Here is a 238,137-nt window from a genome sequence, read left to right as displayed (position 1 = left end):
GGCAGAGGGTGGTGAAGGCAGCAGCACTTGCACTGCTGTGTTACTGAGATGGGGCAAAGGCACTTGCCTGTGGCTATTAGATGGTACTGGCATTTCCCAACAGGACCCCTAAGAGACGAGCTGGTACTTTCCCCTTCAAAGCAGGCTCAACTCTTGGTATTTTGAACCAATACAGAAATGAAGGGGCATCAGGTACAACCCCTGACAGAGGGAGGGGCAGCAGATACGAAAATCACACTCCCAAGGAAATCTCTTGGTTGGAGATTTTCTCACGAGCCCCTCCCTGTTGCCTAACTGCAGCTGAAAAACCTACGGTTTATTACTGTGTAAAATACTGACATCCTTGTTGGGAGCTCCCCAACCACAGTGGCTGCCTTGGCTCCAGAGAAAGCCTTTACAGTTCATTGCCCAGGGAGTCAGCTCTCAGGAATACAGGATGCTGGTGGTGGCTGTTCTCATCTGGGGCTCAAACAGCCAAAAGCTGAAAAAATGGGGGACACGTGACTCAGAGTTTAAAACTGCTGTGGTTCTGTGGGGCAAACATTATTTTAAATGGAGTGACTATTTTTTCATGGGCAGTGCAGGCTCTGAGAAGTTCCCATATGAGTTCACTTACCAAAAATCGTTACTTTAGTTCTGATGCAACATATTATACAAACACAGCACATACAAAATCTATAGCAAGAGAGTGCAATCCTATAACTAGTTTTACAATAAAGAATTAATAAGAACACCAAAACGACTCTTTAAAAATCTCATAAGCAAAACCAGATTGAAAAGCATTAGTGATAATAGCAATGCAATTCCAGTTTAACTCCATTAGAACTGAGAAATTACCAGTAAATGACAAAGAAGTGTTTGCTGCACGCCAAAAAATCCAGATAATGTCAGATTTTGTTAGCTTTTCTCACGTTATCTATATACAATACTGCTCAGCCTCTTAATGGAAGGTTTGACCCTGCATTTGCTTTGTTCCAGACAACAGTATCTCCCGTTGGTGTGGCATAATTGCTAGGTATTTTTCACCGAATATACACAGTTGGTTCCTTCTCCCTTTATATTTAAAGGTTTTATGGACAAATACAATGTCCTATAAAATGGTACTGTAGAATCTGTGACTGCATTTGAGTTCACACATCCCCTGCTTAACAGTGAAATATATTTGCTCGAGGTTCAGTAGTCACCAACATTATTCCTTTATTATCTGTTGGCAGATTTGTTTGTGCTGTATCATAGTGTGCATGAATGCCTGTTTTACATTTTCTGAGAGGCTGCATTTTTATTTCAGCATACCTATACACACTGTCAAGCACCCAAATTCAGCTGGAAATTTCTTTCACATCAGTAGGTTTTTCTTTGTTCCCTTTTTTTATAATAGTTCAGAAAAAAATCCAAGAGCACAACAGTATAAAATGGGCATACATAAGCACACATATCTTGTCAAGATGAGAAAGCAAGATCCCAAAAGCATTCAGAAGGAAACAAAGAGACAAGGCTATCCTTGAATCAAATTACAACTCCTTTCAGCAGTGTTAGCAAATACTTTTCCAAAGTATGAATATTTCCTCCTTTTTCCAGGACCATTTTAAAAATGTTTGGTTCTGCCCTGAAAATTACCTGATATTAGGCTTACATCTAATTTATCCAAATCTAATAGTTTCATCATGGATGTCACCTGTGTGCTTCGGGGGGGGGGGGGGGGGGGAAATATCCAAGATTTGGATAGCAGCTCTCTAATCTGTGCTCAGAAAGGCCTGCTCTGCGCATGTGTATGTGTGTGTGTTTGTGCAGACATGCACATGTGTATGTGTAGGCAAGGGGACATGGCCAGGAAGGCAACCAGATAATAAGCAGCTGGGGAAATAGGTCTAACAGCCCTCTGTCAGACATCAGCCATATCCCCTCGCCCTCCCCACTGCCTCCTAAGCACCCGGGTACTCGTCAGAGCAGTTCCCCCACATTGCTGGGAGCAAAGCTTTCCCCAGACTGTCAGGAAAGCTCACCTGCAGGCTGGGGGAGTGTCAAGACCCACGATGGGAAGCTGGCAGTGAACCTTGTAACTCAGACCAAGGCTTCAAGCCAGGAAGAAAACAGAAACTGGGTGCAAAATCCAACTCTGAATGTGGTAGCTAGTGCAAATGCCAAACCTAATGCTGGTCAGAAACGTGTCAGTCTCCAGCTAGAAATTAAGTGCCTTTCAGGGACATGTACAGAAGCTGACTTTGGAGGAAGGGATCATGTGCCATCAGTAAGGGAGAGCTCTGCTGAAGTGCAGTGGGTGTGCATGAGGCTGGGTAGGTGTTTGCTCAGAAGGTCCTGTTTAGGTGTGCAGTGACCTACACCAGCTGCCTGTAGCCACAGCCATCCTCAGAGGGGCAAGGATCTGTCTGGCTCCATCTGAGGAGGGCCAGGCAACGACTCCTCCTTAGAGGGGTTAACCCTCTTTAAGCTTCTGATTTTGGCCCAAAGCTTTCCTGACAACTTCACTGGTACCATGTAATTTCCAGTCCACTGGGTGAAACAGGGGGAAAAACATAGTATGTCAAAGAGCTGCCTCCCATGGGGTCCCATTGCAACTCTTCAGGACTCAGTACTGCTTGTAGTTGTTCCCCAGGTGTTGGGGAAAGGGGGAGCAGAGACCCATTGCTGGTGGCTGCTCAGAGAGTTTGCGTGACCTCTTCTAACCTCCAGTATAAGTGTCATCCATAGGTGGGCTGCTGACAGATCATGTGTAGGGAAGGTACTTGGAGCAATCTTCATCTTAAATTAAGATTTTTTTTCCTGTAATTACCAATTACCATAACAAAGAAACTGAAGGAGCTGATCTGATTTGTATTGAGAACAGTTTTGTTTCCACTTCTTTTCTCTTGTCTTGGGAATAAAACATGCAAAGTACCAGGGAAGAAACTTTTTAATAAATTTATGAATTATAACTAAGCATTTGAAAGATTACATATATATCTATGCGTAAATATATACATATGTAGGAAAGCATAGAAAAGCATCAAGTTGACAGAAGATATTTGTTTTATCTCATGACTAACAATCCCCCTGAGAAGTGATATGCTGTGTCTTTTAACCTTCCTGTATTTTGCCATCGTAATTTCTCTTACCCTCAACCACCTGCCCCTGCAAGCCAAGCTAGTAAGCCAAAATCTGGAGTTCACCAAAGAATCCTAATCATTGTTCCCCACCACTCAGGGCAGACAGTGAGACACCTGCACTCTGTGACGCTCTTTGGGTTTTATCCCAATTATTATAATGGCAGTACTGTCAGAGTCCTACAAATACAGATGAGGTAACACCTGCTTTTTCCTTTTCTTCTGCTTCACTTGTGATCAAAGCAGTCCCAGTTTCCACACTGACTCCTCTTAGGATCTATCTAATACAGAACATGCGCTGTGAAACTGCTGCATGCTGGCACCGATGCCTCCACCTGTGGTTTTCTCTAAGTGTTGCATCCATCACGCAGGGTGCACAATAGCCACTCAAGTCACTGTTGGGTTTATGTGGCAAGGTTTTGGTAGCGGGGACAGGGGCAGCATCGACTTCCCAGGTGGTGCTACCAACCTGGGCTCTCTGCAGGGTCAGGAAGCTCGAGGATCCTGGAGTCTCTGGCCAAGCCAAGTGAAGTCCAGAAACATTGAACTGTTAAGCTGTAACAGCCCTCCACATCTAGATATTTTATGAAGAAGAAGGAAAAGGCTCTACCCAGGGAAACATGGGTGAACCTCCATTTTTGAAACCTGCAGTTTCTTTCTCCTGGCTTCCCTTCTTCATCCTTCAGACATCTGAGCTGCATCAAGGATTTCTTTCCTTTTCCATCACTGACTTTTCCATTTCACTTTGTATGTCATTTTAGGTCCATGAACTAGTGGGTTTGTTTTGTTTTGTTTTGTTTTCTAACATTCGTTGTAACTTCAAAGCATTCAATTAGGTTTCTGTCTTTATCTTCTCCACTACCTTGCCAGCTCATCATGTTTGTTTCAGGCTTTTCTAACTTCTCATTGATGCCCTGTGCTGTCATTAAATTCGTAGTGCCCTCCCTGGAAATTAACTCCTGCCATGTACCTTTCCTTTTTTTCTCTCTCCTCCCCCTCCAATTCTTGTAAATCCACTTGCTTTAGGATGTATTCCTGTGGTACAAACTGTACCTCTTGTGTACCCCTCAGCATTACACCTCATGGGCTTCCTTCGATCAAGATGTCTCCAGGGGAAAAAAGCTCCTCTTCACTGCTCTGTGTGCTTTAGTCAGTAAAACTCCAATCCACACCTGCATGAAGAACTTTAAGTAGTTCATATATGGGCAGCAAGAGCACTGTAAACATAATTTTTCTTAAAAATGTGCACCAGGGAATACAAAGTTTGTAGGTTGGTAGCTCTGCGTTTGCATTATTGGGAAAGTGTGCTTAAAGGCACGAGTGATAAATACGTGCAGCTCTGTAATGAACTCTGGCTACAGCAGGATTTGCTTATTTTCCTGCTGTAATATACCCATGCTGAATGGCTGAGAATGAAAACTTGACTGGGTGTGGGTGCATTTATACTGAACCCTGTCTTCTTGTCTGTCTGCAGATACTCATTCTGTAACAACCAATTTTTCTAAAATAAGTTATGAAAGTAGGGAAAACATCAGTTTGGTTGACACAAAGGATTAAAACCAAAAAATTAGGCATTTTGTAACAATCTTTGTGAATTTAGCCCTGTTTTACTTTGAAGATTCTCATTAACTAGTAACCACATTTAAAAAGCAGTCTAATTAAGAAGTATTCATGAAAGAGAAGGGGAGAGAGAAGGCTTTGAAATAGTTGGTAACTGTTAATAGTTTTTCCACAAGCACATTCTAATTCTGCATCATTTGTCACAGCTGTGAACTTTCAACATCTGAGCCTTGACTTCTTTATGAGAAGCAATCCTACCTTCTGTTCTTGCATGGGTGGTGAGCAGTCTATTTTTGTTTGTTTTGGTGCCTAACCACTAGTCCCTCCACATGGCTAAATGGCTGTTCCTTATTCACTTCAGCTACATCCATTTTATAGGTAAGATGCTTTCCTTCTGATCCTGAGATTTGAGACCAAGAACTTGTAGAGATATTGTGAAATACCCTCTTCAAGCACTTTATCTGCTTCAGACAAAGAGGATTTTAGAGCTTAATCCAAAGCCTACATCTCCCTAAGTCTGTAGTCCTTTATTACTTTTACTATTCTTCTTAGGCTACTTACACGTTGATTTCTCAAACAATTCTACTAGTTTTCACAGTTATTTTCCTCCCTTCTTTCTCCTGTGTCTTATAAGCTGTACCCACCAGCTATTATCCCCATTAACTTCTTCTGCCTGATCTTGGAGCCTTCTTTTGAGCATAACAGTTAGGAACGTAAATAGGAGGAAAAACTAGGTATTTGTAATGGTACCCAGAAGAAGTTTTTTTTGTGAATCCTACATCTTACTGATACATGCCGCCTCAAGATCACCATCACATTTATGTAGGTCCCACTTTTGTCTGTGTGTTAGAAAGCATCCTGTCTGGTGTTTGGAAGATGCTACAAAACCATTTTAAATCAGACCTGGTAATACAGTAGGCCACTCATGACAGTGATAGGACTCTGTTTCTGGTCATCCTTTTCCAATTCCATGCTAAATCAGGTGGATTCATCAGGACACTATATGCTTCTTTTGAAAGATTTTCTGATATTTAGAGCTGTTCTATTTTAGTAAAAGATTTTTCTTTTTAAAGGACAGAGTTTCAGTATTTTCTAGGCTTTGATGCTCATCTCCTTTTGACAGCAGGTCAGAGCTGGAAAAAAAATCTCTCCAGAGGGGAAATATAGCAAAAGGAATTTCTCAGCCACTGCTTGTGTATAGTGTCTAAGCAGAATCAGAAAAAAGATTTGGAAAAAATACTGTGGTTTACCCAAATATATCTACGAAAATATATCTGCCAAAATAGATGGCATTCTCGTGCAGCATACATGAGGTAACTCTGGTATGGAGTTGTTTTCTAAGTCTGTCCCAAGAAAAACCCTGTTATGTGAAACAGAAATTTTCCATGGGAAGTTTCAGTTAACTTGGTATATTGATCCAGAAGGCTTACCAAGCCCAGAATTGATTCTAGGAGGTGAAAGAGACTGAGATTCATACCAACCAGGACTCAGTGATTAAAGTGTTCTCCTGAGATGTAAAAGACTCAAACTGAAATTCTTACCTGTCTTTTTTAGACTAGTAAATATTTGGCTAAATATATAAAATAGGATAGTTCGTTTTGGAAGAGAAAGATATTTCTTCATAAATCTGTTTGTCCAAGAAGCTGCTTGAGTCATGGGTAAGCACAGGCAGACTTATTCATTCTACTATCACATTCAGCTGATTTCTGTCCCCAGGTTATTGTTTGTACACAGGTGGAGATGCTTGTACTCTTATCTATGTTTTCTAAGCACCATAGTTTTCTTTTCACTCTGTTCAGAATAAAAAGCTTCAAACTCCCGATTTTTTAAACAAAACTCCTCAGTTTTCTGGCCTGAGACAAGTTAGATCTATGTAAATGGTTAAAGCCACAAGAATACCTCATTCTGCTGGTATACCCCTGCATGAGGCTGGACTTATTAAACCTGAATAGCATGCCTATCTTTTCTACAAACATGCTTGAAATGGTATTTCTATTTTTTTCATAATACTTAAGATATTTTACTTTTTGCTGTTCCTCATTACTTACAGCAATTGTATGTACTGCTTTCCATTCATCCTCAGGCCAGGATGAAAGCTGATAATGAGAATGAGAACTCTGCGATCCTTTCTCACAGCTGGTGCTCCCAGTTCCACATGTGGCCCTGGGCCATAGGTTCAGAGAGAGATCTCATAGCAAGTGCGCACTCACAGGGGTGCCCAATATTGGAAGCACATGTAAGAGAATGCATTTGAAAATGAGATGGGTAAACCCATTGCTGGAAAAAACCTGCAGTACTGGGGACAAACACCTTCCAAAAACTAATGAGTCCTTGGCTGGAGTGGCAGTGATGTGTTTGGTTGATATGCTCTTGTCTTAGCTAAGTCGTCTAAATCTATTAACTGAACCTTTATTTTCAGTGTTAGCATTAACAGACTTAAGTATGGAAGAAGGTAAAACAAGTTGCTGACACGTTTAGGCACTGATCTATTACTGAAAAATGTGCCTCTCCCCGAGTCTGATTGGCAGTCATGATGCATTTCAGAGGTAAATAGCACCTGTGGAGAACACTGAATCCAGGCAGTAGGAGCTGAAGAGTGTTTATTAAATCAGCAAATGCGTTGAGGTTGTTCCAGCAAAACCAGATAAATGAGTTTAGTTGTCCTGTGCAGACCCTCTCTTGAGGTCCTCTCTTCAATGTGCTCCTAAAGCCCTGAATTATTATAATGACCCACATGATCTGTTGATTAGAAAATTAATATTTAACTGTATTGACTTGTTGGTAGTTACGTGACAGGCAGATCCTCAATCCCATGTTGACGATGGGAACTGAAAACAAAAAAAAGGATGGCTTAGATCCATTTGATAAGGCTGTCATCTTAAACAGTGCTTGTGTTTCCATTCTTAGAATAGGGGAAAAAGCCTTGCCATACTGGAGTGGAAGTCTCCATCCTCCATTTTAGAGATCTAGGATGAAGAACGCTAAAGCAAGAGCACGTGTCACTGTACACAATGTATGAACACAAACCCTCCCCCTGTCATAGCAAAAATCACAGTTCTGTACCTGACCAGTTAGCAGATAGCAGTTTTTTGATGTGTATTAACATGGAAGTGAAGTCTGAGGAGATAGATGTCATACCTGCTTGTACATGCATGCATGCATGCATCACTAGAAGATTTCTGTTTTCTAAACACCATATTTAAAATAAGCAAGCAGAACTGTAACATAGCTACTGAGTGGCTTAGTGAACAGCATATTAGAAAAGCAGAAGGATATCATAGCTCTCAGTTTGATTCTCATTTGTCAGAGTAAACTTTGAGTGACTTTCATCAAATTGCTTCATCTTTTTGTACCTTATATTCTCCATCTCTGAAGAATCAGGATAAAGAGATATTTTATAGGATGTCTGAGGCAAAGATTTGCTGTCAGTCTGTACATTACTTCCTTAGGAAATACTGGGGTTTTTTTTCAAAAATGAGCATTCAAAGCATGTAAAAACTACATTTCTGTCAGGAAACATGAAACATTGTTTCAGAATTATTCAAGGCTTTTATAGTGCTGAAGTTCTTGTGAGGATGGGGCTGGGAGTACTTTTGAGGACCAAAGTGCAGTGCATGACAAGTTACAGAAGTTCTCTTATTTCTTCATGATTAGGATTCTTGCTTTGTTTTGAAGCTAAAGATGATGCATGTAGTGGTAATTGTCAGAGTAGGACATGCTCAGGGATGAAGGTGGCTGTCCCAGGGTAGACAGAAATCTAATGGCTGATGGCCTTCATCGGTGAGTACAATTTGACATCTCCAGTGAGAGCCTACCTATGGTCTAAATATCAGCAGCTTAGCAAGACGTAATGATGAAGAAGGTGCTTTTTTTCATAGCGCTGTTGTGTTGCTGCCCCTGGGGCACTGTGCACCCTTCTGGTCACCTTAAGTCATACAGAAGGTGTTCAGAGTGATGGTGAGCATGCAAATGTGATAAGTGGGGAAAGTTAGCGTGGTCACAAACAAGTGGGGACACATCAAAGGGAAGTAAGTTAAGGAATGGCTGAGAGAATATGGAAAGGAGATGGGAAAGCTAAGCAAGGAAAGAGTTCAGGTTGTTGTTCCCTTAATTAGGACGGGAGCTCACTGCCACAAGAACTCAGTGAGTCATTCACAAGATAATTGAGCTCTTGTAGGTGGCAGGTTTTGGAAGAGATACAAAACCTGTTTCAGACCACAAGCCAATTTTGGATTACTGAGGGCCTGGACCTAACATGGGTGCCGGTCACTCCAGGTTTATACAGTTCTAACACACCAAAACAATGCTGCCGCCTCTATGACAAGACCCTAAACCAGAAAGATAGTTGGACTGATCCAGCTAAATCACTCACAGAGGATGCAGCAATAGCATTTTAGGCAGCGAGGATAAAATTTGGGTGAGTAACAAAATTGGCTTTTGTCATTACTTGCAATGAAACCCAGGTGACTCATCTACCCTCAAAAATTTATTTCCATGGCACTCTTAGTGTCATTTTTGACTGTGAAAGGTTCAACTGAATCATTTATGAATATATTCTGGCAGATCAGCCAAGGGATATTCTTCCAAGCCTGGTTTCTTGATGAGACAAAAATGGATAATGAAAAACCACATTCTGATCAAACTAGAGATTTATCCAAAACTTCACCTGAGTGCAGAAAAATTTAGTTCAAAGTTCTCCTCTGGTCTGGAGCCAGTGATTCAATCTTAATGTCTTTGCCTGTCAGAAAGGATAACATATAATTACCTACCTCACCAGGGCATTGCAAAAATTAGTTACTATTTGCATAGAGTGGTTGAATATTTTAAAAGTCTCCATCTCTGCTTTTGTGGAAGACTGTCTTTCTAAAGCAAAAGAAAATATTAGTAATTTCAAAGTGGTAGTAGGGGGGAAGGCAGTCTCCAGAGCACAGCTTGAGTAATTCAGTGATGCCAAAAGAAATAAGAAGGTGCTGGAGAATAGCTGGAGCATGTCATGCAGAAGGATTGGAGAGCCTGCTTCTGTAGCAGGCCTCCTCTCACAGGATCTGGGACCACCTATTTGTTGTTCAGATGGAAGCTTGTCTTCCATCTAGTGAAGGCATACTACACAATTATTTTGAGAAGACAGAACCAGTAATTAAAGAAAACATCAGGAAATTTGGTTTTTTCTTTTCTCTTTTCAGTTCAGCTGCCCTGCACTCATATCACAGCTTGTCCTCATTTCTTCAATAACCATACCTAATGGCACCCCTTTGCCCTCCCAGGTTTCAAGGGATGCCTGTGCCCCAGCTGCAGTGAGAAGATGTGCATCCTCTGCTCACCTCCCAGGATTTTGTGCTGCTTTTGCCTCATACGGCAGAACTGCAATGACAGGGAAGCTGTAATTTGGCTTCGGTATTTAGACTGCACTTATCAAAACAGTTCATTTGCATTCACAGTCTCACCCTTGATTACACCTGGCATTTTAAGTCCATTGCGTTTGAAGACATCTTGTCTGTCATTTGCAAGATAGGAGAAGCAGGGTGTGCTGGGTTCCCAAAAACTGCAAGGCAAAGATCTCTTTCTCTCCACATGCTTCTTTGATTCACTGTTAGTTTGCACTTCCATCAGCTGTAACGGCTGTAGTACATCAGGACTGAGCAGAGCAACAGAGACTTGTTCCAATTGTTTTGTAAATCTGTATTGCAGTGTCAGCAACTGTGATCGGGACTCCATGCACTATGCACCACACACACATGCCAAGGACACTGTTACTGCGTTCTGTTCTTTGGGGTAGGGATGTTACGGTTGGGGTATATCTTGGCTGTACAGAGTCAAGAAAGACTTACTAGGTTTTTTTCTTGAATTGTCTGATTTGAATTGAATTATTCAGAATTCAAATCATAAGGCTCTTCTGCTATGAATTATTTAAAACTCTGCTATACCGGCTTCCTCCATCTTTAAAATAGGCAGCCCTTCATCCACACAGTGTGTCGTCATCACTTATATTGTCCAGGCAAGATCTACTACACAAGGTTGCAGATGCAGTGCCTTGGATAGGTTTGCAAGAAAAAACGGAATTATGGCCAAACCCGTAACAATCTCAATGTAGAAAGCTTTTTTAGTTATATTTTATTGCCTGAGTGTTCATTAGCCACCTAAACACCCTTAAATCCCTACATAAAGGGTAGGGGAAGGAAGGAGGAGATCAGAACGGGATTACCCTGAAGACAGGGTGTTGAGGAGTCTCCCTGAGGTCTGGAAACACCTAGCTTGGTCTCCAAGGCTTGTGTTGTCCACTGAAGTGTGGCCTTTTGTGATTTCACATGCAGAGCTGCTTGGGTCTGTAAAAGAGAAAAAAGTATAGTAAATACAGATATTTAAATTTTACTTCCTAGGGAAGACTCACAGATAAGTTTGGAGTTGATCATAACACACATTATTTATATCAAAACATTCTTCCGTCTAGGAGTTTCCTGACTGAGGTAGGCATGCATCATCATGTACCATAGCCTAGTGAAGCATTCTCTTATGAACGTGAGGTTTACCTCATGCATGCAATGTGCTTGAACAGTTGTATTGGTTCTTTGCTTCTCAGTCCAGGATTTCAGGAAGAAATGTGAAGATGAATAAAACAGGGAAGCAAAAGGGGACATATGGAGGAGAAATAACGACCTGTATGCTAACCCTGCCAGCCACTGGGGAATGTTCTTTCCTATTTGCATAAGTATTAGTTTTATTATTTTAACTCATTACTTCTCTCTCTACTTAGTTTTATTTGGGGTGGGGATTAATTGGCATAAGATGCTACAGAATATGAATTGCAGCAGACTTCTGCTTTATTTCACACCTGGTTTGACACAAAAAAACAACTTTTCATTGATATTTCTGAGAAAAGACTCAGAAGGCATTTTAACCTACATAGTTTTCATGTGTAACAGGAACTAAAGGAAAAAGGATTACATTAAAAGAAAAAGATGGCCTTTTCTACCCACCCAATCTTTCAACAGTTCATTTCAGTTATTTATATAATGAAAGACAACAGTTCCAACAGAGAGGGCAATGTGCTATGAATTTTCCACTTCTGCATACATACCCCCTGTGGTAAGATTCTTAGCAATGACAAGCTACTAAAAAAGAGCAACTTTTGGTCTAGATTTTTTTTACATTCAAAATATAATTTATAACTAAAATCCCTCTGAACCTTATTAAGAAATTCCAGCAAAGATTTTTGCTTCAGTTTCCCACTTACATCAGCCCAAAGGAATAAATTAGAAGTGACTACCTTGTGCATGTAAATGTCCATGGGTATATGCATTCACATGAGAGCATTAGGTCTGTAGGAATATAACCAATGGACAATACAGTTGCAAAAAGATCTGTGAGAGTGCCTTCTGAAAAGCAACAACAGCTGAATGTGTTCTCACTAATAACAATTTGAAACTAGATTTCAGAACTAGCAGTCTTAGCTTATGAAAATGTGTTGGTTACACAGAGATCTGTGTGGCTGGTGGAAAAGGACATGGAAGCCCCAAATATCCCATTCCTCAGAAGGTCCCTTTATTCTCTTCCCTTTCTGATAAAAGATGCTCCTTTTTTTTGTTCATTTTTTCTTTTTTCTAAAGCCATATCCTCCGTCTTCATTCTATCTGCAAGTGAAAAGTGCACTCATTTAAAGCCATGAGACGTATATTTCTTCATTAAAAGTGTATTAACAAACATACACCAGAATTATATGGTTCATAATGCAGTCCCCATCACATTATAAAGTACCAGCAACAAGAAATATTGTCATCAACACTGCTTTATATTCATTAAGCAAATACTGCTTGAGACAGTGCTCAGATTTTCTTCATTTTTCTATTACATGATCCATCGGACTTTATTTTCATGTGGTTATGGAAACAACTGAACATTACACCTATAAGTTCTAGTTGCTTGCTCCATCATTTTCTTTTAATAGGTTTCAACAGCAAAGAGAAAATTAAACCAGGGAAATCTTGTAAGAGAAAATGAAGAGTACCTGATTATGACCATACAGCAAGTACTGAGAGAGGGTAGCTCATTTTAAGCTATGCCTATAGGGCACTTTCACCATTTTAGTTCCTAGGCATATAGTTTACCACTTACTCATATTTTGTGGACACAGAAGTCCGACTACTTGCAAGATCATACTTTGATGCACACTTATCCAAAAGGGAACAGGGACAGGGTCTGCATTTTATACAACAAATGAAAACAAACACAGACTTCAGCACTTAAATTTCAGCTACAGCCAAAATGATACCTCTGACACCCTGGCTGTAACTACCTTGGAGGTGCCTGGGTCTACACAGTCTGACATGAAAAACTGCTCATGCACTGGGCATCACCCCATGCCACAGGATGCTCCTCTCTTGGCTGGGCTAAGTGGCTGTGCACTTTTTTTCTGCTGAAACCAAGTGAAATCCAGGAGCTGAGGGTGGTTCTGTCCATGGGAAGGTTTGAGCTCCCTCCAGTAGCCATTGCCTGAGCCTGCTGTACTGGTGGGACAGGGTGCAACACAAAAAACAACAGCTGATGTTGAGAGCAGTGGTGGCAGCTGCTGCACTGTCCCTTTCTATGCCCCTAGACCTTTCCAAGGTGTAGGGAGTCACAGTGTTTGCTCAGGAGTGGGACAACAGCTCTGTGGGATTCAGTTTCCAACAAGAGCATCTTAATCAGCAGGCTGCATCTGCCTGTGGAAGCTGTGTAACCTTGCTGGAAAGAAGTTTAAGATTAACAAAAACAAGGCGGTTATGAGTGTTTGTAGTGTCAATGGGGCATTCAGCTAAGAAGGTACCTTTGGTTCATGAGGACTCTCAGGACTGCTACTGTGTTCTATGAGGTAACTGCAAAAATAAACAAATATACAAACCCAAAGAAAACCCTACCAGTGAGCAACTCCTGCTCTGCTCTGGGTCTTTCTTCAATAAGGCATGGATATAAGGTTACCTCCCCCATGATAATGTCTTAGACAGCAGATGGAGCTTCTGCCCTATAGCCCTTGGTAAGTACCTAAGGCGCTGGCTGACTTGACTGATTCAACAGGAGGCAAAAATGGCTGATTGTAGGTGACTTTCTGCTCCCCACTCAGGCTAGAATAGATTCTTTGTCTCCACCACAGCAGCTGGAGATTAACTACCAGTGCCCAGTTTCTTCCAGGGCCAGGCTAACTAATCTGCACTGCCATAGTCCACATCCCAGATGGAGGTATTTTGCTGTAAGAAATTGAGATGTTCTGTGGAGGAGAAAATAATTCAGCTACAGATTGACCTGTCTCCATAACAGCAACTGCATGCTGATTTTTACCTCTAAAATTGTCTGGTTTAAGATCTACCCAGAATCATCATGCACGACCTACTGTTTCTTTTAATCACACACGACCACAAGCTGCTTCCCAAACTTTAAAATCATCTTGTGGGTATGGAGAAATATAGAGTAAGCAGCACAGCCAGATTTGCTGGGAGGGTTGTAACTGCCTAGAGCACCTAATGGTGAAGAAATGAGACTTCAGCACAGTTCCCTCTCTTCTGTGTCCCTCCTCTGTTGCAGCTGTAGCAACACCCTACGTCCACCCTGTTGCTATGCCAGCTTCAGTCAGAGGTTATCTGTATGGTAATACACACCTAGTTATGGATAGTAACATTACTTTTATAGCATAATACGGAATAAAGGAGCAAAAGGAACTGAGGATGAACATATGTTGCTGGAGGACTGCAAGGTCCTTCCCAGAGCAACATAGCACTTGTTGTTTGGCCACATGACCTGTGCCACATCTACTTGCTTTCCCTGGGCATGGGTTGGCTGGCCAGAGTTCACTGGAGACACCAGCACATCCACCCAGCCTGAAAAGAAAACGTGTGTGTGTGTCTGTGTGTCCCCGCTGTGGGGCTTTTGATTTCCAAACTAGTTACAATACCTTGGGGTGTTCTTCTCATACTCTGTCCCCATCTTGCTACAACAGTCACTCCTACTGACACTCTGTGGGTCTCAGGCCAGTGCCTGAGCTGTATAACACATCAGAATTAGGGCTCTGCCTTGCAGTCTCAGAAGATTATGGTGGCTGTGATTTAATGGCTTACTGGCACCTATGCTGGTGCCTCTACTGGACATTACTGTCCCAGTAGCAGAGGCAGTGAATCTTTCCCAGAGCCCCAGCGGTTCAAAACCTCAAAATGACAAACCACTGCTGATTTCAGCTTGCTCACAGGTTTCGAGCAACAAACTGCAGTGGGCAAAGAGCAGAGGCACTGCCTGTTCTGCTGCTTTAACAAGCATGCAGTAAATCTTGGCAGATGGCTGGGCATCGTACCACCTTAAGTTCCCCTCCAGATGAACGCTAGCTCCATGATAGCAGCAGATGCACAGTGAATTCATGAAGTTGTTTTGTTGAAAATTGACACAGTAACGTGCAATGCAAACACCAGAAGCATCCAATGCCTGATTTGACCTCAAGCTTTTGGTGTGACCCACGAACACACATTAGCTCAGCCCACACAGGTGGCAGGATGTTCTCTCTTCTGAACTCTGGAAGACCTGCAGATTCCTAGAAATTACTGCTGTACCTGTTTCAACTTGTTTCTATGTGCCCCATCATTGTTCCTGTTTTGCTTTTGCATCTCCATTTGCATTCCTTTATCCAGAATCTTCTACACAGTTTCTTATACATGCCAGTGTCCAGTACAGCACAACAGAGCTTGACTGGCCCACAATCAACTGTCTGATATAAGTATTAAGTAATTGATTTCTTTTTCTCTCTTTCATACCAAGAATTTTGAGGATACTTTGGTAATCCTGCCATAACATTGTGTGTTACTTCAGAGACTTTCAGAGGTCACTGAGTTACAAATAGCTGTCAATTTGTGAGACTTGAGCAAGCTTTGTGTAGCAGTTCGGCATGTAACATTACCACAGTCAACACTAATTTAACGTATAAACAGGTGCTTCTTGAGTGGTTTCTTTGGTGAGAGGAAGTATATTAAAAATAGACACTCTTAGTTTTGCAGTTACCTCAGAAATCAAGTTAAAAATACAGTTTTGAGGGTAACTTTTTACTGACAATGGATTTTGCACCAAACTGTCTCCTCTGTTCTGTGTAGATTCTGTTTTTAAGCAATGCTGTATGGTGTCACTCTCTGAGGTAACAGGGATTTTGGAATGAAACTTCTTCATTTTGTAACTTTCCAAATCCTCCTCTCCATTTTCTTGTCCTTCCTACACTGCAGGCTGCATTTTCCAGCAGGTTGAGATCTCCAACAATCAGATAATACACTTTGGTGGCACAAAGCCTCAGCACCATAAAATTCAGATATAACCTTGATGTTATGAAGATGTGTCAATCTTATTTAAAAATAATAAATCAAACTTTACAACAAACAAAGCATACTTAACTTGGAAATTCATTCTAAAATAAGAGAAACAAAACTCTGCCACCCCAACAGTGCTGTATAACTTAAAAGCTGCCATTACCTAGGGAGAGAGAGGAGTAATGTTTTATTCCTCATCACACAAAGACTACAAAGGCATCTCAGTGTGAGATGCTCTGTCTACAACACTGTTGCATGGGGCATCAGTAGACCTTTTTCCACCAGTTCCCTCTTGAGTGGCACTCCTGTGGTTTCTAGGAAAGGTGTTTAGCTGACACCAGACTTTAAAAAGTAACCTTGCAAGGCATTAAGGTGAGGTAGGAAGGATACTTGTCTTCTGGACATTTAGTCAGCAAGAGCAATACTGTGAGAGGAAAAAGCCAGACACCAGTCATGGCTTAGCATTATTCAAAGGGTGAAGTAAAGCTAGAGATTTAGCCAAGAAATGAAGTCATGCAGAACACCACAAGGTCATCTTCTAAACGAAAGCCTTATATGACACCATTGCTAGTATGTTCCATCCAGGTGTGGTGGTTCTTCACCTCATCATCCTATCAGAGATGACTTTTCTTGAGTCTTGTGCAGGTTAGGCATTAAGAAGCCTTTTAAAGACAGTGAACAGGACTAAGCTGGTCCACAAGCACTAACAGAGCTTTTCAGAGAAAGGTTTCCAGAATTTCTGTCTTTCTGTTGGAAATGGCTAAACTGTGTTAGCTAAGATTGTGTCCCTCCTTTCTCCGAACAAGTAAATACAAGTTAGTCTTTGACATAGGAAAAATCTCATCACAGCATTTACTGTCAGACAAAGCTAAAATAATTTTTTGTATCAACACTAGTGAGAACCTAACTGGTAGGATGTGCCTTTGATGACAAATGCTAAATAAAAAGTCTATCAAGCAATAATGGCCTATTAACTTTTCTCCCCTGAAACTAGGGTGAATATTCAACATAGAAATGTCTTGTACCCCACTTTTTCTCAGTTTCCTCTGTGCTTAGGCCAACTTGTGGGTTGGGTTGGGAGCAGCGTAGTCCCAGTGTTAAAGGTACACTGGCCAAAGCTGTCCCTATAACTCAGTCAGTACCATCTGGCCCTTCTGTTCATCTCCATTAATGATTTTTGGCTTTGTCTGGTGGCTGAGCAGAAAGGGCCTTACTGAATTAACTCATCACTTCTGCTACTCTCTGCAGCACCAGGCACGATCCTGCTAGACCTGACAGTCACTGACAGAATCAGCCTAGTGCCACCTTCTGCCTCAGATCCATCCAGGATCACAGGTCATCACCAAAGACCAAAATCAGCAGGAATCCAGGATTTTATTCCCTATTACAATTAGCTAAGCTACTAAACCAATTCTGATTTTGCAGCTCTTTCTGATATTCTCCCAACATAACAAGCAATAAAGCTTTTGAAAAAAAGGTCTTTTCTGTAGTTGTCTTGCTCAGTGCTCACCAACTGTTGGAGGCAAAAAAATCTGTGTCTCTATAGCTTCAAGCCACATGGCTTAGCTCAGCAGCCAGTTTTCCAAGCCACAGTTATAAGGATTACTAACTAACTACTCATTGCTATTATCTGTCACTAGACATTAATTTCGGGGCAGAGCTTGTACATTAGAGCTTTTTAGAAGATGCTAATGATGTAATTGTAGGCGATGGAAAATTTTGATGCCACAGTAACTGAAGAGAGAGAAATGAAGTCAAAATGTTACAAACCAATAATAAATCTAACTAACCAATAAAATCAAGTGGAATAAAAATCACTTTAAATGGCTTTGTATTTGCATTCCCCATCAAGGTCTCATTTATGCATTTATTGTTTGTAATATTGTATTGATCCTTTGCAAAGGAAAAACTCTACTGATTTTTTAAAAAGAAGGGAATAAACCCATAAAAACTTAATGTTCTTGTAAACAGGGATGGGCTGGAAGATTTCAAAAATATTTCACTATCCTGAACGCTCGAGTTCAACTATTTACCAGTAATAGCTCAGATGATAAAACTCACTCTGCTCATCTAAATCACTTATTAGAAGGAACCGGTTTACAGAAAATTCCTTTCCTTTGCCTTGGAGCTGTTTCCTGCATTGTATAGGCATTTGTAGATATGAAAAGCAGGTAAGATTTTTAAAAGTGCTGGGTTTCTAAAGAAACTAATTATGCATCTAGGAGGGCTTTCTGAAGTACCTAAATAGCTTGTAATCTATTTCTGTGGGTTTCAGCTCGCTATGATACCTCTGCAGACCTCACCAGGTATGTATTTGAATCCCAAATGTCTTTGAAAATATACTGCAGCAACCTCTCACAGTTTATGATACTGAGCATTTTATAATTTATCTACATTTTGGAAATCCTTAGCATACATTTTAAGTACATTCATTTCCCCAAAACAGGCTCCAGGGATGTGATAAGTGCATTTCTGAGAAACTGTGAGAGATGTTGGGCAGATCTATCTCAAACAGACCATGCTGGTTGCCTTTTCACAAGTGCAAATGGTACCAGTTTGTGGTTTCAGGCTCAGGGCATCTCCTGAGATACAGGGAATTTGTGTCCAACTATTATGAAGTACTTGCCACTGATTCCACAAAGTCAGTATATATTTTACAGTTTTTAACATAGGTAAAGTAGGCCTAGATCAAACATTTATGCTATTCCAGCAAGTCATAATGCAAGTCAGTCTGTCAATCATGCTCCCACACAGATTTATTATACCTTTTGATTGCCAGATCAAGCAGATTGAAAACAGAGGCTCCAAGAATGGTTTCATTGCTCTTCTTGTAAGTAATCAATTACTTCTAAATTACTTAATAAAGATATGGTTTTATGATGTCTCTTTTACAGTCTCCCTCTCTGCTCTGTCCAAATGCTCAAAAAATAGAGCTTCCCTATAAATCCCCCTCCTCCTTAGAAGCATCACAAAATGATCTTCAGCCAGCAGCTGAGATTGCTTCCAGCACAGACTAATCTTGATCCAGCAGTGGGCTTTGATAGTCAGTTCTGATCCAGACAGTCCTAGCAATCTCTGTTCGTGGGAATTGCTGAATTTCAGATGGGGCTCTGATGAACTCCATTAGTGTCAATGTGCTCAGCAGCCCCTGACAGTAACAGGGACTGCAGTGCTGTGGTGGCAATGAAATATTGGTACTTTGGTTAGACATGGACAGAGCATACTTGAGGGAAGATAATTGGTGAAATAGTCATAAACCAGCATGTTGTCAGTAATGGACGGATCAAAAACTGAACTTCATATTGTTAGGATGTGTCCTCCCGCAAACAAGGTCATAGCTCAAATGGACCCATTCTGTCAAGCATCTGGGAATAACCTTGTATTGATATGGAGGGTGTCATTTCTATGTCAGTTTAAGCTGATCTAAGACTGTATTGCTGCTGAAAATGATGTCTTATTCCCTCTTCTGACTGGTGGTTTCATGTCCCTGTGCCTGCCTCACAGTAATGCAAGTAAAAGGGCAGGAAAACACCAGGTGAGGGGCACCTCTTCTGACAGGGAATTGCTTGGTGCAGAACAATAGCCAGACTGCCTGCTGAGGGGGCAGCTTGGAAGCACAGAAGACCTCTGCTGTCTGTGGGCCAAAGATCAAAAACACAGAGAAGAATCTTACTGAAAGCTTTCAAATTGGTAATACCACAAAGTAGGGGATGCACTGCAGGAGCAGCACAAATCTCCTTTGAGCAGTGAGCACTCCTACATTGTCTAGAGGATGCTGGCTAGGCAGAAGTTGTCTTGGCAAAGCAGCAGAGATGCAACAGCAGCAGGTAGGCTCTGAACTTGACTGGTGTCAATAAATAAGAGCTGGTTAAGCTTGGTGTCATGTGGTTTTGCCTGTGAAATTTTCACCATGGGAAAGAACAAGTCCAAGCTTAGGAAGTGTGACACTAAACTGTTCTATACAAAGGAAATTAAGCTATCTCCTTCCCAAGTGCTGATCCAGGAACCTGTTCAATTTCTGCTCTTCTTCTATTGCACAACTTCAGACCAGAGCCATGTCTTTCCACTTCCTCAGTGCTCTGCTTTCTGATTTTCTTGTGTTGTGTCTCTGCCTAGCATCCACAGCCCTTGTGAGAGTTTAGTCCTGGCAAAGGGTCACTCAGAGCAAGCACAGGAACCATGAGCTCCTGCCTCCCAAGGGACCGAGTTAACACATGTAGGCGGCCCCATGAGAACTGCCTGCAGCCCATTCTCTTCACCTGGACCATATCTAGGCAAGGTAATCTAGCAGTTGAACAACCTTTCTGCAGCTCAGAACAAATGCCCATGCAGGGCAGTTTCATGGGATGATGCAACTCAGTGGGGTGAAGGCTACCTGGGCTATGTAGGGTTTCATACAACCACAGGAACAGCCCGTGTCTGCCTAAAACTGTCTTTGGAACAAGTAAGTCCCATAGCAACAGCTTAAAGGCCTCAGTGCCTTTGACACTAAATTTGAACTTTTCACTAGCAGTATGTTCAAGCCTTAGCAGTACGTTCAAGCCTTAGCAGTACATGGCCTCTTTAGCCCTCTCCTCATGAAAACATTAGGTGTTTAAGACACCACCAGCAGCATTTAGACTTTCTCCTTGACAAAAAAAAAAAAAGATAGTAAAAATCCATAGTCTGTAAAGATTTCACAGGGGCTGAAACAGCAGTTCAGATGCTCATTGTACATCAACTCATGGAGCTGTTGTAGTAATTGTTAAACTTTCTGTTACCTGGCCTGCTTTGCTGCCGCTTGGACTTCAAGAGCTTGCTAACCTTGCTTGTAATGCATTTCCACAAGAAACAAAAAGAAACAGGAAAGCAACTGCAGTTGCATAGAAAGGTTGAAAGCCAAACAGCAATGCAGAGTCACTGATGTTGTTTCTGAATCCAAGGTGTTCATTATCTTGTTCCGCACAACATTTTTCCTGTTCCTACCTGCTGCTGCAACCATTGCCTCATTCATCATTCAGTTACTGCACAGTCTTTAGGAAAGGATGTTTATGAGATAATCCATCTTTCTTCATATGTATAATAAAACATAAATTAATAACTACATTAATAAATCAGCGACAGTATTTTAAGTTCTTTTCTTTATTGTTAGTGTAAATTATGAATCCCCCTCCACCCAAATTATACCACAGAGTACAGTTCTTACTCACAACTCAGAACTTTTTTTTTTTTTTTCACTTTATAGCAACTTACCTTCTCTGTCTACTGGTATACCCCCAGCTATTCTACTGACTGAAGACACTAATTAGGAACAAAACATGTATTACAGTTTTTGGGAATCACATTTCTCTTCAAAATTAAAGCAAAGGGTTTACAAAGTTAAACATATCAAAACAGTGGGTTAATACTATATGTATCTTCTGAAAAGATTTTGCAGTTATTCCTGATCAACCTCCAGACTTCCATACCAACAGCTGGAATCACTTCCACTATTACTTCCTGGCAAGTATTATGAATGATGACTACAGAAATTCTGTGACATTCAGAACTTTGGCATGATGAAAATTAATCTTCTTTTTAGGAACATGGAAGCAAGCAAATGTGAATGTTAATGTAATTAAAAACTTGCCAGTTGGGGAATGTTGGGCATGAGGCTTGAACTTATGACTAACGTCACTTTTTCACAGCTGTGATGCATGTGCGTATAGAGGAGAGAGAGGCGCTAAATTCTAAAATATTTAACAGTTGCAAATATGTATCACGCTCCCTCTGTGTAGTTTGGTGTAATTCCAAATGAAGCTACCAAATCCACTTCTATCTTGTACTCAGGATATTTTACAGGCCTTTGCTTCTACGTGGTGCATGGCTGCTCTGAGAGCAAACTATAAAAATCTGGAAACATTAGTTTTTCCCAGTGTTCTCTGTTTTGATTCTGGAACTCAGAAGGGGATTTCCTCTTCCCAATTTTCTTTGCCTGTGGCCAGCAGGCAAACCTATTGCAGCTAAATAAGACATTTTACACATATTAGCCTAATTTCAAGCATAAGAATTATATTTCTGGTAAAAACTCTATTAGTGTAAGACTGTCATGACTAATCTTATGCAACTAGAGAAATCCAGAGAACAACATCCTTTCTATTTGTCCACCAATATTCCTGATTTGGCACAAGAAGACAATACATGACTGTGTCACAGGATGTGAAGTATTCAATCACTGAAATATTTGGAAACACACAATGTCTGGGACCAAATTTATTTCCAGGGTAAGGGTTTCATAGCCAATTGTTGCATACTCAACATACCAATTCCAGCCTTCGGACTGACATCTGTCTAGGAGAACCTGCCAAGTTAAATCCTTTTCATTTTAATTCAGGAATAAATGAATTCACTGGCAGCTGAAGACACCCAACATCCAGTTCCCAACTAGAAAAGGCCTAGTTCGAAAGCAGACAATCTGTTCTTGTCTTTCAAGGTCAAAGGTATGCTGTCCCTGGGGTTAAATGTGTAGCTATAACAAACAATAATTTCCTTTCCCCCTACCCAACCTTGTAAGACTATGGAGAGCAGTGTGGGTTAAAGCCCAATCTGGCAATGCCATATCTAGGTGGTCATGAGGGCGCCAGGTTTTCAGTAGGTCCTGACTTTAAGTCATATTTCTCTGATATACTTGCCTTATAGGCAGTGCCTCTTTAGTAGTCCTTCCCAATGGCATGTTCTCCCCTTGAGCCTCAGCGGAAAAAGAAAAGTGAACAAATCCTGCCCTTTGAGACTGAAATTAGGATGAAACTTCCTTCAGCCATGAAAGAGCAGGGAGGTCTGTGAACCTCAAGCTCATTTTTCTCTTCCCTTCTTTACATCAGGGAGGATGACAGTCAGCAGGGAAATATTTGCTGTCAGGTAGCCCAGAGCAACTGTAGACACCTTGAAGGGTCTTTTCTTCTCAAGAGGCTTCATCACTTGCTCTGCCCCTCAAACACCTTCATCCACTTCTGTAAGGAAAGGGACTGCAAATATCACTTCTCCAGAGAGGAGGCAGAGGAAAGAGGCAATAAGAGACTGCTCCCACTGCTCCTTGAGGCCAGCCTTGAGGACACAAGCGCAAGGACCGAGGACAGCCTAACAGTCCTTGCCATCTGTTCAACTCACCCAGCAGGCCCTAACATATTGCAGTGGGTTGTGTTAAAATGAAAACACCCTTCATCTACTCTTCTGTGTTGTATGTTGTGAGACTCCTCATTCTACCTCTGCTCTTCCCTTCCCAGGAAAATACAGGAATGGTCTTCACCAACATGAGGGCCTTGTAAAGGCAGTTTACCCCTTGCTTAATGGATTTACCTTACCTTTAATGAGGTTCAGCACTTCTTCATGGAAGGTTTACACACGTTTAACTTGATCATTTTTCTTCAGTTCATTAAAGCAATAATGAAGATAAAGTTCAGGTACTAGGACTGTTAGTGAGCTGGTCATGGCTGAAGTGGAACACCCATTAAAACCCAAGCTAACTGCTTCAGGTAAGATTTCTGGGTATAGAACTATTAACTTAATCATTTTACCATGCTACTGAGGACTGGTTTGTTCATGTACATAATAAAAATGAATCTATTAATCTTCAATGTGCATATCTCCAGGAAGAAATGAACAGGAACTTTTTAATTTTCAATCAGCATTTCTGGTGGATGAACACAATTAAGTACTGTCATATAAAATATCTGTGATAGCTTAAGGGTGTAGAGTGAAACTACATGAATAAATAAAAGAGCCAGTGAATGAATCATAAAAACTTACATCTAAACCATAGAATTCTTTAAAATAGTAAGTCAGGATTAACCTAAGCACATGCATATATCTGTGTGTACGTACCTATGTGCTCAACTTGCTTCTCAAATTCCTAGAAAAACATCCACTTCTATTTGAACAAGTAGGCACACATACAGTTGTGTGATGCTGTTCCAAGCAGCAAAAAAAATGCAGGTAAACAAAAAATAATGGTAAAATATTAATAGAAATTAATTTATAAACATATAAAAGCTGGTCCATTTCCTGTTAAAAAGGCAGATCCACAAGTCTGTAAAACCTTACCCTCCTTTATTTCCCACGTGTCTGCTCCAGGCAAGCTCTAAGCTCTCGATGCATACTAATCACCCTTAGCCAAAGAAATTTCTGATTTAAGTGAAGGTTGGACAAGAGCTGGACATGCAGAAGAAGTCAAGCAAGACAGTGACTCTGAGGCTGCCTGGCCACAAGGATGGGAGAAGCTGAAACTGGTGGGGCAGGTACATCAGGAGCCACTGCGTGTAGGGTACAGGAAAGATTTTTGACAAGAAAGAAGGATGAGATGCAGGGATAGTGTTCTGGAGTGATGAAAGCCCAGGACAGAAACAATGACAGGAATGAGAGAGACATTGCTACTGGACAGGAACATCAGGACGTAGACAGGAGCTGAGGACAGATGGCCCTCAGCCAAGGCAAGAGCAGGGCAGAACATGGAGATCAGAGAAAGACTGGATGAGATTCATCAAGCAAATACATGGATCAAAGGCGTGAGAAGACTTTAAAAGATATGTGTAGATAGGTCCCACAGAAAGAAGATGTGTTATAAGGTGGTGGTGATGAAGCAAAAAGGAGAGAAACCATATCCCTAAGTACAAATCTATTTAGGTTTCACAACACATATTTAGAAAGGGTGAGATTAATTTTCCTTTTCTATTGAGCACTCAGATTAATTAACTTTTTTTTTCTCTTTTTAAAGTATTTTAGTGCATAGTATTTATTCTCTGCACACTCCCGCACAAAGAAATGAACTGCTGAAAGATAAAAAGTACTAGCTGAAAAAGTGTTAATGAATTCCTCAGGGCTTTGAGAAGCAGTGAGTAACAACCACCAAAACAAATACCATCCACTGAAGGATATTTTTAAACTAGCTTGTTCACTGAAGAATTTTCCCAGTCATATTTATCATATAAAGTACCCTGTGAGGTGCTTTGTCTGAATTTTGGAGGGGAACAGCTTGGAAGCTAAATCATAACCAAAACTGTAATAAAAAAGATGAAAAATGTACAAGAAGACCATATTAAAACTTGCTTATTATATTTTAGTATTCTCAGGAAGTTGTTTACTGTATATTTCTTCTTTCCTGATGCTAGATCTACATTTCATTTTTCCTTTCTGTCAAATCTCTCACAGTCTTTGTAGCTTAAACACTTCCTCAGTGGCAGCAATTGTATTTCTGTGTTGTCTCATCATCTGCTCCCATTCAGGTATAGGTTCTACCTGTGACAATATGAAGCCAAATGGGCTTGAAGATTGTTTCACAAGATCTATGGAAGCTTTAGATTTCATTAAAGGTTTATTTATTCTACTGAATAGAAATACTATTTCAACAGTGTGAGAATAAACTTTACACATACAAAAATCAGTTAAAGATCCACTAACAATATTTTGCTCATTAAGAATGGATTTGTAATGGGCTACTCAAAATAACTATTTACCTCCTTTTTAATAATATGAGGATGCTTAGGTTTACCGGTCTATAGCTTTTGTTGAATTAACTAAAGAATATATTTCTATAAACAAGAAATTCTAATTCTCAAGTTGAACAACAAATCAGAAGTTCTTGGTCAAGTTCTAGTAGTGCAGGAAATGTAAACAAAGAAATTTTACACTTTATAGTATACACAGCAAAGGAAGGCAAAATTTTTCTTACTTGAAAAGGGAATCTGCTAGTTCCTGGTTGGAACATATACGCCTACCTAATATGTGCAGTAGTGGCAAATACCACAGTGTAATATTTAAAGATCCTGTGATCATATATTATATATTATATGTCCTGTGAATGGCATTTTTATCGTTCATTACTTTTTAATCTACTATTCTATAGTCTTTTTAAAATTCTAATGAATGATGATGTCTACCGGTCTACTGTATATATTCATTTGGGTAAACATTTGATGGCCAATGGAGATCAGCAGTGTGGTACAGGAGAGATTTTGATTTAGAAAATAGGAGCAAAGTTCCACCAAACTCTCCTCAAGTGGAGAGGAACCTTTAACACTCTCATCAGCTCATCAGCTGTCAGAACAAATCATCTACATATGATGGGATATGATGGGAAAGGAAGAGAAAAAAGCAAAGCCGAGAATGTATTTTTTTCCTAGTTTTTGGTGCTGGTTATTCCTTTGTAAGCATGTCTCCCCTCAAGGCTTTCTATGTAGAAGCCTCTTCCTGGTGTAAAGTCTGCTAGATGTGTTCTCTACTCCAGTGGACAACATGGTCAGGAAAAGGAGTTGGAATGGGTCATGTCCTGCCAGCCCACAGAAAGATTAAGGGTTCCCTAGATGAAGTAGTATTCTTAATAAGCTTCCAAGAGCTAAAATTTTTCTGTTGCATTGTTAGAAAGGAAATCTACTTGCCTTCTGTCAAAGTCACTCGTAGAGTTCTGCAGCTCTGACTTGCCAAACACTGACTCCTTCAACCTTGCGGTAATATCCCCTGAAACAAGATCTCCACAAAAATCATAATAGCTTTGGAATACAGTCCTACACTCCTCCACAAATATCCTTAAAGCCAACGGTCTGTGCATCTCATCTTAGCAAGTCCTCAACAGCAAACTTTGGGCCTGAAATGTGGAAATAGTCTAACAATAAGCCCTTGGTTTGGTCTCCTCTCCTCTGCTACTTCTTCCTGTCACAGTTACCTTTGGTTTTGTTTCTCTAGCAGGTGAGTGTATGTAACGTCCAGTGCAAGTGAGATGTGGTATTTGAACTGATGGTATGTGCAGAGGGACTGCAAGAGAATTGTGCCACACTGCTCCTTCATGCACAAGAAATGGCAAAATCACATCTGAAGCCAGAGTTACAGCAGAGAAAACACTGAGTCCAAGGTAAAAAGTATTTGATATTTCCAGAAAAAGGTGAAAAGTATTTGATATTTCCAGAAAATTGAGGAGAAAACACCAGCTTCTGAGATCATGTACACTACAGAAGTGGGTCATACACACAGAAGTGGGGCATCAGACAGAAAAAGGGATTACGTGCTGCAACATGCAGCTTGCATGAAATGCAGGTGTCTGAAACAAACATGTGGAGAATTCCCATCCATCTCTCTTCAGATAAAATTTGATAGAGAAATTTTATTCCCCCCAAGGATGGCAGATGGGTGGAAATATGGATGTACTTCTATAATTTTCACAGGGATCTGACAATTATTAATAGTTAGTCCTTAGACAGCACTTTACATTTACAAATCTCAGTATGAGCTCTATTTAATTAATGATAAGTCCTTAAATATGCTGGAGTTGAACTAGTGCAGCTTAGAGTGACTGATGCATGCAGACAGAAGAATCGTTAACCTTAATGAATCATGTTTGGGACAGTGGATGGAATAAGTATTAGAAATATACTCGGACAGCGTGTGACAAGCTGGTAAGATAAAAAATGTAGTCATCTGACACAAGCTGTTTTGTAGTCTTCCAGCTTCCAACTGTTTTCCTGGTAGATCGGTAACCATGAGGTAAACTGAGATTGCAGTGTGCAGCGACAGAAGATACACAGTGCTTGCTCATGATGCCACAGGCACTAGTTTTCTTTGTACAGTACCAGGACTGCCAGGGCAGTTACTTACTGATTCCTGATGCCTTTAGCAGATGCAGAATCAAGTCTACAAGTAACCATCGAATCACTGTCACTTTCAGGCTTATGGAAAGGGACATAGTGTAGTGTTACTAATTAATGGCTATAATTTTAGTATCAGTAATGTCAACATAGCAGAGATTTAATGGAAGACCTGAATGAAGACCATCACCTGGTCGAGCAGATCATTGCGATGATTTTATGGTATGAAGTTACTGGAGGTACCTCCCCAGTCAAGCTGAGATGGTTCTCCTCTGGGTAGAACAGCACTACAAAAGCTTTGACCATCAGCATCCATCAGTTACAGTCACTGTATACTCACAGAAACCCTGCAGCTCGCAGGTTCTGGGCCCTGTATTGCTTTTTGGAAATACCAGTCACCATCTCAATGTAATATATTTACAATTGCATTTTTAATATCTCTAGAGTGACTGGCAGACAGATCAATTTCTTTGATAAAAATGGCTTTTCGATATTAAAAAAATCTGTCTAAACAGTCTGCATTTAAATTTTCCTTTAATATATTGCTGTTAAACTTTCTGTGTCTGCTTCAGTGTTTATAAATAACACCATTATTCCACATCCAGATAAGCACCATTCATTTTGCATTAAATTTCCATTAAATTTTCGCTTAACCCCTTGAATTGAGGGAAATGGCAATCACAATTTCTTCAGAGGTGGTTAGCAGAGGACCAAGTTGTATGAGCACTGATTACCCACTCTTGCACCCACAGGGTGCCTGAAAGTCTCCTCCTAGCCTTGCAGCTTAAGCTTGCTTATCTCCACTGAGGCAAACGCTGGCTTTGAGTGACATGTGTTACCAACTACAGAATTCTTGCAACAGCGTGAAAGTCCCCAGAAGGTTGTAAAAAAAAACTTTCCCAGATGCACAGTTGTTATTTAGCTGTACAAAAAGCAATGGCCTACACCAGGACAATGTTCAGGTATAATTGTACTGAATACTGAGATTAGGCATTGCTGTGTATCAAACCTATATGCTACTACTAATAATATAATAAAATATCTTGATATTATTCTCATTTCTTAAAGTGATCTGCCACATTAAACCAGTGTTTATTCTTTCAGTCATGTAAGATAATGAGACTCTGATCCTTCATGTTCACACTAATTATCTTCCCCTTACAAAAACAAATGAGAAGAGGACATAGTTCTTGCTGTAAGTATAGGTAGCCTTGTGGTTATGGTCACAAGCCTTTGCAAGAGTTTTGGAAAGAACAGTGCACAGGTTACACAGAATAAAATAAACACAGATACTTGCTGCAATAAACAGAAATGAAAAGGATTAGGTGTTCCTCTGGGAAATGTGTCTCTTTTTCATATTAATTGCACTGACAGTAGCTTATTAATGCTGTGTCAGCTTTTATTTACAGATTTCACAGACAAATAAAGATAATTGATACAACAGAACATGAGTGTAAATACACTTATTGGTTTGCTTGGTACATGTTTCAGTGGGTATTTTAAAGAAACAAAGATACCTTCACCATTATGAGGCAAAGCAGAAGAACTAAAATAAAATCAGAATACGAAGCTGTCAAACCTTCGCATTTTGCTGCTTAGGGAATGCATAATACATGTAGCGTTTTCTTTGTGGAATCAGAAAGTCACGTTACAGAGCTCACCTTCACTCCCATTTTCCCCAGTGAGGTACGGGTTTAAGTTTTTGGGAGGAACGTGAAGAATTCCAGATCTGTGAGAAACCATACTTCTTGGTTTTTTGCTCAGCTCTAAAAATCATTCTAGAATAATCTAAGCTGATCCTTGATGAGATATTTGCATTCCAGAGCCCTAGGGATACACACCTAACCCCATTCCCCAACACAGCAATAGAGGCCTGCGCTAAGGACATGCTGTAACACATAGGCTTGAACCAAAGTGATCAAGAAACACAGAGGAAACTGCTTGGGGTTTATAAATAATGCAACAGTGAGCTGTTTTGTTTAAGAGAGTGAAATACAGAGGAAAGGGCTAAAGAAATGGTTTGTGTTCGAAATAGAAAAGAAACCTAATGCTTGATCAGACCTCTGTTCCTGTGTATGTACAAAAACCTGGTCTAGCTCAATTTTGTGCATAGCTGTGACAGTAGCTCCATTGGGATCCTTAAGACAGTTGTGGAAAAAGTCGGTGTGCAGGAGTGTTGCACCATAAAAGCCTCCTTTCCTTCTTTTTTCTGTTTAGTCACTTAATTCTTCTCAAAGTCCCCCATCTTTTATTTTCTCCCTCAAGAGCTTATTTCTCTCAGTCCAGATGAGAGTACCGGGGATATCAGTGGCAGGTACTTCACTTACTAAATTAGGATCTTCACACTGAAAACACAATCTTTAATTTTATAGCAGTCTGCTCTGCTTGGGACATTAATCATGCATTTTTCGTGGAGGTTAGGACTTGGTGCTTTATTATAGATCAAACTCTAAAAATAAAAGTATCAGTAATAAAAACACCTTGGCCAGTCAGGACGTGCTGTTGAGGTTTGTGGTCGGAGGTACAGGCAGAAGCTTCTGGTACCAAAATCCATCACCCTGAGGTGTCCCTGGCACTCTTCCCTCAACGCTCTTGGCGTCACAGTGAGTCAGCCGCCGCTCCTTGACTGCCAAAACTACATCAGCCGCCTGGGGTTAGTCAGTGAGAGACCAAGGGAGAAGGCTGTCCCTCCCCAGATACTATCATTAAATAGGCTGTGGCCCTGAATACAGAGTGGCACTGCGGTATAAGGGTGGCCAGGCCCTCAGGAGCCTCCAGGAGCCCTGGGTGACCTACTTAGATGATGGTCCACAGCTCCACACAGCCTGCTTTTTTCTAATTACCACCCTCCTTCCATCTCTCTCCCGCCTGTGCCGCAGGGTGACCTGGTGGCTGGCCCCCCAGCCAGCCATTGGAGACAACCTGAAAGCAGCATCCAGTGTCCAGGAATGGGCTGAGGTCCCAGGAGCTTCATGGCTTTGTGTTATGCTGGCTGGCATGCCTGGGTGCACGTTCATCCCATCAGGGAAGAGCACCCGTGCCCACCACTCTAACAACTCACAGCCTGGCCCCGCTGGTGCCAAGGACATGCAGGCTGATGCTTCGGTGTACCCCCAAGTCTCTGGGAAGCCAATAGGCCTTAGCTTTCTACAGAAATCGCATTTCCCTAGGAATACCCATGTTATTCTGGTCAATAATACAGCGCTCTTTTAGAAAAGCTGTGAAACACAACAGAGCAGGATGTGTTTGCACACATATATTAATAATACAAAACAGATGCTCAAAACCCACGATTTCATCTCATATAAACGCTTATAATGTTCCCTAGTTAGAAAAGGGGAGCTTTTCTGCTTCAGCAGTTAAATGTATGTTTGGTTGCATTCCTGTACATTGGTAGCATCTATTGTTTGTTACAATAAACAGCTGGGTTAAATAAATAAATAAAATTAAATAGGAAATTATTTCTTTACAGCTTACTCTCTTATTAGTTGTCATGTACAGCAAGGAGACTTTTTGTATATGATTCTGGTGTTGTGTAATGTTTACACTTGAGAGCCTTCTTTAATGCTTTATTATTTTAAGCATATACAGACATATAATAGCAGTATAGTGATAATGAATATTTACCATTTCTGTAGCTGATTTCATTTGCAGAAGTCCAACTGCTTAATTTCTATTTTACTCATATTTGAGTGGATGTTCTGGTACAGATTAAAAAAACTGACCTGACAGTACCTCAAGCAGTTCTTCTAGGTCTGGACTAGTATTTATTACATGTAGGAAATATAACATGGATAGACCACAAAAGTTTTCTTGCCTTAAATTGGCATATGTATCCATAACACATGGAGTAAGGAAAACTTAAAGGGATGGCTAGAGAGTGCACACTGGAAAGTGGAGAAATGTTAATCTTGCTAAATCCTCAGAAAAATCCATATATTTCAAAGTAGAAAACTTGACAGGTCAGATCCCTTCAATAATAACACCACATCATCAATGACAACTGTGTCCTGAGTAGACTCATTAAGGAGAATGTCCATAGAAGAATACTTGTACCCTCTTTTTAGATGCAGCACAATCTGGTCATCAGGCAATAATCAGCCTAACAGTAATCACTCCAGCTAGCTGAGGGGACTTTGCATAATGCTGTATGAAAGAATCAGCCTTTTGACGCTCAGCATTTAGCCTTGCTGTTGTCAGGGTGACTGAAAAAGAGCTGCACATATAATGGGATAAACCAGAAAAAAGTGGATGAAACTTTTTTAATGGAAAAAAAATCAATTTTACAGAAACAAAATATTGTTTTCAAGTCATACCAATCCTGCCAAAAATTACTAGAAAAACTTGGAAAAAAATTGTGTTTGATCTATCTGGCCATGAAAGAATACAATATTTATGGCAAAGCTGAAGTCTGACATGACAAAATGTTTACAAAATGGCTTTTTTTATTCCAGTCAGCTTTAAATGAGGGAGAAAAGGAAATACCTTGAATGAAGGAAAAGGGGAAATATAACAGATAATGACATTTCAGAGTGATTTATCAGCTGGGCCACTCTTCAGGTCTCATAGCTCCTAGTCTGCAGGGATTTTACTCCATGACCGCCACAGGCTGGTCCTGTGCAGCAAGTTTCACAGGTATCTAGCTGAAGATCAGTTGCTACCACAGTGCTGCCCCACTGTTGGATGTCTTACCCTACTGCTGACCTAGTTCAAGATGACACATGAAAGGCTGTGATGACCTTCCTAGAAAGGCATTTACTTGACATCAGGTACTAAATAAGAGCAAAGACATTGCATCTAAGGCCCAGCACTGTAGCACATGGATTTGAATGTCATGTATGTGAGTAGGGCCTTGTTTTATCCCTGAGCAGTGGTGAAGGGGAATAGAAAATGCCTTGCATTTTTCCATTCATATTTTAAAAAACCTAAGACATGATATATCACCTAGAATTAGGTAATAAATAAAAGGGTAGAACTAATCTGTATTCTAAACTAAAATTCATCTTGTACATTAAAAAATAAACTTTCAAAGCGGAATGCCAAACCTTAGCTGTGCTATCACTGAAATCACCAAAGAAATTTGAAATTATTCCACTTCCCTGCTCCGTGGCAATGAACCAACTTGCTGATTGTCTGTATCTCATATCCTGTGTTTTTCAAAGAACCATGGTCTTAATCGCCACCCAAGATGGATCAATCTGTGGAGCTGCTGCTTTTAAAATATCAGGTCAGGGGACATGATTTTCCCCTCTCTGCTCTCATGAGACCCCACCTACAGTACTGTGTCCATCTCTGGAGCTCCCAACATAAGGACATGGACTTGTTCAAGTGGATCCAGAGGAGAGCTACAAAGATGATCAGGGGCCTGGAGAACCTCCCTTATGAGGACAGGCTGAGAGAGTTGGGGTTGTTCAGCCTGGAGAAGAGAAGGCTCCAGGGAGACCTTATAAAGGTCTTCCAGTACTCAAAGGGGGCTACAGGAAAGATGGGGAGGGACTCTTTATCTGGGAGTATAGAGATAAGATGAGGGGTAACTGTTTTGAACTGAAAGATGGTAGATTTAGATTAGAGATAAGGAAGAAATTCTTTTCTGTGAGGGTAGTGAGACACTGGAACAGGTTGCCCAGAGACGCTGTGGTTGCCCCCTCCCTGGAAGTGTTGAAGGCCAGGTTGGATGGGGCTTTGAGCAGCCTGGTCTAGTGGAAGGTGTCCCTGCCCATGGTAAGAGGGTTGGAACTAGAGGATCTTTAAGGTCCCTTCCAACCCAAATCATTCTATGATTCTATGATCTCTGATAAAAAGCACGTTTGGGAAACCAGCAAAGCAAGGCATGCAGGGGGAGAACAGTCCCCTCTGCCCCAGTCCATCTCATGGCCAAGGTTGCTGAATGATGTCCTCAAGGGCTGGCTTCTCCTTCTGCCTCTGCAGTAAAAGAAGGCAAGACAACTTCTTCTGCAATGGCCATGAACTGTGGAGTCACTACTGACAGGGTTCTGAGCTGGGGCCTCCATGTCCAGCTTACACAGGTGCAAGAGAGGAGGCTGGGAGGCAGCCTTGCTCCTGCTGCTCTGGGGCCTTGTGGACAGAGAGGTGCCAGCACCACCAGTCAGTGAGACACCAGTATTTGGTGCAGGGTTCAGCCTCCATCTCTCTCTGCCATGCTTCTCTTGATGGGAATGAGGATGGTCCCTCTCTGACCTGAAGGAGCACAGCAAAAATAGTGTTTGTCAAGTGCTGAGAATTCTAGTCATAAATGTCACATAAAGGCTCACAAAGCAAAGAATAAAATTTTTCAGAACTAAGCCTTTACAGCATTTGGTAAATAACCCATTAAACAATAAAAGAAAACCAAAACCAGAGTGTTTGCTCATGGACAGGATACCATGCACTCTGTGCCAGTCAGAGCTTTGTGGGAATAAAACTATCCAGTCACGCAACAAGAGGTTTTGTCATCAGCACAGGGGGGATGACAACCCCTCACTTTCTACCACTGCAGTTCTTTACTTGGCAACTATCACAGCCCTTTAGCACTGCCTGCTGTGTACAATTGCCATATATATTGCCATTTTCTGACTCAGCACAGGACACACGAACAATGCAGCTCAGTAAAGGAATAAATATTGCAAGAAGACATTTTTCACCAGAATGAACGAGACATGGAAACAAGCACAGTGCAGATTCATAGGGTACTTTCATGTGATAACAGTCTTGCCACGCAGCTGTTAATATTGTCCCCAGATAACATGTTCTTCCTGGGGGTTGAAGCCATGTCCAGTTACTGGGGTACTGAAATGACATAATGATGGATAAAGAGGACAGAGAAAGAGAGTCAAGTTTGGTCAAAACAAATTCAGGTTACTTAAAGCACATGATTTGTTTTAAATTTTTGGCTAAAACACCTCACTGAAAATGCCTTATGTGATGATGACAGAAAGAGGGAAATTGCCATCTGCCAGTATCCAATACAGTCAACAATATTTTCCTATCCGAGCACCAAAACTGCTTTTGTGCCATATATACTTGAGCAGCTGGCAATCGTAGCAGAGCAACAAGCTGCTTCAGTGCTTTGACACACAGTTAACTGAAAACAAAAGGAAAAGAAACAGTGAGAAGAAACTCGCAAATGGTTAGAAACTGGCAAGTCGTTGAGCACCGATCTTGGTCTAGACTCCAGATCGTCCATAGCTCTGGGATGAGTAGATCTGGGGTTTGGTTTGCTCCTTTCAGGAATGCAAAATTCAGCTTCCTTCCCATGCTCAAGGTATCCAGCTAACAGACACTGGAATCACCTGCAATCCAACTGATTTAGCATGTCTCTGTGTATATATGTGTTTATGCTCCTAAGTGACAGGTACCAGGAACTGGCAACAATTTGCTGCTTACCACCGAAGAAGATCTCCTCAGCTGCAAGGCAAGAGAATTGCAATTTGCTCCTCACAGGCAACTGTGGCATTCACTGGTCTTGCTGACACTAGTTACTGTGAATGATCAAGGGGGCCACAGATGCCCTGCAGTGTCATCTCTATCTGTCCATCACTGGTGGCTGTGCAAGTCATGTAGGATGAAGGTGCATGGAGACTCTGGAGAAGCAGTCCTTGAAAAACCTATGGGTGAGGAAAAGCCATGTATCTCCCGCTGGCATAGATGATGGAACAACAGATGCCACCTAGCACGTTATTCACATTTCAAAAACTTTTCTAATTTTGGGGTAATGAGGCAAGCCCATCTGACCCTGCTCTTTGTAATAAATGTTTTAAGCAGTGAGTCCTGGTTTGATTTTTTTTTTTTCCTCAAGTGTCTCAGTGGCAATTTTTCCAATCCAAAACCAGGTGGTTTTGATAGCAAAGTTTCTTGTTTGTTTTTGGTGCTGACATCTTATCTCAGTAGATCAGGAACGTGTGTGTGTCTGTGTACTGATATAATCAAAGTTCCTTCAAGCACAGGATGAACCTTGAAAGCTGCTTCTTTCTCAATTTTTTAGCTCTCTAGTAATTTTTATTTTCCTTTTCTCTTTCTGTCAGTTCCCTAGTAACTCAGTGTGAACTTGTTTGAAATAATCTAAGCTAATTTGGCCTGGAAAGACAAGCTACAAAAGATATAACCTGAAAAAAAGAAACCTGCACTTTTTTCCTTATATGTAGGAGAGGAATAGGGCCAGGTTTCACCTTCTTCAATGGAAGATACCACTTGTTGCTTCTTTATGCTTTTGCAGGTGTCAAGTATCTGAGGATTGCTTATCACTGATCAAGGAGAAGGACAGGGTGTTAAAGATGGTAGAGGTATTCTGGTTTCCCATAGCCTTTCATTTGCTATATCCCATTTTCTGTATCCTGCTGCAGCGTGGCTTTTTCTGACAGATGATGAGAGGCACTTATGCACAGTTCCACTTTTCATCCTAAATCCCTTCCTAGACATGAATAGGAACTGCAGCTATATCTGGGATTTCAAATGCTATTGTGGAGAAATCTCCTATTGACACAGAAACTAAAGAGAAACTCTCTCTGTCTGGAAAAAAAAAAAAAAAAAGGTTTGCAAATTACTTGAAGAGCTGGAATAACAGAAGCTTTCAAAATAGACCATTCTCTGTGATTTGTAAGCCTCATCTGGGTCTGTATTTCAAACACGGTTGGTATATCTCCTTGTATTCCATGCCTACAAAGACTCCCAAAGCTGAGGCTATTGAAGAAGGGGTAGTTTGCTGATAGAGCACATTGTAGAGGGAATTCAAATACTTAAACATGGGCTTCTATTGCCTTTTGAAATGCTACAGAGCATCTTGGATAATGATGAGACTATCCATCTAGCAGGGACAGGACTAGCAGGAGATGACTCAAACCTTACAGGAGACCCCCATATTTCTGGGGGAAAAGCTGAGGACCAGACATTTTGTAGTACCTGAAATGATGCAGGATGTCTATGTGTGGAGAATGGGCCCAAGTCTTGTAGTCTGCACTATAAACATCTGCTTTGAATTTCCTTCCTTCCAGCTGTAGTAGGCAATGCTTTCTGTGTTACCCCAAAGTGTGCTTATCTTCAGTAATTTTATTTCAAAAGCTCTTCATTTTGGGCTAGGATTAATCTGACTTTGACTTACAGATGTCTGAAAAATAAGCACCTAACTCTAAGTTACTTGCCCTAATCTCTGTAGTCTATATAGCCTATCTATGCTCCACAAAGACAGGCACCATCAAGAGCTTAAGATCATAAGGAAGAATTGTTATCATCTGAAGCTTCCCACAGTTCTTCACTAACTGCAGGAGAAACTCAGAGAATTTGCTGAGACTAGACCCTCACTTCAAGAAGTTTAAAATTAAGTTAGAAGTATCCCCCACTTTGAGTAAGGCAAATAAAACCTCTGTGCTCTACTTTTGTACTGAGTCCTAATGTTTCTACAAGTTGCAACAGAAGTCTCACTCTTCAAGGGCAATGCAAGCCTTTTGCTTACCCTTTGGGAAAGTCCACAGTTCTTTAATCCATTGCATTGCTAGCTTCATTATAATGGATTTAGATATCTCCTCCAGACCATTAGTTAAGGGAGGTGCATTCACATCTCTATAAACACAAATAACACAATGCTGTCTCTGCAGGTGTTGATTAGACCTTGAACGAGGAAGAGAAAATTGAGTCTTAGATTCCTGGAATAATATGAAAAACTTAATTTAGAAAACTCATCTATGAAGTGAGCACTTTCTATTTCTTGAGATGCAAATTACTTTTAGTGAGCAACATTAATGACTGTTAATTTAAAGTGGTCATTCTGGCATGCATTTTGTGATTTTGAGATTGTCCAGACTATTAGAAGGTGACATAAGATACATGGGGGTTGGAAAGCTTTTAACTTTCCATGTTTTTATTTGCCAATGTAGAGAATGACATTGTCAGAAGCTTCTGAACAACAAAGGAACCCAAGGGCTGTTTTGAAAAGAGATACAGAGCTCAGATTCACAGTTTAACTATGATGATCTAATAACTTTTGCTGCTGTTGCAGGCTAGGGAGGCATATCCAGACAGACATGGTGGCTTGGCTGACAGACAGGTGCCATCTGAACATGTATCTGAAGTCTCAGTCGCTATGGATCATGAGAAGCTGTGTGAATCAGCTGGCCTCCTCATCAGCTCTAGAAGTGGAGCCTGGCAGTCTGGAGTGGTGAGATGTCTAACTCCATCCTTGATTGTTTAGGCATTTTAATTGAAAGGAAATTTGGGGTTTATGCTTGTGAATAGATCTGGAATACAAGGAACTCTTTTGTCATAAAATTATGATCTTGCCACAGCACTGCATTGTTCATAGGAAACTCAGAAAGTCTTTTAGGCTATCTTTAAGCTCTGAGGAAAGACCGTAGAACACTGCTGATAGATGTCTGTTAGAAGATTCTCAGAGAAAGTCAGTAAATAAAAATGTAAAAATCCTAAATAATCATTGTTAAAATAGGAATAGGAATTAAGATGACATGATTATTCATAATAGGTCAATTTTGAAAAGAAAAAGTGTTTTGACAAATATATTCCATTGCATGAAATGGCTAGAATACTTATCCAGACAGTATAAGAACTACCCATACAAGTAACTTTGGCCCATCAGTTTCATCAAGGCTTTGGGTCACCTCAATAAGTAAATTTTAATTTCTATTTTCCACCATCCCCTGATTTGTTTTTTTTTTCCTTAAATTAGTCTACTGAAAGATTCAATTTGAGCAATCCACAGTGGTAGGATGGAAGGCAGCATGTGTAACAAACAGACATTCATCTGTTTGTGATTTTACCTGTGCAAGAAACCAGCATGCATCTTACACTACACTTCTGTAGACTCTGTCTCCATAGCAAGGACTCTCAGCAACAGGGCAGGGAAATCTGATACTAAACAGAGTAATCCCAAACAGGACTGGGAAAGACTCTGTGCTGGGCAAGACACCATTCACTTCACTGAAGGTTCAGTAGCTGCACAGATATAGGTAGAGAAGAAAAAGTTTACAACTCATCCAGATGTGGAAGCACTTCACAGTGCCAGATTATTTGTAAAAGAGGGTATCTTTATAGTATCTGCCAAATAGATTTAGTAGGATAGAACACTGAATATGGCTCAACTCAGTTACCTACATGGCTTAACCAACCGGTCAGCCTTATGATGTATTTGTCACCAACTTTTAATCATAAAATGTTTATACTAAGATGCAGAGGAAAAGAGGAAATCACCTTGGTGCTCACACACTGACAGATGTACCTCACCTCTTTTTGGATTTAGTAGATAGAAACTCAATATATAAACTCCCCTCTCTGTCTAATAACAAAATAAATTGTCCCTTGAGGTAAATATTAATCTAAGCTTTATTCTACTCCCTCTTTGTTTCCTGGATGAGTACATCCTGATATTGCCCTCAACATGTCAAAAATATTCCTGATGCTGTCTTTCATTTCTCATGAAAGCCTTCTTAAAAATACACCATAAAAAATAAATGCTGATGGTCAGTACCTGATTCTGGAAAGCAATTTCCACTCAAAAAGCAGCTACCTGCTCAACTGCAAAATTTCACGATATACTCCCTGACCATAGAAAGTAGTTCCCAGTTTTCTCTGTGGCAGAAGTCTGCAATGTCTATTGCAGACCTCTATGAAAGCAAATAAATGGGAGAAGATGCAAAGCAGCTAACAGTTTATACATAAAAAACTATTTCCAAATTTCCATCAACAAACTCTTTCCAAAAATGTCCTCTCAGGAAAATGGGTCTGTCATTTACTTAATATAATTATCTCAGAGTATGTCTTGATTTGCTATATTGATAAATGGTGTATTGGCAAGTGCACTTGAAAAACTAGCACACAGAAACATGATACCTTACAGGAAGCTATTATTAATAATGAAAAACTTTCAGAAAAAAAAGCTGTAACATGTGCAAACCCATTATCGTGTGGAATAAATGAACCCAGGAATGCCATACTTAAAAAATGGCTCAGTCTGTATGAAAATAACATGTTGAGTTATTAAAACAAATTTTGGTGATATCAATTATTTTTGATAGCAATACAAAGCAAATAAGCAGCTGAATCAAAATTATCCTTCATCCCATACATTTTTTTTTAAACACATACAGGATCCTCTACACTAATAAGTATTTAGACACAAGATATGACACTGTGTCAATAAGGCTTGACTGTATATCCACTACCCTACCAGTAAACAGGAGCACAGACGTGAAGCCACCTTGCTAACAGACACTTGCTTTTGTGCCAGCCACACAGAAGTCCTCTTCCCTAGCTGATATGTGTACCATATCACTCTCTTTCCACCCCATTATGTTCTACGTGTCAGCTTTCAGCAGGTCCTTCCTAAATCCCACCCTTGTCACAGGCAGACCAGATTATGCCTCCTCCCCATACAGTTGTGAGAAATCCAATGCCTCATAGTTCAGAGGTGGCAGTGCTGAAAAACTGGCAGTGCGACAAGAGTAAGCCATGAACAATGTAGGGAGGCAATTGATGTCAGATATAGGACTGAAATGAGAAAGGACCCAGTAAATTAACTTCTTAGATATTCGCTTGTGTTAACCTTGGCCAGCAGCCAGACACCCACCCAGCCACACTCTCACTCCCCCTCCATGGGTTCAGGGGGAGAAAACATGATGAAAAAGCTAGTGGTTTGAGATAAATATAAGGAGATTGCTTATCAGCTACCATCATGGGCAAAGGACACTCAACTTAGGGATAATTAATTTCTCACCAATTAAAATAGATTTGGGTAGCGAGAAACAAAGAAAAAACCCCTCTTTCTCCCTATCCCTATTCCTCCTTTTTTCCCAGGCTCAACTTCATTCTTTCATGCCCAACTCCTCTGTGTCTCACCCCACACAACACAAGGGGTTGTGCTGTCCCCAACTTACCCACCAGTACCTCATGGGCTCAGCCATGTCCTGTGGTAGGCCCATTGCAGAGACAGCTGGAAGCAGCAATGTCTGGCACAGAGCAGCTACTGGCCTCTTCTTAAGAAGAGTTTTTAAGAAGACTTTCCTCAGATAATAGCCCCCATCTGTGGCAACACCTTGCCACCTACACCCAGTACACACTTTAATTAGTTTTACTTAATGTTTTCAACAGCTGAACCTCAGTTTAACGAAGTGGTAAGTGGAAAGAGGTAGGGCGATGTATTGCATTGCTCTAACACAGCAACAGTCTATAGAATACACTGTATGGAGAACATCAGCTTATTCTTCCTTGCTGACCTTCATTGTCATTAATAGCCATAATGCAAAACAGCCATTCAGCATCTTCATACCACTATTTACACAGCTCAGCTTAAAAAGAGTTTAGGATCTCATCATCTGCTTTTTGATTAACCTTACTGTGTCTTTGCAATGAGACCTGTCATTACCATTACTGTTCCCTGGCACAGAACCCAAAGTGCCATTTACAAAGGTAGCTATGTCTCAATCAAGGCATGGTGCAGCCAGAAAACAACAGCACAAAGTGCTGCATTTGAGTTTATTATGTGCAACACATGCAGAATCCCCTTGAGTCCTGCAAGATGGAGTCCTTCTAACTCCCTTCTGATTTTAGTGCCCCTGTCTCCTAGAGCAAAATCAAATATCTATTACCTCTTAAATGAAGTAGATGAGAATTTCTTGGCTTTAGGGATCTTGAAAAATATACTGAAGCTTTCCCAGTAGAATATCTGCAATGGTTTATTTTTTCTTAAATGAACACATGTACTGATTCATATTTACAGCATGCAGCTATGTAAATTTTAACATAAACCTGTATCAAGTAGGAAACCAACACCTATCATTATAAATAAGTTTGCATGGATGCAAAGCTTTCCCTCTAAGGATTTCAAGCATGTCTCATTTGCAGTCCCTACAGCTTATCCCTAGGGACCTCCCCTCTCTATAACCCTGGAGGATGTTGGAGGCTTGGCTGGATTAGCATTGAGACACACGGGCAAATGTAGCCAGGACTACGCCTGAATGATTTTGATTTGCAAAACTAGGTTGAAGATATTCATCTGTCTCGGGAGGAGTGAACAGCAATTGTTCAACAGCAACTTGTCACTGTTTTTAACATTCCCTTTTCTGCATAGGGAGTAAAAACATTACACTGGATGTTGCAAGGTGAGTGCTTATAGTGGGGAAATACATTTTGTTTCTTTACAACATGTACAACTCTTTACTTTTAGGTGAGCTCTTGGGACAACGTTACTTAATCCTAGTGAAATATGTTGTTGGATTTTTTTTTTTCCTTCAGCTGCATCTTTCTCTCCAGCTCATGTTCACAAGGGCACCTATTTTCCTTCTTGAGTTAGACATTAGAAGTCAAACTCTATGTCCTTTGAGTTTCTTCTGTCCTCCTGAAATAGCTGTGTTTTCTGGTTGATCTGGACACTTGGAAATTCTAATGTTTGACCAGGGGTAGGTTGCATCTACCCTTATCTGGGCTTCCAATAGCAGGAAAAGGATTTTAGAAAGTCTTCATTCCACTGAAACATGCAATCCAACATCTGTTTAAAGAAAGATAGGTTCCAGATGTTTGCTGCAGGGTGCTATGGCTTTGAGTAGCAATCAGACCATACAACATGGGAGAGGATCTCACTTCCAGAGACAACTCCCCCTGATTCAGACTAAACCCATCCCGTGTAGACAATGTAGAGGAAGCAGCACCTCCAGGCCTGACTGCAGATACTCACCCTCTGGCCTTCAGGCCATGGGCCTTGCAGAAGTAGAAGACTGTCTCCTGACTGCAGGATTTGCACATTATCTACCATTCATGCTGTGCTACCTCTCTTCTTCTTGCACATGCTTTCCAATGAAGATGTCTATAAAGCAAAACACAACTGCCCTTCTACAGAAATTTTACTAATTTGATGTCCTTCCCTGTTTTATTGCTGGTGATAATAATGACCTGTTTGTTGTGGCACTGATATTAGAGATATCTCTTCCTGAAGAGAAGGAATGTCTTATTTGAGGCTTTTTAATTGTTCTGGCCAGGCTAAACCACCAACCTTGTCAGAAGGCTTTTATGTAGATTATTACCAACAATATTATCATATTAATTATTCCTCTGTGAATTCCTAAAATGTTAATTCACCACATACTGCTAATTAAAGAGGGCACAGCTATGAAACTAGGCAGACTACAGTCCCATATCCAAGAGAATTTTCTGTTACCTGACAAATAAATCAGCTTTCATTAGTTTTTTGGTACTGAGCTGAAAGGACTACCTGCCTTGACTCACCAACACATAGTGGCTTGCCACAAATAGCTTGGCATCCTCAGGATTATTTCTGGTTTGCCCCAATAAATATTGACTCCTGGATATCATTATATACTGTAATTACACTCTTTCAAATAATGTTTTGATCTGGAATTGAGTGGCCAGGGAAAGCCTTCCTGTTATGTTGTTTGGGCCCTCAATTAGGCCATCAGCAATTGCAAAGATGCTTATCTTGGATTTGTCTTCTTGTTGTGTGGCATCCCAGTGCACTGGTCTCCAACTCAGAAATCAGTTTCAGCTTTAGAGTGGGCTAATGCTTGAGACTCCAATTTAATTTACAAATGCTTTATCGATGAACTTGTGAGACAAACCACCACTGCCACATCCAGGCTGCAGTGAGCTGACATTGCCAAACCTCCTTTTTACCTTCCTGTTGAGGATGTGCTTCAGTGTCTGGCAGGACCAGGCAGAAACTGCTGGTGGCCTACAGAACTCCATGCTTCAGAAGAGGGAAATTTGCCCAGCCTGTAACTTGCGTGTCCCTAAGGGATGTTTCCAGATCTGTGCTGGTCAGAAGGCTAATATCTCACCAGAACAGAAGCCCAAGCTCAGGTCTGAGACTCAGGTTCAAGGTGCACATAGAGCCCATATGGTGTTCAGGGACACTTGATTCTTGCATTTATAACCAATAGTCGCAGAGAATCCATACCTGCTTCTGATCCGATTCCCTCATTTGGCTAATTATTATGGCGGATTAGGGTGAATGTATCTCCCTAAGATTTGCTGGTTTACCACCCTACATATCCAGCTAATTTACCAAACTAATAAACTTTGTGAAGAAAACCCCAAAGTGCTGTGTCTTCTTTCTGTAACATATATTGCAGGAGATGGAAAGTCCAACCAGCAGCTCCATGTAGCCACAGCTTGGACTGCATAACTTCTCACTCAAAATCTCAAAGCCTGATCAATCAGACTGCAGAGGCAGGTGTATGTTAGAAGCCCTCCAGAACATGTTATGTCTCAGTGTGCAAAAGATGGACGGACTAACTTGAAGAATACCACTAATGGCAGCCATGAAAGGACAGAAAGTGCTCATGAGAAGAGAGTGTCACTGAGTTTGTAGACTAGAATGGCTGAAGTCTGCAGAACAGAACTGAATGGACCTTTTGGCTTCCTGATCTTGGCCAGATACATTTTTCATAGAATCATACATTTAGATTCAAAAAGACCTTTAAGTTCAGTGAGTTGAACTGTAAACCTAACAATGCCAAGTCCACCACGAAACCATGTCCCTAAGTGCCACATCTACATGTCTTTTAAATACCTTCAGGTATGGTGACTCAACCACTTCCCTGGGCAGCTGTTCCTATGTTCCTATCCTTGACAACCCTTTCGGTAAAGACATTTTTCCCAATATCCAATTTAATTCTCCCTGGCACAACTTGAGGCCACTTCCTCTCATCCTGTCACTTGTTACTTGGGAGAAGAGATGGACACCCACCTCACTACAACATTATTTCAGGTAGTTATAGAGAGCGATAAGGTTTCCCCTCGGCCTCCTTTTCTCCAGGTTAAACAACCCCAGTTCCTTCAGCTGCTTCTCCTAAGACTTGTACTCTAGATCCTTCACCAGCTTTGTTGTGCTTCTTTGGACGTGCTCCAGCACCTCAATGTCTTTCTTGTAGTGAGGGGCCCAAAACTGAACACAGTATTCGAGGTGCAGCCTCACCAGTGCCGAGTACAGGGGTACAATCACTTCCCTAGTCCTGCTGGCCACATTATTTCAGACACAAACCAGGATGCTATTGACCTTCTTGGTCACCTGGGAACTATGCTGGCTCACATTCAGCCAGCTGTCGATCAACACCCTCAAGTTCTTTTTTGCCAGGTAAATTTCCAGCCACTCTTCCCCAAGCCTGTAGCATTGCATGGGGTTGTTGCAACCCAAGTGCAGGACCTGGCACTTGGCCTTGTTGAACCTCATACAACTGGACCATTGATCCAGCCCATCCAGATCCCTCTGTAGAACCTTTCCACCCTCAAGCAGATCAACACTCCTGCCCAAGTTGCTGTGGTTTACAAACTTACTGAGGGTGCACTTGAATCCCTCGTCTAGATCACTGCTGAAGATATGAAACAGAACTGGCCCCAGTACTGAGCCCTGGTGAACACCACTGGTGACCGGCCACCAACTGGATTTAACTCCATTCACCACCACTCTTTGGGCCTGGCCATCGAGTCAGTTTTTTACCCAGCAAAGAGTATGCCTGTCCATGTCATGAGCAGTCAGTTTCTCCAGGAAGATGCTGTGGGAAACGGTGTCAAAGGCTTCACTAAAGTCCAGGAAAACAGCCTTTCCCTCATCCACTAAGCAGGTCACCTTGCCATAGAAGGAGATTAGGTTAAACAAGCAGGACCCGCCTTTCTTAAACCTGTTCTGGCTGGGCCTGATCACCTTGTTGTCCTGTATGTGCTGCGTGATGGCATTCAAGATGAGCTGCTCCACAACCTTCCCTGGCACCAAGGTCAGGCTGACAGGCCTGTAGTTCCTCAGATCCTCCTTTTAGACCTTCTTGTAGATGGGTGTCACATTTGTTAACTTCCAGTCAACTGGGACCTCCCTGGTTAGCCAGGACTGATGATAAAAGATTGAAAGTGCTTTGTTGAGCACTTCCACCAGCTCCCTCAGTACCCTTGGCTGGATCCCATCTGATCCCATAGACTTGTGTATGTCCAAGTGGTGTAGTGGGTCACTAACCATTTCCCCTTGGATTATGTGGGCTTCATTCTGCTCCCCATCCCTGTCTTCCAACTCAGGGGGCTGGGTACCCTGAGAACAATTGGTCTTATTAATAAAGATGGAGGCAAAGAAGGCATTAAGTACTTCAGACTATTCCTCATCCTTTGTTACTATGTTTCCCTCTGCACCCAAATTTTTCTTACTTCTTTCCTTTTTTTTTTACTCAAAGTGAAGTTGTATTTAGACTTGCTGTTAAAAGAACTCTGAGATCCTCCAGTGAGAAGTGCTGTAAAAAGTCCAAGGCACTGTCAGACTGGGAATCTTCTTAATCATGGGGAATTAACTATAGAAGGTAAAGCTATTAAACACTTCATAACCCAGCTGTTTTAGAGGAAATTCTGAGAGATAAATATTAATGGGGTTTTTTTAGAAAGCAAGAAAGTGAAGAAATGAAATGTTACTGATACTTCTTTTGTCCCTTAAATAAGAAAAATAATCCAGAAAAAGCAGAATCCCTTTTTCTTAGAAATAAAATTGCAACAATTGCTGGAAAAAAATCCCACATGCATGTTGTGCTCTCATAATTCTTAATAGGACTTGAAAGTATTGTTTGAATACTCTGTATTTTTGGTGAAGATGCAATAATCTTTGCCAAATCATACCAGTGTTACATATTCTATGGGAAGACCCCCAGATCTAATACCATGAGCATATTGCTTTGGGGTATAGCTTTGTTTTGTGATAGCATAAGGATTATTGTTTCCATTGGTCAAACACAGCTGGTTTAATGAGAGCAAAAAACAGACATGCACACATAGCTCCCATAAAATTTCCGTAGGCTGGCATACACAGCTCTAGCCAAAGAGCAGAGGAAGACTGAATGAGCAGAATTATATCTGAACTAATCTATCAAAGAACAATAATTTTTAAAATCTCCACAATACTGTAGGTCCCAACTTCTTTATAAGTTCCTTCCCTGAAAATAAACTGTGTAGAACAAATCAAGCAAGCAAAACCCCCTTGGCTTCATTACTGCTGCACCTGCTAAAGCAAATGCAGCCCTATCTTAAAAGCATGTCTACTACAGTACTTGCTCACTTTAAATCAATGTTCATTTTCAGGTCTTCTTTTGGCAGCATTCAATATTGTATTGACACCATAGAGTTATGCCATTCCTAAGTAAGCCTTACACTTAGAAATGATGTTGAGAATCCTTATTAACACCTTACGGGCAGGATAACTGCAGTTCTTTGTTTAAACCGTTTATCCGAGTACCACATTCCGCTTCTTACAATGGGATTTGTCCCCAAATCTTGCTGAGTGTCTCTTTTTATCAATTCCACAATACATTTATAAAAATAAAATAAAATAAAATTTATCTCTTCTCATGTATTCAACTGGTTTTAAGATCATAGCCAAAGGACATATTTTCAGTCAAAGCTGTGTGTGATCCTGCTGAAAGTCATAAACCTCCCTAGCTTTAATGGTTCTGCCAGACTATCCTTATTTAGCTGCTATGAAAGCATAATGTAAAGGCACTTATTGGGAAGCAAATTTTATATCTGGCTCTGTTCAGCTGAAGTGAGCCCTTGGCTCAGCACGGCTAAATTGCTCTCTCTGCATGTCGGCCCCTCTCTGCCTGCTGGCACTGACATTGCTGTGCTCCTTAGCACTGCTGCGGTTTTGCTGTTCCTCCTCCTCTCCCTACAGCACACGGAAGACAGGAACATAAAGACTGTAACAGAGAAGACGTACAACTGTAAATGTGTCTAATCTGGGTTGTAAAAGACACAGAGCAACCAAAATCCAATTTAAGCACAACACAGAATATGGGTCCTGGAGCACTTTGAAGCCTGATTTCTTCTCTGCATATGAAGTCTCAACTGGCAACCAGTTCCCACTGGCGTCAGGGGGAGCTTAGCTTGTAAACTGCCAGCTCAAGACAACAGAGAAGCTGAATGAATTGTGGTCACATGGTTGACACACTAATAGCTAGTATATGGTATAGCCTAACAGTCTGTTCAGTCCCCCAAATTTCCCTTTGGAGGTACCATACAAGGCTGTTGACACCAAACTTTCTGGCTGCACCCTGGCTTGGCCATAACCCCTGAGCAAGCAAACTGTATATAAGGAATCAACTTTACCTCTGGGATACACGGAGTGGTCCTGTTCCTTGCTTGTTCATACCTGATGTAATTTGCTTTTCTGCCTGCTCCCCGTGCTCCAGCAGCTAACAGAGTCTGCCTTCTCACCTTCCGAGGTCTGAATGCAAGGTCTAAAGGCAAGCCATTTCCACAGGGCAGGATAAGAGCACTTCTTCCCCCAACCCTTAGTCCCAGAATGAGCACATATCACTTGAAAAATAGTCCAGCCCATGGAGCACGTCTGTTCAGGAACTACAGATGGAGGGAGAATAGCCTCAGCATTTGCAGAATGAATTTTTGTGACTACTAAATGAGAATATATTTAGAGTTCAGTTCTGGAAAGGGTGGGGGAATCTGATGACGAAGAGACAAAACTGACACAAAGAGGGAGAAGGATACAGCTAATGTATTCATAATGCAAGCCTTAACTATCTCTCCTGGGACAAACTGAAGATGAAGCTACCCAAAGCAAAAGAAAGAAGCCAATTTGTATAGTAAGAATGGGAAGACCTAAACATACAGCGGTGTTTCATCCACTTTCAGGACTCCGGGTGAAGTGTGGTGTGCTGCTTCTACCGGTGGCTGCCCGTTTCAAGTTCCTCATGGAAGGAAAGACAGAAAGAGGGGGCAAATGAGAGACATAACCAGAGAAAATTGTTTGTTTGTTTGGGTTTTTTTGTTGTTTTTTTTTTTCTTTTACTTCCTCCTCTACAGTCCTCAGCTTGCAAATGAGCTTTCTTCAGTGACATGTGCCCGTTCCAGGCCTTGCTTTTTCTCCAGTCTGGGAGCAACTTGGCAGCAGATCAAGCAATCAAGCGCACTTTCATTAATTCAGGGCTGAGCTGCCTTGCCATCACTTCTAACCTTGTCCCAGAAGAGCTCCCCCTCCCCACGTGTCCCAGTGGCATGAAGGTCTGCTGCTTGGCACCGGGGAGGATTCATAAAATTAGAGTCCATGTTCAATAAACACGATGGAGTGGAAATGGCCTAGGTATATTAGTAACACTGCCAATATAGGACTCATGAAGAACAGAAGTTTTATCAACTTCGAAGCAAACAGCAAAAGCTGTCACTAATGGAAAGGTCATTGCACTGTCTGCAAAGTGAGCGATGTGATAAGTCAAACAGTTTAGCATTTCAAGAGTGGTGCCGAGAAGAAGACAAAGTGTCTGGCATCCAGTGGTGACCTTGTCACTCCTGTGGGCTTCCCACCATGGGAGCTGGCATCACTGTTCCCCACTTTTCCAACGTGACACCACAAGAAAGGCTTGAAGAAGATGGTCGAGGACCAGGGTGACACACTCCTGGTGAGACACATCCAAGTTGCTTGACAGCCAAGCACAACATCTAGCATAACTGGGGATATGTTGCTGTGGTATTCTGTAGGCATATGAGCAAGAACTCACCTCCATGCAGTGCTGCCAGTTTAAAGTGTCACCAACTGTACGTTAAAAGTGGGCTTAAATGTCATAAGAGGGCCTTATGCCTATAGGATACTATTTAGACCTATGCTAGATCAGGTCACTGCAAATTTCAATCCTTGCTTGGGCTGCAAGCATGGAAATTTCTGTGTATGGGTAATGCAGAGAGATTCTCTGCAAGTCTCTACCTTGTGGCAATTTTTGCACTTGCATAAAATGGACCCTTTCTGATCTGGCAGCACTTTTTCCATCATTTGCATAAGTACTGAGGACTACAGCAGAGGTCAAGTCAAAGAAGAATCACTTCCTCTCTCATATGTGATTCAATTTCCCTCCGGTTTTTCTCATTCTCATCGAACAGCCTTTAGAATTCTAATTTCTGTTCCCCTTTAAGGAATCAAAATACTTCATGGCTCATGATACTCTGTGGCTCATTTTTCAACTATTTTCTGTAATGCAATTAGAGTCCTTTTGGGGAGGGGGGGATAACTGTTGAAAGCTGACACTTCTAAATAATGAATAGACCAAAACATAAGTCTTAAAATAATTACTGCCGCAATAGCATTTGTAGTGTGCAGCAAACACCTCCCAGCTGTAGCCTATCCCTCCTGCTTGCCTGCAGTTACTCTGATCAGTACCAGGACCACCTTCTTTTCAACATGGTGGGCACTTAAACACCCTGCCTTGTCACCATTAAGGTTTATTAATAAATTAGAATATCGGAAAATATGTTACGGGGATCAAAGAATACATCCATTTCCTGTAGCCCATTTCTCCTCTCCCAGACAGTCCCATATAGGTTGTGTTCTCTCTGGAAAGCACACTGCCAGTGAGGGCTAGTGTGCATCTGACATCCTGATAGTGCATATGCTTATTAGGCAAATCCCAAGGATAACTCAGAAGCTAATGAGAATGGTTACAGATGCATTAACAAGGTCACTGATAAGAATATAGTCACAAATCACCTAATTAAGAGGGGTAAAAAAAAAAATCCAAGCAAGCTCTTCCATATTTCTGTATTACAAATGACCCTCTGCAGCCAGCTGCCAGCAATTGCTTCCCTTTCCCCTACCTGTATGGATGTCTGCCAAAATACCTCTGTCAGCCTTGGGCCTGAGAAGAGAGGAAGGAGCAGGAACTCCTGAATTCTGGTATTTTGATCAGTACACACAATTAATTTGTGATTCTGGGTGTATCTCTTCAGGCCTCCTCTCCTCTGCCTTGAGGAGTTCCTCATATCCATCTACCCCCCTTCTGAGTCAGTCTCATTCTGCACTCATTTTGTGTCAAAGGACATTAACAGAGGTGCAGCACTGGCTACACTGAATACAAAACCCACAGAAACGAAGAGAAACATTAATCGGGTTTTCATCAAATCAAACCTCAATATGTGAGAATTAGGATTAGTGAAACTAATTTCTCACACCAATAGGAAATTCTGATTTCTCCAGGTTCTGTTGGCTTGGGTAGAACCAGGGCAAAAAACTAGATATGCTGGTATTCCCTATGGGACCAAATAAAATTCACACTTCAATCTGATGAAGTGAATAGGATGGAACCCAGAAGTTACATGATTCTGTCATTCTATAGGAAATGTAAAGCTGACATAATCTGTTCCAAATTTCATCAATCCCTCTACATTTCTACCAGGTCAAAAAGAAAATAATCCTTCAACTGCATGAAAACAAATTGTTTCAATTCAACCATGAGTTTCCTGTTTAGCTGAATCATCACCTTTTGAGAAAAAGAAAAAAAATGCCTTCAGAAAACTTTTGATGAACTACAAAGAGATAAAAAATAACAAAACGTCCTTTGTATGCAGCTGTACTCTAAGTACCACCTTACTGTTAAATGGGCAGGAGTTTTATTCTGCTCCTAATAGTGACAATTTATCTGTTAATATGTAAATGATTACAACTTTCTTCTATTGGGGGTTTATAATACAAATAATTTACAAACTATTAATGATGTAGTGTACACATAAGTATAATAATATGTATACACACATGTAGAATACTGTAAATACTGAGCACATATATTTATAATAGTCATACAAATATATGTCTAGATACAAAACTCTTACATCAGTTCTACTGAATGTTTATATAAATGGAGTGCATACATGTCAACTATTTGTAGAGAGGGTGATGACTTGAAAACAGAGATACTATACAATCAGAATGTAGCCTTAAAATAGAGATTCATCCTCCTATCCATTAGTATTCACTAAATAATGCTCAGTGCCATCCCCCTCAATACCATACTCCCTACCATCCCCCATCCAGTGAGGTAACTTTATTCTCTCTTGGCACTTCCAAGGTTTTTCTGCCTGAACAAATGATACCCACACTATCTTTTCCCAGCTTTGACAGAAATCATCTTGTCCTTCATGATCAGTGTGCAAATGTGTGTGCACTAATAAATAACAACACTGCTCATTCAGACAGCGTCCTTCGCAGAAGCGCTTTCCAATCCAGTAGCAACCCTGTCAGATGGGATATAAAACTAAAATCCACAATGACTGGCTGCCTGAATGTGAAAAGAAATCAAGGTAGGGAAAATTTACTCATACATTTTTGAAAAATTTAAGTGAAGACCCTTGTAGCCTGGTAGCCAACTGCACAGGCAGCTGTGTTGAAATGCAATCTTTTTTGCATGCCCTGGTGGCAGATACCCCCTAGCCACACAGGCACAGGACATCACAAGTGCTGTGGACTTGCTGGTGGCAGGGAGTCCCCCTGAGAGACAGAGGTTATCTGGTCCTTCAAGTAGTCAGCAACACACAGATACCTCCCCAGGGTATTAAGTCTTGTTCTCAGGCAGCTCTTAGGCCCTGTCTGGGAGACAGTGATGGGGGAAAGGAACAAGGACAATGCCCACAGGAGATGCATAACAAACCATTTGCTGTGGTCTGCTGAGGTCCACAGGAATGGATCCTCAAGACTTTCAACTTCTGCTGTAAAGTGAGTGAGTGCTTGGTTTGGTGTCAGTACCCCAGAGGCTATGGCAGATGATAGCCCTGAGGGTCTATAAATGTACTCAGCAGCTGCTCCACAGTTTAGATCTGAGCCTGCTGCTGGTTGCAACAGAGCTTTAAAGCAATAGGAAAAGGGGGTTAAAAGGTAGTGAGAACCAATTCAATGTTAGCAGTGCTTCAGAACCAAAGTCCCAATTGTAGTCAAAAAAACCCAGTAATCTAAGGAGAAAACGGTATTTTTTTCCATTTTCCATGCTTCTTGGACATACCGTGCATTTTAACTATCAAGTACAGTATTTATCTGGAAAAACTGTAAAACAAAAGATTGCCTTTAGAAAAATCATATTTGTTTTGAATGCCAAGGGCCACAGTTAGTGCTGCTCAGAATTGCGGTGGCTTGGTGGAGGCACAGCAGGTCTGAGCCTCTGCTGTAGCAAACAGCTTAATGATAAATGAAGAAACAAAGCAGCCAGCCCAAGACTCTGAGTGAAGCCCATCAAAAAGTACTAGAAACAGGGAAACATGATGGAACAGCAGCTTGAGAAAGCATAAAACATAAATAACAAACCATGGACAAGCTTGAATGTGTTTAGGTGCTAGTCTCTCCACACTGACCAACATCAAAAGAAATTATATGTTTTTAAAGCTGTAAAAAACACACTCCCAATCTGTAGCCCAGGTTTTTCAGTCACATCCCCAGCCTCAGCAGAAACTGTTGGCTGAGGGCATGCTGCCTTAGGAAGCAGGGAGGGGAGGACAGGGTGATGGAGGCAGCAGGTCCCAGGGGCCCGTTGTTCACAGGGACTACGTCAGCAGCAATGCACTTGGCAGATTCCAAAACACCAGGCATATGCGTACTTAATCCTGCATATGATTATTTCCTTGTTGAAATTAAAAGGTGAAATAAAGAAGGAAAAGTTAATCAGTGCAGAATAAGACAGAGAGTGAATGATCACTCCTGACAGCCACAGGTTTGTGGAAACTTCATGAACTGTTGCTCTGAGTTACTTGCGGAGGCTTGCACCCACGTCCCTGCATCGCTACCGTGCAGTTCACAGCTGAGTTCATTTCAGGATGCCCCATTTATTCTCTGTAGTTTTTAAGAAAACTGAGGTCTATTTAGAGGATGAGGTACCCACTGATTTTGTTAATAACAGAAAAGGCCAAACATTATCTTCTGGGGTTTGGAAAAAACCACCATTGTATATTTGGAAAATTCAGACTGTGATCTAAGTGTTCTTTCCTGTTGTTATCAAAGTCAGCATATGTGCTTTGGTAGTTTCTGTAAGGGCTGCTTAATCAAAGCTTTTTGCCTGGTTTTAGAATATAGATGTATAAGCCAAACAAAAAGTCTTCAGGGTGCTTTTTTTTTTTTTCTTTTAGCATAGATGTTTTAAGAAATGTTACCTGCAAAATTGGAATAAATAAGATCTCTCTCTTGCGGCTGTCTTGCAATAGATACTCTAATTTAATCTGATTGTCCATCTTATATGGTTCTATCTAATCAAGTAGAAAATAAATAATAATAACAAAAAATTGCAACTAGAACATCAGTCCTTCCAACTTACTGCTTTCTCTTTTCCTAAAACAGTGTGGGAGAGGTGAGACCACTTGTTTATTTCAATGCATACCTTACAGTTTGAAGGAAAAGATGAGTTACTCGTGGCTCTGAAGGAAAAAATATTCTACACTGATAAGCCTCTTGCCAGCAGAAGTTAATTCAGACTGCACATTATCCTTAGGCCTGCAAAACTCTGGTTAAAAAAAAAGGATGTCATGTTCTTTATGTGTGAAGAATGCCCTATTCTTCAAACTGAATCACATTTATATTCACAGACAGGTCAATATTTTATCTTGATTTGCCATTTTTAGTGTTCCCAGAATGAAAATAGGTAAAATAGAAAATATTTTAATTGTCACCCATTCTGTGCAAAGCTACAATGGGTGTATGTCACCTTGATAAGCAGCTTATCCAGTACAAGTGAGCTGCGTTCACAAATTAATGTAAATTACATGAAAGCACCAAGGAGTGGAACACAGGGCTATTATTCACTGAAAGGAGTGACTCACAGTATTGCTGCTGGAGTAGAGCACAGAACCGTGCTCTTCAAAATCTCAGCTTCGGTTTCATTTCACAAAATACTGCAATTCCATTTTCTAATGAAAGTGTCTTTGGCCTTCAATCCATTGGTCTCACCGTATTAAAAATTCATCAAATACAATTTAAATTAATATTTTATTCCCTTTAGTTCCGCATGGCCTTTTCTTTCTGGAGGTAGCTGCACTCAGCATCATATGCAACAGCAGTCTCCTGTAGGCACCGTCCCACCCGGACCGCAGCAGCACCACGTCAGGCGAAGGCAGAGCTCCTGCCTGGCGCGCAGGCTGTGCAAAGGGCCCCGCACCCGTTTTATAACTCTATAGTAGGACGCGCTCAATTTCATCCTAATGTCATCTTGACTGGGGGATACAGTCATCTGTGGGCTCCCTGCCCTGGGGAACACACTGTTCCCATCCCATGAAGCATCTTACAGGCTTTCGTGCTAGCCCCTTTCATCCTAATGCATGACAAAATGCAACCAGGGGAGTTTCATATCCAGAGGAGCTTGGCCTGGGGCTTCCCAGCACAAGGCTTTGCCAACAGACCACCAACCTCAAATTTTGTCCAACCCAAGCTGTGTATTGGATGAGCTCTTCCAAGCACCAGGCCTCCAGAGACAGCCAGGCCGCTACATGAACCAGGGCTACTTGTGTCTAACATATTACTAATTCCAGGTGGCACCTTTTTTTTTTTCTTTTTTTCTTTCAGTTTTGGATTTTCCCCTGAATTATAAAAACAGTTGGAAAATGCTCTGATCACAGTAAAGTCATGCTTTGCAGACATTTTGTTATTCACGTTCCATTGAAATAGAAATGCCTCGGAGTTTCACAAATGCACACAGTGCTCAGAAGCTGCGAGCAGTTCTCTTCCTGCTTCTGTTTAGAAATTTGCTAACAGCTGGAAAGTCACTACCTTTTCTTTCAAATTGAAGGCAGAATTTAACTGCGAATGAGACAGTGTTTATCAAACACAATTTGTCAAAATCTTATAAGAAAAAACAAGTTCTAAACCAGCATGCTCCAGCAAAATTTTAAAGTCTGTTCATACTTGTATCTTCTGCCCTCAATATGAAGCACCTTCACGTTGCTCTCAGTATTGAATGCTTCTAACTTCATTTTAAGATTCAGCTCCAAACTGTCCGCAGTCTCTTCATGGAGTGGTCATAGATCAGTCCCAGACTTTATCTCTTTTTTTTTTTTTTCCATCCAGACCAGGCCTTACCTCTGCTTCTTCACTTAAACATGTCAATTCTGAGTCAAGTGGCTCTTTTTTGTTAACTTTTGTCAACTGCACAGTGCTTTTGTGCCTCCCCAGCTCTTCCATCTGGCCCACATTTTTAATTTCTGTGTTATCATATTTCATTTTAAATTCATATGATTCCACCATAAAAAAGCATTTTACAGCAAAGTCTATAAGACATTTCACAAAATAAAAAGCTGAAATGCATTTGTCGGGAAACAAAAAAAAATGTTCAGAGATGGTATGGTCTCTATATAAGTTATTTGCCATTTTTAAATGCTTTTTCCTCTGCGGCAAAAAACTTCACCCACTCTTGTATTCCAGCCCACAGCCACTGTGAATAGTTTGGAGCACCCACACACATGTTCAACTTCCACAGGTCTAATCACAGAGTCCTTATCACAGAGTGATTTTCAGATCAACTTAGATGGAAAAAAAATAAAGAAAAATTTAAAATCCCAGTCGATTCAAAGTCTTGAAAATTTCCAGGTGGTTCTGCAGAACTCGAGTCAGGCTCGACCGTGAGATGAGTACTGTCACAAGGATGTGATATACCTACCTCCCTGGCATCAGCTTCCAGGGCTTTCCAGTCTTTGATCTTTGTGCACAAATTCCCTGTGATATTGTTGTGAACAGCTGACACCAATGAAGCAGGCTTGTTATTTCTTCTTAATACCCTAAACTGTCATACCTTTTCACCAATGAATGTAATTACAGACAAATCGGCTCAGAAAGTAATGGCAATCACTCTCTTGCACAGTGGGAGGAGAAATGAAAGATAAGATTGTTTTTCTCCTATCTGTCTTTCATGACCATGAAAAAAGCCTCTGAAATTAGTTGAATGAATCTTGGCACTTCTTTCTTGGCTGAGATCATAATTTCATGGTTACTTATTCTGTATCTAAATTCTCTCTGGTTGCAGCTTCCATGAACTTTTATCACTTCAGCAATGTTTCTGGTCATCAAAAGTCTCGGTTTCTGTTTACCAGGGCAGTAATACCCACACTCGGGACAATGTCTTGGCTTGACTTTGGACTATATGACTTTGGGGTTTCTTTTATGCATATGAGATAGCAGGTCAGGTTACATATTTGTTCTAGCTGCATTATAGCTGTTGAGCTGCATGAGTACAGGAACAAATGAACTTTTGTTACTCTTAAGGGTACAATTAAAATTAAAATCTGAGGAATGAGTTTGAGAAGCATCTGTCTCTTTGTCCATCAGGGTGACAGCTAGGTTTTGCCATTGCTTAAAATGTCTTTCTCCTCTGCTGTGGGGAGACACGAATTTGAAATTTTATATAAAATATAATTAAATACTAGATCTGAAAACCTGGAAGTGTGGCTTTTTTCCCTTTAATGTCTCTCAGTTAAATGTTATTTGCAGTAATAATTGGGTTTTTTTAAAAAGCCTAGTAGGCCTGTGATTTTAAGCTGTGTGTCTCTAAAACATTGCATGCAGAAACTCGTACTTTCATGTAAGTACTAATGAATCAGTGTTAAAACACACTTCACACAACAGGTAACCATACAAACACTCTCTGCCCTAGAATCATTTAGCTTTTGAATTCAAGTTCAATAAACAAAAAATAAAACCTAAAAAGTCAGTTGTTCTCCCCTTGCCTCTTTCAGAAGTGTTTTTCTCCTTGGCATTACTATTTACTGTGGTATTTCAATGCAAAAAAAATCTCAGTGAGAAGACAGTAATATTGAGTAGCTGGGACACGATCTTCTTCTTGAGCGTTGCTCAGCAAGGGCTCTTACTGGTTTCAGGTGGATTCATAGCTCATGAGTGAACATGGATCTGACCAAAGGTCTGTGTGGCCACAGGCACTCCTTGGCCTTCAGGTGGCTTTCCTGCAGCTGCTGTCCTGCAGCTTTTTATGTACTTACAGAGAGCACCAACAAGCTGTCACAGGCTGGTGTCCCCCACCAGGGAAGCAGGAGGTGGCTCCCATTTACCCTTGACTTCAGGAGCAGCTGAGGACACTCCATGCACTGTAGGTTCATGTATTTAATCAGCTTTCCTCATGATTTACAAGAGAAAACGTTTAGCAGCACCTGACACTTAATGTCCCTACCCCGTGCACACTCCTGCATGCGTTTGTGTAAGAGCTCCTCGGTTGCTTGTCAGGCACCAGCAGAGATTGTTTTGACAACATAGTTATTCATGATGATTCCTCCAAATGGAAATGTTTCACAGCAAAGATATTCATGCTCAGGGTGAGATTTCTTAGCACAACCAATGAGACTGATGGATGCTACTTGAACCGCTAGTAGCTATTTACTGAATGACAATAAATAAGTGACCTGGGTTTCAGTCTGACACTGTAGCAGGGAGGAGTAGAGAACTGAACCTGGATGATTTTCCCGTTAGATTAGTTTGATAACCACTGGGTAACTGGCTATGCTAGCTAAGAAATATTCTCTTTTTTTTGAGCTAAATTTGCAGGTTTCTAGACAGGAAGAACAGTAAACGTATTGAAATTAATATAACTTTTTTTCATGGGATGAGGTAGCCTTTGTCCATACAATCTCTTCAGCAGAAAACTGCTTCTCAGGTGATCTCAATAAGGAAACATATGCATTGCTGTGAGGAAGATAGTACAAGAGTGGTATACTTAGGAGCGCTGGTCCTCTGAGCAGCACAAGCATTAGGGTGGCCAGTAGACTGAGGATGTGCCTTCTCGCCATGTGACTCCTCACTGTTCTCTGAAGAAGCCTTTTTCTTTTTCTCTCTATGTGAAAATAATAGCCTTTTTTTTAAGGTAATATGGTAGGCACTACTTTATCCTGTGTATCTTCAGAGTGCAAATAGACATCAGCAGGTCAGTGCTCCACACTGAACAGTAAACAGACTTCAAGAGGAGAGAGTCAGATAAAAAGAGTTATAAGAAGAATAAAGTAGCCATAAATGAGCATGATGGAAATTAAAGGTTTCTAACTATCAAAAAACTGAAGTTCTGGAGCAGCTCTGCAGACAAATCCAGACTGGAGAAAAATGAAACAAACAAATAAAAAAAGCTCCAGTCAAACAAACAGTCAAACAAACATGTTAGACTATTAGGCTTCATAAATTTAACAAACTAGCTGTTAGTACTACAGAGCTTGTCCTTTTGTTGGGTATATCGGCATGTTTTGACCTGCCAGTTTTAATGTCCTTAGAAACAAACAAACTCCTAGCTATTTCTCAATATTATTCACTCTTCTTTTCATTCTTTTTCTTCTTTTTGCTATAGGCAATGAAAATGGGCAAATGAGTATTACAGGCATCAGGTACAGGGATAGTGCTAAAAGCCCAGGTAATATAGAAAATGTACTTCAAAAAAAACCTGTCAAGAAACATAATTCTTAAGAAAGGGAGAATGAGTATTTAAAAGTAAAACTGAAACATTTTCTTATGCCTAATTTATATTGAAGACAGCTTTTTTTGCCACTTTCTTCTCCCTCCAGATACATATGTTGGGGGCCCAACTGAAAATTAACTATTGGAGAAGACTTGTCTGGACTGTTTTGGCATGGAGTGAAATGTTCCCACTCTGGAAGGCATTTCCACCAGGTATGGCCCTACAGGAGAGCTTGCCAAGGCAGATGCATGTGAGCAGTTTCAGGGGGTTGCAATGCTTTCCTAACCAGAGAGTAATCTGAGAAAACTCTACGTGCCCTGCCTGCACAGTGAGGCAGACAGATGCAAAAAAGCCTTGTCATTGGTACTATTCATGACCCTTGGAGACAGAAAAAGATATATAGCAGGGAGCGGTGGGCAATCTATAAACTGTCCTGTGTATAAGGCCCCTGTATTCAGTGTTTAAGCACCACTAAGCTATATGGTGGGAACATAGCTGGATAGAAATTTGTTTTCAGTGCTGCAGAGTATCAGAGTGTGCTGGCTTGCTGAGTTGCTCTGCTAATTTTTACAACTAGGAATTATTTTCCCACTTTTTCAGATTTCAGGGTCTTTTTTTGTTTTTCCTCATAGACACACAGATGTACATATCATCATTGAAAGGCAACTGAGGAACGTGAGGTGAGAAAAATACAGCTGATGATTTTTGGGCCTCTTCCTTATTCTGTCAAAGGAAAAACTCACTCAGCCAAGAAAGGGAACTGATAAACCTTTGAGCCTGCCTAATTCATTCAGCCCATCAAAAGGCGAGGAGATACACACACAGCCCCATTCATCCTGGCGTCCTTGCTGTACATTAATAAGAGATGTATTCACCCTTTCAGGGTGCTCTCAGTACATCCTTTCATTTTGGACAGTGCCTCATTCACCTGCTCCTGAAGTATCATTCCAGTAAGATCAATCTAGGAGGCCATCAGCCCTGCATACTTGATCATTTCCAATTAAAACAGCAACATCTGCATTGTATAGGAAGTAAAAATGCTGGAAGACTAAGGAGGCCAATATCTAAGTTTAGCTATCAAAGGTGAACATAACCTAATTTAAATGTGATGAAATTAGACTATTTGCCCTAATTTTCATGCTTTTAGCATTATCTCAAGAATACTGATAAGGATGGAGTGAACACTTGAGAGCAGCTGGCAGGCAGCATGGTCATTGTGCTGTACCACATACGAAGTTTACTTTCAAATGGAAAGCTAGATTTATAAAAATGAGAGATAAGGGTAAGCTCTCCAGCTTCTCCAGCTTGTTCAGGTGGGAAAGAACAAACGCCAGCATCCTGCCTTCTAAGTCACATTGATTCCTTCTTCTGCCTCTGCTAGCCTGCTCTGACTGTATATTGAAATAAACTCAATATACTGAAATAAACTCAATACTGTTTATTGTTTTAGGGGAGAGGGCTGCACTTTGAGAGCTGTTGATGGGAAAACTGAGATGCAGGGGATTATTTGTTTGTATTTTGCTTTTTAATTAAATGGACCTAGGAAGGAGAAAGCATCTCTCCTTTTGTCAGGCCATAAGTAGCGAAGACATTGCTAGTTCCACCTATTGGTAGAAAAATATAATTTTTTTTACTTACTTTCTAAAGAAAGGAATTCCAAGAATGTCTAGTGCCACCTATGAGTGAATACAGAGAATTGCCAGTATTCCTACCCTTGTTTTACACACACACACACACACACATACAATACAGAAGTGAACTTTACTCATCTTGCCTTCTTGCATCCAGATAAGATCTTTGTGAATACACTTCTATTGCAGTATTTAATACATACACTTAAATAAGGCCAGTTGGTGTTAGGAAAACTTTAAACACAGTACAAGGCACTCACCAAAACATCTCACATTCAGTCTGCCATCATAATGACAAATTCTTAAAGGAAAGCCCAAGGGAGATACCTGGGCTCAAGTCTCTAAACTTCTTAGATCACAGTGATCCAGGGTCAAAATCTGCATTTGATCTAGAGCACACTGAAGAGGAATGCTTTCCCACTGCACCTGCTATAGTTTAGGTTTTTAGAAACACATCCTAACACAAAACCAGCTGAAAATGGCAAGAGCTGCTGCAAAATCCAGTTGCTGTTCTTCACTTACCCCTAAAGAGAAAGCACAATCTGCCTGGAATTCCCCCCTGGATCTTTCTGGGAAGCAATTTAAAACCTCAGATGATAATTATCTTTTTCCTATACACTATGGGTTGAATTTAAAATGCTTTTGAAAACAAATCATTAGAGACTGTCAGAAGAAGATATGTGGGAAATCACTTACTTTAACATTTCCTTTTTGAAGGTTCCCAAATGTACCAATTTCAAAGTGCACAACTTATCCCTGAGAGACACTTTTCTATTTCTCCTCATCCCTACCTCAGTTTGTTTCCCGCTTTTTCTCTCCAAAAAGGGCAGCAGCAAAGGAGAATTGGCAGTCCAGAAAAAAAGCTGGTTATGTTGTACTTTGTTAGAGAAAAAATATTAAGAAAAGGACTACAAAATATCTTCAAGAACATTTTATTTTCCCCCAGGGAAAATGTTAGGAGTTCAAATTAAGGCAATATTCATTTGCAGACCTTTCTCAAACACATATTTGCAACAGAAAATGTTGTAAATGTTGTCATAAAAAGTGGAACACCAAGAAAATATTTCCTGTTTTTTTTCCCTACTATTGTTAAAAAAAAAAAATCCCACTAAAAGTGCAAGCAGCTGTTTTGGGCAGTGTTAAAAGCAAATCCCCAGCACTAAGAGGTGTGAATGTGTAAGCTCCTTGGAGCAAGGGGCTGTGGAGCCTCCACCTCCAGAGGTGCTGAGGGACAGGTGAGAGGATGATGTTCACCCCTGGTCTTTGCACAGCTCAGGGCTGGCCGCACAGCAGCCTGTGGGTGGGACTGGGCCCCCCAGCACAGTGTGATGGCTCCTAAGGTGTACTGGCCAAGAGTGGACAAAGCAAATTGAGAATGTGTCTCTGGGTGCCCAGCAGGGCGGGTGCAGAAGCAGATTAGATCCAGAAGTATTTCCTAGGCTGACTCAATGCCACGCAAGCACGTGTGGTGTTCTGGTTATTAAAGATCTGGCTGGGAATAAAAGCGACCCTGCAGTACACAGATGTCATTGCTCCCAAGCAGCAGAGCCTCTTATTAAGCAGAGCATGTTAGATTAGCTCAGCTTTACAGTTTCCTTTCAGTTCTCTACAGGGACATTTTTACAGCAATACAAATATTGCATATATTTTCATTACAAGATTTCATGTCTGTATTGGCTTAAGTCAAATAAATACAACCACCTGGGTCAAATGATGACCTGCGTTTTCATATGTAAGTAGTCAACATCTCATTACACTGTGGAGAGATGCACAGAGGAGAAAAAATTGTAACATCTGCTCTGACTACAAAATTATTTTTAGTTTTAGGACAAGGTTCAGTGAAAAGCCTTGTGGATTGTGACACAGTTTCTATGTTAAACAGTAAAGAAAGTATTATTTGTATTGTGCTGCTTTCAGTTTCTCTAGCAAGCAGAGGTTAAAGCAGGAGGTTTTCATTAGCTGGCGACTCAAATTCTATTGACTTCAGGTTCATGATAAAAATACAGCTAAACATGGATTACCAAAGGAACACTTAACCCAAAAATGACACTGAGAAACTGAGAATCCCAGCAAGCAATGTACCTAATAGCGCATTTCTCATCACTGGGAGGCATCAATTGAAAATGTGAGGAGAATAGGGGGTGGTGTTAGATCCATTGTATCCTCACCTAAATCTTTCCCTCTGAATAAGAATATTTTCTGTTCGTTTTAAGACAACATTTGATTTATAGTAGACTTGAATGAACTAGGGACTGTTTTTCAGAGTCAAGCACAAAGAGGAGATAAAAATCTAACAGCGGCATTTTCTAGGTAATACATTCTAGTTCAGAGAATATGATTGTATAAAAATGTAAAAAGATATGCATTTGGTTTCCAGTAGACAAATGTCAGCAAATGACTAAGAAGACCACGGTGCAATAGAATCCTGGTCTGAGACCCGTGTTTCAAAGCAAGTGTAACTCAGTGAGTAAGGGGCTGCTTCTTGTAGGGGTTAGTGCTATGGCACAACATTGCGAAACATACCCTAAACTGTATTGTCCTGTTCTGATCTTTTGTTTGCCCCGATGGTCCTTCACATTTCTGTGATGGCTGTCCAGAGCACGTATTCCTAAATTTTATCTAAGGCCAAGGGACACAATTCTTATTCCAGCTACTGGAAAATCAGTTGGGAAAGTACGTAGGTACCTCTGTATTCTGCATATGCTCTGAGCAAAAAGCTCGTCTAACAAATCTGTGTGTCAGTATTTAAAATATAACTGCAGATAAGTATTTCCCATGCACACAGATACTCTTACATGCCTCATCTCTTTCTAAGCCACGTATTACCAGACAGCAAACACTTGAATTTCTTTACCCATGATTTATCTATTTTTGCACATGTCAAGTCTGTGTAGATACACAGTGAGAAGCAACAGCACAACTGCTTGAAAATTTATCACAGGATGTGTTACTGCAGTTTCAGCGTATTTCCAAGCAATAATGCTAAGTAAGTTTTAAACAACGTCCTCTATCTCACCTGGTTGCTAAGGATTTACCTTTCTTTCTGTACGACACCACCATGGAAAGAACAAGATGTGGTCCCTCATCTGGAAAAGAATAGGAGGAGCTTCAAGGTTCTAATGTGTGTTACTAGACATATTTCAATTTTCCTAAAGGTTAATGAGTATTTGTTGGTTTTGTTGGGGACTTTTAGTTTGATTTTTTGTTTGTTTTGTTCTGCTTTGGTGTTGGGTTTTCTTTTTTTGGCTTCAGGAAAAGGGGAAATCTGATTATGTGGTAATTTCATGGTTATATTTTATACTGCTATTTGTGTTGCTGTATTTGAATTGCATAAATAAAACCAATGAGAAAAGAGATGATTAAATTAAACAAAAAAAATCACAACCATATTTGAAAAAAGATGGGAGGGATACTTAGGAAATATGGTCCCTGGCAGCAACTACCACGCACATTCCTGTGTGAGAACTGAGCCCAAAAGATGCCCTTTGCTTTTTGCCCTTGAAAACAGTGAGTCAAGATAAGGAAATTTCAATTAACTAGAAAGCAGAAAGATAAGTTTCTAGAAAATTCTTCTGAGAGTTATGAAAATAGATCCTTATTTTTCTCTCCTTTATTACTAGACACTGGATGCATTGATGTGGACATATAATAAAATCAACCAGAAACATGAATCTGTACTAAAATAACTCAGAAATCCAGACCAAATCAAATGAACACCTGTTGCCAAAAAAGAGGGGTTTAAGGGAAGGATCTGGAAGAGTTAAACTAGTCTGTCTTGGCTTTCTTAATAAAATATTTTGATTTAGTCCTTTCATATTTTCACCTGTGCATAGCATTTTTTACCATAAATTGTGAAGATGGGTCTACAAAATAGTGTAATAACCCCAAAACCTCACAGAGCAGGTTTTGTACAAAAGACCTTCTTTGAACTCAAGCTGGTGGATGTCTCCCCTTCATTCTAAAGTAAAACAACAAAAACCAACAACAACAACAAAAAACCCACCAAAAACGAAACCAAACAAAAAAAACTACAAGAGAATTATTTTCCCCTCCATTTTTTTGGTCCAGCTACCAATTCATCCCCAACAAATTCCTTGCTCAGCTCCACTTATGACCTTTCATTGTTTAAAAAAAAAGGGAAATAAGATGAGAATTTGAAAACTCAGGCAGAATATGGCTGCCTATTTGACTAATGCAAACATTCACATTCAAAATCCTGGAATTGATCAGCATATCCATTTGTTCCTGACACTGAGGTTAGTATCTGAAACAATGGTACCTCCCCCACTTGCTCGCGATTCAAACGCAGCATGTGTCATACCTCTGCGCACGTCCTTCTCCTGTTCGGGCTGAAAAGGATGAGCAACAGTAGTCTTATGAGTCAGTGCCTTCCCTGGAGAGCTTTCAACCGTAGCATTATAAGGTAGTAGTTTTGTTAATTCAATCTCATGAGCATTTGCCTTCAGCCACTAATGATGGTAGAAGGAGTCATTCCTTTCATATTTTAGGAAATCCATCTTTTGCATCATCAATGGAGTCAGTTTCTGGGGACAGTTTGACCAATCTGCTATTCACCAGGACCAGTTTCCTCTTGGTTTCACATTCTTACCTCCATGGCTGTTTTGGCTCACTTGCACAGCTGAGAGTAATTCAGCTGACTGCTGTTCTTAACATAGATAGTGGTAGGTTTGTATTTAGAACCTGGTGAAATATTGGTGCCTGGACAAACTTCTGCTGTTGTGAGTATTTCCATGGCCCAACACAGCTTGTGTGGCATCGGCTGAGATACAGCAGTGGGGTACTCTTAAAGAGTACAACTTGCTGCCCAGGCTAAGCTACCCCTCTGGCAGCACTGACTGAGTTGCCATCATGGCTTGTGCCTACGCACACCTACAAACTAGCTCACTGAACAGAAACGAACAAAAGAAAAACCTGCTGGTGTAGATCAGAATCATCTTATTATTTTTGCCAATATTAAGGGAGTTAACATCAGTCTGCACTAGTTGAAAAACTGGCCTTCAACATGTAATTGATGACACATAGCAGCTGCTGGGGAGGAACAATAGATATGCCCCCCTTCTTTATGAAGAAGCTCCATTCTTTTAAATGTTTGACAGATAGAGACTGATGACTCCAAAGAAGTCAACACACATCATGTTTTAAGATCTCAGATGTTCCGGTGGTACGTGATGGTTTTATTTTAGCTTAAGCTGTCAGCATTAGTTAATTCTAATGTTAAGTAATGTTGCTTCACTTGCATTCCTTGGTTATAAGGAATGGGATGTTTCACACAGGTCTGTGCTACTTCTTGCTACTTGTGCTCTCAAGTAATTCTCAAGATATACTTTGTATTTAAAAGGCTTTTCTATACATCTAAACGCTAGGAGTGTGTTCCTCTTCAAAACAGGTTTGATTTATTCCCATGGCTCATGCAGCTGAAAGAGAAGAACCAGCAGCAAATAGCTACATGCAGCTCAACTTGTATAACATTAACAGTTTGTTATTACTTGCTCCCTGCAAACTTATTCCAAAAAGTTAGATAAAAGTTTACAGAAAATAAATATTTGTATTGCTAGCAAAGCACACAGAAGTTGGAGTTGGCTCTGCAATCTCCAAGGGCTACAAGAGCTGATTTTAAGAGATGTCTGGCACTCTAACATCAGAAACTAATACTGGGATGACTTTCTGGAGTCACCATCCTCAAAAGTTTCCTTTCCACAACCCATTAACAGTGACAAAACAGACAGCAAATCCTTTTCAACAACTTCTGGCTTCAGCCCTGCTATCTCAGCAGGATGTGAAGACAAGATAAAAAGGCCAGCAGTGACTTTTCCTGTAGCTAGGTCAAAGAAATTTTTCATGAAAACAACTTCCATTTTATCCCGAAGATGAAGTTCAATGACTGCAGCACAGTCAGGTCCCAAGCTATTACACGTGTAAGTAACAGCTCAGAGGCTAATATACAGCTGAGAAAATCTGTGGGTGTTTTTGTTTTTGTTTTTTTTTCTTTTCCTTATTTTATACATGTTTTTTAGCTGAAAAAAGGATTCAGAAGTGTGCCTCTACAGACATGTGGCACAGGATTGGCTTCTGCTGCAAATATTGTGGGATTTTCTGGTGTCTTAATTTTCAGGAGGGGAAGCCAAAGAAGATACAAGATTTAGATTTTGAAAGCCCTGCCAACAGATTTGCCTGGCCCATCCAGAAAAATTAGGGCACAGCAACCAGACTTGCACTACAGTAGAGCAGAGCAACACAGGGCTGGCCCAGCCTTTCCCAAAGCACAACAAAATAGTTCAAACAAGAGCCTAACATTAAAGCCATGTTTCAACAGAGCTAAGTTTCAGAAAACAGTGTTGAGATTAGATAAGCAAATACCCAGCTCTCCATAGATGAAGGTGAAAAACTCAGACACTCAGGGGCTGAGCACTTGCTGAAACCACGGCGCTGCTGGGCACACTTGACAGTGAGACCAGCAGAGGAGATGGCTGGCACCAGCTGGATTAGCTGCCTGTGAGCAGCCCCAGTTGAACAGCCCAAGGAAGTGGCATATTTTATGGGTAGAATAACAGTGGTGCAGATGTGTGAGCAAGGTCTGCCTCCTGCCATCTTCCTGCAGGCAATTCGCAGTGATCCCCTGAACCCCAGGATCACTGCAGCATCTAGAAGGCAGTTGTTGAGGGTTTTGCAGGGCATCTGCGGTGCAAGTGCCCTGTGCCCAGGACCTCATTTTCAAGGAATAGAAAGGGCAAACTGCCCACTGTTTTCTGTCCCTTTTTCCCCCTCTGAGGACAGCTAACTGTGTCAGAAGGGGACAAAGATCATTTCCACCAGGCCAGCCATGAGCAATGGTGTGCATTTGGAAAAGGATTTCAGATACACGCTGAAGTGACGATGACCTTGACTGCTGTGTTGTCCAACATGTGGGAGCTATCTCTGAAGAGCCAGCCCATCTGTAAAAGTGGCAGCCTTATGTCAGCCTCCTCACTCCTCCACGTCACAGTAGATCCACCATAAGGATGGTAATTAGTTCAAGACAACATGTGCGTGCATTGAGCATTCATGTACATTTTGCTTCAGACAAGTAAGGATATTTACTTTACATCAATATACTTTGTAACTAATTTGTTCAGGACCAACCTATCTGCACCAAAAGTGATCCGAGGACACAGAGGAATGTCGTCTCAAAGACAGAATGTCTGAAGAATTACAAAAGTATTTTTCTGGATCACCAGAGTGGAGGTCTTAGACTGAAGCGCTTTTCATCTGCAAAGACTTCTCTGCCCACCAAAGAGGAGCATTTTTATACATGTATCCAAACATAGAAAAGAGAGTTGTGTAATTCTGACTTGAATGGACAGACATGTTTGGGGTATTTTCCTTGTATTATTAAATGTCCAAGAAAACTGATCTTCATCTATTTTTACCTGTAGATATGGAACATAGTTCCGTCAGTGAACTTGTTACCAAAAAGTTATTCCTAGTTTCAAATAGAATAGGTTATCACATGACTATGTTACGATATATCTGCTACAATCCTCTGTCATGTTTGTTTGAACATTGGTAGCTAGTTCTCAGTTTGAGAACTGCAGTAACTTTCACAGTTACTAATTAATCAGTGTACACAAATTGCTACATCTTGAGTCCCTTAAGAGGAACAGAAGAAAGGAGGTAGTAGCTATTTTTACATCACAGTGGCTCAGGCGTATTGCTCTACGTGCTGAGCAGTTTCTATTTACCAGAGAACATTCGCACCTTTTCCTTTCAACGGTAGTCCCCAGAAAAGTGCTCTTTCAGTTGAGCACACACTCCAAAAATTTTCAATGTAGGCTTCAGAGAGGATATCTAAGAGTCACACACCTAAAATGCATGGCCTTGAATACTTGAAAAAGAGACGTTTCTATGTATGTCAAAACACAAACTGTTCGGCCAGGAATTGTTGGCATCAAAGCGAGGGCCTAGGTCTCACAAATGTAGCACTTCCACCAGGAAAAAGGAACACTTAAAGAAATTTGAAGATCACCAGCAACATGGAAAAAACGAATGAGCTGATGTGGACACCCTATAGTAGCTCAATGGAAAGAGACACAACCTTGTTTGAAGAAAAGGCTTGATATGTCAGGAAGAGAATTAATTTGGACAGTAACAGGGATGGCAACACATTACTGCTGAGACTACAAAAATTTGGAGAAATTACATAGGGGGGTCACATGGCAGGGGACAAGGCTAGAGACACATGCCCGGGAGGTGGCCCTCTGTGCTGAGGAAGGTCTTAGGGGACTGCATCCCATGAACGACCCACACCAGACAGAGAAGCCATGGGTGTCAAGGACCAGCAGGGGAAACCTGTCACCTCACCCAAGGGATGGAGCGCAACACACAGTGAAAATAAGGGAAGTGGGGACTAGGAAAGAGCGAGGAGAATTGTTGGACTGAAGCTGAGCCTGGGGAAGTGTGAGTAAAGGCATTTCCCTCAGTGTTCATTTTATCACTGGGCATCTTATTTTTCCCCTTAAGAGCCAAATCTGTTAGTAAAAGTTTATGTTAATTGGCAGTTAAATTAAATTCCCTGAGTCAAGAATGTTTTGCCTGTGACAAGAAGTCTTCATTGACTTGTCATTTTCACATAGCTCTGGGCTGCTTCTTTTTTTGCCAGTCACTGAAACATGCTGTTAGGGGGTGTACTGGGTCTGGCTGAGCTGGAATTGGTTTCCCCTCTAGCAGCCCTCACGGTGCTGTGGTTTATGCTGGGAGCTGGCAGGGTGTTGGTAGCACCCTGGTGTTGTGGCTACTGCTGAGTGGTGCTTACACAGCACCAAGGCTCTTTCCGACATTTCACCCCCTGCAGTGGGACGGGGTGGGCAAGATCTTGGGAGGAGCCACAACCAGGACAGCTGAACCAAACCGACCAAAGGGACATTCCAGACCATATGACGTCTGCTCAGTATAAAGCTGGGAGAAAGGAAAGGGGGTGGGGTCACCCTTGGTCCTCCGAGGCAACCACTATACGTATCGGAGCCCTGCTCCTGAGAAGGCCCGACAACACCTCTTCACGGGAAGTAGAGAATAAATCTGTTTGCTTTTTTCACTTCTGCGCACGGACCTTTGCTTCGCTTTGCTTATATTAAAACTGCTTTTGTTTTACCCACAAGGGTCGGTCTATCTTATTTTCTTTCCCCTCTTTGCCCTGTTGAGAAAACAAGGGGAAAGGGGGCACGCGATAGAGGTGGATACCTGGCGTTTAGCCAAGGTCAAACCACCACAGGGGGATATTTCTTCTTTAGGACAGGGGTGTTTAGTATGCAACCCATGGTGCCCATGGAAGGGGGCTGTGGGGCTACAACAAGGTGTGGCCATTCCTGAACATCACCTCTTCTGAGGACACCATTGCCCTTTCCCCACTGTGGCAGAGACCCATTTGGAGACAAGTGGCAAAAGCAGCTGTGTTCTAGCCTCTTTCTGAAAACTGAACATGAAAAGAGGCTGCCAGTGCTGTAGCATTTCATACAGCCTTGTTACTGGCTAGGAGAAAACAGGGACTTACCTGTGCATAAACACCAGCTTAGCTGGCTGCACCACCCACACCTTGTCTTTATGCATTTGGGAAATCCAGCCTTCTCAAGAAATGTTCATGAACCATGCAATCACAGCAAAACACAATTACATGAATGTTAAAAAAAAAAAAAAAAAAAAAAGGCGCTGGAATACACCAAGGTCCATAAACAGTTCTCCATTATCCAAAATTGAATTTAATTTCCAAGATTTGCTGATGACTCTGATCTATCCTGGGTGTACTCCAGAGGGAACTGAAGAAAGGTGGAAAACCAGACAACACGTTGTCAGATTAAATATATGCAATTTGAACTGTTTCCAAATGCTGCTAGGTAATGAATTGAGTACATCAATTCAGAAGAGACACCAATGCATTTTAATAGACAATTTAGTGACAATCTCTGGACAATCTGTCAGTAGCCAAAACCAAACAAAAAGTCTAAAAGGAAACAAAATGTTACAGAATAGGATACAAAAGCATTCTACTAATACCTAGTTCAGCATATAGATTGTGTTTACTTTTTTTGGTGATAAATATAGCTGAGGCTGAATTTAAAGGTATCACAGGAGAACTGTGGGAATCCCACAAGATTTTTTGATGATTTAGACCATCTTTTTAAAGGTCCACTCCAGCAGCTATTACATGTGGCTTTAAGTGATGACCATATAAAAGAATGGCCTTGTCTGGGAGGGGTAGCCCTCAGCAAACACCACAAGATTTTTTTAAAAAATCATAAGTAGCTGCAGCATACTTTGTGCACTCACTCAGCAAAGTACCTAAGTGTAGTCCTCTCTATCTTCAGAGAAATGTAAAGGACAAATGCTGCCTCAAAAGTTTCTGCTGAATCTTGTCAGATTTAGGAGGGTTCAGAGGATGCAGGATGCTGAGAGATGTGGGAAAGGTACTTTCACAGAGAGATTTACTTGGTCATATCTCACCCACAAATGTAATGGCCATAGAGAAGGTTCAGCTGTCTGCCTGGTAAGTTTGTATTCCTTAGGTCAAGGGAGATACGTCAAAGGCTTACAGGGAGGAATTCTTTTTAGGATGGGTCCCATTCAACATCTGCATGAGTGACCTGGAAAGAATGACTAACGTGTTCATGGTATTTACAGATGCTGATTAAATAGAAAATGAGGCAAAGAGCTAATATGCAGGTGGAAGACAGTAATAAAATTAAGTAATGGTGTGGTGAGGCATACACGTACAGTCAACACAGACACATATATATATATGTGTGTGCACATCTGCTTCCAAACATACTGAAGGAAATTATATTCTAAATGGCTGCTTTTATTGATATTGAACTCACTCTGTTGAATGGCTGCATGAAAACACTTTTCCATCAAATGCAACCACCTAAACATTTATACTGCTGTGGGCAATGCTGTTGAGTTAGTTGTTTGTTTCAACAAAGGTGATTTCAGACCAGATTCCTGATACATTTCTTTCCTCTTATTTTCTGTTTTAGCCTTTGTAGATCTGTGTTGTGAAGGCAGCATGTGAAAGCATTTCAGGTAAATTTCGAATAGAAAAGGGTTAAAGTACAAATGATCATACTAAAAACTATTAATTTGTACCTGAGAAAACAAAACTTCAGTTTGAGACATGTCCAGGAGATGACCTTGTCATGAGAGGAGGAAGTGAGAGGAGGGATTGCTCCACATGAACAACACTTGCAGGGACAGTCAGGGAGCTAGCTCTCTTTGCCAGACAAACACACCCAACTCTTTCAAGTCCTTTCCCTCTGACTAGCTTCCAGATGGGGCTGCCCAGCTGGGTGTGATAGCAGGGGAACAGCAGCCAAGGAATGAACACCTTCCCACCTGCTTTAGGCCAGCAGGAAAGCTCTTTGCAATTACTTTGTGACCAATGAAAGAAAAGATTTTCATATTTCACTTCTGAACACTGGGAGTCGGAGCTGCTTGCAGTCAGCGCAGGGTCAAGGCACTGAATTATTGCTCGCTTTCCATCATTTCCTTCCTTTGGAAAAACAGCTCTGCCCTTTTCACATACTGCCTGGAAAATCCTTCCCTGACTCATGGGCCAGCATCCAGGACACCTGCAGAAGGGCCACCCTTGGTCACAGCACAGAGGTGCCGCCCTGGTGTGCCGTGCTGTGCTGACAGTGCCCAGGCAGGTGTGGGAGAGGGCTGACAGCACCAGGCTGTCCCAACGGCACGTATGAGAATGGCACGTTGTGTCCTAATGCAAACAAGGTGCAAAAGCATTCATGGGGTTTGGGCATCTCAGTAGGAGACCAAGAGATGGAAACCAAAGGACAAGCTGTGTGTTAAGCATGTGAGACCTGAGAGACCTGACCACCCACTTAAACACTGCCTGCAAGTCTCGCCCTCACAGCTATTTGACTGGACTCCTACCCTTAGCCTCCACACACACAGTTTCTCTGCTCTCAGGTAGTCCCAGAGTTTGATGAGCAGCTGTCAGGCATGTCTGCACACACACAAGGACAAGGTGGGGCAATGGGTCACCTGTAGACAGCAGGTCGAAGTATCAGGAACACCTGTCTAATGCTGTGCACTCACTGGCCGCCCATTTTACACTCTGATACACTCTACCAGTGAGGCCTTGGTTAAAAATGTCTCACGGAATCAACTGAGGGCAGATTTTTAGCTCCTGAATATTAAAGCTAACTATGTTTAGGGTTGGAATTTTTTTCCTTTTTCAGATACATCAATCTGCAGAGAAGAGGCCCTTTAGGAGAAACAAGCAACTCTCACACACAGACAAATTCAGAGTGAGTTGGACAAATTGCTTCAAAAGATTTACTTTCTTTAAATCTGTCTGATTATAAATCCAGTCATGTTTCCAGCTTAGCATTGCCCTGTGACAAGTCATCCCCCAGTTTACATGGGGCAAATGAATCACTCAGCCCACTAGGACAGACAGAAACTCCTGGTAGCAGTACATGTGCTGCTGATGATCTTCTCCCCTGTTACTCATTTGTGGGCTGCTCTCTCTGCAGTGCATCTCCTGTGTGAAACAGGAAATGTAGAAGTGGAAGATGCAACTCTGCAATTAGCCAGGTGATGAAGCCAGCTGATGTGGTCCCCAGGGCAGCAGGTCAGATGGACTGTGAAGAAAATTACAGACTCATAGACTGGTTTGGGTTGGAAGGGACCTTAAAGATCATCTAGTTCCAACCCCCCTGCCATGGGCAGGGACACCTTCCACTAGACCAGGTTGCTCAAAGCCCCGTCCAACCTGGCCTTGAACACTGCCAGGGAGGGGGCAGCCACAGCTTCTCTGGGCAACCTGTTCCAGTGTCTCACCACCCTCACAGGAAAGAATTTCTTCCTTATATCTAACAATACAATATGGGTTTTGCTACACTCTGGTGTTGCCTGCCTGCAAGCCCAGGGTCATATAGCACACTGGGTGGTTTATAGCACATCCTTTCCTACATCACAATTCTACTGTGTTATAGATGCAAAGAAGAGCCTGCAATACCCCTAGCATCATTGCTGCAGATAAGTATCTTGGCCTAATGAAGGTTATTCAGACTTTAATTAAATGACATGTACAACTTTGTAAGAAAGGCTGCTAATTTGAATATAAGAAGCAGAATTACTGTGACTTCATTAGTTTATTTTCAACTTATCACAGCTCTGAGGAACAGAAAGACACAACAGCTACTCTCCTAGCTCCTTGAGTGTCAAATATCTTCAAGCTTCTTTCAGAAGCCAACAGAAAAGCACAAACGAGCATCCATTAGCAAAGAGACCTCTAATAGCATCTGTGTCTCTCTAGCAGCCTCAGACTGTCACAGAAAAAAGCCCCAACCTTTGCCCTGGCAATAGGTATAATTTCAGGAAAGCCTTCACATGTACCTATATTCAAGGCTTGGCCTTCTAGCTGCCAGCAAGAGAATGGACATGCAGTGAATGGATGGACAGACACTAGGGAAATGCTGCCTCAGCCAACAGGAGTCACAGCTGTCACTGCTGCTGGAGGGGTCCCTGCCCCCTGCCTGCCCCTGACAGCCCACCAGGTGCCTGCCCATGAGGCTGTCTGCACAGGTTTCAGGCATCGCTGCCTGTTGTCCTTGTTCCTTTACTGAGGGCGTTAGCAAGCACACCTGCAAGCAGAGTGGGGCATGTCCCTCACCCTGTTCACTGGTGTTCACAGCACAGCATCTTGCTGCAAGGTTGCATTCATCGGCCCACTGGTGTGCGAAGGTACTGTGTTTAGCGAATATATTTAAACCAAAGCGTTTAAACCCAAGTTCAGTAGCTCATTTATGATACAATGCCAAGATACCTCACAGGGATGTGTGCTCCACTTTCCTCTGCCCGCAGCCCATGACACAGTGCAGTCTCTGCACTCTCAGCGCAGCCAGAGCCTGACCACAGGAGCTGCATCATTGTGGTGCATCCCCAGGCAATAAAGGCTTGGCTTTGTCTCTCTACATAAACAACAGCAGTCCAGGGATGGCATCTCCTACTAGCACTGAAAAAGCAGCACTGATGTTTATGAATGAAACCCCTGAAAGGGAAATATTTCACAGTCAATTTGTAACACAGTCAAAGGTCTTCTCTGCTTTGGAAGTTACAGGCTTTAACCACTGTTTGACCTCTGTATGGCCCCGAGAGAAGAACAGTACCCCAGAAATATGGTGATTCCCTACTTCTCATAGCTGTGTCATGCCGCATTTCCATCTTCCCTTCAGCAGGGAAGCTTACGATCCATGCACCACATTTGCATTACCACCCATCAGGCTACGTGGAACTTAGTCAACTAAATATCAAATTCAGTGCTTGCAAGTATGCCCAATTAAGACAAGTAGAGCTGAATGAATTGAGGAAAATGTAATAAACTTAAACTGTCCTGGCACAAAAGGTCTGAAGTTGAGCTGGGATCACACATCTGGATTATTATATTGCTGTTTAGAATATTGTGAATACTGTATGTTGGGTGTCTCAGTAACAACCCTTAATGGGAGGATTCTGGCTGTGCAGCATCTGAGGTCAGAAGGTCCCTCAGCACTGCACCTCCAACATGTTTGGATAACTCTGAGATCCCAGAGGCCAGATGCAGCAATTCACGCAAACAGGAGACAGAAAACAAAAGCATATATTATGCTTAGTACAGTGCATGCCAGACAACAGTTGGCCAGATGGATAATTTTCCAGGAAAGCATGAGAAAAAGTTATTCTTTGGGAGGACTTGATGAGGCTTGTGAATACTGTTCATGATCCAGAGTCTTGCTTGAGCTTCTAGAGCAAGGCACAGAGTCAGGGTCCAGGTTATTTGCCTGACACTGCCTTTGGACTGCTCTGGGGGAAATCAGTCAGCATCTGTCCCTGCTATTTCATTGTTCTACAAAACAGATAGTGACCTAGCATGTCCCACATCATGAGAAAACCAAAGGGATGTTACCAGGTCTTTCTAGGACCAAAACCCAGATTTTAAAAAATATAACTCAATAATTATTTTTAAAGAATTACTAATGGAAATGTGTTCTAAGTTATGGAAAATGATTAAGTGTAATATTCCTCCACAAGTATTAGCGTAACCAGACAAAGTCAGAGCACAGAGCAAAACTGATAATTTTCTGAAGACTGCTTAATTTCAATTTCCCTGTAATTAAAAGCATGTTCAAATAAAGCCCAGGACACATGTACATTTCCATTTGCAAATCTATACAAGTTATATGCAAATGTGAAACACACAGACCTATGCTATTTTCTTAGCTGAGAGTCACAGAAAAATTGAATATAATAACTGGCACAAGGAAATTTGAATGAATTTTCATCAAGCCCTTCCTATACTAATGACACAATACACTGTCAAGCAGCAAAAAGACAAGCTTTAGCATGCCTGAGAAAGCCCACAAGACCCTTCAGAGAGGCAGAGTCCTCTGGCACAGCCCCATCATGTCTCAGTGTAAACACTTCAAGCCCCTTGCTTATCAGTTTTCATGAGGTGTGTGCTTCCTCAAATGACTGCTGAAACCAAATTTGCTCCTTGCAAAACACGCACACATTCCCATGGTCCCAGGAAACAGTGGGCTGCCAAAACGGATTGCTTTGACTGACCTGACTCAGCTCTTTCCTAGCAGAAAATACATATTAAATCTCTGTTAGGCTAATATGCCAACTTCTACAAATCTTAAAACCTCATGGCCTATCCCCATCTAACACATTGCATGGTCCCATAACTGCACCTCCACAAATATTTGTAGGATGAGCAGCCAAGATGATTTTACTCACAAATATTCCTGCAAAAGATGACCATTGTATCTGGCTAAACAGCCTGTGGGCTGATTCTGCAAGAAACCAGTGAATCTGCTCAATTTTTTAACTCTGTTGTCTCAAGGTTTTTACTTGCTTCCTCAGGCATGAACACTACTGCACTTACTGTTTTATGAGTCAGGAGATGAGATGCATCTGGCTGTAGGGAAATTGATAGGAGAAATAAAGGGGTGTCCTTCAAGCTTAGCCAACTGCCAGGCTTTTTATGCAAAGGTGCAGACTGCAGTATGCTGACTACATAGCCCTTAAAGGCATGTAGAAATCAGGCAGCAAAAAGTAATAAAGAAGTTATATGGCTTTCCAGATAGCCTTAAAAAAAAGGCAAAAAAATTCTTAAAAGCAACTGGGTTTAGTCATAATTCTGCCTTGCAAGGAATGCATTACCTTGGGCTTTGGAAGAGGTGGAATCTGGTGAAGGCTCTTTCACAACACCCATGATTGGTTTCCTCTCTCTAGAAACAGCATTAATCCATCTAGAATGGGTGCCCTGGTTGTGCTAGGTCTTGTAAAAAGACCTACAAGTCCAGTTTCAGATGGGGACCCCAGAGTGCCTGGGAATGTAGACACCAGAGTGTCTTTTCCTGTTCCTCTTCTGCTGCATGGAGCAGACTGGGATCTGCTATAGTCCTTGCTGTACATTGTCACTGGTGGTATCACTAGGTGGCCCTCTTTGATTGACTATTTCTTCTGAGCAAGTTTTTAATCTTCAAAAAATTATTGTAGCGTTAGGGATTGGGGCTTTTTTTTTTTTTTTTTTTAAATAAAGGAGTCGTATTTTGAGAGAAATTATAGCATGAAGCTGAGAGCTTGCTCTGAGGTTTATTCCCTGTACTTAGAGAGAAAACCCGCAAAACCTCGACTCTGAGCTCCTAAGGATGAACTTTTTTTGAGAAGGGGTTTCTCTGTACACTGCTTGAGATTACCTTTGCTCTGAAGTTAGCAAATGCATATAAACAAGTCAGACTTTGAGCAACTAACACTCCAGCTTGCTTTAGTAGAAAGCTGATCCAGAAATTTACTACTATTTGTCTCAGTGCTAGAAGGAAAATAAGTTTTTTTCAAGTGGAAAGGTTGAAACATTTACGTGGACTCCCTACTTTTACCTGGGCCTGCAGGAGGACAACATATCAGCTTGTAATTCTGTCATGTGTTACCTTTTCTCTTGTTCCAAGAGGTTATTTGTGCTTCCATGAAAGAGAGGCCATTGCAACACTCAGCTTTTCATTGCAATCCTTTCCAATTCAAAAAAATCAAGAGTGTTTATATAGTGAAGCTTGTAGCGACTTGTACCCACACAATCACACCCCTCAGCACTGAGGAGCTGGACCGAGGCTCTGTGTTTCATTCTGCTTGACTATTCAGTACTGTGAATTTACAGCCAAGCACCAAGCAGCAGCACATTGTGCTGAACTGCTTTTGGATCTGCTGGGAGGGTAAAGACCTAAAAAAATCAGAAAAGAATAAATCAGTAGTGCCTGGAAGAAATAGGGGGACCAGAGGAGATGCTGAGTGGAAGAGAGTGATGCTAGCTCTCAAAAGTTACTGATGAGCTGCTTCCTGCAAGTGGCCATTTCTGCTACCAAAGAGTGGTTGGTGCTGCATCAGTTAAGGAAAACCCAAAGACCAGTTAGGTTCCTTAGAGTGAACTGACCTTCTCACAGTCTAAACACTTGATAACTGCTTTAATTAAGGATTGTGCATGTTCCAGAAGACCAGCTGCCCCAGCACAAGTCAAGAAGATGAGAAAACCAAATGAGCAAAGAAACAACTCTAGCCCACACCTCTTTACCTTATTCACAGAAATCATAAACAGAGCAAGTCTTGGTCCCCAGCAATGTGCCAAAAGGGAGGGGAGGAAACAGAGAGTATATTTGTCCAGCTGTAAAAATACAGGTGGAAAAATTAATGTGGCATCAAATGCTTATTGTCTCTGAAAGGAGAACAAGCCCCAGAAAGCGGAGTTCTTTCACACGGGATGACCGAGTAAGGGGTGGGTTTCCTCCATTTGTATCCGAGCCAGGAAACCCACCAGTAACATCTGCTAATGCTAATAGACGGGAATCCGTGCTGGGGACTTCAGAAATGCTGATGTTTGCTCTTTAGATAGCATAATATCATTAGTCCCAGAAGAGAAAGAAGCCCAGCTTCTCGAATCAGATCATTTAAATTCTGATCTTGACTAACAAAAACATGAAAGGGCTGCGTAAGGTCCACAACAAAAACCTCTGCTTTTTCAAGCCATTTGACTTCCACAGTGCTGGGATTTCCCTGGACACTCACTAAGCGGCTGCTACAAAGGCTCAGGCTTGATGGCATTTTCTTTCAAGCTGACAAGAACAGCAAATTCTGGACAGCAGCCTCAGATCCACAAATAAGCAAGAGCTACAAGCAAGTATGTGAGATGCCACATGTTAGATTAGGCAGTCTCTAAGATCTCTTCCTTTCCTGAGGACAGAGCTTCCAGCTAAGTGAGAGCTTTGAGATGAGCCCATGACCACCCTTCTGACTAGAGCTGGCATTTGCAGAGCTTTCCAGGGGTTATTTTCCTGTCCTAGCTTTCCACTTGAATAAGTTGCACCATCACTGTAAGTGATAGAGTCTGCAGCAGAGCTGTAAAACCTGCTGTCTGAGAATCCCCTTTGCTTACCTATTGTTCCAAGAAAGGTCCTGCAATTATAACTGACAAGGCAATTTAGCACCACAAGAGGAATATACCACTTTGCAGTTCTCATGATTTACAGTGGATCAAGCGGCACGTCCAGCTCCTATCCCAGTGACAGAGTTCCTTCCCAAGCACTACAGGAGAAACAGCAGTGACTAAAGACAAGATACAGAATCACAGAATACTTTGGTTTAGAAGAGACCTTTAAAGGTCATCTAGTCCAACCCCCCTGCAATGAGCAGGGACATCTTCAACTAGATCAGGTTGCTCAGAGCCCTGTCCAACCTGACCTTGAATGTTTCCAGGGATGCGGCATCTACCACCTCTCTGGGGAACCTCTTGCAGTGTTTCACCACCCTCATTGTAAAAAAATAGCTTACTTTAATGGAGTCTAAATCTAGTCTCTTTTAGTTTAAAACGATTACCCCATCTATGGGAACATGCTTTGCTAAAAGGTTTCTCCCCATCTTTGTTATAAGCCCCCTTTAAGTAATGAAAGTTTGCAATAAGGTCTCTCCAGAGCCTTCTCTTCTATGACTGGTCGTAAGCTGAGCTGTAGGAAAACACATCACCTTTCAGCCACTCTTCTTAAAGATGAGTGTACGTCCCCTGTTAAGTACCAAAATTATACACACAACAGAAATAGAGATTAAAGAATACTTAATGCAAGAAAACCTCTGAGAGAGGATACTTTGCCTGCCTGCATCCCTTTCTCCAGCAGTGGCATCTCTCAACCCAGGAATAAATTATCCACATATTTCTAAGCAGTGAAGCAAAAACAAGAGCTTTTTACACCTATCCCAGCTCTCCCTTCTCCATACAACAGTTGTTTCCAAATACAGCCAGCTTCCATCAGCATCTCTCACCCTCCTTGCTTGCAGGAGCTGATTTGGATAATGATTTCATGTTGTCACCTTAGTTGTTCCCTGGGCTGTGGAGGAGGAAAGGGGAAGGAAAAGATAGTGAACATAAGTGAATGTCAAGAACCTTCCTTAGATAAAATATTCAAATCTTACAATGAATAATACATGGGAATGGAAAACATTTACCCAGCTACATCCAAGCCCAGTGCACTGGACCAGAGGACTGCACCAGCCTGGCTGGCAGCAGCTTACTGAAGGAGACAAAAAAATGTATATCACTTCTGTGATTAACTAAATTCCCCTTCACCAATCCAACAGCAGACACAGGCTACACACACACACACAAATCCTTTATGCTTCTGTTCCACCAGCACAGATGATGCGCTCATGTGCAGCAAAACAACAGGCGAACTGCTTCATAGGTTTCAGGACAGCCTCAGCTGGAGGTTAGGCTGTTCTGTGTTGCTGATCGGCAGGAGTCCCAAAATGATTAATAGAGATTTGCCTTGCAGCCGCTTTGTCGCTGCTGTTCTCTGCTCCTGTATGCCCCCACCCCCCAAGCTTCCTGGTGGCCATAGCAACATCCCCAATATTGCCTAGAGTGCCAGCTCTTCCCTCCCTTCAAGCAGCCTCCGCTCCAGGAAACAATCCTTTTGAGTATCAAACCTGCACACTTCACGCTTATAGCCATTTTAATCTCCGACCATTTCACAGCCGGCTGGTTTCTGACATTTACCAGGTGCGACTGGCCCGGCGCATCCCTCTTGCCTCACCCTGCCTGTTGACAGCACTGATTGCTGCTTCACAGGAGAGTAACACTGCAACACACCATCCTCAAAGCATGAAGGGTTTACCTGTTGGTAACATTTCTTAAGCACCCTCTTGGTAGGCTCTTCTGCTGTTCATCAAGGAGACATCTCTTTCCTTGCTGCAGGGCCGTCTCCACTTGTTGCACCCCAGAGCATTGGGTCTCTTCTCTCTTTGTTTTTTTTCTAGCCAGAGGGTTGGGCTGGACTAAACCCCAACAAGCCCCTTTGTAAGAGCTGCTGAATGAACCTGGGTACCATCTGTAGTCAGGAAATGGACATCCCGCTCTACCAGCTAGAAAAACGCTTACCTAAGCATATATTGTAACCTGGGCAGCTTGAGGATCCGTTTGTATGGGCGGCGATGCTGCTGTGGGAACTGCTCACCTCCCTGCTCTTGCAAGCTACAGATGTTTCCTTTAGCGTTGTTCTAGTTTCAGGCACAAACTGCACAGGAGGAGCCTAAGGGATTTTGTGAACCCCCCATTTACTATATCAGGGTACACACGCACCCCTGCTGTCTCAAGACACTGTGGACATCTGGAAACCACTCCTTAGAAATCATGGGGGTCCAAACAGGAAGGGAAAGAGGGAAGGAGAGGAAGCCCAGAGGCCACCCCTTCCTTCGCACAGGCTCCAGGGAATCTCAGCACTCGTACAAACCCAGGAACGTGGACTCCTGCCTGCACACTGGCAGTTAATTCAGATAATGGCTGTGCCAGGCTGAAACTGCTGCTCTGGATTGGCTCTACGCATTGCATTTCTCTTTCAAATTGGTGTTTGTAGAAGTGTTCCAACAGGTTTTGCTTCCAATGCACATATTACTGTTTAAAAAACCCCACCAGACTGCCTCTAAGGCATCCAGAAGCATATATACAGCTTGAAGAAAAGATTTTGTTCAGTTTTTAAGCCTTCAGTGCTTTCAGAACTAATTCATTTATGCAAGGAGATTAAAATGTTACTTATTGCAGGCCAACATATTTCCAGACATATCTAATCATCATTAGCCTTTCTGATTACTAAGAAAACAACTTGCTTAAGTATTGATCATAAATCTATGATACTACTTGGATTTTAGCTTTGCACATTAGCATCAGCTGCTGTGAGATGCAAATACAATAGATTTGCTTTCCTACTGCTTGTCAGAATATTGTACATGTGGTACTTCAGTATCCCAGGCTCAGATATTGCATTCCTCCCCTGGGGTCTAAGAAACAAGAATTTCAAGAGGGCAGAAAATGAATTTCTAGCCCAAGGGAAAACATTTGATGAAAAAAGTCACGTTGTTAATAGTTTTCATGGAAAATTAGATGAAAGCAGGGATGAAAAAAAAATAATACTGGCGTGGTTTTAGCTCAAAGTGCCACGAAGGACTTGATAAGAGCTGTAGTTTGTCATTTTTGAGCCCAGTCTCTTCTGCACACTGGGGTTCCCAGCCAGGCTCACACAAGGCGTGCCTCGCTGTCTGTAGGGTAGGAGGAAGACTGCTGCTCCCCATGGGTAGTGTCAGGCAAGGGAGGCTGTCTGCTAAAACCTAAAGTACAATTCAGGAAGCATTAGGACATCTAGACTGACTGAAAAAACATTATTTTTATTGGGTGTATTCTTTCTTGTGTTGAGAAGTTCTGCTCTCCTGTGGATAGCATGCACTTTCCATGAGAACTGTGAAAGCCCCATTTGTCCACCAGAAGTGTCAATGGAAATAATGTAGGTGAACTTTCATAATACCACCTTGTACTTTGAAAACAGCAAGTGAAGTAATCTTTGTGTTTTATCCAGAAGGAATAGGACAGGCCAGGTGGATCTCAGGGCTGGACAGCAAGTCATTTGAGGTGTACAGATCTGCTGTTCTGCTCACTGCTTTCTCACAAGAAGAGGGAAAACATGTATCAGTGTTAGTTACTGTATACACTGCCACATTCCTTCCTGGAAAGAGGGATGGTGACTGCAGAAATCCATCATTACTGTTCTTGGATTCATTACGAACAGCAAGCCCATGTGCAAAAAATAGAGTCACATATAAAAATCCAAGGAGGCCCAAGGTACCAAGAGATTTTACAGGAGCTCCTGACAAGGCAGCATGCAGCTGAGGTAACCTGCTTCTCCAATCACAGAATCACAGAATCGTCTAGGTTGGAAAAGACCTTGACGATCATCCAGTCCAACCATTGACCTAACACTGACAGTTCCCAACTACACCATATCCCTCAGCGCTATGTCAACCCAACTCTTGAACACCTCCAGGGATGGGGACTCCACCACCTCCCTGGGCAGCACATTCCAATGCCCAACAACCCGTTCTGTAAAGAAATGCTTCCTAATATCCAGTCTAAACCTTCCCTGGTGCAACTTGAGGCCATTACCTCTTGTCCTATTGCTTACTACTTTGTTAAAGAGGCTCATCCCCAGCTCTCTGCAACCTCCTTTCAGGCAGCTGTAGAGGGCAATGAGGTCTCCCCTCAGCCTCCTCTTCTCCAGACTAAACACCCCCAGTTCCCTCAGCTGCTCCTCGTACAACATGTGATCCTGCTCATTACCTTGATCCATTTTCAAAGAAGGGGATGAAACGTCATGATGACATATTTTACTTTAGCTACTCAATGCTGTGGGCTGCAAAACAAAAGAAAATAACCCCATGAATTCACAATAACACTCTTTGGACACCTTTTGGTTTTTTTAGGCTTAGCTGCTGCAAAACAGAAGAGGTTAAATGCAGGGTAACCACTTGCTTCCCTCTTCACCTCTGCTGGGCAGCCTTCAGAACCAGCACAGCTATGAGCGAAATGCTCTGTTATGATCAAGACCAGACACAATATCTCCCTCATGCTTTTCTGCCAGCCACATTGCTAGTGCTCACATCAGTCAACTGTTGCATTTTTTCCCCTGTCCCCATTGCGCAGTGGCAGACGTTCCCCAAGGAGCACGAGAGCCTCCTCCAGAGTCACTCACTGAGCTAATGCTATAGCAGCATTAGGACTCAGGATGGCTGGAAGTCTGAGGTGGTGAGAAGGACATGTCAAGCCATCTACTCTGTGCTTCTTCAAAGGGCTGGATGAATGAAGTTCAAGCTCTTGGTTTTTGTTAAGTATAGGTGGAGCTTGGGGGTATTAAGGGAGGATGTCCTGTCCCTCCTCTTTCCCAAAACTGTCTGCTTACCACTGACATGTGCATGTTTTCCCTGCCTCACTGGCACACAGAGATGCTTCTCCCAACCCTTTGTATCAGACTCCCTCTGTACTCCAGATGATGTGTGCACTGAGACTGGAAAAGCAAACAACTTCCCTAGAATAAATGTGACCATAAAAACAAATCTCCATGAAATTAGAAGGGGTTTAGCAAAACTTACATTTTAAAAAATTTATTTTAAAAATACAAACACTCTGTGGAAAACTTTCTTTTAAAAAACAAATAGATGAGTTGAAAAGGAACTGAAGTCATTGATTAGAAAGCAATTAGAGTACTAAAAGCTTGTTAGCTTTTAGCTATGTGACTGGACTATTATGAAATAAATTTATAGCTGTTTAAAAAGGGCCAACAAGAAAAAAATAATTAGTTTGGTGTATCAGTGAATCATTTTATTTATTTTTATATTCTGTCTTTATTCTGAGAGGACACAAGGATAAACTTAGAAGTCTCCATTTAGTAATTAAAAGCAGCAGCATGGGACACGACAGGTCTGCTACAGGTCATCTAACAAAGAATATTAGGTAGACAGTTTTGATTATTTTCCTTCTTTTTCTAAATTTTTTTTAAGCCATTAGTTGGAGACTTTGGTAGCCTTTTCCTTTCCCAACAGAAAGCTATGAAACAGGCAAGAAGCTCTTGAGCTTCTTGGGATATGATGGCAGTGATTTTCTGGAAAGTTAAAGGGAAGAGGGAGTTTTGGAGGATGGGTAGCTCTCTAAAGAAACAGTATTAAAGCACATGCTATGCCAGTGCGGAGGAAGCATAGCAGGAGAGCAACTTGGCTCTGTCAGGAGCTATGTAACAGCCTGAAACTTGAGAAGAATAAGAAAAATAGGAAATAGGGTAAGCTATTCAGGAGAAGCATGACAGAAGAGCATGAATTTATAAGGGTAAATTCAAAGGCCCGAGACACAGAACATACCCAGATAACAGCAATATTAATAGGAAAATATGTAAATTAATATATTGGCAAGACAATAACGATCATTTCTCAGTAGGAAGGGAGCAGCTGGCATTGAGATTCAGAGCAATTAATGCCACTTTGCTTTAGTATTCACTGAAAAGGATCCAGCTAGGATGTGAATGGGCAGAAGAAAAATGCCCAGGAAAGGGGTGGAAGAGCTAAGATGTTACCAGAGCAAACCGAAGAGTAATTAGGTAAGGTAGAAAACACCTAAGGTTATTTAACTGGCTAGAGCAGAGGAAATGCATCCAGGGTGCTCGTCAGCCTGTGGTGGCGCACATCAGAACCGCTGGAAGTTTTTATTGAGAACCTGGAGAAAGAATGGCACTGGATAATGGGAAAAGAGACAAGTAAGATGTCAATCTCAAAAAAATGACTGAACTGTCCAAGGTTAATAGAGAAAGTAGCTTCAATTTCAATTCCTCAAAAAGCATTGGAACAAACTATCTAATTATATGTGAACATGCAGTAAGCAGCCAAGATACAAGCAACCACCATCACTAACTCATTGAAAAAGATCACATCAGATCAGTCTAATTTTTTACCCATTGCCATACCAGAATGTAAACTCTAAGAAAGGCTTGGGGTTTGGGGGTTTTTTTGGGTGGTGGTGGTGTGATTTTTCTCCCCTCTGTTGTTTTGGTTTTGAAGTATGTTTTTTTGCTCCACGTTCAGCTAGGTTTGGAAAGGAGAAATAATCAGTCACTATGTGAAACAGACCAAACCTCAAGGGTCTTTGGGAATACAGGAGTTTAATAACATGCCATGAAATGAGATCTCTTTAATGTTTATCTTTATTTATTTATTTTACACTCACTGTTCTGTATCTTTGGATATCCAGACCACACGAGCTGGCTCCCCACCGTGACGCTAGCCCTGCAAAGTATTTCTTTAAACTGCAGGGTAAGAGTAAGATTTACACGGCACCCTGGGGTTCACAAATGCCAGATGAATGTAAATACACATTTCTGTGTGCACATGAAAGCGCACTGCAGTGGCATCCAGAGCTGTTTTAAAAATAATTAGCTGCATTAGTCATGGGGCTGGGCAAGGAAAGATTTTATAAAGGCAGATTTGTCAGCCTCCATCCACATGCAGCGGAGTGAGGGGAGGTGCAGGCAGAGCTCTAATCTATTAAACCAGTTGATAAATACCTTACACCACTCAGCATGAAAAATTAAGCTGTGAACTATACAACATATGTGAATTATCTTCTAATTTTATTAGACAGGAGCTCACAGTACAATGTTTCTGAGAAAGCAGTAAGGCTTGGGTTACAGCTCCCAAGCAGTCAGACTCTTTGCTGCACAAGGGAATTCAGTGCCTACTGTCAGTACCACAGGTCTTGAAGGGACATCTGCAATTCATTTCTTCCCAAAACAATTGTTCACAAGGTGTTGGACATGAATACTTTACCTTCTCCTCCAAGTTTTGCCAATCTTCTGTCATTCAGATTAAGATCTCGTTGGCTAAAAAACTGTATCAACCAAAAAGAAACACTACAACAAAAAGTACTTTTATCAAGATATTCATTATGCCTACAGAAAAAACTTCTTAAAACACCTAAACTCAACCAACCAACCTTTGATGCCCTTCCTAAAGGAAAACCATTAGCACAGGTAAGTTGATGGGGATCTCATAGGATACACCCAAAATGCCCCAAAACCCAGCACAGGGCCACAGATCCAGGGGGCAGGAATAGCCCATTACAAGTCAACAATGCCCTTGGAGTGATTTGCCAGCCATTGCCCTCAATGACTCCTTTGCATCTTCTTTAAGTCGTCCCCTCATGGAGAAGGGTGTCTCCAAGGACATCCTAAGGACAGAGGCAGAGCATGCCAGTTGCTGTGCCAGGGGCTGGTAAAGAGCCTCTGAGCACTGCAGCTGCCTGAGGCTGCCTGGGGAGGATCAGGTGAGAGACAGGAGGCCAAGAAACTTCAGGGATCCATGGGAGGAAAAACCTGGTGGGTGGCTGTAGGCTTTTCACTGTGAGGAAAAGAGGCCAGCTTGCAGGCTGTGGTACCAGGCTGGACAGGCAAGGTACAAGTGACAGGTGACCTAAGCAGGGGTCTTGGTTGCAATAAGTGATGGGGACTTAACAGAGGAAAATAAGAACATCTGGAAGTTGTGGACCATGGTCCAGAAATCTGGCTACTTGCAAGCTATCAAGAGACAGAAAATAATCAGCTATAGTCCTTTCCTCTTAACCATCTCTACCATGTTACCTTGGCCCAATGCACCAAGTTCCCCTCACCCAAATAAACCAAACAACTAACAACTACTGGCCACTGAAAAAAAAAACAAACAGACCTCAGCTTTCTAATTGTTCCACCCCCAATAAATAAGAGAAAACTAACAAACCTTTTGAACAAAAACTCTAAATTATCCCCTTTCCCTTTAGCAACCACCTACAACACATGCACATAACTAGTGGCTGCATTGCAGACACCATCTGTTCCAGCACAACAGCAACTCACCCACTTCTACCCACTCAGCATGACCAGAATTTAAAATCGCATGCTGTGTGTGCAGGGGAGGCACATGTGTTGCGACTGATGGAGAAGAGGAAACTAGGATAAGGAAGGGACAATCACTGCTAGAGGGGGAGCAGGGTGCAGCCCCAATGAACCCTTCTCTTCAGGAAGATGCTGAGTTGGCTACACTCAAGAAGCAGGGAAAAAAGTTCATCCTGGGAGAACCAAATGTTTCACTGTCTTGTAAACCGCTTAGTCCTGATGCAGCCACCCAACTCTATTGCTACCAGTAATATCATCATTTTTAGTGTGAAACTTTTTGGGTACAGAACTCCACAGAATATTTTCCACAAGTAGGGCATCACACGGAACACCTGTAAACTGCTCTGGGAGATGGCATCAGCCCTGGTATCATACCTGGCATGGGCAGAAACCAACAATTCAGCCTCCAAGTGCAGTTCCCTGATCTGACAGTTTTGCTCTGTGGTTGTGAGCACCACACAGTCTCTGCACCTAACTTTACCCATTTGGGGAACAGATATAAATAACTGCATGTCATACTATTGTAAGTCAGACTTTGCTTGGCAGCAAGATACAAGATGTTCACAGTACCTTGTCTGTGGAGGGCTATACAAAAAAATGCATTCTCTTTTGCAAAATTTCAGCTATTGCTACCTTTTCTCCCCCTACCCCCAACAGGGAATCCAAGAAAGCTAGCAAGATAGATGCATTAGAAAAATAGATATTTTGGTACAAACTTTTAAAATAATCAGTGCAGCTCCATCAAGATCCTATTTCTGTGAAGCAATAGGATCACTGTGAGAATAAGTATTTTGCCCAGGGTTTCAATTCTCTTTCCAGAAAGGGCTCTGCACTACGTGGGCTTCCTCTCACGGCACATTGCCAATACTTTACTTTCAGTTTCTATGACTTTCTTCTTTCTTACTTGCTATACTTGGATAAGCCAGGGTCCATGCAATACTATTCCTTTTGCATTTGGATGCTTCAGAAACTCTCAGTTCACATGGCTCAATTTCTGCTCCTGAAATGTGGGCTGAAATTATTTGTGGCATCATATCTACTATTGAGCATTATTAAAACAGAGTACATTTACTTGGTTCCTTATTTAGCCTGACTAAAAGGAGGATGTCATACACCTGCTTCCTTATATACAACCATTTGGTTGATTGTGCATGTATAAACTGTTTTGTCTCTCCTCTGAACTAGCTTGAAAGACCTTTGGAAGTGGGATTGCATTTGATAGTTTTTTGCACAGCATCAAGCACCCTAATTGTATCAGATTATAAACTTGAATAATAGTTGGTTTGATTAAGGAAGCAACACATGATACGTAAATCAGTCTGTTCAAATGTATGCTGAATGCAATCACGGCAACATAAAGTATTTTCTTTTTCCTATTCTCTGCCATCTGAACTTCCTCAAACACGAGGAAATCACTTTTCCAAGTCATTAGCCTTAAAAAAGTCCTCAATCTACATAACCTTGTAATGACAAAAAAGCAAAGTTTACACAAGTTGGCAATAAAGCAAGCAACATTCAGTGTTAATTGAACAAGTAAATCTATGCATGTATCACAGAAATCTGCAAAAACAAACACTGTACACATAAATAATAAAAAAAGGTTATATACAGATTTTTTCAATAGTGTGAATGAAGTTTTTACTTCAGTACAAAGATTATTGTGACCCGGTAGAAAAAAAAGCACTCCTTATATTATCCATATTGCTATCTTCATTTTAGACTCTATCCTTTTGAATTCTGTTTATGGTTGAGATGTCAAACTGAATTTATGTCTTCTCTGCCCTTTTTGGAGCTACTGTTGTTATTCACTTATACATTCTATTTTTTATATATATATATATATATATATGCACACATACACATATATATATATATCTTTATATACACCCCCTTCCTATCCACTTGATAGAGAAAGAGACAGTATTTGAAAGTAATGCCATTTAAGCAGATCTTTAAGACTCCTCTTGTAATAGCCGTTGCTAAGACAGGGTTTCTTAGTTACACAGCTAAGGAGCTTTAAACTATTCTCCCTTTTTTATCCAGGCCAGTTCTGGTTCACTGCTGTAGCTGTCAAGCTGAGTAACAAAGGACAAACAGAAAAATAACAATATGACCTGCATCAGGCTGTGAAAGAACAGATGGCTTTATAGGAGGGAAGAAACTTTTCCACTCCCAGGGGTGCTCATGCTGGCTGCAGCACCCCCCTGCCATAGGGACTGCAGCTGAATTGCCTATTTTCCTTAGTGAAAATCTAAGGGAAATATGGGGAATGAAGAGGATGAAGAAGCTATTTTCAAAATTGTCATCTTCCTGCTTCTGCAGAAGGTTTAACCACTTTTTGACCCTGTAGGCTTTCCACATAGCATCTAGGTTCTGTTCAGTCCTAACTATACTTGAGCTGGAAGTTCTGCTGCTTCTCAGTTCCTGCTTTACTCTTCAAAAGTGGGCACATTATTCACTGTCTAAGAAATAGCTCTTACAGAGAGATGGTATAATCCCAGCTGCATGCCTGAGAGCTAGAGACTCTTGCCCATGCTCTGACATATCATTTAATGCAGCAGGCAGAGCTACAGTAGCAGAGGTGCAATATCACAGTAAATTTAGTGTGAGCAATTCTCACAAAGGACAAAAATGACATTCGCTATCCAAAATGCAAGTGTCCTCAGAAATAAGATTTCTCAGGAACACTTAATCAAACAGTAGATTTTCTTATAATAGTATTTTTTTTTTTTTTTTAAAAAAAAAAAAGCCCAGCAGCTCAGGTGAAAACAATACAGTTGTGACTCTTCTAAACAAAAAATGACACTTGCAGCTGGTCTGGATACAGAAACAAGTATCTTCAAGGGCAAAAGGCACTTGAGATTTTGGCACGTAACCAGAAGGCTGGAATCAGTATATCCTTTTAGGCTAGGTATTATACATAAGCAAGTTGGCCTTTTTTGAAACAGCAAGCTTATGCTAATGTGGAATCTTTATAAATGAATGCGAAGCTCAAGAGTTACACTACATTTATGTTGCATATGTATTAATTATTCTGAACTTGCATAAGCAGAACTATCTAGATTAGAGCTGAGGACCCGCATACTCAAAAAGGAAACCTAATTGCTTTGTAGTTTGCAAGGAATAACATTCAATATTTAATTTTAAATGAGAATTTATCAGGTATAAAACCATTTACCATTATAAAACTAACATAAAAGCATTTGTACTGACACAGAAAGCTCTGAAGGCCAAAGTTAAACTCAAGTAGGACCAAATCCATCAGCAATCAGTACTCCTATGGTATTCTGTAGGGTACGCTGAAGTACACGGTGCTGTTTTTCACACACTCCTCCATTTTAGTATTACCATCAGCATTACTGACACCTTAACTCACACCACTGTGTGTGCCAGTGTAACCTGAGTGCCCTGATAAAACTACCCACTATGCTTAAGACACAGAACTAGGGCTCAGGAAGCTTTTTCTATCAGAACTAATTAATTTATTTTTTAAATTGTAATTGATGCATGAAAGAACGAAAGGCTCCCAGAATCACAGAATTGTCTAGGTTGGAAAAAACCTTGAAGATCATCCAGTCCAACCATCAACCCAACTACACCGTATCCCTCAGCGCTATGTCGACCCAACTCTTGAACGCCTCCAGGGATGGGGACTGCACCACTGCCCTGGGCAGCCCATTCCAACGCCTCACAAGCTGTTCTGTGAAGAAATGCTTCCTAATACCCAGTCTAAACCTTCCCTGGTGCAACTTGAGGCCATTACTTCTTGCCCTATCGCTTATTACTTGGTTAAAGAGGCTCATCCCCAGCTCTCTGCAACCTCCTTTCAGGTAGCTGTAGAGGGCGATGAGGTCTCCCCTCAGCCTCCTCTTCTCCAGACTAAACACCCCAAGTTCCCTCAGCCGCTCCCCGTACGACCTGTGCTCCAGACCCTGCACCAGCTTCATTGCCCTTCTCTGGACACGCTCGAGTCATTCAATGTGCTTTTTGGAGTGAGGGGCCCAAAACTGAACACAGGAATCGAGGTGCGGCCTCACCAGTGCCGAGTACAGGGGTCAGATCCCTTCCCTGTCCCTGCTGGCCACGCTATTGCTGACACAAGCCAGGATGCCATTGGCCTTCTTGGCCCCCTCGGCACACTGCTGGCTCCTGTTCAGCCAGCTGTCAATCAGCACCCCCAGGTCCCTCTCTGACTGGCAGCTCTCCAGTCACTCCTCCCCAAGCCTGTAGCGCTGCTGGGGGTTGTTGTGGCCCAAGGGCAGCCCCCGGCATTTGGCCTTATGGAAACTCCTCCAGTTGGCCTCAGCCCATGGCTCCAGCCTGTCCGGGTCTCTCTGCAGAGCCTCCCTACCCTCGAGCAGATCAACACTCCCACCCAACTGGGTGTCATCTGCAAACCTACTGAGGGTGCCCTCGATCCCCTCGTCTAGATCATCAATAAAGATGTTAAACAGGAGTGGCCCCAACACCGAGCCCTGGGGGACACCACTCGTGACCGGCTGCCAACTGGATTTAACTCCGTTCACCACAACTCTCTGGGCCCAGCCATGCAGACAGTTTTTTATCCAGAGAAGTGTGTGCCCATCCAAGCCGTGAGCAGCCAGTTTTCCAGGAGAATGCTGTGGGAAACGGTGTCAGTGGCCTTGCTGAAGTCAAGGTAGACAACACTCACAGCCTTTCCCTCATCCAATAAGCAGGTCGCCCTGTCGTAGAAGGAGATCAGGTTTGTCAAGCAGGACCTGCCTTTCATAAACCCATGTTGACTCGGCCTGAGCATCTGGTTGTCCTGCACGTGGTGTATGATGCTACTCAGGATGAGCTGCTCCATCAGCTTCCCGGGCACCGTAGTCAAGCTGACAGGCCTGTAATTTCCAGATCATCCTTCTTATATATGGGTGTCCCGTTACGGACAATGTTGCCTCTTCTGTGAGTGGATGCTAAACTCATTAAAACAGGAAAAATACATCAGAATGTTTTAAAACACAGGGTACTGCAGGTGTCTGAGCTCTGCAATAGCAATGTCAGACTAACACACAAGACTGCACATGAGTTACACTGAGCCTGGCCTTTTAGCCAGGAACTGATGTCCCTCATCCCTGGAGACGGACCTGGGAAACTGTCCTGGCTCTGAACCCAGAGATCAGCAGTAGTGATCTCAGTCCCTCCAAAGACCTTTATTTTCACATGGTCCTTCCTTTTAATACATGGAAAACGTTGAACTTTGTCATTCAAACAAAAATACAAGCTTTATTAACAAATCAGCCTTTGCATGTGCTAGGACTGCATATTTAGTTATTAGTACATGTAAATCAATTTAGTTACATTATACTAGAACTGACTAAAAAAAGGAATCTAAACCCAAATCAAGATGAAATTGGATATTTTATAATATTTGTTAAAATACTTTGATTACTCTAAGGAACACAAACTAAATTGAGTTACTGCTTGAAAATTTTTATATCACTGAGATATGACACCAAAAAGCTATACATGAAAATAATACATATACTGGGAAATGGCAGTTTGACATATCTATTCCCAATTGTCTTTGTCTGATATGAGTTACATAAGGACACCTCTTCCATACTCCTGGCTTCCTGATGGAGCCCCCCATTTCTCTGTGGGATTGCTGGTACCATAAGGATTTTAAAGGATTCCCTTGTGCATAGGAATGGAATACCTTGGTGCTATGCATTGTCTGAAATCATTCTTAACACTAGGCACACTAAGGCCCTCTTCACTAGCAATCAGCTGCACAAGTCCTGAGGATACAACCATGGGGTTGGAGTCTAATTCTGTCTTATCTCCTCCAACCGGCGCTTCTGCACCCTGTCCTGCTAACAAGCTGAAAAGACACTGGTACATCTTTCTGTAAACTGTTTCATGCAGATTTTCAGGCAAACCTTCATCTTTGTACCTTTCTACACACCTGTAAAGAGATTCCAACCCTCATAAATATCCCATGTCCGAGCTGCCCAGACAGTTTTGGGTTTTCTACTTTCTTTCACCAAGATTTCATTGAATTCAGAGCTTCATCATAAAGGATTATTGGCCTCAAGCTTAAAAAGACTAATCAGTAGGCAGAGCCATATCTTGTAAACAGCAAAAAGTGCTTACTAACAATCATCCCGGTTTTTAACTGAATCCCAAACATATTTTAAGGTCAATGCTCTATCCATCTGGTAGTGTTGGATTCAATCTTCAGTGTGTTTTCTATTTTGAAACTTATAAACTTGTATTTTACATACACATGTAAACAGAAAAAAATTGAGAACAGCATCATTGGGCTCTGGCTTGTTGTGAAAACGTGACAGCCAGACTGGAGCAACAAAGGGTGTAGAAGGTATGACTAGTCAGACACCTCTGAGGAGTACCGTGAGGATGTGGAAAATCCCCAAAAGAAAGGTAGTCTGCACGTTTTATACATAGTAGCAAAAAAGAAAACCTTTGCTCAAACAGTTATGCGGCCTTGTATCCCATGAATGCAAAGGTTTATTGGTCTAATTAATTGAGACAATCCTCTTTTATAAAAAAAGTTGCAAGTGAAATATTTTTAAGAATTTGTGGCTTACTTGGTTGCGTTACTTCTCCAACAAGATATTAATGAAAGAATTATACATTGTATCTATACGGAGCAGACGCTTTCCATACGTGTTTGCTTGCTCTAGATAAAATTCAAGCTGCAGTCATAAGTGACTGTTTTTAAAAGGATTTAAAAGGTCAGTAACATTTTTATGCAACTCTTTTCTTTAATAAAGCCTCAGTAAAACCATATAGCTAAAAATGCTTTATTTCACCATTAGCCATATAACTAATAAACATAAAACTGTGGCTGTAATATTTTTGTTCAAAACAGTTCCAAAACCCAAGAAAACTATCCTGGAAACATTAGCCAATACTTTATTCCTATAAAAATAAAAAAGAAAAAATGATACATTCATTTCAAGAAGTGTCTACATTTTTAAACAATAACTTAAGCTTTGAAATATCAACATCAATTTACATTTCAAATTATTTAAAGAAAAGTACAGCTTCAGATACAAAATAAACTCTTTCCTTACCTTCCAAATACATCAAATACATCCTTTTATTCCTCTAATGCACCAGCACTTAAGATCTCAAAAGAAAAAACTATAGACTGCTACAGAAACAACCATTTAAAAGAAAAAAATAGAGTGGCTGAATGGGTATTATCTTTCAAGGTTTTTCTACATCTCTGATAAACTGATAACTGAATGCATATGAAAATACAAAGGTAGTGACTAGAATTGTGGAATCGTTTGCAAAACTTGCAAAAAAACCCCAAACTTTGGCTTTCCCATTGTTATGTAATTTATACCAGTACTATTAAGCAACTTTTGTATCAGTTGCAGTGAAGGTCAATTTTAACCAGTCATCATTTTTTATTATGAATGCCTGGCAGATTTTCAAAGCCTTGGTAGGACTGTGCCCATTATTTATTTTGCATTTCTCTATTAAGGTTAATAATGAAGTATGAAAACCTAAATAAATTATATTTAGTACTCACTGCACAGTTCACTGCAATATAAGCATTCATACTTGTAATTTATTTTGCAAAATCTGAATTTGAGATATATTTACATTTGAGCACATATGCCAATTCCCCACCTAATTTCTTCAGACAGTAATTTAATTTCTATCAAAAACTAGGAAAGCAACAGTTATACCAGGTTTACATTCATGTATGCGAAGCTCTGAAGCAGAAGGGCACTGATCAAGAATAACTCAGCTGCTACCACATTAACCTGCTGCTTAATTGAAGCAAATGATGCCCATGAAAATTAACATTACTGGTCTGAGTTTTTTTTTCCTGGAAGGAAGTATGGCTTCACTGTTCTTGCAAACTCATAAAGGTACACTTGATCATACTTTAAATTAGTCCACTCAGATTAGATAATACAAATACAACCCCACTAAGGTAAATATAGACTGCTGATTTAGTGAGCAGGCTTTCTGTCTCTTCCCTAAAGGAGGAAGCCCTTTCTCCTTCCATTCTGCAGCAAGGACTTCTGAATCAAGATTGCAATCACCCCTTTGCAAGAAAGTTGAGAAATTAATCAGGCTGTTAAGTCAGTGGTGACTCTTCTGTGCTTTAGTGGCCATACTGCTTACTAGTCGAGAACTAGTTTGGTTTATGACTACATATGATGCAGCCACAGCAAAGAGAATACTTGTGGCAGCTTGGGTTTTTTCACAGAGAAACTGTTTTTTATCTTGTAAAAGGTATAAGCATGTTTTGTATAGATTTTCGTAAAAAGACCTTCCTTACTTGAAGATTCAGATTTTAATGTGGTTTTTTTTTAAAGTATTAATTCTAGCTTAGCACAAGATGACTTCCTGATGCTTGGGAGAGCAAGCTCCAAAGACCTTCTATTTACAAAATGGTTATTCTGCAAAAGGCTGATAGAAATATGCTGCTCGACTGGCTTCAGTTGGTAACTGACGTTAGGTAATGGATTTAATAGATCTAGCAAAGCATTTATTTCCTGTTAGCACGCCTGACAACCTCACTAGTTACCCAGCCACATTTGGATTCCATTTATGTCTCAGAAAAAGACACCAAATGAAAGCTGCCAAAATAATTTTTAGAAGAAAAAGATTCCACTTTTGTTTAATGTTACTTAGAAGCACAAAACAGTAAATGAGGAAAAAGTTCAACTTAAAATTATTTTCTAAGTCAGTTTTATGAAAATTAAATCCCACCAACAGTAGGGCTCTTCAGTAAAGAAATTGCTCCAAGAGAAGTGATGCATTTAAAATATAGAAAAGTACTGTGCAAAGGGAAAAATCCTTGCCTTTCCTACCCCTACCTTACCTGTTAAAAACATTTTCATCCTCACGTTTTTTAATTTTTAAAAATATAAACCAGGTCTTATCTGCCCAGAACAAAGCATTTCCTACATGCTTCTTCAAAATATCTTTATGATTTTTACCACAGTTAGCAGTACTGTTAAAATTCCTCAGAGAGGACTCCAGGCTGGTCTGAACACCACACTGCATCTTCAGCAGGTGTAAGTAACATCATATCTTAAGCAACAGCAACATCCCTTGGCCTGTTTATGACAAAGCCAGTTTTACAGTTGTAGGAAACCTCAATGTGTTTTTATAAGGTAAAACAATGACAACTTAAGAAACATCATAAAAGCTAAGAAAACAGAATTTGAGCAACTAAGAGCAAACTGAAGTGTTTCATTAATGTCTATTAAAACATTTTTAATATTCTAAATAAGAATTTCATTAAAGATTCAAAACCTGCAGCTAAGCTCAAAATAACATAGAATCTAAGACTCTTGTCCAAGGTTTCCAAGTAATCTGCAACAAAATGAGGAGAGTCAATGAAGGCACATTCTACTCCCCATTTCCAAAGCCACCTCTTAAGATGAATTTGTCTTTAAAAAAAAAGACAATAGTTACTAGTCTCTTAACTATAGGCAAAACAGTGTCAACAGTCCACACAATCTGATTTTTCCATTATATTCTTGATCTTCAACAACTACTCAATCAGACAGCTGCTGTCACAGGTTAGTCTGAGCTGAAAAAGTTAAATCTATCATGTGCTACTTCTTTCTTTTCATTCAGAGAAACTTACTTTTTCCTTTTTTTCTTTTAAGATGACAAGTTTCAATGATTGTGGATACTATTGTTTGAAGCCTGTACAGGTACTGAACAACTGGAACATTAAATATGTTAAAGTACACTAAAACTAAATCATATTGCCTTAGATTGCTATCTTTAAACATAATACTATTGTTAAAACAGACAGTCATCTGAGATGGCTTAACACTATCAGTGTCAGAACTTAAATGCAAGAGAATCCTTTTAATCAAAACATGTTTTATATAATGAAAGAATCATTCACTTGGCTTTTAACTGCCATTGACAAAAGTATTTCATGACACAATTTTACCTTCTATATAGCTTCAATTAATAAACACTTTCAACCAAGTAGACTAATTGCAGGTTACCAACTGAAATACAAACATTTCCCACTGCACGTTCTTTCTTTGCATGAATAAGTAAAATAAAATTGCACTTAAATGCTAAATTTCAGACTATATCAATAAAACCATTATCAGTGAAATAACTACACTTAAATTTTAATTCATTGAATGTGAACCATGCATGTCTATTTTCAACATTTTCAATCAGTGGACCATTTATGCATTTAGTTTGACACATAAGAACACTATCTACAGGGAAGAACTTTCGTTGTAAAACAGTATCATATTATGCTTGTAATAAAGTAAATGCATAGTTCATTAGATATTTCAGAATTACAGTTCTTTTGAAATATATATATAATTTTAACCAATTTTTGCATAGTAGAAAAAAGGAGGAAAAAAAAAAAAGAGAATCAACTCAAAAAAATTAGTCTATATGAAGAGCTATTGCTGAATTCATAGGTACATTCTGATTGCATTTAATTTAGTACCAACACCTGAAAAACAGGATTATTAAAGCAAAACCTTCGATTAAAGAATTATTTTTTTGTTCCAAAACACCACCACTATTTAAGGTCTGGTTGTATTTTAATGATTCGTATTTCATACATCCTGTTACACGAAAGCCATTCATGGTTTGCGGCACCATTTTTCTTATTTTCAATATACTGTGAGATCTGTCCCTCCCTCCTCCATCTCAGAAGTGTTCCCTTGTGATACATCTGAAAACACTCTGAATAAGCATTTGTTACTTCTATATCAAATATAAAGCCACTTAGCTAAAATTTAATTCTGAAGAATGTTAGCATATTTCACAGTGATGAAAAACCTCAAAGGCTTCTTACTCTCTCTTCATCCATCGTCATGATAGAATTTTCAATACTTGTCGTCATGATGACATAAGGACAGGCAAAAATCAAGGTTAAATTGTTTATGCAGGTTTTACAGAATCTTGACTTCACAGCATTTTCTGCTATTTGTCAATTGCTTGACAGTTTAAAATTGTTAGGAGTTTTAACTCCTACAAAAAAAAAAATAAATCAGTCAACTCTGTCTTTTTAATTTCCTAATTCTTGTGGAAGCAAAAGACAGCATTAAGAAGATAAGGAGATCTTTTCATAATTATGCTTTCATTGCAAGATCAGATCTGAGGCATACATCATTCAGTGCAAAGTCATCACACACTACAGAGAGAAGACAAAACCCCCTTCATTCTCCCCTGTGGACCCTACAGGTACATGTGCAAAACCCAGCAAGACTGAAATAAAGATGGACACAATGTACAAGATACTTGTGTAGTTAATATTTGCTCTATGGTTTTACAAAAAAATAAATCAAATATTACAGAAATTACTATTTTTATAGCTTTGAATGGTCTCTCAGTGGCCAACAATTTCAAACAACTTATTAAAATCCAAATAAGAGTTCATGAATGGTATTACTGGAACCATCTAAGTTTACCAGAACAAGAGCAGCATTTGTTGTCACAACATGACCATCATCCTTTAAACACACACATAATAATGTAAGTCAAGCCTCTACCATGTATCTTGAGACTGAAGTTATATAAAGGATAAATTTACAGTGTTTTAGTAAATACATATTCAACAGGAATAAACATAAATTGCAATAGGAATATAGCAATAACAAACACAAACAAACTGTAAGTTTAATCAAGTATTTCCATGAAAGAAATAGATGCCACAGAGATGCTCTAAATATTTTTTTGCTATTTATTTTCTTGCTTTTTAACTTCTTGCCTTTTTCACTTCTTGATAAACCATTAATTGCATGTTATGCCAACTACAAGGGATGACTGAGACCTGGGCACATCAAAACTTAAAAAAAAAATAAAAATAAACCAAAAAAGAAATATCTTAACAGAAAGGCACACACAAACAAAAGGAAGGCTTTTGTTAACCACCCAGCAGGCACAGATTCCTTAGAGCTCAGTACTCCTCAAGTGAGAAGAGAGCCACTAGGTTTTCTCATTGCTCAATATTATCCCTAACAGCAGCAGGCAGCCTGCAATTGTACAAAACTTTTCCACACACATTTTTCAAAAAAGCTTCCTGAGCAACATGTGCATGTCCAGTATCATTTTACATTTGGAATCACAGACAGATTGGGTGACCTCATGCAGTTTAGCAAGTGAAGAGCGAACAAGAGTTATGGTCTCTTGCCTTCCAGTCTGTGCCCAATCAAGCAAGAGGATAATGATTCAAAACATTACAAAAACTTGGTGAAAGTAAAATCTGGAATGTAGTATTTAAGAATGAGCACCAACCTATTCACCCTTCAACATAACAAAGCCAAGAAGCTTTCCATGTTGCCAGTTACCCTGCGTGTTCCAATTAAAACTCTTTTGATCAATAAACAGTAACCACATATCTTCTTTACCTATAGCTAATAATGTAATCTTGAAGAAAGGACCAAGCCTAAAGATGATAAAGGTCAGCCATTTAACACATCCTACATTCACTTTTCAGCTATCTCCTGGGGAAAAAAATATAACCTTCTGGTAACATGAGAGATGCATATTGTACAGCTGCGGCAGTTTCTATAATGAAACTCCAGATATAAATGATAATATCCATAATACAAACCATAATTCTAAAATATATCTGAATATGTGTGTGTGTGTATATATATATCTAAAAAGAAAATTACCTATTTTCCTCTTTTATACACATATAAACATCTGGCTAATATGCCCCATAAAAATTTTTCCTTATTTAGGACTAATCTTTTAAATAACAGTTTTAAACAGTCCCTTAGAATATATTTTTTTAAAACACCATTCAAAAATGAAGAACTATCTCAGGGTAGTCAAAAAGCACACACAAAATAAATTAACATCATACAAATGTGGTTATATTGTTCAGAAAGTCCAATTCTCCCATTTGAAATGAAATGGAGACCAGTGTACCTTAGGGTGAATTATTCATCAATGTACAAATTCGTTCTCTCTTTCCATGTAAATCTTCATGCGAATTTATCTGCCTTTCCATAAAGCAAGAAACACAGTAAATCTGCAGAATTCTTGCAAAAGGGAGTTGTGTTTCACTGGATAGAAGCAGTTTTTGCTGAAGGGCAGCAAGTCAACATTTTATCACCATCTGAACACTAGCAACACCTGTGCCCTTTTAAGCTTCACACCTTGAATTAGCAGCAACGTACTTGAGGGGTTCAGTAGTAATTTTTCTTCCAGTATTGGATTAGACTACTTTGCATATACAGTAAGTCAAAAGTCTAGTACTTGTGTGCAACATTAATCCACATTTACATCTGAGAACTCATAAATACACATGGAAACAAAGGTGATAGAGAATTAAACCTCGTTTTAAGTTAAAATGTTTTCAGTCCACAAATAGAAACAGCAGTGAAAAACAAGTATAAGATGGACAGCAGAAACAGAAGGAGTACAATAACTGAACCTGTAAGTAGGTCACTATTAAAAGGACAAGCTGAAATGAAAATTGATCAACAGAAGATGTAGACTGTACCATCTGCATAAATGCAGCATTATTTTGCGCATCACATACAGCAGATGTGATTTCTAACAAGCATATTATAACAGCTGGCACACTTACTAATAGATTTATGGTAACTGAATACTTAATTCCTCCAGTTGTTAATGTACAGTAGTTATGCATTAGCCTTTAAAGCTCTTCTGCCAGCCTTTTAGAAGTCAAGGTTACACTTCCATGAATATTTAGCATCCCAGTAAGGAAGTTACAAATATTCACCTTCAATGAGCTTTCATACAATACAAAGATACTAAATATCTTTTTAGGCTGAATCATTTCAACTATGAGTTTACTTTTTTCCATCTCAAAAGGAAACACAAGGACCTTTGTAACTTCCAAAGTGAAGGGTGTTTTAAGGCAGTAAAAGATGCGTACTAAGGTTTCCATGATTGTTTATGGTTGTCTATGTGAATAAAGTGTATTACACACAATAGCTCTCATATATCTACATGACTTTGTTATACTGTACATGATTTAGCAATCTTCTTGAGAAATTTAAAGTGCCACAGTTCAAATGTGCTCATCTGTCTTTTCATGGGCTTCTAGTCCATTCTAGTTGCTTTCAGAAATAAGCCCTTGCTTTACTTAAAGAGCAGTCTTTTTAGGGGAAAAAAAGAATTCATCCTTCACTGCTGTGCTAACTGGAATCCAGTGGTCGAACCAATCCTTCTTTGTAAACACGAAGAATAGCTTCACAAACAAATTTGTACTGACTCTGTATAAGAAAGAAAAAACAAAACCAGTTATGGATGGTTAAAGTCCTGATTATACAGTAGTATTGAATACGACTAACAGTCCCAACTGCTTCCTTTTTTCTTGGACAATGACAGGAGAGGATATACAAAGATGGAAGGAGAAAATCTAACTCTCCTGGCTGTGTTCAGAGTAAACAAAGGTAACATTTACTCTTCTCTGAAGGACAAGCATTAAAAATCTCACACCAAGGAAAACACAATCCCCAAATTTAAAAGAACACATGCTTAAATTTCAGGGAATAGGACTTATTTGAAAAAGCTATGCATATTTATATGATTCTCTGACTAAGTTTAACTAGTTATGTTCTTTACACATCTCATTTTTTTGGTAGTTATATGACTATTACAAGTATTCTAACCTTTCCAATCCTGCAGTTACATATTATTGGGTACATTTCAAGTTATGTGATCAAAACCACATTCAAAGTTACCATACAGGATATATACGTCTAAAGGCCTTGCTTAAAACTTTTTTTTAAAACCACCTACACTATTGCAGAGGATGGAGCCCTTTACTTTCAATTTGTGATCAGACCACACATCTCCTTTTGTAACAGAATGGGATCAAAACCTTTGGAATGAGCATTTTTTAAGAGTAGCAGCCACGTTAATTCTGTCACCCAACACTTGAAGTTCATTTAGTTCTTATAAAGTCTTCACAATTTAGATAAATTAGATTAAGGTTTCTTTTCTGAATTATATTATTAGATTATTTCTTCCATGACCTCGTGATATACCTATTTGTTAAAAGCAGTTAGCCTGTGAGTCTCGTTCTCAGATACAAGGAGACATTATCAATAGGACTAGTGCAGAATGAAAAGTCATAAAAATTTATTCAAGCTACGTGGATTAACACAATCCTGAGAAGATAAGATGATGAAAACTTAAAAGAATTTACAAAGATCAAAGGAGACCTCTACTCTTCTCTGATAGTTCTTTTCTCTATTGTCAGACCCCAAAATGAACACCTTTCTCCTAAGCTCTATATCATATATTCAGAGAAGCGCAGGTTCACTTTTCTAAATCTCTTTTAATACCTTTGAAATGTTCTCCCAGCTGCCCTTGTATGTCAGCTCTCATCAACTCTCCAGGAGCATCTAGAAACATTTCCCCGATATGTCCCAAAGGACAGCGATAAAAGATAATGCTTGGACTGTGAAGGACCTTAGGTTTCATTTAAATACCAGTATTTAGGAATGTTATTCTTGTCCATAACCTGCCATACATTTTCTCTAAAGTACAGAAAAACTTAAGGAAAACTGGGGGATGAAAATTAATTTTCTGCATCTCGATTTTCCTGCCTTTTCTTTCAACCCTTCAGTCAACTACTCCCACCTTCAATATCACACTGTTCTTTTGTCTTTATTTCTTAATTACCTTGTCTTTTCTCTTCATTGTTATTGTCATTTGCATATTTCTACTGCCTGAACAAGCCAAGTGTGATATTTAGCTCTGTTCAATAGTTCAGTTAACTTGTGTGATCAAGTTACTGAACAAATAAGAATGAGCACTTCAGCATTGCTTCCTCTGACTCAGACTGACTACTTGTTTTCTTTGCTCTTATCTGTTGCATGTATTCTTACTGCTCACTCAGCTGATAACTAGTTCTACTATGTACATCCTAAAGCACTGCTTTTCGTACTGTTTTATACCTCTAATTCTCTTTAATGGAATGTAATGGTTAGTTTTTATTTTTTTTTTTTTTTTTAATAAAAGGCTTTACAGTTACACAAATTTTCTGGTAGCTTTATTTTGGTCAGAGCTTTTGTTTTGCTGTTCCTGATGACCAAATTACAAGTCTTTAAGAAATCACAGTGATTTCATGTGATTAATAGCAGAAACTAAACTGAACAGTTAATAGCTCCGATGAGTCCATTCTTACTACTGAGTATGCCCTGTCTGACTAACTCACAACATGCATCTGGTTATGAGTATTATCTTAGAACTGGAGCACACATACAATCCTCACAGGGCAGCTGAACATGCTTCAGGAAAGGCTGTTACAACAGAGCAATCCCTAATGACTTCTCCTAGAAGCTCTAAGGTGAGTATTGACTATGAGCAGTGAGGCTAACTGGAATCCAGGCATGGGAATGTGATAGAGCACCAAGTATAGATCAAAATGTTAACATGCAGCTCTTTGGTATTGTTTTCTCACAGCTGAGTGCTTGCTTCTGTGGCTCATTTACAGCACAGTATGGCAATTCTGCTCATTGGCTTTTTACAACAGTATCTGCATACTTCAGAAATAACAAGTGAATTTAGTTTCACAGTATTGCTGCTACAGATCATCCCTCTCCTGATTGTGCTGATAGTGAACTTTGGAACACAGCAAGCGAGGTATAGGATCCTATTTTAGATACTCATTTTTCCACACTCAGGGTCTGATTTGTCAGTGTATTTATCACTATTCCCCATATTCTTCTGTTACATCAAACTGTAGAGTGCAAGGACAATTTCTGCTGATTTCTATTGTAACAGGAGTGACTCAGCCTTCCTGCAAGCTGGAGTTTACTTCAGGTTCTCATGCCTGATTCTCAAAGAGATGACCACCTCTAGCAAGTTTAAGCCTGAACTTGCTCAGTTCATTTTAGAAACTGAGGCGCATAGAGAAGTACAACTCCAGAAGTCAACATTCAGTTTCCGTAAAACTCGAGGCTAGTGTTTCTCATCTCATGACATCCTTTGTCATATGCTCAGCTTCCATTTCCACAAGGAACAGGCAGGGGACTCAGACAACTCCCTCCTCAACCATACAGTCCTGATGCACTTCTAGAGAACGCACTCATACTACAATGAATGAGAGCCCCAGCAACATGCATGAACAATCCCCGCTCACAGAGCTAACGTTACACAAGCAACTGTAATTCCTGACACCTCCACACACTCGATAACTCAAGACTTCTCCCCCCATCTAGTCAATTATAAGGCTAGCTCCTGCAGTCATTAATCTGTTAACGAATAGAATTTGTCTTCTCAAGTTACCTTCTTCCTTTTCTTGATGAAATGGAAGCCAAGCCATTTTATTTTAAAGATGACAGACAGACAGAAATGCCCAATTTAACTGTTGACTTTGTGGGTCTAGACTCCTTTGCTTCCATTTGTCATGAGGCATTTAGGTTTCCCAAGATAACCCACACAACATTCTACCATCTAACCTCTACTCAAGAAAGTAGAGCCTCCCATCCTTCATCCTTTGTCTCTAATGTTGATACGTTCATTTCCAAATCTGTTGCAAAATTTCCCCTGATTTCAAATTGTCTTTGAACCAGTTCCATCTTAAAATCAGCTTCTACTTTCATATTTCAGTAACTTATACTACCCAGCTTTTCCTGAATTTCATTCTTGCCCTTTGTTTTTTCAAACTGGAGTAGTGGAACAATTAAAAAAAATACACATATTGTTCCTATTGAATTTCTACGCCTAAAGTGGCCCCTTAAACAGCTATTTCCTCTCTTCAAACCATACTACAAAACATTTAATTTTATCTTCAGTTTAATAACTTCCTATAAGGCTCTGTACTAGAATGAAAAGCAAAAAATTATTCTAGCTCCTTGCAAGTCTGACTTTGTGCATTCTAACTACTTGCAATGTATAGAAATCAATTCTCTTTTAATGGCAAGGTAGGACATACTTACAAAAATTTTAATACACACCTCACAAGCAAAGCAGCTTTTGCCACCACACTGTTATGCCAAATATAGGAAGTATGAAATATAATATAATGCAACTGAAGACTCATACAACTAGATAATTTAAAAAAATTTGAGATATTTTTTTTTAAACTGGACAAGTGCAGTATATATACAGAAAGTGAGGCTTCCTCTCCATCACTTACTGATGTTTGCACCATCATAGCTCGCTGGTCTCGCATTTTTCGTACAATATCCAGTGGATAAACAGGTTGGTTTCTTTCAATTAAGCACATGGCTGTTTCCATAGTGACCAATACACCAGTGCGACCAATTCCAGCGCTGTGAAATGTAACAGAAGAACAGTCTATAAAATTAGGTTTTTGCAATGCACCAGATTCACATCACAGTCTTAATACTAGGATGCTAAATAGCCTTAGAAATTACAGGATGTCCTTAATAAAATTGTAACAGTGTGAAGCTTATCTTTAAAGCAACTTCAGTAATATTTCCTGCCAATTATTAAAAAGAAAATAATTTTTATATAAATAAAACTAAAACCTCACTTAAAGCAAATGTATTTTTAACAATTATAGCTGCTTACAAATCTAAATTTACTGATTTGGTATTTTTGACTAAAAAAGGTAAGAGCAAATTGACTGCTTTTTGACAGTCACTTGAACAGCAGAAAAAAACCCCTTTGCAATACCATTCAAAATGAGGTTATAACAGTAGTAGAGAATAAAAATGGAGAACAATTTACACTACAGATTATCAGCTCTGTGATAATTACATGACTAAGCTATTTTACCAAAAGGTTGCAGAAGAAAGTGAAAGAAAAGAAACTCGTCCTTTAGATACAACACCAGTGCTTCTGTCTTCAGCAGCGAGTGCTAGTATTGCACAGTTCAATATTTTCATCTAATCCAAGGAATCTCCTGTCTTGCAAACAAATTTTTCAAAGCAAACGCTTACTCTAAGGCTGGAGCAAATCTCTGATCAGAATTTTCAAACACAAGTACCTGCAGTGAACAAGGACTGGCTCGTTCTCTACTCTCTTTGGCCTCATACAAGTCACAAACTCCAAGAAGTCCATGGAGTCATCAGGAACACCATGATCAGGCCAAGCAACGTACTGGAGATGAGTGATGGTGTGTTGTTGTTCTGTCTAAAATACAGTAAGGTTTTCAAAAAGCGTTCAGTGTTATGACTCCTATACTGATGTTTACTAGATACAAATCATACTTTTCATAGCAATTCTGCAGATGCTATAAGATGTATATAATGTAGAAAATGTTTGCCATTTTAAAATTCAGAGTAAAGTATGAACATGTAATTCTTATAAAGCAGGCAAAAGGCATTGCATTTTCTAAATAAATGTGGTATTAAGTTAAAAATCTATTTAGATCACAGAAGTTACATTTTTTAAATGTATTGATGGTTGACCTACCTTGACATCACTGATTCATCTGAGGTAAAATTCTACAAGACTTATGCATAATAGTACTATATAATAGTTTAGAACAGGTTTAAAGAAACAGCTGAAAACAGGAGAAGAACTACTGAGAACAATATCAAAGTAACATGGGCTTGGGGCTACACAATCTATTCTAAATATGTATGTCTGTGTGTACTTACAGATTCAGTGATAATATAAAGTTGCCTGCAACATTTGCTAAATCTGGTTTCTGTTAGAAAAGAGTATATATATTGTTCACATACATGTTCATTATACATATATGAGTGACTTCTGTATGACCCACAGAGGATAATTTTCTGTATGGAAGCAACATAATTAGTTAAGATTCTGTTGTATGAAGAGCTCTTTTTTCATTGAATTATACCTAAAAAAATGGTTTTACAAAAGTTCTTTCAGTTTAGATTTTTGTTAACTTTGATTATGAAATCAATCATCTTTGCATTGAGATTGGGCTCAAGTACTTTTACAGATGTAATCAGTGATTAGGGTGGGAAGGAAAAAAAACTAAGACAGTACAGAGCTCTGCTGTGTCATGCAATGAGGATCTCACTCTTTACAAATGGAGACAAAGCTTCATGTTCCTTTATTTCTTCCACAAGCTTAGCAACAGTTAAACTGTTAGCTGCATATTACTGATGTCTATTACTAGATTTAACATTTAACAAGCTCTCGAGATAAAACTCTCCTTTATCATTGCATTAGTCTACAACAACTGGCCTCTCCCTGTGGTCAACGCAAGAATGCTTTCATGATGCTAGTGACTTCTCAAAGTTTTTTTCCTTTTCTCTTAAGTGCACAACTACTGAAATATAGGACCTGTTTTAAATGCCTTCAACAGCTTGCTTTTCTCTTCCACTTGAGAAAGTGGTTCCACTCCCAGGAAGCAGGCTAGTAACATACAGAAGACAGAATAACTACTGCCTATGTACCAAGTAGAGTCCTAGGAAATGCGTTTATTCCAGTCAAAGTAACTGCAGAAGTTTACAGTTGACTCCAGGAACATGAAGATAAACAACACAGCTCATATTTCACTTCTTAAGGGCAGAGCCTGAGCAATCACAATTAAAAGGTCTAGCATAAGGCCCAAGTGGACAATGTAATCTAACATTAATGGGCAAGCTTATCATAATACAAATTGCATTGACATCTATCATCCAGGTGATCAAAAGACCCCACAATGACTGGGACTTCTGCAAGAAAACGCTCGGCCTTTTTCTACTCATTTTTGCTGCCATTATGTAGTTGAGCTTGATCAAATGATTATACTTTAAATTTTTTTTAAATGCTACAGATTGAAAAAATACAAAACTATGACAAGAAAATGTCATTTAAAAATCCTCTTTTTCAAATCTGTGTGTGCTTAATCAGAACCTCTTCAGAAGGGAAATGAGATAACGCAGCAATTACATGTAACAGTTTGAGATGATTCTCTTAAATCAGAGACATCCGAATTACAGCATTCGGGTGAAACAAAGACTTGATGCATTATAAAATTATCCAAGAGTGAGTATCCAGTCACCTTCCATACTCATCAAGAACTTCAAGCCATGAGTTGTGAATAAGAGCAGTGGTACAACTGAGAACCACTGACATTGATCTGTAGCATCAAAAGCCATTTTACAAGCTCAGAAAATACGAAAGTTTACTTAAGTTTTACTTATCAGTAATTCAGGCTCAAATATATAATTTTATTTTTTAAAAGGGTTCATAAAGTACAACAAGCATGTTATATAAGACTTATCTGGAGTAAGAATACACTGTAAGAGCATGCACTTAGTCTTCAGATTTGTTTCTTGTGGTGTGATCACCTTGATTTTCTATTACATGCCCTTATCATCCCTAGAGACTAACACAGCTGTTTGTTAATTATTCCAGGTATGCCTCAAGCTTCAGTATTGTTTTCTAGCTATTTGTTTTCATACATTCAGTTTTGAGTCTTTTGGTTGACCTCTTCTGATATGACTGAAGTTTTAAAAACTTCACCATTACATCACTTGCTTTTTAAAATGCACAAGTATTTTTAAATACTTTATTTTTTATTAGTAAGTTAAACTTACTGTAAACAGTATAGTCATATATGTTAGAACCATTTTTTTAATTCTAATACTTTTATGTTTCATACAGAAGATATCAAATCAGTACTCTGATGAAGTCCAGATTTTTTTAAAGCTATTTTTAGTGGTTTGTTTTTTTTTTTTAAATACAAAATCTTCAAGTCTTTACAGTCATAACAAAAAGTCATATGTTAAAAATCACAAAATGTCAGCCAAGTAACACCACACATGGAAATAACCTGCATTAGAAGACCATCATGGTTCCAAAAATCTAGTACTCATACCTTAAAAAAAGTGCTAGAATTACAGTTACTGGTCCCAGAGTCAGCCCCACTGCACATGTCCTAATAACAATACTTATTTTTAAACACACCATTTCTGACAGATCCTGCTTCTTTGTACAAACCTGGTAATGGAAAATAGGAGGTAGCTTCTTATTACACTCAAGTTGCCATATAAACCATTACTGTCTGCAAGTCAGTTTAAAACCTTTCCACAGATTTTTTTTTTTTTTTTTTTTTGCACTGAGGTTTTCAATGATGGTCATCACTGTAGTATCCTAATGACTGATTAATGTAGAATTTATCTTTACAAAATCGGGCTTTATTAGTCCTGTTTTACTGTCTCATTTTCTGCAAATTTAGATTTATAAGAGTTGCTCGTGGCCCAGCTGCTATTTCTGCCTAACTTGACATTATAGACCTTGTTGTTCCAAAAATACTTATGTTTTTTGCACTCACATGGGCTGATATCAATTGAATTTATGTATTTGGTATTTCCACAAATCAGCTTAAAAGGAATGGATTAAAAAAAAGAGTCCAAAGAATTTACGGACTCCAGTGACACTTCTGGATTATGTAGTTTGCCCAGTTTATCATCAGGCATTTGGCCAACATTTAGCTGCTTCATGACATTGACCCATGTTTACTTGGCAGGGAGATATCGAGGTCTAAGACATCATATCTGTCCAAAGGTATTTGTTCCTGTCCTTCTGATAATTGTTATTGTTGCTGCAGCAATGTGTCAAGCCAAAAGTTAAGATGTACCTACTTTCTGTGCAAATTCAAGACATCTTACTGCAAAAGCAACTTCATTGTGGTTAAGCTAACATCCTACATTTTGCTCAAAAACACAGGGTAAAGACACATGTTCTTTTCTAATAAATCTGCCATTGGGACTGCAGAAGCAATGGCACAGGACTGTCAGAAGTAATGCTTCAAATGGTTCCTGTAACATTTGCAAAATAATCTCATTGTCAAGAACCTCCACCCACAAAAATATACATTCTTCATATTTCTGCAGCTTGCAGGCTTGCTTATTATAATTACATCAAAAGACAGGCTTCTTCGTTTCATTCTCCTAAAATGACTCTTCCTGATTAATGAAAAAATTAGGTGTTCTTCAGAAAAACAACACACAGAGCTTAGAATAATAATCATATAGAAAGAAGGAAATTTAGCCTTGAAAGATCAAACTTAATTTGACTTTTCTTAAAATTCAAGCAATTGATTTTAGATTTCACCTCTTCATTTAATGTCCTTTTTGGTTTAGATTATAATTTAATCTTCAATTTTAAAAATGAGAAGAAATTTCACCATCTAGAACTACATTAACCTTGAAATGGTCCTATTATCTTTTAAATAGGAAAAAGTATGCTCTTTGCTAGTAAGCTTCACAAATACACCTTGAAAGCCGAGACCCAGTGATGAGGGTTAAAGCCTAGCTTCTGAAGAGCAGTGGCATTTAGCATTTCTTTGGACCACTGTTCCCACCTCATTATACCTCTGTATAACCCTTGCCCTAAAATTTTTAATCTACTTCTGTTCAGCTCTTTACTATTCAAAACCACCTTGTTTTCTTCTTCCACAAGTATCTGACAGCACAAAATGTGTTCAGTTCAGAGACACCTTTAAAATACCTCTGCAGTGCAACAGGTTTGTTCAAGACATTTATGACATGGTCAAATTTATAAAGATTTCTTTGGAAAGAGAAAATACCAGGTCTTTTTTTATGTCCGGAAGCAAAAGTTTCAGTGAACTGATCTAAGAATCTTTATAATGAGCAAACTCAACATTTCCCCTGACAAACTGTTGTATGACATGTATACGTCAAGGAAGACAAATGGCATGGAAAGCCTCAGCCCAAACAATTAAGATGTATAAAAATTATATTCTGCTTTCAGCTCTTTATAGCAGAAAGTGCTGGCAGTACACTGATTTACATTGCTGCCTTTGCTTTATCTAGTATCAATTTAACAGTCACTAGAAGGCCTACATGCTGGTCACTCACAAACAGAAAGATACTAGTGATTTTTCATCTTGCAGTTTCACCTCCTCCTTTCAGCAAACAGCAATAGCCTTCCTTAGCAAAGTGAATTTATGCTTAATCTTCAATTTGTTTGAATTGCCACATCAATTTATTTTCTTTTTTCTTCAAACCATCCCCTCCATCATTGAGATGTCCATGGAAAGTGATAGCTTTTAAATGAAAAGTAAGCTTATCTCCCCAAATCCTTCTATTTGCATTGTCATTGTCAGCACAATCATGCTAAACAGTCCACATTATGACACAGGGAATTGTCTTAATTACCTTGACCTGAGTTGTTTATAAGGTCTCTCTTCATTCATTATAACAATGGTGTAACTTGTCTTTAAAGGATGAAATTCAATCAATTCTTAAACATCTTGAATTTTTTTCTTTTTGTTTGAATGATTTAGTTAATAAAACTAATCAGGTGGGAGAATGACAGAGCACTTTGGAAACAACTAACAAGCTGTGGCAACAACTAATATAAAATGGAGGAGATTAAAAAAAAACCCTTGCAAAATTACAGTTCTTCAAAGTTATGTGAGTAATATGTTTCAGAAAGTATCATCTCCACAGCCTTGCTAAGTTCCGTGGCTAGGTTCTAGTCACACTTAACTGAAATAAAGAAAAATACTTGTTTAAACAAGGGAAAGCAGCAAAAAACTTTGTCAAAACATAACTGGATTAAATTGGTGAGATTTAATGGGCAGTGACATGTTGCAAGGCAATCACCTTAAAGGAAACTGAATGACAGTTTGCTTCAGGCTTCTAAAGCTATTTTTTTAGTGATTAAAAAGAAATATTTGTCTTGTTTTACAAAATAGTGCATTGTGTGATGAATTTTGCACTTAGACTACACAATTTCTTTCCTTTGGTCTGTTCATTCTGGTCCCCAAAGTGTTCTGAATTTTTTTCTAAAAATAAGAAAAACCCCAAGTTCAAAAAAACAAACAGTGCTTTATTTGCCTTTCTTTCATTTTGCTACAGGATAGCTTTCCATCTTGTTCTTGAAAAGGCAGGAATTTAATCCTTATTTAATTCTATGAGGCTCAGAAGGTTTACAAATATTTCACGCATTTGCAGCCATTTACTGATCTTCACTTTCAGGCAAAGAAGCACCAAGTTAAACTGCATTAGAAAAATCCTAAAAAGTTTCTTGTTCCTCAAGTCTTCTAAACATAGATGAACAAAAGGCCAAGGGCATCATTTCATAAAGCTCTCTTTTGAGCTATTTTCCCCTAAAGGCAGATTTGAAATCTGTGCAACTTAATTCACAGGAAACTTTTTCACAAATATGCCTTTCCAACAGAAATCAAGTCTCTTGTGAGTTTGGAAGCTTTATCCACCTGACTATTAAAAGCTACTTGTCTTCAAAAAGACCAGTCCAGTGATGTTCATATTAGTTCAGGGAATAATAAAACCCTGCTTTGAATTCAGATCACTTTTTATGTATTCTTCAAAGAATACAACAACAGTATCTGTGAGAGATAGTACGCTTAAAGCTTTGCAAAGTCTACTCAAATACAAGAACTGTATTTCTGGTCAGCTTTAAGAAAGCAGCTCAAATGACATGTAGAACTAGGAGATACTTCAGTGTTTCAGAGTTTTTTTGTTATGTTTCAAAGCTACAAAGGCTTTTATTTCCATCTGAAATGCCAAATGCACATAGAGCTATCAATTAATAGGGTCATATTTTTGTATGGACAGCTTAATTTTGAGTGTAGCCACTTTAAGCATACAAATAAACTTGCCTCTAGTGAAAAAACCCTGACTCCTTCAAAACTACCTCACCCTCACTGCAACAAACACACTTGCACCAGGACTAGCTTTAGCATGCTTTTGTCTAATCTAGATGAAATCTATGCAAACATATGCCTTTGAATTAGAAACGATGTTCTCAACTAAGAACTGTCAAGAGACAACTTACACAGTTGAAGATCCTTGTAACTTACACACCTGTTAACAGGTTACAAAGGCTCACTATTTTTCACCCCACCTTTTTCTCAAAAAAAAAAAGTAACTTGTATTAAAAAACCAAAAAACCAAAACACACACATGCTCCCCAAAACAACAACAAAAAAACCCCTGACTGCCTCATTCTCATTCGAATTTTAACTTACCACATGCTAGTAAACAGACACCTAAAGTGAAAACACATACTGAATACAGTCACTGGTGAATTTACTCAGAATTATGTACCGGTTTGATAAATATTAACCAAGAAAAAAGAACAAGTATTTGCAAAGAGTAAACTAATATTTACATGAAGCAAGAACTAACCAAAGTTAATTGGCAATCAACTAATTTGAGAGACAGGAACTAAAAGTCTGTCTACATATACTCTGCAGTACTGCTTTAATTAGGTTCATTTCTTCTGACATTCAGGTTTATCACTTACAAATTAATTGGCTGAAAACGGAACCAAAAATCATGCTGCTCCCTGACTGGATGGTTTCTCATAGCTAGAAACTGAAACACTGCAAACCATCTTAACTGAAAGACCTTCAAGTATCAGCATCTCACAGGTTTATTACTACAAAGGAAATCTTAATCACATTAAAACAAATTTGGATGCACTGTCAAGTAAGTGATAAATTCAGTAACAAATTTATGAGACTAAAGCATTTGTCATCTTGCTGTAAGAACGACAATTAAATGTTACATTTTTTAAACTGATACTTCCTTTTTCTTACTACTAGCAATTCCAGTAACAGTAAAATCTACTTAACTATTCAGAAGTTTAAAAGATTGACTAGTATCAGAACTGTAAATTAGCATTTGGACAGTACACAGTGATTTCTTACACATGTATCTTATGCTAGCACAAACCCTTAATCTTACTATATAAAACGTGACCATAGAATCTTGGAAAAGAGATGAAGAAGGAAATGTATAAAAAATGTAAGACAACTTACAAACAAAAGCCAAACTTCATCCCCTACATTCAGGTTGTGGGAAGTCTAGACGTGATCTGAACATAGGTTTCACAACACAAGCTGATATACAACAAGTATTCTGTGTATCTAACTTTCTCTTAGCTTTATAGCTCTTCTATTAGCATAAAGTATTAACAGCTACAGAATATAAGTACCTTACATAAATTAAACATATATCAATTGAGATATATAAAGATTTTTTTTCCTTTTTTAAAATCTGACTAAAGACAATAAAAAAACTGGTGAGAATCTGCATCTTCTCTCAAAACAACATTATTACACTTCTTTATTAGTTATTCTAGCTGCATGTGCCATTAACCAAGTGACCCATATTTCATCCTTGAAAGAGCAGTTACTTAGAAAAAAAACCCCTCTCATTGAAAACTGAAATACTTGTGAAGAGTCAGTGACTACAAAACTGTTTACAGAAAAGCACTAAACTTTATGAAGCTTATTACACTACCTGTACAGCATAATGTATTAATGTATTACAGAGGCTCAATAAGTATGTTTTTGAAGAAGCTCTAAAGAAATAGACTATACTATATGGATTCATGTAATGTATACTCTTTAAAAAAAATGTGCATGTATATATATACACACACACTTGTATATTCACACACAGAGATGTACATGCTCACTCATGGAGTCTGTACCTATACATGTATTCCTTCAGCTAGCCTGGGAATAATTAAAGATAACTCATTTACCTCAACATTTGTAATGACCATTTCTCTAACAACATAAGCAATTGTACAATCTTCAGAGTGGCATCTGACACGAAAGCTGCCATATTCCATTACATCTGGTGGATCAGGCCAATACTGATGACATTTGGTCTGTAAAGAAAATTAAGCACACATCAAGACTGTATACAAGCACTTCTGTTTCCATTCTCCCCTCATACACTATATTCAGGGAATTCAAGGAATGGTATAAAATCTATTTTGGTTTGTTGGTGAGGTGTTTACATCCAAATTATAAAATAACATGGCAAAACAGGCTAAATTTTCTATAAACTTTTGTTTTAGTAATTTATAATAAAAATTCAGGTAAAAGACTTCTCAAGGCATAACGGAGAACAAACAGATGGATTTATTCCATCTTAAGAAGAAAAACGTAGGGGGTGAATTTGTAACTAACTTCAGCTACCTAATAGCCGGTTATAGCAAAGATACAGCCACAGTTTTCTTGAAAGCGAAAAACAAAAGGATAAAAGGCAACTGAAAAAAAAAAAATGCAAAAAGGGAAATTGTGAATAGATGTTGGCTAAAAATTTCCATGAGGATGGTGAAGCACAGAAACAAGATGCCTTATGAGGCTGTGGAATCTCCATCCATGGAAAAAAATCAAAACTTAACTGACATAACACTGTGCACTCTGCATGAAGTTCAAAGCTGCCCCTGCTTTGAGCAAAGAGGAGTGGACCAGATATGTCCACAGGTACATTCAAACCTGAATTCTTCTTAGACCTTAAAGCAAGATCAGGCTAGAATGCAAGAAGTAGTGCGAACCAGTCTGTCCCCCCCTATTCCAACCCAACATTCCTGCAGCTGAGGGAAGGAGCAAGGCAGACTCCATTTCTGGAGGCCTGAAGACGTAGATCATTCTGCACCAGAGAGGGAGCAGGAAAAGGAATATCCAACAGAACTGCCACCCCTTAACACGCACCATCCAGAAGTTCAGTGTGCCTGGTACCCATCTGGCTGCCTCCATGAAAACCGTTTCCCTTCTCTCTCTGAAAGCAAGTGGCGAAGGTAGTGAAGTCACCCTAGGATTCTTATAAAGACTGCTTCCTTAACTTGGGTATTAGTTTTCAGGCCACTAAATGCTATGTGTTATTTCAGTTTTTGACAGGGATTCACTGAATGGGAAAGAGGTCTTTATTTTTCCATTTGATCAGATTTTGTGTTTTAAGGCAAACATATATTTAAAACACAGAATAGCGCTTATAAACATCAGTAGCAAAAGTACTATATAGAAAGTGATCACAAGCTCAGTAATCCACAGTAACTTGGTTACATAATGAAAGTTACCTTTCACACTTTCTAGGGAAATCTGAGCTCAGGAACTGGAAAACCAATTAACAACTTTAGTTCACGTTTGTGTTATTTGTCAAAGAGCTGTATAATTCTTTTCTACATCAGATGCAAGACTGAAGACAGAGATCTTCTCTTAAATGTCTATTGTATCTAAATGCTGAAGTTACGAACAAAAGCCCAGAAACATACCTATTGATGCAAGAAAATGTAATTTGCCTTCTACCTCACAGAGGATTAATGCAAGGCCATAATGGTTTAGCCTTCAAGCTTACCAATGTGTGACAAGCAAAGTTATATGTGCATGTGAAGGCACCTGATGTACTGTATATGCAGTTTGAGGTACACCAAAATACAACTGAGAGTAGAAGTAGAATTCAATATTAAAATTATATCCATGAAATACCCTATTTTTTCTAAAAGAAAACAGATGAATCAGTTCTGTGTACAACCACAGGGAACCATTTTCTCTCCTGTCTTCTGCTGCTGCATAGTAAGAGGTTGATCTTCGGATCCCTACCACTCTACTGCTGAAATTACAAAGCCTTCCTTTTTCTGCTTCTAAAGGCAGATAAGATAGGCACATCTAGTCAGCGTGCATGTAAATTTTGTAGAAAAAATCCTAATAACAATATCTATTCCTCATTTTAAAAGTTAAGCTTAGAGCAGTGCCAATGACAAAGTTTGCAATTAAAGGCTGAAACATTGTGGAATAGACTGAACTTGAAAAACTATTCCTGTGAGATACTAATTCAGTGATGTCTTAGTCCACTGAAGACAACTCAAGTTTGCTCATCAATATAAGGGTTTTAACATTTCATTCCAGTAATTAAATATTTTCATCTTCCATTACTGCAACTCCTGTCTTGTAAATAATTACCATCACGTAATAAATCCAAGCCAAGCAGTTTCCAAGTATGAGTCCACTGAACTTATGAGAAAGGCATACTAAAGAAAAAGTCCAGCTGAGCTGTAAGAAAATTCAACGGATTCATAAAAAAACATCGTGACACAACTCCCCAGACACCGTACTGAAAACTTTTTTAATTGTGTGTGATCAAAACAGCTGAGCTATAGTTGTCGCTTCACTGCCTATATATTTTAATAATAATTGTTACTAGCTCCAAAAGAAACCAAATAAATTGATATTCCCAACATATTCATATTTCAGCTTTAGTTAATTTGGATTCTCTATCAACTTATCAACATTGCCTGTGCCATCTGTAACATTTTTTGTGTATAACTTTTCTAAATTAACACAGAGTGGCAAGAGCTGGAAATTTTGAAATGTTGAAATAAAATGTCTTAATTCTACCTTCCCTAAGGCTCAGTTTTCAATGGCTTGAAATCCAAATTTTAACCATTATGTCTGAAACTTTTAATGCAGTAGTTTAGCTGAAATACTTTCCCCTTTAAATTTAAGCCAAAATAATGCATCCATTTTTGGATGTTCAAAAAATGAACATTAACGGGGGAAAGCCACCATTTTTTATTCTATTATACAAATCTTAACACCACTGAAAAGAAATATTCTAGAATGTAAAACCTCCAGGGTTTGAAAAGATTTGGCATTTGGAAATGGGGATAGTCTGTCAAGAACATACATCTTTTTATATACCTGAAAATTCACCCACAAACAGAACAAATATAAATCATCTCTGAAAGTAAACAAAAGTTTCTGGTGTATAAAGGTGCCAGCAAGATGGTTAGAAGTTAGCAACAATTTGCATTCAATGTTCCAAGACACTGGGCAAAGTACAGACTAGCACCAAACTGTCTTTCTCCTCAATACAAGGAAAAGAAAGCAGGAAGGTATTCTGACTGCAATACAGTGGAAAGAAGGGAGCATTTTTGTGCCAGATGATGTTTGTGTTCATGAACAGCTATATAACGTTTACCATGGTTAAAATCTCTTGGTTTTCAGCTTTACATGTCTTTCATACATTTCGATGAGCAATTACATTGTTGCTTAACAGTCCTTACTTATGTCTCAATCGTTATGCTGTTTAGGACCTCAAATACTCTCTTACTTTCCTAAACCATTGTTTTTTGACTGGGATGCCAGATAAATTCGATAGTGTAGTACATATTGCCTAGGAAATAAAGAGAAAGGCTACAGTGAAGGCATACAAGAGTCACCACCTTCTCCACCTCTTAAATAAACCTGTTCAGTTTGCAGCTTCTAAAACTTCAAACATAATCCCTTTATGTATATTAATAACCTAAAAACATCTTTAAAACTACAAAGGATACGTTAAATCAAAGTACAACAGTATACACCAGATATTGCTTTAATTTTCACCTTATTATTCTGAAATTAATGGAATGCTAGAATTAAAAGAATTAAGCGGAATTAATTAGAGCAATTCTAGGGAAGAGCCTACACCATAAATAAAAGTAAACCCGTCAAATTCTGACCACCAGCATGCTAAAACTAGTAAGTAGTGTAGTGGCAGACTAGTCTGAAGCCAGACTACAAGTTTTGCTCAATGTGCTCCACACTTCCAGATGTCTGCTGAACTGTTAGGTCAGCAACTGCCACATTGAGACCAGTTCCCAGGGAGAAAAAATGACAGCATATAGTACCTGGCTGATCAGCAAAATAGAGTCAATGCAGTGATTGCTGTTTATCATGCAGCTGTTTTTTTTCAAAGAAGTGTAACAAAAAGGAAGTTACAGAGTATCTGTACCTATAAGTAATTCAGAAAGCCTGGCCTTCAGAGAAACGATTAAACAGAATAAGCTGGCCTATTTTAGTTTAAAGTTGCAGCACATTTCTTCAGTGCACAAAGAACCTGAATACTCACCCGTCCTCGTTCAGTGAGAGTTGTTAACATGATGATCAGTGACAACTTGTGATCCCAGACTACTTGCCAGAAGTGTGCACATGTGTGTGGTAGAGGTCCCTGAGTAGCAATGTACCTGTTCACAATGCCTACAGAAGGAATTTCCATCTATAAAGAGAAAGAAAAATCCTATGTAAAGCTTGCTCCCATTACTCAAGCACTATCTTAATTCAGCATTTTATTCAAACAGGAAGTTCTGAGGGAAGATTAAGGTGGCAAGCTGAGTAATAAGACAATCAAGATCACAATTTGTTATGTGAAAAATCTTTAAATATTTAATTTAAACCAGATGTATATAAGATTCTATAATCCTTCATGCTGAACTAGGAATAAATGGTTAATAGTGAAAATCTATTTGAAAACTGGAAACTACAAAGCTTTCCAAATTTTCTTTAATATTTAGTAAGGAATAATGGCAAGGTATACCATACATGAGCAAAAGCTGTTTATTGCCTGATACTAGACACACTAAGTTAATAGTTGATTCTGATTTAGGTGTTTAACTCAAGTATCTGACACAAACATATATACATATATATTTCCCTCTTTTCCCTATATCCCAGGTTACACACATGATTAGGGCAATCAGGGCTCTGGTTTATCTTCTGGACGCTTCATGGCAAAGATAGAGCATAAGTGGTTCTAGAGGGAAAAAGGCTTAGCTTTAAGCTATAGGAGACAACCTCTGCATTTTCCTATGGAAAGGTAAACCAATTTTTATGAGTTAAAGATTTGGCACTTACCACAGTGTACACTACATGCTTGTATGTACCGTGTATCAGGATGGCCACTTGTTTCACAAGAGACACTTCATCTTTTAAATTATGAATCATTACATCTTTTAGATTTACAAATCCCCAACATATAAAATGAAAAAACCTTATTCCTCAAACAGTCTAAATTTAGTCAGCTACTGTAGTACAGAAAGTGAGAAAATGCAAGTCTCTGTATGACTTACATTCACATAATTCGCATTAATGTAATCTTCATCTCCTTGCAATATTATCCTTGTGGCATCATCTGCACACACACAAAGAAAGAGGGAATAAAATTAGCAATTAAGAGGCATGCGTCCCTTCTATTAAGTCAAAAAAATGAACTGCAAACACACAAACAGAACACAAACCAGAATAGATTACCTTTTGGAAAATAAAATGAACAATTACATGTCTTTGACTATGTAATGAAATCTTTAATCAAGAAGTGCAATACAACAGTTTTATAAGCTATCATTTAAAGAATAAAGCAAAACAGGCAGAATCTGTACTTAGTACTCACAAGGTAGAACATCTTTGTATCTGTTCTTGTCCATATTCTGAGGTACCTTTGCACATGTAACAGCTAACCCTGGTTTCTTTCTATAAAGTTGCTGCAAAACAGAATTAAAAACGGTAGGATTTTGAGGGATGTGCTTATGCTATACACACACACTAAATAGATTCACACAAAAATAGACTGAAAAAAAAATCAAAAGTTATTTTCTTTAATCTTTTTCTTAATCTTTTTCACCTGAAAGAATTTCTGTTATTGCTAGCCCATCACCATCTCTAGAAGAATTTTCAGAATAACAAGAGGAAATGGAAGAGTCACTGATATAAACTATTTCCCTTGCAAGGTTGCCTTTTTCTTATAGAACTGTGGGCCAGAAAAAAAACAGTGGTTGTGGGTGGAAGTAGTGACCAATAAAAGACATTGGAAGAAAAAAATAGCTGCAGACCGATATTTTCTGGAAACAACTGTAACACAATAAAGTCAGACAAACTTTTATTCTCTGGACTAACACAACCACATCCAATACTGCAAGTACTTGAAAAAACAAAGCTTCTATGTATCACAATCTCTTAACATGACTCCATTTCTTTTGAGTCAACCCCTATGTTACAAACTTTATCAGGAGTATATGTAGGCATATATAAAGCCAAAATTTTAAGGTCAAAAGTGCATTGAGTGCATCCTACAAGACAACAAAAGATACAGAGGGGGAAAAACAACAACAACAAAATCAAGAAGTGTAAATATACATGAAAGCAACTTACAACTGAGTTATTACCTTGGCTGTATCAGAGTTTTATATACTTCACTGAACACTTTCCAAAGAGCTCATTATATCTTTATGTTTAATGAAGATTTAGAATATGGTTCCATACGTAAAATTGAATGAAACAATAGGAGGCTAAAATCCCCTACTTTGGTTGAGAGAAAAGGATCAACACATGAAAGTTTATCTGACTGAGATTTACCAAATCCTGACTCCATATCATAGTTCACCACATTTTTCAACTTGAACAGTATAAATAAGCCATGTAAGAAGAGAATTTGATAATATATGTAACTGAACAACTTCTATCAGTTATAACTCAAGTTCCATTTTACTGGAGCCAAGTTGTGATTTCTGCCTTTTTTGGAAGACAAGGAAGAATAATTTAATGTTAAGTAACAATTCTGGAGCTTCATAATTGTTGCCTGGCAAAAAGTCATTTACCATTGACAGACTTAATAAATTCTGCTTAAGTGGAGGAAAAACTTGACTATTCATAGTTTACTGGCTAATTATTTACTATTTTACTAATGTGAATGGAGAGTTTGAGATCCACCAAAGTTGATGAGGTGATGCTGCAATTGTCTCTGCTTCTGAAGATCACTAAACAATGAAGTCAAAGAAAGAAGGCCACTAAGTCGTCCCCTAGTTTATTAGATTTCAAAAAGGTTTGCGGTGTTTTTTTGGTAACATCAGTAATATCCTTTTATAAACACTGTCAGGAAAAAACTCATAAAGGATCAAGTACCTATAAAGATTATTACAGGAACTTTATGCAAAAATTAGTCAACAACTTTGACAAATGAGAAAGCATTGAAAGGCTAGTTCATCTCTTCTGAGTTACTGTTTCAATAGCCAACAGACTCATTGCTGCATTGCAGCCAGTGCTGTGGATTTTGGAAAGCAGCTAGAAACCATAGTCTATAGTTCCTTAAAAAAAAAAAAAAGGGGGGGGGGGGGGGGGAGGAATTTTAACTCCCAGAACTCTTGAAAACAAAGCAAACTTCATAAAAAGAGTGGTTATGAAATAAGCAACACCACAACTCTTTAGCCACCACCATTAAATCTTAAGGCATTTTGGGAAAAAAAAAAAAAAAAAAAAAAAAAAAAAAAATCAAAATTGGGGAAAATTGTATTGCTGTTCTACAAGTTTTCAGCATCAGAAAGGGTTGCTCCAGAATTCAACAATGTGAAATTTATAAATCATAATAATCAGAGTTGCTATGAATGTTTGGTTCCACAACAAAAACACAAGCACAAATATACACACTCTGTTCTCTCTTGCCATCAGAGAAGCAGCTAAGTTATCTTCTGGAATTTCTTACACTAACACTGAAAGAACTAATTTAATAAACTATAAAAACATTTTATTAATCAGTTTTCTATGACATTCCTTGCTAACATGTTGAAGAACATGACAAATATTAATTCATTAATCTATACAGCAGTTCTTCATAGTCTCATCCTATATACAGAGGAATCTCACCTATGAAGTAATCTGCCCAAGAAGTAACCACCAGTGTTTTAGATCGCCAGGGAGAAACACCACAGAACTGGACATTACAAATGACCTGCAAATGGAAATTAACATTCCAAAACTTTCATATCAACCTCTAAGAGAAGATGATGAGGAATGGTCAAGTTGTTCCTGTTATTCCATGAAAGAAGGCAACACATGAAACCTTGAAACCCTAACTTAAGGTAGAAAAGAAGTTTAGAAATGTCACTAAGCAGCATGGAAAAAGGAACAAAGTACAAGACTGACCTCTGTCAAAACACCACTATTCTACTCAAAATAATAATAAATATTAACTTAGTAAGCTTTCGGTACTTGAGCTAGAAACATGTTAATTTGAACATATTTTTATCAGCAGATTATATTTTAATGTAAGACTGATCGCTCATTCTTCCCTGTCTTCAGAAGTGAAGGATGAAACTGATGGGCAAGACACATTCTTGCTCTCTTGAGCGAAGACTGCATGTGATCAATGAGATTTCCAATTAATTAAGCCCTTACATTATTTGCTGGTCACTGTTACTGGTTTATATTAATGGCATTTGATAGTTGAGTATTACCTACCTCAAACTGAATAAGGACAGTCCCACTTTCCAGCCCTCCTCTTAGCTGCTCCATAGACTCCTCCAATGTATCACCACCATATTTCGAACAGATAGGAAGAAGAGATTCTGGGAGATCGTGGGAATCAGCTTCATCTTCTGATTTAAGCTCTACAAACTGTTTAACTACCGAAATATGTATCAAAAATTAAAATCCGTTACATAAAGCATTCATGTGTTTGCAACACATATTCAAATATATCAGCTTGCAAGAACAACAAAGTTTGCAGAGACAAGGCCTCAGGAAAGCAAATAGCTTTCTATCTTTATATATTACATTACTGTAGAAACTACTAGGAGTAAAATGTCCTTATGACATTTCAGAAAATGAAACTCTCAAGGTGCTTATCTATGAACACAAAGAAATTGACTTCCGAGCACAAAGAGTTTTTTGCTGCTACCTTGTCTTATCGAATAAACTGCTTAACAGGCTAATGAATCGCAACATCCACTATGGTAAAAAACAAATGAGTTTTGCCTAAAAAAGTTTAGAGCGTAATTCATGGAACATCTCTATAAGATTAAATATGAGGCCTATATAACTTTGGACCCCCAACAGCAAAACAAACACCAACATACTTACATTGTACTCCCTTGCCATTAGAGAAGCAACTGAGATATCTTTTGCAATTTCTTATGCTAACACTGAAGGAATTAACTTAATATTAACTATAAAACAAATTATTAGATTTTTATGACATTCCTTGCTAACATGTTAAAGAACATGACAAATACTAACTAATCTACACAGCTGTTGTCTCTATGAAAGCTACTGTATTACCAAATGTGTCCAGCTGTGGTTATCCTCTGCAATGATCAGAATGGCTCATACCTGCCAAACTGCAGAAAATGGGGAGCTATTCATACTCATGCCTATACAAACGACTGTCATGGAGCCACAAGTTATTTTTAGCTAAGAGCAGACTTCTCTTATCTGCAAGTAGGAGGGGGACTAGAAAAGTTAAGGGAAGACTGAATTCTGCACAGAGCCACTGGAAAGACCTATAAAAACAGGAGCAGGACTGTTGAGTGAAAACAAGACCAAGAGCCCACCTGTCCTCCTAGAAACACAATAAATAAATGCTGCAATAGCACATATCATTTAGGTGGTTTTATACCCTCCTGTGTCCCAGTGAAGCAGAATTCCTTCAGATCTTTAAGTCTTAATGTAATCAATAACTCCGTGCAAAGCCCTTCCATAATTTTGTGTGTTAAGATCTTACCATAGCTCTTAAGGAAAGCAACTAATAAACTAGAAGTTTCACATCACCTGAAAGCTCTCGGGATCTGCATGAGTTTAAATATGGAGGAAGCAAAACCAAGCTGGATGGGTTCCCCATATTTTTAAATATACAGGCTTAAGACTGTGCATGTTTCAGAGATTGTCTCCTGCTTGCTAGCAGCAATTTAGCAAGTAGCCAGCAGAGGTCAAGCTCAGTATCGTTATAAAACCCCTATCGACTTATTTGACTTGGTTTGTTGTATAATTGTGCTGGGGAATAGCCCATGGTATTAGAAACCTGCAGTTGGGGATTTGTGAAATTAGGCTGTATTTACAAAAAAAAAACTAACCAAAAAACTTTGGCTATGGACTTTGTTCTCATAGATTTTTTGACTTAAAAATAAGAAGAAATTTTAACTTGATAGACTCTTTGTTGCAGTGGTAAGAACCTGTATAGTTAAAACTATGTGTACTACTAATTCAAATGCAGGGAGATATAATTTTGAACACATACCTATTCCCAGTGCACTGAGAACACATTTATGTAAACAGAAAGGGTATACCACCAAGTGTAAGAGCAACAGTCTCAAAAACATTAAAAGTGAATAAAATTAGCCCAGTTACCTTTCCGCCTGACCAAAAGTGCAAGCTCTCTTGTGTGAGATTCTCTGCTGGCTTTTATGAACATGACCACCTGATCATGCGTGTGCTCTGAGATATCTCGGCCATTAATTAATACTATCTGATCACCTTCATTCAGTTTTGGAATGCATTTATCAGCCTGTTTCAAGACCAAAGAAACACATTAATGTCATTGCATCCAGTCATGTAAGCAGGAACACATCAGGATATTAAGTTCATCATGTAAGCAAAGTCTTCAGAGTTCTCCTGACAAGGTTTCATCTTGTGTATCAGAACTTCTACCAAAGGATTCAGATCTAAAGCTGTCTTTCTTGCTTCAAAGCCTCTCAATGAAGATGAGAAACAGTTCAAACAGCATATTGATAGCTATAAAAAAAATTCATATTTATCAAACAGCCATCATCACGTTGCTTGTAAAGATTTAAATTTCAGACTCTAAACCTCAACAACCACTGGTTATAGACATTTGCAAATGAATTTCTGGGAAAAGTATTTTGGGCATGTAAGATAATACACTTCCGTTTTTGTGCAGTGAATACTGAGAAGTCCAAACATGATTTTGATGAACATAATTTAAATAGTGTGACATTCCTCAGGCATGCACTTTTTAAAATGTAAAGAAATCCATACACATTTCATATTTTTGTTATTTATCAGATTCTTGTTTGGTGGAATCTAATGATATCTACAAATAGAGAACATTCTTCCTCACTTCAGTCACTGAAAGTTTTAACAAGAAGATGCAGATAAATCCTCAACCTGTGATGCTCAAATACCCTGCATTTGTGAAAAATTCTTTTGCTATCTGTGCTGCAGGGAACACTAAAATGAGGCTTTCCCCATCTCAAATAAAAACTTACATTATGTTTTGTCTTGGATACAGCAATTTAGATTAACTGCTGAACCCTAGTATTTGTTTGGCTTTTTTTCTGCCACACTTCATAGTATGCTTAGCTCTAAATCCAGTGCAAAGCAATTCAAGCTATGGCCAGAATATGATGATGATGCTACAAAGATGATTAATGGACTAGAGCATCTCTTGTATGAGAAAAGGCTAAGAGAGCTGGGAGTGTTTAGCCTGGAGAAGAGAAGGCTCAGGGGGGGATCTTGTCAATGTATACAAATACTTGGTAAGTTGCAGAGAAGATGGAGTCAGGCTCTCTTTAGTGGCACCCAGCAACAGGAGAACAGGCAATGGGCACAAACTGAAACACAGGAGGCTTCGTCCGAACATCAGGAAACAGTTTTTTACTATAAGAGTGACTGAGCACTGGAGTAGGTTACCCAGAGACATTGTGGAGTCTCCCACCTTGGAGTATCCAAAAGCCATCTAGATATGGTCCTGGGCACCTGGCTCTGGGTGACCCTTGAGCAGAGGGGGTTGGACAAGATGACTGTCAGGTCCCTTCTGACCTTCTGTGATTCTGTAATACGAATGTGCAGGATTCTACAAACTCTGAGTGTCAAGTAGCATAACAATTTTATTTTCACTGCTATTCTAATTTTTATTTTGCCTAGGAAGTCCAGCCACATAAAAGACTGACAGACTTACACATACACTCCATTTGTTACGAGACATAGGCCTTTACTGTTATTCACTATTCATAGTTGGTCCCTGTATTTCCTTAATGCCAGCACAAGTTCCTTGAACTTTATGCATCCAATGTTAGAAGCCCTATCAAAAAAACATCACCAACCCCCCAAATGTGAAAAAGATGTTCAAATTAGACCTGATCCTGTTTATGCCTTACACTGATGGCTCCTAAAGTAAGTTTATCAGTGATGTACTGTATTACCAAGTGAAAAATAGGAAAAGATGGAAAAGTGGTAACGAAATAATCAACAAGAAAAATGCAGAATAAAAAAAGAGGTAAGGATATGAACAAGAAAAGTTGGGAGCCACCTGTATCAGAAAATAAAGTAAAAGGAAAACTTAAGACATGTATGAGTGCCACAAGAGGAAAAACTCCCAAGCAGAAAAGCCGATTAAAAATTTAAAAGGGAATAGTTTCCCCTAACTTTTTCCAAAGAAATAATGAAGATTGACAATGATTAATAAAAAAAGACAAATGTAAACAGCAGAAGAATGGGAATTATGAACAGCTACAGTGTTCTTCAACAGTGATTTAACTAGGTATTCACAGCTCCTGTCCCTTGACATATTTTGTATAATTTACAAGGCAAGACTGAGGAATGCAACTATGAATGATTGACTGATTTAATCACTGTGAAATATTATTGAGACATAAATTATTATCTCTGAAATATAATTATTTGAAAAGGTAAGTGATATAAAGACCATATCACATCAGTCTAGGAGAGCAAAAAAGTCAACAAGAACATGGAGGGAATGGTTTCTCATCTCCTATATTTGTGCATAATTTAGATTTCTTGGCTGGTTGATGGCTATTATTCTTTATTACAGAAGGAGATTAATATCTTTGCTCAAAAAAACTTTGTTAATCATGTGGCATGTTAATGCCTCTGCTCTTTTACTTGAATCATCTGACTATATAAAATATATCTTGAAGGAGAATTAATTCCTTCTATGTAAGCATAATTCATAGATTTTTCACATACTGAGCTTTTCTAGACAATTAATTATGTCAAAGGCTTTCTGTCCTATTGATATACCCAATGTTTCATTTTATGCTAATCATCTTGTTATTGCTCCAAGAAGTATGAAAACTATTTTTCAATGAGAAGCTCTATTAAATAAAACCATAATGACTTTTTTAGCACCTTAGGACATTAATACCGTTTGTGAAAAAAAAAAAAAAAGTATAGGTCTTTAATTAAAAAAACCCAAAACAAAACCAAAATGAGACGTGATAAATGGTTGTTCTTTAGATATAAAGCTCTCCCACAACAATTTTGGCTACTTTGTCCTCCAGTCTTCCCAGTATACTAGATTGCCACTGTATTAGAGGGAGATTTTTAAAAAAGAACTTTAGGACATGCAAGGGAAAATACTGCCTTATTTCGGTGAGTAGATTTGCTTTCCCTCCTCCACAAAAAATACAGATTTTTTGTAGAAAATTGGAAAAAAGGGATCTACAAGCCTTAGAAATAATCTTAACAAATAATATTACCAAACAGCACCCCTGAGGACAATTTACAGAGTAATAAGTGAATCTAGAGCAAGTTAAAATAGTAGCAAATACAATAAAGGAAAGGATCACTGAGCTAAAATAACATGAAAATGTATTCCACAGACTGCTTAACTTGAACTTTCAAATACCAGCTATTTTTTTTTTCATAAAACAGACAAAAACAGGTGAAGTTTAGTTTATGGAAAACAATGTAATCAATGTTAATACTGCTATGCTGTGGCATGATTTCTGTAACACTGCTGTTGAGTATATTGTATTGGATAATTGTTTCCAATTTATTTCCTGACTCTTAGAACTTGCTTGCTTGGTGGCATTAGGCTAGAGAGCTTATTGGCCACTTGCATCTATGCCTATGCCACTAACTGGAGACACTTAAATTAAGTGTGTAAGTTAGAAGCCCAGTCCTTTTCCAATTCAAGAGGAAAAAAAACAGATCAATACTTTCCAGAAGACAATCTGAATCTGCTAAAGGAAATCACTGCCTCTGGAGAAGCATCTTTCATTCTCTGATTGTGGAATGAGCCTGTTTGACCTACATTAACTTCAATATCATGAATCACCCTTGAGAAGTCTGCTAGGTTGACTATGAAACATTTTAAGGACTACTTTATTTTCACTTTGTGGATTTAAGTTATAGTTTCCTACTACTCTACTATTCAAATAATTACTGTAGTTCATAAAGGAGTGCTATGCACTAAGTCAAGCCACAAATCATAAGTGTGACAGAAAAACAACTCAATCTGTTTTAGCTTGATTTACATCATGACATTTAGATACCAGTCCTGTGACTATTTACCAAATTTCAAAAGTGTCTAAGATGTAGAGTACACTGGATTTTTAGGATTAACTCAGCAATATTCTTACCAAGTTTGCACTGAAATTATTTTATGAGAGTTGAGAAATACACTTTGGAAGAAGGTGAGTGAAAAAAATTTGAGATAACATATGTCCTTACAAATTTATGTCCTAATTATTTAGAAAAAAGTTATCCAAGGGTTAAATTACTATTATTATTTCACAATTCAACAGAAGAATTCAACGTCTGTACTGATTCAGAGGGATGTTCCACCTAGTGCACAAATATTTCCATAAGCAAAAATCCATGGCAAAATAAGAACAGAGCAAGCATTTTGCACCTCCTCTCTCCTGCAAAGTACTCTCCCATTCTATAAATGTTTTTAGCCCTAAGGATTTCCTCAGCCTACTATGGTTTGTCTATTCAGTAACTGTCAGCAGGGTTTTCTCCCAAGTATGTGTTCTCTCCTGATCACCTACAAAATTATTATAACCACAGCATCTTCTGCCAAGAAGTTTCACAGGTCTATCTTATACATGAAGAACTACTTCGTTAAGCATGAAGAACCTGACTTTCACTAACTTAATTTGGTATCCCATAGTTCTTCTGCTGGAATTCCCTGCTCACAGTGCTCCTCATCTTACAGATCCCTACTATATATCCCTTAAACTAGTTCTTTTTTCTAGGCTGCAGGGGCCAGACTACTCATTTCTTTAATGAACACTGTTCCATATCTTCAGTCATCGCTTTTGCCCCACATCAAACATTGCCCACTTCAAGATGCACTTTTTGAGATGACAGAGGGAAACAAACATGTTTTCTACTGGTATCTTGTTTGGCTAACACTTTCAGATCCTTCCATCTGTGGTTTAAGAAGCCACTGGTCAAATCACTTTCTAAAGAGAACAGCTCAGCTGCTATCTCGTACTGGTTATGGGTGTTCAAATTTCTGTGTGTTCAGACCTCTGAGTGGTGGAGAGAGTAATAAAGGAAGGGATTAAAGTATTAAGAATTTACTTACAGGTGATCCTGGAGTTATTCTTGACACCACTAATGGCATTTTTTGATCTACACCACCCTAGAGAGACACCAAGTAAATAACAGTATATTATTAAGTGTAAATAGTATTTAAAAAAAAGAATTACTTATTTTTGGTTTTCTATAAACTTCACACTCTGTCATTGCAACCAGGGTTGTTGAAACTGAATTTCTGTCAGTAAATGGGGGGAGGGTATGATCTAACCTTTACATCTACCAATTTTCAGTACACTAGATTCAGTGTCTTTGCTTGGTCATATATTTTAACAGGCAACAAACAGACTGAATACAGCATTTATTTTAACCCTACTCTTTAAGCAAGCCTAATTCAACATGTGAACTTGCAAGGTGGACAGTGTTCTTAGATGTTGTAAAGAAACTCTAAAAGATCAGGTATAATGAAAGTTCCAGACAATTGTAATCTCTTATTATCTTCAATCTTCTATCACTGCCCCACCAATAAATGTCCAAGGTGAAAATATTAAACTCTGCCCTGATTTTGACATCATGGCTACTTTACTCTATCTGCTTAAATAGAATTTCAGTGAGGGGATGTCAAAAATTTAAAATAGTCAATTATCAATAGGAATTTCTATTTTCTTAATAAATTAATTTTCACCTTTCCAATATGATTTTTTAATGGATATAGTCAATTGGCTAGCAGAAACTATTTCACTTGTTTTATAATACAGAGGTCCAATTTTCCAAAAATTGATGCCTTAAATTAGGCTCCCAAATTCATATCTAAGCAGCCAAATAGGCAGTCTGCTTTGGAAATGTGCCATGCCCATAGTATATGAAACTAAAATCCACAGAACTAGTAGAAGCTTATTTCTGTAAATGTTACTTTAGCATTTAAGGATTAGGCTGCCACTTCTAAAAACTCTCGGTCCATAAGCAATTCCTGTAGGACATACTGCTGTCTCTAAAGCATTGCATTAAAAGTAAAAAAATAATCATGAAGTCAACGCATATCTCTATCAAGCATTTAAAAGTAATTTAAAAATTGCTGGTTTACCTTTAGATTAAATCCAAACTTCCCGTCTTCATCTGGTATGATACGCACCAGAAGTAAATCTCCCTCAATTAAGTCATTCTGTAATATATATATATAAAAAGACAAACCAAAACTTTTCTAACTTTTAAAAGAAAACAGCAGCAAATTAGAGAATACTGCATCCTAATTCAGATGTGTTGAATAATTATGTAAATCCACATTTTAAATAGGAAGAAGCTACGGTTACAGAATAGATTCATGATTGTGAGCTTTTAAATCATAAAAATAGCAACATACATAACAGCAAATACATTCTCTGCTTGCTCTGTCCTAACACTGTTACTGTCATCTTACCTCTCTCAATTGATAGCACCTAAAAATTTTCAAGATGTTGACTTTACTAAAGGTGACTTAAAAGGAAAAAGTGTTAGGTGCAACATATTTGAATCAATTCTACTCAAAGGATTATAAAAGGGACTACTTTTCCCCCAGTTTTTCTCCTGTAAATGGGTGCATTGGTATCTTCTGCAAGAGATGCACAAGCCAGAAGGAATAGAAGTTGGCAGCAGCTACTGGACAGGAAGGTTAGGAGGCAGCTCAGCATCCCTCTGGAACAGGCTGGAGAAAGGGGAGGAATGATCCACTACCATAATGCTAGCAGGGAGCAGCTGCTTTCTAGTCAGCACAGAATTCATAGGATAATTTTTAGCCATCCTGAAGAAGAGACGCCCGGGATAAAGCAGAGTTGTGCCTGCTATCAAGAAATAATAGCAACTTGAATTATCTGCTCCTTCCCCTTAGAGGAAATAATATTTAATCATGTAAGAATTACTATTCCACTATAAAGTTTCCCTGCAGATGCTTCTGGAAACCTGGACACTATGGAAATCAATGCAGTTGGCAGGCTTGTCTAACATACCACGTACACAACCTTGGATAAATTTGAGTAGACAACAAGATTTATTCTTATTACTGCACAAAATATATGTTCATCCTGAACTATAACCAGATTTTGTGCATTCTAATCTATAGCTCAAAGCTACATTCTGTACTAGTTTTGACTTTAAAAGCATGCAATTGAACATACTGAACATACCTTATCACAGTAGTACTGACTGGAATCTTCCGTTGAGCTACTTTTTGTAACATTGTCGTATGTTTCTAAGAACTGTTTATCCACCCCTTCCAAAGGGTAAGAGCCAGAAATGTTACCAACCCCATTGGGAGACTGAGTCAAGGCTTTAGGTGAGATACGGGTCAGAGAACTCCGAGTTGGACTGTTTCCCAGTACATTCCTTCATTTTAAAAGGATAAATAAATATTAAAAAGGTATGGTTATCCAGATACTTAAATAGTAAAGCATACAAATATACTGCTTATTAAAAGAGTGAGCCAACTTTATACTTAGATTTAACACTACTTGAGGTGCAGGGTAATGGGACTGGAGTATGATCTAAGCCTATCATTTGGTCAGCGGACATCCAGAATAATGGACAAAACAAAAACAGAGTAGCAAAAGCATTTTTAGCAAAACATTTGGATGTTAGCTATGAAAGGCACTGTTGCAATGGTACAGGAAATCACAGTAACATGAAAAGAGCTGAACCCCAGGGAAAAGGCACTTCAATTGCCAATCCTACCCATGAAAACCTTTTGCTATGATTCCACTCTCATTATTGCAAAGAACTTTGTTTTCATTCCTTCCTCTTGTGAGTGCCATCTTAACCTTATCCCTCTGGGAGAAGGTTGTTTGCAGAAAAGCCATGCTAAATTTTCAGAGAAACGGGAAATGAAGCGACAATGAAAAGCATCATTACAGTCAATATAGACTGTCATTGAAGTAGTAGAACCATGTAGAAGGACCCAGAATTAAACTGGGGTGCAAACCTGGCCTAGTGATTCAAGAACCCTAAAACTCAAGGATAACGAAAGTCAGTAATTAAATACCTCAAATCTTAGAATTGGCCAAGTTGCCTGGTGGTGCTCCAGGACTTTCCAAACGTTCATTTAGCTACATGTGCTCTTATGAAAAGAATGAAATGCAGACCTTTAAACTAAAACCCTTCTTTAATTGGACCAAACTCACAGGTACCATGCAAACTAACTGCTTTGTCTTTATAAATAATACACAATACTCTGAAAATCTCTGTCCTGAGGAAAGCTCAGGTATAGTTCAGGTGCAGTTTCCTATACAGTGCTGTGTATGGCAGAAACTGAGTCCTAGCTACTTGTATTATCCCACTGTAGACAGACTTCACTTACACGATGATCTGTCATGCTCAGTGGCAGTAATTTTGCAAGAACACTGCACTGCAGTGAAGCATATCTGATCCTTGGAAGTACACATGCTGTTAGTTATTACAGTTTATCCCTAAAAGCAGGCTTTTAACGTACAGTGCTTGCATTGCAGCAAACTTTAACAACGCAAACACTTGAAGATTTCCACAAGACGAGGAGCAACAAATGTAAATGTTCTGAAAGGTGCCATCAAACAAATGTATTGTTGCTATAATATTTCTGATGTTCAGTTGTAGTATGTGTACTTGGCAATGGGGATGAAGTGCTTTGTGCAACATTTGCAGAATTTTCAGTTATTACAGAAAATATTTTTTCAGTGTTTGGAAGATATTATTCACTTAGCACTCTCAATTTCATAATACTTTCAAGTAGTGAACTATAATGGTGCTTAAAGGAATTATACTGTCAAAACTGTGGTTTTATCTGATAGTTTCTAGGACTTTTCATAATTTCTGTGAGGTTACTGTTAAGAACATAATCCTTTTTTAAAAAAATATCACTTACAAATTGAGATTACAGATCATAATGATTTGTCAGTGTAGAAAAAAAATTAACAATACCAGAAAAATATAATAGATAAGTTCAGAGAATGCCTCCTGCCACTACATAGAGAGTTATCACAAACTTATCAGTGGCTTTTTGCATCATTAAACTTTTACTACAGTTTTTAACCAACTTTTATGTTAACAGTGATTAGGAGTGTATTAGCACTTAATATTTCCCACATTGTGATCCAAAAACTTAAGGTTTTTTCCCCCCACAAATCTTTACAATCTTCATTGATTTATATATTTATTTGTGTCTTGTAACCATACAAGACCATTACATGTTGAAAAAAATCATTTCAAGTTTTGTATTTTATTACATAACTTAAAGCTAGAGATTCTGTAGTAGAAAGTTTAAGAAAAACTCACTTAGGTGATTCTTGTTCGGATGACCTGTTAAAAAAAAAAAAAGAACCCAAACAAACCAGTAAATGAATTTATATTAAATTTTCAGGAAAACAAGAACTAAACTCTAAATAAATTTAAAAAAAAAGCCTGCATAAAAGCAGAAAGGTGTGCTTACAGTAAATTAAAGAATACTTAATCCTATGCCGAAAGTTTGAATCAGACAATTACAGAATTTACGAAACAGTCCACAAAAATCCCAGGGCAGCTCTAACTGCTCACTTCCAGTTTTGGCACAAGCCCAACTACAGACAACACACATCTGCTACCGCAACTTAAACTATGTAGGAGTTTACAGAGGCAATTATTTAGCAAGACACACTACATTTAAGGAAGTTTTAGATGTGGATCATAATGACTACAGACTTCACTGACTGCTTTTTGTAACATGTCAAAATCTTTATGTATCGGTAACAAGAAACTAGCATAGGTGGCTTCAGAAGCATGAAGTTTCTAACATTTATTCTCATAATGTCAGAGCAAAACACATGTTGACAGAGAACTTTAAGACAAAGCGTAACAAAAGCAGAAGCGGTTACACAGATGAGGATAATCTAGCACAGAAAATAAAACAAAATTTGCAGTACAGAGCATTTTTCAAGGCTTTCAGTTAGCTTCATCAGAAATCACCTGAAACAGTAAGCTAAACTATATTACACTAATTAAAGTAACAGCTGCAATACTAAGATAAATTTGAAAGTAAAAGTTACTAAAAAGGTACTTGCAAAGCAAAATAAGCTTAAGGCAGATGAGACAGCTTTACAAATTTAATTAAGCAGTGACCAAAAAAAACCTGGGGTGATATAAGTCCATCCTGGAAAAATACAAACATGAAGTAGTTTGGTTTGAAGGTAGAGGTGTTGAATTGTCAAGTTATACAAGGCAATTCATTGTATACAACTAAATTTTAAAATTTTGTTCTCTAAAACAACCTTAATACTAAGAATTATGTACTACATTTTATCAAAACTACAGTAAAATGAGCAGCAATATCAGTCTAGTTAAATTTCCTTATATGTATTCTACAATATGAAAAATTTTTCCTTGAGAAGCAGAGATAGTCAAGCTTGATTCCTTAAGAATTTGTGGATGTTTGGGTTGTGTGTACTTTAAAGCACTAAACTTCTTCCTATTTTACTGCAGTCATGCCCCCCTTCTGATTCCACTGACATCCACCCCCACTCTCCCACTCAACCTCTGATTCTCCTTGTTAGCAATCCACATAGTATTTCTACCCCCTAAGTGCCAGCAGTGCACAACATGCACTTGCTGCCTGACCAACCCACAGCTAAATGGAACAGACAACTACTAAACTCATACTATAATTGCTCAGTGAGGAGAGAATGTCAGTTTATTTTTTTTTTCTGCCTAGTCACTGACTTTCACTAATCTTGTAGAAAACTTTGCATCTTTGAAACTTGACTCCTACATTCGATTTGACTGCAATCATCCAAATGTTCTCAAGTGGGAACAGAGGCAGATGGGCAGTGCAATGACATAAGCCTTATTTCCTTAGGAAGTCATGCTAAAAATAAAAAAACACTAAATTTATTTTTGTTTAAGCTAATTGATTTCCTTGGGAGGCAAAGAACAACAAAATTATACATCTTTTCTGTTTTACCACAGTAGAGCTATATAGCTCTATTACCAAATTCTGTGTAGAATTCAAGTTGCCATAAGTTAACCCTTTCAAAAGTCTTCACAAAAAGTTTACACACACAGAATTTGGATTCACATTGATGCAATGTCTTTAAAATATTATCTCCCCTCTTTCCTCCCAATATGTGAGGTATTTTGAGACAGAAAAAACACAACTTGAGCTTCCATTTATATAACGTGTATAAACACACAGCAAATTTTTCATCATCTGTTATACGTTTTGAGACTTAAATGTGGGATATAAATTCTTCATAATATTTGCTGAAGATTTATCTGTTGAATTATTGCATTTTAATTCAAACACATCAGCTCTGAAAGAGTTACTGAATCATTCTGTAACCTTTTAAAGTGGAAAAAGTTAACCAAAAATTTGACCTACACAGAAATCAAATTCAAGGCTCAAAAGAATTCATCAGGGACAATGTAGCTGTGTCCTCCTAAAGTCCTTGGTAGCTCAGCATGCTAGAGCTGCAGAATTTTGCTCTGCAACTCGGTTAAACAGTTTTTCCAGCATTTATTTACTCATCAGTATGATAAAGTACCTTAAACATGAATAACTAGATGACCTATATTCCTCATTTCACAACATATGACATGCACCATATTTTAAGTTAATAAAAGACAACACTCACCAGACCAGCCATTCAACTTTTTCATCAAGAAAGAGCGCCCTTCCTTGCAAGGAGATTAAGCTTTCCATTGGTGCAGCTAACAAGCAAACACTTTAAAACTGCAGGTAATTTCTCTTCCTTACTCCGCAATATAACTAAAATGATGTCATTTCAATCTTTCACTCACTATGGATTGCTCTGTTGATGATCATCTTCATAACAAAACTCTTTACGTTAAAAAGTCTAACTCTCCTCTTCTGTCAGGAGGACAGAAAGGAAAGGTCTTAAGGAAAGACCCCTCCTCCCCATTTTGGTGTGCCCTACCAGGGAATTCTGCTATTCTGAGAACTGATGATAAACTACAGTGGAGTAAACCCCAAGAGAAAAGGGACAACTGAAACAATAGCATTGTAGCAAAACTCCCTCTTCAAAAACAACTGAAGGAAACATCTGTAGGTTTTGCCCTTGCGCTGTTCTTGAAGTTCTTAAAGCTTCTTTTATTTTAACACCTGCAGGGCTGGGGAGACAGTGTGCCAGCACTTCCATTATCACCACTTTTTGAGAACTCACAATTAAAACTTGGATTATTATTCATACCCCAAATAAGTGGAAGATATTTGCAGCAACACCTTTTTTTCTGCCTTTTGGAGAATTTATATACAGATTATTCAGCATTTCTATGAACAGAATGACTATGTAAGAAGGCCATGTAGATGCTTTGTGTTGCACACTTAAGATTATCATTACAGAAAAACTTGAGGACTTCATGGTGTACACAAGTTTTCCAGTGATTTTCTGTAATTCCAAACATTCGCATTTGTAAGCTGCTGCAATCACCCATAAAAGGATACTTTCAGTTACTCTTCATTGCCTCTGTTGACCATATTCCAAGTTTACTGACTTTCCATGAAAATTTTATGTACTCTGCAACTGCTTGGCTTGCTGCAAAATTTGCCTTGTCATAGATTTGCAATTCAACTTTGAGACTTTCTTTTTGGATGTGAAATGATTGGATTTTTGAACTGGCAAGAAAAGTGTAGTACATTTTAATAAGGATATATATCTAAAAAGTAGTGTTTGTATGTAAGCAAAATATATACATGTACCATTTTCATGTATATTTGAGTGGAAGAGCACAGTAAAACTCAGTCTATCAGTAGCAGTCTTAAAACCCTAATTTGAAACTAATGGAAATGTTCTCAGATCCATTGACTAGTATTAGAAGGACATCTTCCTTGAGAAAGACTGAAGTACACAGACAAGCACAAGCAGATTTTGTAAGAACAAGGAGCTGATCACATCTGTATATGAGAGGATGTACAGGATAAATACTTAGTTTAATATGTTTTATTAAATTATTTGCAATTTTCTACTAAGAAAGTAGTTACTAGGACTTGGCTGGATATCTCTGAAGTGTTCTTTCACCAACAGTAATGCTTTAAAATTTTTGTTGACAAAAGGAATTATATTTTAGTCAAAATAATGATGTGTTCCCATAGTACGTTCTCCAAAGCTCCCTATGCAGCTACAGTTTATTGTATATCAAAATGGTAAGCTGAAAGAATTGAACAAATACAGCATACGTTCAGGAAATCTATTTTCAGTGCAATACCTTCACCAGATGATGCATCATGCTTATACCAGGAGTGCATATGCACTTCCAGAAATTCATAGCACAGTGCAAGTGAATTTCCTTTTTGTATACTAGTTCATCATTTTACTTCCTTCCCCTCCAACTCTGGGACTGTACACCTTATGCAATCTGTATCAGCAGAGAACTTCAGAATACAAGTTAAAGAGTTTTATAGCTTTGTGAGTATGTTTAAGAGAAAAGTTTATGCAGGAATATGTTGCATTTATAACAAGTAGAATTGTAGACCTGAAGTAATTTATGTTGGAAGAGATCTTGAGAGATCACCTAAACTCTTGTTCAAGGAACAGCCAACATCAAAGCTGGATGAGAGTGTTCAGAGTCTTGTCATACTGAGTTTTGAGGTTCTCCAAGGATGAAAACACCTCCACCTTTCTGTCAATGTGTACAACGGCTTAACTAATCTCAGTGTGATTTCTTTTCCCAGCATCTTTTGAGCATTTCCCTTGCTGTAACTTGTGTCCATTGGCTCACAAGTTTTTGCTGTGCACCTCGAAGAAGAGCTGGCTCCATATTCTTGATAACCCTCTTCTGGCAGAGTAAGGCAACAGTGTGACACAACACCTTCTCACCCCCACCCCAGCCTTCTGGTTCTCTCTCATACATCATACACTCACATCTATGAATAACTAGACAGATTTATCTCACCAATCAATGTATGACTCTAAATATAAGATCTATAATGCCTCATCTGTTACTGACTGATACTATACCTTATCACTTAGAAAAGTGTTTTACAATAATCTCCTTTCTCCTTTCTGGTTAGACAGAAAATTTCACAGCTAATCTTTTCTGTTAGGCCACAGACTCTACTACCAAAACACTTGTTCCTACGCAGTCTGCTGTTCCAAACCAAACAGATATCTTTGGTTTATTTAATTATGGAGTGAACAAGAGACACTGAATACAGTTCAAGTAGCAAGACTCTCCACACCGCTTGATCAGGTTACTTTTCTAAGCCAATAATCCAGTTACTTTTTCCCTTAAGACAGTACTTTATATACACAGTTAAATTTATATATTCTTATTAATGAGTACCCTTTCCACTCAGAAAATTGTCTTCAAAAAATAAAGGCATTAAGAGGGCCAGCATCAGATATATTAAAACACCCCAAACTATTCCATCTATAGTATAAAAAAAAAGTTTTAAAAATCACAAGCCCTTAAACATGAATTTACAAGGCCAAAAATAAGCTGTTCCTCATACAAAGGAGAAATTGGTCCCACACAGGCAACATGAATAAGATTATCCTGAACCTCAAGGAAACCTGTTTGTTTCAGTAACTCTTTGCATCTAACACCTTGTCCGAAAGAAACACCAGCTTGCTTTAATGAGACAACACTCAGTTAGGGGGCAAGTGTGGATGTTCTCAACAATGCATGGTCTTCCCACAAAACCAGATTAAAACCTTAAATCCATAAACAGGAAAGAGTGGAGGATACTCTCCCCTTTTCATAGCGGCTGGTGGAAAACCATGCAGCTTCCTGTAGCTGGATTCTTGGAGGTTAAGAGCATTAAAGAACACAGTTTTCAGGTTTTACTTCTTGTCATTCATTCACTTTCATTTCTCATTGCACTCTGAAGTGTGAACATCTGTATCACACCTCAGGCAACAGAAGATCCTTGAGAAAAAGGAAAGGAACATACAGGGAAATTTAGAGCTCCTTAAATACTACTTGGTTACATGTCTTTATCTTTTCATGGCAAACCTTGGACCTTGGCATTTTAAGTTCACCAAGTGTTTAAAATGCATATTACCAAAACATTTGCATCTACAGATTTTTAACTTACAAGAAATACTTGAACATAACGAAAGAAGCGAACTTATTTTAGTCATTTAAATTTTCACTTATTTACTTGAAGGTAAAGGGTAAGATAGTTTCTTTCAATTTTTTTTTTTTTTTTCTTGTAACAGCCCACTGGTGAAGAATCCTACACATGAACTACTGAGTGTGATAAGCATTTTTTGTTTTTTTTCTTAAAGATCTCAATACTGAGACCCAGAACTTGCGCTGGGAATGGACAGTGCAGGCTTTCAAGACAAAACCTAATAACTGATACAAGATCAAGCATGTCAGAGTACTTGATTCCAAAATGTAATCAGTCTATTGTCCTAGTTAAAGCCAACTTAGACTTGAAGGTTATTGCTTAAAACAAAGATATTTTTCAACTTTCCAACCTGGTCTTTAAACGGTGTCACTGTAGTCTTTTGCCCTTAAATTCCACAGTAACATACAGATTGCATTAGTGTCATGGAAAGGCAAATCAGTAACAAAGATTTGTTCCTCTATACCAGCGAGGCTTTCCTTATTCCATATTCAGCAACTGTAGTGGTACCTTTATCAAGACAGACTGCAGCAGTGGTAATCTTCAGGTAAAAAGGAAAAACTGCAATCAAAAAGAATTCCCTGTAGAAGTCCACCAGCCTTTAAAAATAACCAGGTGTTTTTTAAACCTGTTCCACTGAAAGAGAAAGATTTTTCTCAAAGGCAACCTCTTCCAGGAACTCTATGCAGGCTACCTATCAGGACAGCAGATGGTCAGGATGGATTTATGCCAGGTAGCCTGTTGGTATGACACAACTTGAAAAAAAAAAAAAACCCAACAAATTAAAGCAGCTTTTCCACAGAGATAGCTTTAAAAATAATAAAGCCTCATAATAGAACTTAATTTATTTTCTATTTTAAAGGAAAGCCATAAGACTTCATAACTCTTCCCTAATGTATGTCTCAGTGTTTAAAGATATCTGAAGATATGTAACCTCACAAAACAGAGAGACATTTTCTACTTTACTTAAAATAAGAAATGTAGTAGGTCAGTAGCAGCTGGTCTTCAAAGAAGAAAATGCAAATTTCTCAAGAAAAATATCTTCAGGGAAACTGAAGACAAGACTAGGGAAAGACAATTTTAACTGAAAAACAGTTATCAAATAAGTGACCTACTAATTAGTATGTTTTATCTCAATATTATTCCTGAAATAATTTTAAAAACAAAACCATAGTAGTATCATATACATATGCATGCAGGGCATGGGATAAATATAGTGATGACAACACATAGTCAGAAGATAGACTAGATTACCTGTTCTGAACTGCTGAGGCACAGTCATAACAAAGCATGGTATAGCACCAAAAGCAACCTGTGAGACTTCAGGAGGCTCAGTGTGGGCTCCATGTCTGAGTTAGTGTTAATTTTTCACTGGCAGTAGCAGTCAGATGAGATGCACAGCAGCAGGGCAACAAAGAGGAGAAAGAACTGACAGGGAAGGCTTTCTTCACAAAGGCTAAGGAGCCCTGGGCTAAACAAAAATCCTCTTCAAGTCCTCTTCAGCACTATCTTTGATGACAGGTTTTGTATGCAGCTGTGATTTGAGATAGTTGTCTTAGATAGGCAAACCTATTCATGCCCTGTGAATAAAGCTCTATTTAATATATGTTAATTTGGGATTAGAGCAATTTTTTGTCTATAATACATATGTAATAGACAGCTCCAATCTTTTCTGCAGACACTAATCTGAGAGAGAAAAATTGCTTCCTTTCACTATGTCTGAGCCTCAATTTGTACTTGAATGTGAAAGTACCTTAGATAATTTGGGTAGCAGCAGTCAAGCTACACCAAACACAAGACTCACAAGCTTGCCCTGGCTTTCTGTAGTTCACCTCAGTGCATGATTTGCTCTATTTTCTAATTTTCTTTTTCCCAGTCAGTCTAAAAGATATATCTCATTTTCAGTTAGAAGACTGAACATTCACATAAAGCACATTAAAACAATTACTGTGTTTTTCTGAGAAACACTGTAACGAATCACAAAATATTCTTGACCCTCATCTCCAGCATGCTCATTTAAAGTATTTAACAGTAAACATAGTTCTAGGTGTTGACATGTTCATACAGTACATTTAAAGAAACAGAAGAAAGAATGTTAATTGATATGTTTTATGCTCTCTAAACTAAAAGCTGTTCCACATAATTTGTTTTCTAATTTGTGTACTGTTTTATAGAAAGAAAATAGAACTTGATTGATTCCCTTAAGTGAGTAAACACAGCATGGAATAAAATCGATTATTAAGAAAATAATTATACATGGTATTTTCAGAAGGCAAAAAAATGTATATAGGGAAACTAATGCACGTGTATGTAACTCTGCCAGCAGTGGTGGCTTCTACAGTTCTGATACCCACCGAGGTTCCAAGCATGCCTTGGTAGGATTAGGCACACAGCAAGTCTTGTTATACAAGTTTTACCTGTGTATTTGTTTCAAAAAGCACTATATTACAACAGATCAGTCTGAAGGCAGGCCTATCTTGGACCACTTGTTCTGACAAAAAGGACTTAAGACCTTACCCAGGGGCTGAAGTGAAACAGTTGAAAACTATACCCTACCCCTGAAATGCTGATGGCAGCCTGAAAAACAGAGAAGAGCCATATCCTCTGCTAACTGCAGCTTGCACAGTCTTGAGCTTCATATACAGAAACTGACATTTCTGTGAATATATTTAGTTTACAAAACCAAGCAGCTACATGATTATAATTAAGATTTGAGGTCCCAGACATAACAATACAGCAGTTAAAAACCAGGGTCTTGCAGTTCTTAGCTAGTAGCTTCCCAAAAACGTTTCAGATTTTTTTCATACCAAAGTTATTAACTAGTTATAATTAGCATTAACTAACACCTTTTTTGATAGTCTCAATCAGGAAGCTAGGTGGTAAAAAGAGAGCCCTCTAAAGACAATGTATATTAGACTGTGAGAAGCTGTGCCTGGCTCTCCTCTAATGAAAAAGAAATACTGAAATTGCCAATCTGTTTTTTTCCATAACATGTTTCGATTATGTCAACTCAAATCCACCTAAGACCAGCATGGCAAAAATAGGGAGGTTGGCTTTAAAACATATATCAGTACACTGCAAGGTGTTTTATAGTTGATATCTAAATAGTCCTCAAGTGTGGCAAAAGTCCAGGACAAGTATCCATATTTAATATCAAAGATATGCAAGTTAAACTTTTTTTCTTATAAAATAGATTTAGCTGATAGGGTAAGATTCCTTCTTTCAATAAAGCATTTAGGTAAAGACCTTACTATGCATATTTAGCTGACTTTATTTTACATCTTTCAACAAGGGGAGCAAGGCAAGTAATATCTACTGTAAGAATATAAAAGAAGAAAAACTGGAATGTGGACTGATAAACTGTTGAAAACTTCAGTGCAGAGAAGAAACTTTTTTTATTTATATGGTTACTGTATATTTTACCTCCATTGTTCTAAAGGAAAGTATCAATGACCATTTTACTTCACAGAATTCTAACAGTCAATACAACTGGGGATTATTCGTTCCATGCATTACATTCTCCTTCCAAAACACACACACTTTCAACTTAATCAGATTTATGTGAACACTTTTTCAGTTACCTGCAGAGTATCAAATATTATAAACATATGCAGGAAACCAAGAATATGTTGAGAATAAGACATATACAAAATTTGGTTTATGAGGTAATAACAGTAATCTTCTCCACAGTAAGCTCAGAAAATATATAAACGTGCTATTTTCAAAATTAGAACATCCTATTCTCACTAAGAAACAGCATAAAAGCAGGCTTTCCCACTCCATTCTCAGTAAGCATAGGATAGCTGAAACAGGAAGGAAAGGGAAAAAAATCTAGAGGGGAAGAAAAGAAAAAGGAAAATAAAAGAATAAACAACATACTAACTGGCAGGACACAATCCACCAGTCATAGAACACAGCATGGGAACTTAGTTTTCTGTCTACCGTTTCTACCATCATCATCTCCTCTCACAGTCTGCCTCTCATTATTTTTAATCAGAAAATACTTCTAACAGGGTATAATCTGTAAATGTTAAAACACAAGAAAGACATGGCTTCCTATCTGTGACTATTCACAACATCTAAAGGCATCACTTTTATATATTACTATAGCTATTACTGACACTACTAGTACCCAGTCAGAAAAATAGAAAAAACAATTTAAAACACCACAGTGACAAACTCCAAATGTTACATGTTAATTTTTCCCTTCTTTCATAGAAACCTCTCAGCTGTAATGTAGTAACAATATTATTGTATTAATATTTGAAGAAAACAGTTTAAATCCAGTTTAAAGATACAGTTAGTAGTTGCCCATTATCACAGAGGTAGATGAGACCTACCAGCTTCCATTAATACATTGCTTCTCAAAATATATCTTGCCTTAAAGTTACTAGCGATCACTAGAAACCATTTTCCTTTTGTAACATTACAAATTAATTTTGTACAATTTTAAATTTGTACAATTTTTACATTTTAATACACAGTATTCTCACCAGCTGAAAGTTTTACGGCAGCTGTTTTCTCTTTGAGACTGAAAAATCATTGACTTTGCACATTATTTCTGAAGTTAATATTGTGTTAATCTGAAGTTATTCATTAAGAAATGCCCCGCTAAGATAAGACTGAAGCCATATATAAAATGTAATATACGAGCAAACAAATAATCAGCACACAAAGATGGGTGCTTCAAGCCCTGGAAGCAAGCTTAGCACTGGTTAGACCAATACAGGGAAGAACAAAACTGATCCTCAAGAAATACAGCAAAAATGCCTCGAGGCAAAAAGCAGACTGCCTTTAGAACAGCAGTCTACAGTTCCTCTGAGGAAGGAGGCTGATGATCATCAGCATTATTATGTTCTACTGTTTACTCAAATGCATTACCTCTTTCAGCTGATGATGCGGAACATAAGTGAACTCTTAAAAGACTTCAATAAGTCTCACCACTACCCCCACCCCACCAAAAAAGGAAAAGTTTGTAACAGGTAGGAAAGTGTTGCAGAAGCTACTAGGAAACAGGATATTACAGTTATGAACAGGCATGCCTTAATAGATTCTCTAATTTTACTGCAAACTTAACTGCTGAGAATTGTTTACAGATGAAGGGATGGTTTGTTTTTAACTTGTCATTTTGTATCATGGCATTTGCAGTTTAGCAATTTGTCAAAATAAAGCTTATTCAAACAGAAAACTGTTTGAATTCATTTTAATATTATAACCAATGATGATTGTTTTATACCAAAGCTGTTAGGGGGTTTTTTTTGTGTGTTTTTAAAAAAATCTAAGTAGGCAATAAGTTGTTCGCAGAAGTCCTTACCTCCTCTGTGGACTACGGTTCTGAGAGAACTCTGAATCACTGTCCTTTGATGTTGGAGAGCCCTTATATGTATAAAAAACATCCTCCGTTTCAGTAATATAACTAATCTCATTTGTAAGGTTATCTACAGATGAGTGTCGTGGTTTACGAATTTCATGACGTAGTCTAGGACTCCGCCTTAAAAATAAGGAACACAAACACAAGTTGTAAGATCAGAATAATTCATGAAATTTTATCATAGATTGCAAAAGGATAGAAATTCCACTACGTGCCAAAATCTTTGTGACAGGCCTACAGGTTTTACTTTAAATACTCAATTTTTAAACATTTTGTATGGTATAATAGGCAATCACATGCTGATAGGTTCAGTACACTGAACTGATATGTTTTTTTCCCCTCTCTAAAATGCTATCTGTATTGTTAAAGTTCTAATCATAGGATAATCCAGGTTGGAAGGGACCTATGGGGGTTATCTGAGTCCAACCTCCTGCTCAAACCAGGGTCAACTGAGGTCAGATCATGCTGCTTAAGGCTTTATCCAAAAGACCTCAAAAGATCTCAAGACTTGAAGGATGGAGACTGCACAGCTTCTCTAAGCAATCTCTGCTCAACTGTCCTTGTGGTGGAACAGTTTTTCATTAAGGCCAGACAGAGCATCTCTTGTTCAACACATAATTGTTGCTTCATGCTCTCATCATGCAACACTGAAAACACTGGCCTCATCATCTAGTTAGCTGCCTCCTAAGTATTGCTAGGTCGTTATCAGGCTTCTGGGAAACCCTTTCTTCTCCAGGCTGAGAAAGTTGTATCGGCCTCTCCTTATAGGGTAAGTGCTCCAGTCTTCTGACTAGCTCGGTGGCTGGTAACCTTTGCTGAGCTCACTCTAGTTGGTCAGTGTCTTTCTTGTTTTAGTGGACACAGAAATGGCTGCAGCATTCTAAGAAGGTCTAACAAATGCTGAGCAAAAAGGGGATAAACACTTCTCTCATTCTACTATCTATGGTTCTGTTGTTAATACTGCCAGGTTGCTGTGGACTTCTTTGCTGCCAGGGCACACCAGACAGCTCATGTACGGCTTGCTGCCTACAAAGATTACCAGGTCCTTTTGCAGAGAGTTTCATCACAAACAATACTGTTGCACCGGGTTCTTCCTTCCCAGGACTTTGCATTTGTCTTCACTGAATTTCTTACAGTTCCTATTGGCCCATTTCTCCAGACTAGTAAGGTCGCTTTGGATAGTAGCCCTGCCCCCAAGCTTAATAACTCATCTCCCCAGTTTGGTGTAATCTGAAAACTTTGAGCAAACACTCCATTGCCTCCTCCAGGTCATAAAGATGTTAAGCAGGACAGGTCCCAAGCTAGAATCCTGCAGTACTCCACTTGTTATTGGCCTCCAGGTAGAGAATGACTCATTAACAACTCCTCTCTGAGTCCAGTTATCCAACCATTTTTATTTTTTTTTTAAACCATCTTCTTGTTCACCTTTTCAGAACATGATGTCTTAACATGGGTATAAAATTTTGGCAGAGTATCAAAAGCCTTGCTAAAGTTGAGGTGACACCCACTCTTTTGTCACCATACATATTTTCAGAATAACAATGACTAAATATATAGGTATACACTACATAATTACTCTGCTACAGTACACACAACTAGAAAAGGTAAGAGGCTGGAAGGTATGGGAAAGGCTGAAACTGGATTTACCAATTAGGGGTAACAGGAGGTGATCGAGAAGGAAGGCTTTTGGTCTCTAGATGCTCAACAGATAAAGATCGTCTCATAGATGGGTTCCAAACCATCCCACCTATAACTTTTCTGCAGTGCTGGCTGTTTACAGACCTGAAAAGAAATAAACTGTATGTGAAATATTTTGCATAGAAAACAAATGGAATAAAATATGCTTACGAAAGCAAATTTTATAATTCATGTGTTTTAAAGAGTTCCCTGTGTTTATCCCTCCTTATTTACGCATTTATATTCTGACAAACCCATTTGCTGTTCTTCACTTGTGACAATAAAACTATTTGTTAATCCCTGACACAATGCTAATCACAAGCCTGGGTAAAAATAACTTTTTTCTGAGAGTTATTTTTAACCCAATTGTGTTTAAGAAGATGGAGGGGAAAACAGGAAATTTGGTATGTCCTATTGGCACTGAACTGAGTGCCTGACAAAACATGGTTCAGATACAGGCAAAAGATTTTAGGTGTTCCCTGCTAAAACTTATAAAGGGGTAACGATTCACTAATGAATTCACTGAGCACAGCACTACTTTAGCCACCTACCTGCTGCCTCAGCAAATAAGAGCTATAACAGACCACTCACTATTTCCAGAAGGAAGCCACATTTGAGTGATGTGTTCCTTACAGGAAGAAACTGTTATAGTATTATATAGGAATAAACCATCTGACATGAAAAGGGGATCTCCAGGTTGGGACTGCTTCTTGTGACAAGAACCTGACAAGGTAAGAGTTGCATCAGAACCAGAACCTCATCTAGGAAAGCAATAAAAATACCTTACTAATGGAATTTTACATTATAAAGAAATTTTTGAAGTAGATCAAAACAGAGATAAACTAACTTTTACGCATCTTTTTTACACAGCATTCCACAAAACAAGCAGAGATAAGCTGCTCATCCTCAAGGTTACAGGCCTAGGATTTCTCATGGAAAAGAAGTAACTTACAAATTACAGAGAAACCATCTTTGGATCACTAAGTCCTGAGTCCTCCATAATGGGAGGCTGTGATAGCAGAATATGCAAGGACTTTACTACAGAGCTGAAATGCCACAATTTTAAATAGCATAAAAAAAGTTGTTTATGCTGTGAATATTACTTATGCTAATACCAAACCTTAAGTATAATTTAGATTGTATTGCTTTTTGTTTATACAAATAAAAGAGAAAAAACAACCCAAAACTTTTATTACATTAAGTATTTTACATATCTTGTTCATGATTTTAAAACAAATTAATTCCTTCATCTTCTAAACGTGTACTTTTAAATCTCTTCCCAATTTAAAAAATGAAGAGGGAAAACATAATATGTGGTTTCTACATATCAAAATCAGTTACCCATGTATGTTTTTAAGCTTAGTAGTCCATGAACTTCGGAAAAGCTTTTGCCTGTATTATCTATTCTATTTCTGTAAGTCTTCTGAATACCAATGACAAGGCACCAACTGCTCTGGTCTACAAAAACAAAGACTTCTTTCAAAGAAGTCTTACATGAGTTGAACAGAGAGGGAAAGTGGGAAAAAAAGGATATTTTACAAAAAAAAGCATCTTGAAGAATTACACATATTTTGCATTAATCAGTTTTCCTTTTTTACAAGTGCCTGTTCATGCATTTTCCAATGCAGGTGACTTTTGAGGTGCACTGTAATTCGTGTGATGGAAGCCAGAGCCCTAAACACAAACCTCTAACCCTGACCACTGAATCACTTTAACAAGATATTCTCTTGATATTTCAGTTAAGGTCCATAACAAACTACCTCCTGAACTCCAAGTAGCTGCTTTTCAGATGTCAAATACAAGGATATTTCTCAGAAAACATACTGAGAGGCTGCCAATGCCTTTCTGGAATGGGCTGTAATACCTTGAGGTGACAGTTACTCCCAGCTATTACTGAGGTTATACTTTGTGAAAAAATAGGTACATTTTCAGCTTTTCAGCAAGAAATAAGAAAGCGCCTAGGAGACATCATTCAGTGTTCAGTCCAAAAATGTTGAATGAACTTACCTCACAGAATCTGGGAGATCTGATTCAACCTGCCTTTAGAATAAGGTGATTTATTGAAACCTGGCAGCCTAATTTAGATGGGATTCCACTAGTGCCTTAAGCTAAGGGAAATGAAAAAGGCACAGAGATGTGCAAATAATAAATTGTACTAAAGGGTTGAAAGAGTTCAACTATTTGAACTGATGCAATAAATGCTAGGATGCCTCACACGAGTGTAAAAGAACATAGTAAAAGAAAGCCACAAATTCCAGAGGAAAAACTGTTGATACTTAAGGTGGTAAAACCTGAATGTAACCCTCTTCAAGGGTTACAGAAGTTGAATGAAAATAACTATTCAAGACAAGTCCATCTTAAAACCTCCAGGCTGTATGGTATGGTTAGTGAGGGTTTTGTGTGTGTGTGTGTCTTTTTTTTTGTAGGGGTGGTTTTTTGCTTGGTTAGTTTTGTTTGTTTTACTCAATGCAAACTTTTGCTCCCTTTAATAAGGGAAAATGCAGAATACCTTTTTTGGTTGTGTAGCTTCCACATCAGCTCAGAGCCATCCTTGAAAAGGAACATGTAAGCTCATTTCATAATCACAATTAAGTAGGAAAGTAAAATTTTTCAATATATGACAGATAACTTTGGAAGTGACTTGTTCCCAACTTTTCTTAAATCTTCTGAGAAAATAATTTGCTGAGTGACAGTGACCAAGTTGATAGGAACTAATGAAAGTCGTCCAAAATTACCGTTGCTTCTTACGTACTTTAGCAGTCTCTGATAGTAAAGGTTGCTGAGTTATTTCAGCCTCACATAGATCCTAAATTTCACGCTCGATGCTGGCATAAAAAAGGCCAAAGAATGCATTAGTACAGAGAATATAATCAAGCTGATGGAAGATATCACAATGAACAGCTCTCCCTACAGAATCCTTAAGACCCTAAATAAGCAATGCACCAGAGATAATGCCTCAGAAGATAAAAATTACTTGAAAAGAAGTCTTCCTTAGTAACTTAGTTCAACAATGAGAACTATCCTGCATGCTACAGGCTACTAAGAAATTGTAACAGCAAATTTGTCAAAAATAAAATGTTAAAAACTGGAATGATACTAAACTGGCACCCTTTGGAATTCATACTGTTCTCTTTCTTAACATAACAAGGGCTGTGCAATGCTTGTATGTACATATGTACAGACAAGTATATGGATTTTGAATCTGTTTGTAAATTTGAGAGAAAAAAGACTCCAGGACATGATGATCCTACAAGCTTTGAGAAAGTCACCTCCCCAAAACCTTCACAATGGTAAGAAGTAGTTCATATCACTCCATAGAGGAGCTCATTCTCAAAATATGGATCTGTAAAACTTTAGAAAATTAGATTACTGTTTTTACAACTACTTTTTTTCCACTTGCTTTGGATATGATCTATTGCTAGGTGAAAACATGGAATTCCACTCCACAGAAAATATATTATTTTACCAGCCTTCTTACTGCTGGACAGCTCTCATGGGTTAACTACTTCATGTACAAGAAATATTAGTCCACTTGGTATGAATTTCTGTGGTATCTAAAGAAACATGACAGTATGAAAAGTCAGCCAGCCACCAAAGTCTAGGAAGCTATTTGAAGTATGATGACATAATTCAAAAGTTGAATCTTATCCAAACAGGAAAGAGAGAATCAGTCTGACAAATTAAATGTAAAGTTAAAAACTGTTAAGGGAACACACTGCAAAAACCTTACAAACAGAAAATAGCAAAATACTTTCCTAAAAATCACTAGAACAGGTTTCGAGAGTCTAAAGAGACTACAGATGATCAAGCGACTAAAGAACCCTCCAAAATCTCCAAATCCAAAAACCTCTCCAAAACCAAAAAGAACATTCAGAAAAGATGACATAAGACTTTCTTTTTTGTTCATTATTAATATAAAAGATTTCTGATATATTTCATGACAGAATTTTTTTCAGGAGTATGAGGGTGGGGACAGGACATGCGACAATGACGACACATGACATAACACATTTGTAGCTGAATTCCTGATAAATCAAACAGAACAATTCAGCATAATGAAAGAAATCACTGAGACTGACACTTATCAAAAACTAAAAGCTTCCAAGATGAAAGGGCAGAACTACTAGAGTATAACCTCCCACTTTAGTGATTTCATCTACTCAAGATTTCAGAAAGATATTTGACAAGGTCACTTAAGCCCATGAAGAAACTAAGGAGCTAGAGAATACAGTCCTCACTTGGAGGAATTACCTGTTCACTTGGGTCATGTCCCCTCTCACAACTTGTGACATAAAAGAGAGAATACAAAAAAATGTTCTACATTTATAGTGGAAAAAAGATTAGCAGTGAAGTCTTAGAGGGATATCTGTTTGGGGCTCTTCTGCTCAACATACTCACTAGAGATCTAGAGAAAAGAGTGAACAAAGTTTGCTGAAGATAATCACACAGGATGTCAAAAATAAAGGTCAATTGTGAAGAAATGCAGAAGGAAATCACAGTGTCAAGTGACTAGACAATAAACTGGCAGATGAAGTTTAATGACATTAGGGCCCTGTCGGTGCATACAGGAAGGAACAATCCCAACTTCATTTAGCAAAATGACAGGCGCTGAAATGTTACTTCTGGGGAACTAGATCTTAGATGCCACTATGAAACTACCAGCTCCATGACTAGCAGAACCCAATGAGGCAAATAAAAGATTAGAAGTGCCACAAAAGTGGTATCTCAAATGCTTGGATGTGACAAATTTTTTCATCTCTGTCAGTAATCAGTGGTTGGTATGATGCACTCCAGAAATTGCCCTAACATATTAAAAAGAGTGTGCATATGACACTAAGGGCTAAACAGTTCAAAATGAATATGTTCTGTAAATTCTCTTATCAGATCATTAGCTACATGACATTTTTACTTTCAAGTGGTTTTATACCTCAAACCAAAACAACAAGTTGAAACAATATCAGTAAAACTTACTTATATTCAAACATCTTTTCATGAAACTGTAAGAAAAGTTCTATTGTAATGACACCACATTGCAGAAACTGAACCCACAGCTATATAACTTGTCAAATGGTTCACATTCAGACTGGGACACAGCTGTGGGCAGAACTGAATTCTGCCGCTTCAACTTCAGCTATCACTCACACAAATCCTCCCAATCCCATTACAAAGCAAACACGCTTTCGCACAATACTTACTTTGCTGGATTTCTAGAACCCAGGGTCCAATAATGTGACAGTATCTTTTTTTCATGAGGTAGTGACTTCTTTGCCTGAAAAAATGTGTGATGCTCTACACAAGATTTCCATAGATTTTTGCATGCTCTGTAATTTAACATGTTGAAGGCAACAATATGCTCTCTGGATTCATTCTGTAACAATAGGTAATACCATGTTTCAATATATACAAGCAGATCAAACAGTGTAAACAAGCTCATAAATAAAATTACTTTTAGCTTAAATAGGAAAAATGCATTTAGGAAATAAAAAAAACAGCTTATAGTAGACTGTGAGCTGGAGATGGCTAAAATAACCCTGTGACTGTATGAAATTCTTAACTGCAAAATGACACTTTAGAAGTTTAAGCAGTACTAATTCTTACAGTGTTAATGAAATATTTAAGTCTAGAGTGGTAAAGATTTTGTATATACAACTGTAATATTAAACAGCTAAATATAGTTTCAGGTTTCCAGTCAGATCCTGACCTCTTATGACAAACAAAACTCTTTAAAACATTCCATTAAGGGTGCCACATAGAAAGGAAAAAAAAAATACCCTCAACCTTTGAATTCAAACTCTTCACATAAGTCCTCAATAATATTCTTTCAAGAGCCATACTATGCAAAAAGCATCTGCGTGAGAGTCTTTTAGAATATACTAAAGATGTTAACAGTGGTCCATCTTGGGGGAAAGAAAATAGTGATGGGACTGGAGTTGCTGCTACTCTGTTCAAATCCAATCCTGCTTTCTGAATGATAACATGAGGTCACAACGAGGAAATCTGAAGGAAGCAGAATCCAAACCTTCTGTGTCTTGGTGCAAATTCTTACTTGTAACTTCAGTGCCAAAGTGTCAGTGAAACACAGGCACAATACAACTGTGTCACCCATGCTTATGGCCTCCTCAACTGTAGCACTTATTGAGCTATTTCAGATCCCAAGAGTTTTGCACACGATAACAGCTTTGGTTAGTTAATACAGATATTGATGCAAAGAAAGTGGAATGAAAAGCAAGGAGGGAGAAGGAAGATAACATGAGACCTGAGTTAATCTATCACAGCTCAGCACTTCAATGAAAAAAAGCAAGTTTTCAATTTCATCAGTCATCTTTTTCAGCTGCTCTGAATTATGACTGAATTTTGACATCTCAGCATATAATTATGCAGGCAACAATCTCAGTAAAGCTCTCTTTCTAGCTCATACTTTGGAGAAAGTCAGGATTTGCATTGCAAAGCCTTTTTTTTTTAATTAAGACTCAAAGATCTAATGAAGGTTTTTCTCATACAGTCTAGAAAAAAAGAGAGATCCCACCTAGTTAACATCTTGATTTCTAGTTGCCATTGTCCTTTTGTTTGTTGACAGCAACAAACCTGCTGGGAAGTAACTACACACTATTTTGTCTGGTATACCCAATACATTCTTGTATTCTTTTTATTTCCAGGCAACATTTTACAAATGCCACATTCTGCAAATCACTTTATGTCTAGTTACAGAGAATAATCTATGACTGAAGTAATTATTTTAGAAAACCAATGAGAATTTCAAGACAACGATAAAAAGGATTTGCCTCAATTTTACATAGGTACTGCAAAACATTTAATGGATTGCAATCTTTCAGGCATGTTTTTCCTCTGTCTAGTAAATAATTTTTCTTTTTAATTTTTATAGGAAGTAGGGTTTGTTATTTGAGCTTCATGCATACTGCAACCAATTCATCTTTGTCAGTTCAACATAGTTGCTTCTAACTAGCTTATATAAAGTGTGCAAGCATACTAAAATTTTAACTCAAAATTTCTTGCAGTGTAAAAAGCATATATCATTTAAAGATTTAATGAGAAATGGCATTTCTGACATACTCTGTTGGTTGAATACCACTTAAGGTGTTTTAGTACTCCAGAAGACAAATAAGAGAAAGCACAGATATTTCTGCTGGCCTGGAGCACTGGCCTTCCAGTTGCCACAAAAATTAATTTATCCAAACACCTCAAGTATACCTAAAAGCTGTAGCATAAAGATAAGGAATTAAGTGCACCTAATATTCTGGTTTTAAACTTAGGTTTGAAAATAGTAATGAGTCTTGCTGCCTACATCATAAGTGTGTTCTTCCTAACTGTTGTCACAGAACTTTCTTAGCAGCTTCTAAGTGGGCTAAAAGTTTAAATATGAACTTAAACTAGGATCCATACTTTCAGAAGTTTCAGAAAAACTTGGTCAATTTTTAAATTGACAAAATCTTTTGTTAACTTAACTATCTCATTCACTAACAGGCCACCTTGCAAGTCATGTTATTAAATCTGTGCACTGTTTTAAAGGTGAAGAGAGGTCTAGAGGGATCAAAGGATCTAATATGCCCATCATACTTATCTACTCAACTTCCAAAAAGAAAGGTACCTTAATAGTTACCAGGAAATGAGGATTAGAGAAATTTGTGGCCATTAAGTTAAAGGGAACAATTCTCAGTATCTAAATTGAGTGTCTTACAAAGTTCTCCCCTGATGCTGAGATAGCATTAGATGTATGCTTATTCCATTCACAGAGAATTTGAAAATACCTACAGCATGGCAGGTAAAAATATATTTTAATATGCAGAAAAGGAAGTTGGTTTTAGGCATTAGATAAGCAAACTGGAAATAAAATTTCATTTCTGAAAGATTTAGAAAGTTGCCTGTAAACCTATTCCTACCTTAAATCTTGCACCCTTCATTAAGTCTAGACATCATGAGCTTTTATAGCATCAGGCATTCACTGATTCATCAGTCTTGCTCCCTAGTCCTTATGTAGTTCTTCAATAGAAACAGAAATACTGCATACTTCTATCAAGTAGCTGATCAACAGACTGAAGTGGTGGGAGGGTAAAAGAGGAGGTGTGTATCAGGGAGAGAGTAAGATAAGGTGAGTCTTCAGAACAGGGACATAAGGAAATTAAAAAGGAATAAGAGAAATAAGGAAAATAAATCAGTGAAACATGGCACATGTCAGATGACTGCAAATTCATAGCCTTTGAGAACCTTCTGTAGATTTTTGTAAAGAAATCTATATATACCATACAAAACTCTGAAATGTTATAGTATTATTGCCATCTTTAATAAAACCTTGCCTATTAATATGTAGTACCTGCTCTGCTTTTACCACATTCTTCCATCTTCCTGAACTTTCAGCCTCATTTGTCTATTTTCTCCTGTACTTCCAAGTAAAAATCCGATCAGTCCAAAGCCTGACACCACCACAGTCATCTGCCCTCACAAACCCTTCAAGTGACTCTAGTCTGGAGAAAACCCCTAGCAGTCCAGGTGCTGCCTCACTCACACTGGACTGCAACAGCAAGCTTTTCCAAGCAATACCACTGAAGCACTGCAGGCTTGCTGCCATGTATTTCAAGAAAAGGGGGCTAACTGACAAGGATGGATATATCTAGAGATTTAATAAGCACACCTGGTCTGCTTTTCATATCTACTGAGAAAGCATAAAAAGGTCATGTGGCTGGCCTTATTTTTCCTACAGTTCTGTAGCTCTTTAAGCATCAACAGCGTGCATTACTAAAATCTCAATGGGTTATGAAATAAAGAACTATGATCACTTAAGAAAAGATTAGTTAAAAGAATCAATGGCCTTGAAGTGTCAATGTTTATCAAATGCTTAATTGAACAAACTTTAAGAATGCTGTCCTCTTCAAAGGTCACACAGGTCTCCAGAAAGGGAAATTAAATTTTTGGCAGCAGTCTTTATGCAACCAACACACGTATTTTACATGTTCTTTATATCCAGAGACTGCTACGTATTGACACTTAACTCTTCCATATTAAAAAAAACCCCTGTAAGTACACTCACTTTACTATTCACTGCTACTAATGACTCTAAGTTCTGCACCTTCATTTATTCTCACAGACACACTTGAAAATTGCTGTCTATAAGCTTGGTCATATTCATATACCTGAAGATATTTAGATTTAAAATAACTACTTATCAGTAAACTTCTAATCCTCAGATCTAGAAGAAGGTAATACTTCAGTGTAATCATATTATACTTGCAGTGTAATACAAATACAGTCACACTCACAAACTAGTAGAATGGTATGACAACCCCTCATTTCTTCATATAGTGGATTACATATAAACAGACTGAGACGAGTTTACATATAACCAATATATTTAGAAACTTACAGCTTAGAAAAAAAATGAAGACACCTCTAGGGTGAGTTAGGACACACTCTCTTAAGAGAAAACAGTATTGTTTGTGCATGCTGTGTGTGTGAGCATTAATGCAGTAACACTATCTCTAGATACTAACTTTGTTTACACGAGACCTGAGAAGTAAGAATGTGTACATACATCCACACTCCTCGAATTTGGAAGATACCCACCAAACCGGGGAAGAAAAAAACCAAAAAAATAATTAAGCCATTCTCGTTTTTGGTAAAAAAAGCCTCACTAGCATACCCTCTAATCGATGTGGGTCAAGAGGTCTTCTTGTAACAGACCTCCTATCAGTTTAAGAGCTCACTTACTACCAGAAAGAGCCTTCATAAAGTTCAGGTATAAGTTAACACTTACCTTTTACTATCTGTTCGAGTTCTGTCCTAAACAGAATTAAAATATTTATGTACCTGCTGGTTACCAATTTCTGTGTTTTTTCTGTCATATTAAATATTCCTTTTCTCTTTGTAAAAAGATATCTTAATTTATCTGTTCATATTGTGGCAGCACAAAACTATAATCAAGGAATTGTTTTCCCTATTAGACTAATATTACAACTGTTTTGTAAAAAGCACACAGCATTATGAAGACAACTCTTAACAGTAGAAAAAAATTTACATCAGTTTTATCAACCATCTTCACATATTTTTCCACCTTCTAAAGCCCTCCACGTTACACGCAGCAGGAGGTGCACTATCCCCCTTTCCAACCTCATGTCTTTCAGCTGCAGAGCTCTCCTTTTCTCCAGGAACCTTCCTTTTTTGCAGAACTCTGAGCCCCATAAGAAGGGACCTCACAAAGTCCTCCCAGATGGGATAAGCAGCTGTTCAGTAGATTCATTACATTGAGGAACTCCACAGGGCAGAGAAAGGATGGAGTTCTGCATTTCCCCAAGTTTCCAAGGTGGAAGAAAGTTGCAGGGGAAACATACAGTTCAACAGACTGAATGTAGAAAGATTCAGTGTTGGAAAGGAAACAAAAATGGAAAACAGAGCAAGGATAAGAGGACCAGATTAGGAAGGGCAAGTTAACAAAACAGAATTTCAATAGCAAGTTAGGACAACATAGTCTTTTGATCAACATTTTGTTGTCTTAACATCTAAGGCAAAATAACTGAACATGTCCACTTGAGCAAAATAAAGTTAAATGACTACTTACATGTTTTTGCCGTTGTTGTATAAAAAACTTCTTCCTTTTAAAGGAAATTTTTAATATGTTCACCCTAAAAGAAAGAAGCAGACCATGAAATACTAAACAATGTTTAGAGGGATAATACAAGGAAAAATAATACTGTTTACAGTGAGCCTAAAGGATTATAGTTGTTAAATATTCAGTGAATAATATGCAGCCACCTCCTGTGTCAAGTGGCAAATAGATGTCAAGAAACTGAAAGGCAAAATTTTAGCTAAGAAGGAAAGGCCTTTTTAAAATTTGAGATTCTTCCTCATTTACTCTTTAAATAGTTCACACAGCAATTCTCTCCCACCAAATCTATTCTTGCAGCAAAGACTTGATGACATCCTTTCCTTAAGCTGCACAAATGTTAAATGTGTCAAGTTTGTATAACTTAAGAATCATATGACAACTGTGACTAAAGGAACAAAATTTAAGACCCTAATGACATGACAGATCTGATCATACAACATCTGAAATTTACCACAGACGTCACAGAATTGGCTTCATAGTGAAAAGTATCATGTACTTGTATTAATAACTAAACAAACACTGTAGTTAAAACCATAATTGTAGAAGGATGAAAACTGAAGAAATGAATTTTTCACTTCAATTATTAACATCTTTACATAATTTGTGGTAATCTTATACCAAACTGAACACCTCTTCTTCTACATATACATAGTATGAATAAAGATTTTCTAAGGATTACAATTGGAATTAGTGCTCAAGCAATTTTCATTTTAAGTATATGCTTATCAGTTTTACTAAATTAAACAAACTTCTAGGTACCCACGCACCTTCCTACAGCAAAACAAGATTTGTTTAAAATTCTAAATTTTCTCTGCAATACTTATACTTCAATAACTGGAAACCTACACATTTTGGAAAAAGAAATCTGTGATCTGTGATCAGCTGGAATCATATGGATGCCTTGGGAAAGCTATTTAAGGTCTGATCAAGTCATATCTGCCTGAAAAAAAAATGAAACGGTTTTGCAATGTTGCTGCTAAAAGTCTCAGAATATTCTCATCAACTCATTGTTTCACAGAACCTTAGATCTCATCAGGTATGAACAATATTGAAGGACACTTCAGTTCTTACCACAGTTTTTGCACTGATGTCAGGAACTGGGACAATGGCATATCATTCATTCCCCACTGCCCATGACAGAGATGCACTTCAGTTACAGAGCAACATCCTTCATTAACACAGGAGAGTATATTGGGCAGTTACAAACAAGAACAGTACTGTAATGAAAAAATCCCTTCTCCTGCACAAAAGGGGTTGAAAACTGAACATGTGACCATTTCTGAAAATGCTTTTCTCCATCAATTACAGAGCCACAAACAAACAGGAATCTGATTAACTCTATTTCTGGGCAACCAGGCAGATTTCTGTGCAAGTCAATAAAAAGTCGAAATCACATCCACCTCTCCCGTTAGACAAACTCTTGAATACTTATGCTATTTGACTTGCTACCTCAAACAGTAATGATCTGTATTGCTCATTTAAAAGTTCTGGATTCTGAACTTCCTGGTAAGTCATATAAACTTTCAGTTGTGTTTGCTGAGATGCAACTCATTTATATATAAATCCTTTCTTACTCCTAGTGTTACTTCGCCTGAACTAGTACCACTCAAGTTTTGTGTTTCTGGTTCTTTCTTACTGTATTTCTTGACTTAAACTTCAACCAGTAAGTTTTTTGAGTCATTCTCACCTTATACAGTCACTGACATGGTCTGTTCTTACTCTAACATAGAGCCAGCAGAAATACAGGACAAAAAGTAACCTCGCAGACTAAGCAAAAAACCCTCCACCCAACAATAAAAAAGGTAGCCAACATCCCAAAACACCAAAACTCTCGCAATCCCTCACCCCTGCTCTTTTTTTTTTTTTTTTTTTTTTAAAAAAAAAAAAAAAGATTCACTGCATGACCACATAATCACTTCAAGTCAAATCAGGGCTTTAAGTCTCTTTGACTCTCCTCTAAGCAAAGCATCCCTCTCAATTTCATTCATTCTTCTTAAAGTACAACTAAACCTATTTAATTCAGTGACAAAGAACAGTTGCTAATCTGACAGTTTTATTTAACATTAACTAAAAATCATTTACAATGTTACGCCTACAAGTTGAGTGAATGTTCGCATATAGCGGAATCCACAAAAAACCCCAAGAATTAAGGTATCAAAGGATTTAGATTTAATAAGTGCTTGAAGATGCCACATCCAAAACATGATCTGAACAGGATGCAGTTACTCTTATTCTAACTGCTGGCTCAGCTGTCCTTATCACTCACCAATAATCTGTCCAGTGATCATGCAACATTTACAAACCATCAAAATTCATGGTTTACCTGTAAAATGGTCAATAGTCATGGCATATTAATAAATCTTTCAGGTCCCGTCTTTCTATCATTCACAAGGGTCAAAATAGATTTGTCACTTAGCAGCAACAGAATTATTCATTTCTGATCAAACTGGCAGTTCTGTCCTAGCACTTCATACTCACAGCTGGTATTTTTGACTTGAAGCAAAAATGTTTCTTTAGTTGTAAGTCTTACACTTTGCCATTGGAAGATTCAGCAGGAAACGTTCTATCAAATTTGCTATGTAAGACTGGCGAGTTGTTTGTTTTAATGTGAACTAGCAATGTAGAATGTATTCCTCTAGCAGCTTCTCTGAAGTTTTCAAAGCAAGAAACTGCATACACTGAATAGCATATAATATTTTGCCTTAATTGCTGCTGATGTTGACAATGTTTGTATGTTTTTTGCCATTAAGATAATATTTTACTTGCACAACAAATTTGGAAATTATGACAAAACAGTCGAGCACCCCCAAGAATAACTTTCCAGAGCATATAAAATACTGCATTAAATCCAGAGCTATTTTTTAAACCTGTCTTGACTTGCATTGCCTCTGACTTATCAGTCAGCTCCTTACGTAGGTTGCTTTGATTGAAAATCCTCCTTTTGCCAAGGCACTCTCACTGCCTCTGTTCCTGAAAACTTTTGGTCCCCTTTGACTACTACCATATGGCATAGTTGTACTGTTGTCATCCTCTCATGCAGCAGAGTATTTTACTCAAAAGTTTTGGAAAAAGTGCTTTGATGGTGTTTGCTGCCACCTTGAGTTCTACCACGGTTATGGTGAAGCTTGCTCAGCCCATAGGAAAAACTACTTACTACAAATGGTGTTACATAAAAAGCCTAAATACCATTTCAGTTACCTGATTTTTTAATTTTTGTTTTTGCATTCTCAGGCATGTACTGTTCTGTAAGGCATCTCCTTACCTGCACATCTTCAGCCCAAGCAAGATACATTAAAACTCCAGGCATTACAGAAATATATCCTGGTTTAAGGTCTAAAAAGAAATTAAAAGTGTATACTACAAATACAGCACAAGCTAGTCTGCTCTGGTGACTTTCCTTGTTTGCTTGTTTTGGGGGACACAGGGAACGGACACCATTCCTGCATGACGAATTATGACTAACTCATTCAAAAGGCCAGAAATAAAATATCAAAAACTTGTCCCCTATGTAGTGAGTTTTTGCTCCTTTCAAGTTGAGAAGATATTTTTAGAGAGAGAATAGGAAAGCTTGGAACAACTGCATTAGCAGTCAGCTGAAAATATTGCTTCCTAAACATCATGTTTTAGAGTAGAAATTATTTGAACAAAAATCTGTGGGGTTTTTCCCCCCCTCAATTTCTTTTTGTAAATGAGAACAACTTTTTTGAATGATGTTTTAGAATCTATTTTATTCCTTTGTGCTGTCCAGGAGTAAAAGGAGTACAGAAGTTGTGGATTCTTCCTGTTTTATGTGCTGTAAAGCTCTCTTTCCCTTTCCTAAGAAAATCATATAGCTCTGATTTTAAAATGCCATCGGTATGGTTTCCAGGAATAACTATTATCCAGTCATACCTCAGGTCACTAAGTTGGCAGAACAAGACTTTCAGAAGACAGAAAATGTGCCTCCAGCTGGCAGTTTTTAAAACCTGCAGCTATTTAAAGTCACTGAGAGATTGACACATGAAAGGGCAGAGCTCAGGGCACAAAGATAAAAGTCTTTTATGCTTTAGTATGCACTGGAAATGGAAAAATACAAGATGTCACTGTTGTATGACAGCATTGTTGACATACATTAAGTTACAGCACACCCAAGTGAGTTGAAATTCTACTCACTACAAAGCAAAAAAGAAAAATCCAGTGCAGCACATTTTCCACTAAAATTTAAATTGAAACAGATTTTATTGCTTTCCCATAGAAAATACCTGTTAGGTTGGGTTCATAATGAAAGGATGGAATGACTCAAGTATTTAAGGAATATTGCTCTGGAAGACCTTTTTATATAATTAAAGGGCAAAAAGCAAGTACAACTCATTGGAATGCAATTTTCTGTCATGAGTAAGAACACTATACCATCTTACTGAAAATGCTCTCTAGAAAAACTGATACAAATTATACAAGGAAATTATACATAACATGATAAAGGTATACTTTATCAAGTATACAAAACAAATTCATACTTATTTAAAAAGAATAAAGACTGGGAGAAATTCTTTCTGATCCAATCCAAAACCCTTAAGGAAATGCCAAGCCTCCATATAATTTCTGATTTATCATTTTTAGTATAACTAATAAGGCCCATAAGTAATATAAATAATTACAGCTTAACTAATTTCTAATGTCATTCGTGTTAGACTTCTTACGCACATCGCTTCTTCTTAGAGATTATTTTTTACAGCACTATCATGCATTCTAATGTTTTCAGTATCACAGAGGCTCCAAGACTTGTTAACATTATATAGTCTTGTCTGATGACATTTAAAAGTTTGTATAAATTATATTATCCTAGTTCCAGTAATTCTGAAACTCCAAATAATTCATTTTGCATTTCTTTTCTGAGAAGCAAATCTCTTCTTGCTAAATGGATAAAACGATCAGACCATTAGCTGTTGAGCTTTACTAGCAATACTGATGTTTTTTAAAAAGACATATTATTGAGTATAACAGCAGCAAATCTCTAAGACCACAGGATCCTCCTAATCATGTACTCACACCTGTATGTGAATTAACTTGATCAAGACTTCACAGTGCAAGGAGTTCAAAGTCTTACAGAATTAAAAGCCTAGGCAACAGGTTTCATTTATATCTCAACATAAGAAAATACCATGATACCCCAAAATGAACAAATGTATGCATTGTAGACTTCTTTGGAATAAATACTAAAGCAAATGGAAAGAAGATTGAGATGACCAGATATATTTCTTTACTAGTAAAGGAATTTACCAGGGATAGAAGCTTGTGCAGATGAGTTTTCTATATACAGCAATTCCACCGGATGCAATCCCAATCATGAGATCTAGATTATGGAGATCCTGCAAAAGAAAAATACTGTAAGAACACAGATGCAGTTTATGCCATTCCCATTTATCTACTTATAAATTAATTTTCAAGTTTTCTATATTTAATTTACTATTCCTGAGGCAAAAATTCAATCACATATTTGGATTTTTTTTCTCATGCATCTCTTTCCTTTGATGTTATCTACTAGGTATTACAAACTTTCACTCATTAAAACAAGTTGTAATGTTCATCTTACTACACTAGATATTCTTTAGGTCAGTATTAGATTTTGAAGTACAGCCTTATTAATTTAACCATGGGAAAGAAGTTGAAGTACTTCAAGATCAGTCAGGTAAATGTCACAGAATTTTGTGAAATGAACACAAATGTCCTGATTCTAAGCTGTTAAAAAGACAAAGGAAATAATTCCTTAATTTTTTCCATAAAGGTCTTGCCAACAAAGGCTGGGCAGGAGGTGACCACAATTTTGCATAGAGAAGTATATGTGTGCACATGAATATTTGATACAGTAAACTGAATCCACTGTTAACTAAAATGAAAACTGTGCATTAGCTTAACATGCTCAACTGGAAAAATGAATCCATAAATTTAAAATCCTTTATAGGTATTGAGATACTCAAAAGAAAACACATGCTTCCATATAAGGAAACACTTCAGTGAAAAGAAAAAAAAAAAAAAAAAAAAAAAGGCAGAGGGGAGGATACTGAATGGTCGATTTCAGTTTAAACCCAAACTGATGTTACAAAAGTTACAAATCCTGGCTTCCTATTTCTCTAAGATCAACACGTACTAATACATTATCACACAAATTTTTTAACAGAAGTGAACACAGACATAAATCTACATGTAAATGTAGAACCCATTGGTTAAGACATCAGGTTTGACTCAAAAGTAGTTTCAAACTATTTTGTAAAGGATGGCCAAAAGGTGATGGATTCTCTTAAAGCCTTCAGTAGCTTAGCTTCTCCTCTAGATGGTACTCTGTGCTCAGTTAATATACAGTTTTCTTGTATGTCCAATCACAATTTCTTTATTAGTAAGGTACAGAAGAATAGAACAGGTTACCATGTGCCCTAACAATACTGTGGAAAGTCTAAAATAAATCCTTTAAACATAGTTGAATAGAAGTGTGATACAGGCATACGAATGAATGAAGCTAAACCTAAGTTGCGACATGATTTACAAATTTCCGGTGAAATACCACAGCACTTCACAGAGAATGAGCATAACTTATTTAATACACAAATTATTAACTCTGAATACTGACAAGATGAGACGAATACCAGTCCTTTCTCAGGATAAAAGAAAATCATTAGGTAGATAGCAGTCCAAATATACTCAAGGTGGCCTACAATCAGCTGAAATTATTAATAATCCTCAGCAACATGCTGCCCCATTTTGCCAAGAACTGTTGCTAGAGGAGCTGGCTGAATCTTCATCAGAAGAAGCTCCCAAACTGCCAGCACAATATAGGAAATATAGAACTGACACCCCTTTAATACTCAGGGAAAAAACAGGTATTTCAGGACATTAATTGCATGTAATTTAGCTGCCCTTGTCACGATACAGCCAAGCTAAAGCAGGGCAGAAACCTGTATTATTAGCACTTGGAGATTACTGCAGGTTCCTGCTTTTAAAAATCAATATACTATGAAGCAAAAAATAGCTGAAAAAAACACCAAAAGGAAAAAAGCTGAAAACCTACATGATTTAGCAGAAATAAAGGATTAGCTAAACACTTGATAGGGATTAATTAGGCTAAACTCCCCTATTTTCTCCAGGCACTTTTTCAGAACAAAGTTCATTCCCTGCCTCCCTCTGCCCCAGTCCAAAACACTAATCTCCCATGCTATTTGTTATAATGAATTCTCCTGTGTTAAACCTAAGAAATACAAACCCAAGATTTTGGACTGTCATAAAGAAAGAGGGTCTCCCAAAAGAAAGATGATGTAGATGTGTAGTTGTTTCCCTTTAAAAACATCTGTGCTGTTCAATCGCACAATTAAGAAATAACATGCATATATTTTTGGTTTTACCTTTTTCCTTATAGAGATAGTCATTAAAAAAAAGTATAAAGATAAAAATTATCAATCCAGGCATCTACCTAGATAAATACTAATTCACATTTGATTTCATTTACAGTTACTATACAGTTATGGAAATAATATTGATTCTATGAATTTCCTATCTTTGTCTCTGAGTAAAAATGAACGATGAGTTAACATCAGATTAATTACTGAGCAGATGAGATAGTGGTCCAGAGTCGAAAGGAGATTAGAAATTCAAGAAACGTCAATACAGTTTTAAGGTATTGAATTCACTCTCCTGAGTTTCTTAACACTTCTGCTTTTCTCTAAGGATAAATCTGAACTGCTAAAATTGTGATAGTCAAAAATGAAATAGTGTTTGCAGATGAAAAATGAGCTCAGATTAATTCACTAATGGAAGTTTCATGTTTAGCAAGTTGCTAAAAAGAAAGCTCACATTCGACTTCTGAAAAATATTTAACTTTGTACCACAAAAGAGTAAAATTAAGGGAACTAGATATTCATCTGTTCTTCAAGAAACATTATCTAAAAGTATCCCACTCTCAAACACCAATACAGAAGCATCAGCTTCTTTTGGCCATTAGTATAAAAACAAGGTGTTACCTGGTTCCTCTGCCATTCACAATCTAGAACGACTAAGACCATTTTAGCAGCAAAGAGCTGAATTGTAAGGATCCTGTACTAGGTCTGGCTGAGCTGGATTTGGTTTCCCCTCTAGCAGCCCTCACGGTGCTGTGGTTTATGTTGGGAGCTGGCAGGGTGTTGATAGCACCCTGGTGTTGTGGCTACTGCTGAGTGGTGCTTACACAGCACCAAGGCTCTTTCCGATATTTCTCCCCCTGCAGTGGGACGGGGTGGGCAAGATCTTGGGAGGGGACACAACCAGGACAGCTGAACCAAACCGACCAAAGGGACATTCCAGACCATATGACGTCTGCTCAGTATAAAGCTGGGAGAAAGGAAAGGGGGTGAGGTCACTCTTGGTCCTCCGAGGCAACCACTATGCGTATCGGAGCCCTGCTCCTGAGAAGGCCCGACAACGCCTCTTCATGGGAAGTAGAGAATAAATCTGTTTTGGTTTTTTTTTGCTTCCATGCACCGACCTTTGCTTCATGTTGCTTATATTAAAACTGCTTTTGTTTTACCCACAAGGGTTGGTCTATCTTATTTTCTTTCCCCTCTTTGCCCTGTTGAGAAAACAAGGGGAAAGGGGGGGGGGGGGGGGGGGGGGAAGAAGTGATAGAGCGACTTGGTGGATACCTGGCGTTTAGCCAAAATAAAACCACCGCAGATCCACAGAGTTAAAGCCTTTTGAAAAGCCACAGTTTAACTCGTCCCTGCTAGATCTGTTCAAAGCACTGGGATCTGACAAAACCGGAGGGGAGATTTAAGAGGAGTACTAAGTGGTGGGAGGATATCAGGAGGCATGACGAACTTCTCTTGTCAAGTGCAGGGTATAACATGGTAGCTAGCCTCTGTGAAGCAGCAGCATGTTTGGGAGGAGGAATCTAACCTTCACTACAAAACTTCAGAAACAGACTGTTTCAAACTTCAGAAAAGTGTCATATATAGCCAGCATGGGCTACCAGATGAAACCAAATGTTGAGGCGTACTCTTCTGCAGGACTGCTTCAGTTTAGGGAACACACTCAGCAAATAGAAGACTATCTACCATAAGACAATGTCGAGAACATCCACTCTGATACAACCCAGTGCTGTCACTTCACTTATGGGCCTTCAGGAGCATAATCAATGATAACATGTTGGCTGAAAGGTTTGCTTCATGGCATTCAGTCCAAGCAATGACTTATAACCGATGTTTTGGAAGTGCAAAACTCCAGAGACAACCAATCGCATCTCTACTAATAATGCCCCTTCTTAGCTTCTGGCGATTTGCAGCTAGAGGATTTCCTGGATCAGACGCTTTTTTTATCTTTAATGGACTCTAGTGAATCATTCTCCCACTGAACTGCCTAACTGCTCTTGATACCTATTTCACCTTGGTCATCCATTACAATAGCAGTCATCCCCACAGTTCAGTTGCAGCCATATGGAAAAAGTTCCTTTCGCTTAAATCTGTCTCTTTCTAGGGAGACTGAAGCTCCTTAAAATCTTTTACTATCAAAGAAAAAAAAAAAGTTCGTTATTCACATTCTACATGCTGTTCACCTTCCATAGAAGGCTTTTCCCTAAAACATTCATGACTTATTCTTCTCTGTACTTTTGTTATTCTATTACCCACTTTGAGATAGGGAAGGGAGAGGAAAAACAAAATTCAATATTCAAATTATATCAAAATGCAGATGTAAATTGTTGCATGACAGTGTCTATTTTGCTTTCTATTTCCTTCCTAGCAGCTTCTAACTGTCTAGATGTTTAGTTCAAGTGCTAGAAAAAACCAGACCACTTCAAATATTTTCAGTCTTCAAAAAACTGAACTGTGGTAAAAATATTAATTTTGACTGAAACAGTACCAACATGTTCTGCATCATATTCTGCATCTTAGCTTGGAATAGAGAAGCCTTTGATTCAGATCTGGACTTTATTTGATTTGGATCATAGTTTGGTGTCAGGCAGAGTAGGGGCTCATGACTAATAATTCTGACCACCTGTGAACCCCAGGTCATGAAATATAAAACAATGCACTGGGGAAAAAAAAAAACAAACAAACCAACACTGTTTAAGCAGATGTCTCCAGAAGTTGTTCTTACTCAGATACAGCAGCACAGTACACAGCAACGAAATTTCATTTAGATGAAAACGTCTGAACCCACTATAAACTATCGTCACTACTTTGCACTGGTGACCACTGCTAACATCCTCCATGTAGTTTAGTGATCTACAACTCAGGAAGGATGGTAGAAAAATTGAAGAACTTCCAGAAGCAGCATCCCACGAATATTAAGAGAATAGCCTCATAGTGAAAGTCTTGGAACTTAAGTTGACCTACCACAATACTAGGCTATAACAGAAGTTAAAAGGCAAAGACCAATCAAGTTAAGCACATATAGGGAATGCTCAAGTGTGACAATAAAGGCTTCTTCAATACAGCAGAAAGATAACAGATGACCCAATAACAAACAATGAACCTAGATAAAGTCAGATTTAATAAGATGCCTATTTACCATTTAAAGGTAATCACCTTAGTAAAAATTGGGAAGGTTTTTGCATTGTCAGAAGACAAAAGAAAGAAGAAATTTGTTCACATATGCTAGATTACTTACCCACAACCAATGCAGGTGAACTAAGATATATGATCACCTTGAACAGTTGTCACTAACAATTGCCTCTCCTGATACTCATATCAGATGGTATGACCATAAGCAGTTCATATTTTGGTCACTTTAATTATTTGCTTTCCTTTGTACTTTTACGCATCCTTAAAAAAGGCCTCTACTGTTTAAGCACTTTATTTCATGAATATGAAAGTAATTGCAGTGGCTTTACGCAGGAGTACTTCTGGAAATCTTAGAAATCTAATGCAACACACACTTACGGTAGCATAAAGACAAGACAGAAGAAAACATCATCCCAAAGGAAGAAAATTGACTTTTCTATCCCTTCCATCATTACAGAAATCGATGATTTTTTCATTAAAATTCTCAGTGTCAGGATTGTTAACAAATCTCAGAAAAATGTTAGGAAAACAGTTGTCAACTTCATTGAGAAAATCAATCATCTGCAATACACTTTATTAAGTTTTTATACTACAAGCTTTATGCCAAAATGATTTGCTATTACATAAAAGCACAAATGGTAACTTGCACACTAGAATGCACTAAAAGTATTTTGGGGATTCATCTCAGACAGTTAACGTAATCAAACAATTAAATCCCAGTAGCCACTGAAATACTGGGACATGTTTCTTATCATTGCACACCCTATATCTGAAAGACTTTAAATGTATTTTTAGTGGTTGTCTTTCACACAGTTAAATACTGTTTTGATTTATCCTGGAGTCAGGGAACACAGCAATCAAAAAAATAATTTTTAAATCTGTATTTTTAATACTGTGTTAGAAATTCAGAGGAAGTAAACTCTTAAAACACCTGTCAGCTGTATCACAGCACTAAAGAGCATTTATTTCCATTCATGCTAAAGCATACATAAACTTTAGTAAAATTAAGTAAAATATATTGCAGTATTGAAACAATTTATCTTAAAAATATATTGTTACTCTTTTGAGATCTAGCTTATTTGGCTGAAATTCCAGCACCTATGTTATACAGAAATTACTGAAAAAATACCAAACTCTTTAATTAAAAATAACATATGATAAAAGTCAATACTTAAATGCTACTGGTTTTACTATTAAGTTCACATTAAAAAGGCATATAATTTTTTTTTTCTAAGTGAAAAATCACAATGTAAACATACTCTACCACTGTGCAATTCCACTCCATAGAATTCAAGTGTTCGTGCTATATTTATGTAGCAGGACTCTGCTTCAGATTGCTTGAGGCCACTAAAGAGGAAAAAAAAAAAAAAAAAAGAAGTGGACTATAGTCAAAAATAAAAGACATGATATTTATTCCAAATGCAGAAAAACAGAAGAATCCCACAGCTCGGTGTCTGACAAATCAACCTCATTAACTAGTGCCATGAGTTCAACACTGGTGAAGGCCCTCCTAAGCTCCTCAAAAATAGAGCAAATTATATACAATGTTATTACCTTAGCCATTCTGACCTGGTTCTTTTTAGAAAAATCATTTGTATCTGTTTTGTTTAAAGGAATGAGAAAACAAATCCACCAGAAAAGCTTCTTTTATAACAAGAAGCTGTATCTATAAATATTATATATTGCATAGTCTCTCAGAAGGAATTAATTTAGAAGAAAGATTAGAAGCAATAACGTACTAAAAAAATAAGGGGGAGAAAATAGATTGAATAAGTTAGTGATGAAACTCACCAAGGAAAAGCCATCTGAGTTTACCTACAATCTGTAAGCCCTAAAATACTTTTCTCTCCTGCTGCTAGATGTGAAATGTGCTGCCAGCCTTAGAAGGATTCTATCTTCTGGTCTTCTAGAAAGCTTCTATATTCCTGAGACTTTTTTTTTCAGAGACAAAAACTTAACATCCCCACACCTCAAACAGATTATGTATCTTCATGGAAGGGTGACATGGAATCTACTAGGAGTTTTAAAAACCAAAGAATCAAACAGTAATCCCTACCTAGCTGGTTCTCCCATGCAGTCTACTATTTAGTGATCTGAGAGGAATGCAACGTGGCCTAAACAAGATTCCTTTAGGCATGAAAATGAAAAAAGCCCCTTCCAATAAATTGCAGGACCAAGACCAATTAGACCAGAGGCAGCTCTAACCTGGAATCTGCTTTAGCCTACTGACATTGTGCTGTGCCCACAGTGATGCTGATCTCACAGATCAGTGATTCAGGCATTCCAGCGTGTTTGAGTAACTGTAAAAACAGAAGCTGAGGGATGTGTGTTAATATCTACACATATCTAAGTAGAAAAGACATTTGATGTCATCCTATCATATCTGCAACTAAGTGCAGGTAAAAACTCTTTGCTAGGTGAGCTTCCAAAGATGACAGGCATAAAACTACGCTAACCAAATGCAAAAACAAGCTATAAAAAGCTGACATAACACTGTTATGCTAAGAACTCCAGATACAAAAGCATTCCACAGAAGTCAGTAATTATGATTTTTAAAAGGGGCTTTACCTCAGAAGGTGGACATCTATTACTTCCAATTAATACCCATCCTTTCAAATTCCAGGCCATCAAAATACTATGCCCTGAAACAGCCACTCTAGGAAATTTTACATCATATTCCATGAAACTGAAAATTACCTTCAACTGGAAAGCTATTGCCAACAGTGTGGCTTGAGGATGTCACAATATCGGAAAAAAAAAGAGCAAAGACAAAAAAAGAGCTGCTTTTCACAATCCTCAGAAACTGCTTACTCAGATCTACATCTACAGTGACTGTCACCTTGATTTTGAAAAACACTACTAGACCTTATCTCTTTCACTGTGTCAGAAAGGTAGAAGGAAAAAAAAACCAACCACAAAATGGCCATTTTATTATACAACAGGATACTGAATATGTTTGCAAGAGCACATTATTTTCACTTTTAAATTTTGATCAAGAACTCTGCTCAGAAAACAGGGAATGTCTGTTGCATACCAAACAAGATACGCTTGCAAATTTGATTTCTCAATTTGCATACACCATCTACACCAGACCAATCAAGCCTTCTGTCTCAAAGGGCCAACGAGAAAAATAAAGTATCTCAGCACAGACTTAGTTTTTTTTTCTTGTTGGGTTACACCTCTACTCAATTAGAGATTAAATGAAGCCCTGAGGTCTCTAAGCAGGTGGCAGTTAGTTGGCGAGATAAACAGGCAAGAGGAAACCAGTCTTGGTGTCTCTTTCCAATTTTTATAGCTGTTGATACCCAAGGGCTTACAAACATCATCTGGAATTAAAGCATCGTATGCAGTTTCAAATTCATCCTTCTCAAACTGATGGCTAGATCTAGCAAGGACTACGAAAACATTACCAATTTAGGTAATATCTACATTCTAAGACTTCAGGCTGGTTATGTACTAAGCAAAAACCAGTAAGAAAACCTTTTAGAACAAACTACACAGAAAAATCCCACTATGGATTTAGGTATGAACACAGAAAATTTCTGAAGTTACACCTGTTCAATACAACAACAGTTGCTCTCTAAACAGCTTCTTACTGTCCACTAAATAGAGTCCGATATGAACATGTTCATAGAATTATTTCAATGTGCTACATACAAGCCAATAATTCTGTACTACAACATACAAGACATAACACAACTTCTCAAGTCTGTATGCATGTTTCAGCAATTTCAGCCATTTAATTTTCCTTTGTGAAAGTTTCCCAAAGGACAGAAATAAAGAATGAAAAAGGACAAACGTTTATAGGGCTGGCTTCACAATCCTGTAATCTGAGAAAGCCAATTTAAAAGGGATAATAATTTACAGATATCCCATATGGTCTACAGCAAATACTATTTACTCCAGATCAGCAGAAATCTCATTCCAAAACAACACTGTTCTCCTCAAAGAAGATAAATGTTCCCTTTCTGCCTTTCCTTCTCAGAAGGCCTGCTGAACATCAGAATCATTCTTATCAAGTAGGTTACTGGAACTGATCTAGTCAAAACCATGTCTCAGATGTAAGTTTTCACTAGGAATGCCAAAGAAGGATGCAAGAAATACTGCCAGGATATTCAATAATTTGTCTACCTCTCACTGCACTCCAAAATAAATAGGCCTGAAGAGCTAAGTTTCAAAAAAGGTGTTAATAAACAAACATTTTTCCCAGTCCAGTCTACTCAATTATTTTTTACTCAGAACTTCAACTACCACTACCTAAGAGAATTCAAATACAGCAGATAAACTTCTCAGTCATCAAGGTTTCACTCTACCAAAAACACTCAATGAAAGCATCAGTTTCACTGAAAGGACCCAGAAAATAAAGGAGTCTTTCCAACAGACCCCACCACACCTTTGGCTGGACCAATGGTAACTTCTAGTCTTTTCTCTGCAGGACACAACCAGGCTTATACCTCTGGATACAACAGTCCTAAATACATGAGCTCAACCCAACCGCCTCAAGACTCTTCAGAATGTTCCCTCAGTGATCTCCAAGATGATTACTACCTAAAACCAAGCAGATTTATTTATGTCTGTCTACAAATCTCCCTCTAAAAACTTCTAAACCTATGGGAAACTGCAAATTCATTTGGAAAGGGTAGAGGCCTCAGCAGCTGTGTTCCTGAACATGAACTGCTAGGAAAGCAGTCCAGGTTAGTACTTACACAGAGGGAATGGCTGCAGTTATAATTCCGTGATTATCTATCTTTTTCCCCATAAATGACAAAGCAACGTGCGTGTTCTGGACGTTAGACAGCACACATGAAGTTCAGAACTATGAACTACACCCACTAGCAGTAAAGAAACAAGAGGGAGAGGTGAGAGTCCTGAAAGATTACAAAGAAGTGGAGGAATATCAGGAGAGATTAAAATGGAGGTATTTCACAGTATAAATCAAAAAAACTAGGAAAGGGGAGAACCAGATTGGCTGCAGTAAAGATACAGACAGAGAGATTTGGATTTCATCTGCTCAGATGCTCACAGATGATTTCTTAGGTTGGCATATTTGCATTCAGCTTGTGAGCACCTGATCAACACCACTAATTCTAAAGCTGCAGTCTTACAAGAGACAAATCAGCAGGGTCAGAAGGAGTAATTAGCAGCAGAGTGACTAGAATAATCTGTTGTAGCCTTTATATTACACTCAGGAGAGTGGAGAGACAGCACAATGTTAATTGAAGTGCTTAATGTTTTTTTTTCTTCAGACAAAAAACATACAGGATTTGAAAAAAGGTCAAAAGTCCTTGATTCAAAAAAACAAATATCTAATACAGCATTCTATATGACTACTATTAATAACATATAATGCTCACTGATCTACTGATTGTTAGAGCTAGACATTTATTTGAACATTTTACCACATTGGCATCACACTCTGAATATGATTAATCTAGCACCTACATGATAAAACCAAGTATTTCACTTAATAGGAGCTATATGAAATAAAACTGTCTGTTGTACTGAAACTATCAAGAACTTAAGTCTTACTTTTGGCATCTTTTTTCTCTTTAAAAACACAAGAGGTGAGAGAACTAAAAGATAATGTTACCTGTGTTGCTCATGTAGCGATTCTACTTTGGTAAGAAAATCTTTGTTCTGCTCTGGTATAAAGTTGTAATTTGACAGATATCCTGAAGGATGTACTGAAGCATTATAATCTCCAAGTTGTGCTGTTAGGAAACAAGAAACATATGCACAAAGTTTTCATAGTTAATTCATTATTATTATTTGGAAGGAATTACTTCTCCTCATTAAAACATGTACACATACAGGGAAATGCAGGAATTTCTAAATTATTTCCCAACAGACAAGCAGTGTTGAACACAGGGAATTGTATGACAGCAGTGAAGAAACAATTTTTTTTACAAAATACGCTTACCATTACTATAATCTCAGGCACTGAATGACTCAGTACTTTATTTAGTTATTTATATAGCCCCTCTTCTGCATCACAGGCTCTAACACCACCAGACAGGCATTACATGCCACGTTGGCATAGATGTGCAGTACTGTAACATTAGAGGAAACCAAATTGCTTCAGTAAGAGACAGCAAATAAAAATCAATTTGATATACATTTATGTGACTATAACATATTAGCAGTCTTCAGCAAGATTTGCCACTTAGAAAGCATCTACTATTCACACTGTCAGGTAAAAATTGTTCAAACCACCAACTGTGACTGTTCTAACAATTCAATTGTTAATCTTGCCTCAGCTGAACATGATTTACTTAACAAAGCGCGAGAAATAACTACTGATTTACACGTAACATTACCAAACTGCTATCAAAAGTAAATACATGCTTACAGTCAAATAAACTAAAAAATGAAATAAATTCCCTAAAACTTTGTCCCTTCAAAAAGGATACTAATTAGTAGATATTTTAAAATAGTTACTACCTAAAAGCTAATTCTTCTCCACAGTTGGTGGTATATCTGAAAAGAAATGAAAATATAAATGACTATGAATTTATAGCCTCAGTCTATGCAAGTTTCCTTTAAAAGCTGGATCAACATAAGTTTATACTCTGGAACACATCCACAACCCTTTTACTTGTCATAAAGATGCAAGGTTTGGGGCAGCAGGGAGGTTGCTTCAAATAAAGTACTTGCCTATTTGCCACAAATTTACCTAATTTCAATTAAGCAAGTAATTCAAACCCCATATTTAAGGAAATCAGTGTTTTCATAAAATAGTTGAAGAGATTAAACCCAAAAAATGATGGTATGTTTAAGCAAATCATTAGAACCTGTACTAATCTACTTTTTCCCTAAAGAGCATGAAATAGTTCTACAAAGCATTAAAGCTTCCCAGAAGGTGTTTGTATAAGAAAAGAAAAGTACTTGTATGGACTGCAAACAATTCAGCACAGAAAGCCCCTCAACTAACTCAAAGTTGAGCATACTTTTAGGAACAATACTATTACCATTCTTTTTCAGAAAATGCAAAGTATAAAAGAGTGATTTAAATAATTCAGGTTGAGGGGGCGAGGGGAAGTCGTAGAGTTCAGAAATAACTTACAGCTACAATAACTATGCATTATCTGTAATGCAGGGGATAACTAATATTCAAAAATATTCACTTACGTATTCAAAAAGCATGATTTCTATGGCCTAGAAAACAGAACCACTGCGATACAAAACAATTCCCAGACAAATTAGGTCAGAAGCTCATACAGTTGCATACCTAATTGTCAGCATCAAGGAAAATATTTAAATAAAACCAAATGTGGAGTGATAAACAGTAAGTAATTTATTCTAAAGGCAGACATTCCTGCAATGTTTAGCCCTTTCTTTTTAAAGGTAGCCTGAATTTTAAATTAGTTAGCCAAATGGCTGGCAAAAGACAAAATATTTACCATTAGAACCAAATCACATTTGAATACTCCTGTCAAATAATAAGAAAACAAAACAAAAAAATGAGACAGAAGATCCAGAAGTATTACAAGAAACTAAAATAATTTTTAAGAACACCTATATTAAAAGTCTAAGTCTCTGCCAAGACTAAGGATAAGACAGTAACATGAAAAACAAAAAATAAAACAAAGTAGGTATGTTAATAACAGCGTAAAAAGAAAACATACAGTTTCAAAGATGACTGCAGTTGATTGAAGACTTTTTGCTTTATTAGACATTAACACAACCCATCCTTTCTATGAAACAGTTTTATTTTTAAAATTTGTTGCAGCTAGCTTGAATTACATTCTTGTCAATGGGAAGAGACTAGATTGCCAGAAATCAGACAATGCAATTGTCCACTTCAATTTATTTGCATTAGGTAAAAGTATTTTTTACTGTAGTTTTACCTTCTCTAAAAGAGGGCAACTGCTGTTCCTTCATGCATTATGAGGTAGAGTCTTCTTGCTCATCTTCCAAATATGGAGGTTGCTCTGGTCTTTTTTCCTCTTCCTCCTAGCTACCTGAGGTCATGTCAACAAGGGGAGCAGTTTAGAGTACTACTTGCTTTGCCAACTCCCCAGCCAACTGTCATGGTTGAAGAGAAACTATAAATGCTGATTAGTAGACATCATGGAAGACTAATGATCTTTTGCAGGATTTAATTATCCAAGTAGGAAAAAAAAGTTAGGGTATATCAAGACCTCAGTTAGAAGGAAAACCCATGAGGTTTCCACCTCTTTACTGGATTTCTACAGAAGAGAGCAAAGAGACAGGAAATATTAAAGACCTATTTCTAATCTGAGTTTCTCCTGACATAGCTTCTGCTCTAATCACATGATCCAGCAGATATTGACTCAGTAAGGATAACATTACAGCAAGAAAAAGCATATTTTCACATTTCTCCATTCTAGCCAACTGTTGCTCTTTAATTCATTATAGCTTGGAAAGAATACGGAGTAAAATGAAAGAAAATTAAACCAAGGAGAAATTTTTAAAAGTTATTTGACTACTAGATTCTTACATTTTAGAATTCCATATCTAATATGAAAGGCTTTAAAGAAGGGCACATGACAGACCATTCATTTAGAAGTCCTCAATAAAAAGACTACATTTATTTTCTAACTCTTCATAAAGAAGAGTGCAATAGCCAAGCAGCCACAGAATATTTTTCCATGTATGAAGTTCCATGTTGACCCTACCAAAACAGTAGTTTTCAAAGCTCTCAATACAGTAAGAATTTAGAAATGCTTGAAAAAAAAATAAAAATCTTGAGATCATGTATAGTTTATACAGGATATCAGCCATCTTCAGACTTTTTAAAAAGCATTTGTTCAGTTAGAACAATGTAGTGCCTACATTTTCTCATCTCTTTCTCCTGGCAGCAGAAAGACTTTTGTGCAGGAAGGCATCAAAGGACATAACTAATTAAAATAAAAAAAATTCACACATTTTTATATGATTCAGATACAGAGGAAGGGAAAACCAGGAACAAGTATTTGTGTAGCACTGATAGATTTCAGTAGGAATTCTATGGGTACACATGCATCTTCCCTAGAAAGAGAAGCTCAAGTACCAGACATATTGCTGCATTAAGGAGGAAAAACACACACCAAAAAAAAAGGAAAAAAAGAAAAAATAGTTTTGTAGAGGGAACAGCTGACACATATGGAAGCAAAAAAAGCCATTGATGCCAACAGCTCTTACAGTAATTATTAAGGCTTTGTTTATTCAGTAGTTTCTTCCAAGAAACCATTGGTCAGTTGGTTTATATATTAGGTTAAGGCAGCACTGATCTCATTTCTGTCTTCCACTACTCCAAACGAAGGCTGCAAGAAAGACAGACCCAGACTCTTCTTTGAGTTAAAACCAAAAGGATGACAGACAGCAGAAATTTCAGCACTGGAAATTCAAAACTGAACTAGAAAGGCCTTGAGCAACCTGATCTGACTTTGAAAAAGACCCTTCCAACCTAAACTTACTTGTTTAGGTACTTGATTCTTACTCACATGAAGTTATTTTTGACATCCAAGTTTTCTGCTACATGACTAAGATAATTATTTGTTAGGCACCAGTTTTATAAATTAATTTTGTTGTTGTTTTTGAATGCTAACAGTACCAAAATACCACCATTTCAATATGGCACAATTTCCACAGGCAGCCCCAGAAAACATAATAGTAGAAAAGATAAGACTTTAGCTTTGTATAACTTAAAGGGTGACTGATTTCTACTTCCCATTTATATGATATCTGTCAAGGTACAGAAGACAAGTTGGTCTCCAATTCTACAGAGTTCCCTTGTGAATCATCTAGGTTGGAAAAGACTTTGAAGATCATCCAGTCCAACCATTAATCTAAAACTGACACTTCCCAACCACACCATATCCCTTAGCGCTATGTCAACCCAACTCTTAAACACCTCCAGGGATGGAGACTCCACCACCTCCCTGGGCAGCCCATTCCAACGCCTCACAACCCATTCTGTAAAGAAATGCTTCCTAATATCTAGTTTAAATGATTAAAAATTTATCATTTCTAATATCTAGTGTTAATGATTAAAAAAAAATGTTGCATACAAAGTTATAGCACCAGAATCTATTTCTGTATATGGACATTCCAAGTAACTACAGATGTCAGAAGGCAAATGGATGAACCGTTCATTGGCTAAGCATGATGGACAATCAGTTATAGACTGTATTTGGTTCAATAGAATGCCTACAAGTTTTGAGAACAGGTTTAATATCAACTTTCTAAAGATCCAAGAAGCATAAAAGAAAAAATTCAAGTAGTTTCACATTGAATTCGTAATTTTCTGCAGGGCTGAATATTTTAGGTGACATGAACAAAGCACAAAAGTGAACTGAGTTGCCTGATTTTAAAAGAGGATAATTACATAAGCAGATCAGGTTCCCAGTGGAACAGAAAATAATCAATGGGTGAAGTCTGGCGTAGAAGTTATGTAACTAATTTAACTTTTATCAAGGAGCAAAAAAAGTGATTGCTTCTTGGCACAAATAGGGTACAGAAGAAAGATGATGGACTGCATAGTACAAACTAAAACAGTTCCTGTTGCTCAACAGTAAATACAAAGTATTAAGGTATGAAAATGTTTCTGGAATCGGAAAATAATCCACTACAGCAGAATTCAGTTTCAAAGAACCAACATAAAAATGTAGACACTTTAATATTAAAGAGACACTAAAAAGGAGCACTGAAATGAGCAAAATCCACGTAGATGTAGAGATTCAAGACACCATACTGAAAATTATTAGAAATACACTCCAAAAAGGACCAAAACTCTCATAAGTGAATGTTGAGAGAAGGAAAGGTGTTTCGACAAGCGGAACCTGTATCCAAATAAGGATGAGAGCATGAACACTAAACCACTCAGCCACTGAGTAAGCAAGTGTGATGACCCTACTGTACAAGTAGAATTAGCTATCATGTGGATAAAACTAACCTGATTTGTAAAAGGAAATAATGCTTCAGGCTCAAGAGCCCTTAAAAAAAGGTTCAATCTAGAGATGACTGTAAATAGCTGTTTATGACCACTTATGACAGCCAGTCACTTTATGATGAGAAAGAATGAGAAATTAGGCATTAATAAAAAAAGGAACATTTATAGAAAAAACACAACTATACACCCACAATGTCTGTCTCCAAGTTACCCATTACCACTGCAGAAAGAAAAAGGAGTCATTGTAATATCTTTTATTAAAAAAAAATTAAAACCCAGCAGCTCAAAATCCAGCCACAGTTAAACAACAACAAAATATCACAAGGAAAAGGAATAAACAAATTAGAAAATGTTACACTCAATTGCTATTTCTGAATCTCAAATACAACATATACTTCAGAAACCATACAGTCACAATCAGAAGTACTGAGAAAAGCAAACCCTAATCCAAAGTACAAATAGTACTCATTTTGAAAAAGTACAGGGATAAAAGACTTAAGCGAATAGTTATCAGTACGCCCAAAACATTAAGAGGTTTTGCAGAACTAATGCATCTTAAAATTACTGAGACCTTCTGTCACATGTGAAGTCTCTCAGCATTCACTACTCATTATCACGTGTATAATACTGTACTACATGGACCCTGACCTTGGGTAACTGTTTTTTCCCCCCCTTTTTAGTTATGTTACATAGAAATATTTAACAGGTTCATCCACCTTAAAAATACAGAAGAATAGTACCAAGTCTATGAGGCACTGTAGAAAGTTAGCCCATTCAGCTACTGCACCGGCCAATATCCCAATCTGGGATTCTCCACTCCAGAGATTACAACATTGTACTTCGTTCTGAAGCGTTACAGATTCAAAAAATTATTTGTGGCATAGTAGAAGAGCAGCAGACAAACAGTATTTGAAGTAATGATCTCCTAAAGTGGCCTCTATAATGCCTAGCACAACTGTAAAATATAATTAAGGGGAAACAGTCCAAAACAGCTGGAGAGTTGCTACATATAAACTGTTAGGACAGTCTTAGAAGAGCTGTTGTACAAAGAGATGCTAGCAAGCTCAAGAGCAGCAATCTATACCACAGTGAACCATGTGGAATAAAATGGGCATGTATTTCAATTAATCTTTCCAAGTAGATTCTTGTATTGGGAGTTTCGTCATCATCACACAGATAATACTCTGGTACTGCTGATGACAGGTACTGCAAGGCATGATAAAAGGTGTGACTGAACAGCATTGCTGCAAGCTTGAGAAAACAAATGGGACATGCACACAATCCTCAGACTGCCCAAGACAGCTGCTAAATAGTGTCAAACACTGGAAATTCAGGTCAAAGTTCTCTTTGTTCATCCAGTCTGATTTTGATTCTGAGGCATAAGGGCTACTGGTGCTGAAGAGTAGCAGGAACTTGACTGACCTTTGGGCAAATCTCTCAGCTTACAAGATGTCCTTCCGATCACTATTTCACTTTGAAAATGCATAGGCAGGGAGAATACATGGAGAAAAATACCCAAGCTAGCTATGAAAAGAGGCAGGTCTCCATATATTAGCAAGTCTGAGGTTTCAATTAAATTTCTATAAAAAGAGAGAGGGGTAAGTTAGAGTCAGGCAAGATGAAAGTTGATGGGGGAATTACATGGTGCAGCTCTCACTGGGGAGCTGCTATTGATGCTCTGCTAAATCTTACAGCCCACCTTCTCTTTTGGGGTCTCAGCCTTCTGGCATTCCCAAAATTCTGTCAAACTCTCTTATGCCTAGTTCCTGAGGGACTTGAACACTAAGCTCAGCTTTCCTTAAATCCTCACCCTTGCCAGCCTTCCTTTTCTTAGAAGATGTTAAAAGCCCATTTGAATCCCAAGCAATCAGTCAACTCCTTCCTGAACAAACTCCCAAAGATAGGTAGCAGCATGCTAGAGAAACCTCCTGATTCTCAAAGCAGAGCTGAGAGGGGAACAGTATCACAGGAGGTAAAAGACAGACCTTGGTTATAATGAATAACTGAGCAACTGCTGCTCAGGAAAAAGAATGCTAAGAAGTATTCATAATATCTTTTGTTGTCTCTTGCTGTGTTTTAGAATCAAGTCCCAACCCAGCAAAGGATTTACACGCATAAGAGCGTATTCCCACCAAACCCATGAGACTTCTTACATACCAATAGTTAGTCATTTAAATACTGTTCTGGAAATGGGAACTTACTACACGAAGTGATAGAAAACAAGTGGCTTTAAGTCAGCTTTGTGACATTTTAGATAAAAGCAATACACACACTGCATAGGTCCCTTAACTTTATAGACTGTAAATCATTCCTATTTTACAGTAGTAGAAATCAGGATGTAAAATTTATAATAGATTGTTTTTTCAGCATGAGAGTAGCCTTCAGACTTAACGATTTCAAAATTATTTGAAATGCACCTTAATAAATTCTCCTTAAAAAAGGATTTCAAAATCCACTGATCACTTCTGTCACAAAGCACATTTACTGATAATAAACTAACAACTTATTCTTCAAGTGTTCGAACTGTATTTACAATGAAGTTTAGTCACATGCTATTTAGACATAGTATTCACACCCACTTGTATTCCCCTCTAACTCAGCACCACCAGACAACACAGGGTGCAGAGTAACCTGTCAGAGTTTTATTTCAGAACCACAGTGCCATACCAAAACACCTGTGCAAAGGGCAATACAGAGAAGCAGCACTCCAGCAGCACAACAGACATCACCACCTTCGCAAAACTCAGGCAAAGACTGTAAAAGTCGATCATACAACTGCAACATGTGAAAACTACAGTTAAAAAGCAAGAAGAGAAATATCAAACATCAGACCTCTTGCACAATGAAAGACATCTGCCTTAGCCCTCCTGCCAGTGTCAATGGCTCCACCTTTTAGACAAATAACCATAAGGTTCTCAGACAACCATGATTCCCCCTTCTGCATACAAGGGAAGTTACAGAAGGAGAGAGCTGCTTGAAAACTACCAAGAAGTGGCAGCAATAAGGAACAGCTCAGGTAGAACCAATCCATTGAAACTTCAGACAGTGGCTTTTTAATAAGCAGATACCTCATATCCGAGAACTCCTTAATAAATATGATAAAAAATTAAAACACCGTAAGAAAACTATTTAAAACAATTCAAGCCAAAAAGAATCATAGCAAACATGACTAGATAAGGAGATCTACACACACACAGATTTCAGAAGGTCTTTCCCATAACATCTTCAGGCAACAACTTGGCAGCAAAACAAAAATTTTTTTTTAATGTCTTTCTATTAAATGTTTCATTCTTTGCGAATGCTGAGAATAAATATAAGTATCATACAAACAGCAACAGAAAGGCCAATGAGCTAGCAAAAAAGGTGTTTTTTAAATTAAAAAAACAAACAAGCAAACTCCTGGTAGTAACAGCACTATCAAAAGTTAGGAAAACCAGGCTAATAGCTGCATGGAATATTCCAGAATCCACTGGGAAAGAGAAAGATTAAAACACACTAGCACTCTTCCACAGTCTCCACTGACCTATCATTCTCCTTTAGTACAAATAACTGTAGGTATCCAAAGTACTAAAAAGGGAATGGTCATAAAACTGAAGGGGAAACAAGAATTACTTTGGGATTTAGGGTATGCTACCTGGTGCATAATTAATTTTTAAAATCATGTTAAACCTGTCTTCATGACAAAATATTTGCATTCTTCAGTGTACCATTACAATTTTGTTCTTTAGCACAATTGGGCCAGCAACGCTGCATTTAGCAATACTAAAGGTTCAGAGCATTTCAGCTTTAAAGTGCCCTACTGAGCCCCAGAGATACAGGAGCAGGGACACATTTCCTTTTGCAACAAAACTAGGACTCATGCCCACTACGGAAAACTTGTTCTGGTTTCAACTATTCTTACTAAGCTTGAATGTGATTAAAGTTACATTTAATAAAAGGGCAAAATATATGATAAACATAAAAATGAATATTTCATAGCCACTTAGGATTTTCACAGATACCAACAGTTTATCACTTTCTCCTTTGAAAACTATATTTTAATTATTTAATTTCATCCTTATTTCAAGCAAAAATTACCTCAAACACTTCTGTGGACCTTGCTAGCCTTTCCATAAAGGGATGGGATAGATGTACATCAGCCAAATAATTACACAACTATTTTAGTATGCTTTCCCCTGACAATCATTTTTACAAATATATAAAGTCCACTAAACCCCCAAGCTGTTTTGTTTGTTTAATGAGAAAGGTCTTCCTCCAGATGTTTTTCACTACCTGTTTAGGATGCCTGTAGGGCACAGGATCAGGCTCCATTCCTACAGAAGCTATTTTTCCAGTATCACACTTAGAATTTCTTTTTGCCAGTAGCAAGCAGATGAGAAGGATATAAGTTCTTGTACATAGAATCACCTTGAATGTACTGCAAAGTGCCAGTTAGTTTTACATACTTAACAAATTAAATTCCCTGAAAAAACATTACATAAGAGCATTGAAGCTTCAGAATAATGAGTTTACCTTCCCCTTAACTGGTGTCTAGATGATCTCTTATCTCCCTGGAACACTTTTCCATAGCTATTGTAACACACAGTAAGTTTCATTATTTTATTTCCAATGACAGTGAAAACCTGCCTTTTTTGTCAGCAGTACAAAAACACATAAGAACAATGTTATTCTCATAACAACTTTTTTTTTTTTTACAAACTTATCAAATATGCTTTTTCTGTTCAGACTGTCTGAAGGCTGCTTTAATAACCTGTACCTTCTTTACAAATCATCACCTGCAGAATTTTGAATATTCCACACAAATAGATAAGAAAAGGAATCTTCCTTTATTTTTCAGTGCTGAACAGCAGAAAAGGTAGTTGGTCAAACACATTTATTAACAAAATAAGGATTGGCTGTTACTTACATTGTACTGCATATGATGCCAGGACAACAGCAGAACTAATGGGGCATGACAACCTGGAAAGAGCGGAAAATATTTTTATCTAGACACAGACTGTATAAATGCATTGTTAACAGTGTCTCCGCAATTAGTTCAGTATGTGAAGACTCATTTATCTTCAAAGAGTATCTGATTTTTTTTCTTACAAAGTTTGATTGTCAGAACACAGTAGGACCGGATATTAAAAGCTAGTTGCTGCGTAACACCTTAAGTGAATGTAAATAACTAGTCCAAAACAACATGCACATATTCTTGCTGGATGCTTACTTGGGAAAGCACAAAGGAGCAGGGCTTTTTATGGGGCTCTGGACATCATTTTAATAGCTGCAGTCTGGTGTATTTAAAACTAGACACAAACAGTAAAATTAGCAAAATGCCAAGCAGAGTTCTGATCTCATGTCCAAAACTGACTCCATAGAACAAGAAAGCCGGTACCTGAAGACAATTTACATTTGGCAGCAAATACTCAGGCCACCTTTTTCCTATTTTTTAAATTACAGACACACAGGAATCTCAGGCAAAATAACCACGGGGTATATGCCCACCATATAGGGCATATAACCCTGAAATCATGAGAAATGATAGCATAAAATGCCCTTTGCCATTCCCTCCCGATTACTGCACTACATAGCAGGTCCCCCACTTGGGATACCAGGCCCAGCACACCATGCCTTGCATAAGGATGTCTCAGGCTGACATTTTACCTGTAGACACACATCATTTCCTACAGCTCATTCAGAACAGACTTCTACACTGCTCTTAAGAAGTGAACTACGTGAAAATTTGTAATGTTTCCTAGCAATCTGATTTTGTTTAAAAGCAGTATTTCACAAGATACATTTTTATAGTAACAATGCCCTCAGAAAAGTTTTTAAATTTAATTTTTAAAAACAATTATAAAGAAATTGAAGATTATTATTCTTCTTACCTTCCTTCCACAATATCAGTCTTCAACTGCAGGAAGAATAAGTGCCTAGAAAAGATTTTTTGGAAAGCAAACATTTATTTTCACATTTAAAAGGTATGGTTTAAATGGTTACATGTTTTAGTTTTATTTTATTAGATTTTCTGGCAAGGTATACAAACAGATGAATAAAGCTTAGTGGCATTTGCAAATACACAGTTATATACCCACACACTCTCACACCAGTTTTAAAGATCTTTGGTATTCTGTACTACAACTCCAGGACCACAACAAACACTACAAAACCCAAACCATTACAGAACTGGGCTTTCTTTCTCCTAGGAATATTCACCTTTGATGTAACTTAAAAAAAAAACCAAAACACACCCCCCACCCCACCCCCCCAAAAAAAACCCAAACCCACAAAAAAACCAAACTGTGATAGTCTATCTTGAAACTATTCAACGAGCAAGAGACATTTCCCAAGTAGCATATACTAACAAAAAGCTCTTAATTCTCCAAGAGCAGTTCAGTCTTGCTCTTAGTAGTGCATTTGACAATGTGACTTCATAGAGATACTGGAAAGTTGGGATGTGAAGAGCCATAAAGAGCAGGTCTTTGTATAATTTCAGTTTAAAAATGCAGGATGGCTTATAACTGCATGATTAGCAAATACCAAAACCAGATCAATAGCTAAGTTTTTTTACAAGAAATATCATTTAACAAACTGTACTATTTATATTCTGAAGTCACTAAAATTAACAATGAAAATGTTACAAAAATGTGAAAAAAATGTGAGATTAATAGGTGCCTGTGAATTCTAAATTCCAAGTTCATGTGCACTGAATAAAACAAGTATTCAATTAATGCCTTGTGACATGTTAATTGAAAATAGCTTATAATTCATGTAGCCCACCCACCCCAAAAACTGAAATATAGTTTAAAAAATAAACCTTTAAAGGTCTGCTATAAACTGAAGCATTATAGATCTTCCACGTTACAAGTAATGGGCAAAACAGGAAACAAGAACTGTTATCTGTTGTTCCCGAAACAAAATAAACCCCACCCTCCCACACCCTCAGCATTAAATTCATTACACATGTTCAAAACTGACTCAATGTTGATACAAAGCTTCTAACAAAGACTTAGGGCATGCAGACAGTTTTATCACTCAACTTTCCTCTTTTTTCATCATTGCATCTGATTAAGGAATCAGAAAAGGAGAAAAAAAGGCAACAGGCAAGTACTTCAAGCAAATAAGAGCTCAAAAACCACAGGAATCCAAGGTGCAAATAAACCAACTACCATCTTTGTACTAACTTATACTCTGGCTGTATTTTGGAGTTGCATGTTGCATATAGCAGAAACTATTACGAGCACCCCATCAAGCTGTCAATTCCAAACACATTTAACACAATTATACAAAGTTATCAACCTAATAAAGCATAGTTTGCCAATATGTGGAGTTGGGAAAGGAGGGTTTTACACATTCTTAGTTCATGGAAATATACATCAAACAGAAGTTACCTGGTTTGTTCTTGCTGAAGTGTGTTAGGATCAGGTATAAAAAACCTTACACGAAAACGAAGGGTGCAGGGAAAACCTCCTGCAATATTTTAGAAGAGCAAATCAATTTTTTGTTAAAAAAAAAAAAAGAGCCCAAGGTTTTTATTTCTATTTTTATAGAAAGAAAAAAAGAACAACCACATAGAAATCTCATGCGTTTTTCTCATGAAACTAAAAGAAGCCACAAGAAGTCTCTCCTGATCCCCCAATACCAACTATGAGAAGACTCTCAAATATTGTGATGCTTTCTTTTAAAGTACTTTGTATATGATACTTTACAGAAATGACATTTAGTTATTTTTGCCTCACAAGTATTAGAAGAGAAAAAAGCAGCAAACATATTTGAAGCATCTCAATCAGGATAGTGCTCAATTCTATCCCACATATAAATACAAGAAATTAACAGAGTTCACCATATTAACTTCATGTATTTTTACTTCAGTTGATACAGGTAGAAATAAGAGCTGAAAAACAGAGCTCAAGTTTCACAGCACAAATTGGGACAGTGTCACTCAGTTCTTCTAAGCTACTATTTGGCAGGGTCACACTGGCCAGTTTGTCCTTCTTAGTAAGCATGCCATGTTACCCAAAGCTGTTTATAAACAAGACACACTAGAGCAACACATGCACTTGGAAGTGTGTGGTGTTGGTTTTCTGTTTGTTTGGTTTTCAATAAAAACAAGCCTAGGTATGTTGTGGTTTTTTTTCTTATTCTACTTGAGACAAGAAATTGCCAGAACCTATACATTAAACTGGCTCCACCTCCCGCAATCAAAACCCCTCTTCTTTATCTTCTGTATCAGGAGGAACTTAGTTGCACCATGATATAAGTACTGCTTTCATGGCCATGATGTCCAACACTGTTCAGAAGCCAAGTTTAGATGCTATTACAGCGAAGTTAGTGACATACCAGGTCTTATAAGCACTCAGGTAGCAGTAAGAGAAGTAGAAGTAGAAAGCTCTTCTGAAAAGACTGGAAGAGGTAAGACTTGCTCTTAAATATAATCTACCATCTGTATGCACTAATTTACAAGAACTGTATTTATTCTAGTCATAAGGACACAGAAAAGCAGAACTACAGTTAACAATCAAGATATTAAAAACAAGTCTTACCTTTTAACTGTTTTCTAATAGGTTTGTTTGGTTCAAGCCATCGCTGTGAAATGAAAAACTATTAGATGGATTAAAAATATTTACAAATAAATACTGTTTGTTTATGTGTATGTGTGTGCATGTATGTGTGTACACACATAAGTGTATGCATATATGTGTGTATATATGTATACACACATATACATGCACACACATTTATTATTTACTATACTTACAGGTGAATCTACTGAAGTTTCATTCTGCTGTAAACCAAAATATTCCTTCTCTGTCACACCAAACTGGTTATAGGTCATATCCAACAAAATCTGCCCAGTGTCTTGTTTCTGAAAACAAAACTTTAGAAGTTAAACTCGGCAACACTTAAGATACAATTAATTGAAACAAATGTTTTTAAACAAACATAAGTCACAACTAAAAATAACTGCCAATTCATTGGTTCAAAATTTCTCAGCAATAAGAGCTTTCCTCTGATAAAAGTTTTTCTTCTTTAAAGAGGCTTTCTTTCCAAAATACGTTAGCCATCTCATAATATGAATTGACATGAATTCAAAGCCCTTGATTTCGGTCCAGCAATTTAATTTTAAGCAGACAACCCCTCCCTTGACCAGTCTTTAGGAGCAATGCCGCTCTCCGGAGCTGTAGCCTGCAAGGATGGCTTATGGCCACATGGTGCTGCTCTAGGCCCTGCTGTCACCACCAAAGCAGCGCACTCTTCCCACATCATCTGTCAAAAGGCAAAGTCAGTACACATTAGGATGGGGGAAAAAAAAAAAAAAATAGAAAGATGCTGTGCTCCAGCCATAAGATCCTGTACTTCAACCTGAACTCCCACCTGCCCCTCAGCCTCCACGTGCTCAGCTGCCATTCAGCTGCCTCACTTTCTGCCTACATGTCCCTCAAAACAGGTATCCCAGAAGAACTGGTGCAACAGGGAATTACACAGGCAGCAGAGATCCAGAAGCATAAGCATGGTATAATTTTTTCCCCAAACCAAAGAACTATCTCCATGCCATGACACTGGGGAGAGCAGATTAACCAACTTCTGCCAAAGAACACTGTAGACCCATTTTATTAAAAAAAAAAAACAACCACAAGAAGAAACAAACAAAACCCCTCAAGAAGATTACAATCCTAAATATGTTAGTATGTAATAAATAGCTTGCAAACCTCTATGGCATTTTTGGTCTAGATTTTCATATACAAAATTGCTGGACAGAACAAAAAGCATGCAGTTTGTTTGATATCTTGTCTATTCAAGAAATTATAGCAAACTAATTTTTTGTATCATCTTCCAAATCTCACTCTTAAAAGTAGAAACAAACTGCACACACACAAAAAATCTACCAGGGGAAAATTATTTAGAGTGAAAAAGACAAGCACTTTATTCTGAAACAAATTTCCTAAAAATTAAGTCCCAATTTAATCAAGTAACAAATTTCTTATTCTCTTGAAACAAAGGACTTAATGTATAAACATGATAGTGACCACATTTTTGTGGATGGCCCCAGTCTTACCTAGTGCATAAGAGTCCTCACTTCATAAGCTAAGAACTCAGTATCGTGTTCAGTTCTTCATCTAGACCTTGTTTATTATACAACACTCAAGTCCTGTTCAGATTTATCTTTTTTTTTTTTTTTAAACAGGGTACCACACTGCTGTAATTGAGTGCTTTACATAGTAATACATTCCACAGTCTTCCTCTATCTCATAAAATAATTCTTCCTGTTTAAAAGATGGGAAAAGAACACAGATTCAAGCAAAAGACACTCACTTGGCTACCTTACTTTGGAGGATGGGATAATATTATCCAACACTTCCTATTGCTAGAGCAGAACTCCTAGTGGCTCATTTGTGATTTGAATGCTCAGTGTTTCTACATCAGCCTCCAGATACAAGGTAAAGTAACAGCCAACTATTGGCCTCCTGTGAAAAGCTGTGCCCATTTTTCCTGGAGCAAAGTCACATACGAAGAAAACTATGTAGGCAACACTCAACTGTCTTATGTATGAGACTACTCTTTCTCCTCCAACAGTCTCTCATCTTAATTAACTTTCACAAGAAACATCTGAGGTCTTGCAATAAATGCAAGTCCACTCAAACCTGTAAATCTGTGCAGCCACCAAAAGCAGCGGCTCTGTCCCCTCCAGCTGCACATTCCTACTCCCTCCTTTTGGACAGGCTACTGTTCCTTGGAATATTCAAACCACAGCACTGATCAAACCCAATTTTTTTTCTGAAATAGTGTAGACCTAAATCCAGCTTAGAAACTGGAATCTCAGTGACAGGTAAGGACCACGTGACCAAGCATTCCTTGTCACACATCGCTACAGTGCCATGCATCTGTCTGGCAGTTCTGGTCCAGCACCATCCATGAGGTGGGCTCTACTACGAAGACTGGTATTTGCTATCAGAGATAATCCATATATGTACACAAGAGGGCTCTATGAAAACAGCAGATGCCGCCTTAATCCTCTGAAATAATGGGCATTTCCTGATGTGAATACATTCATCTTTAGCACTGCCTTACTCTACCTATCATATTCGTTTCCCCAGGGTTGTGTTTTTATAAGTAGAACATTAAAACACTTTCAAGTGACATCACACGACATCTGCACAATTTAGAATTATAATTGCACATCTGTGGTGCATACTCCTGATATGAGCTAAATGAGCAACTGTTGTGACCAAAAGCAGCCATAACAGGGGGTAAGACATACACTTTATTAAAATAAAGTGTTCAGGCATCTCAGGTTTTATTACAAATAGGGCACGAGAAGACCACAGAAAGCAGGTTCTTCTGCTGATTTTCTCCCTGAATTTTGACACTTCTGACTTGCTTTGGTCTCCTTTCTTTGGAAGCATTATCTCCTAATTCCCTTCTCATTGTTCATGCTTCTGGTCCTTCATGACAAGTCAGATGCCTTCACCTTCTCTCTCCCTGAGCTCTCTCAGTTGCCTCCCCTGCCTCTCCCCGACACACATGAATTGCTAAGCCTTCTTACCAGTTCCCTGTAAAGATAAGCAAGCTCCCTACTACAATATTCTTGCACAGCAGTGGCAATTCTCTCTTTGCAATATTCCCATGGGTGTCCCAACCCTAAACCCAGCTGTTCATGCAACACAAGTCTCCTCCACCCACGTATCTACTATTTCCTTCTCTTCCTCTTCTTCACATTTTCTATCAAAAGCAATTTCCAACACTACTTTTCTTGGCTCCAGTTCTTGCTCTCTGGTATTAAAAGCACAAAACTTCTTCCACAGTGCCTAAGTACCCACTCCAGAAATCTAAGCTAAGTACAAAATGAAATTTTAAATTGATAACGTCTTCTTCAGTTGTTAAAATTCACAAAGCTATATGTTTCTATTATTTTTCCTCAAGAAAATCTATATTTATTTGGCTTTGGCTTAAACACATTAAGCTACTACATGGCTCATGCTGTGCAATCTTCAATCTATTCTGCACATAAACAGTTCTGAGATCTAGGTGTAAAGTGAGGCAGTCTAAGCATGTCACATCAACGCTTTTGAAGTTTGTTATCCTTTCCAATACAGTCCATAGCCACAGTGTCCTCTATACTACAGCATGTCAAGTGTTTTACAATACATCATATTCCCTCTCCCTCAGCCATAGGAAAAAGGCAAAACAACATCAACACTGCTCAGCTAAAATGGTCATTAGATCCCAGTTCCCCTTAACCCTGACAACCATTACGGCAAGTAGTTAAGACATTCTTAATACAGCTCGCTTTTTTCTACACCGAGATAAACCAAATGATGCATTTTCCACACTATCTTGTTACAATAACACAAGTTCTTAAGATAATCTTAAGAATTTTGAAGTTTTTCCTACTAAAAAGAAACATTTCCAAGAGGTTTGCGCATCTCCACCCTGAAAAGAAATCTCCATTTATTTCATCTTCCTGACATCTACCAATCCTGATCCTGAACTGTTAAGTTTTTCATCAACCAGCTCATATCCACACACCATTCACCTCCATTTAAATCTGCCTTGAAATATATTTTACCTTTATGTTGGATAGGCCAAAAATTAATATTTAAAGCAGTCATAATTAACACCTATTACATTCTGCCTGTGTCACAATGATATCCTGTTATAATTTAGTCAAGTTTCATTTCTAGTAAGCTACACTATTTTGAAGAGAAAGAACCCTTCACTATTTATGTCAAGCACTGCCTAGAAGCTGGGGAGTTCAAGAGCCACTGTCCTAAGAACTGCATAAACATGAGTAAGGACTGCTAGTTCTTTGGAGTGGAGGGGTAAATATGCAAGCAATCCTTCTCAGTTTATCATCTTCTACAAGGTAAGTAGTACAAAGTGACACCTTTAAGAGGACAGTGCAACATATAGAACACCTACTTGTCCCTCTCCTCTGCAAAAGCTTTTATCCCACTTTCTGGCAATGATAACCTCACAGTTAAGCACCACCTAGGCTTTTGCAAATTCAGCCTCACTTCAGACACAATACCCATTGCCCCTCATGTGCTGTCTGAGGTCATACTTTCCTAATTTAGCCTGTAACAGTCATGCACCACTAAACAGTGTGTCCTTTGATCGCAATACGCCTATGAGCTTGAATAAAGCGCTACACTTACTTTTAATTTCCACACTAATTTTCCACACAGTTAATTTATTTGCTCTTCTGCTAACTGTCCTCTTCTCTTCCTGGAATTTATTTACTCACCTGATACTCTTGGTTCAGAGCATGAAAGATTTGTTTAGGTAGCATAAACAGACTAGTCTCTTCCTTCTTTAGGTCCAGACTTTTGCAGAGCATCCTAGCTGAACTTTCTATGCCTGCCTGACTGGAACTTCCCTCTTTTGACTGCAAGTAGCCAGGATCCACACGTGACATTCCCTGGAGGGTGGCCTCGATGCCAAGACTAACACTGTTAATACTTCCTTGACATTGGCTGAAGATTCCTGCCTGGTGCATAATATTATAGCACTCACCTTTTTTCAAAACGGTAACACATGAGCAGCTCAGCCTGCAAACTACCAGTGTTCTCCCTCTCTATTGTTTGCAACTGAAAATTGAGCTTAAAAAAACCCATTACCTCATCTTACGAAAGCTATTAGTTTACACTACTGATTTCCCTCACTGCAACTACTCCTTGTTCAAGATAACCTATTCACTACCTCATATTCCTGTACTTACTTTATTGTTAATAATGCCCAAACCTTACATTTTTGATTTACTGATTCACCAGCAACATGTTAATTAAATTTGTGAGGAACTTTATTAATGTCCTTTCACTAACAGCTCCTTTTCAGCAATTCTACTGCCGCCTCTCGAGCCAACTCCCTGCCCATCCCGTAACTCTTCTAGATTCCATACACTCCAGTGCAGTATTTTCCTGTATAAAGGTCATACAAAATATTTATCCAAGCCCACAGAATTTTGACCCACTACATTTCCTCTGCTTCAAAAATGATTTAAAACAAACATATACATGACGTTAGTCATTCCAGTTCTAACTGGAAGAAGCTCCCCTCTGCTCATTTTTTCTTTCAGCTTTTATTATGAAGTCAGGCCCTATGAAGAGCTAAGACTAATAAGCCTGCTGTAGGACAGATCACTTTCTCACTGTCCTCAAAAGCATCATCAAATTTCACTGTCTTACTGTTTTCCAGTCATAGAGTATAGAGTTCTTCAATATAAAACTAAATATTTGTTGCCAGCCTGAAACTTCATACAGCAGTTTTTTAAACATGCAGGGACACAGATTAGTATTAAACTGTCATGTATTATCAAACAATATCCAGTAGGAAAACTTAGTGACATTAACAATTCTGCATCATTGCATTTTACTATGAGTGGTTTAAAATTATAAAACTCACACCCAGAATCAAATAGAACCTTTAAGACTTGTATCTCTGCCCATTATTTTAAGCCTACCAATAATCATTGTTGGTGTGAATTGTAATTCTCAAATACTGGAAGAAGGAACTTAACTGACATGGTGGGGAAAGAAAAACCTTCCTTACAATTTGAATCTTAAGCTGTGCAACTTTTCTCACTATTAATGCCTAATCATTTTATTTCTAGAAGGAAACCGTATTACTAGAAGTCAACCATTCTAAAAGTAAAAATCACAGGTACTAAGACATAAGTATCAACTCAGAAAAACAATGCAGTACAGAAGTGATCTGACACTAAATTTTAGCTCTTCTCAAAAGTCAATTTACTGAAAATTAAGAGGCATACTTTCCAAATGGTCATCCCTGGTAAATTAGTCAAAACAGAGCAAAAATGGAAAATTGCTGCATCTTTATACCAGAAATTACAAATAAACTTGCATTATTGTTCAACATATGCCTCTTAAACACACCCTAACATGGTATGTGAGCACATTCTGTATATGTTAGAATGACAACTAACATATTCCTAACGTGAAAAGATTATGCATTACAGCCTCAGAACAAGACAAACGTAATATGAGAAAGAGAATTAACATTATCACAAAATTCAAAGACCTGGAATTTATTGGGATGCTTCAAGAAAACCTGGATATAATTAAAATCAAGAGCAACACTCAATAAAGTGTAGTCAAGTCTTTGTCTCAAATGTGTTTTTGAAAGAACATTTCTAACTCTTAGCTTACATGCCCCTTCTATTCTTTGCCTGGTCTCTAGACATGTTCCATCTAAATACTGAAACACATAATGGGGGAAAGACAAGAAAGGCCATTTCAGCCTTGTGGGCTTAACATACTTTTCTTATTTGGAGTGCAAGCAATGTAGCAGAATGTGTCTGTCTGTACTCCCATGTGAACTTTCTTGATAATGATGACCTAAGAACAGTACATAACTCAAGTTACACTGATTAACTCTGTGATACATCAATACAAATTTCAGATACACCAAAACCGTAATATAAACAACTTTAAATAAAAACAATGAATAAAAAAGCCTATCACTTCACTACTCTGTCAAAGACAAAAATCCAGGAGAAAAATAGCATTATTCACTTTAAGTATTTACGGTTGGTCAGGCTACTGATATTCTTTGGGATAAGTGCTTAATAAGAATAAATTTGCAGGAATCAAATTATGCATCTATCTTCAGGTTTCTCAATAGATAGAAAGCCCCTCAGGTTACTTCCATAAGCAAAATCTACCTTCCTTTTTCCTTTGCCTAGTTTTAGGATATTTGGTTTTCATTCACATTGATACAGATGCACTGGGAAAAGAAAGTATCATGTGGCAGAACAATAATGACACCTATAGCTATAACTTTTAAAGTTTTCATAAGCCCATGTAGTTTGCTAACAAAGTCTGATGTCAGCTCTATAAAGATACTGTTGCTACAGAATGAAAAGAAAGTCCTATCTTTATTCTCCCTGTTCTCTACAACATTTAGTATTTGGAGTTACCATGAATGTTCTACCATCATTTTAAAGATGTTACTTAGTAATAGTTCCAAATTTCAAATTACGTAAATTGCTCTTTTCAGTGTGTCAATAGGTTGTAAGTTTAGACTACTTAATCTGCCATCTTTGTATTAAATTTAAATCCATCTCAAATTTACTAGCCTTGAGCATCTGTGCAGTGCCAACAAGATATTAAACTGACAATTTAGGAATATCTATTTGCTTAAACTCAAAGCAAATTTCTCTCAAGTGTCTTCTTAGCGGTGATGTTTCTTGTCTTCGAAGTTATTTTTCTATATAACCCCCTATGCTTTTGAATGAAATCCTCTTGCAGTAAGAATTCTGTGTTCAGATAGCTGCTACATGACAAAGCAATGCTCAGTATTTTTCCGTCTGCTGTCATCAGAATGGGAGGAGTCTTTGATTCCATTTATTACATGAACAAAGGCCAAGCTTTGAGTATTCTGCTTTTCCCCATTCACTCTCCACTATTTGTGCCAGAGAAGCATAATCTTGTATATGAACATAAAGCACATTTATGTATACATAAATATTAGTCTAATATTAGTTCAAACTGAAACATATATCCAAACTTAGAGCTTTGATAAATCACAACCAGATATCACTAGCCCACAAAGATACAACTCTGAATGTTGCAGTGTTGCAATGATATGTTGAAGTAGTTTTAAAGAGAAAACACTACACTCTATGCTTTAAAAGAGGTGTTTCTGTTCTGTTCCAATTCTCCAAACTCAGACAGGAGAGAAAAATTCAGCAGATTTCAGCAATAATGGTAAAAATTGAGACAGTAAAAAACCTAGAAAACATTTACAACATTCTCAAGACACAGTATGTCTTTTTATCCATGTATTTTGTATCTATGTCTAGTCATTTCAGAAAGCACCTTGATTTTAATAATGTATTACTGTGTTATTAAATACGTTGCTGTTTATTTGTCTTATAATCATGCCATGTGATATGCATATTTAATTTCTTAAAAATATAGAATTATCAATTGATCTGGCATCCCGAAATTAATAAGGAATGGAGAAAAATCGTATCTATAAATCAACGTCTTGATGTGAGAAAGTTTCTCCAAAGCAACACGAAAAGACTTCACTAGTGGGGAAAATCTGTTCAGAGCAAGACTTACTTTCTTCAATACATGACTAGCTGATTCACAGGCTGACCACAGACATGAGTTACTCTCTGCTCACAGGCATAAAACTGAATGATGTTGGCAATTAAAATAAAAATACAAACAGAAACAGGCACAAACTTCACAAAGCTCAAGTTTTCTTTTAACATAAGCCGAACTTGGACACAAATTTTCTGCAGCTGGCTTCAATCCCTTTTGAGAACTGGACCTTGTGACACAAACCAAAGTGCAGCAAAGCCTGTTCTTCAGCAGTCATAAAGGTTAGATAATCAAGAAGGGCCATCCCAGGAAATAAGTGCAGGTTCCCTCAGTACCAGTATGAAAGCTCTGTACTTGAACATAAACCTTCTTGTAAACCTCTTCCTTGCATTAGCCTGTAACATAGCAGGGTAGCCACACTCCCTGCTTCTTTCAATAAACCAATAGTGGGTCCTGCATTGCCCCTATGGCAGTTCAGCATTACAGCTGCAGCAAAGGAGGCCCTTCCAGTTCCTGGATGAAGGGAGTAACCATCAGGGATACCCTGGGGCTATGGTGAAGGCAGGGAGAGAAATCAGTTGGATCTGGAGTTTCAAAATGGTTCCCATTTATCATACTGCACTCACTGCTTAAGACAACAGTGCTGGTCTTCAAGCCAAGCCCTAAATCTATTGCTCTGTAAACATTTGTTTACAAGGAAAAATATACTATGTATGGCTTTCAAAAACTTTTAAATTCTTCATTTTTTAAAGATCATTGTGCAGGGGGAAAAGGCAATTTGCCTTCAAGGCAATCCTATCGGGCATGCTGGAGGCAAACAATGGAAATGATATACTAATGTGTTGTTCTTTCTCTTATGTACCTACTTTCCTTGTACCCCACTCCCCAATGTCAGTTACTTCGTATATAAAATATATGCTAAAATATGAGACTAAATCTGTATATATTAGAATCAAAATCATCTGTTTACCTATCAAATAATTTCTATTTCAATAAATGTCCAAAGTTCAAAAATAAAATCAGTCTGCACAGAGAACTGTAATACTTAGGAAAATACAGCTTTAAGGTGAAGTTTTGAATCTCCTATAAGAAAACATTTCACAGTCTAAGATATCCAACAACGCAGCTTCCTCAGCAGAACACTTATCAAATAGAGTAAATGGGTATGATGAGTATCATATACACAAATTCACACAATTGTAGTTAAATTCATCTACAGTTTTTCTGCACAGTCAGATAATTCTACTGAAAATTGATTGAGGAGTGAAGTTATTTCCTTTGTTATCATTTAAAAACAAACTAATACTTTTAATCAGTACTGAAGGATATAAACTATTTACAGAATACAGTAAAGAATGTAGAGTACAGAACTCCGTTAACCCCCTTTCCCTCCCTGCTCCCAGATAAAGAATCAACATTGAAGTATAAAAGACTGAACAGAACTGCCCTACTAAGCCATGATGTTTTCACTATTTACACCGTCTCTGCATTTCAGAAAATATGTACTGACATCACAACAGGAATTTACAAGGCCTACTCCTTTTAGCACTACCAGTCTCTTGATGGGAGAAAAGGAGGAGCACATCTAAGTCTGGGAGTCCCATTAAATATTAATTACTTATAGCTGATAACAATCACCAGATCTGTTTCCTCATGGTTCCCATATCATACAGAAGACCTTTTTCTAGGTAGAATCTGCAGGCCATTATTTTATGACATTTCAGTTGGTTGACTCTGAAGATTAAAATAGCACTTTATATATCCAATTTCATAACCGCTAATTCTGCAATTTGTAATGGTAAATCTATATCTTCAACATCTTTTGGAAATTCCATGCCTCAGGGTCCCACATTTGATCTTCAACTTTCAAACTAATTTCTATGTGTTTAAAAAAAAGGAGTTTTCCAAACTTACGTTGACTTTGAAGCTTTGTACTGAGCCATCCAAGAAGTGGACATTACAGATTATCTCTGACCGGGTTTTCTCTTTTGGTAGTTCTGATGCTCTTATGTTATTTATCCTCCCACCTAAGGCTCGTAAACGGGAGTTCATAACTATCGCTGAATAACCTATAAAACAAAAATTATGTTTAATAACAGTTCTTATAATTCACTACATTTCATCTATGTTTCTCCAGAGAAACCCACAGTAACATGAAGACCTCATTACACCCTAAATACCTATAGTAACAAATGCTTCTTATAGAAAAAGAATGATTTGTAAAACTAGCACATTGTAAACCAAAACATAGATAGAGGGGCTTCCATGTTCTAAATGTGAACATTCTAAAGAGAATCACAGGTAACCCCTGCAATGTATACTTACGTTAGGCATGGGCCATTGCCTTAATTTAAATCAGTAGAAAACTCAAACACCTACTATAAACCAGGAAGGCAATACCAATACAAGTTTTTATCATCTGTAACTAGTAAATCCCTCATCCCCTTATAGATTTCCTACATATTTCTATATTTACTATATAAGTTTCACTACAATAAAGCAATTCTGTTTACTCTCAACTGACAAAACAGTCTTGAGTTAATGCAGATCACGTTCTGTCAAATAGCATGTTGTTTCAGGAATATATATATATATATATAAACACCATATGTAAGGCAACCAAAACTAACATTAAAAACATGTCAATATTTTACAGCCTAGCATACATAAATTCATGAAGCCAGAAATTTATATCTGATAAGAACATTCAAAAAAAAAAAAAAAAAGTTGTCCTGTTGGAGTATGATTTTTGGAAGAATCTTCATGAACACCAAAACTCTGAAAACCAGTTTTCACAAACGAAAAAAACCCAAACCAACCCACACCCCCACCAACAGAAAAAAGCCATTCACTGAAATAAGAGATGAATTAAATACAGTCAAGCCTGTAAACATTTCAAGCTTCTCTTCACTGGATCAGTTTACCAATTAACATCACAGCATATAAAGCCAGCTGGCAAGCGAAGCAGAGGATAGTTTTCCAGGTTAATTACCATACCAATTATCAAATCATGCCTTACTTATTGGAGACTAGCTACAAGAAAACTTGCATAATATGTTTCCTAGACTGCTGGTCAAGCTAGATGGGACTAATATCAGGACTATTTTGCAATCTCCCCTTATTTGTGTATCTGCCTTAAAACATAAACTGGCTTTTCTTTTAAGCAGCTAAAGAAATGAACAATTTAGAATAAAAATCACCTAAAATACTGAAACATCATATCTACTCACACATCACTACAAAAAGCAAATGTGAAATGCATGAGGTGCCATGAGATGCATAATTGTATAGAGCACCAAAGGCAAAGCAGTGCAGTGATCCATGCTTGCGTAACAATGTATAATCTATACTTAGAAGCAGCTAAAACAACTCCCTTCTCACCCAGAAAACTCAGAAGTCAGACACACTAAAGCATTCATCAAGCACTCATAATTTTTGTCAGCCAATTGAGTTTCCTATTGTATATTTTCTAAAATCAAAACTCAAGTTGCCAAAACTCATTTATTTAGCCAGCACATTGCATTTTTTCCTAGATCAGCAGTATTATACTATTCTTTCCCAAACATATGGAGTTTGGTTTTGTTTGCTTTGTTTTGTTTTCTTTTGTGTTTGAAGGAAGGAAGAAAGGAAGAGGTGATCTTTAGGTGAATTCTTAATAGTATTTACATATAAACCATTATGCATTCCTATCACTTGGAAATTGTTCTTGATATACAGTCTGCAGCTAATCATAATATGTTAATTTTTATATTTTTTTAATTCTAGAAAATGGGCTTTCTTATTCAGGAATGGTTGTTGCTAAATAAAAAATGCCGTTATCTAATTAGCAAAGACATACAAAAAGGTAAAGAGAGATTACAATCGTATACCAAGCTTTCAATCTCACATTTAGCACTGTGTTCATCTTTCAGCAAAAATGCAGGTGACTACATGAACTATTCTGCACAGCCTTTTCTCCCCTTTCCACCCTGAGGTCAAAAAAATCCTTTTCACTTGCAGAAATAACTCTCTACCCATTAGTCCACTGATGGGTAAAAGGAGAAAGCTCTTTGCTGTGGGGCAGCCACTAGATGAAAAAATAAGGATTTTGGTTGCCAGGTTCAAAGCTTCGTCAGCCTGGCCTTCAAGGCTCAGTCTGCACTGCGATGCCTAATCTCCTTACAGATTTTTCTGCTCTTGCGAAAATGCTATTTGACCCTTCTGCTCATATTCCCCAACCTTTCCTGCCTGCCATCCGCAATGCTTCCTATCTTACACTTATAACATTCCCTTTTTCTAAGTATGTTCTACGTCTCTTCTACCTCAGCCAGGCTTCAGCAGACAGCACTGATCACAGAAGTCTCCAGCACTCAGCTCCTGATCTGCATGGAGAAAGCAAGAAAATCGATCTCAGCCCCTGCATTCCTAGTGCAGAGCGTGCTGCAGGATGAGCTATGCTTGGCGACTGCAGAAATTTTGATATACAACCTAATCACTCTCCAGCAGAACATTAATTTTTGTGTCACAATATAGCTAGATCTTGCTACTCACTTGTTCAAGCTTTAAATATAGAAGCTGATAAAACAGCATCAATAACATTTATATATTTGCTATCCACAAAAGAAAAGCCCAAACCCCCAAAATTCTTCTGTAACTGTGAAAAAATAAACCTGTATAAACAAACTGATGATTTTTATTTAACTGACTGTGCATAGGGCACAATTAATTACAGGTCCATTTCATTCCACAGTCCCTCTCTCTAGGAAGCCTAGCATGTCACCTGGATAACCTAGGCCATAATTGAGGTAGATTTGGTAGGCTAGGTCTAATTTTCAGATTATGGTCCCCTATGTTCTTCATAACTTAAAACCCTAAACATTTCTTTTCCACTTACGTATCAATTTCTACAGGAAATTTAACCATTGGCCCCGATGTACAGTATTACACTCTCCAAATCCAAGCCCAGGTCTTCATTGAATGCTGTCAACTAGACACAAGAGATGACAGGAATTTTACCTTAAAGCTGTCTGCTACAAGAATGAAATTCCATTTTGAAGTTTTTCACAAAATAACGAGAACTGTGAATGCCAAAGAGATCGTACAATATGCATTGTTATTGTTGAACTTCCACATGTCCTTCAGCAAGTCAGACCTGCTTTTTTCTATGGCATAAACAGCTTGTCTCCCAGCATCCACAGAAGCTATCCAAGAAATAACAGTAACACATACTTACATACTGCTGTTCATTATAAAAATCAGAGAGCTGCTTATTTTGAGATTAAAATTGCAGTCGTTTTTTATGCTAGTTCTTCACAGTTACACTTGGTTTAGTATCTTCAGATTATATGCTGGATGCCCCAACTGAAATAGTAAATTGGAAATTCACCACAAGAAATCCAAATGTGCTAGTGTGACTAATTTGCATTGAGTTCACAACTGAAAACTTGGAATTCCTTGATTTTTACTGCTTTTATTTTACATAAAATTGTAACACAGTTGGAGTTCATGGTTTGTGTTTACATCATGCAAAGAGCCTCAGCTGAGGCTGTCCTTGACAGAGCCAGCTGACCATGGAAACTGTGCCAAGGCTGGGATAAACAGCTGACTGTTTGGACATCACAGCCATTAGTCAACTGGAGCTCAAACGGCCTTATCAAGCCCCAGGAAACTGCCACCAGCTGGGTCTCCTGAACAGAGAAAGGCAGGCTCTCTACTTCCCACCTACATGGCCTTCAATGTTACTGTGCAGTCAGTAAGCTCCTGAAGGAGCTATTTTACAGGTGTCACACCACAGGCATCAGCCTAAGTCATTTTCCATGTCCTAGTTTAACACACTATACACTCAGTAGTCTTGTGAGGAAACAGCTTTGCGAATCCCTAGTCCTTCCCTAGGGCAAGGGAAGGAGAACACAAGAGGTGAGCAGCTGAGTTATGAGCAGCTGCTCTACTACTTTTCTTCCATATATGACATGTGTTTTAAACTGTATTCTAAATAGGCCCAGATTACTGAAATGGGTTATCAACCCCAGTGCAATAAAGAGGGGTATTGTGGAAGCATATGAAGCAACCTGTAATGGCAACTGCTTTTGGGATAGGCAGAGGGTCACTGAGATCTCAGGCAAGACCAGATGCCAGCTCTAAACACCAGCATCAGCCTCCAGCCCTGAGGAACCAGGACCAGCCATTACATGCAAATCCCAGCTCCTGCTTTGTAGCCTCAGGCAGGAGACTAATTCACAAAACAAAACAACAAAAAACTATAAAAACAAATTTGAAGATTATCAACAAGTGCATAGTTTAATAATTACTCCCCCTTTCCCTAAAATAAGCATCTTGGATCCAGAAAGCGGAGAGTTACATTTTAATTAAAAACCAAACAAAACCACCTCCAAAACAGAGTTATTTTCACCCTAAGGTATAAAACAAACATGTGGAATTCTATCCCATAATCAAGCCACGCAAAAGGCTTACAGGAGCAACAAATACAGCTACAGGAAGTTAATGTTTTCCAAGTACATTAAATACATTTCTGGACAAGTTTGGTTATGCATGCCTTCTCCTACAATAACACTGCAGTCAAGCGGAACAAAAACAATGTGTTTTCCTCATCTTTTGTACTGAAGACTAACTTTTGAAAATACTTTTTCCCCACCAACATTTCTTTCCAAATCACATTGGAATTGATAAAGAAATGTATGTCTCAGTAAAACTACCATTAATGTGTTTGTTACCAAGCAACTAAATCAAAAGCAGATTTGCTGAGTACTCAAGGGCCTTCTACATACAATCACACCATATATAAACTGTGAATAGTGGGTTTTTTTAAAAAATCATTCATTACCATCATTTCATGGGTAAATGGGGATATTTTTATTCCTGCAAGTGAGTGCACTTTTTTTTTCCTAGAAGGGGACTACGACACTAAGTGTTCTCAGAGTTTCTTGACAGTCATGATTGAAAATGTATAGTAACATGTTGGGCTCTTGAAAATCATAAATATTACAGTATCTGATTATCATAAGAAAAAAAACCAACCCTAATAAACCTGACATTTTTATGGTAATCTATAGTCTGATTATTTCTTCCCATGTAGTTAAGAAGTATTTACACACCTCAAAGTCATACCTATCATCAGTGCATCTTAATGAGGGTTAAGTTATCCAGCCAGATTTTCCAAATAGAAGACCAGAGTTTAACTCAACATCTATGAAAACCAGCTTATGTTTTCATCTTCTGCAGAGGAAATGCATCATCTTTTCTACATTCCCAATAAGAAACTAGATGTCTCCTCAATATAAAATTCAAATCTAGTATTTTGCAGGAAAATGCCATGAGGTTTTTAACCACAACATAGTATTTGCAAGCTTCCATACAAATTACAGGGCATTAGTAAAGCAATAACCCAAGGAAAAGATAAACTTCATTTTGAGCACTGTGTGCAGGTTATCACTTGTTCTTTATCTATAATTATTTCCCACAAACTTTTCCTGACACATTGATCATAAATTACAGAAAGTAAATTTGGAAGCCAGAAGTATCACAACATGATGAAACTTCACATCAATTGGAAAAAAATAATTTAAACTGTAAGTATAGAACAGGCACGAAAGCCTTAAATGATAAAGCATTACAGCTTATGGTGTAAAAATACCTCCAAATTGAGATAAAAAGAATAAGAGACTTCTTGCAGCACCTTCTTACTTAGAACCAGAATAAAGGTTAACATCCACATTGAAAGTTTGTGTGCACATGTGTCACATGCAATCTTCAAAGCAGTAGCTGCAAGTTTTCCAATTGTCACTCTTTAGACAGCAGTATCATTATAATAGAAGCCCTTCACCCCAAAATTAAAAAAATTAAAGATTCAGCTTTCTTATATTTTCTCCCAGTGGTTAACATCTGTGATATACTGCAGCACATCAAAATTATTTACCGGTCATATAATTAATGAATAAGTCTAGCAAAGCATTCTGAGAATATATGTTATCAAAAATTCCATGAACCAGGTTTGTCATTCTAGTTATCATCTTAAAGTTTTCCAGAAAACCAGATCTCATAGGCAGAGATTCTTTACAGAAAATGAGCCCATTAAACAAACAAACAAAAAAAGCATAGGTGATTAAAGTTATACCTTGAATATGTATGAAAATACCTATATTAACATATATTCTTGCATATATTGCCAACCTAATATTTACCAGAACTAGTATAGAACAAAGAAAAAAGTTTCTTCCATAGTGAAATATAATTACTCTTCTTCATCTGACAGCTCTTTATGCTGGAGTTCATGCACAAATAAGCCTTCAGGGTAGACCATATATGCGATATCTCTATCTGCTTATTTAGAATGTACTTGAAAGCATTTTAGTTTCAATTAAGGTAGTTATGACAAAAAAGCCTTCATTTAAAAGCAAAAAACAAACAAGTAATTTTGAATACTCTTTTCTTTGCTAACCTCCACAAAATTGGAACCTAACTTTTTATTTTACTTTTTAAAGCCAACAACTAAATAGACAAACTGTATTGTTCCTATGTTGGGTGCTTACCTACTGCTCCGTAGTCACTGCTTCTAAGAAGAAAATTCAATACATACAGCTGAATAAATTTTAAAAATCCCCACACCACTACAAGAGGTGTTTAATTAATGCAAAAGATTAAGTGCTTTTTGAGCCTTCCCCGTACTTCATTTAGCTTTTCATTATAAGGTATCTCTGGTAAACTTGATTCGCAAAGGATTTCAAGGGAGATCCAGCTACGTTGAACCCTGGATTCAGCAAGACCACACATGAATGTCAAAGACTGACTGGAGGAGGTGGGCGGGAAAGAAAATAAGCCTCAGTTTTAGTTTAGCATTACAGTATGTCTTGATTGACAGGTCCCTAAGATCCAACTAAGACAATAACATAGCAAAGGTAATGCAAGCACTGTGAGAAGCTGCAAATACCTGGTGCAGAATAGCCATGCAGCACAGTAAGCCACCCACTCTTCATTGAATTCTACTGCCTGGTACATACGTACACTCACACTTCTGGATTGGGGACAATACTTCTGTTGGGAACCATCCAGTCTCTTGATAGATGGCAGAGAGGGACTTGATGACAGACTCTGTGCTCTCAAAATATTGTATAGATGTAATAGAAAATACTTTACTCTCTTCAGAGTTGTTACAGAAAGCAGAGCTGCACTTAAAGTGACAGAGTAATAACACTAAGTAAATGAATTGTCCTTTAAAAACAGTATTCATATTTGTTATATATATTATATATTCATTCTAAAACATGTTTTAGAGACAAAGACTCTACTTCAACTTTTCTGAGATCCTTCTTCCTCTTCCTCCTCCCCTTTTTTCAAAGGTCTGCATTACCTCCATCCTACAGATTTCTGTCTGCAAAGTCTTAAAATGTGCACAGCTTCAATCACACAGTCCTTGCTGTTAAGACTGAAGAGGACACAGACTGGCTAGCAATAAAGCAGGACAGGCTGATATAATAGCTTAATAGAGATTATTTGACCAAAATCGTCACATTGTTTACATAGTCATAGTCTTTATATGTGGGGAAAAAAAGAATTGTTCCATCCTCTCAGCAACATGTTCAACAGCAAGACTGGTTATCTGAAAACTTAATCTTGAAATTAGATAACCTAAAGGTAATTAAACTCTAGAAGAGCTTACTGGTAGAAAAACAATACTGACCATCGATTTCAGTACTGGGGTTCTTAATACAATTTAATCCAACTACTGAGGAAAACGCAATGGTCCCATTTGCAAAGGATCAAACCAGATTGAATGAATGACCCTTCAAACTCCAAGGGTGTGAATCTGGTCATGACAACTTCACTGATGCTACTTAATGTACATAGAATTAAACTGTGCAGTTAAGTCATGTCAGGATCCAATGTGTCATCTTACACAGCATGAAGCATTACTGTTAGACCTTAGATACTGGATTAGCACTAGTACAGAGATACCATCTACTGCATGCAGAATGACTGAGAAGAAAAACAAATGGGAGGAAAAAACAACTGAAGTAATAGCAGAGACCTGCTCCCTACACTGTTGAAGTACAATAAAAGACAGATGAGAACAAGACACTTGTAATGCTTTCGCATTTTTAGTAGCTTTTATTGCTCATGTAAGAGATCTTTATGATGTTTATTTTCAACACCCATTTATAAAATAACACCTTAAGCCAGTGTATTCAAGGCAATAACAGCTCATTGCTCCATTTCCTGAACCGTGCCAATTGAAAAATTCAGGAACTCTACCGCTTCCTCTATCACCTGTCTCAGCTTTAAACAGCACCACAGCACAAAAAAAACCTGGTTTGATGAAAAAGGCAAGAGTTATCACTTATTTCCTAAATAATGCCTTTTTGGGGCTACAAACAATGTTGCATGAACTCAGATGAGAAACAGCGAATTGAAAGTCAAAGTTCACCTTCTTCAACTCGATAGTGTCTTATATTAACAACACCGAAGAGTGGAAGAACATGAAAAGTTGAGTCAAAGTGGAAGCTAAACACTGCAGTGCCCAACTACCAACATTCCCCATAAATAGTTCAGGACAGACTTAAGAAGCCAAAGGTAATTTTTTTTTTTTAAATCTTTTTTTTTTTTTTTTTTTTTAATTACCTGACATGTTGTAAAATCAAATAATCAAAGCTGTGTCCACACCTGCAGTATTTGGGTAACTAAATGATGCAATTACTTTATATAAAATAATTTATGCCTTCAAATTTTCAAAACCAGGAAGTGTAAAATTCGGTGGTGAATATTTAAAGACAAGCTACTAAAATATTCTGAAACCTCAAGTATCAAGTTAATTGTCATAACAAAATTTAAATACAAAAAGACCTCATATTCTACCAGCAGGCAATGAACTGTATTTCATGAAACTCTTGTATGACAGATGTGAACCATCATGTCAATTTTACTGCCAAGTAAAGTTGTGATAATTAAGCACAATTTTAATCATCTGCAATACAGATTCAGGAAGGGATGTAGAAAAACAAATAACCAAAAGTTCCCTCTACGGTTTAAAATAGATATATTAAAAAAAAAACACTTTTAAAGGGGAAATTCTACCATTTTACTATATCCATAGTATGATATTAGTCAAGCAGCCTAGAAACTACCTGTGCTATTTCTACTGATTTTAAAAACACAGGAAAAACAACTTAAAATGGGGATTATCCAAAATGTCACACTATCCAATAGACTTGCAGGTCCATACTAATCTCTACCTCCTCTAGTGTAAAATAAATAGAAATTTCACTTTTGAGAAGTCAATGACAAAACTTTGCTGAGAATGTCAGAGAAGCATCAACTCCCCACATCACGTTCCCTTCGTGAGACATGCTGTTTTCTGGTAAGAGGACAGCAGTTTAAAGTTACTATTTATGAGTTAAGGCTACCGATCTATGCTGAAACAATGTTTCATTTCCCAATGCAGCATGATGGCCTATAAATAAATAAATTTTTAAAAATAGCTTGCAATTAATAATACCTCTTTTTAATTGACTTCCACAGGTATGTTAAAAAATGCTTTCCAAAACAAGCCTCTCCTTATCTCAACAGCATGTCTAAATTTTTTTCCTATATATTAATCGGTCCAGCAAAAAACCTCTTTTCTCCAGTCAACACATTACATTTTTCATGTCAAAACTACAGTTACCAAGCATTTAATTCTTTTCAACAGCATTTATGTTAATGTACCTCACATTTCGTCCTCTTTTATCAGAGTAAAAGAGGTTTAAGCTGTTTTTTAAGGAGTTGGAAAGAAACAGTTCACAGACAGAACAGAGTATAGACTCAACACAAGGCTGTGAATCTAAGTGTTTCATATTCTGTTTCTAATGTCACTAATGGCATTTTGTGAATAGGTCACTTTCCTCCTCTCCAAATTCAAGATAGATCATGATGGAAGTAATTACTAAAGCATATTTTTTTAAAAACTTGAAAAAGCAGGCAGCATGTTGCAGGTAACTGGATTGTGAATAAACAGTTTAAGAAGTTGTTACAGTGCTATCAGCTTCTATAGCAGGACCAAAGAGCTTCTACAAAAGAACTGAACAGAGCTTAAATCCACCTTCTCAGGTAGATGCTGCAGGCAGTGACGACTGCCCGCCATTATCATGCTGGGGAAGAGGAGAACAAACACCTTAGTCATAGCTGTGAGAGTATTAATGCCACAGAAAGCTAACTCCACTTTAAAAAAAAAAAAAAATGGAAATTCAATGAAAATTTCAGTGATGCATTGTTACAAAACCTGAGAAATAGCCTGAATTTACAGATGACTGAGGTTTCTTTCTTGTGTGGGTACAGTTGGATGGGATGAAAAGCAAATAGAAAATAAAGAGCGAGAGGAGAAAATTCCTAACACCACCACACACAGCAGTACGCAAAGCCTGCACTGGTGAATTTTCCACCTTAAAATAATTTTGTATTTTCAGTGAAAGTCTACCTGATCAACACATTCAATCAATGACCTTGTAGAAAGTTTGGAAATGCTGGGGTTTCCAGCTGTCTGAGGTTCATTTCAAGTATTCAGATATAAAATAAAGCTATTAGTAGTGGTCTTCACAAGCTTACACACACGCAGCATCAGAAGGTCTCCCAATATCAAAACCAAAACTGCGTATCTGCCCATCATTACTGTTAAAGATTTCTAATATTGCCCACACATTAGCTAAAACAGTTTTTAATGCCTTCAGAAGCAGGCAAGCAACAGCCACCAAGACTGGCAACAACTTTTCTGCTGCAAATGGTACTCAGCTGACAAACACAAACAGGTTAAGTAATTTTTAGCTATATGCTAGATTTCCATCAGAACTCTTGATCCCACACTAGATAAACCCAAATTAAAGTTCTGTGCTGTTACCGAGTGTTTTCCATTGATGGTCATTACTCAGTCTGCTTCTCAACACAACAAAGGACTGTACTATTCAAACTTAGGAAGAAAAAGTTTCATCACTGGCAGCAAAAAAAAACCCAGACCATATTTTTTGCAAGAAAACATTCCTGTTGGAGAAACATCCAGATGTCAGAAGAAAGCCTATCTTCTAAATTGTGCTGATGAACAAAAAACACTCTTCAGTATTATGAATTATCTTTCTGCAATCAGACTTTTTTCTTTCAGACCTTAAAGCTTCAAACTTCACGGAACTGTCTTCTATAGATCTTCATCTATTTTATAATCCACGTTCTGTCACAAGCTGTTAGAATATATTCCCTCAAGCATGACAGAGGACAACTTCTGCTATAAAGCTTACAGCCACAAAAAATCCCCAAAGGGATATGGAACAAAGCACTGGAAATCATGCAGTTAACCACAAAATACTATAGAAAAAGATAAGATGGTAGAATAACCTAACCACAGCAATTCTTCCTTTAAAAAAGAAGGGACACAATAACAACCAGAAAATTGAAAGTTGCTATGTTATGGAGGGAATTTAAAACCAACCACCTAATTTCAAGCTGTAAAGACAGAAAAGAAAAATGTCTTTTAGACACTATGGTTGTATTCAAGTTATCCTTCAGGACTGTTCAAAGTGACACAAATTCAGAAGATCCTAAAGTCTCACAAAACTAGTTTGTTTGAAGGAATTACATAAAGTTCTACCTTTCAAACTACAGGAAAGAACTTGAAAATGTGTTGCAGAAGTCTTGCAACTCAGAGCCAGAACCTAAACAACATAATGAAATTAAAACACCTCCTGATACTTTGATCATAACTGTTACATATTCAGATTAGCAAAACTGAAGGTGTTCATGTACAAAGTTTGACATGTGAGGGGAGTGGGGGAGAACTTTTCCAGAAAGTTTACAAAATGATGTTTTGTAAATCTTCAAGAAAAAAAGCAAATGGACAATGTGAAAAGCCACCCTACAAACATCTGCACTTTGTAACCAGCTGTCATAGAAGAAGAGTTTTCTGCTATTCTTTCCTCCTCATCTTCCTCCCCATTTATGACTAGCTGACAAATTTATATTTTAAACTTGTCAAAGCACACCTCTTTTTCTGCCCCCTTTGGTTTCTTGCAGAGACTTCAAAACATCTAGAAACACATCAATTTGTTATCTTCCATCCAATAAGATCAAACTGTTTGCTGGGGCCTGCAGCAGCACTGACTGCATATAGCCTTTGCACAAGTCCTCCTCCTGCACGAAGAGAACAGATAAACAAAAAAAGAGCCACACTGCCATGCAAAATGGCTAGCCATTTTTCCAATCCCTGCACATGCTTAGTTGTCCTCACTTTACAAGAAGTAATTCCTACAGACAGTGAAGAAAAGAGAGTAAACATAAAACAGGACAAGTCCTAGCTTGCAAACAATCTGTGCTTTCTGTTCTTCCATCAGCATTTAAACAGTGTATGCTTTAGACCAGCAAAATCTAAACATTTACATCTTTACATCCCTGTTAGGCAAATTTTTCATCACCCTACAAGATTAACACGCACCTAGTGACCACAGCATACCATACTGCAAGGGAACCACTCCAAAAAGCATTCATCTAAAACAGATCCTCCTGTGTCTTCCCTTCACTGCAAACACAGTGGCAGCTATCTTTTGGTCAGTTCCTTCCTTTCAACAAACTAACTCACTTAAGCTTCCAAACAAAGCACAGCCGCTCGGTCAGCATGCAAGGCAGCTTCGGTGTCAAGCTTAGGCACAGGCTGTTGGCTGGCTGGCCAGCTGGGTCCCTGGCATTACAGAGCATCACCCTGGACCAGGGCAGGCAGAGCACCCTTCTGCCATCACAGGGTAGGCAAGAATATTGGGCCAACTTTTAGGCAAACACCTGCTAAACCTTCTGCCATGAAACGACCAAAGTGATACACTTCCCTGTCTCATTTGTATGAGCTTTTAATTCACCATGCTGGCAAAGAGGTAAATCTGCCTACTCCACTTGCTACAAATTATATGAATAGGCACAGGCACTGTTCTGACAGCTGGTGTCCAACCCCAAATCAAGGATAACGTACTGGGAAGCTGTAAACCTAAAGGGGATACCCAATAGCAGGCCAAGGGAAAGTGGCCTGCATTCACAGTAAGCAGGAGCCATGCAAGCCATGACTGGAGCTTGGGGGAGTAAAATGGAGGAGGGTAGAGTGTGATTTTGGAAAGCTGACTTGGTAAAGAACTTCTTGCTCAGAGTGGAGTACGTACTCCTTTGGGTTTGGTTTTTTGTCTTCTTTTAGGTGTTTTGTTGGGTTTGTTGTTTTTTATTCAATTCTCCTACTGACATATAGTGCCTTCACAAGTAATTCAATCCTACTTTGGTGCTTCTTGCTCATTTTTAAACACAGCTATCCAACAAACGAGCATTTATAACAAAGCTTCCTGTTGCTATCTGAAGTAACGCAAGTCTCTTGAACCTTGTATTTACAAGCTTGTTAAAACTCCCATGCACAGCCAGGCTCACATAATTTAAAGAACTAAACTACCTCCTTGTTTGAGAATGCATCTCTATTATCCGATATATATGAACTGCTGATACTTTTCAGAGTTTTAAACTTGGAGACTTGTTTGGTTTTTAAGTTTCAAATCACTTAATACATGCGGCAATACCAGGCATTTTTAAAGAGACACACATACAAAATTTTGCCAAGTAGATCTGACATTCCCCAGTCCTTCCTATTTCAGCTTTTGTGTTCCTGGCTGGCAGGTAGAATATTTATCTACTTCCCGCAAAGCAATCTTAGCACGCTGTGGCAACCGATTACAGAGGAATGCAGGCACTAGGCCAGCATTGCTGGTTTATACTGAAAGAGGAGCAAAAAAGGGAGTGCTCTGCTATAGTGCTGAGATCCAGTATCTCCCTCCCCATTTCCCCACCATTAGACGCTTTTACATGGCAGTGATAACAAGTAATGGCTTCCAATAGGCAAATTCCTTAAAACTTAATGTGGAAGGGCTGGGAGATGGAGGAAGAGGGAGGTGACAGTAGCACCTTATCAGGTTAGAGCTATGATCACAGAACTGAGAAATAGGACAGAAGTCGACAACTACTGATGCTTTCTTTCCTTAGTGTTTCTTTCACAACCCTGCAACACATCAAAAGTATATTTTAAAGGAAAGGCATCAAAACAAGGACTATTAAAAAAAAGGGGTTTCTGGTTTTGCTTAAGACTAGTCAATTGACCGAAAGCAAGTGATACAGCAAATCAATGACAAAACAGCCCATTTCGTTGGAAAAAAAATTATTGTCATGAGAGCTATAAAGGAAAAATTAATTTGAAATTGATTCTTCAAACAATGTTGTCAAGCTTATGTTACCTCAGTAACTGAATAAAGTAGATTAACAACTTGATTTTGAAAACTATTAGCTAAACCTTTAAATAGATTTCTAATATTTAAGCTTATGCTGTGATCAGTAACAAAGGTAATGACCCCTACTCCAGACTGCCTACCCTAAATTGCACCTGTATAAAAATACTCAGCTTAGTTTATTCAATCTTAATTGCTTTTCTAGTGCAAAATGTACCTTGTCATGACCAGGTAAGTGGTCTGCTTGACCACAAAAGCTTTCTGAATGCGACATCAATATTTACACATGCTGAATGCACTCAACCCCCACCTGATCTTTGGAATCAAAGTACAAATTCTAGCCTATGCCACATACACTTTCCTACTATTAATAACATGTAGAATTTCACCTAAGCAAGTTTGTCCCTTGCAAAAAATGGGGTGGGGATTCAACTTAAGCATGTAATGGGAATTAACTGCCAAATCTAGCTAAAACTTCATTGAAATTGATAAGCAAGGTATCTAACCTTAAACCAGGGTAAATTCATGCAGTAGTGTACGGTCACCCTTTTGAAGCAACAGGAATCCTTTCAAAGAAAAGTCAATTTGCAAGACTAGACACAATAAGCAGTAGAACAGTTTTGTTGGGGACTGAATGCAATGACAGACTGGCTGCCTACCCCGAGCCAGCAAACGCAAAACAGCCAAAGAGAAGTACAGCAGCATGCTTGAAAGGGAAAGTTAAAAGAACTTCATAGGAAAGCTCTGGCTAGGAAGCAGTTCAAAACCTTGAGGAAAAAAAACCAGAGGGAACACCACCTAGTTTACATCTTACTGCACTCATGAAGAGAGGGCTCCCCTTTCCATACATTTCAAAACATTGTCAGATAACATTCAAATGAAAAAATAAATCAGAACTGATAAGGCTAACTGAATCAATGATTAGTGCATGCTCTGAAGAGTATCGAGGGTTTCAAGTAGAATAATCAGGCATGAAAGTAAGTACTGTATGAAAAAAAGCATATGCCATGGGTTTGAACAAAGCAAACAGTAACAAGAGTATGACAGCAATGAAGAGAGAAGGAAGAAGAAATTAGGTAAGATAGTGGAGGAGAGTTATCTGGCATCTTTAAAATAATGAATAAAATTTATTCCTCAGGAACTAGATCAGAGACGGGAAAAAAAAAAAATTAGAATGGCTGATGTTCTTATTTGCACAAATTCCTACTAGCACCATTGAAAAACAAGGAGTGGGAGGTTTAGACCATCAATTACTGTGCAATACAAGATGGGGGTTTGGGGTGGCGTTTGGGGTTTGTTTGGATTTTTAAATGCCGTTTGAAGTTTCTGCATCTTTTGTGGGTTTCCCTTCATAAATATTAGCTAGTACAATTTTATGCTGAGCCCAAAATATTTCATTGACAGCACTGCTTTTTAGTTCTAGTCAAATCTCAGTGTTATCTGCACAGTTGGGTAAGGAGTCAGATGCATCTCATTCAACTATCTGGCATTCTCTTACTGCTGAATTTGTCATCTTTTTCTCCAACATTGCTCAGATACACAGTGTACAGACAGCTAACAGTGACCACACATGCACATTACCTTCTGTGCCAGACATGCGCTACTACACTTAAATACAAATCTTAATTCTTGTTTTCCAAACAGATAGTTTGACCTGCTGATTTTGCCAGCATTCACTTCTAATGCTTCCAGACCAGTTCCTCAGCTCTGCCCTATTACCATCCCCAGAAAGAGAAGGGAAGGAAATGAAAACCTTAGAACAAAGATGACAACTCTATCCAGCAGCATTATTAAAACCATCATCATAGACTGTACTAATTAATTTCTTCCACCCCATGCTTCCAACCATATTTCATTATACAACATTTTAGCAAACTCACTTCTTCCTACCTCCAGGAACTTTATACTCAATGACCAATATTAAACTATTAAGGAAAAAAATGCCAATATTTTCAAAGATGTACAAAACTAAACTAGTAACTGTAGTGTACTAAGCTTGTAAGAAAGAAATGTGTAGATAGATGTGGACTATCTGCATTCTTACTTGAGTAGGTTGAATTAGAGGAATTGTACTGTAATTTGCTCCATAAGACAAACAATATTAACTGTTTTGATTACTTAACCATTTGGAAGGCAAAGGGGAGCAAGACACCAAAACAGATGAAGTTAAGTCTTTATGAGGCTGTAGCACCTTTTCCTAAATTTGTGAGTCCAACAACTACTAACTTTAATCCAGTCCCCTCTTTGTCAACTCTACTGTTACCTAGTCTAAGAAATTCAGTATCAAAATATAACTAACTCTCATTACAAATGCAGCAAAGAAAGGATTAAAAATATTTGAGGAAAGGAGTCATGTATCTTTTTCAATAATAGTGAAAGCTGAAATAAGGGAAAATAAAGGAAGAAAACATAAAAATTTTTTTTGGTTTTTTACAGACAACTAAGACTTCATTTGAAGTATTACTTAGGAGCTTAAAAAAAACCCCAAGAAACCCCCAAAACCTGCCTCTTTTTCTGGGTAAAAAGCACGCTTCTCAAAAATCCAAAATGCAGGTTTCAGACGGCCACTTTCCTCTGGTTTCCAGACATGCAATCCTCCAAACTGGACCACAAATTGGGCTCTCAAACTGAGTTTGGAAGCGGGTCCCGGCCATGCTGCCCCTGCACCCACCCACCCCAAGAGAGCAGTTCCAGGGCCCTGAACCCCAGCGCACCCCTACCCATGCTGCAGCAGCAGTCGGATGCTATCAGACTGCACCGCACTGCTGCTGCTAAAGCCCAATGTGGAGGTTCAAGCAACTCATTAACCACGCGGCCATAACTCCCCTCCAGGGCATGAGAAGCAGGTTCACAAACAATGCCAAGAGATGGTGGTTCCAGAGCACCCACTCTGCTCTGCACTGATGCCGGAGGTTCACTGCCTCGTCACCCAGAACAAACCCCCAGCAAACCCTGTGGGCCGCCTGCCTGGAGAAAATGGACTCACTGCCAGTATAGGCATTTAAAACCACGAACTTCTTTATTTTAGGGCTAGTCCATCTGAGGATCTCCTTCCTTCCCTGCCCCACCAAGGGAAGGTTGTCACCTACATGATTATATTTGTAATTGTGCAAACAATAATTAATTACATATCTAGCTATCAATACAGAAAGGTGACAGCATACCAGTGTCTGAAACGCTGCTATCTGTTTGAAGACAGTCTGTGATGGCTTTAATTATGCTAAGGAGTCAGGGAAGAGTAAGAAACAGCTACACTGATCATCTCATCTCGCAAGGGAAGCACAATGGAAACACCTTGCTCCCCAATTCAAGAACAGGTCCTAATGTCGTTAGGTGCCAGGGGAAAAAAAAAAGTATGGTTGATATAAATGCAAAGAAAAATGAAGATATCAAACAATAAAAGAAAAATAAATCAACAGCAACAACACAGGAGGTAAAAAATATAAAGTTTTTACTTAAGAGAAATGCTGACCTTGAAACTGTTTTTCCCTGCTGAAATGCTTTTATTAGCTGAGACAACTCTCATGGTTTCCCTTTAAGGAAAAAAAAAAGGGCATGAGAGCAGCAGCCAAATTCAGAGGTAAGGGAGAAGGAGTCATAAGACAGGTTTATAAAGTATATTCATATTTATGTAGGTGACTTTGCAGAGTTAAGCATTTGAAACTGTATCCAAAAGTTGCTAAACTCAACCCAAACCATAACTAAGCCAAGCAGTCCCTACACTTAATTTTACATGCAAGTCAGTCACAGGTTAACACACAAAGCTTTTGAATATTTAAGTATAGTTTCCCATGTAATAGCTTACAGGACTTTGTTATCTCCAGTAAGAGATAAGTTCCATTCTGAAAGTCACATCTAAACATTTAGGTTTTCTGCTGCACTGTACACATTTCACATATTATAGACGCAGACACCACCATGCTAACACAGATTTTTAGGATTATTTCCTGAGCCAGTACACAGCAGAATTTTATTGGAAAAATCTGAAAGGCTAGTTGGCATGCTGCTACAGGTAACGTCAAAGAGTACATCGACTTTTGCTGGACAAAACCAAAAAGACTTGCTGCAGGAAGCCTAACCACTACAGTTGGCCAACTTGAAAAAAAACAAAACAAAACAAAAAAACCCCACCAAACTGGATTTGTCTACCTCAAAGTGTCTTGAAATATATATTTCCACTATTTATAAGTTTGTCTTAACATGCTCAATTTGTTCTGCAACAAATATATAATATATATATTATGTGTCTATGTATATATGTATACACATACACAGTCATAAAATCTTCTTCATTCATGCATTCATCATTTACATATAACCGATAATAAAGCCAAAAAAAGTATTTGGTACTACTAGTCAAACACTTTCTGATTATATCTGAAACTTGTTTTTTGAACACTATTCTAGCAGCATGGTGTGCATCAAAATCCTATAGAAGGCAACCTGACTGAGAGCTCTTTCCTCATTTTAGACTCTGCTCTCATATAAATAAAAATAACTAAGTATTGGGATTATAGGTGTTTCTCTAATATAGAACAACAGTGTCAACTCGCTTAAAAAGGGTATCATTGTTTGATGGTAAAGTTTTGCATTGGTGGACTAAGTTATTTCCCACATTTATTTTCAGAAGAAAAAACCCACCATTATTTTAACAAGATGTTAAATGTTATTTTCATTAAGCTACCACCAATATTTTAGAAAAATATGGCTATGTATAACCTAGATCACATAATCATAGAAGAATCTAAGTTGGAAGGGATCTCTGGAGATCATTTGGTCTAACTGTCTTCAAAGCAGGGCTTTAACACAGATTTTCCAAATCCCATCAGGCCAAACCTTAAATATTTCCAGCAAAGAAAACTCTACCACTTGTCTAGGCAACACATTCCAGTCTTTAATAGTTCTCAAGGTAAAGATTTTTTTTCCCCCCTTATATCCAGTCATCCAATTTAAACAAAAACAAAAACAACAAACCACCAACAAAAACCACAAAACCCCTCCAAATAAAAGAAGAATAACAGGTAGTTTAGTACACTAACTATTTCATCCTCAAATTTCAACACACTAACCACCTAATGTCTCACATTGTCCGATAATGTAGTCTAACTATGAAGCGAAGACTGAAATCTCCTCATCACAGAAATTATCCAACACTGGACAACTGTCATGTCTTAACACTAGCAATGCAGCAGGAACGGACGGGCATTAGAAGTTAATGTCTGTAGAATATTTATTTCAAGTAACTACAGTTCAATAATATATGTCACTGCCCACGTTATTTATTATTTAATATTTTGGTAATATAGCAGTAATCTGTTTGGTGGCTACCTCTGGCACTGTCACTGTCCTACTGAGTTGCACAGGCATGTCAGGATGCCTCTGATTACGTATGTACTACTACTCTCATCTCTTAGAATCCCAAGCTGCACTTCTCCAAGCCTGAGCTATTCCTCTCTTCTGCTCCCAGACTCCAAGCCTTCAAGTCCCACACATGCTTCCCTCCTGCCGGTCCTTCTCGTGTCTTGCCCAGCCATTAGAGGATATGTAGTGAGGCAACGAAGATAGTGGTTGATCCAAACAAAGTCAAGCACCTGCTCACTCATTACCCTGTGGGCAAAGCAGTATATGTACCTGAATATATGCACCTCACACTGAAGCCCTGTCCTTCGAGCAGGCACTAACCTTTCTATATAGTTCACAGTTTAACATCTTTAAGACATCTCAATTTTATTTTTTTTTTTAATAAAACGTATTGAAACTAACCAACAGTCAGACAGTACTGGAGTAGGGATGGACAACCAGTATTCTCTTCAGACAGCAAAACAGACTTGGGAACTGAACGTTGATTTGATCCAATGCTATTTTAAATCACCTGACAGAGAATCAAAGTTAGAAGTACTGAAGAAACAGAAACTTTCACCTTGTTTACTCATCACACATCAACTGCCAAAAGGGATCTCAACGGATGCAAAGAAAGGACACTAATAAAGCCAGGATTGTCATGCTGTCTCACTTTATCTGCTGGCAAGAGGCATATTCGCTGATCTCCTTGAAGCTGCCATCTAATCAATCCAGCAAAACAGGCTTTTTTTATTACCCCTGTTAAGAGTTCAACTTTGCCTTATAACATACAACAAATAGTTGTAAAGCCAGTTTTTCTCCTCACTGCCAGAAAGAAAAGCAAACAAGCTTCAATGAACCATGCGAGCCATCTCTAACAAGAAAGCCATTACACAACTCTGGGTACACGCATTTGGCAGCTGAGGACCATCAATACGCATAGCACTGGGTCAGTGCTGTGACCATACACACAACTGAGGTGACACCTACGGGAACACTTTCTTCAGAGCTTCTATGGCATTTGGCATACAATCTGCTTTTGCAAAGAAAGTTATAAGGATAAGCACGTTATCTTGGGCTTCAAAGTAATTTTACTTCATTAAGTAGTGGAATGGATTAAACTAAGTTTGATGTTTAAGTTAATTGTTCTGTTTACAAATGCTTGGGGAATATGAGGTAGAGGGAAAAATGGGACCAAAAAAAAGGTACTTTCGTGCTTAGTAAATGAGGTGATAAAAAAGCTACAGTGTTGAGCACTTGGTAGACTAAACAACATGCAGATTTATTTTCTTCATACTAGCTTAACACAGATTGTATTTGCCTTTGGCTGCTTGCTTTGACACCCAAAAGAGAAATTTTAAACCAGTTCTCTTATACTGGGAAAGATTTACTTCCTGGCTATTTAGAAAAAAAACAAAACAAACACAGGTGACCCTAGCACACAACATGACACTACTCCAAGTCAGTCAAACATAGCATAACTAGTTAACAAGTAACAGAGTTTGTAACTGATAATAGTAACAAAAATCTCGCTCTTGAGAGTAACCAATGACAGAGCTAACTTTAGACTCCAGTACATCAGATCCTAGAGGCTCACTTGTAAAAACCACAGTTCAATTCATTAATCTCAGCAGATGCTACTGGAAAAGTATGTTATCCATCAAAACTCCTTTTAATAAAGGGTCAGAATCATTCTTCACAATCTAAGGAAAATGGGTAGCACATTATAACTAAGCTTGGTTTCCTATATAAAAAGATCACAATTACTCTACAATCATTTTGCTTCAAGAAGATTTTTTTAAGAACTATTTTTTATATCATGTTTTCAGAATCTAGAATTCAACACAAATAACAGCAAGTTATTCTAGTAATAAATTGCCTTTATTACTAGGTCTATTCTAAATATACCCAGCTTTATATTCCACTGAAACATGCTGTCTGATTACCACAAAACCTTCAAAAGCTCACAAGTCAGACATCTAACTATACTTGGTTTCTAAAGAGATGTAAGCAACATAATGTAAAACCAAAGGTACCACTATCACAGGATCTCAAGGCAATATACTCAGCTCAATATAAATTAACATGTAATAATCAGGGTTTACCAATTTACCACAGATTTTAAACAACTCTAATTGTGTTCTGTTCATATTGATATGAAATAACTAATTTTACATTACAGAACAAAGTGTGGTACTTCCATCACATCAAAGGGAAAGAATTTAAGAAAAACAAAACAAACAAAAAAATAAAATCCCCAGTGAGACACGTAGAAATGTGTTTTCAGCAGCTAGGCCAGGAAAACCTGTTGCAGGGCTTCCAGACATTTTGCTCTATACTCAAGTAACAAAACAAGTAACCCTTCAAAAGAGGAAACAAACTTCTTCCTAGAATGCTCAGTGAAACACTTGGATAAGAAAGGAAAAATGAAGAGCCTCCCATCTTTACCTAAGGAGTTAAAAAATAAAGTGTGTAAATTCATCTTCATGTTATGTAATATACTGATAAGGAATTAAATCTCTAAGGAAGGGGGGGGGGGGGGGGGGGAAGTATGCAAAGCACTGTATTTGTGCTTAGGCATTTACCAAACACGTGAAGCTTGTGTCAAAAGGGTAATATCACAACACATAGACAGTTTCATTATAACAAGATGTCAAATGTCCTACACCGAATGCAACTGCATATTTGCAATTAGCCAGTTGGGGGCAGGAGGGTGTGTGTCAACGTGGTGGTGAATTATTGTATAACTATGTACCAGAAAAGCACATGCTATTAATAAAAGTTGTCTCTTAGGCTGGTAGATAGGTATTTGTTTCATGCATTGATTAAACACAATATTGCAAGCCTATGTATGCATTCAGCTACAACAAAAGCATGAAGCTCCCTATTCATTCCAGGGAGATACTACCAGATGTACACAGTGCACTGGCTAGAAGCAGAATTATGTAGTCAGTTAGTGCCTCTTAATTGACTAGTAACTGCATGCTCACATGACCTAACAGTTATTTGGCACCTTTGGTCAAAGGTACCACATAACAGGACAGAATGAAAAGTTTAACGATCTGAAAAATAAAATCGTATCTGCTCAGAAAAAGCGTAAGACCAAAAAAATCCCACAGCCTCTCTCATTATTAAACACTGAATCACTTCCTAGTTACCAAAAAAACACTGTGTTCCCCTTAATCCTGGAGCCTTATCAGCTCCCAGGTGCCAAATCACCAGCTTCCTTCAGATAGATATCGTTTTCTCCAGGTGTGCATTTTCAATATGAATAGGAAACATACATAACCAAAGCCGGAGAATAAACTTAAAATCCACTGAATTTAATGAACGGAAAGCTACAATTAAGACAGCTGCTTTACAAGACTATTGCTGGGAAGTTCTGAAATCTGTCAGGGATTTTTGGTCTCTTGCCACATCAGTAGTATGCCCTGACTGGTGCAGTCCCACAGACTTTCCCTCAGCTTATGAAACTTTCTGGCAACTACTTCAAAGAATAACTGTTGCTAAAGTCAAACAAATCTGAAAGCAAGAAGAATCAGTTGCCAAAGATTTTTTGTTTTTTAATAAAAACACCTCCATCATGGCTGCAAATATAAAAAAAAAAAACATACTTGTGTGCAGCATTAAAAGCTACTGTTAATATACATGAAGAACACTATCACAAGTATTTTCACAGATGGAAGAGTTGCCTGATTATTTACAAACTTGAATTTTCTCGGTGACACTTCAAATTGTTTATTACTTTTGGAGTAAAATGGAAAATATTGATTTCCACACCCACCCACCCCCAATTTTTCCCCACAATTATAAATTGTAAAAAAATATTTCTAATTATATCACTGGCTTTCAACATTGTAACAGCCAGCCATCAACTGCTGCATACCTGGACAGCCTAAACTGTATTGTTTCCTACTGCTTTTTACAAATTATTTCCTTAAATACAGGGCAAATTTAAGTTTTTAACTAGGTATTCAAACTCACACATGACTAAATTCTTAGCAACTTTTGCAGATGTCACGGAAAACATATTATATTTACAGAAACATGTTTTGAAGGGAAAAGGCTTTATGATCCTTAATACAGTGAGATCTCACTGTAAAAAGATTCCCTAAAGACACGATCCCTTTTCAGACTAATCCTGAATAATGTACAAGATGATTTTGAGAATGGTTTATGCTCTACCCAAACTAAAGTTCACCAATGAGTTTCCATCAAGCAAAAATTATGACACTATTTTTACCAGGCACCTGAGAAAGTCATAGTTGAAGGTGGCAATGGACAGAACAGAGACCAACAGACGCAACTGGGCTTACTGTATCAACCAAATTAACAGGAGGACAATTGTAATAACTAATTGCATCAATTTATGAGTGAATTGAGAAAATTCAGAATTAAAATTGAGATAGGCATACGCAAGGGTGGAAATCTTAATCAAACAACAGTAGTCTAGAGATCACCATGTGAAAGAGTAAACTATCAAAGTTCAAAAATTTTATTTCCTTAAAGCCTTCTGATAATTAACGAAATATATTGACACACTGGCCCAGAAATAAGAAGGCTGGGACACAATAAAAGTTTGAACTATACCATAACTATGGAGTTAATCCACACTGTAGGCCAGGACGACAGCCAAAAAATTTTAAACGATTGTCCAAGGTGCTTCAATAAATCTTTAATATAATATATATGGCTAGCAGTATGTGCAAAAACTAGGAACTGTCCTATCCTATAATCACCACTGAAAGCCAGTCACAACAATTTGTGCTCACTACATTGCTCAAAGATGCCTTTCTTTCCCATAGTAAACATGGACTAACACGTTCTGAAGTAACAACATGAAAATAAAGCAAGCTGTACTTTAGCATGTGTTAGGTGATCTTCAACTTGACCAAAGTACAACCTGCTTTATCTACAGACTAGAGATTTTTAATGTGTTTAGAACATTAGCAACACATTCAAGAAGTTACCCTCTTCCAAACAAACCACTAGCATTGAAGAAGCCACAGTAATCAAAAAATCCTCAAATGTGCTTAACTTCAGGTATACGTCAAACTTTGCCTACAACCAAAAGCTGTGGCACTACCTGTGCCATTATAGTTCAAGAAGTGCAGTCCTTTCCCATCTATGTAGCAATATGAAAAAAACCCAGAAAATCGCAAAAATTAGGAAAATAATTTTATACTGATACAGATGTAGAAATAGAAGCCAACTGCACATATATCCAATACCTATGATAAAAATATTAAGGTTAAAAAAAAAAAAAACAACAACCAAAACTCAGTGAAAGGGCAGAGACCAGACCTCCACATACCCAGGGTCAATCTCTGGGAGATGCTGCCTGTTGAACAACAGGATCCACATTCACACAACTGTAGGCAAAACAACACAAGAACAACACTACAGTTCAAAAGCCCACGCGTATACAAGTCACAGCTCAGGCTCCCAGCTTTGATTCATAAAATGCGTCATTCCACAGAGCGTAACTATATCACATAACTTGCTAGTGAAATAGCCATGGTTACTCATCACAGTTCAGTGTTGTGAACCGCTTGCTTTCCATAACACTACATACACCAGATTAAAATCTCTCCGGGGGTGGAGGGAGAGGACAGCGGGAAATCAATGAACAAGATGTCAAATCATAACTAGTTTGGTACTTTAAAGTGCAAATAAAACAGTGACTTAGTAGTCAAATACTTTACTGTTGATTTCAGCTGCTTATAACTGTTCTTTTTCCAAAGCTATTTTTAAGTCTTCTTTAGGTTAAAAAAAAAACCCATCTGGTTAATAGTGTAAATAATAAATGACTTTAAAAGGAGCTTTCTACTTCTTACTATACAAAAATGAAAAGGTAGCTTTACTTTGTTCATATGGCATGTTTTATTTGATATTTAAAACATACTGTTGAGGCATCCAACCTTGGTTAGTAGTACTGGCATCTGTCAGAATCACTAAAATTAAAGCTTCTACCAAACATGTGGAACTGCATTTGCCAGCTACAAAGGTTCAAGCATTTTATGATTTCACACCAATTTTACCATTTCTTCTCTTTCAGAAAATAAAACATAAAAGTGAAGGACACTTTAGCATTCTCCATCTTACCATTTCAGAAATGAAACCTTTTAGCTTGTTTGAAAGGTTATGTGAACTCAAAAGTAATTGGTTTCATATTACAAGAGAAAAACAGAGTTATAATCACTTTCCATACATCCAGTTTTTTCCTTCTTGCAGAGAACATAAAAATATATTGATTTTGTTTTCACCTTGAAGGATGAAAAACCTCTTGAACCCCTTGTAAAACTTTACCATCCACTATAATAACACACATGTACAAGTTGGAATTAAGGACTGACTTTTGTTCCCATTTTTCATTAATTTCTATGAGCAACATCACTAAATCTTAGTGGGGAAGTTCGAAAAAGAAAAACAGGAGTTCCCTATGACCGGTAAAGTTACTACCTTAATACTGTACAGTATTAAGAATAATTAATTGTGTCTAGCAGGTTGAGGGAGGTGATTTTCCCCCTCTACTACACTCTTGTGAAACCCTCACCTGCACTGTGTTCAGCTCTGGGGCTTCCAACACGAGGAGGACACGGACCTGTTAGAGCAGGTCCAGAGGAGAGCCACAAAGGTGATAGGGGGTTGGAGCACCTCCCCTCCGAGGACAGGCTGAGGAGAGAGTTGGGGTTGTTCAGCCTGGAGAATAGATGGCTTCAGGGAGACCTTATAGTGGCCTTCCAGTACTTAAAGGAGGCCTACAGGAAAGATCTGGAAGGACGGTCTATCAGGGAGTGTAGGGATAGAATGAGGGGTAACAGTTTTAAGCTGAAAGATGGTAGATTTAGATTAGATAGAAGGAAGAAATTCTTTACTGTGAGGGTGGTGAGGCATTGGAGCAGGTTGCCCAGAGAAGCTGTGGATGTCCTCTCCCTGGCAGTGTTCAAGGCCAGGTTGGACGGGGCTTTGAGCAACTTGATCTAGTGGAACACGTCAGGGAACATGTGCACATGGCAGGGGGGTTGGAACCAGATGATTTTTAAGGTCCCTTCTGACCCAAATCATTCTATGATTCTATTCTATAATTATGTAAGAACTTCAGAGTGCACAGGCCACTAGGTTTAACTGGCTGTTGATAAAGATGATAGAAAGTAGATGGCTATGACAAGGGTTACTACATTACCTCTTGAAACATACTGACTTGGTCAATACAAGCAAGAATGCAACACACTACACTTTGGCTGTATTTCTACTTTGTGATGCAAGGAACAGTATCTGGTTCACTTTTGGCTAAGCAACACCTTTCAAAAAACCCAAAACACCTTCTGCTAAAAAAGGGATTATGATCACTTAGCTTGAAGAGCTCCTCAATTCCAGATTCTAAAAAAAGTTTCCTCAAAAGGGCTTTTAGTCATACTTCAAAGCTTGGGACACTCTCTCATACACTCAACATACATTGCTGTGAGTGCTTGTATGAAACCTAGACTTCCAAGAGAGGAACTGATGAAATTACAGCCAATATGGCAGATGAACGTATGCCTGTGCCATGTGAAAGCTTCACTGTTTCTTTTCTGTTTTGTCTGTACAACTGCATTACTTGTCTACTGTTCTTTCACCTTCATACTGAAGAGAGATTTGCAGAAGTTTAACAGGGAGAACCTAGTCACAGAAATCCATCACATTAGCCCAGTCCTAATGATCTTAATTTCAAACAGAAGCAATGAGGATAGTGTGCCAGGTTCAAACTAAGGGGCCCTACAGACTGCAGAGATCCACCACATCCTTTATGCAGTGATACGCTCTCTTGTTAAATCAACAGTGAGGATTCTTGAACAGAAGAACTGCATTTATTAAAAGGTGTTGTTATTGGATGAAGACACGTGCTGAGACAAGACAGCAAGGCCATGTGTGAAGAGAAGGCCCTTGAACTGTGGAAGCATGTCAGCCAAAGCCAGAGGAACGCTCAGAATGGTGAAAAGGCAGATAAATTTCCGCCTGTATCTCTTCCAAGTTTTTTTCTGTAATCTGATTTAAAAATACCTCACATCTTATTGAGGAGTGCCAGATGGAGAATTTGTATTCCAAATGTATGCCCAGAGCCCAAATTTTGCTTGGACTTCTCCAACGTGGAAGCCAAGCGCACGTGGGACTCGCCAGATGAACAACACCATAGCAGTGCACCAGGCACCTACGAAGTTTTGAAGTTTCTCTTGAATCTTCATGGACCAGCAGATGGGAATCCCTTGTTGCCATTACTCACGTGCAACGTTTAGAAATCTAAAACATAACATCCAGCCGATAGGTATGACAGGGCTTTAGCATCATGGTGATTTTGGCACAGCTCAAGCAACTGAATTAGGTAAGGAACCATCAGTATTTTCCTTAGGGAAAAGGCTCTTCAAGATTTTCAACGCAGTTTGCGAAAAAGAAAGAAGAATTAAGACCAAAAAAGTTTTATAAAGCAAGCTATTGGAGAATCTTTTCTATAGTATCTGATTTCCCAGCATTTCATGAAATATCTTCTGTGCAGGCATATGAAAAGAAGAAAGAAAAGGAATACAAAAGTCCTATACAGAACACGTGACTAAGTTTCATATTACAATGCTAATAATAGAAATAAGAACTCAGTAAGGCTCAGTACATGCTGATATGAAGGAAATGGTATCTTGGGGTATGGGGAATTAAAATAAATTATCTCAAGGTAAGTCAGGATGGAACTTGCAGCACATCTGTTACTCCAACCACTTCTGCGCCTGCTCCTTCCCCTCAGTAAACACCCCAACATAAGAATAGTTTACCTCTCATTAATTCATACTTGTCATAAGGTAAGACCATACACACCTTCTGATTTTTAGACCTTGATAACAAGAAAACATTATAGCTCATGAAAAGCATCCAACTCCAAAAAAACCCTGCAGGCAGAGTGCTTCTGGCTGATACTGACACTTCCATGTAGCCTGGACTAAATTGCCTAAACCCTGCCTTTCTTTTGGACTTAAGAGACAACCCCAGTTCAGAATTACCTGTTGACTAATTTGGGTAGCTTCCTACTCAAGTGCATGCCATCCCACGTTGGCTTGCACAAGGTATCCAATGCTCCCATCAGGGGGTGAAATATCAGAGGCTGTGGATCCTCACCACAAGCCAGACACCTGCAAGTTGGATGTGCTAAAGCTCATCAACATTGTGCCATATCCCCCTTGTTGTCTAACCTCATGCACTTAACACCATAGAACAAGACATACATTGCACTGTTACACATAGGTGCTAAGCTATAAGACAGGAGAAACCAATACTACAAACTAACACCAACTAATATGAGGAGGAAAGAAAATACATATTTTTTGCATAGTATACTCAAAGCTGTAGTTTTTGGAAAACAACTGAAAAAAGTTGTTCTCTCACTTTTTCCACTTCAGTGCAAACTTTTCAATAGATGACCACACACTGTTGCCTCTAAAAGCAACCATTTTTCAACTTCATGGTTTTAAAGTTTATGGAATTGCACACACCACAAAGTTCCTACAAAACTTACAATGTACATTTACCATATTTAAAATAATATGGTTGGCAACAATGGTCCTCATCACCATTAAGCTTCAGCTTACTTTTAACTGATCAATTTGTAATGAACAAATAGCCTTATGTATAAATGCCATCATTACAAATACTATTTATGAACACACAAAGTGACAGAAGAATTGCTCACTGTACCTGCATTTAGTCCACCCTAGAGAATTTAACATTAATGACTTCTTTACACAACACTTCTAGTGTTGTGCCTATGTAAGGTTACTCTTTCAGTGTCTTCGTAAAGCTATCATTTACTCATCAGCACAAAAAGTAGGTCACAGCTTAGAAATGTAAGGACAACTGTCTCTACTATAATAATACTATTAATAAAACCCACCCAAGATCTTTAGAAACTGGTTGCTATTTTACACCACTGGAGTGGATGAAAACAAGATGTCACGTGACTGTGACAAGTCATGAACACATGCAAGAAGGTGATGTTACTACCACACCGGCTTTTTCATTATCATCCTCTCCATTAAGCATATTACCTATAATACAAATTGATAAATTAAAAAGCAATTATGGAGCATTATAGATATGCTATTAAATTAAAAAATTCACTTAACTATAGCATTATTACAGTCTTAAGTTTGTACTGAAATTATTTTGGAGGCACAGGGGAAAAAAGTATTGTACAGTAAGTACAACATGTCACTGATATTAGCCAAAACTTCTGTCCTGAAATCATGAACTAACTGTCCCAATCTTAGAATGTGAAAAAAAGTGGTAATGGACACATAAGACACGCTTATTAAATCACAGAGAGAGATGACAAGTGTTAAGAGTTTTTCCAAGAACCTGCTGTCAGCAATATTAGAGTGGTTAATGAAACAAAAGCAATCTTATCAACACAGGTTGGTTCTTCAAATCAGCTAAGTGTACTTAGAAATATGTGGAATATCACATTTTTTCATATGAACTAACAAATGTATTAGACATTTGTCACAAACCTTTCAAGACATTTCTGCCACAAGACAGTGCCAGAGAATTTCAGCATCATAAAAATCTAGCATTTGTATTTCATTAGCAAGTTTTTCCAGATATGGTAATTAAGCAGACCTTTCTTCCCCACATGCCTGTTTGTTAACGGTTTCCTTTACGACCAAAACCACTCAGGTACTAGAGACTAATTGTTTCTTCTACAGATTAGTTTCGGAGAAATTTTTTAAAAAGTGAAAGTGCAACTCCACTCCAAAGCTAAGTAAGTATTCCGCACATCTAAATTCACTTTTTATAAAGAATTTTTCTATGCAATACCATGCAAAATTAGCACTTCAGTAATAAATATATTTCTACAGAAAAGACGGGTTTGGATGATCAAAGTAGCAGTACCAGTATTTAATACTATCAGAGCACTAATTTGTTCTGATTTCTATTACGTAGGCATTAGAGTAGTACCAATTTGTATGACAAGCTGTACAGCCACGAGGGAAGCAAGCATCCTAACAGGGAAAAACAAAACAAAAAACCGCGTATCTTCAAAAGAAAGGAAAGCAACGAGCAACAGAAGGAGAGGCTAATTACTTCAGATAATCTCAGTAAAGAGAGGAAATGAGAAATGCTGTAAGATGAATGGGAATTTTGTATTAGAAGAAATATCATCCTTTACTGCCGTTGCATCTGTTTCACACCACCACTAAGGTAACTCGTTTTCACACTTCATGTATATGTATATATATTATACATATGTTTTATATATATATATTGAGTTTTGGAGATCTATATCTTTCCACGCTGTAAATCGGCACACAAAATGCCGAAAAGAACCACCGCGAAGACCCGGCAGCCTTTGAGGCGAGGAAGCTCCTGATACAGTACCACAGACTAGTAACTCCGGGCTTTTGAGTTCTGACCCCTTGGCACACCCGTGCCGACCGTCCGTCTGTCTGTGCGGGCAGGGGCACGGGGCAGGGGCACGGCCCGCAGCGCTCCTCTTCCTAAGCCCGCCTAGGGCACACTGTGCTCGGACGGGCTCCAAAAATCTCCTCGGCGAGGTGCTCCGCCAGCGATTTGGGGGAAGAAAAGGTCGGATGAGGGAAAGAGTCAAACCAGCCCTACAGTCAGCAAAGGCAAGCGCCGGAGCCAGCGGGGACGGGACGAGACCTTCCCCCGTTCCCCCCCTGCCCAGCCGCCGGGACCCAGCGCCCTCACACCCCGCTGAAAACACCAGGCGCGGTAGAGAACAGCAAACGGGACGGACCCCGCGGAGCGGAGCAACGCCGCGCCCCGGGGCGCCCCGAGCCGCCCGCTCCCCGCCGGCGCGGCACGGCGGGTGCAGGCTGACAGCCAGCCCGGCACCGCCGCTCACCTTCCCGCTCGCTCGCCCCCTCGCCGCCGCTCCAGCCCCGCCAGCCGCCGGGAGCAGCTCACGCCCCCGCCGCCGCTCTCCCGCGGGGCCAGCTGCGCCCGCCCGGGCACTCCGACTGCCGGCCGAGGAGGAGGGAGGCGCCCCGGCGGCGCCAACTTTCGCCGCAGCCCAGCTTCCGCGCCGCTCCCACCGCCCCGCCCGGTACCTGCCGCGCCGCTCCCGCCGCCGCCCCGCTCCCCCAGGGGGCGCAGAAGGCCGTTACGGCCGCCGCCTCCGCGCGGACCGAGGCGAGCAGGTGCGGAGCGCGGGACCGCGGAACCAAGCCCGCTCCCGCCGCCACCGGCTCCTGCGCCTGGGCGGGGCGGGGCGGGGCGGGGCGGCACCCGCGCGCCCGAGCCCGCCCCCTAGCGGAGCCACCAGACGGGCCCGGCGGCTTCCCCCCACCCCCCGGCAACTCTCCGCTTCGGCTCCACTCGGATCCCTTCGGCACTTTCCGCCAACCCCGGCGCGGGGAATGGGCGAGGCGGGCGGGGGGGGGGGGGCGAACGGGCGCGGAGTCACCCCGCGGAGGCGGGGGGTGGGCCCTGGCGGCGGGCGCGCATGCGCCGTGGCGGGGCAGCTCAGCGGGCACCTGTCCCCGCGCGGCGGGCGGCGGCCGTGGCGGCCCCGGGCCCTCCCGGGTTCCCGCCCAGCGGGAGGGGAGGGTCGGGCCTGCTCCCGGAGCTGCCCTGCCCGCACCGTGCGGGCTGGACGTCCTGGCCGCGGGGCACGTAGGAGTTTCAGGGCGAGGTTAGCGAGGCCCGTCTCAGCCGCTTGGGTCCCAGGGCAGCCCACAGGCCGCGCGAGGAAACGGAAGAACCTGGCGTCAACTTGTGCTGTCGCCGGTGTTAGTAAGGAGGCACATGCAGTGATATGCGAAGCATGGTCAAAGCAAGCGGCGTGAAACACACCCCACCCGCTTGCTTCTCCTGAAGGGCGGTGAGCTGAGGTCCCCAGAAAGGGGGGGAAGTGCCCTGCTGCCTCCTTTCCTCTCGCTTTCCTACTTCGTGCAGGGCACGGTGCAGCGGGATTAGCTCAGGTCTTGCAAGCAGTGTAACTGTGTCAGAGCAACTCTACACCCATGCTAATTAACTGAACTTTTCAGCAGAGCTAATTAACTGAAGCGGAATACCTCAATGGCTAAGCAATCCAGTGGTATGTTTTCTCTAGTGGCAAAATGGGTGAAGAAATTTCCAGATGCTTGTTCCTGCCCTTGTGGCACAGTTGTGCTAATACAACTGTAAATGAGATCAGTTAAAACTCCAGGTTAAAGCAACACAAAAACTCTCGAAAAATGTGTGAAAGTTACATGTTACTTTCCTGATCTCTTTTAGCCCCTGTCCTCAGACATCACTGTTAACACAAATGCAGGAGCTGGGTGCAGGGAGAGGGTGAACTGCTGTGCCAGAAGCTCCATGCAAGACACATTGATCCAGAGAAAACCAGAGATGTGACAGAAGAAAAGCACATCAGACTATTCCTTGACATGGCTATATTGTTTCAAATTCAAAAAATACCCTTTCCAACTTAATTTAGGGACCTCCGTGCTGCATTACGTACTATAAATATATGCCTGCAGTAGAGATACGGCTTTTCAAAATGCAACTTGGTTCTTGCAGTCTGCTCTGCACAGCTCATCTAGTCAGCCATTCCTTGGTACGCTGCTTTGCTGGCTGGTTTGGGTGAAGTAACTTGAAGGTAGCAACTCCAGATGCAGTGAAGGCAGGAGAATGGGAGCCAGGTTGCACATGTCTACTCAGTACTGCCTATCTAAATTTGAGTACTGGGAGGAGCATAGCTATATTACATGTTTTCCCATCAGGGACAATGCCCACTGCTGCTCACGGGAGTTTTCAGATTTCCTGCAGGTTTCTCTGGACAGTTCTGTCTTATGCTTATAAATACGTTCATTAATACCTACCCTAAAGATCGATCTGTCCAAAAGACTTGACTGAGGAAGCATCTAATAATCTAATTTCTCGTCATTCATAAGAGCTGCATAGACTTAATCTTCCACACATTTAAATCCCAATGAAATATTCAAGGTCAACAAGCCTCATTCTAGTTAAGTGGTTCTGAGACTCAATGGGAGTAAGTTCCTTTGTTAACTCTGTAACATTTCTCCAACATGTATTTAACTCTGGAATGGTAGAGTTTGTAGAAAAGCATTGCCATCCCAGATAAGACCATTAGGTCAGTGTGTTTCCATTAAGTAGGAGAACCTCTCCTACTTAATGACTGAGGATGAGACCCCTCTAACACTTGGTGTGCCACTGAAGGAAGTTAATCTTCCTTTAAACTGATACTCTCTGTTTTCCAAACAGATGAGGTACTTTGTAAGCAATAGTCACCATCTCTTCCTTTAGAGGGAATGCAGTAAAATGTGCTACATAACAGACACATGAAGTTAACACATGGCCAAGGGCCAAGCTGCTGCTCCCCACATTAAAGGTTACTACATCTTGCCTTCCCCATAGTCCCATGCTCCCTACAGGAGCATTAATTTAGGAGCATGATAGCCAGTACATTCCAATTAATCATAGTCAGGGCCTGATGACTTTTAGAGACGAAATATGAGTGTATTAGGCATTTGATTTAGTTGTACAATTCCTATGTTTCCAGTAGGACCAAAGCCATGCAGAGGCAACGCTTTCATTACAACATAAGAAATTAGACTGTTGGACCTTGAAGGAAATACATAACCCCAGTCTTCGCATATGTCAAAACTTTTTACCTGTTGTATCAAGTACTGTCAGTCATACCAGCAAAGACGACTGGGAGTCATGGATTTAATGGGAACAAACAACAGCTTTCTGTTACACAGTTACTTACAGCTCTGAAAGTCTGTTCTTGGAAAGCACTTCCACAAATTCCTGGGTAATATGGAAAGGCAGAGAATCCTATACTGATTAAAAGCAGGGAAGAGAAGAAGGAATATTACAGCTGTGATTGCCACACACAGGATACCACAGGAGTGCTAGTTAATTTCTCCCATCAGTTGATGATCTCTCCCACCAAATGTGATATCAGCTAATAACAAAATAGCCTTTTCAAAAACACTTCTTTATGTGAATGTTCCTACACATCACCTGCTTGTTAAAAATGTGCTAAATGAGATAAATGTGAATTCATTACCTGTAAGTCATTTTCCTATGACAATCAAAAATGTGGATAAAATACTAATTCCATGAAAATAACAGCCTGAAATTAAAAGGCACCAGTCCACTCAACACCCACCCACCTCACCCCCCAACAAAACAGGCTAAAGATTTTCTCTGTTAAGTTCACCTTTTGTGACAGAGACATTATTATAATTTTCTGTAATTACACAAACACGCTATTTTTTGCAGGATTCTCTCCCATTCACTGCATGTCTCAACAACTGCCTTCGCTGCACACGTTAACACACTCGGACAAACTGGGTGGCTACTCTCATCCTGTTGCGTAACCAGCTGAAGACATCTAGAACACAGTTCTTCAACTGTTCCTGCATGTGTTTATTCACATTTCTGAGCACTTATTTAAATAAATATATAAATTGCAACCTGAACCTCTGTTCAGTTCACTCAGAAAAGGAAGGTGCTCAGTTACTGATCAGAGGGAAGAAGTCCTGCTGGAGTGACTTCCTCAGCATCACCCAGAAGTGCTGTCACAATAGCAAACATCTCTGAAGATAGCAGTTTGCGCAGCTACCTAGCCAGAGATCAGGTACTGATTAAAACTCGGTAAGGAAAAAAATTGTGGGCAGTGTTTAATATAGATAAATTCTGCAGTTAGGTTAACTCGTAGTGATAGGAGGAAAAGTGGTGCACTGTAAAAAGCTGAGGGAGAGGGCTGCTTATTTGAGCAGCATAACTGGCTTATGGTACCCCTTAGTAACCATCGTCTGATTCCACAGCTTAGACTGGCTTTCTTTTCTCACCATTAGTAGCCAGGAAGAGATTAGCAGGAAAAAGTCCTGATCACGGCTGGACTGCGACTTAGATGGAGGTAAAGTACAGAGCATGTTTTAAGAGAGCTATAAAATGATTCTGTTACACTTTGTATTCAGTTTTGGACAACCTGGAAGAAAGAAGCATGAATAACTGATTTAGCAAACAAGTCTAATGGGGAAAAGTTAAAAGATCTGGACAGGCTAGGGATGGGCACAAGACAACCATCTTCAGTCATGCACCATGTCCCCTGTGGCTGGGTTAAAGTGCAAACAGCTTCATTAAAAGCAAATATTACAATTACATGTTAGAACAAATCTTTCTAGATATAAACCAAGCTACCTAGGCAAACGTCAGAACCTCTTTCGCTGCATGTTTCAAGTGCAGCTGGAGTAAGTGTCCCATATCTAGGGATTGATCCCTTATTAGAAGAAAGAAAAAGTCTTCCTGAGGCCTCTATCCATGTCTGTAGTCTGTATGACCTGTGGAAGGAAAATGCTCTAGGCTTGTGTTGTCAAGACCAGCAAGCCTCTACTGTGTGTGTGTGTGTATATATATGCACACATACAGATTTTCAGAAGTTAATCAGCCAAATTTAAGAGGATTTCCTTCAGATCAGCAAAAGACTCCTTGCTGTTAGAATCATGGAAATGCTAAAGCTTCTCAATAGATAGTTACAAAGAGGGGGGTTGTTTGTTTGTTTTTAGCTAGCAATTCTTTATCCAACCCTTTTTTCTTTAAAAGGCTAAATTATGCCTAAACTCAGTTCAGCTTGAGGCAGAAGCTCATGATGGGAAATGTCATCCAGCACAGTTGTAACCAAAACTGGAACTTTATAAGAAAAACATTTAGCAATCTGAGCTGTAGGCACTGTGGTCACTCTACCTTATAGATCGATCTGCATATGCACGCACTGAATAAGCTTCACTCCACTTCCAGAGAAACTAAAGTTCTAACAACCATACTTATCTCAGTTCACAAGATTTATTTTGAAGTCTCAGTCTTTTAAAAACATAAACCAACAGTGAACTTTCAAAAAAACCCTAAGCGGCTTAAGGTTTGTTCACACTATCACAAAATGCTGGTTTAAGGGAATACAGACTGAGAGTACACACACAGGCAGTGAACGTTGCTCAGCAGTTAGACAGTAACTTGTCTGGCCAAAGTAATTTATGTGCTTGCACAGTCTTCATGGATGTTATCCTCCTCCCACACCTTGGCTGAGATTGTCAAAAGTGCCTACATTTACTTACAGGCATGTATGAGGCAAGTCATGTTACACGCTGATTTGTGAAATATGCGCGATGAAAAATTGGTTAAACAGAGTGGAAGGGTACATGAAAAAAATGACACCGGGGGTGTACCTACAATGTTGCACTTAGTCTTAAGCAGTGAAAATGTACCAGCCTGTAAAAACGTATTCCTAAGGGAAACTGTGAAAGTACAATCAACTCAACCATTTACATTTAGGCAGAACGTTGTAGATTAAAATATGTTGCTGGGAAATTACGCTGTGCCTACATGGAAATTACAGAAAATTAAGTAATCATTTTTATCTCTACTTTGATTATCTGATCAGTAGTATAGTGAGTATGTATTTATATGAATATTGGCCTTTCTGTCACTGACAAGTATACATCTCAAATTCTCTTTCAGGATTGGTCTTCCGATACTCCTCCTTATGGCTACTCAACAAATTTCTCTTATCAGCAATATATAATTATTGTAAATTATGAGAGAGGGAGATATATTGTTATAACTTATATTTTTCTTGCATTCACCTATAACAGTATTTCCCTACTTCAGGATATATATTTTTGAATCTAAAAAAATACAATTCATAGGAAAGAAGTGTCAAATAATTTTTGCTTTGTCTAGAATTTGCAAATGTTTTACATTTAGCAATTAACCATGAAAAGCATATTTAAATAGATCTTATTTAAATGAACCCAGTGTATATATTTAATATAGCCACACAAGAGAAACAACATGGCACTATGCTAATTTTCTGTAAAACATTTTGTTTCTTTCAAAATTACCACTCCCTGAAGTGTAACAGGAGCCCATTTTAAGTTCTGTGTCATTTGAATTTGAGATGGAACATAGAAGAAAGCTGCTTTAACTGAAGCTTGAAAGATATAGAATTGAGCCTTCAGGGATTGTTGGGCACTTTTCTTGTCATTCTGGTTGATGGATTTGCATGATGTGGGTGGGGAATGTTGTTGATCAGGCTGTCCATTTTAATTTCCTACTGGTTGTGTCAGCTTTGAAGTACAAGCTCAGCTGTAAAGCAAGGGGCGAGCATACAAGCTTTGGAACAGACACTGTGCTGCAGGCCAGAATAAGTAAAATAGCACCATCTATACTCTTTTGAAAAGCATGATATTTATGTCAACTAAGAATATCATATGCTGCAATACATTTATCATCAATCTTCTGTATTGAATAAGTGCCGTCTCTTTTTTTGTTTTCCAGTTCACATGTATATGAACAGCTGGAAGAAAAGTCTTTAACACATCGTTTTGCTGGTTCCTTGAGAAATACCACTCTGAATTTAGCAGACAACCAACAAGCCTTAATGATGAGACTTGATATATCCCCTAAAGGAAAAAAAAAAAAAAAAACAAAAAACAAAAACCAAAGCTTATTTTACTGTTCTGTTTTACATTGGAATGTATGCCAAACCTAACCTGGCTGCCATCAGATCACTGTGTCTTGCCACTGCTTGATTTGTCAAATCATTCAATTTAAGAGGGGTTGAATCAGTCTCCTCATTTGTTGCTACGTGCACATCCATTTCAATCAGACTTTCTTTAAAAAAACAAAAGCAAAACAACTCCACACTTACTAGTTTTCTGTGAACCATTTCTGCCCAGCGTGTTTAACTGGGTAACTGTTCTTGCTGCATTGCTGGTAATAATGCTGTGACCATCACTAAAAACAAAACTACCTTCCAGCAGATGGCATATAGGCCAGTTAATGACATTAGTGCTTTTGCGTTATTTGGCGTCCTACATGAATGGAACAAATAGCTTTTCCTTTTGCCTGTGATATCATACAGTAGTGTTCATTAATGCTCTCAAAAATGGAAAAAAAAAATCAGGTCCTTCTTCCCACCTACTCCCCACTGCCTGACAAGGAAACCATATGTTTCAGGAGATTAGTAATAGAGCAGCTTCTTTCTGAAGGTCACAATTAATGCAAAAAATAAAATCTTAACTATACTTTTTAAAGTGGTTGTTAATGAAATGTGCAAATGCCTTAGCATTTTCATATTCAGCACAATTCAGTCCAGTAGCACACAGGGTTATAATGTACCTAAGGGGAGAAGACATAAAGAATTAGGTCTGGAGTCTGGGGAAGGCAACAGCTTGACTAGACTAATTGATTTCCAGACTGATGTTTTAAAAATCTATACAGTGAAAATACTAATGAGGCCCTGTTTTGGAGGGAGGAGAAGAAGAAGTCCTAAATTTAACTATAAACTTTCAGTAACTTTCAGTAACTGTGAGGTCTTGTGCTCCAGATAGTTAGGATGTAGAGCAGCTGGAGAGGTTTTCTTCCTATGAGCACTCCAAACATATCTTGTATATGTCTGGCTCCATTTGTTGTGACATGCACAAAAAGCAGTATGTGTCAGAGGACTTTAAAAGCTGGATGTCATGGCATTGAACTTACAGATGCCTTGCTCTGGAGTAAAATCAGGACTCCTACATGCAGCTCTTGGGCAGCTTCGACAGAATATGTAGGAAGAGTTTTCCAGCTCATGTTTTGTTGGACATCTGCCAACACACTGAATCGGGAGTGCTTGGTCAACATCTTCAGCAGAGGGATGCTAGTGTCAGTGGTAGGAAGTGCTCCCTGCACTGGTACTTGTTAAGTCTCACATCTCTGCCTCAGGTGCTCCAGAGAGGCACCTCTGTTTGCTTGGGATCTATTTCCTGAAAGTGTGCTCTGGAACATACATCCCTTATTTCTGGATTCTAATCAGAATCAGGTTTTACCTGACCTGTGGTTTCACAGCCCTGTTGGTGCAAATGTGAGTGTCTGCAGGAGTGCAAGTCAAGGGACATAGACTGTGCATTATCAAAAGCAGGTGCCCCTAAAGGCTCTGATTTGCTGCCTTGTAAACACTAAGGGTTATAATGCAGGAGTTTTAAATGTAGTCCAAGTCATACTCCAGGCTTTCTAAACACCCATGATATATTTGGCCTTTCATGCTGTTCATACTTATCCTGACTCTCATGAGAAATTGTCTGAAGCTCTAAAAAGGCTATCATCATTCTGTGGATTACACACATAGACAGAGAAGAATTAAAAGAGAGCATTAAGCCTGCAGAGTCATGTACCCCCAAATTAGGAAATATCAGTGTTAAAATTATTCACAGATTTAGAATTCTGCTCTTGTAGCAAAGTTCTCAATTACAGGCTCCCATTTAATATTAGAATGTTACATATTTCTTGTCACAAAGCCATCTTTTGGGGGTTATTGAACCCTTTTAAAATGTTGGCCAGTTTTGAGAAGAAACATAACCTCCTGATTTTTTACATTTTGCTGCAAAACCATTTCTCAAATTCAGCATGATTTATCAGAAGTTAGAATTTGGGGCAGTACAAAACTACCCAGACAATGGTGATTAGTTTTCCTCTCCCTGAATCACCTTGTGATAAGTTTTGTGGTGACCCTGGTGTCCTTGCAAGGCAAAATAGGAAAACATGTCCAGAGAGAAGGCAAAGATGGTTGTCACAGCCTGGCCTTAGATTGGCTTAGGCTGCCCTGGCTCTGTGCTGAATAAGTGCTTGTGGATGGTAGAAGTCTGTTGGGTGAGAGGCAGTGGGAGGGCAAGGAGAGGAAACAGGAGGAGGGAAACAGCCTTTGTATGCCTTGTATTAAGTA

At 38.5% G+C, this 238,137-nt stretch overlaps 1 protein-coding gene across 1 annotated transcript; it reads right to left on the bottom strand.

Annotated features, from left to right (window-relative positions):
• Window positions 1–99,927: 99,927 nt before the first annotated feature.
• On the bottom strand, window positions 99,928–229,569 carry PTPN3 (protein tyrosine phosphatase non-receptor type 3). Its single transcript, XM_074897808.1, has 26 exons — window positions 229,475–229,569; window positions 197,707–197,861; window positions 187,479–187,586; window positions 187,264–187,306; window positions 186,112–186,190; window positions 184,609–184,653; window positions 183,645–183,697; window positions 173,435–173,555; window positions 169,104–169,191; window positions 162,602–162,690; window positions 157,295–157,358; window positions 151,923–152,095; window positions 146,698–146,832; window positions 144,994–145,170; window positions 131,779–131,977; window positions 130,704–130,781; window positions 129,669–129,725; window positions 124,721–124,877; window positions 122,837–123,000; window positions 119,997–120,087; window positions 119,677–119,738; window positions 118,680–118,826; window positions 114,544–114,672; window positions 106,079–106,224; window positions 105,263–105,398; window positions 99,928–101,384 (listed from the first exon to the last, which is right to left on the bottom strand). Exons 2-26 carry the CDS (start codon window positions 197,842–197,844, stop codon window positions 101,307–101,309), a joined length of 2,757 nt encoding a protein of 918 aa, XP_074753909.1. The 5' UTR covers window positions 197,845–197,861; window positions 229,475–229,569; the 3' UTR covers window positions 99,928–101,306.
• Between the last annotated feature and the right edge of the window lie 8,568 nt (window positions 229,570–238,137).

The sequence above is a fragment of the Athene noctua genome, chromosome 2, assembly GCF_965140245.1.
Source record: "Athene noctua chromosome 2, bAthNoc1.hap1.1, whole genome shotgun sequence".
NCBI lineage: Eukaryota > Metazoa > Chordata > Aves > Strigiformes > Strigidae > Athene > Athene noctua.
Note: the sequence above shows the minus strand (reverse complement) of the source record. Positions and strands in the feature narration are given on the sequence as shown.

Excerpts from the sequence above, each read along its gene's own strand:
- PTPN3 (XM_074897808.1), bottom strand. The coding sequence starts at position 197,844 with ATGAACTCCCGTTTACGAGCCTTAGGTGGGAGGATAAATAACATAAGA. Across the intron at positions 173,556-183,644 it reads GGCATCATATGCAGTACAAT|CACAACTTGGAGATTATAAT; the intron begins GTAAGTAACAGC and ends GTTTCCTAACAG. Across the intron at positions 118,827-119,676 it reads TTAATGCGAATTATGTGAAT|ATGGAAATTCCTTCTGTAGG; the intron begins GTAAGTCATACA and ends TTCTCTTTATAG.